Below are 288,358 nucleotides of genomic sequence, written 5' to 3'. Positions count from 1 at the left end.
TTTGTTGTAAGATTCTTTTCCACCTATAAAAATAACAATTGAGAATATTCAGAAAAGTATAAAGTTAAAATATTAAAAATATCTATTGTCCCCCAACATAGAAAAAAGAAAAAAACTACAGATAACTGCTGATTTCTTTTCCTCCTGTTGTTATTTCTGTTTTCCTTAATTTATATACAGAAACTTTCTTTTTCTTGTTTTCCTGCCTCCTTCACCTCCCCCAATATTCAGATCACATGGTTTTGCATTCTGATTTTTCTTTAAGAATATATTATTAGGGCTTCCCTGGTGGCGCAGTGGTTGAGAGTCTGCCTGCCAGTGCAGGGGACACGGGTTCAAGCCCTGGTCTGGGAGGATCCCACATGTCGCAGAGCAACTGGGCCCGTGAGCCACAACTATTGAGTCTGCGCATCTGGAGCTTGTGCTCCGCAACAAGAGAGGCCGCAACAGTGAGAGGCCCGCGCACCGCGATGAAGAGTGGCCCCCGCTTGCCACAACTAGAGAAAGCCCTCGCACAGAAATGAAGACCCAACACAGCCAAAAATAAATAAATAAATTAATTAATTTTTTAAAAAAGAGAGAATATATTATTAGCATTTCATTTTGTCATTATTCTTAGAAACACAACTTCTAAAGATTACATAATAGGCCATGATACGGATCTCTCAAATTTTATTTAATTATTTCCCTGTTGTTGAACATTTGTTGTTTTACCAATATTGTATCATAAGATACGATGCCACATGAACATACTTGCACAAAAATCGCTGTGTACATCTCTTATTCCCTTCGGGAAAATTCTTAAAAGTAGAATTTTGTATCAAAGGGCGAATTTTTAAGGCTTTTACAATATATATTCCAAATTGTCCTCCAAAAAGTTGCATCTATTTATATCTCTATCAGCAGTGAATAGAGTGCCTCTCAACACAGAACATTATCATTTTAAAATTTTGGATAATTTGATGGGAGAAAAATAATATCACATCGATTTTATTTGCATTTCTTTGATTATTAGAGACTGAACTCGAGATATTTATTAGCTATTTGTACATTTTCATTTGTCAATTAACTTCGATATCTTTATTCAATACTTTGGCATCTTCCTATTTTTGTTGTTGATTTATAAGGGCCTTTTATATAATGATGGTAATAGTCTGTTTTATATGCTGCAATATTATTCAATAACGTTTTGCTACTAAGAATAAATTTAAATTTTTTATAGGCATACAACATTTCTAAAGGTTCTTTATGTTGTCAGATATAACAATCTTCCTTTTAAGGTTTCTTTGTCTTTTGCCTTAGAAAGTTTATTTCCATAATAAGATTTTTTAAAAACCTATATTTTCTTTCAGTTGCTTAATGGCTTCATTGTAGTGTATAACTATTTTATCCACCTTGATCTATTTTGGTGTGTGGTACTAAATGAGAACCTAGTAAGATTTTTATTCAAATAATTAAGCAATTGTCCTGACATCCTTTATTGAATGTTCTCTCTTCAAACTAATTTGTGATGTTATTGTTATATATACTAGCTGATCTTTTATGATTTATTTCTAGACTACCTTGATCCACTGGGCAGTCTATACCTCTATCAGCACCACAAGGTTTTAAATATTATAGCTCTAGAACACAATTCAATATGTAGAAAGTCCCCCCTCAGCTCTTACAACTATTTTCTTTTTTTCAAAAGGTTTTATTCCATTTTTTCCCATTTATTCTTCTAGATGAGATCTGTTCTCTACTTTAAATTGGTCCTCTGGTGGATAGGAGATGCAAATAAGAGACTCAAAAAGCATATTAAGACAGGATAAATTTATATTCACGCCATATTTACAAGCTGAGCTATTGATTTTAAGGCTTTATTCTCCTTTATTGGGATATACACTAAATTAATTATTAATTATTGATATATACTAGAATTAGTTATTTATTACCCACAATAATACAGTTGAATAGTATGCCTTAATAAAAATATTACCAAAATTTCATGTTAGTTAATATCTTTGACTTCTTTCCCCTTAAACTCTCTACCAGTGCTGTTAGAAAAAAGCCAAAGGGAAAGCTTCAGATTTTCTCTTTTGTTTCATTTGTGTTGTTGTTTTTTGACCTTCTTTGGCAGATGTGACAACAAATCCCAAAACTGGCTGATGATACATCCAGAGACCCCTCAGGCCTGCATAATCCTCCTACTGGAAAGCAATGCCCGAGAAATCAAGAGCAGAAATTTTAAAGCCATCTGTCAAGTATTTATTTTACATTCTTTTCTTTAGGATTAAAGAAATACGAAACATGAGAATAAGCTATAGAGCTTCGATTGCAAAATCACTGCTATAATAAAATAAGAAATTATCAAATGAATAGAATCAGCTACTAGAGTCAACTAATCACCCCCTCCACTAAGGAAGGAATCGCTCTATAACACCCCATGGCCAATGGATGATTTTCTTTTGCACGAACTTACTCTCAGCGACAGCTCTCTGACCAACCCCAGGATGTTGAAATACAAACCTAAAAATAGAAATTAGAAACTACTCAAAGAAATAAATCCAAATTTGTTTAAAGGCAATTAACTTGGGATGCTCTGTGATCCCAAATAACAACTTCCAAAATAATTGCTAACATGTTTAGTGTTGCAATATTTGTTGTTCTACAGTAGAAGCTTGTGGATGAGAAGAAACTCAGCCATCACCATCAATACTAGCAAACAGATGGCAAGTAAGGCTCTGAACAATTCTCGGAATTCAAAGCCCAAGACAGAAGCCTTCCCTTGAGAAGCTGACAATCTAATTGAGTGGTCAGGGCACACACAAGCCTCACACAGCAACACGAGGCCACACAGAATCAACACCAAACAAGTATTAGAAGAAATAAATCTTTCACTCTCTATGTTTTGTGAACAAATTCATTTGTGGTTCCAATTTACTTCCTCCCCTTAATTCCCTTTTGCCTGAATGTTCTGACCTTTGTGTTTATTTAGCTTTGATGAATTATATGCTTCTGATTCAGCCACTTTACTTCTTTTAGGGCAAGGTAAAGACACTGCTGAAGGAATCAATTGTAACGACAGAAGAACAGTTACAAGCTGGGATACAAATAGCTCATCCACCGGGTTCCTATAAAATCCCCACACTGGCTCAGCGTCAAGTCCTAAAGCCCAGCCTACTGCTAGGCTATCTTCCCAAAGTCATCCCTCACCAACATCAGACCCTTAGCAGCATCATATTCGCTTGGCAAATATTAATCCCAATGCTCAAAATTCAGCTTCAAAAAGCTGCATTAAGACTGAAGCACAGTTCTTTACACAAAAAATAAACCAGGCATCTCAAAACATTTAAAATCAAACAGATGAAAATGTTGCAATATGATTCTTTGGGACCTCTACTGGGTCTAATTTGCTTTGGATTCACAATTTTTACGTTTTCTAAAGGATTTATATTTCTATGATGTATATGATATCCACTCTGTTCCCAAATCAATATGAAATGAAAGGCCTCCCTTGCTACCTCGTCCCCAGCCTACCAAAATAGTGCTGTCTAATCAGGCATCTCTCTGCAGGAAACAGGCCTTCCTACGCAGGAAGCACAGGAAAGGGGACTGGAGACAGCCATCCCAGTGGCTTTTTTGCCAGAAAGGACAAAATGGCTCTCCTGGCAATTCCTGACTCAGGAAATCGCTGAATTAAGTAGTCAATCCGCAAAGTAATTTAGCATGTCATCTGCTTCCTGGCAACAGATATTTGGAAGCATTTGTATTTTAATTCAACTCTGTCATCATCGGGGCTAGAACGCCTTCTCTCCGAGGACCTCAAGGTCAGAGATTTTCCTGCAGTTTCTACAGAGAAACTTCTTTTAGTTTCCTCCTCCTTTTTTCCAGGCCCTGGCAGTCTGGCCTCCCCTTTGATTTCTGTTGAGGTCAAGCGAACCCTTGTCTTCAGAGCTAAATATAAGTTGTGTGGGAGTGGGTGGAGACCCCCACAGCTATGGTGTGGAAAATACACTTGTGAGGGTGCAAAAGAGGGAAGGTGTGAGGGCATGCCCATGAGTCGAAGGAGCGTTGTTCCCTCTGGGGGACAGGGAATTGGACAAGAGGTCGGTAACATCCGTTCCGCTTGGTCATGGACTCTCTGTGTAATGCTGTACGCATAATTTTGCTCCCTGCTCCCCCACTTCTCCGTTTTGGCAGTGAACTTAACCAAGTGCCACTCATCGTCTTCCTTTGCAGCTGTTACAGACAAGTAATGTCATAAAGCCATGGATACCCTGCATGTCACAAACTGATAGCCGAAACATGTGCAGAGGGGACCTCAGTAGACATATGTTGTGGGTGATAAGACTCCTGCACATGGATAGAGCAGTTTCTTACAGCTGGTGAACACGTGTACCCACAAAGTAGCTAAAAGTGAAGGATAGAAAATATAAGCAGCAGGACCGTGTAATTCTTACTGTACGCACACATCTGTAGATCTTTACCACTTGGGGAGAACGACGGCTAAATCCAGATGTGGATAACAAGGCGTCAGGAAGGTGATGATTTTTATCTGGGGCAGAGGTCGCTTTGCTCCTCTCTCGTCAGGGGCTCCCTATGGCTTCAGCAACCGGGCCCAGGAAAGTGTGTCCCAATGTCATAAATGGCAGAAAAAAAGATCTCAACCAAATACCCAAGAAGCACTGGGTTTGGAGTCTCCTAGAGTTATGACCCATACCTTCCAGAAAAAGCTAAGCTGAGACAAGTGAGACCTTCCACATACCTTATTGCTTTTGGCTCTCACAGCAATTCAGTGAGGTCAGTAGAATTATCCCATTTTACAGATGATGAAAATAAGACTTAAAGAGCCTAAACAGTATATTCATAGTTCATCAGTGCACTAAGGGGTGAAGGTGGGATTCTGAATCTGTCTGATCCCAAAGTCTGTTCTCTTTCCACTGTTTCATGCTGTCTTCCATACACTATTTCTATTATTCTCTATATACTTAAGCTCTTGAATTTGTAAAATGGGGATAATAGTATCTAACTTTGTGAAACTGTTATGAAGATCAAAAGAAATTACATATGTGAGAGCATTACACAGAAATGTAGAGCATTATTCTAATAGCAATTCCATGCAACAATGTTTATATCTCTTCTATACCTCCAGCTTTGTTATTACAAACACATGGGAAAAGTTTATACTGGGCCAAGAATATGGATCTTATTTGGCACATAACTGAAATATCATTTTGCATTTCATTGACTTTAATGAATTTACATATTTTAACCCAGTTCAACTAGATTTGGAAGTGTTGCATCTCAGAAGTTCTAACAGATATCCAATTCTACATGAATAATTCATTCACTTTTAGTTTATTGCTTCAAAGGTCTCATTTAAAAATCCACCTGTACTTAAACACTGTCACATTCTTTAAGGACAAACTTGCATAGAAATCATATTATGGCTAATTAAGTACGACTGCAAATTCATGGGCAAATATCAAAATAGGAGCCTAATGAAATAGAGGGATTTCTCCTCACCCTGATTTTCTTTCAATTTGCTGCAGTCATCACCTCCCTGTTAGGAAAGTAGCAGAAATACGCATCACCAGACTTGCACCAACCTTCAGGAAACAAGAATAAACATAAATTAAGATGGCTTATATATTATTATAAACAATTTGTTATTCAAATTCGCAAAAGGAGATATTCATCAGGCAAACTATCCTAAAAAGCCTCCGATTAAGAAACAAATTCCAAAGTTTAACATTTGAAAACTACATAATTTGAATACATTTTTGAACCATCTCATGGAATATCAGATTGATTCCACATGTGCAGAGCTTGTAAATAGCTCAGTAATTCCTCCACTGTTTCCAGACACAAACTAATGGCCTCCTTTTCTTTCCCTGATAGAAAATTAGGCTTTTTTTTTTTTTTTTTCAGGGTCAGGGGGAGATTGTGGGGAAGCAAGGACTATAATGGAAAAATGTAATTCATTCAGGACTTCAGGGCAGTATTAGAGATTATGTAAATCTTTTCTTCACAGAGTATGTTCCTGTGAAGAGAAAAGCCCCCCACAATTTCAGGGATCAGCACACAGCCATGTAACAAGCTAAATTTTTGTCTTGCTTTTAAAAATCTTTGAATTATATTGTGTGCATTTATAACCGATAGAAAAGAGTTATTTCAGTGAGGGGCACTAAATAAATAGAACAGGATTAGCCTTACATAAAAATACTTCCATATTCAGGAGTCATTCATTTCTTTCATTTTGAAACTCTTTAGTTGGAGAAATGCCAGATCGTGAGACATGGGGGTCAGAACACCGGATTTTTTTTAAAAATAAATTTATTTTATTTATTTATTTTTGGCTGCGTTGGGTCTTCGCTGCTGCGCGCGGGCTTTTCTCTAGTTGCGGCGAGCGGGGGTTACTCTTCGTTGCGGTGCGCGGGCCTCTCATTGCAGTGGCTTCTCCTTGTGTGCAGAGCACGGGCTCTAGGCGCACGGGCTTCAGTAGTTGTGGCTCACGGGCTCTAGAGCACAGGCTCAGTAGTTGTGGCGCACGGGCTTAGTTGCTCCGTGGCATGTGGGATCTTCCTGGAATAGGGCTCAAACCTGTGTCCCCTGCATTGGCAGGTGGATTCTTAACCACTGTGCCACCAGGGATCAAATCCCAGAACACCTGGATTTGATCCAGATTTTGTGATCTCGAAATCATCCTATGCCTTGGAGTCAATCCCAGCATCACTTGCTCTGCCACGTGATTTCTAATGTACAATATCCTCCCATCCACACTCTGGGACCATGAGATGGTAGTGACTTTTACAGGGTTGTTGTGAAGATTAAACAAGTAATGCCTAATATGTTCTGCGTAGAACCATGCCAAGATGTTATACATGCACAGGAAATACTCATTTTTGTTCTTGCTGTCATTATTATTTAGATAATGGTTGCTAAATAATGGGACCTTCAGTTTCAACTCCAGTGCCATGTTACTTAAAAGTTTCATCAAAATAAAGCTAATTCTCCTGCCTGCTCAAAAAAGAACACATAAATATCTTTTAAATCTTTTCCATTTACTCTCTAGCATCTGAGCTCCTGTGTGATCATAAATCAGCTTGATTTCCTTTATTAAGAAAGGACAGGGATTTCCCTGGCGGTCCAGTGGTTAAGACTCCATGATTCCACTGCAGGGGACATAGGTTCGATCCCTGGTGAGGGAACCAAGATGCAACATGCCGCAGGGCGTGGCAAAAAAAAAAAAGAAAGAAAGAAATGACAGAACACCTCCCCAGTGTGGAAACTCCCCACAGTCTTCTGGGGCCTATGGATGGTGTCTTGGTACTGATTTCCTGTTCCATTTAAGAGGGAGCTTAGTAACTGCGAACCAGAGAGCATTCCGCCAGGCAGCAGGCACTCACAGCGTCCCTGAAGAGTTCCTAGTAGGGCCTGCTTTCCAGAGAGATCTGTGAGGGAGCCTTGCCTCAGCACTTTGAGTAGAAAGTTTGAGTCAACCCTATAAAGCCCCTGAAGATGAAAGGAAGTGTTGACAAAGGACTACAGACATCCTCTCTGTCCTTCAGTGTCCTCTGGGCTTATGAAAGCACTTTCTACAACAGATACTTAAATATTATTCACACTATAAACAAAAATCTTTTGAAATTATTTTAATTAGATTTGGGGTTTTTTTTCCATCTTGGGATGGAAACAGAGAGATTTCTGTTAAAGAAATTACTGTTCCCCTTCAGAAGTCACAGGAAGTACAAGGTAACCTGACAGTCCTAGTCCCAGGAGTTTCCTAAGCTTCATTCCTTAGACCAGGTGCTTAGCATTAAGTTTTTCTGACACTGAACCAGGTGTTATTTCAGAAAAATAATTTTCAATAGACAGAGACTGTTTCAGCAAGTTTCCTTGCTCAATCAAAATCCATTTCACACTACTCAACTCTCTGAGAGACCAAAAATCTAAGCACCTGGTATTTATAATAAAGATCTTACTCTGTGCCAGGCACTGTTCCAGGTATTTTATTACATTAAATAATTTAATTCTCTGGGATCAGTCCTATGAGTGTTATTATTGTCCCATTTTACAGATGAGGATGAAGTTCAGAGACAGTAAATAACTTGCCCAAGATCACACATAGTACATAATGGAGCAAGTATTTAAACCCAAGAAGTCTGGCCCCAGAGTCCTCCATCTTAAGCCCTCAATTATATTACCTTTTATTTTTCCCAAAATAAAAGCTAATGTCTTTAAAATTTAGGATATCACATAGCATACTTCCACTATAATAAAATTCTCAATACCTCGCTTTAGAATGTAATTAAAGGTAATAATGTATCCCAGTAAATCAACTTACTAATTTAATGAGCTGTGGTTCCAATATATTTCTGTGTATACATCACTTCAGTCTATCCACAAGTGTTTATTTTCAGCAAATATGTCATCTATACCTATATAGAGATATACATACATACACAGCCTATATGACAGAGGACACTGCTCAGTCTATGCTTTTCTTTGTAATAAATACTTTTCTCTAGAGTAATCACTAGCATCAGTTACACAGGAGCATGTTCAAGGCCCTTCGTGCTGACCTTCACAGAGGAGACAAAGTTATATGAGTTAACATTTATACCTCAGTCACCTTCGCCTTTAGAGTTTTCAGTGCTGTAAGTCAGTTTGAAACATAGTGCTGTCTATATACCAGGAAGTTATGTGGCTTAGTCTATAATGATTTTGCAGAAACCCAAAGTACCACAGACATCTGAATAAGTGTCGAACCAATGATTAATTTCCAACACATATTGGAAGATATTTATTGATGAATAGTTATAATCAAATGTTGGAAATAACCTGACTAGCTATTTATAGGCACCAAAGTCCCTCAGTCACTTCTGAGGTTAGGGCTTCCCTTTCAGTTGCTATAAACATGACTTCCTCCCAAGACTCTGTTTATACGTCTGCTTGTCAACCCAGCGCCAGTCACTGGCACTCCCGTTTTTACTGCCACTGCCCCCTCATCCTGTTTATAGAGCAGAGAGGGTGACCACGGATGCAGAATTATTTTAACTCATCAAAACCCTGGAGAAACTAGCCAGTTTTGTTTTGTTTTAAGACGATTCATTTTTCAGTTGGGGCTTTAGCTTAATATTGCTTTTCCAAGAGTCAGTCACATAAAGTTCATTGGCCTGAGCAAACAAAGGCAAATAATTTAAGGCAAATTACATCAAAACTAAATACCTATAGTCACAATCTTCCTTGACTTCCTCAAAGGATAATTTACACTATCAACTCAGGGCAAAGGATCCCTTTATTTTTAAGAATGAGTCTTGTTAGAATTGCCTTGGGAATTTTTTAAAAATAGGTAGATAGATAGATAAGTAGTTAGATAGATATAGATAGATAAGTAGTTAGATAGATATAGGTAGATAGATAGACAGATAAGTAGTTAGATAGATATAGACAGATAGATAACTAGTTAGATAGATATAGGTAGATAGAGATAGATAAGTAGATAGATAAGTAGTTAGATAGATATAGGTAGATAGATAGATAGATAAACAGATAAGTAGTTAGATACATATAGCTAGATAAGTAGTTAGATAGATATAGGTAGATAGATAGATAAGTAGTTAGATAGATATAGATAGATAGACAGATAAGTAGTTAGATATAGGTAGGTAGATAGATAGACAGATAAGTAGTTAGATAGATATAGGTAGATATATAGATAGATATAGATAAGTAGATAGATAGATAAGTAGTTAGATAGATATAGGTAGGTAGATAGATAAGTAGTTAGATACATATAGATAGATAAGTAGTTAGATAGATATAGGTAGATAGATAGATAAACAGATAAGTAGTTAGATACATATAAATAGATAAGTAGTTAGATATAGGTAGATAGATAGATTGATAAGTAGTTAGATAGATATAGGTAGATAGATAGATAGAGATAGATAAGTAGATAGATAAGTAGTTAGATAGATATAGGTAGGTAGATAGATAGATAGACAGATAAGTAGTTAGATACAGGTAGATAGATAGATAGAGATAGATAAGTAGATAGATAGGTAGATATTTGAGCCCTACACCAATCAATTAAACCAGTTTCTTTTTTTAAAAGCTCCCTTTTGATTTTGTTGTGCAGCCAAGATTATGAACCACTGCTCAAAAGTCAGTATCCATGACAAACAAATGACCAAAGAAATGTTTTACATAGGATTGGATCAAATAGATTCCTGCTAATTTTCACCCAAACCTTCCAAACAGATTGGCATGAAATGGCCATACTGGTTGGGTACCAAAAGCAGTCCTCAGGCACAGAAGACCACATTGTGTCCTCGGATTCATTGCCCTCCTTTGGCAGAGCCTCACTGTAACCTGGTCCCTTTAAGAATGGGACAAGCACACTAAGGGTTAGTCTCCAGAACCTTGTGAGCATAAAGAAGAAATTAGGTTTTGATCCTTAGCGTGAGGTTCCAGTGAAAGGAAAGAACTGGGAGACTCCCTTGAAGTTCAGTGCAACTTCCTTCATAGATCAAAAGACAGCCTTGAAAAGAAATTATATAATGCCTTCAGTGTAAGAAAGAAAGGGGAGATCAGAGATTAAAGCTCAAAGGTCCTATCTCTTGGGATGCCTTCACCCACCCAGGGATCTTTGATAAAGATGTGATGCTGCTGAAAATCAGTTCAATTTCATGTTGAGAAAGAGCAGAGCAGTCCCCGACAGCAGGAGCTGGCCTGGTGCTGACAGATAGGCTCTGGTGTTCCCCTATTGGATGGAAAGGATTTCAAAGAACATCTACAGTAGGCAAGGCCACTCTGTAGCCATGATGGATGAGGACAGACACGAGACCACGATGTTTCAACACAACACCTTGAACATTGTCCAAACAACAAAAATGAACCAACTCCACCTGTCCTGACTAATATGAGTTCCAGCTGTGGATTTACTGATTACAGCTCAGTCTAGTCTCCCTTCCTTCTAGATTAGATCTATGATGATACCAATCATAGAATTACCTCCACTTTCTGACAGTGTCCAATTCAGAGCAAAGCCCCACTTCCTCAAACCTTCACCCAAATCACCTAACACAAGCCCCAATTCTATCATTTCTGCCACCTTCCACAGTTCCCCATGGGGTGTGTTCTCTTTCACGGCAATGAGCCATAAACAGATCTTGTTTACCTACAGGTGGATTCTTGGTGGTCTCTGCCAGGAAAGCATTGGCAATGTTTTCTTTAAGCATGTAGTACATGCCACTTCAAGAATAAAAGAAATGTAAGATAGGTCTTAGTATTCAAAGTGTTCAAATGGCATAGGAAGACTTCTAGGGAATGGAACAGAATCACATGATCAAGGCTATGTGTGCACACCAGCAGAGAGGTGCCAGACCACTCTTGAAAACTGTCAAGAAGGTGAGAAATAAGCTTTGCTTTGAGAGAAGGACAGAATTAGAAGATGTGGAAGTCAGGCACACGGGCAATGGGATAACATTCCATACTGTTTCATGACTTAGGGACCCAAAAGTTTCATTCTTCTCTTGGTTCAACAGTTTCATCTGTTAGCATTTTACCCCATACTTTCTTGAAGGCAAATAATTTTGGAAGAAGAAAGGCACCTAATACATTCTAACTTTTCACATGCTCCTTCTGTGTTTTGAAGAAAGAAACGATGTCCAGTCCATTGTTGAGCCAAGTCCTGGAAGCACACTACAGGAGTAAAATAATGCCTGTGTTCTAAGATTGTACTAAATTCATGACACATATAATTTAAAAAAAAAAAAACATGAAAAGGTCTCTGTTGACATCAGCTGGGGAGATGCATACAGTGTGTTTGAAGATTATTCAGCTGAATAGGAGAGTCTTTCAGTGAATCAGGCCAATAAAATAACCCTACAACTAACTGCACTCGCATGACAGTTCTGTTCCTTTTTCTCCCTCTGTGTTCCATTTCAGAGATTAATTGATTTAGACGATCAGTCAAAAAATACACCCCTGTGTTTCTCAAACAAATCACATCTGCATAGGATTTTATATATTTGGTCACCTCTTTATCCTTTCTGTAGTTCAGTGAGGTTTTTAAAAAAAATTTTAAGCTTTTTTTTCTTTCAAATGAAACTTCATGGGAGCTGTGAGGTAAAAGAGAATAAATAAAGAGTGCTATGGTTGACGTGGGGTGGACCTGGGGAGACCCAGAGTCACACTCCCCACCCCACCTCTGTGCCCTTGAAGATCTCTGAGAAATTTCTAGAACTTCAAAGAACATGATTCTAAACAACTGCTCTGCTAAATCACCTCCACAGCTCTTGGCTGCTGCCTGTCAGTGATTGAAACTTGTGAACTGGCAGAAATTGAGACAGGAGAGAGGTGAACTGAGATCCTTGGCATGTGAAGAGAACATACATGGCAGAGGCTCATTACAGGCGAGTGCTCAGCTCAGCTGCCTTCAAAACTTCCTCCCACGGTGGAGCCACTACAGAAAACAGTATGGAGGCTCCTTAAAAAACTAAAACTAGAGCTACCATATGACCCAGCAATCCCACTCCTGGGCATACATCTGGAGAAAACTCTAATTCAAAAAGTTACCTGCACCTCAATATTCACAGCAGCACTATTTACAAGACATGGAAGCAACGCAAGTGCCCATCAACAAATGAATGGATAAAGAAGATGTGGTATATTTATACAATGGAATATTACTCAGCCATAAAAAAGAATAAAATAATGCCATTTGCAGCAACATGGATGGGCCTAGATTATCATATTAAGTGAAGTAAGTCAGAGAAAGACAAATATCATATGATATCACTTTTATGTGGAATCTGAAAAAATGATACAAATGAACTTACTTACAAAACAGAAACAGACTCACAGACATAGAAACAAAAAGTTATGCTTACTGAGGGTTCTGGCAAGATGGTGGAGTAGAAGGACGTGCTCTCACTCCCTCTTGCGAGAGCACTGGAATCACAACTAACTGCTGAACAATCACCAACAGGAAGACACTGGAACTCACCAGAAAAGACATCCCACATCCAAAGATAAAAGAGAAGCCGCAATGAGATGGTAGGAGGGGTGCAATCACAATAAAATCAAATCCCATAACCACTGGGTGGGTGACTAACAAACTGAGAACAATTATACCATAGAAGTCCACCCTCTGGAGTGAAGGTTCTGAACCTCACATCAGGCTTCCGAACCTGGGGGTCCAGCAACAGGAGGAGGAATTCCCAGAGAATCAGACTTTGAAGGCTAGCGGGATTTGACTGCAGGACTTCGATAAGCCTGGGGGAAACAGGGACTCCACTCTTGGAGGGCACACACAAAGTAGTGTGCACAACAGGACCAAGGGGGAAGTAGCAGTGACCCCATATGAGAATGAACCAGACCTACCTGCTAGTGTTGGAGGGTCTCCTGCAGAAGTGGGGGAAGGCTGTGGCTCACCGCAGGGACAAGGACACTAGCAGCAGAAGTTCTGGGAAGAATTCTTTGGCATGAACCCTCCCAGAGACCGCCATTAGCCCCACCAAAGAGCCTGTAGCCTCCAGTGCTGGCTCGCCTCGGCCAAACAACCAACAGGGAGGGAACTCAGCCCCACCCATCAGCAGACAAACGGATTAAACTTTTTCTGAGCTCTGCCCACCAGAGCACCACCCAGCTCTACTCATCACCAGTCCCTCCCATCAGGAAGCTTGCACAAGCCTCTTAGATAGCCTCATTCACCAGAGGGCAGATAGCAGAAGGAAGAAGAACTACAGTCCTACAGGCTGTGGAATGAAAACCACATTCACAGAAAGGTAGACAAAATGAAAAGGCAGAGGACTATGTACCAGATGAAGGAACACGATAAACCCCAGAAAAACAATTAAATGAAGTTGAGATAGGCAACTTTCTGGAAAAAGAATTCAGAGTAATGATAGGGAAGATGATCCAGGGCCTTGGAAAAAGAATGGAGGTAAAGACCAAGAAGATGTAAGAATGTTTAAAAAAGACCTAGAAGAATTGAAGAACAAACACTTAGAAGAATTAAATAACAAAAACAGAGAGGAACAATACAATAACTGAAATGAAAAATATACTAGAAGGAATCAATAGAATAACTGAGGCAGAAGAATGGATAAGTGACCCGGAAGACAGAATGGTGGAATTCACTGCCACGGAACAGAATAAAGAGAAAAGAATGAAAAGAAATGAAGACGGCCTAAGGGACCTCTGGGACAACACTAAATGCACAAACATTCGCATTATAGGGGTCCCAGAAGGAGAAGAGAGAGAGAAAGGACCTGAGAAAATATTTGCAGAGATTATAGTCAAAAACTTCCCTAACATGGGAAAGGAAATAGCCACCCAAGTCCAGGAAATGCAGAGAGTCCCAGGCAGGATGAACCCAAGGAGAAACACGCCGAGACACATAGTAATCAAATTGACAAAAATTAAAGGCAAAGAAAAATTATTAAAAGCAACAAGGGAAAAACGACAAATAACATACAAGGGAACTCCCATAAAGTTAACAGCTGATTTCTCAGCAGAAACTCTACAAGCCAGAAGTGAATGGCAGGACATATTTAAAGTGATGAATGGGAAGAAGCTACAACCAAGATTGCTCTACCTGGCAAGGATCTCATTCAGATTCGACAGAGAAATCAAAAGCTTTAGAGACAAGCAAAAGCTAAAAGAATTTAGCACCGCCAAACCAGCTCTACAACAAATGCTAAAGGATCTTCTCTAAATGGGAAACACAAGAGAAAAAAAGGACCTCCAAAAACAATCCCAAAACAATTAAGAAAATGGTAATAGGAACATACATTTCAATAATTACCTTAAATGTGAATGGATTAAGTGCTTCAACCAAAAGACACAGGCTCGCTGAATGGATACAAAAACAAGACCCATCTATATGCTGTCTACAAGAGACCCACTTCAGACCTAGGGACACATACAGACTGAAAGTAAGGGGATGGAAAAAGATATTCCATACAAATGGAAATCAAAAGAAAGCTGGAGTAGCTATACTCATATCAGATAAAATAGACTTTAAAATAAAGAATGTTACAAGAGACAAGGAAGGACACTACATAATGATCAAGGGATCAATCCAAGAGGAAGATATAAAATTATAAATATATATGCACCCAACATAGGAGCACCTCAATACATAAGGCAAATGCCAACAGCTATAAAAGAGGAAATTGACAATAACACAATAATAGTGGGGGACTTTAACACCTCACTTACACCAACAGACAGATCAACCAGACAGAAAATTAATAAGGAAGCACAAGCTTTAAATGACACAACAGAGCAGATAGATTTAATTGATATTTACAGGACATTCCATCTGAAAACAGCAGATTACACTTTCTTCTCAATTGCACACAGAACATTCTCCAAAATACATCACATCTTGGGTCAAAAATCAAGCCTCGGTAAATTTAAGAAAATTGAAATCATATCAAGCATCTTTTCCGACCACAATGCTATGAGATTAGAAATCAATTACAGGGAAAAAACGTAAAAAACACAAACACATGGAGGCTAAACAATACGTTACTAAATAACTAAGATCGCTGAAGAAATCAAAGAGGAAATCAAAAAATACCTAGAGACAAATGACAACAAAAACACAACGATCCAAAACCTATGGGATGCAGCAAAAGCAGTTCTAAGAGGGAAGTTTATAGCAATACAATCCTACCTCAAGAAACAAGAAAAATCTCAAATAAACAATCTAACTCTACACCTAAAGGAACTAGAGAAAGAAGTACAAACAAAACCCAAAGTTAGTAGAAGGAAAGAAATCATAAAGATCAGAGCAGAAATAAATGAAATAGAAACAAAGAAAACAATAGCAAAGATCAATAAAACTAAAAGCTGGTTCTTTGAGAAGATAAACAAAATTGAGAAACCTTTACCCAGGATCATCAAGAAAAAGAGGGAGAGGACTCAAATCAAAAAAATTAGAAATGAAAAAGGAGAAGTTACAACAGACACCGCAGAAATACAAAGCATCCTAAGAGACTATTACAAGCAACTCTATGCCAATAAAATGGACAACCTGGAAGAAATGGACAAATGCTTAGAAAGGTATAACCTTCCAAGACTGAACCAGGAAAAAATAGAAAATATGAACAGACCAATCACAAGTAATGAAATTGAAACTGTGATTAAAAATCTTCTAACAAACAAATGTCCAGGACCAGATAGCTTCACAGGTGAATTCTATCAAACATCGAGAGAAGAGCTAACATCCATCCTTCTCAAACTCTTCCCAAAAATTGCAGAGGAAGAAATATTCCCAACCTCATTCTTCAAGGACACCATCACCCTGATTCCAAAACCAGACAAACATACTACAAAAAAAGAAAATTACAGATCAATATCACTGAGGACTATAGATGCAAAAATCCTCAACAAAATACTAGCAAACAGAATCCAACAACACATTAAAAGGATCATACACCATGATCAAGTGGGATTTATCCCAAGGATGCAAGGATTCTTCAGTATATGCAAATCAATCAATGTGATAAACCATATTAACAAATTGAAGAATAAAACCCATATGATCATCTCAATAGATACAGAAAAAGCTTTTGACAAAATTCAACACCCAATTATGATACAAACTCTCCAGAAAGTAGGCATAGAGGGAACCTGCCTCAACATAATAAAGGCCATATACGACAAACCCAGAGCAAACATCATTCTCAATGGTGAAAAACTGAAAGCATTTCCTCTAAGATCAGGAACAAGACAAGGACCTCCACTCTCACCACTATTATTCAACACACTTTTGGAAGTCCTAGCCATGGCAAACAGAGAAGAAAAAGAAATAAAAGGAATACAAATTGGAAAAGAAGTAAAACTGTCACCGTTTGCAGATGACATGATACTATACATAGAGAATCCTAAAGATGCCACCAGAAAACCACTAGAGCTAATCAGTGAATCTGGTAATGTTGCAGTACACAAAATTAATGCACAGAAATCTCTTGCATTCCTATACACTAACAACAAAAGGTCAGAAAGAGAAATTAAGGAAACAATCCCATTCACCACTGCAACAAAAAGAATAAAATGCCTAGGAATAAACCTACCTAAGGAGGTAAAAGACCTGTGCTCAGAAAACTATAAGACACCGATGAAAGAAATCAAAGATGACACAAACAAATGGAGAAATATATCATGTTCTTGGATTGGAAGAATCAATATTGTGAAAATGACTATACTACCCAAAGCAGTCTACAGATTCAATGCAATCCCTATCAAATTACCAATGGTATTTTTTACAAAACTAGAACAAAAAAATCTTAAAATTTGTATGGAGAAACAAAAGACCCCAAACAGCCAAAGCAATCTTGAGGGAAAAAAACGGAGCTGGAGGAATCAGACTCCCTGACCTCACACTATACTACAAAACTACAGTAATCAAGACAATATGGTACTGTCACAAAAACAGAAATATAGATCAATGGAACAGGATAGAAAACCCAGAGATAAACCCACGCACCTATGGTCAACTAATCTATGACAAAGGAGGCAAGGATATACAATGGAGAAAAGACAGTCTCTTCAATAAGTGGTGCTGGGAAAACTGGACAGCTACATGTAAAAGAATGAAATTAGAACACTCCCTAACACCATACACAAAAATAAACTCAAAATGGATTAAAGGTCTAAATGTAAAACTGGACACTATAAAACTCTTAGAGAAAAACATAGGGAGAACATTCTTTGACATAAATCACAGCAAGATCTTTTTTGACCCACCTCCTAGAGTAATGGAAATAAAAACAAAAATAAGCAAATGGGACCTAATGAAACTTCAAAGCTTTTGTACAGCAAAGGAAACCGTAAACGAGACGAAAAGACAGCCCTTAGAATGGGAGAAAATATTTGCAAACAAATCAGCGGACAAAGGATTAATCTCCAAAACATATAAACAGATCATGCAGCTCAATATTAAAAAAACAAACAACCCAATCAAAAAATGGGCAGAAGACCTAAATAGACATTTCTCCAAAGAAGACATACAGATGGCCAAGAGGTACATGAAAAGCTGCTCAACATCACTAATTATTAGAGAAATGCAAATTAAAACTGCAATGAGGTATCACCTCATACCGATTAGAATGGGCATCATCAGAAAATCTACAAACAACAAATGCTGGAGAGGGTGTGGAGAAAAGGGAACCCTCTTGCACTGTTGCTGGGAATGTAAATTGATACAGCCACTATGGAGAACAGTATGGAGGTTCCTTAAAAAACTAAAAATAGAATTACCATATGACCCAGCAATCCCACTACTGGGCATATACTCAGAGAAAACCGTAATTCAAAAAGACACATGCACTCCAATATTCACTGCAGCACTATTTACAATAGCCAGGTCATGGAAGCAACCTAAATGCCCGTCGACAGACGAATGCATAAAGAAGATGTGGTACATATATACAGTGGAATGTTACTCAACCATAAAAAAAGAACGAAATTGCGTCATTTGTAGAGACGTGGATGGACCTAGAGACTGTCATACAGAGTGAAGTAAGTCAGAAAGAGAAAAACAAATATCATATGTTAACACATATATGTGGAATCTAGAAAAATGGTACAGATGAACCGGTTTGCAAAGCAGAAATAGAGACACAGATGTAGAGAGCAAACGTATGGACACCAGGGGGGAAAGCGGGGGTTGGTGGTGGTGGTGGTGGGATGAACTGGGAGATTGGGATTGAAATGTATACACTAATATGTATAAAATGGATGACTAATAAGAACATGCTGTATAAAAAAAAAAAGTTATGTTTACCAAAGGGGATGGGGAGGGGAGATAAATTAGGAGTCCGGGATTAATAGATGCAAACTACTAGATATAGAATGATAAACAACAAGTTCCTACTGTATAGAACAGGGAACTATATTCAATATTCTGTAATAAACCATAATTGAATAAAATATGAAAAAGAATATATATATAACTGAATCACTTTGCTGTATACCAGAAACTAACACAACATTTTAAATCAACTACACTTCAATAAAAAATAAAAAATGAAAAAGAACTTCCTCTGCGTCCCCCACCGCCTCCCCTAAGGTATTGCTACACTTCCTCAGGTGCTTCCTAAGTGCTCTTTTCAGCCAGCTCTGGAAAGTCATCAGCCATTATCTCCTCTCCTGGCCCCTCCCATTACTTAAATTGCTATCCACTCAACCCTCCTTTCACTTCTGCAGCCTTAGCTGGGCACTGCTTTCCCCTCTGGTGGACACCACCCCAGTGGAATTATCCTTGCAGCCCAGATCTGCAACCATCTCAGCTAGGTGTCACCTGTATATCCTTTCTTATGTTACTCCTGTTAGGATGGAACCAAGTCATACTGCCTCTGACTGCCATGCCTTACGGAGCCTTGAGCAAAACAAGTCTTGAAGAGCTCACTTCAAGTTAGAGTACTTTATCATCTCTCTGGATGCAACTTCTAAAAGGCGTCTACTTTGGTTTAGGAAAGTTACCTATGTAGCAGATGTCATGTCATAGAACGTCCCTTTTCTCCTACCTCTCCTCTATTTGGCTCTGCTTGTTTCCTAGGTGACCATACATAGCCTCATGGTTCTAGACACCATGCATGTCCTAAAGATTCCTAAATGTATACCTCTAGCCTCAACCATATCCCTAAATCTAGATTCACACATCCAACTGACAATATGATATCCACCCTTGGATGTCAAATTTGTGCCTCAAACTTAGATGTTTACAGATAAATATATGTCCATATCCTGCTCTCCTCCCCAACCTCAATGTTCCTCATTTCAGTAAATGACACCACCTTAGCACCTTAATGGAACTTAGAGCCTGTGACCCTGACTTAGAGAAAACTTGGACCACCACAGGTCAAGATGATTTGTTATGGCAATGTATCAAGCCAAGTTTCATCTCAAGTTTTCCAGTAAAACCTAAGGTGAAGGAGTGGCCTACAGTGAAGCAGTACTACATGAAATTCCCTCCTAAAATAGTGTTGAGAGATTCTGCTACAATTATCCTGCAAGGTGTTATGAAGAGAATAATATATTTTAAAGTGTATATTTTAAAAAACAAAGTGTCTCCTTCTTCGCTAAAAATGATTTTTCTGCCAGGTCTGAAAAGCATATGTGGAATTTACTTCAAATTGGTTGGTCCACCAACACCAAAAAAATAAATAAATAAATAAAAATCACAATCATGTTGTAAAACACATGTATCTTCATCAGCACAATTTCAAGCCTAGGAGGATTATTTTGGCCCCAACAAGAAGAGCCGCAAATATCATTTACAGAGAAAGAAACTGAGGTCTAAACAAGTTCAATGCCTTCTCCAAACCTCAACAGCCAGTAAGTGCCAGAGGCCGCCTTTGCACTCAGGCCTGGTGGCCCCAGTGACATGGCTTCGGGCCACTCTACAGCTGTATCACCTACTCAAGTCACATTTTCTTTGGTTCCCCTTTTGGTTTGAGCCACTTTGACTTGCGCTTATTTAATCAGCTTTTACTTCTCAATCCCTTTGGGGAAACTATAGAAAATTGCTATTTCTCCTGTACTGTTTTTATTATATTTCTAATCCCCTTACAAAGATTTGGCTGGTTACAAGAAATTGGCAAGTTACAAATAAATAAACTCCAGATGGAGTCCATGTAACATGTATACTTCAAGTTATTTGTTCTACTACTAATAATAACGGTCTAACAGTATACACTGGTTTAAAGGATTTAATGTCATGCCAAACTGAGACATTGTCTCTGCCAGTCTTATGGAAATTTCTATTTGAAAATAGGAGGAGCGTGGAGCTGATATCTCCTTACTCATGGTGCAGGGGCATTTCTGGGGATGCATATGTGACTTAGTGGCAGCCTGATTAACGTTTCCATCTGAGGACATCTTGGAGCATTAGATAAAAGACAGCACAAACTACCTTGGTTTCAGCCAAATGGGTGGGTGAGGAAATAGTTGAATTACATCAAATTGCTAGTTGGCTGGGGGTTTCTTTGTTGTTTTCACTGAATTCAACCGTCTATGGGTTTTGCTTCTCTAAATCTGTTCCTATGCATAGTCACAGTCTTATTTAGGAATTAAATCCATTTTTCATTTTGAGGCTCTTGATTCCTGATTCATCTCAGTCCACATACCCTGGCAGGCATCCACATACACACACAGGCCATGCTGCAAATGTTGCTTAGGAAATTAGACGTTTGGAGTGCCAAGCACATTTTCCCCATACAAATCGTGTTACAGATGGTGGTTAGTTATCCAGTCCAGACAGCAAATGCTTGCATATACACCGTACAGGTGAATGACGATACTGAAGAGCCTTAGAGATGTTAAGCCTGCTGAGAGATGCTACGGGTGTACTGTTCCAGAAAACTGGTACGGAGGCTCAGCTCACTCCCTGGGCCAGTGCTCTGGGGCCCCAGGGAGAGCTTTGAAGATGGAGTCAGCCTGCTCCTCTGGGGATTCTGAACTAGGTGATGAGAAGTCACAGCTTGTCCAGAGGGTAGCAGCTCCCATAGCGGTAATGTTCACTCCAGAGCTTGGCAGGAAGAGGGTGGTGGAGGCAGAGATGCTTCTGCGTGTGGCTGTTCCTTCAGGCACGCTGCTTGCTCATCACGCTAGTGACTGCGGGGTAGAGGCCACCTGAAATCAAGTCAGGGGCCTGTCAATGAGGAGGAGGGGATGCCGGTTATTTGTAGGCAACCAGCAGTCTCTGGCCCCTCACATGTCATTTCAACGAATTACAAACAGATTAACTCAACTCTAGATGTTATTCAAAGGGCAACTAAAATCCTGAATAAGAAAAGTTAACATAAACTTTCCCTCCTGGAAGCACAGAGCTTTAAGAATAAAGAAACATCAACATCTGGTGAATTTCCAAAGCATTATAGATGTTTCCTTTTAATAGCAGTCCGAAGGTAAACCAGGATGTATATATTTTCACCATCTCTTGCATTAGGAAAGGACCTCCACTTCCACTCTTAACAGACTTGTTTAGGATTCAATTTTCCCTCTACTCTGATTTCAAACTATTAAAAACAAATGAAAAGAGCCAGGCTAAGCCAAACTTGCAAGGTTTTCCAATGGAAAACACTTCATGCTCTTTCAGGAAGCCACAAGCAAACCAGGTCTGACAGCTGACCTTGATAGAATTTTTTCCCCCTCCTTTTAGGTGGGAGGGAGGGGGAGAATTGACTTATAGAATAGAAGCATTTAATTTTAAATTTTCCCAGCGTATTCTCTATAGCGGATACTTCTCCATCAGTCTATTCAACCACTGCTGGGAGAAGGAGGAGTCAAGAATAATGGGTTTCTGGCTTGGGTGCTTGGGCAGAGAGAGGAGTATATGAAAATGAGTTCAATATGAGACATATTTAGTTCATTGTGCCTATGGGATATGCACGTAGTTAAGCAAATTGAAATGAATGCCTGGTGCTCCAAAGATACATCTAGCTGGAGTCACTTTGAAAGTCATAAGGATATAAAAGTTAAAGTCTGGCACTGATGTGGTTATCCAGGAAAAGAGAAAAAAGAACACAGGACATACCTTAGGGAACACCATTGTTTAGAACAGGGCTTCTCAGACTTGACGTGCCAGCAGGGGGCCTTGTCAGAATGCAGATTCTGACTCAGTAGGTCTGGGGTGAGGCCTGATTTCTGCATTTCTAATCAGAGCTCCCAGAAGTTGTTGATGCTGCTTGATTTGGACCACACTTAGAGTTGTAAGGATCTGTGGACAGCAAATACAAAAAATGGACCTGGAGGAGAATTAGAGGAGTAGAACGGGAAGAAAAAAAAACCCAGAGACTCGGTCTGTGGAACCTGAAGGAGGAGAGGGTTTCAATAAGGATGTGATCATGTGCTGCAAATAGGTCAAGATTAAAGAGAATGGGGTATTTGGCAATGGAGAGGCCATGTGATGATCTTTGTAAAGCAAAAGCCCAAAGGCAGACTTGAGTGGGCTGAAGAATTAAGGAAGTGAAGACAGTGACTATAATCTTTACATGCCTTGGAGAAGCAAAAATATCAGCAGTGGTCTGAGCGTCACCTTGGAGTTTCCCGAAAGAGAAGTGACTGTCCTCCTGTTGGCAAGGTGCCATGTGGTGCTTTGCAACTGTCACTATTAAGGGCCTTTGTACTTTGACCAAGCAGATTTAAAAGTAGCAAACCATTTGTCTGTCATGATTCCTCCCCAGGTTTCTGGGCAGAGGCTTAAACCAAAAGAATTACAATAAATCTATGCGGGTGGAACCTGTGAATCATGCTCATAAAATTCTAACTAACCCATGTGCACACATGTGGAAGATGGAGGAAACACGTGAAAATGACAATAGTTGCATTACTATTGTGGGACTGCAAGTAACTTTCAAATTTTTCTTAATTAAAAGAAAGAAATAATTTATCATGTACACCATTTTTAAAATAGTTCACAAATATTTTGGATATATAATAAAAATCTCAGAAAAAACCTAAGAGGCTTACTTGCTTCTCAGCTGCTTGATACAACACACTGGACAATTATATATGAGCTCATTTATTTCAGATAGTATTATTTCCTTCCTATGTCTAGTCATTGCCAAGAAAATAAAGTTAAAGGTTCTTTTTGTAAAAGAATGAATGTTCTTACTTGATAAATTTAGATAACTCACATTACAATTTATTCTTGGAGTCCTTCCCTTCCTCATCTATCCATTAATACATAATGCATTTCTGATTTTTTTTCTCACTCAAAAGCTGTATTTGGAAATCAGTTAATGAACTAAACAAATCTGCAAAATTGTTTTTAAAGGCATAAGAGAAACCCTTTGATACCATTATTTTAACACCAGAACTTTTTCTATTCCAACATGATGGCACATGTTTCTCTCTGTATTATATCTGAAGGTAAATTATTTAAGCAATTTTCTTGGTAATTGGCAAATGGTACTTGTGAATTCATTTATTTAATCACGGACAACTTAATGTAGGCCACTGCATATCTCTGTCTATTCTGTTAAAGCCAAAAGCTTAAAGAGAAATGTGTTCCTGGGAGTCTAAATGCCTTCAAGAAATTGAGTCTAGCAGGCTTACAGTGCCTTCTACAGAGAAGTGGGAGAAGCACACAGCAGGGCCGTCCATGGCCTGTGAAAAGCAGTTAATGTCTCCCAGCCACAGATGTGTCATCATTCATAAAGCACTACTAAATATGTGAAAAGGTCAAAACAAAAGTCTCTGCTTTTGTACAGTTCTGACCTAAATTTATGACTGGAAAACCTTATAGAGGATATTTTACTTCTCATTTTCTATGCTGTATAGAAAATCATTATCAGTGAAAATTGAAAGGAAAAAAAAAAAAAAAGGATTTCAAAGCAAAGCAATAAATTAGCTGTGAAAGAGAGAATTTATCTTACCATACCCTTTCCCAAACTGAGTATTATTACTTCTGGAATCCTTGTCAATTGGTGAGTGGAAAATGGTGTATCATCAATGCTTTTGTAAGTGCAAGGCCCAGGAATTGTTAACTTCAATGCATTCTCCCTCCCATTCCCTTCCTTTCACTCTGCTTCGACTGGTTCCTCTCAAACACACCCTCTCTCCCATCCAGATGGCCCTACAGTAATGTTTTAAGATTAGTATTCCAATAATCTCCTGATCTTTCACAAAACAATATTGCAAAACCTTTCTTTCTCTGCCACGTGCTTTACCACACTTTACAGTTCCCAGCATCTTTTTTATTTCCTTGTTTATCCTTGTATAGGAAGGGGGCTTCAAACTGAATGTGAGTTGTATGCTCCAATGAGTTTCAGCCATATGGTTGCATGTCTGTGAACTGGTGAGAAGGTCTGCCTGACATCTATGTGCATGAGGACCCAAGAAGACTTCCATTCTAAGAGAAGAGTGAGGTATGACAATGATTTAGTTGTCAGAGGGAAGAGACAGTTTGATTCTAACATGGTGGTTACTCCCAGCCTAACTCCCTCTAGACTTGTCTTAAGTCTTACGGTGAATGGTAACACTCAAGATGAGAAACTAAAAATCTGTTTTCCCAAGAGTTCTGTTGGGGCACAAACAGCAATGATTTTGTGCCTATTCAACAGAGAGTAACAGCAAAAGGGAAGAAAAGTACTCCTGACACGTCACATCACAACAGAACACCAACCCCTGCAGGACTTATGCTCTCCAGTAGTCCTGCAATATCCTGCTTAGTGGCCTTTGGTGGATATAGAGATACACAGGAAGAAGATGTTGGAATGGAAAGAGAGGATAAAAATCAAAGAAGCCTCATGGAAACCGAATACGACATATCCAATTCTTCTTGGGGACTCCTAGAAATAGTTGGAAAGACAGAGTCAACTTCACAGAGGTCTAAAGTCAAGGGGAGACAAGCCAGTAAAAAAAATGTGTTTCAGTTCTCATAGGATTGATTTTCATCCTGTGCAATTAATATATTTTGGAACCAAAATTCTCTTGGTTCCTGAAAAGGTATATAGAGTAAATTTCATTATACTTAGATTTTAAGTAAGGAAAATTTGCAATTCTGGAAAGATTTTTGTGTGCTGGTTTCTATACACAGCAAACTAAAGGGGGTGGGGGGCAAAAGTATCAGAAGAGAATATTATTTCAAGAGATAAGTAAAGATCAAATGTTTCTTAAAAGTGGATGTTTGTTTCACTTTAGGTAAGTACTCTCAAATTTATATTTGTGGCTCAATAGTTATAAATCTGTATGTTATTTATCTTATCAATATCTATTGGATCCCTCTTTCTGACTTAAATTCTCATCAGCCCCCAAAATTCCATAATGTTTTTAACATGGAACTTTCCATTAAGATTTAGAGCCATTTGCCTTTGAATATTCATGGTCTCAATCCCATCAGAAATGAGAAAGTATGGCAACATAAATATTATATACACAGTTCCAATCTCTGAGGAGACAGTGATCTGTTTTATTTTGTCTTGAAAATATTAATATTTTACTAAAATATGCCAATTTATTTGTCAGAAGAAAAATATAGATTCATCACTGAGAAAAAAAATCTGAAAAATCTGTAACACTATTTAGCACAGAGCTACATGGTTATGCTGAAGAACAAAGGTAACAGAAATCTTAAAGACCATTTTCATTGGACCTCCTTTTGTCTTACAAACAAGAAATGGGTTTATGGTTACCCAGTGATCCAGTACTAGAATGTTAGATCTAGTACTAGATCCAGTACTAGATCCAGTACTAGAATGTTAGCTTCCCAACCATCAGCCCAGCGCTTTTCCCATGCTGCTAGAAAACTGAGTCCTTGGGTTTCTCCAACATCAGTTTCTAGAATGATGCCTTAAATGTTTCTCCCTGGGCTCACAGAAGAAACCAGGTTCCTATTTCTGTTTCACTATCCTGCCCAATCTTAAACTTTGCCTTAAGGCATATTCTCTTCTTAGCTATGGACTTGATAATAGGGACAATTCTCTTCAAAAATGCAAGAAAGTGAAGCAAGTACTACAACCCATGGTGAGAATCGGGAGCTCACTCATTCCCATCGTTCCTGTCCACGTTTGAGGTTTTATTGCAAATACATCTTAAGAAGTATACTCACGCAACCTGGAAGATTTCTTAACAGCATTTGGACTTTGTGACCTCCTGCCGTACTCCATTCTCTTCATAGGAATTGAGTAAAGCAGACAACATGTCATTGACTAAAGAATTTTCTCTAGGCTTCAGACCTCTTCCTCCACTCAGATAAGTGGACCTATTTCATCTGCATTCTAACATACTACTGCATGGGTAAGCAAATGTCCAGAAAGCTCTAAAGATGTGTGTTAAGTAGGAAAGGGTTTCAATACCATAACATCGAAGAGTGAAGAGTGATCATTGTACTCACTGCCAAATTTCTAGGAAATTGACCAAGTACCTGATTTCATGACCATTAGCTATGAAGAAGGAAACTGGAGCAGCAAAACATAAAGCAGCTAATAACCTGATAGCAGTGAAAGAAGAGCCAAAGAGAAGACTAGGGATGAATTACAGCAAGGCTGTCTCACTGTATCTGGTTGAGTAAGTGCTAGAATGGGAAATCCCAGGTCAAGTTCCATGTTCCATTGGGTTGTGTTACATAGAGTGCCAGGAATGCTTGTGGCCTTAAGAAAGCTTCTTTCCATTGGCTTTCTTTTCATTTCACAACAGAGGGGAAAGACGATACTGTCAGAAAGTGCCTGGGCATCTCTGAATTTGTATAAGGATACAAGAGGGTCATCAGGCTTTTTATTACTGTGGCTGAACTTCCCACCAAGACCAGTTTTGCAGGTGGTATTTCTAAAACAACAAGCACTGAGGCTGGCTGACATTCCAAGCTCAATTTCAAGTAGATACTACAACCTTCAGCACTGTCTACAGACCACAGCTAAATTTTGTAATACCCAGAGATTACCAAATTATTTGCACGACTTCTAATTTTTGACATTTTCCACTTCCCTCCCAAATTTTAAATATGTCAATGCTATTTTTATTCCTCTTCTAGTTTATTTGGTTCTTAAAACTGACGCGTAAAATAATTTTCTTACTAATGGGAGAAAAAATTTAAAAAGAAGACACTCCCAGATGAATACTTCTTAGCTAGATTCCATCCAGGGGAGTTATGAGAGGTCCGTGATACAGGACACCTTTCAGTATCACTTGAAGGATACATAGACTCATGATTTATAAGGTCTGTGATCCGTGAATCATAGCTATGTGCTGACAGAGACATCAAGATGACACTTATAGTGGGGTGTTCAATGAAAGCACTGGAAAACAGGAGAGGGGGTATTTTTCCAAAGTTCACTCCTGCGAGAGTGACGGAAGGGACTTTCAGAGGTCAGACAAGGGAGGCGACCAGGGAAACTCAGTGGATTACACAGGTCCTCACTCTTAGAGCCTCCCTGTCCAACACCCCTTTATCCTTGGTTTCTGGCCACTTCCCTAACACAGCCTGGCCTGCCAACAGCTAGCTGAGGCCACCTCAGGGATACACGGAGACAGTGATGCGTGGAAGTCGTGGCGGCAGCAAGACCAGGTTAGGTTTCAGTGAAGCCATTTAAGTCTCAATGGAAAGTTTTTTTTTTTTCTTCTCAATAACACATTCATACCAACTGAACAGGAAGCAGACAAGTTCAGTACAAGTTCAACTTCTACCCCACCTCTTCCCTGTGCCATGGTTTAAGACAGGCTGCAAGACCTAAACTTAGTTTCACATTACACCCACACATACTTTGGCTCCATTGTAAAGCGAGGTCAGCAGACAGCATATAAAACATGAAATACAAATCAGAGTTCTTGTGGATGTATTGCCAAGAGATCTAATCACTGGCAAATTCTACCTCTCGGGATTGTAATCTTTGGCTCACCTCCGCTGCCTGCCCCAGATGGGCCATAGGTAGAGAGTGCAGGACCACGCCCTTCTATATCCCAGGCATCATGCTCATCACATTCTTAGTGACAAACAGTCTGAAATGACAGTGTGACAGCAAAAGCAGATGGGAGCCATAGTTTTAGTCATATCCCATATTTCTCCATTTTTTTTACAAGCCAAGAAGACTGCTGATGATATTTGAAATGAGATGTCAGTGACCAGCAGGGATGTCATTCTAGCAGTAGTGATGGAGTGGGAGTGAGAGAGGCCAGCTGGACATGACAAATGTCAGATTAGATCAATAATCAAGTCATACACATGATAAATAGAAATGGCAGTGAAGTATAAGGAAGGCTGTAGATATGTGTATTTAATGAGACCACACCAGCATTTCAAAGGTTCCTGACACAGAAAAGGACTTCTATGGCCAAATAAAGTTGAGAAAAACTGGGTTAAACAAAGACTGATTTCTTTGTGCAGGATTTTTCAGAGCCTTTAGTGTGCTATTGTGTGTTACAGATCTCCAAGAAGCAATTTCACCATCAAACTCTTGTATTATGGATATTATTAACATCTCATGGGACATGTCTCCATTTGATAAATGCTAGACTAGACAGTTACCATATTGCATGATTTCTATTCAATGTGAGGCTTTAAGAAAATAATTATTGACATTTCTTTCCATTCCATTATTTTAGGTTCTACCATTTATTCGGGTAACAATAGCACTAAAGGATCAAACAGACAATGTTAGAAAAACTGATCTAAACAAATGGGAAATGATATAAAGCAATTAAACTTTGATCTAATAATTGACCAATAAACCATCATCCCTATAAAGTCAATGCTTCCAAAAACAGAAAGTAATTTATGGAAAATACTGAACATGATTGAGTAAAGATTTGCAATGTAAAAGAACATGGGGGAAAACTGCCAAGGGGCTTAACTTATATGTAGCTTCAGAAAAATTATGTAGTTGATAAAAGGTTATAAATGGGAATGTGATCATTATACTATCCCCAATAATAGCTACTTCTTCATTAGCTCATGTATCAAGATTCTCACTTCCTTTAAATAGTCACTGATGTCTCGAATATCAGTCTTTTGGGCTTATTTTTTAAAATATAACAATATGGGGAAAAGACTACCCCTGAGATTAAAAAAACAAGAGGCCCATGAACATGCTATGTAATGTACTTTTGAAAACTTGAAAATCTACAAAAGGAAATATGAATAAAAAAACAAACTTTAAATGACAATAAATTGTTCCCTTGCAAAGAAATGGAAAATGTTTTAATCCTCTTAGCAAAGAAATATTTTCAGAAATGCAGACCTGAATATTTTTCAGAACTTTTCTGTTATTTAGTATATTTTGCAAACTGAGATAGATAAGCCCTTATGTAAGCATTATTACCTTAAATAGGTATGTATTATTAAATTTTAATTAGGCAAATTTGCTTCATCTCTGAAATATAAATATGCTTGTATATTTAGTTACCGCAACAATAGTGTGAGATTGGGGTGTGGACAGTGAAAAAGAATGCCTGGCTGTGAATTTTTGCTATTGTTATCAAAAGCAAATTCCTAGGAATTTCTAAACTTGCTCCATGGTATCTTAGAACATGAGAGTCTGACTAATTCTCTTAAACACACACACACAGACATATGTGTGTGTTTATTTATATGTATGTGTGTGTATACACGTATATATCAATACATATGTGTATATGTGCCCCTTGGTTTTTTCAGTTAAACTTTATTGGAGGTCAAGCTGTATCAATGCATATAAAGCTGCTTCATAATTTTTTTAGATGGCTGCCTAATAGTCCATTCTATAGCTATTTCATAGTTAACTGATTGCTTTTGAAAATTTAGATTTTATTGGCTTTTATTTTTGCTTTTGCTATCACAGAAATGGTAAAAAATATGTCTGTACATACTTGAACATTTCTGAGTATGTCTGTATGATTACTTGCTAAAAATAGAACTGCAAAAGCAGAGTCTGTGCATTTTTAAGTTAGCTAGATATTGTTAAAAAATGTCCTTCAAACAGGTTTTTACACCAGGACCAACTACCCTTAAGAGGGCCTGATTCCCCTTTTCTGTATCTGGCTCTATTTCTGGAATCTAGCCTATTCCATTGGCAAGTACCGCACTATTAAATTACTATAACTTTATGGTTGGATTTATTTTCTCTAGGGCAAGTTTTCTTTCCTTATTCCTTTTCATTCTGAATTGTCCTGGCAATTCTTGCATGTTTATTATCTCATATGAAATTTAGAATCAGCTTGAATAGATCTAAAAGCTTAGCAAGAATTAATAGCTTTATGATATGGAATTTTCTATTCAAGAGTATTTATGTTTTCAGTAGAATTTTAAAATTTTATTTTTGTAGACTTTGCATACTTTCCTTTTATATTATTCCTAGGTATTTTATCTTTTTCTTTCTATTGCAAATGGGACATTTCCTTCCAATATATTTTTTAGCCAGTTGTGTAACAAACTTCTTGATTTTGGTTTATTAACTGTAAATGTTTTTCTTAGTTCTCTTATTAAGTTTTTCCGTTAATTATCTTGAATATTCAAGTATAAGATTATATCATTTGCAAATAACCATCATTTTACCTCCTTCTTTCTAATTTTATACACCTAATTTTTAAAATTTATTTAGTTGCATTGGCTAGTATCTCTAGAACAAGAACAAAAAAAGTTTTTAAACTCTATGGCCCACTTGTAGACCAAAACCCCTTAACAATATTACATTAGTAAATATCTAGGTGGTGGAATATTCTTGTCTTCTTATCCTACAATGATGTCTCACTGTCCTGATATTTCTCATTTCTAGGTTACTTATAATCCTAACTTTGAGGAAAAAAGAAGCAATTCTTTTTTATGTAGCAGTTTTACCTAAATCGTTACCCAAAACAGTTTTGTTAGATTAAATTTAAAGTTCATGTTTCTACAGAGAAAGTACAAACCTTAAAGTTCCAGGAAGTTAGAGAAAACCTCTGGTCCTTTTGAAGTATTCCATGGGATTTTAATGAATCTCCTTTGTTTTTCAGTTGCTTGGATGTGTGGAATGCTGAAACAGAGAGATGCTAGTGTAGCAAGATAATCAAATGAGAATTTATTTTCTGTTGTATTTTCAGAGATATAAGAGAAAAGTATTTTTTTCCCATCCCCATCTTAATAGCCAAGCTTGAGATCCAAGTCTGGTATTCCCTAACACAGAATTTGTGACTTTGGTGTGAAACAGAAGATGTGAAGCCACCTGAAGGCAATTCTTCATCCAGGTTTTGTTTGGAAATATGAACTCACTAGGAAAGGCTGATGTTGAAGTTTGAATAGAGGAAAGGACCTGCCATGGAGAGGATGAGTATCCTAAGACTGGGAAGAGATCAACTTGGGAGGTGCATTCCCTCCTATAGCAAAGATTCACACTCCACTTCCATGCAGCACATGATGGGGAATGGCTGTGGGACGTCTTAGCCTAGTTTTCTATAAGGAAGAGCCCAGGGCAAAGATCAAGATCATAACATTTTACTTAGGAGATGCAAGCCCAGGGCAGTGAGGGTAAGGAAAACAGGGAGAGGAGGCATGGAAAAATGAGAAGCAATGTGATGCAATGAATTATGAACTGGATACCACTTCAGAAAGCAGGAAGACATTGCAGGCTGCTCAGACGGCATGTTCACTTGGCATGAAGGTCTCCTCCAGGCGAGTGTGCAAGGAGGAACTGCACCTTATAACAGCCCACAAGGACCAAAAAAGACAGGTTCCTCCCATCTCCCATTTCTCAATGGTCAAGATTCACCTCCTAGGGAGGAAACTCCCTGAACTTCTGAGTTTCTCCTCCACCAGTCCCTTGGTGGCACTCAGGAAATCATATCCCACATCCTGCCAGATGGGATATCATCCAAGCCTGAGATAGAGGGGCAACGAGATTCAGGTAGAGCACCAGCCAAGCAAGGTGAAGGAGGAGGTGATTGGGAGAACTGGAAAAGTCATACAGGGTTTGTGTTCCCACGGAGTGGAGGCCTGAGCCTGAAAAAAGTGATGGTAAAGACAACTACAACTGTGCTTTCATCTCATGGTTCATACACATGTTTAAATGATCCTGGGGATCCAAACCCTGGCACCTTAGAGACTAGAGGCCCAGAGTCAGATTTAATTTGATATTTTTGAAGTACAGCAATGTGACATCTCTTACCATTGAAAGTTGAGAAGAAAATTCATTATCAGCTATACCAGAAAAAATATAGCATAATCATATTGCATATAGCAACAACTCATTTTACTAATTCAAAATTCTTTCAAATTCCCATTAACCTTCTTAAAATTGTCTAAGGACAGTAATAAAGAATTTTGTTGACATTTCTCACTTTGAATTTGGAAGAAAGGCGCAAAAATATCATGAAAAGAACTTACCTGTCTGTGGCTGTCATCCTCACCTTCATTTAACTTTGAGATGTGACCTCCACTTTCTAAAGAGCAGTGTCTTAGCTCAGATTCTAGCAAGAGCTTAATACGTGCTAGACAGTGTGTTAGACATTTTCATTTATTTTATTTGATCCTCATAACAACCCCTGTGGTTGTATTACTTGTCTACATTTCATAGAATCTAAGTGTAGAAACTGAGATCTTAGATTAAGTTGCTCAAAGTCACATTGCTGATAAATAGCACAGACAGATCCTAGAGAAGATGATGAAAAGTACCCAGAATAATTAATCATTAATGTTTGTGAAGATATCAAAGTGAAGAAAGCACTAAGAACTACATAAACTATGTTCACTTACCTGTTATGAACCTTAAGAAAAATTTAATAACTTTGTACCCAATATGGAGTTAATCATATGAGACTCCTTTTTCCTCTCAGTGAGACACTAGCACTATTTTTTTAAACAGAATTAGCACCAAGTCATGGACCTTTTAATACTCTAATTAATAAATCCATCATCTGGAGAGGTCAAGCACACATCACAACCAGACTCAGGAATTGTAGTTTTAGAATCTGATCAAGTTATATTTTCTCTATTTGCTGCAGATAAAAAATGGCGTTAACAAGTGAAACAGTCACATCTTTTCAGCATGCTTCCTTATTTTTCAGTATTTATTGTACAAGTACCTTGCATCATATTATGGACTTTATTGCAGACATTCATCATCACTGGATATGATGCTGAAAATGGGGCTGTGTTTTCTTCCATATTGGCTCAGAAAGGGCAGTCACAGATGTGAATGGATCTGAGCACGATAATGAATCATGGAACAAAGGGCTATCATTAATAATTAGCACAGCTGGAGTAGGTTTCATCTGCATAATTACCTACCATCCTTTTTTGTCTCACAACTTTGAGATGACACAGAGCAGTCACTGGAATGTTTTTGTTATTTTAGAAAAATATCTTCAACTGTGGTAAGGATGCCTTGGAATGTGGCTTAAAGAGATACCCTTCAGGATAAAGCACTTCACCTTTTAGAAAGAGCAAGAAAAGTTTTTCATTTTCTAATGTATGTCTGAAAAAAGAGAGTGCATTATTTGTCAGCACCAACTCTATTGGACTTCTCATCCAGCCATAGAAGGTTTTGAACAAACACAGGCAAATGTACATGAATGCATTAAACTCAATATTGTTCTGTCCCAAATCCATAATAAGAGTAGTTCATATTCACCTGAAACAATTTATACCAAACTGTCCAAACATACACAAAAACCCAATTCCTACCTGATCTCAGTGTCCTGATGTATTTGTAATAAAGCAAGGAATCTGTTTTTTCCTTTTCTCTTTTTCTGGTGAGTATTTATCGTGCATGGTATGAAAACAAAGAATGTGAAAAACATGATAGCTAGTGGGAAAGCAGCCACATAGCACAGGGAGATCAGCTTGGTGCTTTGTGACCACCTAGAGGGGTGGGATAGGGAGGGTAGGAGGGAGACGCAAAGGGAGCGGATATGGGGATATATCTGATATAGCTGATTCACTTTGTTATAAAGCAGAAACTAACACACCATTGTAAAGCAATCGTACTCCAATAAAGATGTTAAAAAAAATGTGAAAAACAAAGAAGTCTTTTAAAGACAGAATAAAAACCTCGTTTTGATATTGCCCCTATCGAAGAGCCAGGGTGATTTTTCTATAGTATAAATCTGATCATATCACTCTCCTAAGTGAAGCCATTTGATGACTTCTCACTTCTCTCATCTACCAAACTCCCAGCATACTTATGGACATATGACCCCTTGAGTTAATAGTCCAGCCATACCGCCCACCTGACATCCCACAGTGCATCGTGCTCTTTCTTACTTTTTGTCCTCAGCGTATGATATTGTCCATGCCTGTGATGCCTTCTCATCCTGTCACTTGTTGAATGCCTCCCTCTCCTGCCTGCATAGAGCATACAGCACTTACTTGCCTTTTTACGTCTCATTCTCCCCCATAGGCTGTAAGTCTCTTGAAGGCAAGAACTGGAACTTGTACCATGTTATAGCCCCAAGGCCTGGCTTGAAGCCTGAAATATAGTAACCTCCCATTTATTGAGTGAATGAATGGAAATCTTATTATCCTCAAACTACTTATAAGTGATTAATGTGTGACAGGGCAATTGTTAAGGTTTTTATTAGTCTGTGACAGACTAATCATATGGTATTTTCAATCTCCACTCTGGCAGATGTTGTAGGTTGATTTGCTTGACATGTTATGGTGAGGATGAACAGCTCTGTGTTCCATTTCCCAGACTCTCCTGGAGTAAAACATGACTAGGTATATGACCTTGAGAAGTTATTTCACCTTTCCATGCCTGAGCTTCCTCATCTGTAAAATGAAGATGCTTATAAACCTTTCCTTGTGGTGTTGTTGGGAGGATGAAATATCGATAAAGCATGAATGTTGCTTGGCACTGGGCGGGGCATATAGTAAAAACACCATAAGTGTTTGCCATTGTAATTAGTGCTTGTCACACACAAATGACTGCCAATAAGCCTTGTTTCATTTGGAGGTTTTCACCTGGGCAATTATCTTACTCTTTTTTCTCCACATTTCCTTCTCATTGGAATAATAGAATTGAAATAGATCATCTCCAAGGTCCTTTCAGCTCTAAAGTAGATTGTAAAATGTGTCCAGAGAACTATGCATTTGTAATAACCCAGAATGAAAGGCAGCAGGGTGGGAGAGGGTGTCAAGGATGGCACTGATGGATATAAAGAACAGGCAAGGAGTACATTCCAAAACATTTTCCAAAATAGCAATTAAGGGGGATTGAGGGCAGGAAAGATGATCAAACAAAAAGCATTGCATTTTCATTTCTTCCTGTCAACTGTTTCAGCTATCAGAGAGGAGATACCCTTCTTGATAACTTTAGCCTTTGTGTATTGGTAATGCCAATTCTATGCACAGATAAAGGCAGACAATAAAACAGTTGGCCTCTAGTCTCCCCATGGAAGTAGCAGAAAGGATCCTATTGTAGAACTTACAAAAACACTGTCAAATTAAGCTGAGTCATTTAGGATTGCATTTGGCTGCATGAGAGAGAAACCAACCAGAGCTTAAACAAACAGAAGGCTATAGATCTCATTTTACAAGGAGACTAAAGATGGACAGGCCAGGGCTAAGAAATTGTTCAGGGAAACAAGCTCCTTCTATACCATACTTTGTCACCCTTAACATGTGACCTTTGTCTTTATGATCACAGAATGTCTACTGCACCTTCAGGTATAAAGTTCTCATTCCAGGCAGGAGGAAGGGGAAAGGGCAAAGGACAACAGACACATGCCAGCTGAGATTTTTCCCCTTTTATTAGAAGAAGTAAGGTTTTATTTCCTGGAAGCTCCACTGGTAGGCTTCTCTAACATTCCATTGGGCAAAAGTGGGTCATATGACCACCACTAGTTGCAAGGAATTCTGGGCACACTGCCAGTCCTAGCAAAGGCATGGAATTCTTTTACTGCAGAAGATAGATAAAATAGACTTGGTGTAGGGAACCAGCATGTCTACCACTTGCCTCCTAGTCAATAAAGTAAATTAGGCTTGACTAACACACAATGAAACATATAATATATATGTTGTTTGGTGACAGCTGAAATTAGATTAAGAGAAACAGGCTGACAACAAGACAACAATCTTTATATTGCTTCGAAATTAATCAGGTCTAACCTTCCTTCCCCTTGCACTCATTGGCCTCCCTTCCATCTCCTGCCCTCTGCCTAAAAAGAAAATTGTGTTTAGCACACCAAAAATCTATTACCACTGAGCCAAAAACTTTCCAAATAGATTCGTATGCCTTGTTATTTAACATATTTCAAGTTAACAACTCTCAATTTTTTCTACTCATTTTTATCAGATCTTCATAACACATTTCTATGTTAAATTTGTCACATTGTTTCTCAGTTTCTTTCCTTTCTACCATCACTATTCTGAGGGTGAGAGAAGTAAATGTTCCCAATTGTTAGGTCCCTGGAGGTTCCAGATTGTAGGATCCACAATTATTCCTTTGTCTTTTCAATAGCTTGTGATACATAGTCTAAAATACAGGAAAGCTCAGTATAGAGAATACACAGAATATATAAAGGAAATCTCTAGAAGTAGATACTGTGTTGACTTTAAAAAGAAAAGTGAGGAAATGTGAAAGCCAGCAAGTTTCTTACATGTAGACATGCATCTAACTCAAAATACTTGTACAAGGTCATCTAGGAGATATTCAAAATATAACCCAAAGAGATAACACTAAATATCCAAGGCTCTAAATTTTCTAAAACAAGAAAATATCCAGGAAATTCAAAGCCAGAATTCTTATATCAAAGATTGCCCTTGGACTTGGAATGCCAAAATAATATCATGAAAATGGGAGAAAGCTTGACGCAATCTGCTGAGAGGTAAGAAGGGAATCTGGCAGTTTACCTTTATATTTTGGGCCATTGATTATTTCCAGATAACTTATGGAAAGTTTCCTGTGCAAATCAGATTCTCTAGATCTTAGGGATTATCCAGCAGGCTCCAAATGCTTCTTTACACAATCTCTGAGACTATACATATGGTGAAGGGGTGATAATCACATAGGGATTTGATCAGAATTTTAGCCTAGGATGAGGAAATATATTTAATCACTGTTGCAAATCAGCTCCATTAATACATAAAAATGTTTTCTGGTTGATAAAAAGACAAAGCAACTTATAAAACCATAGTTCAAGACTTGGACAGATACAAGTTACAAAACCACTCAAACAATTCTCTGCAATCTATAACAAGAAAAACAGATAGTTGAGCACCAGGAAAGGTGTGCTCTGACCTCATGCCTTCAAGGACAAAGAATTGTTTGCTCTTGTTGCTGTTCTTGCTATCCTTTTTTGTTTATTAACTTTTGAATGTTCTCTTGAATTGCTGAGTAAAACGTTTTTAGTTTCTCATTCCATACACTGGAGGTAAAAATACATCTACTATAAAAATATAATTAGCCAAGTTCCAGGATCAGTTAAAGAAAATTAATGACACATTTGTCCAGACCACAGGCCAGTATGGCTGGTTGAAACCAGGGTCAAGGAAATCAAAGCACTTACTCTGTTAATAAAAGTAGAGGAAAAACAATGGAAGCTGATAATAAACCACTAGCCCATTGGAAGGGGTACATTTAAACAGGACCAAAAGAAATGCCAATCTGTTGAGAATAAAAATCTGGGAATCATTTTTCAGTTAGCTGAAAAAATAGAATATACCAGTATATGCAAATGATAGACTCTCTCCTTGCCCACTATCAGATTCCCCCTCTAAAATGTAACAATTTATATTTTAAAATATAAATATTTAAATATTTTAAACTACAGAGCAACATCAAATCTGCACTGCTAAGCTACTGATACCATGGAAGAGACAGTATTCACTACTTTTCCCAGCCACCTTTGCAGTGAGGAGAAAATGATGTGGCTGAGTCCCCACCAATGGGGGTATGAGTTGAAGGGATAGGTCCCTGCTGGTCCAAGGCAATTAAAGTGTTTGTGAAATGTCCACACTCCTCTCTGCTATCCATGTGGTTAGAAGTAAAGCCCTCCAAAATGACAGTTTCAAAGTGAAAGCTGCCTAGATCTCTGAATCACTGTTGGAGCAGAGGCTATTAGCTGACTTTCTTGACTTATCTCATCCTATTCCAAGAGCAGGATAGAGTTGAGCTGCAATTAGGTTTGAACTTATTTGAGTGTGTTCTCATATTTCTCTTCATTTAAAGGAATGAATGGTCACACTGGTGAAAATGGAAATTTCCTCTTTTCTTTTTAAGAAAAAGGTAAAAAAAAAACAAAAAAAGCCATCAATTTGGCAAGTGAAGAAACAGTAAATGCTCTTTGTCCTAAGATGATTAATCAATAATAATTTCTTCCTTTGATGATTTAATAGCATGACTGGTCACATATAAAAAAATTGGTACATGAGTTCATTCAGCAAATATCTATTAAACCCTGCTAAGTGTCAGGTACTGTTCTAGGCATTTGACATATATAGAGAACAAAACAAATAAAGAGCCCTGCCTTGAAGGAATATACATTTCTGTCAATTGCCAAATTATCTTAAATCAATTCCTCTTTTTAAAAAATTGTTTTCTTGGGACTTCCCTAGTGGTCCAGCAGTTAAGACTCCGCACTTCCAATGCAGGGGGCCCAGGTTTGATCCCTGGTCAGGGAACTAGATCCCACATGCTGCAACTAAAAGCTCCCGAGTGCCACACCTAAGACCTGGCACAGCCAAATAAATAAATAAAATAAACATTGAAAAAATCATTTCTTGATCAAATAATTTTAAAAAAAGAATTTCTTCAACAGTTCAAAGTTTTATACTCAGTATGATCTTTATCAAACGGCATCACCCTCACCATCCCCATCTCCAAAGAGAAAACTTGCTAAATATATGTACCTCTTGATTTTCTATGAAATCAGAGCTTTGGCTCTGAGTGGTTATAACGATTTATATTTGCTGACCAGAAGGTCTTTAAAAGTGAGTGCTATCATTGGTTCCCATAGGTGTTCTTTTCCATGAAGATGCGACAGCAGCAAAATGTTGTCAAAGAAATTAAAACAAGTAAGGAGTTTGAGAAACTGGTTACGTGCCTTCCTTATGGGCATTTAAAGAAGGAAAAGGAAGATGTTTCTCACTGTAACACACTACTTTGCATATTACTATCAAACCTGTCAGGTCACATTTTAATGTTCTTAATAACTTCCTCATGTTTTCGATCATAAGAGGTAGCATCTTGTTACCAAGCTTGAGTATCTGTTATCTCTCAATATGGAAGGATTTAAATTATCTGGTGGGTGAATTCACTTATCTGTAATTTTTTTTTTTTTTTTGGCCATGCTGTGTGGCATGTGGGATCTTAGTCCCCGGACCAGGGATCGAACCCTTGCCCCCTGCAGTGGAAGCACGGAGTCTTAACCACTGGACCGCCAGGGAAGTTCATCAGAGAATTCCTCTTAACCTCAAATGTTAAGTCTTCAGAGACACCTTGCCATATATTTACTCTACTTGAAATATCAAGAAAATGAAACAGATCAGTAGAACCATTAACATAACAGATAATCCTAAATTGTGTACATAGGCGAGCAAAACTTGCCACCCCAAAATATCTCTTTGGCATGCAGACTATTTTGAGCTGAAAAAAATTAAGGCCCAAAGGACTCAAGAAGAAAATTTGACCTTCTCCCTAACTGCCTAAAACAAATTTAGATAGAGCGCCTGTTCCAGAACAGAGCCATCACCAGAGATGTCTGCAAAGAATACGGGCCAGGTGTGGCGGGGAAACTCGGCAGGGCCCAGAGATCAAAGTCCACTCTGTGTCCCATTGTCTCTGTGTGGTGAAGCAAACGTTTGTTTGCCAAACATTTCTTTTTCTATCTTCATGTGAATAACCTTCCTCCCCCTTAAAGTCCCAAACCACTACCCCCAACATCCTCTTTTGTCTTTAGCTGAAGACAAAAGGTGAGGATTTCAGCCATTTTGGCAAGTTACTCAGTTTTCCTGGGTCTCTCCCATGTATACGTTATTAAATTTTTGTTTGATGTTCTGTTAATCTGTCTCATGTCAATTTAAGTCTTACCCCAGACAAAAGAATCTAGAAGAGTAGAGGAAAATTTCTTCCTCCCTGACATGTATGTATTATTTTGAGGCACATTACTACTTGACTTTATTTTTTATAAGTTGATGTTAAGAATAGTAAGCAATTGAATTCAGGCAATGCCTGTGTGTATAAATGTTTTCCTATGGATTACGGCAGGAAGTGGATGTTGGACGTCAAGCTCCCAGAGCTTGGAGAACAGCACAAGGCAAGGTTGAGTAAAAATGTTACAATATTAATAGTAGTAGCCACCATTTTTTGGGTGTCTACTCTAGGCCAGGTACTTTATTATGCTATCTCATTTAACTGTAAATATTTTTCTCACTTTTTAGATGAATAAATTAGAGCTCAGAGAGGTTAAACAAGCCCTAGACTCTAAAGCATCCAGCTAATAATAGATAGGGCTGATATTTGAATCTTGGTCTGTCACTGTAGCCATCGTACTTTCAAATATGCCACAAATCCAGTTCCCATAAAAGAGAACACAGAACTGGATGATTTTTCAGTGGTAGCCTGAGGGTCTAGACTTCATGTCAGACAAGGGTTAAAGGCAATGTCACCATGTGAGGCTGAGTGACAGGCAAACTTTCAAGCTGGTGGAGGAGTAATTGGGTACTACAAGGTATCCAAATGGGAGACTCAGTGGAATAGAATTAAACAAAACTTGAGCCATTGTTGTTACAGTTTAGCTCTTGGAGTCTCTAACCTCCTTAAAATGGCATCCTGTTCTCTTAGGAAGAAGCCTGACACCTGTGCTGCTCTGAGCCCTAGGGCTTTCCCACGGAGTCCATAGGTAAAACAGGCTTCTCCTTTCATCTGAATTCCAGCATTCTAAGGGGACCTAAACCTGCTCAACAGGTTCTGAAGATGTAAGAAGCCCAGCAACAGCAGGACAGGTGACCTCATTTTTAAAACCTTATTCAAAACAACCCTCATCCTTGTCTTCCCCTTGACATTTAGGGGAAAAGGAGCTGAAGATCCCACGCAAAAGATAACTACCCTCTGATATCCTAGAAGCCATGATGAGCTCCTGTATCAGGAGGCCAGGGTTTCTATAGCATTTGCTGGAATTTAAAGGACCAATTAATTACTAGGTTTAGAACAAACTGAGAAACATACAGAGGATTCAAATGAAAGATCAGAAGGTCAATTTTATTGCTGATGGAGCTGGATTTAGAATAATATTTGGACCAATGTCAAAGGGGCTTCCTAAAATGCAGCCTTACCAGGCCTACTGACTTTCCAGAACCATCTGCCACAGGCCCAGGTGTACATTTCCGACCCCCACAGGCAGGAACTTCCCAGGAGCTTTGCCAGATGGAGAAGAAAACTTCCATTCCTTGGCAGGGCAGTTGCAAAGGGAGAAGACAAAAGAGGCTGCCATATGCAGCAAGGGGCCTCTGCCCCTTCATGGGAGGATCACTGGTGAATAGATGGCAGATTCTTGCTATCTCACCAGTTAGATAAATCAGCCTTCCTCCCATGGGTGGAGTAAGTGGTGTAGAAAAGGCCAAAGTTTAGTGCCTTGCTACTCTAAGTCTATCCTTGGGCCAACATGGTCATCTGGAAACTTCTTGGAAATGTAAAAGCTCAGGCCCCATCCTTACTTATCTTACTTACTTGCAATCTATGTTTTAACAAAGTCCTCAGGTGATTTGTATGCACATGAAAGTTTGAGAAGCATTGCTAAACAGAAGTGCTGTCACAGAAATTTCAAGACAGAGCAAAGCAATTTCCCCAACAGAACCTTAAGCGAGGTGACCAGAGGGACCAAAGGCCATCTTCAGTATTTCATAGTGAAGCCTCACTTGATGTAGGTAACATAGGATTTTAACAAATATTTGGGATTTTAAACTAAAGCTATAGTTTCAATTGTCTCAAATTAAATGAATTAGGTAAATTCCTGGACTACTTTTAGTGAGCCCTTGCCAAGATAAAGACCGAGCAAAGACAAGGGAGAAAGTAACAGAATATGATTGCATTTCTTCACTTAGGAGTCCTTGGGGTCAAGCATTTCAAGAACTGAGAATCACCGTCAAATGGAACCTAAATGACAAATCCTGTGCAGGGTCTATCACATGGAGAGTTCTTTGGCCTACTTCTGGCTTCACTGAATCTATACTATGTCATCTTTATTTTATAGGCAGTTTAGAGTTGGAAATACAGGCTGAGAACTCTCTTGATGGCAAGTTTAGTGCTTATTGATGGATTTTGCCAAATACAAGTGAGTCCCAGTTATTTACTCAATTCTTTGATAACCTAAATATCATATTTAATTTTCTCTCCCACAGAGTGGTCAGAGGTACAATCAGTTCTATGACTTTCACATTTGTATAATCATAACCAAAGAGTATTTTTTAAAATTTTTATTGGAGTATAGTTGATTCATAATGCTGTGCTAGTTTCAGGTGCACAGCAAAGTGAATCAGCCATACACACATACATATCCATGTTTTTTTAATCTATTTTGTCTAACCATGTTTATTTGTCTCTCCCTCAAATGCCAATGGTAAATTATTGCCGGCAAAAGGCTGTTACCTCATGGCCACAATCTTCCCTGAGTTTGAAATTTTCAACCTTGGGTTGCCAGGGTTGTCTTCATAACTCCTCTTAGGGCTCAGTGAAAGAATCCCTGCTTTGCCAACAGCATGGCTCTACTCTCTTTCTTGAAGTCTATGCTACTTGTGAGCTGTTAGTTGATCTTTCTTCATGACCACTGATGGCACAAGGTGATGGATGGATGAAGTCTTCACACCTAGTGCTGCCTATTAAAGAGAGAGAGATTGGAAAGAGTGCTTAGTTGATAAGAAGGAAAATAACTCACTCTTGCTCCAGAACTGAACTGGTATAAACTGGCACATTCCAAATGAGCCATTCCATTTACTTAACATTCCGCTTGGTTCCCTGTTAAGTGTTCAAAACATTCTAATATTGCTTATGGCTCTTTCCTACAAAGTCCAATGAAACCTATTCAATGGCAGTGTGCCCAATAGCATATGATGTATAGCTTTTTTTGCTAATGGTATATATTTACACAGAACATATCAGCCTATTACCTAAAGACACTTTGGCAGTAAACTATCTTAGAGACACACAGGGGAGAGAGATGATGAATATGTAATTTTGATTTACTAAATGGTTTTTCTTCTTAAAATGAAAATGTCGAAGGCCCAGATTACGTGGGGAAAAAATCATTTTCCTTATGTGCTGTTCCTTCTGTGTGAATCTTTCTTTGCTCTGAAACTAATTTCACCTGAGAAGCCATATCAGCATAGCACAAAGAAAATTAGATATTTACTTACGAATTATCTGATTTATTGGATAATCCAAGGCCCTGAAGAGCCTTTCGAATGGTGATTTGAGTCAGTTACTCAGGAAATTAAAGAGATGTCATAAACTTCAATAGGTGGAGTATGGTGCTAACTTATTTGTATTAGTTGTCTGGATTTTTCTGGGGAATTTATTCTCTTTCATTTCATCTTAGGTTGTATCAAACAAAGTAACCTACACCAAGTTGCTCTAAAGTTTGAAAATGATTGCTTATAATACTGAGATAATTTTATTTACAGAAAAAAACTATTTTTAGCAATAATAACCAAGCAGCTAATGGTCCATCTTCTAATATTTTGACATCATGCATTCCACTTCCATTTGAATAACTACTTCTCTAAAGCTAAGATGTTATTTATTTTAGTGCCATTTCTTTCTGGCCTTGCATGCAAACGTAGATATAATCGTTTAATAGTACATTTGGAAAACATACTCCCAAAATGAAAAGCCATTCTTATTATAGTCAAGTCCATTTATATTATAGCAAACTATTATTAGTAATGTCAGAGGAATAATGCAGAATGCTGTGTTTGAGCAGAATTTTATTAGTGCTTACTAAGTGGTCTACATCCATTTTCTCATTTGCATTCCACAATAATTCTGTGAGATAAGCAAGTCAGGTAGCACTATTCCTATTGTTTTATTGTTTGGGAAACAAGCTCAGAGAGGTGATAGGACCTGCGAAAGTCATACAGTTAATGATGGATTTGGTCACAGACCCAGGTCCTCTGGTTCCTTGTCCAGTTCTATTGGGTTGTGAAAAAGGCCCAGGGAGACATTTCTCACACGATGATTGTAAAACCCGAGAGAAATAAAAACATTCTCATTCTACGTTGAAAATTTTCTAACCAGATAACCAAGGAATCGTCTTTAAGGTAAAGTAGATGTGTCAAAAAGAGGAAATTCAGGATATTTTTAATTTAGTAAAAAATTCTTATGTAGCCTTTTAAGACTCACTATAACTTGGAAAAATAATACCTTACACTTACACAACTTTTTACATTTCACAAGGCAACTGTATACAGGCTATCTCATTTAATGTTCCTAATAGTCCTACGGTTGGTAGAACAGGTGGAGAAACTGAGTCTCAGAGTGTCCAAGTGACTTGCAAAGATTTCCAGGTGGCAGAGGTAGGGTCAGAACCCTGATATTCTTCAAGGATGGTGTTCTTTCCACTACTCCATAGCTCATTGTCACATATCTTATATGATGAGGCTTAACAGAATTAATTTGGCTTCTTGTCACCACTACTCATATTTTTCCTGTGCCACCAGGAGACAATCAACAAACACCATGTAGCAAATCTGATGGTATGAAAAAGTTCAGCAGAGGAAGTTAAGCTGTAGGTACTTCTCCCAAGAGTATGGACTACCAGCCACATCTTTAGTCCTATGCTCTGAGAGGCAATAGTCACGGCTTTCTACTCAACTCTTCATTGAAGCATACCATCATAGACATTTTGGCTGTCCTGTTTTTGGAGACAGCCCAAATCTGATACCCATTTGATAGGGGGGATTTGGAAATATAGAAATGTCTTACGAATTAATTTTCACTGACAAACCCATTAAAAATGCCTGACTTGAAAGAATGATACTTGTGAGAGATTATCCACATCCTACATTTGTTTCATTTCTTCATTCTTTTTTCTTTTGTCCCAAAATGTGATCTGCAACGACTTAGAGCTAATAGCAGTTTACAGCTGAAGAAGATAAACTTATTCAAAATAAGTTATACAGTACTCCAAAATGATACTGACTAAGCCCATGAGGAGAAAATGCTTGCATCTCAAGATATAGAAGGGGAAGTTACCAGACATTTCTTATCCACATATAAGGATGTGAGACAAACACGATTTAATCAAGGAATGTGAACGAGAACACGTTTTGAATGTCCTTTCCATCTTATTTTCAGGTAGCCTCAGCGTTCAACAAGAACATCTACTATACAGACGATAAACTTGTTAATCAGTTTTCTGCAATAAAGCTTATCTCTGTGAGTACATTACTCATTCAAGAAGTTCTAATGTAATAACCCTACATGCGACTTTTATTCTCCCAGTAATCTTAATTATCCATTTTACTGCTATGTGCTCAACTGTCAGGATACAATTTGCCAAGAAAAGCTTTTTTGAAAATTATAAACATCTTGAGTTTCGAGTGAATAAAGTTGATGGCAACCTTGAATTTTATTATTAAATTTCCTCAAAGCTTTTTACCCCCTCCCTTCTTAATGGTACCCGTTGGCTTACAGCACTGTTGGTATTAGGTCTTATAGTGTTTACCACCCACTTCAGACCACTTTCACAAGCAATTTGGTTACAAGATGGCCCAGTCCTGGCATGCGGTGGGCTGCTACCAGCCTTACCTAAGCCGACCATAGACCAATTACCTACTGGGGGAGAACGAAAACAGAAAGCATGCTGTTTTTTTTTTCATTTCAAGAACAAGGTATTTTCGGGACTTCCCTGGCAGTCCAGTGGTTAAGACTCCGAGCTTCCACTGCAGTGGGTGCGGGTTCCATCCCTGGTCTGGGAATTAAGATCCCACATGCCGCGCAGCACAGCCAAAAAAAAAAAAAAAGGTATTTTCAAGTCACTCAAAGTATCTCTCATTCAATCATCTATTCAATTATTTATTCAAGCATTCATTGAGTACCCACTACATACCAAACCAGACTCAGCCCAGGCAACACAATACTGAATTAACTACAATTTTGCCACCCAGGCCCTCCACCCCATCCCACACTGATGCACCATTCTGCAAGGAATTTGCAATCCAGTAAAGAGAAAACAGTTAATTATGATGCTATTAAGTAAGCACTAATGGATATATGAGCAGCAGTATGACTAAAACAAAATTCAGTTGAACTTGCAATACAATCTTAGTGTGTGTGTGTATACATATACATATATATATATATCACTCCCACCCCATCCTCACCCGGAAGGATTCCCAAATGAAAGCTATAGGTTTGTTCTATACTCTCTCTGATCCCCAATTTCTCTACCCACCTCCATGAAGCTAGTACCTTCATTTGAGGACATCTCAGAAAAAGCTACTACTAGAAATTATCTCGAGTGATATACATGGCTAAACATTTTTGTAATCTTAAGCAAAAATATTTATTGATTTTATTTTTTGATGTAGAAAATAGTCAAAAGTCAAGATCGTCTGCTAATTTTGTCACACATGTTTTCCTATTCTTTTAGAATGTTTGAAATTTCCTACATATGGCAAATTCTCTCTCCTTAAAAAAAATATAAATAAAGGAAATCTAATTTAAAATTAAAATTGTTTCATCCAAATGTGTTGTATCATAATTCAGTTTTGTTTGAAGACTGCCATTCCTTGTTTTTATGAATTTTAATATGAGATTAGAAATGACAGCAAGTGTGTTTTTGTGTGTGTGTGTGTGTGTGTGTGTGTGTGTGTGAGAAATCTTACAAAAACAGGAAGGTGCATTGTAATGTCTGGTCAAATTCAGTGCCATGAAGAAAATATTTAATCTGGGTAGTGAGCTGGGTTCATCCAAAGTCTAGGTAAAAGCCAGCACTAGCCAATGCTTAGTTCTTTGAATCATCCTCCTCGTCTTTAACTTCCTCCTTCTCCTCCTCTTCCTCACCACCACCGCCGTCACCATCATCATCATCATCATCATCATCATCATCATCACTACCATTTATCGAAACTTTGCTAACTCCAGGCATAATGCTGGATATTTTATGCATCATCCTCACGACAACTCTTCTAGGAAACTGAGACTCAGACTAAGTAAACTGTGTATGCAGCTAGCTAGAGAGACAAAGCTAAAATTAGAATAAAGTACATCTAAGCGTTAGGCCATTCCCAGTAGTTTCTTAGCAAAGGCAGAGCCGCCCTTCATCGCAGCCCAGTTGCAGGACAGCCCACGTGTAGGGCTTCAGTGCGGGCTTCCACGGGAGCACTGAGCCAGCAGCCCTACATCCCAGCACTCACATGACCTCAGCCTTGTGACTTGCTTCTGCACCAGCTGGGGTAGTGTGAGAGAAGTCGGGGAGAAGAGGAACGTGTCCTCAGAGAAGGTCATCTTTAATCCTTCCTTGGCTTCTCTGTGCCGCTCCAATTCTAAGGCTGATTTCATATGAGCCCTCGTTTTCCCTCTAACTGGTTTCTTCTTCCTCTCACTCACTTGAAAAAAAAAACAAAAAAAACAAAAAAACAAAACAATTTTGCAGGTCAGATGCTGTAATTTAATAGGAATCTAAGAGTAACTGCTGATGGTCCTAAGGTGCCAGGGGTGGTTTCTACTGGCTCCTTTCCGTCCAGTCCTGTAACAAAGGTTGCCACCTGTTATCAGGGAGCAGCTCAATAACAAATTCCATGATTGGAATTAAATTGCTTTAACTTCACTACAATTACTTCTTTTGTTGGGCAAAGTGTATTCAAATTATGCGGTTTATTAGATTTTTACCGATCTCTTCAACCCTTAGGTACCTTGTAGAATGTGTGCTAGAATGAGGTAGGAATTAGAAAACGTGCTGGGTTTTTTTTTCAATCCAGACTTTAACACTGAAATTATTAGCAATTTTTCTGCATGAAAATTGTCTGTAAAATCTCATTAAGTATCATCGAGAAAGAAGAAAAAAGAAACTTTGTAAGCTTCTTGTTCAATCACATATCCATTTTCAGATTTTTTTTAAAAATTAAAGTACAATTTATTTGCAATATTATATTGGTTTCTGGTGTACAGCATAGTGATCCAGTATTTTTTACAGGTTATACTTGATTAAAAGTTATTACAAGCTAATGGCTGTAAGTCCCTATCCTATACAATATATCTTTGTTCCTTATATATTTTTTACATACTAGTTTGTACCTCTTAATCCTATACACTTAATTTGCCCCTCCCCCTTACATCTCCCCACTGGTGACCACTAGTTTGTTTATATACCTGTGAGTCTGTTTCTGTTTTGCATATCCATTCATTTATATTATTTTTAGATTCCACATATAAATGATATCACACAGTATTTGTCTTTCTCTGACTTACTTCGTTATGCATAATACTCTCTAGGTCCATCCATGTTGCTTCAAATGGCAGAATTTCATTCTTTTTAAGTCTGTGTAATATTCCACTGTACATATGTAACATATCTTCTTTATCCATTTGTCTGTTCAGGGATATTTACATTGCTTTCATATATTGGCCATTGTCAATAGTGCTGCTATGAGCATTGGGTTTTATGTATCTTTTTTCATTTTTTTTTTTTTCTGGTTATGTACCCAGGAGAGTGATTGATAGATCATATGGTAGTTCTATTTTTAGCTTTTTGAGGAACCTCCATACTGTTTTCCATAATGGCTGCAATAAATTACAATCCTATCAAGAGTGTAAAGGGCACTTTTCTCCACATCATCTCCAAAATTTGTTATTTGTAGACATTTTGATGATAGCTATTTTGACAGGTGTGAGGTTGATACCTCATTACTGTTTTGAATTGAGCTTCTTTAATAATTAGTGATGTTGAGCATCTTTTCATATGCCTATTAGCCATCTATATCTCTTCTTTGGAAAGATTTCTATTCACAACTACTACCCACTACCAACTGCATTTTTTTGTTTGTTTTTTTATACTGAGTTGTATGAACCGTTTATATATTTTGGATATTAACCCTTTGTCAGTCATAACATTTACAAATATTTTCTCCCATTTTGCAGTTTGACTTCTTTTTTATTGGAGTATAGTTGTTTTACAATGTTATGTTAGTTTCTACTGTACAGTGAAATGAAGTAGAGTTCCCTGTGCTATATAGCAGGTTCTCATTAGTTATCTATTTTATACATATTGATGTATATATGTCATTTTCAGATATATTGACTAACTTTAGAAATCATATTTTAAATATTTACCATGGGCAAGATGATCCCATATTAATGATTATTCCTATAACCCCAGAAGATACTGACTAGATTCAACTGCTATGGAAAGCCACTTCTACAATTAGCGTCCTGGCACTTCTTCCAAAGGGAAAGTATTTAAAATCTATAAATGAGTGGAATACCTACTTCAACTCCTGCTTCTTTCCATTTTGCCTTCTCTCATTGATACAATATAGCTGTACATAGACTACTACTATACTTCTAAAAAAGCTAGTTCTCAGGGAGGTTATGGGGGTATTCAGTCTGATAGCTCTCAGACATTTTCATCAGAGTGTTTTTGCAATACTATTCTATGAAAATTTGAGGACAATGAACGGTGAACTTCAATGCCCTTGATGATATGAGCCAAAATGGCACATCAGTGATTTCCAATACTTACATATGATTTCATCAATATGTAGCATCACTGGGTCATCCATATTTCAAAGTATTCTGGCAATAAATTTCATCAGTTTAATCTCTAAACTGAAGAAATTTTTTTTGAATTTTATTCATTTTTTTATACAGCAGGTTCTTATTAGTCATCAATTTTATACACATCAGTGTATACATGTCAATCCCAATCGCTCAATTCATCACACCACCACCACCACCACCCCACCGCTTTCCCCCCTTGGTGTCCATATGTTTGTTCTCTACATCTGTGTCTCAATTTCTGCCCTGCAATCCGGTTCATCTGTACCATTTTTCTAGGTTCCACATATATGCGTTAATATATGATATTCATTTTTCTTTCTGACATACTTCACTCTGTATGACAGTCTCTAGATCCATCCATGTCTCAACAAATGACCCAATTTCGTTCCTTTTTATGGCTGAGTAATATTCCATTGTATATATGTACCACATCTTCTTTATCCATTCGTCTGTCAATGGGCATTTAGGTTGCTTCCATGACCTGGCTATTGTAAATAGTGCTGCAATGAACATTGGGGTGCATGTGTCTTTTTGAATTATGGTTTTCTCAGGGTATATGCCCAGTAGTGGGATTGCTGGGTCATATGGTAATTCTATTTTTAGTTTTTTAAGGAACCTCCATACTGTTCTCCATAGTGGCTGTATCAATTTACATTCCCAGCAACAGTGCAAGAGGGTTCCCTTTTCTCCACACCCTCTCCAGCATTTGTTGTTTGTAGATTTTCTGATGATGCCCATTCTAACTGGTGTGAGGTGATACCTCATTGTAGTTTTGATTTGCATTTCTCTAATAATTAGTGATGTTGAGCAGCTTTTCGTGTGCTTCTTGGCCATCTGTATGTCTTCTTTGGAGAAATGTCTATTTAGGTCTGCCCATTTTTTGATTGGGTTGTTTGTTTTTTTGATATTGAACTGCATGAGCTGTTTATGTATTTTGGAGATTAATCCTTTGCCTGTTGATTCATTTGCAAATATTTTCTCCCATTCTGAGGGTTGTCTTTTTGTCTTGTTTATGGTTTCCTTTGCTGTGCAAAAGCTTTGAAGTTTCATTAGGTCCCATTTGTTTATTTTTGTTTTTATTTTCATTACTCTAGGAGGTGGATCAAAAAAGATCTTGCTGTGATTTATGTCAAAGAGTGTTCTTCCTATGTTTTCCTCTAAGAGTTTTATAGTGTCCGGTCTTACATTTAGGTCTTTAATCCATTTTTTGTTAGACTTACCAGGCAGATCAAAAAGGTAAAGTACTAGGAAATCTAACAAATAAAAAGTATTAGTTGTAGAAACAAGCAAAGAGTGATAATAAACATGATAATACTGCTAATAAATATACAAAACTTAAATAAAATGGTCAATGTTTCCTATTACTAGAAATTTCTTCAAAGAATGCAACAGACTAGGTCTTTTAATTGATAATTACCATATTTTCTTTCTCCTGAAATCGATTCATACAAACATTTGTCAAGTACTTACAATGTGTCAAATTAGGAGCTGGGAATAAGTAGGAAGGAAACACAGCACATATGTCAGTAATATTCTACAATTATTTTGGTGGTACCATACTGTCAATTTGAGGGGAGGGGTGATAAATATTTTTTAAAAGCAGGACAACCAAAAATATTCTTAACATGTAACATCTATGGGATAATCTTAATGAGTTTTCAAGTAGGTTTCTAGATTACTTTCCTTGTTCCACATTCTTGAAAATATCTAAAATATGGGGCAGCCTGATGCAAATGAATTCTAGCCACCATCTCATCTTTGCCACAATCACTCAGGATTCCATGCCTAGATGTGAGCTTCTGATTGGTTGAGCCAGGTTATAGTCTTGCACACCAGCCTTCATGAGACAGGTCCCTCAGCCTCCTTAATAAGAAGCAGGTCACTGCTCTCACCAAGATTAATCCAGTGTAAAACCTCTCCCAAATGGAGACGGTACTCCATGGCTAGGCAACCAAAACCACAAGAAATGATCACATCACTCTCTCACCTTTGGCTCCCCAACATCTTTATAAGCTTTCATTCCTAAACCATTCCTTCAAAAATAATAAGTAAATAATAAATGTTTCACTTAATATATCCACTGTTCTGCATCGGTAAAGTTGCAGGATACAAAATTAATACAAAAATCAGTTGCATTTCTATACACTAACAATGAACTATCTGAAAAGGAAAAAAGAAAGCAATGCCATTCATAATAGCATCAAAAATAATAAAATACTTAGGAATAAATTTAACCAAGGAAGTGAAAGATCTGAACACCAAAAACTATGAGACACTGATGAAAGAAATGGAGAAAGACATAAATAAATGGAAATATATCCCATGATCTTGGATTGGAAGATTTAGTATTGTTAAAATGTCCCTACTATCCAAAACTATCTATAGATTCAATGCAATCTCTACCAAAATTCCAATGACATTTTTTATAGAAAAAGAAAAAAAAATCCTAAAATTCATATGGAACCACATAAGATCCCAAATAACCAAAGCAATCTTGAGAAAGAAGAACAACAAGGTGGGATCATCACACTTCCTGATTTCAAACTATATTACAAAGCTATAATAATCAAAACAGTATGGTACTAGCATAAAAACAGACACATAGACCAATGGAAGAGGATCAAGAGCCCAGAAATAAACCCATGCATATATGGTCAACTAATATTTGAAAAGGGAGTGAAGAATACTCAATGGCAGGAAAGATGGTCTTTTAAATAAATGGTGTTGGGAAAAATGGATATCCACATGCAAAACAATGAAATTGGACCCTTACCTTATGTGAGAAAAAGTTAACTTGAAATGGATTAAAGACTAAAATATTTTAAGACCTGAATCCATAAAACTCCTAGAAGTAACCAGGAAAAGTGCCTCTTGACATTGGTCTTAGCAAGCACTTTTTGGATATGACACCAAAAGCACAAGTAACAAAAGCAAAAATAAGTAAGTAAGACTGCATCAAACTAAAAAGCTTCTAAACAGCAAGAAAACAATCAACAAAATGAAAAGGCAACCTACAAATGGGAGAAAATATTTACAAATCATATATCTGATAAGGGATTTATACCCAAAATATATAAGAAACTCATATAACTCAATAGCAAAAAAAAATAATAACAATCTGATTTAAAAATGAGCAAAGGACATGAATAGATATTTTTTCCAAAGATATGCAAATGGCCAACAGGTACATGCAAAAATAATCAGCATCACTAATCATCAGGAAAATGCAAATCAAAACCACAGTGAGATATCACTTCACACCTATTAGAATGGCTATTATCAAAAAGACAAGAGATAACAAGTGCTGATGAGGATGTGGAGAAAAAGGAACCCTTTGGTTCTTTTGGTCCCTGTCGGTGGAAATGTAAATTGGTACAGCCACTACGGAAAACAGTATGGAGTATTTAATTCAAAAAAATTAAAAATAGAGCTATCATATTATCCAGCAATCCCACTTCTGGATATAAATCTGAAGGAAAAAAATGACTATTTTGAAAAGATATCTGCACCCCCATGTTTACTGCAACATTATTTACAATAGTCAAAACACAGAAACTACACAAGTCTCCATCAACAAACAAATGGGTAAAGAAAATGTGGCATATACATACAATGGAACATTATTAGGCCATAAAAAAGAAGGAAATCCTGCCATTTGGAGAACATGGATGAACTCTGAGGGCATTATGCTAAGTGAAATAAGTCAGACAAAGAAAGAAAAATACTGTGTGATCTCATTTATATGTGAACTATTAAAAAAAAAAACTGAACTCATAGAAACAGAGTGTAGACTGGTGGCTGCCAGGGATGAGGTTGTGAGGGAAATAAGTAAAGGTGATGAAAGAGTAACAACTTTCAGATGTAAGATGAGTAAGTTCTGGGGATCTAATGTACAGCATGGTGACTAAAGTTGACAATACTGTATTGTATACTTGAAGGTGGCTAAAAAAGTAAATTTTAAAAGTTCTCACCACACAAAAAATAAACAAATAAAATAACAATGGTAGCTATGTGAGGTGATGGCTGTGTTAACTAACCTTATTGTGGTATGCATTTTGTAATATATATGTATATCAAATCATCACAATGTACAGCTTCAACTTACACAATGTTATATGGCAATTTTCTCTCAATAAAATGGAGAAACAAATTTTTAAAAGAGCCCAGGTAGGCAGGTGAGAAGCTCAGCTTTCATTTCAGTGGACACATATCTCCCTTGGAATCTGGTATCTCTAAATCAGCTGAGACCAGAGTTGCAGAGATTAGATGAAAGACTTTTGTAAATGGGGTATCATTAAGAGTTTCAGGTAAAGAACCACTTCAATTTACATCCCTTATACACACATGCATGTCTTCTGGTTCTAGGACAGCACCATGTACCACTGGCTGATTCATAGTATATGTTGCATCAGGCAGGACAAACACTGACTTGGCAAGATAGTATCTTCCAGCTGGTGTTTACAGAGTTTTCAGTAGGCTTTTCCATTGTTCTCTAAGGCCAGGCACTTCTTTTTTTTTTTTCTTCAATATTTATTTATTTATTTATTTGGCCGCATCAGGTCTTAGTTGCGGCATGTGGGCTTCTCTTTAGTTGTGGTGTGCGGGTTTTTCTCTCTCTAGCTGCGGTGCACAGGCTCCAGGGCACGTTGGCTCTGTAGTTTGTGGTACGCATGCTCTCTCGTTGAGGCGCACGAGCTTAGTTGCCCCATGTCATGTGGGATCCCTGACCAGGGATCGAACCCACGTACCCTGCTTTAGAAGGCGATTCTTTACCACTGGATCATGAGGGAAGTCCCTAAGGCCAGGTACTTCTGAGAGATGGGTACATAAAACCTATGAACCTTAAGGACCAACCTTGTATCTTTTTCTATAAAGTGAGTTCCTAGATCAAAAGCAATGTTGTACAGGACACCAAGAATATATAGAAGTAATTTCATAAATCTATAGCAGAAACCTAAAAGGCCATAAAGGCAAACTAAATCCCAAATAATTATCTACTGTACAGAGGATAAATTGAAGGAGTTCTCAACAAGGCTGATTAAGAAATGGGAAGAAAATTAGAACCTGGTGGGTCTAGAGCTAAAGGGCAAACAAAGCTGCCAGGCTGACCCCACTGCAAGAAAGTAAGCCTACCATCCACAGCAGTGTCCAAGGAAGTTTGGCAACCCATGCAGGAAATGCCAGCACCACTGCCCAAGGGGCCCTAGGCCAGGCAGATGGGCTACAGGAGGAGTACCTTTTGGCAGACGCATGTTCACAAATTGAGCAGGAGAAAACATGGGAGCCTCAGGGGGCTGTCTCATTTGTTACACAGCCCAGACAGTAGCTGAGTATTTGGGGAGCATGGTCATGCCCTCAGAGAAGAGGCTGAACCGTAACAAGGGCTCAGGAGTTCAGAGTTGAGCTCAGATCCAGGATTAACTATATGGTCTGAAGAGACTGACCTCAACTTACTCAGTACGTGATTTCAGGTGACAAGCCTTTTCCAGATCATACATGTTGGTGAGGCCAGGGCTACCAAGGCCACATAGAGCTGGGAAAGCAAGGATTAACACCATTGTTTTATTTATAACTCACCTATGCTTATTAAATTCTCCCTTACTCGTGTCTTATTCTTCCATTTCCTCTCACTTGACCCACATTATTTTCTATAAGAGAACCCTACTCCCCCGTGCTCTGGAATAGATAAGGCCCAAAGTATTAGTTTTTTAGCCTTGGTCATCTTTGTATTATCCTCAGAAGAGTCTAACACTGTAGCTTGTCCATAAAGTTACTCAACTATGTACTGAACTGCATTGTTTTTTTACCATATTAAGACCAAGTTACAAGGATTTACTTTCTAGAGCCATGTATAATCACTCTTATTTAAAGTACCACTGTAAAGGTTGCCCACTTTGATATCAATATAACAGCTTGGACTCACTTGAAGAGCATTTTATACGCGGAGTGGTGTTGCAACTGCTAAGGCAGCTGCATTCTTTCTAGAGAATAGCAAAGATTCTTTGAAGCAATCAAAAACATATAGTCATTGTGTATGTTAGCGCTGCCCTTGAAATAACAAAAGGCCTTTTGATAAGAGTTCTAAGCTACAAGTGTTTCCATGGGTGCTTGCGGATAATGGGCACAGATTCACACTCCTGCATTTACGGTTGACTCATCTCTTTTGTGACTCTTCCCAGTGAACAAAGAATGAAATAGACATGAAGTGAACATATACTGAGTCGTGGTGTGGGGGACATTTTTGCCTAGTTTTCAAAGAAATGGTTTAGTGCACTGAGTTCAAGTACAGGGAATTGTGGGAGTTAGATGAGTTCAGAAAGTACCCATGGGTATTATTCAGCCCAAATCTGAGTCAAAGAATCCAATAAAACTCGTATTATAAACGTGTCAAAGAGAATCAAATTAGAGCTTTGTGAATTTCTGAGGGCTTTTCAAGTTAAATCACCTATTTTTTAAAAGTTGAATAGATGCCAAAGTAAAATCTTTTCTTAACAAACACATTTCAACAGCAGGCAAACAAAGCAACAATTTCTAAGTCTCTGCTGATCCCTTGATAATCTAAACCCCTTACCACGGCCTTCAAAACTGTAGGATCTGGGTTTTGATCCACATGCCAGCTTCACCTCAGTCCCCTTCCTTCTGCCACACAGGTCACCTTGCAGCTAAATTTTTTTATACTATGGGCTTTTGCACATTATGTTCCCTTTGCCCTAGAAAATTCTGCCCCCCTCCACACCCACCTTATGTAACTGATTCCTTCTAATCCTTTATGTCTCAGCCTAAATGTGACTTTCGAAGAGCGATCTTCCTAAAATTTTGATTCAAAGCAATCCCAACACTAGCAGGCTTGTCATGGAAATTGACAAGCTGATTGTAAAATGTACATGGGGATGCAAAGGGCCAAGAATACCCGAGAGAATCTTCAAGAAGATGTAAAAAGCACTAAGGGTAAAAGTAAAGAGTGATAGACTGAAATACAATAAAATAAGAATTCTTCATCTAATGATACAGTTAAGACTGAAAAACCAAGCCACAAATGTGTGTGTGCGGGAGGAGGGATGGGGTTGTGTAGTTTTGTTTCTGGAATATATAAAGAATTCTTCTAAATCCATAAGACAAAGAAAGACAACCCAGTAGAAAAATGGGTGAAAGACTGGCACAAGCACTCCACAGAATAAAATAAACAAATGACCTGTTAACACATGAAAATATACTCAAACACATTAGTCATGGGGAAATGCAAATTAAAACCACAATAAGAAAACATATGCACACCCTCTAACATAGCTAAAATTTAAAACTCTGACAACATCAATTGTTAGTAAGGATGTGAAAACAACTAGAATTCACATTAATTGCTGGTAAGACTATAGACTGGTACAACCACTTTGAAAAATAAAATTGGCACATACACTAAACACATATGTATTTATATTTATACATATACATCTACATATATATTTATTCTTTTTCAAATTCTTTTCCCATTTAGGTTGTTACATAATATTGAGCAGAGTTCCCTGTGCTATACAGTAGGTCCTTGTTGGTTATCCATTAAATATATGTACATGTCAATCCCATATACTTTAAGTCACCTACAGATTATTCACAATACTTAATACAATGTAAACACTATGTAAATAGTTACTGGCATATGTCAAATCCATGTTTTTCTTTTTTGGAACTTTCTAGAACTTTCTTCCCCAAATAATTTTGGTCTGCAGTTGATTGAATCTGCCCATGTGGAGGGGCAACTGCACTATGATACAGTGATTCTCTCCTAAGTATATAAACAAGAAAAATGTATACATATGCTTCTCAAACAGCATAGTACATAACTAAAAATGTACATAACAGCACTTCATAGTAGCTCGAAATTGGAAACAATGCAAATATCTACCAGCCACAGAATGGGAATGGTTAAGTAAAATGTGGCATATTCATACAATGGAATACCAAAGAGTAATAAAAGGACAAACATTTAACAACATAGAGGAATTTCACAAATATAATGCTGAGTGAAGTAAGCTAGACACAAAAGAGTATACACTATATGATTTCATTTACATATGCCGAGAAAATAGGCAAACTAATCTATGGTGCTCTTGCAGTAGTGGAGAAAAACAGTTTCCCCACATTTAAAATTTTTTAAAGTAGTATTGTAGAACTAATGAAGAATTTATTTCTCCTTTCCACACTATATTTCCACATCTGTCTTCTCCATGTCGTTATTAACCAGATCATTTCTAGGTCAGAACTTCCAAAGCAATGCTGAGGACAGACTCTGGGGACATCATGAGTTCAGGACATGGGTGAATATACTTTCCCAGTAAACACTGAATGTTCCTTTAAAAAATAAAACCATATATTTGAAACAAAACAAAAATGTGTGCACACATACACACTCATATACTCGAAAACCTATGTAGAAATCACTAGACAAGACAAATTGGCCACTAAATTTATAGCTTATAAAAACCAAAACAACAATGAAAGAGTCAAATAGTAGCCGTCTGTTGTATTTTGTCCATCCAGTCTCCCTTTCTCTTTTCTTTTGGTAACAGTACATATCTTTCCTTTAAAAAAAAAATACAGTTTATGTAGTGTTAATGAGACTGACTCTACCCATTCCCAGTCTCCTATGGGAAAGGCAGGAGTAAGCCTTCCCCTGGCCATTATGACTTGTTCAGGAATGGACCTATGACCCAACCAGGATCAGCCTGTGTCTTTGCTGAGATTTCATACGTAGAAGTAATACAAGCAAGGGTTTCCCCCTGCTCTAGAGTGGCAAGTTGTAAGAAAAATTAAATCTGGGGTTGACCACAATCATTTTTTCTAACCATGAACAATAAGTCATCCTTTTTAGATAATAGATAAGAATGAGGACAATATGGAAGTGCAGTCAAGAGAAGCAGGATGGAGAGAGACGGAGCTCTGAAAACAAACTTGGGCCCCTCGATTCATAACATTTCCTTCTCTGCTTTAAAGAGTTTGTATTGTGTTTCTGTTATTTGCAGCTAAAAGTCTCTGTGTACTCTAGACCAGAAGACAAATATACCAAAAAAATATTAGGGGAAAATTAAAGATATCTGCCTGTGTTTATACCTATATAGGTCTTCATCAGACAGATTTTAAAGATTTTCCAGATTGTTTTTAGCAAACTTCCTGTATTTACTAATTATTTATATTGAGTTGGTTTAATGATGTCTGCCAAGTCTTTCACAGTCAATTCTTTCGGATAAACTTTAAATTATTCATTTTTAAAAAAAATACATAGGCTCTCTGCACACCTACTAGAGTCATTTTAAACATTTTACTGATCATAGCATCTTCATCAACAGAAGTTTGGGGAAGGAAAAGGGGATAAAATTCAAATCAGCCATTTCCACAGTTTTTATTAACTTTGTGAAACAGTGCGTCAAGAGAAAATATTATGAGTTAAAATGAGTTTTCTGTATTATTTAGAGATTTTATTTACTTATTATATCAGAGATGGCAAAATTGTAAATTTCATCTAGGGTGCTTATTTCAGTATCCCAAATCAATGAAGCTTCCTTCGCATTACTAGTATTTGGAAAGGTCAGGTATTTTAAAACATCTTTTATGTCATGGGTTGTTCCAAGAAAAGAATACCTATTTCTGGTCATTTTAAGAGATGTTGTTAAAATTATCAGCATATGACTTTGGAGGCTTTGATTTAAAAGATTGATTTCTGCCATGCAATAACCTACCATTTGGTTTGTGAAGAGATATCTTCTCCATGAGTTATGAATAATCATCAAGGTAAAAGACAGTAACTATTCCAAAGAGCAAAGCCATGGGCAGACCCACATCTGCAACAAGTGTCTCACCTCTTCTAGAAAGAATGGAAGGCAATGGAGTAGTGTGATATTAAATCTAGAACCCAGAAAACATGAAATTGATTTGTATATATCTAAGAAAGAAAAGGAAATAGAAAACATGTCCTTAGGTACTGAGAATTAGTATAACCCCTGTAATCTAAGCCAAAACTCAAGAAATAAACCTAAGGAATTTGAACTAAAAAATGCTTACATTCGTAATGGTCACGATCACTTCGTGAATCTTTACCACTGGTTACTGGGACCAAAATAGCAGAGACAAATAAACTATCATTTGAACTCATCCAAACTATTGAGAAGCAACTCAAAATACATATCGTGGGGATGGTTGTTCATGCACATCAATCATACTGTCAAGAAACAAAATATATTTATTATTGATCTGGTCAAACAAATAACCGACTTTACCTTACAGTCATAACCTAAGAAGTAGTCTCTCTCCCTGATAAAGTCTTAGTGTATATATACATGTGTATCTATAGTAATATTTATGTGTTAACCATTTGTATTTTCTTTTTATTTTTTTATACACTGCAAACAATGGTTTTCAAAAATTAAGAAGAAAACACAACATCTCCAGGGGTCCTAGCAATCCATCTTCAAACAATATAAATCCAACAACACATGAGTCATATACCAAGTGAGTCAGTCAAATCAGGGGCTATGCTAAACCTATGACTCATCATTAAATTGAATTCATATTCACATTTTTTCCTGTCGCTTGAAGGCAAACACAAGAGATTAAATTATTTTTAAAATGCATCTTCTTGACAAACACAACAGAATTGCAAATGAAACTGGTAACCTCGTTTGATGCCAAACTTCTCCGAAGTAAATCAAATATCTCTGCACAGCCCAGACTGAGCCCTGTGTATCAAAAGCCACTGAGAGGTGCCAACCACACAGGGCAACACAGGAGACAGAACCTGAAATGCCAGGTCTCGACCTTCTTGCACATCAGAGGCTTATAAAGGATGTTCAAAGTAAGGAAGAGGGGGCATTGAGTTCCCATTATCTTCCTGTGCAATGTGGGCAGATCACTGTATTTCCCTGAATCCCAGCTCATCGCTGATGAAATTTAAATGATGCCAGTTAGCCGAAGTGCCACATCAGGTTAGAGTGGAGATTAAACGTGTGGTTTGCTCTCTATACCCCCAAAGGAAAATGAATAAAGGAAAGCATCTCTACTCTGGCCCTGGGCCAGCAATACCTGTAATTCCCACTTACTATTGCTTTTGAATTAAGGCATTCATTCTCAACCCTGCTGTGTGATAGGGTCACCTGGGGAGCTTTTTAAAATATCATTGTCCAAGCCCAATCCCAAACCAACTAAATTACCATCTCTGGAGGTGGGGTTTAGGCACTCACTGGTAATTTTTTTTGTTACCCCAGCGATTCTGATGTGCAGCCAATATTGAAAGCCCTGAGAACAGTCCCACACTTTTTGCATCATCTGGGAACTAACTTGTTAGAAATGAAATTCCTGGGACCCACCTCAGATGGACTGAGTCAGACGCTTTGGGGACAAGATCCAGCAATACGATCCGCATTTTAACAAGCCCTCCAGGTGATACTGATGTAAGCTAAACTTATAGAATATTAAAATGGAATAAGGTATTAAAGATCCCAGTTAAAATTCAGTGTTATCTGGAAATAGTAACATGTTAAATCATTACACTGACTCTAGTACTTTTATTTAACCTTTTCCTGAAAAAATAGGACAGAGAATAAGAAAGCTTAGATGGAAAAAGAAGTAGAATTGGAGCTGTAACCAGTGCTGTCCAATACAAATATAATGTGAGGCACAAATATGAGCCACAAATTCGAGCCACTTTGTAATGTCACATTTTCTAGCTTTTATTTTTTATTATTAAAAAAATAAAAAGAAACAAGTAAAATTCCATTGAATAATATTTATTTAACCTAATATATCCAAGATGTCATCACGTCAACATTAATCAATATAAAAATTATTGATGAAATATTTTACATTCTGTTTTCATACTAAGTCTTCAAAATCTGTTGTGTTTTTTACACTTACAGCACATCTCAATTTGGACCAGCTACATTTCAAGCTCTCAATAGGCACATGCAGCCAGTGGCTACCATATTGGATAGAACACATCTTGATGACTGCTTCTCAAACCTCGACAAGTAGATGAATTACCTAGAAATCTTAGAAATGCACATGCTGATTTAGTAGATCTGGGATGGGGCTGGAGAACCTGTTTTCTTATAAGCTCCCTGGCCTGACCAGCGGTATAATTTGGTGAGGACAAATGCAAGATGAAAACGCAGGGTCCCTTGTTTAAAAAGCAGAAAAAAAGTACCTTCAAGGGTTCTAAAATATAAAACTTCTTCCTTTTTTTCTGTGGTCTCTCTTCAACCTGTCATAGCGTTTTGCCTTTGCTGTATAATGTTACACTTCCTGCGCACGGGACGGGGAGAGGAGGCGGGGAATGCGGAACAATATTCAGGGTTGAGCGCAGACCTTCACAGGCAAGGGTAGAGGGGCTACCCTGGAGTTCTACACGTGAGAATGCGCCACTTCATCCAGTGTACTTTGTGTGTGTGTGTGAGATCTTAGTTCCCTGACCAGTGATTGAACCCGCGCCTTTGGCAGTGAAAGCATGGAGTCCTAACCACTAGACCACCAGGGAATTATTCCCTGTTATTGTTCTTTATGTTGTAAAACCTGGAATTCTACATACAGAAGAACTCTACATACACAGTAGTTCTAAAATTTCCAAGATTTTATACCAGAAAAATAGGTCTTTTTGCTTCCCTATGAGGAGAAATTGCCTCTTTCAAACCTGAATCCCTTTACCTTCGAGAGAAGGAGGATTGACTCTGAGAATCCCTGGCAGCTTGGCTCAAATGAGACAAATAAGCTGGCCTTTTAAACAGTGAGGGTGTCAATAAAAAGCCAGCGTCAAGGAAACCTGACCTTTCCCTCCCAGGCTCCTCCTCCTGACATGCTGATGCAAAAACACAGAGAGCCTGACCATTGTCAGAAATGGTGTAGGAAAACTGGATGTATGAGAATCATTGGAAATTCCTATCCTAGCTTTTTTTATTAATTGATTGATAATCTTCCTTAAATCACAAAGGTTCTGAGGTGACTTAAAAGGAATATATGCCATATACGAGCACAATGAAAATAAACACCAAGAAAGATATAAATCAGCTTACACTGTTAGAATCAGAGGAAAAAGTAGGACTCCACTTTATGGGCCAAAAGGTCCAACAAAGTAACAATGGTTGGTTTGCAAATCATTTCTGAGTTTCTTGCCACCCAAAGTAAAAATGGGAACACTGTCAGTTTCATTGTTTTCACACATCCTTCATTAGGAGAAAACACCAGTTTCCCAGAGACAGCAAAACAGTTTCAGTACTTAAAACTAAAAGAAATTACTCACCTGGATGCTGAGAATTATGATGGACAATGTCCTCAGTAATATTAGTAGGTGGGCAGTGGGGAGGTTGCCATAACAGTCTTCTTTGGCTAATTTTTATGGTTTCTTTCAGTAAAAGGCAAAAGCACACTTGAAAATATGAAATAGAACTAATATGTCTGTATTCCCTGTCATTTCATTCCTCTGATTCAATTCCATATTGGATTAGTATATGTACATGTGTTCTCACAGCCGGGCTTGATAATTGGTAGGAGCAGAGTGCAGGTGGACACATAGGACTTGCTGACAAGCATCATACAAGCTCTTTGAGGAGACAAGGTCTCCTGTTGATTGGTTATCTGACACTGTGTCAAGCTGCAACAAAGACAGAATTCATAGGCATGGTTGCATGGTCTCTGATGAAAGGAACAGGATCCCATATGAAGACCAACTTCTTATAGCCTGTTACTACTGTTACGGTTGGAAACCACCTTCATCTTCCCCATCTCTTAGAAAGCAAGTCACGCCTTTCTTTATACCCAGAGTGGAAGTTGGATAATGCAAAAGATTGCAGGCATTTGCTGAACTTACACTAGTGACTACAGTGACTGGTGGCCTCCTGAGAATGTCCAGACCTTCTGGATTAATGTAAATGATTCAGCTCTAAATAAAATGTCAGCCTAGCCAGTGCCAAGCTACTAATGCTAAAGAAGTTATTAAAACAGAACCAGGAGGGCTTCCCTGGTGGCGCAGTGGTTGAGAATCTGCCTGCTTAATGCAGGGGACACGGGTTCGAGCCCTGGTCTGGGAAGATCCCACATGCCGCGGAGCAACTAGGCCCGTGAGCCACAACTACTGAGCCTGCGCGTCTGGAGCCTGTGCTCTGCAACAAGAGAGGCCGCGATAGTGAGAGGCCCGCGCACCGCGATGAAGAGTGGCCCCCGCTTGCCGCAACTAGAGAAAGCCCTCGCACAGAAATGAAGACCCAACACAGCCAAAAATAAATAAATTAATTAATTAATAAAAAGTACCTGAACCAGTAAATGATAATGGGGAATTATTTAAGGGCCAGGACTAACCACTGGATCACTCTTTCACCTTCCATCATCGGTTAAAAAGAAAAAAAAAAAAAAAAAACAGAACCAGGAGACATGACCAAATGAGCTCACTGTAACACGTGAAGCTATGGCTCAAGCCCTGGTTGAGCACTAAACAAATGTCCCTTACAGATGCAGTATCATGGAGATCAAGAGGGAACTATCAATAAAGGGTCTATCACTAGAATAAATTACAAATCCTTTTATTGCAGTAATAGTTTGCAGATCTTTGAAATCAAATTATATAGATTAGTGTGTGAAGTAACCAAGGGACAGGTAAGCAGTAAAGAGACAGTGGGCATGGGAGTCTGATATCAGGAGAAAGAGAAATTGAATTTTTACAGGGTGAAGAAATGGGAAAACAATTACTTATAAATGTAAACTCCATGAACTTCAAGTTCTAAAATTCTATGAGAATATGATCATGAAGGAAGTAAGAGATTTCAGTGTTCAAATCAACCTTCTCATAACTGTTTTAGGTATGAAAAATTCTCTATGGCCACTTCAATTTATAGTAAAGTTAATGTATAAACTTTAGAATTTAAACAAAACATCGTCACTTATATGTATTAAGAATTTATCATTTTGCCATAAAATTGGAACTCTAATTTCCTGAGAATTTATTGAAGACATTTTTTAAAGTCCTACAAAGGGTTAAAATATGTGTTTAGAGTCACTCTTATTTTAGTTTTTTTAAATTTTAGCCACTATGTGTTACTACTTTAATTAAATTTTTTGCTACTAGTGCTCATTTGAATGTATTAAATGTCATTCCTAATGGAAGAGAAGCAGTTTAATATCATCTGAAATTTGGTGGAGCCTTTGTAAAGTTAATTTTTCTCCAAAGATGGATCTCAAAAATGCCTCGACCTCATAGATTTGGAGGCAAAGTCATGTCAGTTTAACTTGAACGCTCAGTGACCCAAGAAAAGGATTACTAGAAGCTCATTAGGCAAAGGAATATCGTCCTGAGTCTAATAAAATTCTCACTGTCCAATCAAGTCTTCAGCAACTGAGTTCCTCCTCATTCTCTTCTTTTCAACTTCACAGCAAAAAGAATAACCTTGAGATGTAGGTCTCCATGGGGGCCCAGCCTTTTCAATCTAGGGCCCGGCATTGCTATGAAATCAGCACCAGGTTTCCATCCTCTGCAGGGGAATCCGGAGCGGACAGCACTCCCACTCCATTGCACAGATCACAGTTTGTAATCACAGGCTGGTGTGATTATTTAATTCATGTCTGTTCTTCCAACAGAACATAGGTGCCCAAAGGGTGGGCATAGTGCTTACTTTGCACCCCTTTGTGCCCTGTTCTGTGCCAGGTCCTTCCCCAACACATGATGATTGTTGACTGAATAAGTGAAAATGGAAGCTAGGAAGAGACTAACAAGTTTCATTATGTCTGCCTCACCCTTAATCCAAACAGTAGAGACAAAAAGAGATTTGGTTCTGATTCTCATTTATACTTTAAACTTTTCTAGTTATATTTTATATAATATTTTAGTTAGACTATTTTAGTTTGAAAAGTATGTTTCGATTGATAGGCATTTAGTGTGTTTACCTTTATTTGGTAAACAACATATATGAACAAGTCACTGCATAATACTCAGGAGTGCACAACATGGCACAGAGCTAAGGAACAGTGACAAGGAAGTTGTATACGACACAAGGCCTGAGAGGCGCTGAGGGCCTTTATGGGATCATAGGCCTCACAACCAAATTACATCCACTCCTGGGAGAATCGCTGTTCACTCTGAGACTGTGCCCAGCCTGGAGGATGCCATAGACGTCGACATAGAATCTCTGATCTTTTTCTCTCATCTCCTAATTCTTCTATCACCTGCTACACCCAAAGCTGGGGAGGGCTAAGGGATATGCATTAGAATGAAAAGATTGTATTTAATCTGTTTCCTACCTTAATCGCTTGACAGGGAACCCTGACATTTTTCTCCTTTAGATTGTTTTTTTCCAGGATAGATTAAATTAGAATCCCCCCAATCTTCAATCTTTTAAGTAATACATATACATATATATATGTATAGATGTGTGTGTGTGTGTGTGTGTGTGTGTATATATATATACATATAAAATACAAAATATACATATTTATATGTATATAAATATAAAAATATAATATATTTTTAAATAAATATAAAAATATAAAAATATAAAATATACATATATATATATATACATATAAAAATATATATATATATCAATGATTAGGTTGTCAAGGCATTAGAACATTTTTTTTCACTCTAGGGGAACAAACAATCCAGCAAGGTAGTCAGACAAGCACTGCTCATTCAGCCACCCCTAATCTAAAGGAGAAGGGTAGCCCTCGGGGCGAATTGTGAGGCAGGGTCATTCCTTTCTGGTTGGCCCAGAAAGGGTTTCCCCTCTCAGTGCTCTTTGGCCAAGCTCCAGGGTGCATCTGGCACCCAGTTCTTATGCTGAACACAGCACCTCCGGCCTACTTTGCCCTGCACTTTCGTGTGAAGAATCCCAGATTCCCAAATTACCTTCCCTGTCCCGTTCACCCCCATCCAGTCTCTCTGCACCCAGATCTGGGATAGCCAGCCAGCAGATTTACAGTGGTGATAAACTGATAAAAATTAAAGGAGTTGGTCCCTGGAAGTATTTGTATTAGAGAAGCAAAGGAGCACAGGGCAGGAAGGTGCACTGAGTCGGTGAAGGTGGGAGAATATTAAAGGCTAACAATGGTGCCAATTGGATTGGGGGCCCGCAGTTCTCAGAATACACAAATACATATAAGAAGGTCAGTTTACTTGGTAGTACATATAAAACTGGCGAGACCAAAAAAAAAAAAAAAAAATTAGAAACAAGCATTTGGAAAACATGATGGAAGCAAGCAAAGGAGAGCTGTTTTGGCTGGTGGCATTCCCTACACTTTCTGTCAGAGAGTCACTGGATGAATACACTTTGTTCACATTCTACCACTCGACCCTTCAACCACTGCTCCCTTTTAGGTCACTAAAACCTTAAATTCCTCTCCATGTATGCCTTTTCTGAAAACCTGGATCTCAATGTAGATGGTTTGAACTATGTTTATTAACCTAAGCTACAGAGAAACTCCTTAGTGTTCCATCCTCTGAGGGCATGTAGACTTATCTTCCTTTTCCCCTTTACCTTTCCTCAGTGAAGTTTCCCAGTAATCCACAAAGAGAAGTAGGAGTTACTTTAAATAGCCTGAGAATTACTTCAACTTTCATCTCTCAGTGACCTTTAGCCATGAAGTTAATCATTACTATTAAAGAAGCTCACTATCACTTAAAATTGACAATAGAATTGAACTTTTTCTCAGAAGCATCTTAACACTTCAAACCCAGCCAAGTTTTACAGCAATCAGAAAAAGCTTTCTGTTGGGCAGCAGGTGACAGGAAACGGGCAGGCCCAGGCGAGGCCACAAGGAGCTAATGATGGGCCAAGCAACGTGGGAAAAATCAGCACCACCATTACTCCAAGAGGGGTCCCATTGGGTCTCAAGGCCAAATGCTGGTATGGCAGCAGCTCTTATTTCCTCTTTGCTACCATTCCTCTATCTTACCTGTTCCTCTTCCTCACCCTTTTTTTTTTTTTTTTTAATTTATTTATTTATGGCTGTGTTGGGTCTTCGTTTCTGTGCGAGGGCTTTCTCTAGTTGCGGCAAGCGGGGGCCACTCTTCATCGCTGTGCGCGGGCCTCTCACTGTCGCGGCCTTTCTTGTTGGGGAGCACAGGCACCAGACGCGCAGGCTCAGCAATTGTGGCTCACGGGTCTAGTTGCTCCGTGGCATGTGGGATCTTCCCAGACCAGGGCTCGAACCCGTGTCCCCTGCATTGGCAGGCAGATTCTCAACCACTGCGCCACCAGGGAAGCCCCCTCACCCTTTTTTTTCAGAAGAAAACATCAGTGACGAACCATTGCACATCACCTTACCTTCAGTATTTTAGTTTGCTAACTATGTAGGCTGTGTGCCGGGTCCGCGTCCCTTGTGTCAGATCTCTTCCCCTCTTCCTAGTTTGGTCTTCTTGCCACCCCAAATCTAATCCAGCCTCTCTCCCTCCCAAACTCCTCGTCTTCTCTTCTCCCCACCACTGAGACCTGTTCATCCAGGGTCTAATCACCTAACTGCCAGAAGCTCCCTGGTTCCTCAGAGGATGAGTCTCACAGGGCTACATCCAATAGTTTTTAATAGTTTCAGGAAATCTCCAAAACAAGGCTGCTTGATGCAAACCGGGAGCGATCTTAGGCAGAAATGTGCATATGGAGACAGAGAAATCAAGAAGTTCTAGCTTTAGGCATCAATTTGGGTAGAAGAGAAATCCAACAGTGAGAGTAAATGGCTACTAGATTATTAATAGTCCACCTACAGTTGTAAGATATTCAAGAAAGAGCAAGGACAGAAAAGGAGCCACCATCACAGGCAACACATGCACTAGGTATTGTAAATGCATTACTTGGATTCCATGCCACAAACATCAAGAGCTGACAATGGGCCAGGTGCTATGGTACATGCCAGATAAACAAAACATACCTGTTTCCTGTCCGCACAGAACTTGCAGTTTAATGGGCAAGAGACACGTGATATGGTATAAAAAGAGCTATGATAGGAGAAAAGGGTGAAGCTGGGGCCCATAGGAGGACTCCTACCCAGACAAGGTCAGGGAACACTTCTCGAAGACTTAACATCTCAGCTGGGAACTGAAGGCTGGGCAGGAATTATCCAAGCAAGACTGAGGATCAGGAGGGTAGGGGAGGGTTTAGTCTTGGCCATAATCCTGTGAAGTATGTGTGACTGGCTCTACTTTCCCAGGAAGATAACCAAGCCTCACAGGGATTAAAGCAGTTACTCAAGCTCCCAAATCCAGTCAGTGGTGGATGTGGGCTGGGTCCTCAGGACACTCAAAGCCTGAGGCTGGGCTGGTTCCTTGTGCCACACCAGGCCTCTGGCTGTACCTCACCTCTTTACCTGTCCTAGCCCCATCAGGATGGAAATGTCTGGCCAGAAAGGAAGGGATGATAGTGCTGACCCGTGGGGATTTTATCACTAAGCAACATGACTCCCCAAAAGGGCATCCTTCCAATCACCTGAGAGTTCCTGAACATTCTCTCTCTCTCCTCAGGACAAGCTCTAGCGTTCAGGTAAACTTGCTCCTGGAAAAGGGCATACAAATGGTTTCCAAAAGCAAAAGAGAAGCTTTATTTGGAGCAGAACTGTCATGAGTACCTTTAAAGCAAAATCTTTTGTAAACATTGTAACATCTCCTTTCTCTTAAAATGAGGCGTACCTGGATTACTGGGAGCTGGCTTTTCAAATCATAACAAATCTCAGGAGATCAGGGACTATCAGAGATAGAGAAAAAAGACCTTCATAAAATAGTCAACTTTCATTCTGGCCTCCTTCAGAGGCTCGAAATCCTCTGAGAAGAACATAAAGTGACCGAAGTAAATGTCCACCACTAAGTATATTTATTTAAAACCCAAATGGCAAAAGGCAAACACTGTAGATATTAATGAAGAAATAAAACAAATATTTGACCTTTTTTTTTTTTTTTTTTTACTCAATGATATTAAGCTTGTTTGGAAGCCTGCTTACCAGATTGGAGGCCAACATCTTGCAGGTCAAATGAAAGCCTTTGCAAGTGAAGAAAATTTCCTTTTGAGTCAGAATGAAAGTGAGAAGCAGGTGTGCAGGACACACAGACGTAGACAAGTCCTTGCCACTGGAAGTCTGTTTGCTGTGCAGGTAACAAAGAGAAACACATCTAACGCTTTACTTTGTGCTCAGAGACCAGGATGGAAATGAACATTCCTGCAGCCAGGCAAAGGCAAGGAAGCCTTCCGAGGGTACCAGCTGTGCTTTCAAGAGGATTCATGTAAGGTGGGGTGTGCACAAGGCTCACATATCCGCTGACTGGCCTGGATATTTCTGGAAGACACTTGAAAGCCTCATTTTGGTAAGGTGCTTTTCTCTCTCAGCTCTCTTCCCTTCTTCACACAGCAAAATTCAAGAAGCCTTCTGTTGGGAGAAGCCTTTCTAGCTACAGCCCTTTTGGCCGTTAGCAGGTTGCCGCTGCGAGCCTGGCTCCAGATAAATGCCAATCGCCCACTCTCTCTCCTTTCCAACATCAAAGACATTCACCCTGACCTAGGGCTCCTCTCACACGTTTCTATTCCTGAGGAAATGAGGATTATCTCAAGTCGCACCAATGATTAGTTCCAACTTCCTTAAATCTAAAAAAAAGATGTTCTTCACTTCTGCCATTCCGCCTAGATTTCCCACGTCTCTATTCCTGAAGGTATCTCATCTGAATCCATCCCGGTATCAGATACCAGTTAGCAATTCTCCCTCTCTCCCTCTCTTTCTCCCGTTGCATCCCTCACCACCGCCACCACTACCAGCACCTGGGTGAACTTGGAAGTAAGTCAGGGATAAGTCGTTGAGCTAGGAACCAGGCCTGTTATTTACTAAGTTGAGAGGGCCCACATTTCTATTATCATAATCTGGGGCTGCCATTGGCTTAAATAGCTTCCTGTTTTCTGCCTCTACTCTCTCCCCCGCCTTCAGCCCCCAATACACTTGCACACTAGAGCCCTTGACCAAAGAGTAATAAGAACGCTGTGTGTCATTTCAGTTCTTACATTTTAGCTGTAACTTGTTTCTCATTTACAACAAGGCTGGGATAGTGACTGGAAATAAACCAAGACCTGAGAGGTGGAAGGCAACTGGCACGTAACCACCCACTTTGGCCTTGTTGCTTCTCCTGACCCAGGGTAGTGGTCAAGAGGACCGATTCTGGAGCCACATTGTCCAAGTTCATACCCCAAAACTGCACTTTCTAGCATTGAGACCTTGGTCACTACCTGGCATCCGCACCTCTAGGTCCTCATCTATAAAATAGGGAAAGAAACAGTGCCAATCTCTCACGGTTGTTACCAGGATTAAACGATTTAATATGTGTGAAGCACTTAGCACCTTCGTAAGCCACAGTAAACACTGGCTGTTGTGACACCAGGCAAGACAAGCTCTGATCTCAGCCAGTAAAGTTTGCTGCTTTCCAAATTTAAAAAAAAAAAAAAAGGAGAATTTAAACAAATTTTTATTTTTCCTTGACACTGCTTTCAAGTTTTTAGTTTAATGTTACATGGGAGGCATGGGAGGTATTTTGAGGTTTATGCTCTAGAAAAGCGATGCATGATTCGGAGACTTTTACAAAGTAAATATAAAGTTGGATGGCTCCTCCCTCTGTGGATGTGGAAAAACTCGAAATGAGACAGATTCTTCTGAAATTGCTTTGTGAAAAGATGAATTGTCCAGCTGGATCATGAGATCTGGTAAACTATAAATAAATCTCTTTCTTCAAATCACGTTGTTGGAAGACAGCTTTTTATGTCGTGGCTTTTCATAGAAATAATTGATGTTGTTATGTTTCTAAAATCCTTCATCCTAAGAAGAAAAGACTCCATCTATAACTTGCCGCCATATTTACATTCTGTCCTTGTCTAGATGGTATTAAATGTGTAGTCACAGGGAAACAACCCGTGCAAATGCAATCTGCAAGTACATGAAGGCACCATGCCTGCTGGACACTGAGTGCCCAGATTAAATGTTGAATGAATGAATGAATGAATGAAACAGTTCAACAGTGAAGCATTGAGCTGCTGTAGCAGAAAACCTATTTCTCTTGAGAATGATAAAAAATTATTTTTCAGACGATGCTTAATCTGAGTTATTATTTCCACCCATAAAGCTTGGAAGTTATGGAAAACTTCTCCCCACCACAGCCATAGTACAATTGTGCAGACATTCACAGGCATTTTAGCAGACATCTGAGCAAAAGTCTCCCGTGGCACCAATTTGCATTGCAAAGAGTTGCCTTTGCAGCATTTCCAGCGTTTGCTCACTTCAAGTGGTAGGACAACCATGGTCTTGTTTAATCAGTAATTCTGTTTTTCTGAAATCAAGAAAATTAGGCCCTGACTTTTCTAAGCTAGTGAGTATCTAAAAGCAAAACTCTAGGACCTGTTCTTAGGTGTAATTTCCTTTCATCTCCGATCCATGCTGTCAACTTTTGGGATGTGGATAAGTTGCAAGGGTCCCAGCTTCCCCATTTTTTTATGTCTGAGTCTGACCCTGAAAAGTTCTCTGCTTCTGCTATTCTGGCTACTGGCCAGGTCGATGGTTCAGCTCAACATATATTTATTTTATATTACCCTATGATGGGCTCAGGCTCCCTCAGGCGTTCTCTTTTGTACCCTCTCTGAGAAACATTGCCTTTGGCCCCTTTCCACCTAAAAACAAACATCAGGCCATCTGGTCAACCAAAGAGTCCCACCTTGGACTCCATAGGGTCAAAGTCTTCGGTGATCAACCTTCTGTTTCCTGTTGGTGACTCCCCAGATATTCTGGCTGAAATACATAGATACCATACATTGATCCATTTCATTCCGGGACTTGTCTCACATTGTTACTTTCTTCTGGTGTGACAATTCCGATGTTCAGCATTGTCAGTAACTACTACCATCCTTCTCTAGAGTCTGGGTCTGATACCTGCTTGACTCTTTTCAGCATTTCTAAAGGCGCTACTTATCTTGTCCCGATGGCTTTAGGGAGGAAAAAAATTGCTTCAGTTCAAGAGTCTTCTTACAAAGATTATTTGCTCCTTTCTGTGTGGGGTTTTTTTCCCCCATTTCTTTTTTACAAAACTTCTCCCTTTGCTCTTATCTGTCAGTGGAAATGAAAGGCCATCACAGTCTGTCTCTAGCTGAAGAAAACCTGATGACACTTTTAATATCCATCAACATAGTGCTGCCACATCCATTATTATGGATCACACATAAGAAGATGGAGCAGCTTCTGAAACACATGTTTAGAATCAACCAATAAAAATGGAAGTGTCTACAATATTTGACGTTTTCCAGCCAAATTATAATTAATCACAATCAATAATGAAATAGTTTGCTAGTTCATGTTCCAGAAAAGTTTTCTTCTTGTTTTGTGTGGTTTTTTGCAAGAGTATAGAAGACCTCAAGAGGCAGAGAAATCTTCTAAAAACAGATGCTAACATCTGCCATTAATGTGTTTAGAAGGAAACTGAAATCAAATAGATTTTTCTTAGAATTTCAGACTGGGTACCTCAAAGTGTGCCTGAACTAATTTGGAAAAAGACTAGATTCAGCAATTAAAAGGCTGATGCTGGGCTTCCCTGGTGGCGCAGTGGTTGAGAATCTGCCTGCCAATGCAGGGGACACGGGTTCGAGCCCTGGTCTGGGAAGATCCCACATGCCGCGGAGCAACTGGGCCCGTGAGCCACAATTACTGAGCCTGCGCATCTGGAGCCTGTGCTCCGCAACAAGAGAGGCCGCAATAGTGAGAGGCCCGTGCACCGTGATGAAGAGTGGCCCCCGCTTGCCACAACTAGAGAAAGCCCTCGCACAGAAACGAAGACCCAACACAGCCATAAAATAAAAAATAAATTAATTAATTAATTAAAAAAAAATTAAAAAAAAAAAAAGAATCAGAAGAAACATTTAAAAAAAAAAAAGGCTGATGCTCTGTCTCTAAGACCCAGCCAATTGCAAATAAATGTTGCACTTCCCTCCTGTTTTCCACTATTTTCTTTCCAACTTTGAGAACTCTTAAGACACCAGTGGCATTATTGGAAGACCAATACCATGAAGACTCTAAGGAGGAAACATAGCCCATTCATTAATAATGGTGACTCTTTAAAAGCCAGATGCTTACTTAAAACATTCCACAGGAATGCAATGGAGATCTCTTCTACATGCTACTAGAAGCTTAATACTTAACCATATTATGGTCCAGTGCCTTCAGCTCTGTCCTGCCCTGCAGCATGTACCCAAGCTTCACAAGTTAATGGGTCATTCATCACACTGGATTTTTCTTAGCTCACCCATTTGCTTAGAATTCAGGATTTACTGCCAACATTCTCACTCTTCCACAAAATTAATATAGCACTATTAGGACCTGGTGTACCCTGAAAACATCCAGCAATCTTAATTCCACATTCAAACCTTTGAATCCAAGAAATATTAATCAAAAAGATAAAAGTCAGAGCAAAGGGAAACATTGTGTATAGTTCTAGTTAATCAATTTTAACTGTTTCCCATTTACAAAAATTTAATGATAGTGACTCAAAATAAATTGAAGTATTAGAAGACTAAGAAAGAAATGATCTTTTAATGAAGACTTGTCGAATTCCAGCAGCTTTTCGTAAGTTATCCAATTTAATTCTCCCAACAACCCTGCAAGGAAGGCATTATTATCCTCATTTTACAGATAATGAAATTGAAGCTCAGAAAGGTTACTTGCCCCAATTTACATCTACTAAATGGATATATAAGCATTAAAAGTTATATATAGAATCAGAATTCGAATCCAGGAACACCCACTAAACACACACTGCCTTCCTAAAATCAATACATGGTGCCATTATTGGAACCATCAATTAATATTTTCCCTTTCATGTGAATAATAAAGTTAAATATACATTACTGACGGTGGTCACTCTTAAAGGAGAAATTTTCCAAGACCAGTAGTTCCAAATCTGGCTAATCACCTGGAGAGCATTAAAAAAAATATTTCCTAGGCCCTACTGCTGAGTCAGTAGTCTCCATAAATACCAAGGTATCAAGGCAATTTTTATAATCAGCCAATTAGGGAACTATTGACTCTTATGAAAGTAGTGACAAAAAAGAAAAAAAAAAAACAACACTACCACTTGGAGACACAATGCATCAGTTTTTTCAAAGTATAGCAACAGCCTTTGTCTCATCTCATCCCCATGTACACTTGCTGGGCAGGATGTGGGGTATATATATTTTATCCTTTTTAGATGCAAGCAGAAACCAAGTTCGATGAGGGAGGGAAACTTGAAGGAGCTTCTTCCACCTTCTTAGGTAAAAATGGACCACCTAGGAAAACAAAACTGGGTATGGATATGCAGCATTAAGAATATAAATTCCACTTACGAGATGTCCCTCCCTTCTCCCCTTTCTCCAGGATCACTGTTTGGAGAGTGTTAGGGGATGGATTGTCTCCTCACAAAACTCATACGCTGATGTCCTAACCCCGGCACTTCAGAATGTGACCTTACTTGGAAATAGGCTGTTGCAGATGTCATTAGTTAAGATGAAGTCACATGGAGTAGGGTGGACCCCTAATCGAATATGACTAGTGTTCTTACAAGAAGGAGAAATTTGGACACACACGCATGTACAGAAAATACCATATGAGGATGAAGGCAGAGATTGGGGTGATCCCAAAAACCAAGGAAATGCCAAAGATTGCCAGCAAACCATCAGAAACAAGGGGAGTGGCATGGAACAAAGTCTCCCTCACTGCTTTCAGAAGGAACCGACTCTGCCGACACCTTGATCTCAGATTTCTGACCTCCAGAACTAGGAGACAATAAATTTCTGTTGTTTAAACACCAGAGAGTTTGTGGTACTTTGTTATGGCTGCCCTAGCAAACTAAGCAATAGGAAACACCTCCCAACTCATGATCAGATTACTCGTTAGTGTTTCCATTAGAGAGAAAAAAAATCAATTTGTTATCAATAGGTTTCTGAAAGGCAGTTGTGATAGTGATAGCTCTTAGGAGGTACAAGTATCTCTGTAACAAATTAACTCAGAGAAATAGCTTACTTAGTCTATATGTTGTGTTTTTTTGGTTTTTGAAGAAGAAAAATACAATAAAATAGCAATAAAAATAATAAAATGGATAAAAAAAATCCTCATACATCTTACCCTTAGGCTTTTTCTCCCTTCTATTTAGTGGAAAAACACTAATTTGTATGTCTCTAATTGTGATCAAGGCAGTTTTATAACACAGATAATCATGAACCAAAGCTTCATTCCATTTACCCACAAATGTTATGTCCTCACACTCCCAGGATTCTGGGATAAGGGGCTTCACATTGTTTCCATCCCCTCCTCTGGAGTGTAGAAGTAGTTACTCTTCAATTATGTGGAAAACATCATATGAGGTCCCAAAGTCCACATAGATGTTTCAGAAAGAATTTTGCCCCAAGATGCAAATTATTTAATGAAATAAACTGAACCTAACATGTCTTGGTCTTTCAAACAAAAATACTCCAGAGTAAGAGCTAGAAGGCTTTGTCAGGTATTTGCCAAGTTCTCTCTATCTCGGATAGCTCTGTATGGCATCCTTGCAACCACACATCCATTGTTTTGGTTAAGTCCTTTGGACTGATTTTTCTGCAAATAATAAGCACACTTTCCAGTTTTGAATAAAAGATTTTGTAAAACCAGCAGTGTATACATATTTTGATCATTCATATTGCATAACCTGTTTTAAAGGGCACACCTCATGGGTGACTTTTATGATGTAAAGATAAGGTATGTGGCCAGTTAAAAATATCTACAAGAGTACAAAGATTATGTCGGCATAACTAGTGTTCAGTCAATTATGTAATATTTTCAAGTATCTGAATATCTGGTCACATGTTGACCAAACACACATGTGTATCTTCTCTTAGTTTGACATATCATGGTCATGCTATATAATTCAAAGGAACCCAACATGAGTTACTAAATCGAAAACACGGTCCACGCAATTCAGCATTTGGTCTGAAATGGTGACCCCGGGAGAGGCGACATAGGAGCCTGAGAGCTTGGCTTAAAACCTAAAGTCACCACTCCCTAAAGTCCCTTCAACCCAAAGTGCATTGATGGTACTTCATGCTCTACATTTACCTGTGTAATAACGGATCGAGCCTAAATTAGCAGAACATGTAGAGGAAAAAGCCAAAGAAATAATCTGGAATTATGCCACACATCTAACACGCAGTCCACTGGACGAAGTAAAACTTTCCCATGGAGGAGCATAGGCCATGTGTATACAACTGCAGTTAAATCAAACAGAATCGCATTTTGGGGTTTTGGCTGATTCACGGCTGCTTATCTACAAAGCCACAGGATGGCAATAGAAAAATTCCTGTTGTGCAACTATTGTCCAGATGGTTTCATGGAAAAAAAAAAAAAAATGGAGCCAAATGCTTTGGTTCTAGCCCAATTTGCCTGAGATCTGGGCAAATTTGTGCTTTAGGGAAGCCCATGCTCATTCTGGCTACAAGTATACACAGCCATGGTCTTTCATGATCTGACTCTATCTTTTCAGCCCACACTCCCACACTGACAATAACCCCTTCCCTCCTCCAATCTATGATCTTCCAAAAATAAAGAAAAACAAATACTCATTGGACATCTACCAGGAGCCAAAAACTGTTCTTGGTCCTGGAATTACAAGAGGGATAGAAACAGAAAAAAATCACTTTTCCACGGAGTTTATATTCTGACAAAGGAACACTGACACTAGACAAATAAATGTATAGTATGTGTGGCAGAGATGGCCTTCTGTCCAGCAACATTTCCAGAGTTGAGTTGCCACTGGCAGTGACCCAGACAGTGACTACATTTCCTGGCCTCCCTTTCACCCAGCTGTATCCATGTGACTAACTCTCGCCAATGTCACGTGAGCAGAACTGACATCTGTCACTCCCAGGACAGGATTTTTAAGAACCTGGTGTGCCTTCTCCATTTCTTCTTCTTCTTCTGGTTCCTGCTGGATGCAGAAGACTCTGAGGTTCTGAAGGCAGAGCCTCAAGATAGAAGGATCTAGGTACCTGACTCCCAGGTGAAGTTGACTCCTCGTACACCTTCCCCGGATCCTCCAAGTCAAGATTAATTGCTTTACCTACTGTGTTCCCGAAATGTGTTTTACTCACCTTTCATACGAAGCTCATCACATTGTATCATTATCTGTTTACAAGTCTGACTCCCCATAGCACGTGATCTTGAAGAGAGAGGATAATATTCTACTCACCTCCACGTTCCCAATTTACAACTGAGAGGCTGGATCCTAATAGTCTAATCGCTGCCTCTCCAGGGGCAGCAGACACTCTTACCCAACCTAATCCATTTTCCAGACGCCAGTCAAAGTGATTTTCTTAAAAGCATAAATCAAATCATGTTATCCCTCACTTAAAACCCTTAATAGACTTTCCAACTGCTCTTAAGATAAAGACCAAATTCTTTCCACGGCGTCCACGGCCCTGCAGGACTCAGCTTGGACTTAACCTGTCTACCTTCATTGCCCAGCAGTCCCCCTCTGCCCCTCACACGTCAACTACCACGGCCTCCCAGTACTTCCAGAGTGCCATGTTTCTCCCTGAAATCAGTCTCTTCTCTTTCCCTCCATCTGGCACTCTTCCTACCCTTCAGATATGAGTTCATATATCATCTCCTCTGGATGCCTTCCCTGACCTAAGCTACATAGGGATGACTTACTACATACTCTCAAAGTACCCAATCTTTTTCTCATAGCACTTACGGCATCCGTAATTACGTAGTCACATGCCTGGTCATTTAGATTAATGTTTCCTCCCATGTAAGTCTGAAAGGCCCACAAAGACAGAGACCACCACATGGCTTTCCTCTTTACTGTATTCACGGCACCAACCACAGCACCTGACTCATAAAAGTACTCCATAAATATTTCTTCATTGAAGGAACTTCTTAAATTAGTAAATTGATGGTTCTAAAGTTTTATTTAATATTCTGTAAAATATAACCAACTTGGTTCCCCCCAAATACTTATATTTCCTGCACCAAAAGAGAACACTAGCAAATACACACAGAAACACACACACACACAAAACCAGACTTAATGAGTTTTCACACAGAGCTTTAAAATATATAACTAGACACATCAGGTTGTGGTTTGTAACTTAAAGCTATACCTAATTATTAAAATGAAGATGATGTGTATGTGTCTAGACTAAGGGCTATTCCCTCTCGAACATGAGTTATCGGGAAATCTTGCTGCACTGAATATTTCAGAGTGCACCGCAGGGCTAGATTCAAGGCTCACTGGAGTTTTCCTGCATAAAAGATCGCCGAGATAATGAAAGGCAAGTGTGTGTACTTTTGTGTGTGCGGATTCAATTAAGAGTCATTTCCTAAGCCTATCCCATGAAGTGGAAAGTGGACTCTAGTTGTCTACTTGCCATATCTTAATGGAATTTTTCAGACTATAAGCATTAGTGTGGTAAGAAAAAATATATAGTATCTTTAGGGAAAACACCCGCTTGCTCACTTTTCCTCTCTTATGCGCTAGAGAAGAACATATACAAATGTGCAAAATAGGCAAAATATTAGGCATATACAACTAAATATGTATATTTCTCTTTTTAAAGTTGGTTTTTGGGAATTCCCTGGCTGTCCAGTGGTTAGGGCTCCACGCTCTCACTGCCGAGGGCCCGGGTTCCATCCCTGGTCAGGGAACTAAAATCCCACAAGTTGCAGGGTGTGGACAGAAAAACAATAATAATAATAATAAATAAAATAAAGTTGGTTTTCAATTAAGAAAACCAATAAGAATACAAGAATCCCTTACATTTCTTTCTTTTTATTAAAAAAATATTTCCTAGGAACTACTTTGAAGAAGTATTTTAACTTTCATAATAGACAATTTTAAACAAAAGTAAAGATACTGTAATGAACCCCCTGTATCTACCACCAAGCTTCAATAATTGTGAATATTTTGATGTTATTCTTTCCTCTGAAGAAATTGGAGGGGGGCGAAATAGAGGTCAAGTTCAAGTTGTTCAGCAGAGTTGCCCCAGTCTCCTCACCATCCTTCCTCCTCTCCACCCCTAGCACTTCTCTGACCCAAACAGAGATTACCTGCTTTTTGTGAAGCAGGATGAACTGTACTGCCATCATCATGGCAAATGGTAGAGGATTTTTCAGTGACCCACTCAAGAGGACTCCCTAGTTAGAACATCTCCAAAATAATCCCACTCTTTTTAGTACGAGGCTCATATCAGAAGCATCTTAAGATGATTCTGACATGAATATATTCAAGATCAACTTTAGAAATTGATGCGCTACTCAGAACCTGACACAGACATGCTCGTGACTCATAATCTCTTTTTTGTACAGGCTGCTTTACAAATCCATGCAAAATGTAGTTCAGTTGCAACTATTAAAATTTATAATTATACTTCTTTTTTATGCTGCTGGGTTTGAACTTACACTGGTACTTGTTTTTATGTTCAAGGAGCAGTCTAATAATTTTTATACTTTGTCTTGTACTTTAGAATTACTCTGAACCTGGCTACCATCCTGGTTTTTCAATAGCTTTTGGCCAAGCACATGAAAACTTTGGCTTGACTAACGGAAGACAGAAATGAATATTTGAGTCATCCAGCATTAAAGTAACCCAGGGAGTAAATAGGCTTTCTGCATTGTTCCAAGAGAGAAGAGAGGTCTTTTGGCCTTACCTTGAACTTGGTCTGGTAACCTTGATAAAATTCGTTCTGCTCTGACCTTGGAGTGCACAACCACCGGTGGCTTTGCACCCTGCACTCAGTCTCCTAATGAGTGCTCTTGCTGGCAGAAACAGTTTCAGCTTGCTGCTGAAAGACTGGGGGTTGTATCTCAAATCCTACACTCTCCCAGCCTCTGTGCCTCCTTTAGATTAACTACATCTGCAGAGATGACCTGCACTGATTCCCCCTTAGACATACCTTGATTTGGGACTGTTATATCTGCTTTGCTTAAGGTACATGTGTCCTTACCTATTAGAAAGTACGGATCTGGTATCCACTCTCTTGAATTGCTGTCCAAATTTTCTTCTTGTTTAAATCCCTACCACACACAGCTGAGCCTTTATCACCTCTTGAAGTCTCCCTGGACTTTGCAGATATGGCCGATTCCACCAGCACCCTAATCTTGGATAACAGGAAGCTCAGAAAGTACTAGGTCCTCGTAAGGGTGCTTCTAATCTCTGCTCATTTATTCATTCAATTAATGGTAATATGTTCAAGGCACTAGATGTTAGTTGTTCTCCACCTGACTTTCCATCAGCCAAGGCTTCTTTCCCGTGGACCTTTCCTCTTGTAGCCTTCTGAGTGAGGCCTGGGCAGTGCCACTTTGTCTAGAAGGTGACCTTTCAAATAGTTGGCTGTTCCTGTTTCGGATATTTCTAACTCATCAAGTATAAGCTCAAGAAATGACACCTGAAGTGGCAGGTGTCCCGTCCAAGCATCCCCCAGGAATGTCATAAACACCCACCCTTCCCTGAAATCTCTCCTCTCAAAGGTTCAAATGTCTGCTTAGTCCTAGTGAACTCATGCATGTTCTTCATTTCCCTGAACCTCAGGAGGCAGACACACATTTTCCAATACCCATGAAATGAACAGGGTGTGGAGAGTGCCCCCTGCATTTCAGAGATGTGGTGAGGCTGCCTTCCTGACAATGACCACGATCCTAGTGGTCTGGACTGGAGCACCAACAAAAAAATCGAGGGCGGATTCTGAGGTGCACCATTCTTTATCTTCTTCTCAGGATTGTGAGGGACGCACTAACCACACTAAACTCTGCATCTGGGATGTAAGCCGAAGACCAGCCACTAAACCCTCTCCCCTTCTGGGCTCGGACTCTCCCCCAGCCATAGCAGCAACTGTCCCCAAAAACTCCCTGTGGTCCCTGTTGAGGCAGGGAACCAGGAAACAAGGCAGGTGGCTGGTTTTCCAGAGCCGCTGAGTGCTGGCTGAAGCAATCTCTGTCACCTTAAGAGCCCTCTCTAGCTCACACACTTAGAAAAACATTGCCAAGTGCATACAGATTTCTTGGAGCATTTTCAATTACTAAGGGAAGGTACACAATTGTTAAAGAAAACTAAAAAATACCCACAATGACTGTGAAATCTTTTCACTCCCCACTCTTTATGTAATTTGTTCTGATTGCAACTATTTCAAAAGACAAGATTACACACCAGGGAAGCAAAAAGATAAAAAGGAGAAATCTGTTCCCTGCTGGGGCCCTATCAGAGCTCAACCCGTGTTTGGAAGCAAAGGCAAATTTTTTTTCAGCCCTAATGAAACCTTGTTAACTAGGAACACGGGGCCTGAACTGATCTGGTGAGAGGACTTGCGGGGTCACTGGGAGGTCATCAGGGAGTCATTAGTACATTCAGGGATCATTGCCATTCGCGTTTTTTTCCTTAAATATTTACTAAAAATTTCTTCATTAAGATATATAAAGAAAATGAGGAATAAATTTGAAGTCCACCATCTTTTTCAAGTAGAAGTATGTATCACCAGCATTTATAAGATATAGACTAAAACATCTGAGTTTTCAAACCTTGTTTCTTTTTGCCCTATTTTGCCAGTTTTCTTTCACAGTTAGCAACTCTCTTGTCCTACTGGGATAATGTTTTAACTGTGGTATGTAGGTTAAGGGTATGCTATTTTGTTTACAAGGGATAAATTGTTGTTATAATTACTGTAGGAAACAGCAGACCAATGACCCTGAGGACTCGCCAGGAAAAGTAGTGAGCCCTTCTGTGCGTTAAAATGATCTGGGCTCCACTTATGGTAAACACAAGGCAGAGCCATGGAGCTGGGTACTTCCTCTGGGTTGGGGGAAGGGATGGACACAGTTACAGCGTTTGATCCACCACCATCTTCTTGCCTTGGACTTTAACTCCCACCTAACTGAACACTTCTGAAGCAAACACAGAGCAAAGCACTGCTTTATAGAACCCTGTTCCAAGAGTAGGCAAGAAAAGTAGCTTGAACACAATAGCTAGGTGTTCTATGTCATTCATTTTATTCAGTGATCCAATAAGTTTTAACAGCGTTTCAAAACCCATGTGTGATATCAAATTGCCTGCATAAGAGAATGCAGTACAGGGCCAACCTGGAGCACAAGTACATAGTTCCAGAGCTACAGCCCCTAAAAAGGAGTGATAATGGGAAAGATTACGATTCCACCCCCCTCTCCCCCTGGGAAGCTTATGCTTAGATATTAGACATGAAAAGTAAAGGATAGAAAGGTACATCTTCTAAGATTCTTTCTAGCTCCACAATTCTTTGAGTACAGAAATAAGATTTAACATGAGAAATGTTGTTTAGGCCCAGGAAGGATACCAGTCTACACAGGTGTGCCATTGTTTATTTGATTCCTGCCCCATATCTTTTACAGAGTTTATTTAGTTAAATAAAAACTGATACGTTTGTACAAAGAGTATGTTTACATAAAAGGCATCGCTGAGGTTTGAATTTTAAAAATAAAAACTTTAAAAAGTAGTTGGAGAGACTTCAGAAATCACCCAGTCCAGGATTTTTTTGTTTTACAAATGAGACATCCCGGCCAGACTCAGAGAGGTCTGTTCCTTCCAGGCCTCCTTCCCCTGGGAGGCAGAGCTGGAAGCGGATCCCAGGCCCTGAGGCCAGCACTCTTACCTCTGTGATGTGGGGACCACCCACGTGACAAGTCCCATTTGCCTAATGAGGAAACAGCATCATCTAGTGGATGTTTATCAGAGGTTTCTAGGTGAGCTGTGCTTCAGCTCATATACAAGGGATGAAAAAATCTCCCTCTCTCATCTCTGCTGTTCCTGATTGCCCAGGACAATATTTCTGGATCGTTTTCCCTTCTCTAAGTTTTCCAAAGCCCAAGCATTTCCCAGTGGGACACTCTCCCATAACCCCTTTGCCCACTGGCATTTTTCGGTCTCTTCTCGAGCCAAACTCTCAACACAGCCATCAGGAATCATCCACCTCAAGGACCATACCCATCATGGCTGTTGTCCTTTGAGTGTTTCTTGATTTGAGTTTTCAGCAAAATAACGCTCTTAACCATGATTTCAGGCCTTCTGCCAACTGATGTGTTTAATCAAAGAAATGTTGTCCTTTCTTATAAAGATCCAGATTATGCTTTTCATTCAGCCATGCTAATATAACACTTGCATTTCCCCTCCTACCAACAAATCAGGACACTTCTGTTGCCTTTGAATTAATTCTAGGCGTTGCCCAGGACAATTCTGTGAACAAGCGTGCGGGCTAATTTCAGACAAGCACATCTATTCATTCATGTTTAATGTTCTCAAATATTTACCAATCTCTTACTATGTTCCCGTGCCCTCAGGACCCTAATTTTGGAGTTAGAAAACAAAATATATCAACAAATAATTTTCTTATATGATGAAAGCTCTATTACAAGTAAGCTCAAAGGGAAGGGGAAAAAACCATCCTGCTGAGGTTAGAAAAAGCTGCACAGGGATGTGGATGGACCTGGAGACTGTCATACAGAGTGAAGTAAGTCAGAAAGAGAAAAACAAATATCATTTAATATCGCTTGTATGTGGAATCTAGAAAAACGGTAGAGATGAACCTATTTGCAAAGCAGAAATAGAGTCACAGATGTAGAGAACAAACTTGTGGTTACCAAGGGGGGAAGGAGGGGGTGGGATGAATTGGGAGATTGGGATTGACATATATACACTACTATGTAAAAAATAGATAACTAATGAGAACCTACTGTATAGCACAGGGAACTCTACTCAGTGCTCAATGGTGACCTAAATGGGAAAGAAATCTAAAAAAAGAGGGGATGTATGCATATGTATGACTGATTCACTTTGCTGTACAGCAAGAAACTAACACAACATTGTAAAGCAACTATACTCCAATAAAAATTAATTTTAAAAAAGCTTCACAAAAGAGAAAACATTGGACCTGAGTTTTGAAGGTAGGTAGGCCTTTGGTTTGTGAAGAAAGAGAGGTGGCAATGGCATGCTAGGCAGGGGGAACAGAAAGAACAAGGGCCTAGAATGAAGAAAGTCCATGGGATGATAAAGGATCAGCAAAAATCTACTGTATTCACCAAAAAAACAGGGTCCAAGAAGACCAATTGGAAGTGATGCAGAAAGGTAGTTTAGGATTAGAATACAAAGGTGCTTAGATGCCATCCTGAAGAACTTGAATTTTATATGCAATAAGATACCATCAGAGTATCTGTTACGGTAAAAGACTGTTTTGAGGTCTCTAGGAAATAAAGTACTTTATTCATTCCAACCATTTTGAAGCCGTTTTCTTCAAAAAAAATAAAAAGCACCCTCACTGAACAGCTAGCTGGTGGAATGGAGGCCCTGCACATGAATTATTTGCCAGTGTTGGGGCAAAAACTCAGACCTGTTGGCTCCCAATCCATTTCTTTGTAATAAAGACAGCTAAGATCATGAAATATTTATCACAGGATAAAATAATGTTAAATTAGAAACTTTCTGGGTTTTCTTCTAATTTTGTTCCTGTATAAATTTTCTGAAAGTGCATTTAAATATTCACAATCATACTTTTTAATCATCTCATTCGCATTCAACATGGGCCTGCTTTATAAATGGGAAAATAACTTGATAGGCATTCTATTTAAAAGCACTAATAGAAGAAATAGGCAGAAATTTTTCAGACTAAAAGATGTGATAAAAGAGAATAAGGCACATGTAAACCACTATGGGCTGAAGAGTAAAGGAGCAAGAAGGGTCACCTGAAGCACTGGAAAAGCGCAGTTGTGTAAAGATTTCTAGAAAAGTCCGTTGGCTTTATGAAGACATCATTCCCATTGGTGTTCAAGATAATACACTAGTAGGTGTCATTAAAAGACAATCTTGGCAACCAATTCTAACTTGGTAAGCTAGAGGCCAATGTTTCTTTTCAAGAATTTTCTGTTTCTGAACTTGGGCCAGTGTTTTCTATTTCTGCTTTGCTGATACAAGTAGAGAATCTACCTACCAAAATCTTGCTTCCAAAGACAACCCTGCCATTCCTGCTATTATTTCTAACTACGTTAATTCAAGGATCAGGTCTTACAAAGCTCCACTCCTTTACCTATGTCTTTGCCATAGATAATACAAGATAAGTGTCTGAGCTGGTATGTCTCTCCAAATGAATGCCAGACATTTCACATAGAGCCAAAAGCCAAAATCATATGATACAGTGCTTTGGCCAATGCTGTTACCATAGTATTTTATGTCACGGCTGACATTCCATTCATCACGTGAACAACCAATGGGATGGAGAACAAAATGGACAGCCATTCTTCTGAAGGTGCCAGACCACAAAGAGTAATTGGACTTCTGCAGCTTCTCCTTGGCCCAGCTCCACAGTCAGCTCGTAGATCCAGGTGTGTCATTTCTAAATTCCCCTCTCAGAAAAGCGGTAGCAGGCAGACCACAGGGAGTGGGAACAACCCAGGGCTGGGCTGCCCCCTCGGCTTCCCACTCTCATACAGCCAGCTCCCTTGGCACTCTGCTCTGCTAGGAGCTGCCTCCGAGGCCTGGAGCTTTCAGAAGCCGGATTATGGAGCTGTCAGCCTGCGGCCCTGCTGGCTCACCTCTGTTAGTTGTAAACAGAGCCATACGACCACCGATGTCTCGGCTGGAGAATTTCTTCTCCATACCTAGCCTTCTGAAAGAGGATGTCTGTTTTGTGGTTATCACTGCCTAACAAGTAAGAAATGAAAACTCTAAACATTCCAAAAAGAGGGCAGGACTGAGGAGACTGAGAGTCTGTGTCTGCAGAGCCCCAGTCCCAGGTGCCAGCACACTACAAAGGCAGAGCCTCCAGACCTCAAGGGGGCTATGACAAGGTGGGTGCCATTTCTAAGGAGAATGGTTCACATTCAATGGGACCACCTTTTGTGAGAAGCATGTATAGGGAATGAGTTCAACTGAACAGCTGTAAAAAAAAAAATCAAAACATAAACAGCCACCGACCATGAACCCAGCACTAGGCTACAGAATGATCTTCGTCGTCCCCATTCTTCTGGAACTTACAGGTGACACAGAGCAAAGAGGGCTGGTCTGCTCTTCGATCCGAATCAGTAAGGGCCTCCCAGAAGAACTGATGTTTAAACAGAGAATAAGAGAAAGGGGTAGAGGAAACCAGGGTCCTTAAGGCATAGAAACAAAGGGATAAGTTTCAGAAATTATTGGATGTCTTTGGTTGACCTAGGCAGGACTGCCCTTCTAGAACAGCTGACATTTTGTCTTTCTGCTATTATATGGCCTGCTTAACTTTACAAAATACGGCCCCAAGACTCTACTCAAGTCTGACTAGCACATTTCTCAGGGGCAGCCTGGAAGGGGTATTGTAATGTCTCAGGTATCTGTAAACTCTGGCTCACCACCTGAGTTTATAAATAAGTTTTATGGGAGCACAGCCACGCCCATCCATTTACATACTCTCAATGGCTGTTTTTGCTCTCCAGCATCAGAGCAGAATAGTTGCAAGAAAGTATGGCCCATAAAGCCCAAAATATTCACTATCTGGCTTTTTACAGAAAAAGTTTGGCAATGCCTGCCTGCAATGGCTGATCGACACTTTGTGAACCAAATTTGTGAAATAGTAGTCAGGGATTTCCAAGTAGACCATTGCCCTTCAGACTGGGAGCTCACACGCCAAACGCAAAGCTTAAGACAGCCAAGGACAAGCCAGCTCACAGAGTCGCATGTTGGCTCTAAGAGATGGAGAGCATGATGAACCCCCTCCACGAGCTGGCACCCACATATCTGTGGAGGTCATCAATATCAGACTCAGAAGATTATATTCCACTTAGCAGAAATACAGCCCATAGCACCAATGTGATTTCGCAATAGCACTCTGGACAATGGATCAATTTTTCTTCCTCTACAGCGGGAAATGATTTCCTATGAGGGACACGCTTAACTGGAATCCCTGGCACGATGGCTTCAGAAAGGATGGAAGCGGCCTGGATACAGAGGCACCATTGATTACAGAAGGTGAGGGTATGATAAGATAGCTGGGTCATCAGAGGGATCAGAGAGAAGCATGGGCAGCTTCATGACAGAACACTGTGAAATAGTCTTCCCACAGACCACTGGTTTCCTCAAGGAGGAGGGAATGTGTTCCACGCCGACCAGGAGGTAGAAAGCAGTCTGACTGACTAGGCCTTGGTTAATGACACCATCCAAGTCTCACACTTCAGTGCAATGGGACACACTGCTTTCTGAGGCTAAGAACTAGGGTATGATCAGGGCAGGAGCCAATGGGGTGGGTTCCAAGGGCTAAGCAATGAAAAAAGGACTCCTTACCGGGCCAAGGCTGGCCACCCATCATGGTGACAGGCCCCTACTCTGGGTGTTAGAAAGCTGCGGACACTTAGAGCCAGCAAGAAAATCCTCCTGTAAGAGGACAAAGAGCAGGGAATCGCCATATCTGTAGAGGATGGATAAAGGGGATCAAGTAGGGCTTTTATTCACAAAATGTGAGCTTTGGAAAGGCTGAGAAGTTCATGGTGTTTGACCACTCTTTCCAAATTTTCAGGAGGTCTTCCCAGGGCTTTCCTTGTGATCCCAGCTTGCCTTCTATTTTTACTTCAATGCTTGATGCCATGGTAGTGCCTCCATGCAGACCCTGATGCAGCCTGTGGATGATATTATTGGCCTTCTCTTGCTGGGTTGAGCCATGGCATTTTGTGGCCCTAGGGAGGAGTTGGCTGCCCTGTAACTGAAGGCACTAGTAAGCCCCTGCCAGCATGAGCTCCATCCTCATTTCCTGCTGGCACTGGCTGCCGTGAGAACAGGACAGTGGGAACCATATCCCTTGTTTTCCCTTGAGCTTAGAGTACTCAGCCATGTGAGGAATCAACCAAGGTGGAAGGTGGACCCCAGGCAAGGGAAGCCATAGCAGCCCAGGGACAACATTCCAGCCACAGCCAAAACACAGGCAGTAAGTTATGATAAATTTACACAACTGGCAATTCAGGGATTGAATGTCTTCCAAGACAAATGAGGGTCTGGGTTACCAGACACAGGCCTGGTAGGGCTAGCAGTGATTTGGTACTGGCCCACAAACTGGGGAGCTGAGGATGACCAGGGCCAAAAGGAACACTAAGCGGACGGTCCACGTGAAACGGCAGCTGAAATAGACAAGAAGGAAATGTGACCCTTAAATATCCAAGGCCAGAGGTTAGAAAGCAGAGAGGATAGAAGGGTGCTAGAGGGCAGAGTTGGGAGAGAGCCCTGGGGCTGCAGTTAACACCCGTGGCCTTCTCTGTAGGTGAGCGGGCAGGCTGTAAGAGCAGAGCAAACCAGATACTGGGCGAATCATGATCTGCTAATCCTACCTGACATCCTGGGTGTTAGTGAGCAGTAAAACTATTGTTTCCAGGTGAGTATGTTACGTAACGCTGGCTAGAGATCTGGACTGTGTACTGGGCTACCTAAGACCTTTCTCTGCTTACCAGGGACTGTGCATGTCTCACTGAACAATTTCTGAACCCAATCTTCATGGGCTCTGACCTAGAGATTCAGCCTCGTGCAGAAACTTCATAGAAGATGCAACCAAGAACATCTGAAGGTCACCTGTACTGAGCTGCTTGGAGAAATGTTTTCTATTATTGACCTGTCAGATTTTCACATCTGTATCCAAGGTTCAGATTCTGTTGATGAAAGATTCCACATATGTTTAGTATAAAAGGCTTTGCCAAAGGAGTCAGAACACCTGACTCTGGCTGTGCCACTGATGAGGTCCTCCAACTTCCAATCTGTGGTTACTTCCAGAACAATACCTTACAATTATTCATAACTCAAACAGTATATTGTGATAAAGCATGCTGGCAAAAGACAGGCCCATATGGACTTGTACAACCCCCATAAAATCAATTATTAATGAAGTCCTTGGCTTGTAGATGCTGTATACAAGGATTGGTCTGGTGCCCACAATGTAATCGTCTGTTCCCATGTACAAATCAAAGCTATCGTGATCAATAAAGCCTTGTTAAACATTACTGAAGGAGTGAACAAACGGCACAGAGTTAACAACCTATTACCCATACTATTGTTTTCCCCTTGATCCAAAATGTCCCTTTTTCCCTGTGCTATTTCATGCTTGCAGTACTTACTTGCACTAAACATACTCTAATTCATTTAGCTCTAAAATCAGGCACTATTTGTTTATGTTAAAATTCAGAGAGAGAGTCATTTCACATTGATTTCCTGAACTGGCCCCAGTTCTGTAACTCGAATAAGAGTGAGAGTTTAGCCAGCATGAGTAAACTGGAAAACTCGACATTTTAGTTGAGACCTAGAAATGTTAACTAAACTGTTTATGAGCTCATTGTGAAAGCAATTATTTGAGTAAAAGCATCATGCCTTTTTGTATTTGTTTAGTCAGAAAAATCACTATCAACTAATGGTACAAAATATTCTCTAGTTAGGTGTTCTGTATTCAGTCACAAACAGCTGAGGATTAACTTGGACCAGCCTTCCCAGTAGACTCTGATTCATCAGGACTCCACAGTATGAATATATGGTTACTTGAATTCAGTTAAGATGCTGTTAACTTAGCACCGTTGGCCCTTTGTATCCGAGGATGTGGAACCCGTGGATAAGAAAGACCGGCTGTACTGAACCATTTTATACAAAGGACATGAGCATCTGTGGATATTGGTATCCGTGCGGTGTCCTGGAACCAATCCTGTGCGGATACCAAGGGATGACTGTACAACCAGGTGATGACAAAAACAGCTAACCAACCTAGAGGGCTTACTTCTGTCAGGCCCTGGTCCAACGTCTGTACCTATATTACCTTGTTTAATCCTTACACCAACCCTATGAGATGCGTTCTACTACACCCTACACATATGAAAATTGAGAAGTTAAGTATATTGTCTCATAAATAGTAAACCCAGCCAGCCAGCCTAGTTCCAGAACCCCAGAATTATTCCAAGTGCCTCCCTCATGTGCATCTCTACTTTGTTTTTGTAGAGAGCCCATTATGAGTGAATCTTGGCATAATTAGAGGTATAGAGAATTTTTTCGTGTTTACTACGAGAATCAGAGGACCTTGATGTTGAAAGACTCCACAGAGACGGTCCAGCCCAATCCCTACCGCATCCCCCCAGCGGGAGCAGCCACTCTTCTCTCTGCTCACCCCCAGCGGCAGGGCCTCACCAAACCCTGTAGCACTCCCCTCCCACTTCAGAGAGCCTGGACCATTGGAAGGCTTCCATTCCTTCAAGTGAAATATACTTTTCTATAATTCCACCTGCTGGCCAGAACTCTGCTATCTGAAGCCATGGTAGAGACGTGTATCCCCTCCTTCTCCTGGTAGCCTGCAAACATCTGGAAGAGTAATTATGCACCATCCCAAACTGCATCCTTCCCGCTTCCTTGCTCAGCCCTCAAGTGCCACTATTTCAAGATCCAGTCATCCCGCTCATTCTTCACTGGGCTTTCTAAGTTCGGGGTAAATCCCATTTGAAATGTAGGACTGGAAACAAAGACAGTTGTAAGAAAGCCTGAAGATGCCACAACGGTTGCCCCCATGACCTTAGGACACTTTTCTAGGTGCACCTCGAGACCACCTCTGCAGGTCGATACCCCCCCCAACAGCTCACTCACATCTGACCCGTAACCCACCACGAGTCCAGAAGGGCCTTTTTTCCCTATTAAACGCAGCAAATCAAACCTTCCCCACTGTATATTTTTTAAGTTACTCTTTTAAACACAAGCTTAGAATTTGTCCACGGAAAGGCAAAGACAGAGAGAAACAGAGACAGAGATCACTCTGCATTCATTCCACCCCACAAATCTTTTCTATGGACAGTGAAGAAATTCAAAAGACCTGTTAGTTAGCTCACTAGACATAATGGGTTATTTTAGAAGGAAAAAGCAAAAAAAGGTGGTATTAGCACAGAGCTGAGCTGGACTCTAAAATATTTTTAAAAAGCCAAAACAAAGAGAAAGCGTCAACAGCTTTCAGGGGCTACTCTCCTATACTGCTTCCCTTGTTGGAAAAGTTATCAATCAGATGCTATAATTTCAAACATTTACTGAAACAAGAGTCAGGCCTAACGTCGTAGAGGCTGTATGTGGCATATGGGTCATTGCTTTGTCACACATGACACTGTTTCCATGAACAACAGGTTGAACCTGGGGAAACTCACTAATTGACTCTGCCAAGCTCAGCCAAAATTCTAACCAAAAAGCAAGGCAGGAAGCTAGGCTTAAAGAGAGTAAACGATTCCTTCAAGATATTTGCGGCACCACTGAATTCACAGCACCAAAGGAAGAAAACAATTATTCATATTTTTAGACAATTGTTCTTTATGTTGCATAAACTTTGGTTAAATAATTCATAACTACAGAATCAAGATCCCACACACAAACTGCAATAGATTTTATCTGTACATACCAAAGGGGTTTAAAATATTTGAAGTAGTGTATTCAGAGATGGTTTTCTTTTTCCTTCCAAATCTTTTCATATTCTTTATCACAAAACAGATTTCAAGTTTAAAAATAAAGAAAAACTGGAACATAGAGTTTAACTAATAAGAAATAAACGAACATTGAGAACACATCGTCCCCCCCCTTTTTTTTTACTGCAGGATGGAACTGGCTTGTTGCAAGCTAGAGAGCTAATAATTAAATCATGGTGTTAGTGGGTTTTATTCCATGTTTTGAAATTCAGTGAGACAATATGAAATGTGAAAGGGACATTATAGAAAATATCTTACTATTGTGTTGACTGAGGTATCAAAGACACCTTAGATGTCCATAACACCTACTCTCCCCAAGCAAAAGGGAAACTGAGACAACACAGTAACATTTTCCAACGACATTTAAAAGGTGTGTGGAAGAACTATAATGAGAATCTATTATTTTCTGACCCCTCACTGTCTTTCTTCAAGGGCATTTTGAATAAGGAGTTAAGAAAGCTTAACATTTCCTTGCTATAATAATAAAAAGAACACAATCGCAACCACTGGTGAGCTGGTAATTAGGAAGGAGTTGTGGGACAGGAGAGAGAGGCAGCTTTTCCCATGAGTCCCACAGCGATATTGACCAAGACATCAATCTCCTTGGCAAAGATGGACAACCTCTGTCTCCTGTTTCCCCAGGGCACAAAGGCATCCATATCTATGCCATTACACTGGTCACAGGAATAAAAGAAAGGAAAATGAGTACTTAACACACATGATTTATTGTAATCAACTTTAATCCAGTACCCATAAATGTAGGGAGGAAGAAGGAAAACTGTCTTGCTATTATCTAGAGAATTTAATGATCATTACGTGGGGGAAAAGGCATACTGAAAATACACGGTATTCAACAAAACGGATATAAGCAGAAGACTTTTTTTTTTCATGAATAGTCTGTCCATGGACAATAAATATAGCTGTCAGAAAAACAGCAATGTGTATATGTGTGTACCGTCTATTTGCCCAACTTTCTGTCTTGTTCTATCCTTCCTTTCCTCAATCTCTATACCTACTAATTCCACAGGGCTGTGATTTTCATTTTAGATACATTTTGAGTATCTGAATACTATTCTAAAGATGCAAATCAGAACTAGGCTACAAGTTCCGTTAGCAATGTCTTACTTTTTTAAAATGAATTTGTGATCCCAGAAGTGGTAAAAATATGTATTCTATTCATCTCCTTGTATTTAACAAACATATCTCCTTGAGATTAATGACCTATGAGAAGTTTTGTTTGCTGTCCACATGTTAGGAACCCAGGAAGGAATGTCGTTGGGGGAGGTTTTGGCAGGGATTTTTGAGTACAAAACACAAAAACACACAATGGGAGTTGGAAAATATTTGGAAAACTCAAAAATAACAGCTTGTGTTAATTCTCAGCTGATTTGTGGCTAGCGTTCACTTTTCACCTCACTGAGACTGATGGCAAAAGAGCAAGCCGGGCCCCGTGCAGCTCTGGCTGCAGATGTTTTATTCTAATTCCATTGTTAAGAGAAACGTGGACCATTGTGGGTGCCATGTATGTTTATTGCGAAACAGAAATATGTGGCAATTAAAACAATCCTATCGGCAATTAAAAACAATCAGGCACAATATGCTAGATTTATGAATATGGGTCCCCTGACATGATCTCCATTTTCCAAGATAGAAACAAACAATAAACAAGAACAAAACAGAACAAAGAAACACCTTATAACACAGAACTGCAGCCAAGCACTTACATTTAAGAAAACACAATTTCATGAGTTACTGATATTTAGACTAGCGATTTCAGAGACAGTAAAGCTCCAGAGCTCCTTCCCCAGTGGAAGCCCAGTGTTAGAACAAATAAGGTTACTGCTGCAGTGGTTGCAGCAGAGAGGTGGCTGGAGCTCCAACAGCTCAGCCCTTTCTTGTTCCCAGGGGAAGCCTCTGGCCATACCATTCTGAAGAACCTGGGTCAAAGAGACAGAAGCTTGGCGAGATTGACTCCATCAAAAGGATTACTGAAACATATCTCTTGACACCAAAGTGTTTAAATATTTAAAAGGCAACATATGCAAAAAGATTAAAATGAAGTTGTTTAAGGGAATGACTTTATTCAATGCAATGAGTACTTCAAAAGAAAATTCCTTAGCCTACTATTGTATCTGGATCATTATTTCTCCAAAAGAGGTAGAACTATATATACTCCAAGCTCAGTCAATGGCACCAACCTTCACTTCTCTTCTTCCACATCTCTGTTCGGCACTTGCCCTGCATTTATTCAGTTATCAAGTTCTGTTTGTTCTCTCCTTGAGCATCTATCAGATCCATCCCGTCTTCTCCATTCACCTAGCAGCTGTCTTAACTCAGACCCTTACCAACTCTCTGCCTGGATCCTAAAGTGATCGTGCTAAAAGCCAACAATATTGATGACTTCACTCACCTGCTCAAATCCTCTACGGGCCCAGTGTTTATGGAGTCAAATCCACACTTCTTTTTGGAGTACCCCAAATCTGTCTGGACCTGGACAGGCTGTCTCTCCAGTTCTCCCCCGAGGGGAACCCTTCCCAGCACTCCATGTACCCTTATGCCTCTGTGCTTCTTCACTTATGTGCTTGCTGCTTCAAATGCCCTTCATTCTAAACATTTCTACAACCCTGAAGTCATTCCCCATCCTACCTTTTCTGCTTGGCTTCTACTCTTCCTTCAAGACTCAGATCCTATGTCCTCTTGTAAATCCTCCCTGGTATCCTTAAATGGAGTAGAAACTCCTTTCTCTATGCTGCCTTACTATATTACATAAAATGCTTGATAGCGTATATCTCGTATTATAATCATCTACTGACAAGTACTTGTTATTCTCCTATATTGTGAACTCTTCAAGGATAGGAATTACTTTTATTCACCTGTGCATCTGCAGAATTTAGCTGGGACTTAGTAGCAGTCAAGGCATGGTTAAAGAATGAATGAATGAGGGAATGAATGAATACATGTGCTGGGAAATCCGAGGAGGAAGTTTACCGGATAAAAGGTAAAGACTTATATCAACTCAATTTCGTGAAGTTGATGGGTCAGTTCAGCCCTGACTCTGTTCCCACACTTAATTTGTTCACTCGTGTACTCATTCATTGACTTAACAAACATTGGTTGAATGCCTGCCATGGTTCAGGTACTGGACCAGGCACTGTAGATTACAAATAATAAAATATACTCCCTGCTCTTAAAAAATGTATAGCCCAGAGGGGGCATCAGATGTGTAGAACGTAAGTGCCATCAAGAGCCGTAGGAGCCACAATAGAAAAGTGGGGCAGGATGGAAGTTGAAGAAGCGCCTGGTGTGTCCGACTGGGGCAGCCCTACTCGTGGAAGTGCTTCCTGAGAAGTGTCCTGAGAGGCGAGCCTGAGGGCAAGGCAGAGGAAGGCATAGCCAACCAAGGAAGAGAGTTGGTGCAAATGCCAGGGAGGTGAAGAACTATGCTGTAATTAAGTGAAATGGACAGACGCTAAGGCAAACCCAGGCTCTAGAAGGCAGCCCTGTATGGACATTTCAATTCTCCACCTGTGTGGCCTTGGGAACACTCTACCTGCTGTCAGGTGAAGTAGTAATAGTACCTACTTGGTAGGAGAGCTGTGAAAATTAAGTCAAATCAAGCAAAAAGTAGGCGAAATAGCTGGCACAGTATGTGGAGCTTGATGACGATGATGATGATTGTTGGCGCTACAACATGGTGCAAGATGAGTCTGAACAGCTAGGCAGGGCCCAACTGGAGGAGAGTCATCTACAGCATGCCATGGAGTTTGGACTTTAATCTGTAGTAGCTGACAGAAAACCATGGAAGAATATTAAGTAATAAAGTGCTTCATTATCAGCTTTGCACTTTAAGATCTCTCAGGCAGCTGTATGAAGGATGAAATGAAAAGTGGCACAAGATGATCCGTGAGGGCTGGACTGAGCAGTTTGGGGGACGGTGAGGAGAGGACAGACCACGGAGACGTTAAAGTAGAGCCAGCTAGACTTGGTCACAGACAGTTGATGGGGGAAAAAAGAAGGATGTAGGGTTGAAAATGACCCTTAGATTTCTGGCTGAAATGAATGAAGCGGGAGAGCCATTAGCCAAGAAAGGAAACACAGGAATCAGAACCAATTCGAGGGGAAATATGAGTTTCATTTTAGATGTCAAGTCTGCCAGGATATGGAAGATCCAAGCAGAGCTGCACGATAGGCTATTGCTAGATGAATCTGGTTCTGGCTGGACTTACAGACGTGAGAAGCAATAAGCATATTATTTATTGTTACTTGGAGCTACAGAAATAGACTTATTCATCTGAAAAAACAAGTAGAAAGCCTGAAGAGAGGAGAACGTTGGTTTCCCAGTGCATACAAAAGTTAAGTTTACACTATACTGTAGTTAGTCTACTAAGTGTGCAATAGCACTATGTCTAAAACAACAAGGCACAGATCTTAATTACAAAATACCTTATTGCCAAAAAATGCTCATCACCATCAGACCCTTCAGCAAATTGTAGTAGTAACATCAGAGACCACTGATTACAAATCACCATACCAAATATAGTAATAATGAAAACATTTGAAATACTGCGAGAATTATCAAAATCTGACACAGAGACATGAAGTGAGCAAATGCTGTTGGGAAAACGGTGCCGATAGACTTGCTGGACATAGGGTTGCCACAAACCTTCAACTTATTAAAAAAAAATGCAATATCTGCGAAGCACAATAAAGCAAAGTACAATAACACGAAGTATGCTAGTACTTCTATTGCCTTTTATACCTCTTAACTATTTTTTTCCATTCACCACAAGATACAGATTTCTAAAATTTCAGAGACAGGATGAGGCCCCCATGAGATCCAGCCCAACACAGTAAAGCCATCAGTTCTGCTTTTACTTTAGTCATGGAAGGTCTTGTTTTGTTGAAACATTTTTTTCAGTAAGGCCTAATCAAAGAAGACTCAAGGAACAATCAATATATTAGTGGGTATTGGACCTTGCTTGTTTCTTCTCAAGTGAAGGTTGTGTCTGCACAATAATTACCTGACATGCCCGTTCTTAACCAGATGTTTCATGTCCTAGAGGTGCAAACTCCTTCAGAAAAAAATAAACATAAGTTCTGAGATAATGTTATACAGACACTATATGGTAAACAGCTCTCTTAAGTGTCACAACACACTTATGAGGTAGGTTCTTTAGGTTCTTGTTTTTAATCCTTCATTTTACAGGTGAGGAAAATGAGGCTCAGAGAAGTTAAATAACTTGCCCAAGGTCACACAGCTAGTAAAGGGCAAGGTCAGGATCTGAACCCAAGCAGTCTGATGACATCAGACTTGCAAATCTTAACCATTACACTTAATACTATGTGTAACATCATTAATGCTAGTTGGTTAGCAATCATTTTGCCTTGTGCTCATAATTCCTTTTATATCTCTTATTCCTAACTGTCCCCTGTGTGGATTTTATTTATTAGTGGGAATACTAGGATGATGGAAGGGAGAAGACAGCATACGAAGTAATTACGTAAATTTCCCAGCCTCCAGTCCTGGATTTCCAATAAGAACTTGAACAATCCTGTATGCTTCAAAATGCAGAGTGTTTTATCTCCTGAGTTGCTGGCTCTTCGCATTAGTAACTAACCTACTTTTTAAATGTGTTGGTTTTAAAGTGGCCACTAAAGATTAAATCTCGTGAATGAATCCAAGATAAAACTCAGAGTCACTCAGCTCTACAGAGACAGAAGGCAGCTGCACCCAGGAACAGGTTCAGGGTAAAGTGGTCAGATGAATTCACATACTTGGAACAGAAAACACATTTGAGTGGTGAGAGAGGAGACAGTCAGCTTGTTTCCCTGGAGAGACTTTGAACGACGTTCTAGCCTCTGCCTGAACCTGCTGGCTGAAACTAAGATGCATGTGGGACCAAACGAATGTAAGTGTCACAAACTGCTGGGACTGTTGACACTGACGCACGCAGTCAGCCGGGCAGCCCCTCACTGCATCTTTCCGGGTCCCCTTCTATGCACTCAGCACTATGCTCAGAGTTGGGGATTCCATGGTGAACAATAACAGACAAGAACTTACCCTTCTAGCATCACCGTTTTATGTTGGAGTCAGAAACTGAATTAAATGATCTCACACACGAATGACAAATCCGAATAAGTGCTATGAGGCAAAGAGGCAGGGCTTTGTGAGAAAATGGAACAAAGGTCCCATGGAAGAATTGACACCTTAGTAGAAACATGAACAGATATCAATCAGTCAAAGGGCAATGGACTTCTAGGCAGAAGGAACAGCATGTGCGAATGCCTCATGACAGCAAGGCCTCCACTGGCCGAGAAGCCAGTTAGAAATTAGAAAAAAGGCACCACTTCCTCAAGACTCTTTGCTTCTGGAAACTGGTTATAATTCACTGACTTTGTTAGAACAAGACTTTTTATTGGTCAACTTCCAAAAAACTTGTTTATACAATTCTACATTATCTGGAATGTCAATGGCACAACGCCCAATATTATAGTAACTAGTCACATTTGGCTACGAGCACTTAAAATGTGACTAGTCTATGTCAAGATGTACTCTCTAAATATAAAACACACTGGGTTTTCAAGAGTCAGTGTGAAAATATTTATAGAGAGTACCTCAATTATTTTTTATTGATTACATGTTGAAATAGCACTATTTAGACCTATTGTGTTAAATAAAATATCGTATTAATTTTGCTTATCTTTATTTTTATTTTTAAGGTAGCTACAAGAAAATTTAAAATTTCACGTGTGACTCAGGTCTGTGGCTTGCGTGACATTCTTACTGGCAGCATTGGCACAGCCTTTGGTGGACTGGCCTTGTGTACTGCAAACCATACCGTGTGCCCTGAGTGGCGGGAATGGACCTGATGAGCACGGGAAATGAAAGGACAGCAGGGTCACTGTCATCCAGAGGCCAAAGAGGAGTGCAATGCAAGATAAGACAGGGGGCCAGGTCATGCCAAACCCTGCCTTCTCAGCCTGGAAAGCTTAATAAGGTTCATCCTTTGCTTCATGTTCATGGATACCTCCCTTGCTTTGAAGTTTGTCTCAGCAGTGATTTATTTTAAAAGCATTTACTGAGCACCTACTGTGTGCTGAGCACTGTGCTGGGAGTTACAGATGCAAAAGTGAACAAGAAAATCTCTACTGACACAGGGCCTACAGTTTGTGGGAAACATAGGCAAGCAAGAGGACCATTCAAGAGTGTCAAAGTCCTGCTGACCGTGCTGAGCCCTGAATGCTAAATAATTGTGTGCTGCTGCTGATAGAGCGGCTTGGGTAAGTGAATGTGGAAAATTCAGCAAAGATTGAACCATCCCTCCTGAGAAGAGCATACGCCTTACACTCTCCCCATTCAGAGCACAGCTCACTGAAGGGTGTGGCAAAGAGAAACAGAACCTACCCCGCCCCGGTTCCTGGAGACCTCTCAGTGTCCACGTGGGGATGCTTCTTTTCAATAGGAGGCCTATACAACTCTCTTTAGCATTCTGGATGAGTATAATCTGGGTTTGCCCAATCTGCTAGTAGATGGCAGAAAAGATGCAGGAAAAGACCTGAATACGGCAGAGAGAGGGCTTCGCTGTAATTCTGGGGAGGAGGGCTATTTGTGCACTGGCTACATGTATATGAACCTCCAGCTTTATAAAGCATCGCAGGCGGGCCCCCGGCTGCCCACGGGCCCTCCACCTGGAGAGGCCCTGCCAGTGGGGCACTTAAGGAGCAGGGAGAGGAACAAGCTATTGCCCGGTTCTGATGTAGTCCCAGGAGCACTCAAAGTTAAGTCTTTACCCATGAAGCAGAATGTGTTTAAATAGAAAGGTGACCAGACTTGGAACTAGACCAATATATTGGATTCTTAGGTTTTAGATTTACTTCTTCAGCGGAATTAATAAAGTCATACCAGCTCTTTGGAAATGTTTCCTAATCCATAACATGAAAGGTTAATGCTGATGAACCTTAATATCCCTATCACCACGAACAATCTATAAACCGTGAACAAGCACAACAGAACAGGGGCTGGAAGCTGTGGAACTAACTGGAAGCTGGGTCCTGGTCTCAGCTTCTTTCCCTCAAATAATGCACCTTTATTATTTGATCTTTAAATATTTTTGAATCTTTAAACACATCTTCATTTTTGAAAATTTCTCACTAAAACATCAATGATATAGAGAGAGATGATTTTCAAAAACAAATAAAACTGGTTTAAGAATAAGGAAAATTGAGTTCTGGACCCAGTTAAGACATTAATTCCTTGTGGGATCATGAACAGACAGTTTGCATTTCCCTATGTATCAAATGGGGACCATATTAGAATCTAATAAGACAGTGAAGGAAGCAGGCTCTGAAGCCTGCAAGGATTGGTACAAATACATGACTTCCTGTTGCCATCTTAACTATTAATGTGGCAGATTGAAGTCGCCAGATTTAATATAAATAGCAGGCATAGCACTTGCCTCGCATTACCTCCTCTCTCAGCGCTTTGCACTGGTTAGGCCACTGGAACCTCACACCACCATTATGGGGTAGGTGTTATGATTGTCCCATTTTACACTCAGGAAACAGAAGTACAGAGACGCTAAATATACCTGGGCACGTGGCTACTACATGGCCAGGCAAGGCTTCAACCCAGACAGGGGTTCTTACCCAAGTCCACATGGCTTAGAGCTCCAGGTGCCAAATATCTACCTATGTTTCACTTATTAGGGAAAAAAAAAAAAAAAGACTACTTCTAAAGATAAATTAGAACACTAAACTTATGATTTTTAAGTATTCAACAAAATGGAAAGTAACCAGATCCTTATTTCTAATATATTATTAACTTAAAACGAGGATCATTTTAAGGTATCCACAGTGACTCATTTTTTCTTCATTTGGAGATCAGTATGACTGATTTTAAAAGCATAAAACAGTAGGGGCTTCCCTGGTGGTCCAGTGGTTAAGACTCTGAGCTTCCACTGAAGGGGGCACAGGTTTGTCCCTGGTCAGGGAACTAAGATCCTGCGTGCCGCGCAGTGCGGCCAAAAAACGGGAAAAAAAAAAAGCATGAACAGTATGCAGAATTGCTTTCAAGGTTATTTCTTACCAAAGACCTGAACTGGATGGTACTGTGTGCACACATTAACCCTCAAGGTCACGTGCATTGAGACGGCTGCCAGTATTGCATCAGAAGTGAGCGCCAAGCTTCCTCCATCCCGCCCGTTGGGAGGTGTCTGGGAGAGGATGAGGTGTGTCCGCACAGACCAATCTACAGCAAGTGACACCTGTGTCCTTTAGCGGCCAGAGTGGGCTGACGTCAGTCACAGGGCTGGCACGACAGCCAGGTGGACTAATCCGTTTGTGCAAATAACCTTTGCTGGAGGCCCATCTTGCGCCAACATTCAGACTGGGCCACCCAGAGCTCCTGCACACACATGGCCTCTCCAACTGTTTGTTTTTCAGTACCCTGCAGTGACCTCGGTAGAATGCAAGCAGGAACACAGCACTAGGATGGCCCGGGGAGGACTTATTCAATAAGTCACCTGTCCTCCCTGGGCCTCAATTCCTCCTTCGGTTACGTGTGGGTATTGACAGCACCATCTCAGGGGGCTTTTGTGAGGATTACAGGATGAGCATGGGTCGAGCCCTTAGAACAGTGGATAGTACACAACAAGCATGAGACGCTGTTGTCATTCGGAGCACAGCAGGACCTGCCACCCCCAACGTCACCTTCTACCAGTCTTCATTTTAAGATGACACACTATATAGTTTTTAATTGAGATATAATTCACATAACATAAAATTCACTCTTTCCAAGTATACAATTCAGTGTTTGTAGTATATTTGCTGTGTTGTGCCATCATCACCACTATCTAATCCAGGATGTTTCTTATCACCCCAAAAAGAAACCCTACCCAAGAGCAGTTCCTCCTTAATCCCCCTTCCCCATCCCCTCACACCCACAAATCCACCTTCTGTCTCTGTGGATTTGCCTTTTCAGGATATTTCCTATAAATGGAATCTTAAAATACATGGCCTTTTATGAAGATGACACACTACAAAAGAAGCCTTTACACTTCAGAAGCAAAATAACAGGATCCCACCATCCTCCCCCCGCAAACTAATAAAGTGGCAGCGCACTTGCTTCCCATAACAGCCTCTCAGTGGGCTGCCGGGGGGGGGGGGGGGGGGCTCAGCTGGATTTGGGCTTTTGAAATGGTTTAAGCTCTGATGTTCGCTTTCTATCCCACATCACACAACACAGACGCAGAGAAGTGGGCCTATCGTTCCATCCTCCTTCTTCCCTGGTTTGTCTACAAAGATCAGCAGAGTCCCGCCCCCCACCATGACTAAGTCTCATTACCAACCAATTATCTCCCCTGGCAGGAGACACACCCCTCCAGACTCGACCTATAGGAGGAGACAGATGACAAAGTTTCATAAGATGCAAATTCTTCCTTAAGCTTGCAGGAGCCCCAGGCTAAGAAACCCCCTGGGCTTAAATCACACTGGCAATGGCTCCTGCTTTAAAATATACTGAGGTCATCCTTTGACCTGAGAAAACCCCGATACTGCTCTGGAGAGACACAAATAACGCAGAATAGAGGATGCCTCATACTCATTCCCAGTTTGAGAAGAAAACAAAGGTGCATTTTATTCATTTCTCAAATCCCTTAGATTTTATGGCATACATTGCTGGCGGGAAAACTACAGGAAGGAGGGGAGGAAGTAGATTTACACGTCCAGCCATGAGTTCACAGAAGAAGGTAGCACCAACCACTGGACTCTCTTGGTGGCCAGTAAGCCTCGAAGAGCCATGACGAGCAGCCCACCAATCCAGGCACCGCCATCAATTAGGGGTCTAGTTTGAGGAAAGCCCGTTAAAGATATATGTTCATGGGAACCATGCTAAACTAAATTTATATTTTGTAGCTGAGTCTTTTGGGCACCTGATTATAACTACTGTTAATAACTGCTTTATTATGATGATTGCATTATCCAACCAGGGGACTAGATAATTTCGTTCAGAACAATGTAGTAAAAAGAGCTGTGAACTTGGCCGAAAACAACTCGAGCAAATCTCTTCTTTTTCAAGTTGTTCATCTTTATTGTTACATTTTTATGTCTCTTTCTTTGAAAGTATCTGTGCTTTTGCATATTTTAATGGGCTATATATCTTTTATTGTTGAATTGCAGGAGTTATTTATATATTCTGGATACAAGTCTTCTGACAGATACTTTAATTGCAAATATAGTCTCTCAGTCAATGCTTGTCTTTTTATTTCCTTTTTCTTTCTAAGTTTTATTGTTGTACACCTTAAACTTACACAATGTCATATGTCAAATATATCTCAATAAAGCTGGAGGATAAAACGTTTTTAAAAAAAGAAAGCATTGTTTGGAGAAGGGAGAAAAAAGCTTTACTGAGGTATAATTGGTGTACAAAATTTGCACGCGTTCAATGTACACATCTTGATGAGTTTGTACATATACATACGCCCCTGATAACTTTCAAGGTTCTAATTGTCTCCATCACCTCCAAAAATGCCCTTGTGTCCTTTTGTGTGTGGTTTTGTTTGGGTTGGGTTTTTTTGTGTGGTAAGAACACTTAACATAAGATCTATCCTCTTAACATATTTTAAACTGCAAATCTTGACTCCTTCATTCAATACCCTCGTGACCTTAGACAACCGACTACTCCTGTTTCTTTGTCCTGGACTCCTTCAAATGTAAAGCAGGGATGACCCGAAGACCCCTCCAGCTCTAAAGATCTGCCAAAGTTTCTCTCACTAATCCATTAATGTGAGAATGAAGCACCGACACCACCAGCATGGCTCTCAGGACTAAGTGCTTTCGCATAGTCAGACCGAGTTCAAGGAGGGAAATGTAAGTGGTAACTTTTGGCCCACTGAGCTCCTTCCTGCTCATAAGTAGGGGTTTGAGAACTGAATAAAAATTCTGGAACGCCACTGGTCTTCAGTCAAGCGAAGATATGATTAAAGAGGAAAGTATTTTTTAAATGTCACAATGGGAATGAAGAACACAGGTGTACTTATCACTCTTGCTTTTTAATTGTGGTTCGTTAAAATGTTCTAACATCTCTTTAGAAAAACCAACATCCTTCTGAAGGTGTTAAGCTCCAAGCTGGCTAACAGTCTAGCAGCAGGGAAGAGCACGGAACATTGGCTAATTCAGGGAATTAGGCCCTGAATAACAGAGAGCTAATTATATAATGAACCCAATGTTGGGCCCCATCGTTACGGGTCACTCACTGCCCTTCCCTATTGGATGACCTGGGAAAGGCTGCTTTGTCACCCGAGTGGACTTGCCTTCTGTGCCAGCGGCTGAGTCCCAGTGCCCATGTGGTTTCTCTAATTACGTGATTCCTCAGGCTGGCTGGGATTTCTTTCGTCTAGATCAGTCCTTTTTATCAAAGGACACAGTGATGATCTCTGGACATTCATTCCTTTAAGGTACCAAAGCTATCAATGCAGTGAGATAACATTACACTCTGGCCAGTCTGAACAGAGGTAAGAGGTCTACTGTACATACTGTACCTACTTCTGTGGCTGGGAGTTGCCCTGTTTTATAACTTCTCTAGAACTGAGACTCAGAAACACACTCTAAAAATTCAGGAACAGATTTGCAAATCACACACATGCTAAAACCACCTTGTGGAATTAAGGCAGCTTGCGTTTCCAGTTTGACCTTTATCAATAGAACTCACGAATTAAAAGCAAATCCTAAGCCATTTGGACCTCTTTCCTAGCCCCAAGATTTTCACATGGTTTTGTTTCCCAATCCATTTGAGCCAAACGGGATAGATCAGCTTTCATTGTAGCCAAAACATTTTGCAGGAGCTGACAAAAAATTCTCATCATGAGGCAGATAAGAGGGTCCTCGTGATGTGGAAACAAGGTCAAGCAAACTTCCAAGTTAAACACATATTTCTCCTGTTTTGAACATCCCTTCTCGCTAAGTTTAAGAAACACGGTTTTTAATTTTCTAAGTATCCTCTCCCTGCCAGTGCTCAAAACTGAATGTCTCAGTTTCTTTGCTTATGCTTGTAAGCTTCTCACTATTGGAGCAGCCCTGGTGGACTGGGAGAAAACATTAATCACAGAGTAAGAAATTAGAGAGTCAGGGAAAAAAGTCACCCCAGGCCTGAAGGCAGTCCCTCAACAATATTTATAGGTCACCCACTACATGACACCCTATCTGCCATCTGCAGGGAGGTTGCTGCCGCCACTGCTGGAAAAACAACAGCACAAAGGTTCTCCTTGAACCCCCAAAGGACTTGGCTTGTGGGTGGGTGTTATTGTTTACACTGGAGCAGGTGGTGGAATTTTATGTAAACTGGTCTCTGCTTTTCAAAGAATCAGGGTGCTTTTTTTTTTTTTTTTTTTTTTGATGTGGACCATTTTTAAAGTCTTTCTTGAATTTGTTACAATATTGCTTCTGTTTTTTTATGTTTCCTTGTTTTGGCCAGCAGGCATGAGGGATCTTAGCTCCGCCACCAGGGATGGAACCTGCACCGCCTGCCTTGGAAGGTGAAGTTTTTACCACTGGACCCCCAGGGAAGTCCTCCATTTTTCACTGTGTATCAGATGATAACCGTCAAGAGTCCCACAGTAAAGGTCAATAGAGGAAAAGTGTGAAGCCCCCAAACTGTCTTTCATTGTGGTGTTATGACTCTGCCATTCTCACTGCTTAGAAATTCCTTAATCAGTATTTTTCCCTCTTGGGAAATGTTACTTGCAAGTACTGGAGTACTTTCGAGAGGGGCAGCATTTATCATTGGAAACAAAGCTAAATACTTGCATGCATGTTTCTCTGCTGAGGTCACAGGTGCTGCCTTTCGTTTTTAAAGCAAAGAATGCATTGAAAGATGGACAGCCCAACAGATGTCGAATACAAAATGAGACTGGATAGATCTATTTAGAGCAGGGTTTCTCAGCCTCAGAACTGCTGTCATTTGGGGTCAGACAATTCTTTGTTCAAAGGAACTCCGTGTGCATTGTAGGCTATTTAGCCGCATTGCTGTCTCTCCCCTAGATGCCAGTAGCACTCCCCCAACTGTAACAAACAGAAATGTCTCCTGACGTTGCCAAATAACCCCTGGGGGGGCAAACACCCCTGGCTGACCACCACTGACTGATTTAGATGAAAAAAAAAAAGAAAAATTGGGAGTTTCCTTTGTTGGTTTTTTTGGGTGTGGGAGGGGGGATGGTATGGTGATTAAGCCTGATAAAGGATCTGAAATGGATTTCTAGCAATCAAAGTAACATTCTAAAGTACACAAACAAAAGGATAGTGAGGTTTGTATAGAAAGCTAGGAGTTTTCTCTAGCCTCTGTTAACACATCACAGTCTTGTTTGGCAAGCTCCTGAAGAAGCAACTGAGTTACTTGAAAGAGTGAAATAAATTATACTTATTCTTTAGAAGATAGTGTTTTCTAGACCAAATTATCAACTAAATAATAATAAAAACTAAATTGTAGACTAAATAGTCAAGCTGGTCCAATTTTTTCTTTTGATGTTCTAGAATATATTACTGATAGAAATGAGAAAAATTAAAACATTAATTTCTTAGGTTTCTGCTAAGCCCACAAAGTTGACGGCTAGTTTGTGACTTTCTGAGTATCTATACTACGTATACAACTGTGTTTCGTTTTGTGTATTATAAATACAATAGATAAGATTCTGTAAGCAAATATTTCAGCAAATCTCTCTCCTTCCCTCTCCCCCCACCCCCAAAACACATGCACACACACATTCTGAGCTTTATTAACCTAGTTATGATTTTCTCTGTAACTATTAATTTTAACCTACAGCAGTAATTTTCTTAATTAAAAAAACAATCCACTTTCTTCCAACAATTTTTAGACAGAAACTGAACTTGTGAAACAAGACACCTCCCTTCCTCTCCCTCTGGAGCTATTCTTGAAGTAGAGTTTAAACCACTGACCTAGTGAAGAAAATTAAATTGTAAATTCTTAGTTATTATAGACAATGTGAGGCATAATGATATAGGTAAGGTTCATAAGCATTGTAAGGTTATGAACTACCTTTACATGTGGCAAATTCTCAATTAGCCTCAGGAAAAAAATTAGTAGTTTCCAAAGACAGACATAGGTTAACATTATAAAGGAAGAACAATTATCTTAAGGTCTTAAACAAGCAAACAACACTGCAGTGAAAATTCTGTTTATTGTACAAAGCTCTTAGTCCACGTATTTAATTAGAAGTCCTCATTAAATATCAGTTCTCTGCAGTGAGAAGCCGCCCCTCAATTCAAAACCTTACAAGAACTACGCTGAATTCTTATCCTGCCAATTCGCAACCAACCTATTATTTGGTAGCTTCTCTGGCCTCAACACAGCCCCATGTCTTCAAACAATCAGGCCACCACACTGCTTTGGACGTTCCTGTTTAACAGGAAGTCCCACCTCCTGGTCTCCATCAAGTTAACTGCTTTGTTTTTTAATTTAGCTTCAAAATTTACCTGAAGTCTTTCCTAAGCGTTTCTTTCTGGAAAGACCTCTGCCTACCTTTAAGACTCCTTGGACTCTCTGCGTTGAGCTCAATCATTGCCTGGCCTTTGAATTCTCCTGGAGTTGTTTCAACGAGTAGGTTAATCACAGGGTTACACCTAAACGACAAATTCTTCAAAGATAAGTCCCTATTTTTCTCCTTCCCTCTATTCCCTACCTTTTGTCCATAGGACATACAGAAGCTTTCCAATAACGTGTGCTAAAATGGAATTGCATATATAGTTTAAAAGAAAATGAACTATTAAGAACCCAGGTATAAACAGTCCAGTCCTGGAAATAACAGCTGAGTCAGCTGACAGAATGTGGTTAATTTCATGCGTCAACTTGACTAAGCCACAGGGTGCCCAGATATCTGGCCAAACATTATGCTGGGGATTTCTGGGAGGATGTTTTGTCATGAGATTAACATTTAAATCAGTGTACTGAGTAAAGCTGATTGCCCTCCAGAGTGTGGGTGGGCCTCATCCAACCAGGTGAAGGCCTGAATGGAACAAAAGTCATACCATTCTCCAAGTAAGAGAGAATTATCCTGTCTGACGGCTTTTAAACAGGGACATCAGCTCTGCAGATTTTGGACTTGCTAGCCTCCATAATGATGTGAGCCAATTCTTTCTAATCAATCAATCAATTTCCTATTGGTCTGTTTTTCTGAAGAACACTGAGTGATACACAGAGGAAACTAAAGAACTGTTAATAACTATTACAGGGCTCTGTCTGAGCATGAAAGGTCTAACCCAGCTCCTGAGAAAGGAGCAACCTAACCCAGCTCCTGAGAAAGGAGCAACAGAAACAGAATGCGTGACTGGCCTCAGCTTCCTAGGTCAGGAGAGGCTGCCAGCATTACAGGAGGAAAATGACACACAGGTCTAGTCACTTAGCCATAGAGACAGAGACAGACTCAGGTTTTGTGGTACTTGAAGTTTAGACCATTGTGCACGTTGGGGAGGAGGGAGGGGAGGATACTTTTTAAGAAAAAGAACATGAAATTATTTCAGAAATATATAAATTCAGGTGAACATGTGAACATCTAATGGTCTTGGGAAGAGTCCATCTAAGTGATGGACCCTCAAGTTTACGCTTCATTTACTTCGCAGTAAACCCACATCTGCACCGGAAAATTTAGCAGAATGATCCAGAATCATCCTGCATCTGAAGATTCTGGTTCAGGGCTTACCCAGCTTCAAAAGTGTTGAGGAAGAAAGAAAAACAGAAGGGAGAAAGAGGGCTGCTGTCAAATTTGACAACTAACTTTTGAAATTATTTCCAGATTTAAACAAAGTAGCAGGTGCCCTCCTAAAATAAAAACAAGTCACAAGTAAAAACGATACACGTATTTTTACAAAGAAAAAAAATTCCCTCAGTAAATAAAATTTGGTCAGTAGATACAAATGATATGTCAGCTGCTTACAATCCTGGCACTGGGTCAATGTGCAGTCAAATGAATACTGAGGGTACTGAGGGTACACGGAGTGAGAGCATCTCAAATCTGAGACAAGGGCACTAAAATTGGCTCACTTCAGAGTTGCTCAAAGCAAGCAGAGCCATTCATGCTCACTGCGTGTTGATAAATGCAAGCTACTGGGGGGTAAAGAATGCTAGTTTTTTTGTTTGTTTTTATTCTTGCAATGAAGAGAATGAGTTGGCTTTCTAGAAAGTCTTCAGGGCTAATAAATTTCATGTTTATACTAATGAAAGACAGTTTTACACTGGGAGTTAATTTTGGTGAAAACTGACCATACCTCTTCAAGAAGCAGCGAGCTTCCACCCAAATTTCTTTCTAACTTAACACAGGTTACTTAATGGCGTGATGGGGAAATAGCTGTTTTGTTCTCTGCTACAGTCAGATAGATTATGTGATTATAGACTCCATTTCTTCATTTCAATCCTCAGAATCTTAATGTATGAATGAAAGATTCACAACTGCCAAAGCCAGTCATGGCTCTTGGCTTTATTCCTTTCAAAGATGCGGTCCTCTGGGACAGACAGAAATGACAACCTGGCTTATTCCGAGGGATCTGGTTTCCCTGTCCTGGCTGCTGAGCCAGCGTAGAACTGAAGACTACCGGGTCCTCGGCTCATCTGCTCTCAACCAGCACAACCACAACTACCAAAAGAAGAGCAGGCAAGTCCTACCTTCTCCCCAGGGAATGTGAAAATGGCGGCACTCTGTTGGGAAAGGCAATACCATAGGGGAGTGATGTGTTTAGCTTTGTTATAAATCTCACTGGGATCAACCTAAACTATGGAAGGCTGGCCATGCTTCTGTATTTAGTAAGCATTACCAGTAAAAGTACCAGTGAAAGTAAGAGTACTTTCAACTTGTTCACTATCAGAGAGCCTAAGGGAAAGAACTAGTGTACAGAGCTAGAGTCCCAGGAACAGGAAGGAAAGAGGGAAGATAGAAATGAAATTTATAGCAGTGATCACAAGACCAATAGAAAAGGGTGCCGTATCTTCCATTAGAATCTCCCCTCACATCAGTGTCATTACAAATCACCTACTAAAATCAGTCCTTCCTCTGCCTCAGAATAATGTGCATGGTGGACTTGTAAAGTGATGAACTTACTCCGTACAACCCCCAGATTTTGTATACGCACACACACAGATTTTATACACACACACATACATATATATATATACGCACATATATGCAAGCATACGCCATCGATTCTCATTGTTCACGGTAGTTAGATTCTATAAAGTCATCATGAATTAGCGAATACTGAAGCATTGCTCCTAAAGAGAAATACAGAGTATACAGGGTTGGGTTCCTACAAGCCTCAGGTCACATTTTCATTAACCAATCCATATATAATCTTGTTTCATGTGTGCATCTATTTAAAGATGCCTTTAAACAGGCATCTTTATGTTGACTCATTAACACTGAACTCACAGCCAACAGCACTACAACTCACAACTGCACGAAGTTTATCTGAAGCAGGTATTTTCTCTGTAAGGCACATCAGCCTTCTTGCACTTTAAAACACTGAGGACTAAACACTTCAGCACTAAGCTTGGGGGCTGTTTTAAACAGTGAAATCGCCAACAAAAAGCACAAAAACGTGAAAAACACAGCACTAAATACACCAAGCAAAAGACCCTTGTATGTAGCATGAGAGCTGAAACTAGAAGGCAGGTTTAGGCTTGTTCACTCTCAATGTGCACGATGGGCAACTCAAATTCATCACCATTCTGTCCATGTCCGTAAATGACAGTGAAAGCACTGGGAGTGTTGATTTGGGGGCTACAAATAAACTTTAGCGAGTGGGTGAGTTTGTAAATACAGAATCTGCAAATAACGAGGATTAAGTATATGTGTGTGTGTATTTATAAAATCGGTGTCATTACTTTATAGTTAGATTATGATTCAAACAATACTTATCAATGCCTACTATTGGCTACACGTACACATATGCACACTATGGTAGATGCTTAAAGAGTGCAAAAAATATAATTCACAATAGCTTCCCTCAAGGAATGCATAGATTGTTGGGAAGTCAGAGCATTTGTATATAAAATGATAACCAATAAAGCCAGGAGAAAGCCAGTGTTTACTAGTGACGGAGACAGTACATGTTATATAAAAGTTATGCAGATTTTATTCCTGTTACAGATATTTCATGAATTATTTTCTACATAGACTTTGGAGGAAAAATAAAGAGTTTAGACCTGCACTGTCCAACTGTGGTAGACGCTAGCCACATGTGGCTATTTAAATTAAAATTTAATTAAATGAAAAATTCAGTCTCACTAGCCACATTTCAAGTGCTTAATAGTGACATGTGGCTAGTGGTTACTAAACTGGACAGCGTAGCTATAGAACACCTCCATCAATGCAGAAAGCTCCATTGGACACTGCTGATTTAGATTGTTATATGTGTGGAAAACAATGAGGAAAAATCACAAAAGGCAAAAAACTTCCCATTTGGAATTATTAAAGCTATAAATTACATAGAATATTTTAGGTTTTACTCTTATACAACTTGAAAAGGAGAGTTTTAAACTTGTCATTTTTTATACACTGGCAATATTGTATGGTAACAGCCCCAAAACACTATGAACTTTCCACAAGGTCTTCAGATAACAATGACATATCTATGATAAATAGATAGCAATCTCCTGACACTGTGTGCTCAATGAGTCAAAAATAAACATATCCTATTTTTCTATTTTCTATTTCTCCATCATTTGTGCTAGTAAATTCTCTCAGAGAGGCACTAAAAGTTCACATGTACTGATAAGCCCTGGAGAATGAAGCAGAAGACAGAAGTTTGATCACAATTCTATCACATTATTACGTCAACTTTAAAATACAAGGATCAAGAACTTGGGTTGGAGCTGAGCTTTCGTTCACTTCTATGGAGCTACCCAGAAACTTCCAAATGTCTTCCCACCCACTCTGGGTCTCCAGGAACCCTGGTAGCTTCTCCAACTTAGAATCCCCCTGCCACCAGCGCTACGGATGGCAGCCGCTTTGTGAGGGCAGGGGGGGGAGTTCCCCAGAAGGTCTGCAGTGCCCAGGATTTAACCAGAACAGATCTGCTCGATTTTCAGAACCCCAACAGAAAAGAGTATTCCACAGTATGCCAATTCCCACCCCACCTTTTCAATTCCAAACTCTCTTCTCACTCCCACCCCAGCTTAGGACGCATTTCTACTGTCTGAGGAGACAGGGGAAAAGAAACAACTCTGGAAAGTCAACACAAAAGTCTACTCCAGATATCTTTCTATATCTTGCACTTGGACCTGTAGCATTTAAGTTTAGAAGACTAAGAACTTGCTGTCTTTGTTCTCAAGTACAGTCCTGACAAATGCCCCAAGTCTCCCAGCCCAGCTGGGGTATGGTCGAAAGAAGAAGCAAAGAACATCCAGGTTGATTCTCAAGTTTATTATCCCACCACAGACACCAACCTATTCAAAACAGTCAGATCAGTGATCAGTCTTACTTGAACCAGTATATCAGGTCATTTTCCTACCCCATTATCATCAGTAGCTATAAAAGACATAAAGGAACTAACTTGGAACCAGGAATGCATATTTGATCAGATCAACATGACAAATGTACTTGTTACCAAGTGGTTTGACGTTGGATACTTCTTTTTATACTATACTTTAAAAAAAATTACTTAGTTTAGTCCTGAACTTCCAAGTTTACATTCAGAGATTGCTTAAGAAAGAAACTAGGGAAACGGAGACTGTATTCCCTGAAACTTGTGAGAAATGCTCCTGTCTCCCACCCCTGCTTTAAAAAATAATCTTACACACCAAGGCGTTCATTTTTTTCATAAGCTCCATGATGCAAAAAATGTTGCCAACCTCTGACAGGTTTAATTTTTACGAAGAAATAGCATAGATTACATGTGTGATTAAATTAAAGCATGTTAAGTTAGGGACTCAGGAGAACCTGCCTCAACTAGCACCAGGAATTCAACATACTGTCCTAGAAACAAATGTCCTTCAAAAGAAAGGACAAATAAAAAAATTTAGGGAATTCCCTGGCGGTCCAATGGTTAGGGCTCAGCTATCTCACAGCTGGGGCTCTGGGTTCCATCCCTGGTTGGGGAACTAAAATCCCATGAACTGCGGTGCAGCCAAAAATAAAAAAGTTTTTTTAAACAAAAGTCTTGATCGTAAACTTTTCTGAATTTGCAATTTTTTGTTATGAAAAATGCTTTTTAGCACAACAAGCAATTTTCCAGTAACTGAACACAGTTGCACAGCTGCCTGCCGTCACCTAGAACATGAAAGGTGATTTTCATTAAAAAATATAAGATAGCAGATTGAGTAGGCACATTTAAAATATGATAGTGCAATGGTTTTATTGGTTTCTGGTAAGAAATTCCGAGGATGAATTCCATCTCCAGGTATGATATTTTGCAGGAAACAATGGATTGCAGTTTAATCAGCAGTTCCGGTGATGAGACATTTTGATTCCTGATATCACTCATTTGTGAATTACAGATGGGCTGAGGTCATACTGGATGACAGTACTGTCAAAGGAGGAAAAGATGCTGTCTTACCAAAGTATGATTGTGTGTGTGCATGTGTGTATGCATGTGTACACTCACGCACACAGCAGTTGGCCTACAAGGACGTTTTCATCTGCTTCTTTTTCTCTTAGCCTCTGACTACACAGCATTGGGTTTACAATTGTCCAGGGACATTCAGCCTCTGAGTCCGTGGTGACCACTGTGTGAGGGAGCAACGTGCTTGGGGCTCCTCTTTCACAGACTCCTGGGAACAGATATCGTCTCTATGCCTGTGTCACTGGAATCTATTATACTTGGCTTCCTTTAGAATAGGATCTTAATGTTTACTGTGAATGATTTCCTTTAAAAGAATGTGTAAAACATTACAGTAACAAGGCAAGCATGAGAGAGGACAATTATATCACTTATACAAGTCTCATATTTACCTAGCGTACATACCTAGTGTATTTAACACATGGAACACAGCATTTTTCACTCTCCTCCTTTTTGGAGATAAAACTACCTTTAGTACAAATATGAAATGAAATAAATAATAATAATAGAAAGTAAATGCAGACAGTTAACATTTTCTCTTATTGAATTTTATATATCATGCCAATAAAATTAATAAGCGATTTTAATAAAGCTGAAACATCCACAGAAGTTAAAATTTAGTTGACTTCTAAATCATATCATTAATGTAATGCTTTCTTTTCTTCATTTTCTTCTTTTAGTTTTAAAATAATTAACAATTTTTAAAAGAATAAAATTCAATTTTAAAGATATTAGGCAAATTCCGAAAACTCTATCCTGCAGGAATTAAATTTGTACTAATCAAACAAAAATATTACACCCTGTAGCTGGTGTTGCTTCACTGTTTCTAATTTAAACACAAATGAAAACAAAATGAGAAAGAGGAATTGAAATAACTCATTCTGTTCTTTCCTCTTTATAATCTCTATACTATCATTGTTTATAGCAAATCTACTGCTTAAATGCAGGAGTATGTAGCGTGCTAGGAACTGGGGGCTTGAACTTTGTAGGAAGCCAGCTAAAACAACTCCAAATTGTTATGAACTTACCCTAGAAACAAGCATTTGTAGCTAAATTCACATGTGTTAGAGCCAACAAGATAGCTAGGAATTCTCCACACTGACTTCTTTGCAGAATACAATGTCTATTAAAGGACAAGTGACAATACATGCAAATTTGGAGCTAATATGTATATATTATTAAAACTTAGTAGTAACTATAAAAATTGGAACTTAAACCAAAAACGGATTTTTTCGAGATTCATCACTGACATCGTTTAGAATTACTAGCACATGGTGGTGATAAAAAGCAGACTAACCTGTAGTCACTTCTCTACAGACAATGCACTTCCGTACTGCTACACAGAGGGCTGGCTATTCCTAGCGCCCCACCCTCAGGACACCACCAACGTCTAATAAAGGATCTAAAATAGATGTAACTGCAGAAACTCAATTTGCATACACATATCAGAATAAACTCCCAATGTTCGATCCAGTCCTTCACTCGATTTCTGATAGTTTCACTTAATGTTATAACATGCAGGGGATCATGGCTGGCACTTATTTCACTTCAAGAGGTTTGGTCTTAACTTGAAATGTAATTAGTTTTCTATAATAACTTTTGGTACTCCTTTCATTCCAGAATTTTTCTGAACACTTTTGGAACCTATTTATATTTTCGTCATGGCCCATGTTAGGGGCTTATAAGCACAGTCGCTTTAATACCTGCTATTTTCAGCTTCTATCTATTGCTCTGTTTAAAGTTGTTCTTTTAAGCTTTAAGGGCTGTCTCCTGGGCTCTGGATTCCAAGATTTGGTTACATAACTTTGGTCACATTTCCAGTATATATTCAGAGAACGTCAAATGAAACCATGTTGGTTGTTCTATCATCTTCAGATAATTTTTCACCCTCCCACCTCACGTTGCTAATTAAACATAAAACTGATTTGAGAAAGGAGAAAAGTAAACCCTCCAGCTATAACTGAAGCTTGATTTGCAATAATAAACCAGCACATTCAATAGTTTAGAGACCGTGACAATGTACCAGGATCCTAGAATCAAGAGGCTGCCTTCAATTTACATTTGAAACCTGGAACGCTTGAATAGCATTTGTACCCTCCACTGAGAACACAAACACACCTGTGCTTCCAATTTCTGTTCACCTGCTAACTAATAAATACCCCCATTTTGACTCACAATGACTTTCCCAACAAACTACTTTAATGTAACGTTTTAACCTATTAAATTCCGGCTGTAATATAAATGTGTTCATCCCAATCTGCCTATAGCTGGACATAAACAGTGAGGTGCTGGAGCTGGCTTCTACCAGCTTGCAAGAGCTGAAAGTTAGGTGGCATCTCCTCCCAATTTATGTTCAACGATGTCACACTGGTGGTTTGAAATTGGCCCTGGAGGAAACATTTACACAGAAAATGGCAAATGCCACAAATCCAGGCATCAGGGTTCCCCCCACCGATAGAGCTGGTTTTTTTTTTTTTTTTTTTTTTTTTTTTTTTTTTTTTTTTTTTTTTTTTTTTAAATATTTACTTATGTATTTATTTATTCTAGCTGCGCCAGGTCTTAGTTTTTTTTAGAAATTCACGTTCTTTTATTTATTTATTTATTTATTTATGACTGTGTTGGGTCTTAGTTTCTGTGTGAGGGCTTTCTCTAGTTGTGGCAAGTGGGGACCACTCTTCATCGCGTTGCGCGGGCCTCTCACCATCGCGGCCTCTCTTGTTGCGGAGCACAGGCTCCAGACGCGCAGGCTCAGTAATTGTGGCTCACGGGCCCAGTTGCTCCGTGGCATGTGGGATCTTCCCAGACCAGGGCTCGAACCCGTGTCCCCTGCATTGGCAGGCGGATTCTCAACCACTGCGCCACCAGGGAAGCCCCTAGAGCTGGTTTTTAAATGTTTACCAGCACACTACTAGGTATATATACATCTGTTATTACTTAACACAGGGAACTTCATCCCCATTGCTTCCTAGTCTGGCCTGGTGAAAACCACAAGAATGCACATACATGAATGACTAAAAAGGAACAAGGGTTCATTTCAAGGGGGACCTATGCCCTCTCAATAAAGTGTGCAGAAGAAAAAAGGATACCAAAGTTTGCCAGAATAAACGATACTGCTTTAAATATCTAATATAAGAAAGCAAATGTCCTCTGATCCGTGAGTCTGTATCAGTCAGGGTGTTAGCACTGGCATACTTAAAGGCTTAACTGAGAACAATGTAATGAAAAAACTATTTGCAGAGGGGTGGGCAGAGTTGAAGAAAGTAACAAGGAATGGTGAAGCACCCAGGAACTAGCAACTGAAGAGATGGGAGCTGTTACTACTCCTAGGTCTGAAGGGAAAATGGGAGGAAATGTTCTTCCTGGAGCCAATCAACAGGAGCTCTAGCTACAGGCAGAGAAACTTCCAGAACTATAACAAGGCATGCAGAGGCGGGGTGGATAAATACCCAGACCTCTCTCTCTGCTTCCCTCCCTCCCTGCTAGTGCCTCCCATTGGCCAGACCAACCAGAAAGCAGAGGGCAAGAGCTTGGGGGATATAGTTCATTGAGGTCAGCTCCCAGGGAACAATGTAGGGCAGAGGACGGAGCTGGGGAACAGAGGCATAGGTGAAAAACCCACCCAGGCTTCTCGGCTCTCCTTTCCCTCGTTCTGCATTCCTTCTGCTACCTCCACACAGCCCCAAGAACAAGTAGGGAACTGAATCACTTAGCTCTGTAGTCATGTTTTGAAAAAAATTAAAAGGTTGGTTTTTAATCCTATGAAAAGAAGGGCTTTGAGAGAGAAAGAAGGGATCTGGAGGAGGTAAGCCTGCTGCAGCTATAATTTCCAACAGAATTCAAGTTGTAAAGCATTTTTCATATTTTACTTAGAAGAGCCTTAAAAGTGCAGAATAAAAGGATTGTGTAAAGGTACTCCGGCATCAACTTTAACAGTGAAGTGAAGCTAAGACGTACCTTGCTTTTGACACGGAACAGCAGTGTCACTCCAGCAATTCTGCAGAGCCTGACAAATGGACAATTAAGCCAGACGACTGAATCGCTCAGCGTGAACGAGTTCAGGATAGTTTCTTGAGTTCAGCACTCCGCAGCACTTACTGAACAGACACTCCAGCTTTCACCTTCTCCCTACAGGCCTGGGGATAAAGAAAACGCACTTTAAAGGCAGCAAAGTTCTTACAATGTCCTAGCCCTAATAACACTCAGTAAAATTATAACAACAACCGATGCCGGCCCAAAGAATCTCTACATAGTAAGCAACACTTCCACTCATGCCTTTGGTCAGGGTATTTGTTTGTTAGGACCAATGTAACAAAATACTACACACTGGATGAGTTTAATAGGAATTTTTTTCCTGACAGTTCTGAAGGCTAGAAGTCTAAAATTAAGGTGTCGGCAGAGTTGGTCTCTTCTGAGGCCTCTTTCCATGGCTTGTAAAAGGCTCTTCTCCCTGTGTCTTCACGTGGTCTTCCCTTTGTACCTGTCTGTGTCCTAATCCCCCTCTTACAAAGACACCAGTCATACTGGATTAGGGCCCACCCTAATGAACGAACTTTAACTTAACTACCTCTTTAAAGACCCTATCTCCAATACAGTCACATTCTGAGAGGACTAGGACTTCAACATATGAATTTGGGAGGGGCAGGGACACAATTCAGCTCGTAACAGTGAATATTTATTTCTTTTCCCTGGTATCACCCACGCCATAGTTTCCTCAAGGAAGGACATTTTGCTCTAGTCTTCCCTTACTCAAAATGCACTCAAAATGCATCATTCCTCAGTTCCTTTCTTTCACTCCATACTTTGTACTTTCAAGTGGCCCTTCACAGAAGTCATCTGCCAACCCCTGCCTTAGAGAAACTAGGTCATCTTGCACCTTCTACTTTCCATCCTTATCTCAGATGCTCTCCCAACACTGACTATGCTTTTGGCCACAGAAACTGTTCCTCACACAAGCTGGGCACATTTGCAACCCTAGGGCCTTTGAACTTGCTGTTTCCTCTGCTTGGAATGCTCTGGCTCAGCTCTTCATTGACTGGCTTCTTTTTCTTTAGGACTCAGCAAAAATGTCATTTCTTCCAAGAGGCTTTCCCTGAAGATACTATAAAGTAGCTGTCCAGACCACCTTCCATGTTCTATTTGAAATTAAATAATTTACCTCCATTTATACCAAGGCATTAAAGAAAGTTTTAACTTTTAAGTTGTTGAAAAAGAATATATTGTCTCTTGGGACTTCCCTGGTGGTATAGTGGTTAAGAATCCACCTGCCAATGCAGGGAACACGGGTTCGATCCCTGATCTGGGAAGATCCCACATGCCGCGGAGCAACTAAGCCCGTGCGCCACAACTACTGAGTCTGCACTCTAGAGCCTGTGAGCCACAACTACTGAGCCCACGTGCCACAACTACTGAAGCCAGCGTGCCTAGAGCCCGTGCTCCGCAACAAGAGAAGCCACTGCAAGGAGAAGCCCGCACACTGCAATGAAGAGTAGCCCCCGCTCGCCACAACTAGAGAAAGCCTGCGCACAGCAACGAAGACCCAGTACAGCCAAAATTAATTAATTAATTAAAAAAAAAAAGATGCAATGGAACACTTCCAAAGAATCAGCCAATAAAATTTAAAATAAAGACTATATTGCCTCTAATTTTTAAGCAAAAAACTTAAGCAAAATTAGAGTCATTACATTTTAATAGTTTATTTTCTAAAAGTGATATGTGTCTATTGACGTGATTTTGGAAACTATAGAAGAGTATAAAGAAGTAAACAAAAAGCACTCCAGAACACTATCACCTTCAGCTTATTACTTTTAATATTTGATGTATATATCCTTCTTAGATTTTTCTATATAGCTTTGTTATTTAAACTGAAGCAACAAAACTAGTCCATGATTAGATTGTCCTAACTCTAAAACATGCATGTTTGTTTGGTGCTATAATACGTATTAGAGAATGTCAATTTACTAATTCATGAATTAAGATACTATTTGTATTGTAAGTAAGGGATCATGGCTGCATACATATGTAGTACCTAAACTTAATTCTGTATTATGAAATGTAAATGTTAATGCTTCTACTACATGCTTGGGGAAGTAAAAGAAAAAGAAAGGTGGAAGGGAGGGAAAAAAAGAATAAAGAGAGAAGAGGGAGGGAGGAGTTATTTTTCCTGAGTTTAATTGTATCTTTACAGAAAATTGCACGCCCATCTCATTTTCTGTGTATTCTCTTTAAAGTTTCATAGTAATTAGCCTTTGAGCAAACACTTTGGAAACAATCGCACACAAATTGCAAAGTGTCCTTGACCTGGCCTTTTCATAGACCTTCAGTTTTGTTTCTCACCAGCACCAGTTCTGTCACCATTCCCTTCTGCTTGGTGTGGCAACTGTCAAACACACCTGAAAATTCTTTCACAATCCTTCCATTGGGAGGTGTGGTCCACAGCTTGTGACTGTTTCAACCAACAGAGTATGACAGAAGTGATGGTATACGATTTCTGAGGCAAGGCCAGAAAAGGCCATGAAGCTCCTAGCTGACAACCAGCCTCAACAGCCAGCCATGTTAGTGAGACATCTTAGACATTCACCACCCTCCCCCAACTAGCTACTATGGGTTGAACTGTGTCCCCCAAAAAGGAATGTCAAGTCCTAACCTTTAGAACTTGTGAATGTGACCTTATTTGGAAAGACGGTCTTTGCAGACATAGCCAAGTTCAAACGAAGTCATACTGGACTAGAGTGGTCCCTAACTTAATGACTGGTGTCTTTACTAGAAGAGGTAAATTTGGACACAGTGACACACACAAGGAGAAGATGATCCTGCAAAGAGACAGGGAAAAGGCCATGTGACGATGGCAGAGACTGAGCGGATCCATCTATAAGGCAAAGATTGCTGGCAACCACCAGAAGCTAGGAAGAAGCCAGGAATGATCCACCCTTAGAGTCTTCAGAAAGAGCATGGCCCTGCTGATACCTTGATTTTGGACCTCTAGCCTCCACATCTGTGAGAAATACATCTCTGTTGTTTTAAAGCACCCAGTTTGTGCTACTTTGTTACAGCAGCCCTAGAAAACTGATGCACTAGCCCTCAGATGACAGCCCAGTCGTCACCTGGCTGTAAACACACGTGAGACTCCAAGTGAGAAGTGCCCAACCTCGACTCTCCCTATTTCCTGACCCTCCCAATTGTGAGCAAAATGAAATGGTTGTTTTAAGACTTTAAGTTTGGAGGTAATTTGTTACAGAGCAATGATAACTGGAACACTTGGATCACTCCCATTCACCCTTCAAGTTTCAATTCAGCCATCACATCTAGGAAGCCTTCTCTGACCTCCTCATACCTGCCTTGCACGCCCTCCTCCGAAATCCCACAGCACCTCGATTTACCCCACTTTTCACTCTACATTGTCCATGAAACCCATATGTCAGCTGTCCCCCGAAGCCAGCCTTTCCTTTTGCCAGACCCCCAGCAACTCTTCACATTCACCCAAAACGTGAACTCACCCTCTTCACCTCAAAGTTTTACTAAACGTTTTGTAGAGGAGATAGAAGAGAAAGATTATCAAGTGCTCACACACAGCAGATAACTGAAATACTCACCATTAGACATTTTTTTGTTTGTTTAGCCTGAAGTCTCCCAGGAGTTCTTTACTGCAGAAGTTCCCAGAACCCTTCAGATGTCAATGATGCTCCATAGGGAAAAGAAAGTATTGAGGGTTGGTTTCCCAAACTTATGAAGTCACTGAACTCTTTTCATGGAGTAGCTTGAAAGGCATGGCATGTTCCTAAACGTGCTTCAACTATAAATACTCATGGTTATTATAAATTCCTTCCAAGTAATATGTTATTCTTTCTTCAAAGTTACGGACTCTGAAAATGGAGCAGGACCCTGGGCATCTTACTGTGGCTTCTTTATCATCATTAAGAAGTCTCAGAACGAGTTTCTGGAAAGAATCTTGAAGATTCTTATCACTCTGACTCATGTTTAATGTGCTTCATATCACGAGTATTACAGAACAGCTAAAAAACTCCCACTTCTCCGGTGCCCAAAGCCAAAGACACAGTCATGTGGGGCACACCAAGTACTCAATTTTCCTGCTTTTTCTTTTTCTTTTTTTTTTTTGAGGCATAATACTAGTAGACTATCAAGAAGTTTATGGCTTCTACATACAGGGCACAGAGAAGGTCGAATCGAGCCCGAAGGAAGTGTTGACGGTACTGCAAACATCTTCAGGCACAGTTCTCTCACCTCCCAAATGACCTTAAGTGTCCGCTAAAAAGTTTTGTTTGCAAATGTTTGTCGAGGACAAAGCAAGTGACATCATTTTCTAGCCACTGACCTCATTTTGATCCCGGGACCAGTGGTGGCTGTGTCGAGGGCAGAGGAAAGCTCCCCGCATCGACCTCTCTCGTTTCCTGTTACTCAGTGTTTGGGCTCCGCGTCTGCTCATTTGTCCCATGATCCTCATCTGTACAGTTTTCCTTAATCATAAGAGCTTGCAATGCAAGAACTGTGCATATTTGACCTCTTAGAGGGGGAAGAGAAAACCAAGCATGCCCTTTTAATAAATGAAATTTTGCGACGATGATAAAGATTCCGGTGTCCAGTCAGCAGAGGCCGGCGTAGCGAGGGGACGCAGCGTGCATCCGCCGTGGGGCCGGGGGCGGGGCGGCCGCCGCGAGACGCAGAGTGGGCGGGGCCCAGAGTGGGCGGGGCGACGCCCTCCTGCAGGGTAGCCCGGGGCGGGAGCGCGCCGCTGGACTGCGGGGCTCGTGGCCCAGCGGACGTTGGCCTCCACGGCCCCCCGGACGTTGGCCTTCGTGGCCTTGCCTCAAAGTCCTTATGATTTCAAATTTTTGCTGAACTTGTAAAAGAGGCACTTGGATGATGGATTAATAAAAACATTGAAATTCCGTGAAAAGTTTCAAATTGGAGAATCCTGAACGTTCATCCTGGTCCAGCAGTTCTGCTGGTCACGTAAATACAGATGAATGAAGACTCCATTCAGGAAGACAGCTGGCCAGCGGTCCAGAGCTGATGCAGGCCATGCTGGTGTATCTGCAAGCAAGATGAAGAAAAGGACGTCCCACAGAAAACATCGGAGCAGTGTAGGGCCCGGCACACCTGTTTCCCAGCCCCCGCGGAGCATCATAGGCTGCAGGATTCGGCATGGGTGGAAAGAGGGGAACAGCCCTGTCACCCAGTGGAAAGGAACCGTTCTGGACCAGGTGTCTATAAATCCTTCTTTGTATCTTATAAAATACGATGGATTTGACTGTGTTTATGGACTAGAACTTAATAAAGATGAAAGAATTTGTGCACTTGAAATCCTCCCTGATAGAGTTGCAACATCTCAAATCAATGATGCACACCTAGCCGACACAATGATTGGCAAAGCAGTGAAGCACATGTTTGAGACCCAGGATGGCTCTAAAGAGGAGTGGAGGGGAATGGTCCTAGCACGCGTCCCCATCATGAACACGTGGTTTTACATCACCTATGAGAAAGATCCTGTCTTGTACATGTACCAGCTCTTAGATGATTATAAAGAAGGTGACCTTCACATTATTCCTGATTCAATTGATTCATCTCCAGCAGAAAGGAAACCAGGAGAAGTCTGGGACAGCCTGGTAGGCAAACAAGTGGAATATGCCAAAGAAGATGGCTATAAAAGGACTGGCATGGTCATCCATCAAGTAGAGACCAAACCGTCTGTCTGTTTCATCAAATTTGATGATGATTTCCATATTTACGTCTATGATTTGGTGAAAACATTCTAGATGTCATCACGAACTTTGCCAAATTTATGTAAATATATTAAATGTGCAGTTTGTAGACGTAAAGATTTGATTGCTTTCCATTTTAATGAGAGCTTAAATGTCCCTGCGAACCCACAGTTTGCCAGCAGAACTGGTTTTGTTCTGAAGAGTATAGGTATATGTGAACACAAAACATTTTGTGTAAGGAGCTCCTTCCTCTTAAAAGGAGTCTGTTTGGAGGGGAGTTACAGGCAAGTTTGGCAAAAAAAAAGTTAAACTAGTATCAGAGTCATTTAAAACTGTAGTAGATTTTATCAATTTTCCCCTTCACTCTTAACATTCTCTTATTCTGCTGCCACAATGCAAGCATAGTTTGATACTTTTGTTTTTGCCTTTTTGGATATATATATATATATATATATATATAAACGCACATACACCTATCTATCTATATCTGTGTGTATACATGTATTATATATATGCACACACACACAGATACACACACACTTCATTGGCAGTCCTTTCTTTGTGGATTGGGACGGGGATTAAATAATTTTCTCCAGTTCAGCAGGAGTGCTGACCCAAGTCAATCATATTTGGTATATTACTGCTGTTTGTCGAAAATTAAATTTGGGCACAGAAAGCACATGGGGACATTCAGCTTGTTTTAAAAGTCAGAAGTGCAAAGCACCTTTTCAGTCGGAAAGTCCAAACAAGAATCACTCATGAACCGTTAATGACCCATGTTAGAACTTTACCAAACAGTTAGAAATCTGAGCAAAATGTTGACTTTGATTCTAAGCTTTGTAAAATTTTTGTTTACAATTTTTATCATAAATACTTTTTTTTTTTTGTCAAAGCCCAGGTCCACACAGTGTAATGCAGGTGTGTTTTGGGCAGTACTTTTGGTCCATTATTTGTACAAACCAGTAATTTGGATTTTAGTACACGATTTAAAAGGCAACAGTGTATCAGTGGTTTGTGTGTATGTAGTAAGTTCCTGGGAGAACATAAATATTAGCAATGTAAGTTTAAGAATGGCTTTGTTGCTTTCTAACAAGTCCTCTGGGACACTTTTATTTTTATTCTGATTTTACTGATCGTATGATTATGGTCAGAAGGCTTTTTCTCCCCGGCTTTTCCCCACAAAGAATGTCTGGACAAATAACAGCTGAAATCCCCTGACACCTTTTGTGGTGCTGCATCTTCTTGCGGCCAGTGTGCTGTTGACGTGGACCCATCCCACTGAGTGGACCCTGCTACTTCAGGGTCAGTCACCTGCGTTGGCTTGTGAATGTGACTGATAGCAGCCCCCAGCCACAGACTCCTTTTGTGGTTTATCCCTGCAAGGTTGTTTTAACCAAAATAGAACTGCAGAAGTGGTTGGTGTAGCAGCGAAATGGCCATCTGTCACTTTGTTTTGGATGAGCCCCTGCGTTTTGAAAGCTAGGAGAAAGGCGGTATGTGGAACCAGTCTCTTGTGGAGACTGGAAATCTGACCTGAAATTTGGGTGGAAGGTTAAATGCCTATGCCCTCAGTCAGACACCAGAGGTCCCCGCAACCTCCATCATGGCTGTACTTAACGTTAGAGATTCTGTAGTTACAAGGCCTGGCTGTGAGTGGTTCATGTGATGCCCATTTCCACCTTCAGGAAGGCTGTGCCTTGAGCTGTTGGCTGGTAACCCGTCACACCCCATAAATACAGCCCTCCGTTTTCTGCAGTGTGCCCAGAGCCTCCAGAGGTTCGGCCAGGGCCGAGCTTCTCCAGGAAGTGAGTACCCAGGTCTGAGACGCTCCTCCCCGGCTTGAACAAGGTCATGCTGCACATCTGTCACCTGTTTTCCTGGTTGCTCTTGTAAGAGTCCCTGCATGTGAACCTCAAGGCTGAGCCTGGTTCCACAAGCCCAAGCAGACACGTGTGTGTCCTGCGTGCACTAGGAAAACACCGTACGGTGACTTCGGGATGAAAAATAAAGTTCTCTGGAAGTATCCAGAAGGTTGGGTCAGTTGGAACATTTCTAGCATTACTTAATGACTTGCACTGTCGTTTTTCTGCAAGTACCTTTAGCAACTTTAATACCACATGACCTGCCAATCTCTAGACAAAGGTGACATGTGATCATTATCATCATTATTTTAATCTTTGTTCCATTTATTGCCCTTAGGGTAAAGGAAGGGGAAGGGGGGTCGTTGTTTTTCCATTTTATCCCATCCTTTATTCTTTCAGTGGATGAAACCACACTTCCTGACACGGTGACTAACTCTGCTCCGCAGCCGAGTATTTCAGGCTTCGTTTAGGCTCGTGTTTCAGATCGCCGTGCATGGCTTGCCTTTTCCTGGTATCTGAATGTTGGTTCCTTGTTCTAGGAATCCAACGTGAATTTCCAACATTATCATCGCGGGACTTAACGTGACATGAATCTCTGTATAAAATGTATTGGCCTTTCTCATTGACCTGCTATAGTATTATCGTGTCGTGTGTATGCGTGCCTGTGTGTGATGTCTGCGTGCCCAAAAATCTTCAGAGGAAAACCTTAAAAGCAGACCATCCTTTTTTGCATGTTACTCTAAGTAGAATGTTCAGTGTAACTAAGTTGCATGTTAAAGATACTTAGGTTTTTCTGTGTTCTTTGTTTTTCTTTGTTTTCAGTTTTCTGTATATTTGCCTACTGTGCTGTTTTAGTGGCTGTAGGATTAAAAATGCACTGATGAAGCAAGTACAGTGCCAACAGAAGGTGGTTTCCCAGTTGTATATGTCATGCAATATTTGAAGGGATTGCAAATTCTGAAAACAGTCACAGTTGCTTCTAAACCAGATTTCGTTTCTATTACTGTTTAACATGCCAAACCCCAAAGAGCCTTGAGCTTGAATCTCTGAACGCTGTGGACCCATTAGAAGACTGTTTTGATTGTCACAAATTGTAGCACCTGAAAACATTCTTAAGCTACTTGTCTTTTAAAAAAAATGAAAGTTCTCCAAAGACAGGAACAATTATTATAACAGAAAATTATTATGGCCAATATGCCTGTGGTTTTTCGGAAATACTGCACTTTTTGTGTTTTCCATCATGAGTGCAGTTTGAACAAATGTGGGTTCAAGAGGTCTTCGTGTTTGCATTTTAAAATTAGGCAAATTACTTCATCCTTCAAGCTTGAATTTGTTTTTTTTTGTTTTTTTTGTTTTTTTTCTTTAACATCTTTATTGGAGTATAATTGCTTTACAATGGTGTGTTAGTTTCTGCTTTATAACAAAGTGAATCAGTTATACATATACATACGTCCCCATATCTCTTCCCTCTTGTGTCTCCTTCCCTCCCACCCTCCCTATCCCACCCCTCTAGGTGGTCACAAACCACTGAGCTTATCTCCCTGTGCTATGCGGCTGCTTCCCACTAGCTATCTATTTTACGTTTGGTAGTGTATATATGTCCATGCCACTCTCTCACTTTGTCCCAGCTTACCGTTCCCCCTCCCCGTACCCTCAAGTCCATTCTCTAGTAGGTCTGTGTCTTTATTCCCGTCTTGCCCCTCGGTTCTTCATGACCATTATTTTTTTTTTTAGATTCCATATATATGTGTTAGCATATGGTATTTGTTTTTCTCCTTCTGACTTACTTCACTCTGTATGACAGACTCTAGGTCCATCCACCTCACTACAAATAACTCAATTTCGTTTCTTTTTATGGCTGAGTAATATTCCATTGTATATATGTGCCACATCTTCTTTATCCATTCATCTGTTGATGGACACTTAGGTTACTTCCATGTCCTGGCTATTGTAAATAGAGCTGCAATGAACATTTTGGTACATGACTCTTTTTGAATTATGATTTTCTCAGGGTATATGCCCAGTAGTGGGGTTGCTGGGTCGTATGGTAGTTCTATTTTTAGTTTTTTAAGGAACCTCCATACTGTTCTCCATAGTGGCTGTATCAATTTACATTCCCACCAACAGTGCAAGAGGGTTCCCTTTTCTCCACACCCTCACCAGCATTTATTGTTTGTAGATTTTTTGATGATGGCCATTCTGACCAGTGTGAGGTGATACCTCATTGTAGTTTTGATTTGCATTTCTCTAATAATTAGTGATGTTGAGCATTCTTTCATGTGTTTGTTGGCAATCTGTATATCTTCTTTGGAGAAATGTCTGTTTAGGTCTTCTGCCCATTTTTGGATTGGGTTGTTCATTTTTTTGATATTGAGCTGCATGAGCTGCTTGTAAATTTTGGAGATTAATCCTTTGTCAGTTGCTTCATTTGCAAATATTTTCTCCCATTCTAAGGGTTGTCTTTTCGTCTTCTTTATGGTTTCCTTTGCTGTGCAAAAGCTTTTAAGTTTCATTAGGTCCCATTTGTTTATTTACAATTATTTGTAAATAAACAAAAAAAATTATTTTATTTCCGTTTCTCTAGGAGATGGGTCAAAAAGGATCTTGCTGTGATTTATGTCATAGAGTGTTCTGCCTATGTTTTCCTCTAAGAGTTTGATAGTGTCTGGCCTTACATTTAGGCCTTTAATCCATTTTGAGTTTATTTTTGTGTATGGTGTTAGGGAGCATTCTAATTTCATTCTTTTACATGTAGCTGTTCAGTTTTCCCAGCACCACTTATTGAAGAGGATGTCTTTTCTCCACTGTATATTCTTGCCTCTTTTATCAAAGATAAGGTGACCAAATGTGCGTGGTTTTATCTCTGGGCTTTCTGTCCTGTTCCATTGATCTATATTTCTGTTTTTGTGCCAGTACCATTCTGTCTTGATTGCTGTAGCTTTGTAGTATAGTCTGAAGTCAGGGAGCCTGATTCCTCCAGCTCCATTTTTCTTTCTCAAGATTGCTTTGGCTATTTGGGGTCTTTCGTGTTTCCATACAAATTGTGAATTTTTTTGTTCTAGTTCTGTGAAAAAGCCAGTGGTAGTTTGATAGAGATTGCATTGAATCTGTATCTTGCTTTGGGTAGTATAGTCATTTTCACAATGTTGATTCTTCTAATCCAAGAACACGGTATATCTCTCCAGCTATTTGTATCATCTTTAATTTCTTTCATCAGTGTCTTATAATTTTCTGCATACAGGTCTTTTGTCTCCTTAGGTAGGTTTATTCCTAGGTATTTTATTCTTTTTGCAATGGTAAATGGGAGTGATTTCTTAATTTCACTTACAGGTTTTTCATCATTAGTGTATAGGAATGCAAGAGATTTCTGTGCATTAATTTTGTATCCTGCTACTTTATCAAATTCATTGATTAGCTCTAGTAGTTTTCTGGTAGCATCTTTAGGATTCTCTATGTATAGTATCATGTCATCTGCAAACAGTGACAGCTTTATTTCTTCTTTTCCAATTTGGATTCCTTTTCTTTCTTTTTCTTCTCTGATTGCTGTGGCTAAAACTTCCAAAACTATGTTGAATAATAGTGGTGAGAGTGGGCAACCTTGTCTTGTTCCTGATCTTAGTGGAAATGGTTTCATTTTTTCACCATTGAGGACGATGTTGGCTGTGGGTTTGTCATATATGGCCTTTATTATGTTGAGGAAAGTTCCCTCTATGCCTACTTTCTGGAGGGTTTTTATCATAAGTGGGTGTTGAATTTTGTCGAAAGCTTTCTCTGCATCTATTGAGATGATCATATGGTTTTTCTCCTTCAGTTTGTTAATATGGTGTATCACATTGATTGATTTGCCTATATTGAATAATCCTTGCATTCCTGGGATAAACCCCACTTGATCATGGTGTATGATCCTTTTAATACGCTGTTGGATTCTGTTTGCTAGTATTTTGTTGAGGATTTTTGCACCTATGTTCATCAGTGATATTGGCCTGTTGTTTTCTTTCTTTGTGACATCTTTTTCTGGTTTTGGTATCAGGGTGATGGTGGCCTCGTAGAATGAGTTTGGGAGTGTTCCTCCCTCTGCTATATTTTGGAAGAGTTTGAGAAGGATAGGTGTTTGCTATTCTCTAAATGTTGGATAGAATTCTTCTGTGAAGCCATCTGGTCCTGGGCTTTTGTTTGTTGGAAGGTTTTTAATCACAGTTTCAATTTCAGTGCTTGTGATTGGTCTGTTCATATTTTCTATTTCTTCCTGGTTCAGTCTCGGAATGTTGTGCATTTCTAAGAATTTGTCCATTTCTTCCAGGTTGTCCATGTTATTGGCATATAGTTGCTTGTAGTAATCTCTCATGATCCTTTGTATTTCTGCAGTGTCAGTTGTTACTTCTCCTTTTTCATTTCTAATTCTATTGATTTGAGTCTTCTCCCTTTTTTTCTTGATGAGTCTGGCTAATGGTTTATCAGTTTTGTTTATCTTCTCAAAGAACCAGCTTTTAATTTTATTGATCTTTGCTATCATTTCCTTCATTTCTTTTTCATTTATTTCTGATCTGATCTTTATGATTTCTTTCCTTCTGCTAACTTTGGGGTTTTTTTGTTCTTCTTTCTCTAATTGCTTTAGGTGTAAGGTTAGGTTGTTTATTTGAGTTGTTTCTTGTTTCTTAAGGTAGGATTGTATTGCTATAAACTTCCCTCTTCGAACTGCTTTTGCTGCATCCCATAGGTTTTGGGTTGTCGTGTTTTCATTGTCATTTGTTTCTAGGTATTTTTTAATTTCCTCTTTGATTTCTTCAGTGATCTCTTGGTTACTAAGTTGAATTCGTTTTTAATTTTAATTTTAGACAATGTGTAGATGGTTCCCTGTTCTCTGCATTTAGAAGTATAAACAATATAAATCTGTTAATTCTGTAATTTTTATAATTACGGTGTAACACTATCCTTAAGACATTTAAAATAAACCCTACATTTGTCAAGAAAAAAAAAACAAAAACTTGTAACATGTTCTGTATTCCTTGGTAACAGTGAGGTCACCTGAGGCTTGCCTGTCTTTAGGCTCAAAGTCCTTCATCCCCTAAACTGAAAATATACCATCCTCATCCCTCAACACACTCAGTTTTCTCATACACACACACATTTGTGTAACCGTGGTTCCTCCTATGACTCCACCCCCTAGTATGCTTCATTCTACCTACCGGGTTTCTAAGATAAAACTAGAAGTCACTCTTGATTCTTTCCTCTCTCTGTCCATCAGCCTTGGGCAGCTACTACTTGCTGCAGTCTATCTTTCTACCAACCCTGAACACCATCCCCTCCCCTGCCACCTACTGCAGCTCTCCTCCCACACTCAGCCCTCTGCATGTCATCACCAGACCCCTTGCCTCTCTCTTCTCTAAAGGCACAGACACACCTTCCCATGGTCTTTGTGCCTCAGTCCCTGACAACATAGCGCCTGGCAAATCATGTTTGCCAAATGAATGATTTCTTTTCTACAACCTCTTCATGCATTTGCAAGAACATATGGCTGCCCAGGTGGTATGACTGGTGGGCATCCAAATGGAATACAGGAGTGATTCAAACCCACCTCCCTCATGACATGATATAATGCCAGAAATCTCCACTGGTGGAATAGATTTAACTCCTGAGATAAGCATGTTGGTTCCACGAGGCCTGTATTAAAAATTAAATATGGGACTTCCCTGGTGCCAATGTAGGGGACATGGGTTCGAGCCCTGGTCCGGGAAGATCCCACATGCCGCGGAGCAACTAAGCCTGTGAGCCACAACTACTGAGCCTGTGAGCCACAACTACTGAAGCCTGCGCACCTAGAGCCCACACTCCACAACATGAGAAGCCACCGCAATGAGAAGCCCCCGCACCACAATGAAGAGCAGCCCCCACTCGCCGCGACTAGAGAAAAGCCCACGCGCAGCAACGAAGACCCAACACAGCCAAAAATAAACAAATAAATTAATTAATTAATTAAAAAAAAAATCAAATATGTCCTGCAAATCAAAACTACAATGAGGTATCACCTCACACCGGTCAGAATGGCCATCATCAAAAAGTCTACAAACAGTAAAAGCTGGAGAGGGTGTGGAGAAAAGGGAACCCTCTTGCACTGTTGGTGGGAATGTAAATGGGCGCAGCCACTATGCAGAACAGTATGCAGTTTCCTTAAAAACCTAAAAATAGGGACTTCCCTGGTGGTCCAGTGGTTAAGACTCTGCGTTTCCATTCCAGGGGGCACAGGTTGGATCCCTGGTCGGGGAACTAAGATCCCTGCATGCCATGTAGTGGGGAATCCAGCAATCCTACTCCTGGGCATATATCTGGAGAAAACTATAATTTGAAAAGATACATGCACCCCAATGTTCATAGCAGCACTATTTACAATAGCCAAGACATGGAAGCAACCTAAATGTCCATCAACAGACGAATGGATAAAGAAGATGTGGTATATATACACAATGGAATATTACTCAGTCATAAAAAAGAATGAAATAATGTCATTTGCAGCAACATGGATGGACCTAGAGATTACCATATTAAGTAAAGTAAGTCAGACAGAGAAAGACAAATATCATATGATACTGCTTTTATGTGGAATCTTAAAAAAGGATACAAATGAACTTATTTATAAAACAGAAATAGACTCAAAGAAATAGAAAACAAACTTATGGTTACCAAAGGGGAAACAAGGAGGAGGGATAAATTAAGAGTTTGATATTAAAATATACACATTACTATATACGGAGTAGACAACCAACAAGGACCTACTATAAAGCACAGGGAGCTATATTCAATTATCTTGTTAACCAGTGATGGAAAAGAATCTAAAAAAGTATATATAACTGAATCACTTTGCTGTACACATGAAACTAACACAACATTGTAAATCACCTGTATTTCAATAAAAAATTTTTAAAAATCACATGTGTCCTCTAAGATAAGAATTATCACTTCAGATTAATTTATTTAGTCAACTATCAGGGTTAAGAATGGGACATAGGATAGATGGCTTTTGATGGCTGACTAGGTCAAGTGAGAACCATGGCATAACACATTAAATCCCTATGGAGGGACAGGGTCTAAAGGAAAATCACAGAAATAAAACTCGGCATTTAGGCTTTGCCTCTAGAGTGAGATAAATCACAAGAAAGAAAAACCAGTACTTTGAGTCAGAAATAGGAGAGGCCTTACTTCCTGTCTTGGGCCACAGCTTCTATGCTCTGCTTCCACTTAGAGCGATAATTCTCATTCAAGACATGTATCTGATAAAACCATGTGTTTGGATTTCCTGAAATTTCTCTGACTCTGAATATGGACTTGTTCCCAAAAACTTCCACGCCCCATCTGCACTCATGAATGGGCAGTTCCCATGAGGCTGGCAGAGGGGACATGGGGAGCTGCCTGATGCCTGCCCACGGCTGCCAGATGTGACACAAGTGGCAGGTGGAGATTTATCCTCACAGAGTTGTACACACCACTGAATTCACCTTTTAATTTATTGCCTGCAGCAAAATAGAATGAAATAAGAGCTAATAAAATAACCCAGTTGGCCAGAAATTGTTCTCCATCCTACTTCTTCCGAGTACTCTAAACCAAGGTGAATCATCCCAGCATCTACCAGATGTCGGAGGTGGTTAGCCATGCTGTAAGTCTCTGGGCTCCCTCCCTCCCGCCCTCTCCTCCTCCCCTTCTGTTTTCTTCCCCTTCCTTCTTTCCCTTCTCTTCTTCCTTTCCTCCCATCCTTCCCTCTCCTCCTGCTTTCCTTCCTTTCATTTCCTTCCATCCTTCATTCATTCAAAAAATCCTTTCTGAGGGCTTACCCCGGGTCAGATGCTGCAAAGAAGAATGAGACAGATCGTGGTACAGAACCCCTTTTCTTCACACACACACACACACACACACACACACAAACACACACACACACACACCACACACACACACACACACATAAACACACACACACACAAACACACACACACACACACACACACACCCCTATTTGGGGATGCACCCGGCAGCTCCTCAGAATGAGATGGAGGTTGGCTTTTGTCACATTGCACTTAGTGGTGAGGCATACCTGATGCATGCTAACGGCCGAGACAGGATGGGACAGCGAAGGCGACTGATAGAAGATCTGCGTTTGACTCCTGGCTCTGCCTTTGACTCTGAATGACCTTGCCCAGGGATCTGGGCTGTAAGATCCTAGATGCCTTCTCAAGTCCTCTCATTTTCCTCAACTGATTATAAGATCTGAAAGATCTGAAGTGTTCAGGGATAATAATGAGGAACCTGGTCTTTCAAGGTCAGAAATGTTAAAATGAAAGCAATTTTTAAAAATCTGACTTTTTGAAACCCTTGTTTATCAGGGAATAGATGATAAATGTAAGCAATTCCTATTTCCACTAACGTAAAATATTCAAATTGCTTTTCGTGGTCAGGCCTTTGCAGCAGCAATGCGAACGAGAGGGAGGCTGTTGAGCGAATCACAAAAAATTTCTGCAGAGAAGCAGCGCCACCTGCTGGCATTCCATGGTGCTGCATGTGGTAAGTATAAACCATGAGGACTCGTCAGTCTGGGGTTTCACTGAATACAGAATCAGGAGCATTAGTCTTAATCAGAAGATGAAACTTTAAACTTTGACAAGACCATCAGACTGTGGAAAGATTTCTCTACAGGTTAATTTTAGCCATGTCTTAGATTTACTTTTGTATCAAACTGTTCATCCATGCTATACATCTTTCTTTATAAATCAGCCTCAATAATACATACTAATAAAAGCCACTTAGTCAAAATCAGTTATTTTGAGTATATAGCTAGGTTGAAAGGTCTAAATTGTTCTTTAGTTCAGAGTCCATTAATCTATCAACCAACTCGTCAGCTCTCCAAATCTCCCTCCAACTCTAGAATTTAGCCACATGGAGAGTTCTATTACACACAGGGCACTTTCTATATTGAGGGAAATATACAGTGTACGATGCATTCCTGGTCTCTCATTGTGGAGAATTAGCATGAAAATATACAAACATAAATAGCAACTATAAAAAGTAAATAATCAGGCTAATCAACAAATAAAGTGTGTCCCAGAGTGGAATGGCCCTCACTGCTTTGAGAACCAGGGCTTCAGGCAGGGGGCCAGAAAGGGTTTTATGGAGAAAGGGTTTCTTGAGTTGCATCTGGAAAAATTACTAGGATTCGGATAACAGTCAGGGATGTTGGAAAAACTAGTGCAACACAAAAAATGGAGGCAGAAAACATGTTAAAAGTTTTTTATTTAAAAAAAAAAATGAAACGCAAGGCGTTTGATAAACACCAGGAAGATCTACTTAACCTGAGTAAGACTTTTTAGGAGAATAGTGTGAGATAAGGCAGGAAAGGGAAGTTGAGACATGATTAGATGATTTCGTAAATGCAAGAATAAGGAGTTTGAGCTTGTTCCTGTAAGCCATCAAAAAGCACTGAAGATTTCTGGGAAGGAAAATAAAATGATCAGAACTGGGTTTTAAGATGATTTACCTGACAATGAGATAGATACAGGATGAAATGACTCTAAGATGTGAAAAAATGCCCTGAATGTGTAAAAGACACAGAAGTGAAAAAGAAGGGGTTTTTTAAGATCACAAATGTTTACACAAAAGCAGAAGAGGGGGACTTCCCTGGTGGCGCAGTGGTTAGGAATCCGCCTGCCAGTGCAGGGGACACGGGTTCGAGCCCTGGTCCGGGAAGATCCCACATGCCACGGAGCAACCAAGCCCGTGCGCCGCAACTACTGAGCCTGCGCTCTAGAGCCCGCGAGCCACAACTACTGAGCCCGAGTGCCACAACTTCTGAAGCCCACGCGCCTAGAGCCCATAGTCTGCAACAAGAGAAGCCACCCAATGTGAAGCCCGCGAACCGCAATGAAGAGTAGCCCCCGCTCGCCACAACTAGAGAAAGCCTGCACACAGCAACAAAGACCCAAGGCAGCCAAAAATTTTAAAAAAATAAATAAATTTAATTAAAAAAAAAAAAAAGCAGAAGAGGAATCTGACTCTGCAATGCTTTTCTGAATCAATGAATATATAATAACTTAAAATAATTCTGAATATTAAACCAAGGGGAGGCCCACTATACAGGAAGAAAAAAAGAAAAAGGACCCCTCCACCACTGCCAAAAAGAAGCTGCTGTAGAGGGAAGAAAGTGATCCTGACCCAAAGCCTGAGGGAGACAATAAGAGTGTTAAGGCCCCAGAGACTTCTAGATTAATAAGAACTGAGAACAGAATTCTTTAGACATTGCCTACACATTCTAGACAATACATAAGTAATGAATGAACTGATTGGTTAACTGTTTAATATGCTTTTATTATAGAGGCTTGGGCAGGAAGGAAACAGACATCACCTCCTTCACAATGCAGGTGACAATTTGAGCGACATCCACATAATTAGCTTTCCAATTTCAGTGTCGTGTCCAATGACGTGAGCTCTGCTGTGCCAGGTGGACCATTCGGAGGTCTGTGCCCACACAGAGGCAGACATTGGATCTCACTCTCATACCCCCCAACACCCATTCTTTTCCCTAAGGCTGGATTAGAGCAATCATTCCGGATTGTCTATTTTGTCAATGTCCTGAAAACGAGGGACCAGCGCTGTAAGCACATTGCTCTAGAAGGGCCCTACCCATCACAGCAGTGAACAGGAGAGAATGTCTTCCTGCTTCAGTTCGTAGAACAGAGTATGTGGTTGTATTCAGCTTGGGTCTGGGCTGGACTCATGGCCGAGATTCTTCATTAGATACTCAAGTGAGCAAGGTCACTTCCAATCTGTCTGTGCACTTGGTTGTGCTGAACCTCAGTATGGCATATTTTTTATATTACTCCCTAGAGACTTTTACCTTTTTAATAGCATTTCAACCCCCCACCTAGCACTGGACCTAGTACCTGGTAAATATTTCATAAATATTTAGTGGATGAATAAGTAAGTGAATGAACTTTTAAAATTTAAATTCTGTCAGCAAATATATTTACCCTTCATCTCAATTTCCAAACATCTAAGAATCTGACAAGCTTACTCTACCAGCTAGGAATGCTTTTGGCAGCAAGTAACAGAAAAATTCATGCACAAAAAATGTAAACAAATAAGGTTTTGTTTTTTTTTTTTTCTTGTGTAATGAGGAATCTGGAAGTGGGCAGTCTGGACTCATGCTGCTGTTCAGTGACATCATTGGGGACCATGTTTCCTTCCATCTTTCCAGACCTATCTTCCTCACCTTATTTGTTTTCATCCTCGTGCTGTTTGTCTCTTGGTCTCCAGTGCCTATTGCACCTACAGACATCACATCCACATTCTAGGCAAGAACAAGGGAAAGCAAAATTTTCCCAGAAGCGTCACCTTGCAGACTTCCCTTTGCATCTTATTGGCCAAAACTGGATCACACAGTCATCCCTGGACCAAGAGGAATAATTGGTTTAGAATACTCATAATTCATTCCGAGGTATTAAGAGTAGGCCCTATCCTTTCTGAAATCAAAGGACTTCTACTACTACCCAAACAAATTTGGGTTCTGTTAACAGAGAAGGAGGGGTATGGATACTGGGTCAACAAAGAGAAGTGCCTGTCACTCATGCCTTCCACCATGTATATTCGGATAAGCAAGTGTTTGTACGACTTTTCCAAGGTCATCAAAGTCACGAAAGTCATGCTATTAGTCTAGAATTTAATTGTAGACCCTGAAAATGACTTGTTTTTATGCCCAATGGGGTCATTTATTTTCTATCATGAATCTGGAACAGGAATTTAAGAGAACCTTAAAATGTATAAATGTTCCAATTTAGGATTTTAAGTCTGCCTACTTTGACATCCCACCAACACCCAATCGTTTTCATTGCTTCCTTTTATGTTCTAGATCTGACTCCCCATAAAAATACAAGTTTGTGTAGGGCAATGATCATGTCTTATCCATGCCCGGTTCACCAAAACCTAGCACAGCAGTTGGCATGAGCTCAATGAATATTTATTTTAAAAATGAAAGTGTAGGTTAGTGATGGATTAGACAGAGTATTATAAAATGAACGTTCTATTTCCATTAGAAAATTTATTTTGGAAATAAATTTTTGGTGCAGCTAAAATTTCAGCAGGTTGATTTTCCTCTTGTGTATATCCTTTATTGAAACAATACTTGTAGTGAGTACTTAAGAGTCAATTTACCTGTATATCCATACAATCAAATAGGATTTAGCAGTTTAAAAAAAAAAAAGAAAAAAGAACAAACTACAGAAATATACTGTGGCATGGATGAATGACAAAATCATTATGTTCAATTTAAAAAGCCAGGAACAAGAGACCACATGTTATGTGATTCTATTTATATGAAATATCTAGAAAAGGCAAAGATATAAAGACAAAAAGTAGATTCCTGGTTGCTGGGGGGAAAGGGGGAAATGGAGATTAGCAGTAAATGTGTATTACAAAAATGATGAAAATGTTCTAAAAGCAGATTTTTGCTGATGGTTGTACAACTGGGTAAATTTACTTTTAAAAAATCACCTGAAAGGGGTAAACTATATGCTATGCAAAATAAGCCCTGATCATGTATTTTAAGTCAATTTAGGTCTCTGGAAGTTTTTCAGCATTAACAAGGAGGAACACATTTCTGCATGAAGTTCCAAGTAAACATGAACTTCTGCCATTGGGCAGGGCAGGTTTTAAATGCAGAGAGCATAGCTGCATTTGAGAAGCACATTACCCCACAGATAAATCTTCAAATGGACCCTCCACTATACCTAGATTGAAATTTCCAGCTCCAGCATTGGCAAAACTATAAAGACATTGTCTCCACTAGACCCACATAAAATGCTCTCTGGGTCTCTGTGCCCTCCCTGACCACAGACCTTGCCATGAGCACACCAACTGGATTCTGTGGTAGATTTGCTAGTTAATGCTGTGGGTCCCAAGGGAATGAGAGACACACAGTTCTAACTAATACTGACTCAAGGTGTCCGCAACAAAAAACACAAAAAAGCAAAAAGAAACAACAAAAAAGACAATAAAAACAGATCTTTTACTCTGTCCACTGTGATTACTTCTTAGCATAACTCTTACTTGCTATTTGTTAGTGTGCTTGAAAGCCTCTCTCTCTCTCTCTTTCATTTCCTCTCTTTTCCCACTTTGAGTTCTATTATAAGGACTCCATTCCGTTATGCTTTGTACATGCCCTGCCTCTCTTGGGAGACAGAAAAGCTTCAGGAAGGGAAAACAGGGGAGGAAAACCCCAAACCATCAGGCCACCAAAAATGTAGACATAGTGTTGTTAAAAACACTATGCTTTTCAACAAAAGATGCTTGAAAAGCATAGGATGCTTTTCAAACATATTTCCTTTGTAGGACATATAGTTTATGTGCAGGTTTTCACCCTTTTAAATAAGGCTGTAGGAAGCAGCATGTAGCTAAATCATTGTGCATATTTAAGATATTTTCTGTAATCAACTCCTAAAAGTGTTATTGCTGATTCAAATTTGTGCACATATGTATACAGATTGAAAAATTACGCTCTAAAAATTTTGTTCCAATTAACCCTTAGCAGTATATGAGAGTGCTTGATTCCTTAGTCATTGGCTATTGTCCTTTTTAAAAATCTCCATTAGTCTGATAGGTAGCAAATTGTATTCCTTGTTTAAATTTGCATATCTATAAGTATTCATGCAGTTGGATGATTTTTCTATTTTTATTAGCCATGGTGTTCTGCTCTCATTAGCTCTTGGTGTTTAAATTCACAGTTCAGTTAAACTCTTTGAGAAGAAAGCCTTAGCCCATCTTCAGCTTTCCCAGTGGTTAAGGCTCAAAGCAAACTATGAACCCAAGTACCAGCCGGCAAAACCGACTCCAGCGTTGGATTTCAGGCCAGGAGCCTGCAGTTCTGGATCGCTCTCCACCACTTTCAAGCACTTGACCAACTCTTGAAGCATAATAGATTTCTTGGTTACAGATAATTTAATCAAAAAACTTCAAAGAGTTCTCTGTGTTACCTCTGAGGAGACAGATAAGCTCAGAGGTCTTGGAGGATGTAATCAGATCAGTACAGCCCTATTGAACTAAGAATCAGGCTTGCAATAGAATCTTTGCAAGATAAATTTAAATAACAGTAAACTCTTCAGTGTAAAGTTAAAGAGAATGAGAGCCCAGCTCACCTCTGCACAGTCCTCAGGGTCCCATTGTCATTGATTAGTAATTCCCTTCCTTCCTGCCTGCCTGCCTTCCTGCCTTTAGCTCCTCCTATTTGGGAATACCTGTACAAGGTCTTTGAAATTTCAAAACAAAGAAAGTAAGTAATAGACTCTGTTCCAAAGGTATGCATAGGACACACATTCAGAAAATAATTTTTGAATTAGGGGTTTTTTTTTTTTGAAAGGAAAAATCTTTTACTGTTTTGACACCTTTGTTTACTACAGCCTAGTAAAAGAAAGATTCCCAAAGGTGAGCTATTCATGCTTAAATTTTTGTAGAGGTGAAAGTAGCAAATGTTATTTTAAAAAGTTAAGCAATATAAAATTGTGTAAAGCAGATAGTAAAAGTGGCCCCGTGCACGCATAATACCACCGAAAAGAAGCCACAGATGTTTCACTCCCCAGAATAACAGTGTGAATGTGCCCTTGCGGACATTTTCCCATGTCCATGCATATTTGTAACATATAAGTAGCGAGATGCTGCATGAGTCTTCTCCCTTAGTCTTGAAATTTTGGCTAAAGTTCCAAAGCTGAGGCCGGTAGTCTCAACATAGCTTCATGTTGTAAACACAGTGCCAAGGAGCTGTCCCAACTCCCTTCAGCCTTATAAAGGTTGGCCAAAGTGATCCCTGACCCTCACCCCACTGCCCCATCCATCCTCCAGAAGCAGAAGGTCAGTCTCATGGAAAGAGAAAGGGAGCCATCCAGGTAGTGGATAAGGTTATACCCAATTAGGGTGGGTCCTTAATCCAGTATGACTGGTGTTCTTATGAGAAGAGGAGAAAAGACACAGAAATGCAGGGGAGTGATGGGGTTCAGGACAGCTCACCCCAAGAGGTGCGACTCTGGCATGCGCATTTCAAGCTGAAAACAATAGAGACACAAAAGACTCAGGAAGAACCTTTGAACTTCCCTCTAACTGCCTAAAAGAATGTAAGACAGGAGGCCTGCCCCAGGAAGGAGCTATCACCTTGCATAGCTACAGTAAAGATTAGGTGTGGTGAACAGGGAGGAACCTACCAGAGCCCATTTGATCCAAGTCCTCTCTGTGTCCCATTGTCTTTGGATGGCCCAGCAAACATTTGTTTTGTTCCCTGTGAATTTGAGGTTCTTGATGTCTCATCACAGAATGAATTCAGTGAGAGACAAAGCTATAGGTAAGAAGTGGATTTATTTAGAGAGAAACACAGTACAGACAGAGTGTGGACAATCTCAGAAGGTGAGAAAGCCTCAAAGTATGGCGTGGTTAGTTTCTATGGGCTGGGTAATTTCATAGGCTAATGAGTGGGAGGATTATTCCAATTATTTCAGGGGAGGGGCAGGGATTTCCCGGAATTGGGCCACTGCCCACTTTCTGACATTTTATGGTTGGCCTCAGAACTGTCATGGCGCTGGTGGGTGTGTCATTTAGCATGTTAGTGTATTATAATGAGCACATAAGGAGGCTCAAGGTCTACTGGAAGTTGAATTTTCCACCATCTTGGACCCAATTGGTTCTAACCAGTCTTTGCCATGTCCTATGGCTCTGTCATTCTTTTAAAGGTTATGCCCTGCCCCCTTCCCTCCTGTTTCAGTTTACCAAACATTAACTCTGCTTATCTTCCTGTGAATGACCTTACTTCCTCTTAAAGCCTCAGACCTCTGCCTCCTTCTCCTTCATTCAGAATATGTACTTCACCTTACCTTGCTGTCTTTGGAATTCTTCCTATGTATGTGAATTCCTCGTGCACACATAATCAATTCAATTTTTTCCTATTAATCTGCCTTATGTCATTTTAATTGCCAGAAAAGAACAAAGATGGGAAAGAGGAGGTTACCCCTCCCCCCATAAGAGAATGCCACATGGTAACAGAGGCAGAGATTGGAGTGATACATCTGCAAGCCAAAGAATGTCAAGATGACCAGAAACTAAGAGAAAGGCATGGAATAGATTCTTCCCTAGAGCCTTCACAGAGAGCATGCCCTGCTGACACCTTGATTTTGGACTTCTAGCCTCCAGAACTATGAGAGAATAAATCTCTATTGTTTTAAGCCACCTCATTTGTGATGCTTTGTTAGGGCAGGCTTGGAAAACTAATACTGAGGCCAATTGATGTGTGGTCAAGAAGAGGGAGGGATCAAAGATGACCTAGATATGCCTGGCGTGGGCCACTGGGTAGATGCTAGTGCTATAAGCAGATAGGTAGGGGATCCCCCGAGAGAGAAAACCAGGCATGGCTTTCTTGACATAAGAGAAGCCATTTTTGACCTAAGCCATTTTGTGATCTAAGCCTGGCCAAAATGCATGTCCTTGAACAGGTCTCAGTAATTAATGATCTTAAGAGAACAAAAGAATGCAGGAACAAATGACTGTTATCAGGCAAGAGAAGTAACAATAGCAAAGGTAACATATCATCGTAAAGACTCCCAGGTCCATTTCAATGGTAAAGATTAGCCTGAAGCACTCAACCACCAGACCAACTGGAACCTAAGGGATGATGATGTTGACCTTTTCTGACCCTCAGTGACATCAGTCAACTAAAGCGTGGACTCTGTCGACCTTTGCTCCAATTCTATGCTGAATTCTCCTCTGCTCAAACCCCATCATGAATATGCATACACCACCCAAGTCCCTTCATGAATATGCATGTACCCTTAGCTTAAAACGTCCCCAATTTTGCTGTTTGGGGAAACACAGCTTTGGGAAAGATCCCAGTGTTCTTACTTGTTGCAAGTAATAAATCCTTCCTTCTCCCGATCTTTGGTTTGGCTGTGTCTTTTGGCTCAAAACCCACCAAAAGGTGAACCCAGTTTTCCAGTCACAAGGCCATGAACTGTAATAATGGATATAGAAGATACACAAGGAGGGGCAGTTGAGTTGGGGCAGGGCACGAGTAATGAGTTCGGTGTCTGACATGGTAAGTCACAACCTCACGGTCCACCTATTTGGATATGTCCAGTCAGTGTTTAGAAGGCGAAGCTAAGCAGATCAAAAAGTACCTGGAGGTACAGGTGATGCCTTGGGAGATGTCAACTTCGTTTGAAAAGTGTCCATATTCAAACTGGAAAGCCTTCATTCTCTCAAATTGACAGACTCTGCTCTGTGATAGAAACATTAATTTCCTGGCAGATTTATACCCAGAACCAATCTGGTGAGTTCTGAGAACTAGATTTATTTCCCACCCACCAAGGATCCTCATCTTGAGCTGATAACTCTAGAGCTGACATGGGTCTGCTCTGGCTCCCTCCAGCCTACCCCCTACCCCCTGTGTGATGCAGGCAGCCCAGCAACCCAGAATGTGTGAAACTCACTGCGGGAAGGGCGGGAGGCGGGGAGAGGGGTGCCCTGTCCCTGACTAGAGGGCAGCCCTGGCCAGGATGCTTAACTCTCAGAACCCCATTCACAGTGAGAAACCACAGTGGGACGATACATAAAGGAGAGTGAGAACTGAAGTAACCTCACAGTCAGCAAAAGCAGTTTATTTTACAGAGGAGGAAAATCAGACCCAGAAAAGTTCAGTGGTTTACTCAAGGTCACGAACAATTGGGGTTCAGGGCTGAAACCGGAAAGTGCTCTTTTCATTACAGCATTTCTAAGGTCTCTTTTAGCCTTTAAACCCTATGCTTTATAAAAAGTTTATAAATAGAATGGGGGTGCTAGAAGTTTCTAAATAGCACCACACACCAAACACTGCTATTTATAAGAGAGAACTAATTGGAATTCATCAATCTCACAATTCAGTCTCACATTAATTTTGTGCATTGGAGCGAAACTTGTATGGCAGTTCATTAGAATGCAGGTCGGTCAATCAGATTGCGCCTTCAGATCTTCAAGAACGTTCAAGAGGTCTGTCAAAATCCTTTCATGCATGTGGGATTTTCACTGATGTTCCCTGCGACCCAGCAATTGGGTTGGTTAAAAATTTTCCCTAACATGCCCCACTCCAGCTCAAAAAAGGAAAACAAACGTGGTGACAGCAGCCTTGCCCTAATCTCAGTATCTGGAAATTGTGAAAAGTAGCAACTGATGGCTCTCCTGGGTGAGGTGTTCCCTGAAAAAGGGCTCCCCTCGGGCCAAATCAAGGCAGGCTCCCGGGGCTGAGCTAAACTTGGAGTGTGTCTGACAAATGAAGGGTGGGGTCTACAGAGCAGCAGGCGGCGGGTGCATTCTCCTGCCAGCTTCCACCTCCAGAGGGAATCACAGGCCAAGACTCAGCTGCTGCTGGAAGCTGCCAGCTATAGAGCAGTGAATCTTCCAGAGGGCAAGAGAGAGGAAGGCAGAGAGGATGCCCCTCTCCCTGACCCCATCTCTTTTTCTCTCTTACTCTTGTCTCTGTCTTGGGCCGTCCAATTTCCCCTCCTTCCCTTTTCTTTGTCTTCATTCTTATTCTTCCTTCTCTGCTCCTCTTTCTCCTTCTTTTTACATTTTCCCCCTTTACCATGTCTCTTCCCCCAAATCCTCTACTCCAACCCTGATCTATTACTGGATACATAGAAATGAAGTCACTTTCAATCAATATAAGTCAATAACTTCAATGCCTTAAAAAGACGAGTTTTATGGTAATAAGTAGGGTCTGTTCTTTCCTCCAAAAAGGCTGCAGTGAGTACAAACGGTCATGGACTGGCCACCATGGAATCAGAGATCACCAGCCCGAAGAGGACACACCAAGCGCCAGAGAGGCAACACCATCTTGATTCCCTGGCTGCCTGGATGGCCAAGCATCAAAATCTTCAAAAGTTAATATGGATTCCGGGCTCCTTTTCTTTTTTTTCTTTTTTTTTTTAAATTTATTTATTTATTTATTTTTGGCTGTGTTGGGTCTTCGTTTCTGGGCGAGGGCTTCCTCTAGTTGCGGCAAGTGGGGGCCACTCTTCATCGCGGTGCGCGGGCCTCTCATTATCGCGGCCTCTCTTGTTGCGGAGCGCAGGCTCCAGACGCGCAGGCTCAGTAGTTGTGGCTCACGGGCCCAGCTGCTCCGCGGCATGTGGGATCTTCCCAGACCAGGGCTCGAACCCGTGTCCCCTGCATCGGCAGGCAGACTCTCAACCACTGCGCCACCAGGGAAGCCCCTTGCTCCATTTCTTAACTGAGATGGTAAACTGGACATACATAGGAACTACCCCTTCTACTCCCACCATATAGAACAGGTAGAAATATTGGATAAGACATATATATTCACATATACATACATATACATATATATATATAATTTGCTATATAACATATGTATATGCTGTATAATACAGCCAGATTCAAAAGAAAGAAATAAAATCTTGAGGATAAGACCTCTAAGGACAAAGCTGTGAGAAGGTGTTTGAGCCCAGTAGCCCTCGTGTGTTTTGGGAGGAGCTATGTGTCTCAGAACTGTTGCTCTAGAGTTCTAACCTCAAGCCCCTACTCGGCAGGTGGTTGGAACTGCGTGAGGCCAAGGGTGAAAAAGCTAAGTGCCATCCCTGGTGAGTGACCAGAAAATTATACCCCAGAGTTGTAAAGCTGATAGCATTTCTTCCAATCACCTTTGAGGCTGATCAAACCATAACTCTAATAACGGGCCCTCCCTGAAAGTTTTAATCTATGCAGATGACAGAACCAGAAGAATCTTGCAGTGAAACCTGCTTTAATTCTGTATTTTGCATCTCATGTCAGCAAATAAGCAGTTATCACAGAAATAGGCCATTGATATCTAAAGCCAAATCTTTGGAATGCCTGGAATCAATCATTCTTTTGTTTGCCCAAATCCTGTACCAGACATAGGTCAGATGTATCCAACAGGCACCCGTTACTGGGTTTTATGAATGTTAATTAACAGCTTCATTGTTGGCAGGCCATCTAGAGACACTCAGCTGGAAAGACGGGCTGCTCCACTGAAGCTGTGGATGTACCTGGCCTCCCATGGAGGCTGTAAGTCTTAATGGAGTAGCAGCATGGTGGGGTGATTCAGGCCCATGTCGATTTTGCAGCATGCCTATGAACGGCTGTCTCCTGTCCTGCTCTTATTTTGATTCTAACCCTTTCCATCCGCCTGGGAGGGTCACCTTCCAAATACTAACCTAAGGAAGTGGTGGTCACCACTTACCATCCAGGTCACCGAAATACGAATTTACAACAGGGTTTTCCATGCCCTCGGGTAGTAATGCCTACATGTGTGTAGAATTTTATAAGTTTACAAAATACTTTCACAGGATAACCCAGTTCCTCTGAGATAGAACATGGGGTCCTGGTTTCTAACCACAAATGAGAAAAAGAGGTCAAGGAGGTTTGGTGACTTGCTCACTTGGGTCCAGGTTTCTGGTTCACCGCACCAGTGCCCAGGTGGCTTTTCCTTCCAATGACCATGACCTTCTCTTATCCCTCTCTTGACACATTGCCTTTAGCTATCCCATACTTTTTTCTTTTTATTGTGGTAAAATATACATGACATAAAATTTACCATTTTATCCATTTTTAAGTGTATAGTGTAGTGATATTAAGTACATTTGCCTTGTTGCGCAAACATCAGTACCATCCACCTCCAGAACTTTTTTCTCATCCCAAACGGAAACTCCATACCCATTAAACAATACCTCCCCAATTCCTGGTAACCACTGTTCCACTTTCTGTCTTTTTTTGTTTGGCCTTGCCATGCAGCATGCGGGATCTTAGTTCCCCCACCAGGGATCAAACCCGTGCCCCCTGCAATGGAAGAGTGGAGTCTTAACTGCTGGACCACCAGGGCAGGCCCACCACTGTTCTACTTTCTGTCTCTATGAATTTGATTACTCTAGGTACCTCATATAAGTGAAAGCCTACACTATGTGCCCTTTTGCATCTGGCTTATTTCAATTTGCATCATGTTTTCAAGGTTCATTCATACAGTAGCAATGATCAGAATTTCATCATTTTTAACACTCAATAACATTGCATTGTATGTATACACCACATTTTGTTTATTTATTTGTCTGTTGAAGGTGCCCTGAACTCTCATCTCCTTCTTTGGGAAATAACACTTCCGTTATTTTTTAAGAAATTAGCTCTGCCCATTGGATAACGTCTGGTGGAAGTATTGATTATGATGTTCTGGGCTGAAAGCAACCCAAGAAGCTGCTCTCTCCTAGAATTTGAAACCCAAGCAACATGATAAAAAGAATAAAAATGGAATAGGCTTAAAAAACACAGCCATAACCAGGTAAGACTGAGTAGTAGTTTTGGCTACATAGAGATGTGCCAGTTTTTATTAATTCCCAAGCCTGGTCTTCTAGCCTTCCCTTTGATTATGTGAATTACACCACAGCCAATAGTAGATTCTGTTGCTGGAAACCAAAGAACTCTAACATTCATCAACACCGAATGAGGGGTACCCCACTTCCACAGCCTCCATTCTAGTGATGGGCATGACCTATGGTCATCTTAAAGAATGTATTCAATGTTTATTTTTATATTATTTATCTACATACATATGGGTGGACAGGATACAGAGTGCAGGGGGTAGGGAGAAGGAAAAATAAAAGTTTGTTGGCATCTATTTGCCCTATAAGTGAACTTGAATTTCCTTAAAGAAACTACTTATCTTCACTTTTGCTTATTTTTAGGTCAAACCTGGGCCTAATGTATAAGGACTTACTTAATTGTCAGTACTCAGAGTCTTTATAACTTCCTGCAACTGGTCTCCCCAAATTCAGTGGGAGTCTTTGAAATGTGTTTACAGAATAACCTACTTTCATAAGCTCTCTACAGTACCGAATACCAACAGTCATACTCCTGTTTTCACCTACAAAAATAAGTCCCATTTCTCTCAAAATACTCATTCATTCAACAAACAATTAGTAAACACCTGAAATATACCAGGAACGAGTCTAGGTTCTAGGGACCCATTAGCCAACAGGACGGACATGCTCTCTGTCCTGATGAAGTTGTTTTATAGTGGGAGAGACACAAGGTAATTAAATAATCAGGCAAACTATGTAAAATTCTAACTCAACTTGGAAGGAGGATGTTGCCCAGCCAGGGATGCAGAAAAGGCTTCCCTGAGAAACGGTGATTGAAATGAGTTTTAAAAGCTAAGTAGAATAGGTAGGAGTGACTGAAGTGGATGGTGGGAGCCTGAGGGGGGAAGGGTTTGACAGAAGAACAGACAGCACAGGCAACTGTTCTATGGTTGAAGATGGTCTGGCACCTCTGTCTCATGAAATTTCAATCCTTCCATTCTTATTTCACCTAATAGTTTTCAAGTGGATTTTCTTTTGTAAGTGCTATAATATACTGTATCTAATGTTGAACTCACAATAGCTCTGTTAGACTGAGAAGGATCAGGCTTGGGCTTGGTCCCAGCTTCTGCAGCTGTTTCTCGCTCCACCTCTTTCCATCTTCCACACACACCATCCACTTGAACTTCATACACAGGCTCAGCAGCCCTGCCAGACTGAGCATCGCCTGGGCTGGGAAACAAGGGATCAAAGGAGCTCCAGGCTCAAGTCAATATGAAGTCTGGTCTAACCCCGACCTTGCGCCTTAGTTCTCATAACCGAGTCCCTAAGATAAGACTATTTTACCTGTAGGACTAGTGACATCTCCCCCCTGGATAACCATCCTGTTGCTGGCATTACTGTCTAGCACCGGGGTTCTGTCTTGCTTTTTCCTACCTCCCTCCTGGGGATCAGAGCCCCACCCCTGAATTCCAGCAGAGCCTTCTGTCTACAACCACATCGCCTGAGACCAGCCCTGCTTGTCAGAGTTTGGGAAACCCTGCCTCTCTTCCTTCCTATTGTAATGTCTGCCCTTCTGCTTCCAGCTTGTTTGCAGTGACCGCTCCCTAGTGGTCATTGCCTCAACGGTGCTCTCGCTTCCTGCCTCAGCTCTGCTGGGCAGGCCCTCCAGCACCTGGCCCACTTCGTTGGGGACATCCAGTGCAGGGTCCTAGCTCTTTCTAGACTCCTACAGCTAACCAGGCCGTGCCCCAGCCATACCAGACCCTGCGCTGAGCCATACAGCAAAACCACCTCTTCTTACCTTACTAGTCCAAGCTCTTCTCACTCCGTTCAAGTCCTATAACCAGTAAATAAAACTATGTTAACTGGCATTTGTGAACTCCAATTCAGATGTAAAAAATAATTCATGATCAGAGAGGCATTTTCTTTTCGTTGCTTGAGGACCACCATCGTCCTCAGCGTGTACTTCCTCGGCTGGTCAAGAAACATTCATAATGAAGCCATTTTCACCCGATGAAACTCACACTGTCTACAGATTGACAGAGACCATGAGCCATAAACCATAAACCATAAATCAAGTGGCCAGGATCCATGATGATTAGATCAGGGTATACAGATAGATCTGACGGAATCTCACTCACTTCCCCTCCCAGAGGTCCTCCAGGATTCTTGTGGGGAAAGGCTACACGTGGTTGCAGGGGTCACCTAGCTCTCCCGCCCCAGGGCTCTCCCACCCCAGGGCCCTCAAGACAGCAGAGAAATGAAAAGCATCAACTCTTCCCAATACAGAGCAGCTCTGTGCAGGGAAACAGCCAGCCCCAAAGGAGCCCATATTTCCCCAGCCACCTTCCATCCCTGCACCAGGAGGGGACTTCAGTGCACATCAGCTCATGCGCCAGGTCAATGCCAAGGACGACCAGCCAGGCTGGACTTTTTTTTCTGTTCCTGCTCTTTGGCACAATTTGAAGCTAAGACGAGTGTCTCCTCATCTGTCCCCATTCCCTGCCACGGACCAAAACAAAACCACTCAGCCATTTCCTTAAAAACTGCACAGGTTGCAGAGAGGCTACTCTCAAAAACTGCACCAGGGAACATTAGTTGTCATGCCACCTCACATGCTGTCTCAAGAATCTGTAACCTAATACAAATCCCCATAATCTCAACGCTTCATCTTACTTAGCGATACTCAGTGACAGAAATGCGTGTACAGGTTGCGGGGGAGCCCGTGATACGAGCTCTGAGCACAGGCTGTTCCGACCGTATCTGAGAAATACCTAAGGGTGGAGAATGTTTGATGAGGCAGATATTAAAAAAAAAAAAAAAAATTCCAGAGACCGGCACACAAATAAAATTACTCTATAAAACATACCAAAAATAAAAAATGAAAAGAACGAGGTGTTCCACATCCCCACTCCCAGGTGAGGTGCCCACACAGGCATCACACACACCAAGGCAGTTGCCACTGCAGGCCCTCTGTCTGGTTCTACAGAGAAGGTTTAATAATGTTTGCAGAAGGAGTCATCCCAACCTCCTCAGCTTTGGTGAGCACATGTCACCAGGATGAGAAAACAAACAATTATTATTCTGTTGTTTTTGTTGGCTGCCCGGCTTGCAGGATCTCAGTTCCTCAACCAAGGATTGAACCCGGGCCATGGCAGTGAAAGGCCAGAATCCTAACCTCTAGGCCACCAGGGAACTCCCAGATAAATTATGTCCCAACACAGTGAAGCTCTGAAAGCAAATGAAGCTGAGTGCTGTGGTCCCAGGTCTCCCACCACAGTTACGACATGCAATTCATTAATGTCATTCCCACTGAGGAGGATTTGAGGTTGGGGATAACTAGTTCAACTCCAGATTCTATTCTTCCCATTACCTTCAAGTCATTTGCCAGTCACTTCAGCACTGCCCAGACCTTGGTAAATGAACCCCCTCTGAGCCGGCCATGGGTCAGGCAGCCTCTCAGTATCTTCCATCCATCGTACGGCAGAGCGAGCCAAGTGGGACTCAATGACTGAATAAGGTCAAATAGGATTGAGGCACCGTGTGCCCTTAAATCTGGCCAGTTCCAATATGTACATCATTTCACAGCTCCAGCAGAGGGAGGTGGGTATAGAAATATTTGCATTTTAAAATCCCATGCTAACATCATTAAGGTAAACCCTGCTAGAGAAATGTAACAGTTTGCGAACTTAGGCTTCAAAGGATTTGAGAAGTTGTTAAAAGAAAGAAAGTTTTTCTTACAAAACATGCGTTTTTAGGGACGCGATTATTTAATTCAGGAAATCTCCATTCAGTTAAAAAAAATCAGGTCAAGAATAAATATCCAAATGGGGGAAATTCCACACCGTAAAATAAACATCGAACAGGCCAAGCAAAGTTTAACAGGAGATCAGAAATTCCTGGAGGAAAGGAAATGAGGATGTGAAAAATCATCGTGAACCAAATAGCTCCCCAGAAGACAGTGAGTGTCCCCAAATTAAACAGAGACTCCCAGGACCAGAATGCATTGCTTCAGTTAACCTACCTCAGGGGACCTGGCTTCTTTTAAGGAAACTCACACTGAACACAATTCACTCGCAGTTACCTCAGCCTGGGCAAAGGGATAAAAGAGACGCCTGTTTAGAAACAATCCTCTTTTGCAAGAGCCACTAAATTCACCAATTCCTGAAGAATGGAATCATCCTCTAGAAAAGAATAACATGATCACAATAATGTTTTACTAAAACTGTCTCCATGCTCATAAATGCATTTCCTTTTCTAGCATTTCAGTATCCCACCCGTTAACTAAATCCTGTGCTTTTCCAGACTTTCCGGACCATTTCCTATGAGGAAAATACCACCTTGTGATAATTTCCACCTTGCTTTGTATTTTATTTACTTATATGAGTTTGCGTTATTTAATTTTGTTTTTATTCTTTAGTCATCTTTTTTCATTCTCCCTCACTTAAAAGCTCTGTGAAGCAAAAGACTCAGAATCTGGTCTTCTTTTTGTGTTTCATTGTATGACCCTACAAATACAAAGGGTGTTCGAAATATTCTCATTGAATATTGAAAATATAACATATTAAAAATCAAACCCTTGATGAAATTTCTGTTCTAAGTTATTACTGAAAAGATTCATTTCAGATACAAAATCTTGAGAAAACTATGAAAAATGTCCACTTCCATTTCACACTCATGACCAGGACTTCCTGTCTACTTTACCATAACAGACTAGTAGTTAGACTTGGTAAAGTCCTCGTGGGTTAGTTCAACTCCTTTTTTCATAGACCGTCTTAAAATGATGATTCTACCCACTGGCACTCACCTTTTTCATTTCTGTCCTCGAATAAGCCTGGAACCCAGAAATACAGAATCCGTACTTGCCCTTGCGTATTCTTGTTCATATGCAGCTCTCTGAGTACACAGGGCCTTGAAAACCCTATGTTTAAAAATCCCAGTTACTCACAGCATCCACATCACTTGCCCTCCAACTGGACACGTTTTTCCCCCGGAATATTCTCATCCAAGTGTAACATCTGAATATTGTTTCACTTAGACTGCAATGGGCATTGTTTTCTTTAAGAGATGGGAAATATATAAAATAAAGGGGATCAGTATATGCCACCCCAAAATAAACCATTTTGGTATAAGGATTATTTTGAACTGAAAGCAAAATATCTACCAAAAAACAGGTCATAAATTCCCCTTGTGCAGGCGTCCCCCACCCTCTCCCCCACCAGAAAGGGAACAACCTTTATCACCAGAGATGGAGGCATCACCTAGGTGAGTCTGCATAAACAATTCTTACTAAATAACCCTTATCTAGCATCAATTTCCTCCATATACTTACCTTCCCACAATTTACCCTCCCTAGAAGCCCTAACCCTCTTTCCTTCACTTAGTCCCTTCTCCACAATCTATTGCCCTTTGTTAAAATGGTATATAAGCCCTTCCTGAGTGGTCTGAGGGCTCTGGCTCCACTCCCCACCACTTGGGCCACCAACCTTCTGCCAAGAACAAGCACCTGGCATCAGGTTGTCTGATGGGCCAGGACGCCTGGCTTCTGTATTCTTGTTTGTGGGATGAATGCACCTACCCAGAAATAAGTAAAGACTAGCCTAATTATTACGACTTGGTTTCAGTCTCATCGTAAATAGTATGTTATTTCTCCAGAACACAAGACAGTTCATACAGTCATATAGTGATTTTTATTTTTATTAAATTTAGTACAGGAAACTTGTATTCAGTCTCCACTCTGTCAAAGGCACCAGGGACTTCCCTGGCAGTCCAGTGGTTAAAACTCTGTGCTTCCACTGCAGGGGTCTGGGAACTAAGATCCCGCATGCCCCGTGCCACAGCAAAAAAAAAAAAAAAAAAAATCCTGGCATGCATCTAATATAAAAAGTAATCCCTGCCTTCTGGGAGCTTACAGTCTGTGGACAATAGAAGAGTGTTGAAATTCATCTTCAGAGCACTGTGTGGGAAGCCTAGAGATGACACACGTATGTTTCAAAATATACAAATGATGACAAAAGGGAAAACAGGACTGGGCCACCTTCAGATCCTTCAGAGCTTGAAAATTAAATGTTGCTTTCTGTATGCTTGACCTCCAAAGCAATCAAAATAGGATATACAAATCTATCTATTGCTGCCAAGGTTTAAATCATTTTTCCAAAAGGGGTTGGTGAAGACAGAAGGAGATTTCTTCTCTGATGAAGGAGAGGTGAATGACAGGGAGAGTGTGTTGAACAGTCTGAAGTAATTACAGCATTTATTTAGGTTTCTGGAGCTATCTGGGTTCTTGTGATAGATAGCAAAGCAAAATGAACAGTCAAAAGGCAGAAATAGCAAAGCTCATGTTATCACGCCACGGGATGTCATATTCTTTCTATAAACAATATAGTGCAAAGGTTCACGGAGAGTGAGAAGTCTGGCCTGGAGCAATGTTTTCAGTACTCATCATTTTTGACAGTTACAAGAAATCAAGGGAAGGGATTTTCTTGTCTAATTATTTCTAACCTTAAAGTTCAGGGAGTTAGTCTTTCTCAAGATTAGGATGCACTAAGAACATCCTGAGGAAAGGGTGCAGTGCATTCCTTGTGACCACTGTCCGGGAGCTGTGAACTCTCTCCCTTTATTTAGGCTAACAGAGGAAGGGCAGGAGAGGAGAGGAGAGGGTGGTCACAGCTCGGAACAAGTGCTTCATAAGCGCTTTATGTCACCGCCACAGGGAACAGGGCAATATCCATCCTGATGATGGAACACAGTCTGACCACAGACCACTAACTCAGCCCAAGTCCCAGCCAGGGGCCATGGAATCCCAGGGAGTTATAAATAACCCCTTGGAACTGCTTTCTGGTGATTTATTACTATTTAGTAGGAGAGTGCATTTCACCCAAGATACCTGAACTGAATGCAAAAAGGACTCCAGAAGCAGGTATTCTGCTCAACTTTAAATATCAGAGAAATAGTTCAAAAATCCCCCTGAAGAGATAAATATGCTGATCTTCAAGTTTTTACCCATCTTGATGATTCTTACACGCTCTGATTTCTCAAGGATGTTGCATGAAAATCAGATTTCTCCTATTTAGAAATTTGTGCGCCCCTGCTGCTTATTTCCCAGAGGGAGACCTTGTGATCTGGTATGTGGACCCCTTGATGAGATGCTCCATGCTGCGGAGAGAGCGTTTGATGCCTGTGTGGGAATCCGCTTCCACACTGGCAACCGGCGCCTGTGAGCTCGTGCTGCCACAGAAGTTACTCCCCATCCTCACCCCTGCAGCTCATCTGCCCCTGACAGGGGCACCAGCCATGCTTAGAGTCCAGAAAGGGGCTCCCACCCTCCTTCACCGTTCATTATTTCTGAGATTGAAACATTCAGATGAAGTACTTCTTTTACATAAAAACTCAAACTGTAATTAAGAACCTCCCCCCCACCCCCCATATCTTATCCTCAGTGGAGATAGAGGTCAGCTGCTTACTATCTGTGGGAGGAATACCAAAATATTTACCAGAATTTGCAATTATTTCCATTGTCCTCAGAATACCTCTACCTCTTTGATACTTGTGTATTTCTGTATGTCCAGTTCCAACGAGAGGCTCTATTTGCTGTAAGATCTTTGGCAAGTCAGTTAATCCCTTTGTGCCTCGGCTGTCCATCTGGGAGTGGGAGAGAGCTGTACAGGGTGATCTCAAGATCCCTGGAGACTCTACCTGGTTATGATTCAGTGACTCCACCAGTCCTTACTATTCCAAGGAGTATTTTTCAAAGTTTTGTTAGAGAAACTGTTGAGTCACACTGGAATGGCAATTATCTGAGATTGGAGTATAATGATATCTCCTGAAATAAAGACTGGACTAAGGAATGTGGATGAGAAATGCAATGAGGTGTGGGATGCGAAAGCTTAATCAGAGCATGGAGAGGGCATATCCTGGGCCAACAGACAAGATCAGGCAAATTCCAGACGCTTGATGAATGGCCGGCTGCAATCAGAAATATGACTCTTCCCAGAAGAGCTACCTAGCATTTGTTTGGCAGAAGCCTCAGAGTAGTGACGCCAATGGTTTGCCCAGGCCCTGGGTGAGTCAGTACTGACTGCAGCGCTGACAAGTGTGGCAACAGAGACTAACAACGTGAACGCTTGGGACCGTTAGACTAATGAACACTGGGACATATTCCAGAAGGCTTGCTTTAGATACACATGAGCAAAATGTCTTCCTAAAAGTACACCTGGAAACGCTCATCTGCAAAGCCTGAAGTGAGGGGCTTATCACTGGGACAGCTTGGGGTGGATCCATCCACTGTTAATGGCAGTGACAGGAAGCTGCAAGCAGCTCCAAGAAAAGGACACCAGAAATTGCCAGGAGCTAAGCAAATCCAAAGCAAAGAAGGATCACAGGATTTGGAGATTTCTTTTAAAAGTCTGGGCTCAGGCTTAGGGGAGTACCCATTACAGACGGCCAGAAGGGCCTCTCACCCTCTCTGCGTGGGCAGGAGGGAAAGAACAGGTGAGGTGGGAGGAGGGGTCTCCTGGGTCTGCCTCTCTAGAACCTCCTGCTGGGCAGACCTGCAGCACTCAGGGCGCTGGAGGACATCTTCCAAGGTTAATTTAGGTAACTTTCCAAAATAGTTTGACTTTAAAAACTGAAAACCAGTAACAGGTATTCAGATATTCAAAATATATAAATATTAATTGCAGCATCAAGTAGTATGTAAAGCCCATAAAGATGGGAATGTCATTTTATGCTATCAAAAATATCCACCCCCCAAAAAATGATGGAAAAATGGATTCTTTTTACTTACACCCCTTCTATTTTTCCAAGTCATGTCACATTTCAGTTTGCTTTGTCTTATCATGATATCTGAATATTTTTTATTTCCTTTATTCTAACGGATAGAAGAGCCATACATGTACCTTCTTACATATCTAAGATCTTCCAGATTATTCAACATGTTCTTCAATCACTACTTCCTGTCTTCCTTGTTCTAATTTGGGCCAATTGCCTTCTAGGCCTGATTAACAGCTGGTAACTGGAAACACCTTTTCATTTTATTCCTCGGACAGTTCTGTTCGTTGGATTCAGTTTTCCTTTTCCTGCACTACATCCCCAAGTCATTCCAGGATGAGTACATAGGACAAACTTTCTGAGTCATTGGATATCTTATTTTGTCTTAATTCTTGAGTAACAGTTTGCTGGCTATAATTGCTGGCAGAAGTTCAAAATAATTTTCCCTGAGAATTTTGAAGTCTTGCTCCACTGTCTTCTAGCATCTATATTATTAATCTTCTGGGGTTTTTTGTTTTTTGTTTTTTTGTAGGTATCCTGGTAATTCTCTCTGAAAGCTTTATACTAGGAATTTCAAATTTTCAACAGAATAGTTCTTGGCACATGGTGGATATTTTCCATCTGAAAATCTTTTTTAGGTCAGGAAAGTTATCTTTTCTAATTTATTTGATTATTCATTTTTGTTCTCTGATCTTGGATTAGTTACATATGAATAGATTTCTAGATCTATCCTCCAACCCAACTTTTGGATACTTTCCTTTTCTGTCATTCTCTACATTCTGAGCTCTTTTCTCAACTTTATTTCCAGATTACTGATTTAGTTTTCAGCCATACCAATGGTTCAATTCCCCTGATTTTTAAAATGTATTTGGGGAATTTTTAATTTGTCATGGCTTCTTTCATGTTCCCTGCCTGCTCCTTTTTCATAGTAACCTCTTCTTTTGTGGGAACCCACTATTGCCTCAAACCTCTCTGAAGATGCTAGTTCACTTTTTCTTGTCTTCTTTCTTTTATCTGTTTCTCCTGTGGTCAGTCGCTCTTTCACACATCTTGACATTTCTCTTTTACCAAATATTTGATGACCCTTGATTGGTCAGTAATATTTTTTTAATAAGAAAGCATGTTGGTTGGTTATTATAGGTAGTTGGCAAAGTTATTCTTTGCAGTTTGGAAAAGCAGTTTACCCATAAGACCCATCACTGAGTGGGGGACTAACTGTACAGTTCCATGTGTGAGAGGGTCATAGACAGGCTTCTTTTTAGGGTATTCGGACAGTTCAGCTTGTATCCTCATAACTACCGAAGTGAGGCAGACTTTATCACAGATGGTGAAACTCTTCGGTGGATCTCACCCTTAGGTGGAGTTGCCTTTCCTTCCGCCTCCTCTGAGTTGCATGCGAAGGGCCCGAGTTATCTCCCGCTTTGTGCCAACAGCCATACAGGAGGCCTTCCCCAGGAAGCTCTTCTACTCCGGTTTTTGAGCACTTCCTTTGTCTCTAGGAGGGGCAGATGCTGCAGCCAGCTGCTCCAGGGACCTGGGGAGTGGGGAGACACCTGCACCCGTGTTTCACAAAGTGTCTTCTAAGTCCTTCCACGCTGAAAGTGTAATCAGGTCCCACCCCAGACCTACTGAATCTGAGTCTGCATTTTAACAAGAGTCCTCGGTGAATCAGACAGAAGCACATCAAAATCTGAGAAGTGCTGCTCCGCAAGGTCCTTGTTCCTGCCCCTTCAGCTCCTGCTGCTCTCCATCCCTGATGCCTGAGCCCAGTCCCTCGGAGGCTGGAGGGGCTCCACCTCTGCTCAGCACTCTCCTGGGCATGCCCCAGCTTGTCTTTCACATCAGCCACTCTCCCTTTTGGTATATAAGTATTTCCTACTTAGGAAATAGTATAGTAAACACCCAAGTGTCCATCATCCAGCTTAGAAATAAAATGTTACAAATATAGTTGAAACCCTTGTGACCATCTCTCCTGATTCTTTATTTCAGTTCTGAGCACAGTCCCATGGCCACAGAGGTACCGCTCTGGTGGGACTCTGTAGTGGGGTAGGCACAGACCCAAATGGCACTCTTAGCTGAGGTGGGGCCTGAGACAGTATGAGATGGCCAGGGACGGGTAAGGTCTTAGGACTAAACTCACCCACTTGGTTGGAATAGAACAGATGAGGAAAAATCTAACTGGGGCTCTAAGACATTGTAGCCGATGGTTTGAACAACTGAGAACTAAGGCAATGGTGAGTTGAGGGAGTACAGCATTTGGTCAAATCTGCATCCATGAGACTGACATGTGAGCCCAGAGGAGCTTCTAGAGACCCAAAGAGACACAGATACAAGGAAATGGCATCCAGAATGTGTCAGTAGGAAGCAGGCCCCTCCACAAGGCGGGATCCAGAGCCCAGGCAAGAAGTGACAAGAGCAGGGCTGACTCCAAATCCTAGAGAGAATAGTCTCCTGGCCAGAAAACCAGTGTGGTGGGAGATGGGTGTTCAGGCACTGGGAGCTAAGAGGTTCAGTTGCCAGAATTTGGAATCAAAATAGGGCTTAGGTCTTAGAAATAAGGATGAGCTAGGATCAGACCAACTACAAGAGTGAAGATGCAAATTCTTAGACACTGGAGCTACTGAATTTCTTCCTGCTGACACTCAGAACTGGTCCTAGACTTATCTGATCAAGGTCAAGGAACCTCAGCTGGGGAAGAGGGAAAGCAAGGAACGGAGAGGGGAGAGGAGGTAGAAGCTAAGAACCAGGTATGATCCGACACCATCACTTGACCTCAAAGGGACTTATATTTTTCAGCATTTGTAAACAAGCCAACATATGCCAAGTTCTACACAAAAGTATAAAGATTATTCTGCACCCCCTGACCCAACCCCCCAATCACCACACAACAAATACCCCAGTGCCCCAGGAAGACCTCGTTCCATCCCGTAACTCATTCTGAGCACCTTCTATGTGCCAGGCACTGGGCTGTGAACCGAGACTTCAGAGGGGAATAACACCTGCCTTGACCTTCAGCAACTCCTGTCCCATCAGGAAATGAGACATACAAACAGATCATTTCAGTCAGCATGGAAAGGGCTGTACTGGAGGAATTCCTGGCTTCACGGATTGAGTTGCATGGCTGAGTGGAGTGAGGTAGGAGAAAAGGGGTGGGGGGGAGGAGAGGCAAAGCAGGAGCGAGACACAGAGGGGACACCCAACACAATGTGTTCCATGAACCATAAGGACTTCGCTGCTTCTGAAGCACAACCCAAGGTAAGCGCGAAATGGCCAGAGATCTTAGGGTATGGAGTCTGAGAGCCCCGGGTTCAAATCCTTCCTCTGCCCCACACCATTTGTGTGACCTTGAACATGCTACTTAATCTCTGTAAACCTCAGATTTCTCCTCTGATTATTGCGGGATTCAGGAAAAAAGTGCTAGATATACCACTATTACTTAGTAAAAAGTCCATGCTCCTAAGAGGATGAGGCTAAGGATGAATAAAAGACAATTCATAAACAAGGTGCATGCCATACTGCTTACTAAAATTGCTTAACATTTATTGCTTCCTTTAGGATTAGTAAATTTTAAGTCTCCTGAGATACATACACTAAGAATTGGAATTGATTAGACTCCATAGTAGGAATGGATCAAACTCTCCTTGTTCTAAGTTTCCTCCAAAAGTAGTAGTTATTTTATTCTTCTTTGTCCTTATACAGATATATTTAGTGAGACCTACCTTATATGCCTGCTCTGACAAACCCCATGTAAAGTACATCATCAACATTCACGGCCCCCTTGCATAATGAGGTACAGTCAATTACCAGTGAGCCATGCCCGTGTCTGATGGATGGGGAGACAATCCCTACAATCTCCCCAAAGGTAGAAATTATGGTGATTTGTTTCTCTTGGCTTTGTAGATTTTTTTTTTTTTTTTTACCATATACTTGCAATTGAAAAAAATAAATCTGGTTATCTGTGAATTTCCAAGAATTTTATCAAAATGATGAAAACATACTGTGAAGACACAAGTTAAGAGGAGCCTGATCGTTGTCTGGCTTCCTTTTTGTGCCTTCCTATTCTTCAACTCTTCATTGAAAAGAGACAGCATCTCTTCACCAGAGGGTAAAAATACTAAGTACAGAGGATAAGCTATAGAGATAACCTTCTGCTGAGTCAAGATATGGCTGAAATTTATGCCAGGAATTCCGTTCACCACACTGGACGACTGATTCTCCGCAGCCAGGCATCAATCGTAACAGCTTCTCCATTGGCCAAGGTCAGTGTTTAATGGTGATGGTTTTGATTTCAGTGAAGAATTCATAAGAGTCCTTGGCTCCTTCTCTACCCACCCCAGAACTCTTCATCCCCCCGAAAGGCAGGTTCAGCTCTCTGATGAGCCAGCAGTTGGTCCAGACCAAGCCTGACTGTAACTTCTTGGCCACCCGGTGGACACGCCCCACGTTGCCTGACCACACCGTGGCGGCCAGTCCATATTTAACGCTGTTGGCTCTTTGAATCACTTCCTCTTCACTATCAAAGGGGACGACACACGTCACTGGACCAAATATCTCTTCCTTCATGCAGCAGGACTCGTCCTTAATGTCTGTTATCACCGTGGGAAGCATGAAGTACCCTGCTTGATTCCTGGGGGGGAGGTTTAACTTATCCACTCCCTCACCACACAGAATTTGGGCCCCTTCCATGCGAGCTTTCTTGATGTAACTTCTGACCTGGAGAGGTAAAAAACAACTTATCGTTTGTCTTCACACAAAGCAGAGAAAATTCAATATTTTTGAAGCATCGAGATGTATAAGGTCATTCCCCCCCAAAATCTAACGCTGATTATATTTTCACTCAGCTGCTAAGTAAGCCTGAGTGCAGAAGTGCTCTAACTATTATCTGGGCATTCAGCCCTCATAGGTAAGAGGAGGAGAGTTTTTTATTTAATATCTAAGTGCTAGGCATGCAGATAAATGCTTTTCTCACATTCTCACATAATTCTCTCAAAACTATTAACTGCGTATTATTATCCCCTATTTGCTGATTATATAGTTGAGCCTCAGAAAGGGTAGAGGGTTCAAACGGATAATAAACAGTAAAGCTAGAACTCACACTCAGGTATATTCAGTAGTTAAACACACAGACTAATATTTTCTCACTTTTGGGGAGACTATGTCCATTGCAGAAAATGGGAAGTTGAATGGTGTATAAGACTTAATTAAAGGCCAGGGTGCCCTTCAATAGCTGAGCTTCCAGAACAAATAATTTCTAATGTCTCATCTCAGCACTGATTATATTGTGAAAATATATCTAGGTAATAGAGTAAAGCTCACAATAATGGGAAATAAATTATGTAATAAGTTGACCCAGTGACTCGGAGATAATGACAGATGGTTTTTAATATTGGTTATAGAAATGACTCATTATAATAATGGTATATCTATTTATATTTGAAAATGTTGTTGAAGTCACAATGATACACTCTTCTACCCTTGAGGGGCGTTATAAGCATAGGAGAAGTAGAAAAGTAATCCCCAAAATTAAAAGTCTAAAACAACAGTCAAATAGTACATCAAAGGCAGGGTAAAGTTTGGAATGATATTTTGGAATCCTACGGATTATCATTTATCTATCTGAGCATCCTGCCCCAGTATCAGATTAGTACTCCATGGTGGAACTATATTCATTGTAGAGCTATATGTTTGCCATGTAAAAATAAAAAGATAATGTTGTCTCATTATTAATTTTGCTTCAGTTTATAGAACACTTAATAAGCCATGAAGTCAAAGACATTTGAAAAATAGAGCATTTGGTAGAGCTTTATATTCTCCACTATTCCTCCTCCCCAACATGAACAATGATCTCAAAGCTTTTCCCAGAAAAGCTCTCGTTGAGTTTGTGGGTAGAGTCCACAATAGATCTGGACTTTTCCTTCCCCAACTCTCTTGCTCTTTTGAAGCAACCCGGTCACATTAATTAAAAGATGCCAGAGGCAGCATCCTGTGTGAACAAGGCGAGTGCACGTGAGTCTCCAGAGGCCCCTGCTGGATGCAGAGCCAGAACTTTTATCAGTGATTCAAACCGTGCAAGGAGCGCTCTGGTTTTAGATGATTATGTCTAAACAAAATTACATGATTCTCTCTTTGAAGCTCTTGGGATAATAAAATACCAGAAGTGTCAGTTTTCAAATTGTGAACTTATCAAATTATTTAACATATAAATTACACACTAAACTGAATTTCTTTTCTAGAGAAAGTATCACTGGATGACACAATGATATCTACACTTGCAGCCCAGGAAAACCACTTTGTAACTGTTAATGTGCTATAAAATGCAATGAAATATTCTTATAAAACCTTTTCTTGAGAGGAGAGAGCAGAGAGTAGTTAGCACTTAATATTGAATAGTTTTGGCCATAAAATCAAAGCATAGAGGTTAGAAGAGTGGGCTCGGGAGCACAGCAGTGCTCAAATCCCAGTTCCTCCACTTACCAGCTGAGGGATTTCAATTACTCTACGCCTGGACTTCCCTGGTGGCGCAGTGGTTAAGAATCCATCTGCCAGTGCAGGGGACACGGCTTCGAGTCCTGGCCTGGGAAGATCCCACATGCCGCAGAGCAACTAAGCCCGCACGCCACAACTACTGAGCCTGCGCTCTAGAGCCCGCGAGCCACAGCTACCGAGCCCATGTGCCACAACTACTGAAGCCCGCACGCCTAGAGCCCATGCTCCGCAACAAAGAGAAGCCACCGCAATGAGAAGCCCGCACACCGCAACGAAGAGTAGCTCCCACTAGCCACAACTAGAGAAAAGCCCACACGCAGTAACGAAGACCCAATGCAGCCAAAAATAAATTAAAAAAAAAAAAAGCTCTATGCCTCAATTTCCTCACTGGAAAAATGGGATTGACTGTGCCACCTATTCATAGGGTTCTTGAGAGGACTAAATAAAATAATATATGTAAAATACTTAGTGTGATACCTGACACATAGTAAGTCTTTTGAAAGTCAGCTGCTGTCGTTTGTGTTGATGTTGCTGGTGATGGTGATGATGATGATGATATAATGCACGATCTGACACTCACGAGCTAAGAGACTTCAGGGATGTTCCCCACTGTGTATGTCGGGGTGCGAGGTTAACTGACAGAGGAGGACGGGAAACCGCAAGAGTGGACCTTAGTTAGACCTGAAGCCTGGCCTTATTGGGGGATATACCCGTGAACTTCCTCTGTGCTTCCCCCCGCCTCACTGTCAACACTCAAGGATTCTCTCCCTCTGGTTATTTGCATCTTTGGAAGGCTGGCCTAGAGCCAGATTCTCCAGACAGTCAAGCAGGGAAGGATTCTGGAGAGTCAAAAGAAAAACAAAAATGAAAACAAAAAGCAACCCTGTGAAATAGGCAAGGGAGATTTTTCTGCATTCCCTGAGGATAGAATCACCTGCCATTTCCTGTGGGTCCCTGCTGCCGTCCTGGGAACCTACGAAGTCACACTTGCACTTAGGAGCCCTTGGCCATTACAAAACAACTGTCACAGCCTCTAGCTGGATTCTTCTGTCACTGCAATCCCACAGGATGGAAACAAAGATCCCGTGGCTAATTTGATTTATTTATTTATTCATTCATTCATTTATTTTTGGCTGTGCACGGCATGCAGGATCTTAGTTCCCAACCAGGTGACCAGGGATCAAACCCGTGCCCCCTGCGGTGGAAGCACGGAGTCTTAACCACTGGACCGCCAGGGAAGTCCCTTAATGTGATTTGGAGAAGACAGACAGAGACCTACTGCAGAAGAGGAGGGGTGGAATGCAAAGATGGCAGCCGGCCCTTCCTTGGCTCGCAGACCCCAAAGCTTCCTGGCGAAAGGCGAGGAAAGACCACTGCCAGTGGAGTGTGCCTGCTGCCGCCTTGATCCCAGATCACGGTTTGGCACACTGAACTGAAAAGAGTCACAGCCTGAAAAAGACACACATACACTTCCCAAGCTGCTTCCATTGGCTCCCTCTCAAAGGGCAGAGACACCTAGGGCTTCCTCACAAGACCTGAGCTGAAAGCCCCCCATCAGGGGCCCACCTGGTGAGAGACCCAGAGGGTAAAGCTGTGACTCCTTGCATCAAGACACATGTGTTCTGGGCGGAGTAGTAAGGATGGCAGGTGTCCAGGGACCCTCTGAGCCACAGCAGGATGGTTCTGAGACTCTATACTGGGGAGGGGGCGGGGACCGTGAGCAGAGCTGAGAGGAGGGATCTACCTATAGGACCACAACCCAAGGGAAACCCCACAGCTACCCGAAGCTCTATGTGTGGTGGGATAATGGAAATACCATCTTTATTGTTCTTCCTTAAAAAATAAAAATAAATGGCTTATGATAAACACTATTTTTAAGTTTGTAACAATGAAAAACTATTTTTAACACCGTGCAAAATCTTCCCCCTTAGAAGCAATAGAACCATGGCGCTTTCTGTGATGAACTACCATCTTTCCGAGATGGACTTCTTAAAAGGGCAGCGTATGAGCTCAGCACAACCGGGCTTTAAGTCACATCCTCTTGGCTGTCTCGTTATCATGGGGCATCATCTAAGGGGCACCCATAGGACCTTGATTACCATTCTCCACTGAAAGGAACCAGGGCTCAGTAGACAGAGGTCCTGTTGCCCGTGTGGGGCAGAACAACTCACATGGCCTGAGGCTGCTTGCTGTCAGAGAGCAGAAATGCTTCGGGGAGGGCCTGCGCTGGAGCTCAGGAGGGCATTGGGGGGGCAGGCTAAAGAGAGGGCCCCTTTGGGCCAGCAGGGATACGCTGAGCATCACAAATATTGTATTAAAGCCCACAGGCGTTACAATACATTGAAACCTGGTGAGCCTGTATTTGACCCAAGTTCACTATGTGGGGAAAAAGGGACAAATACTCAGAGTACAACAGAGAAAAGCCCTAACCACCAATAGGAGTCAATGAATGGCACCAGTTTCTCTCACACACAAAAGACAGTGTGTGTGAGACAGTTTCTCTCACACACAAAAGACAGGGGGCTACAAATCTTTCAACTGCTACAGGAAAGTCAAATACTTTGATTTGTTTCACTGATACACCTCCCCTCATTGGGGAACTTAAATAGTTATTATAACAGTGCCCACGATGGAAGAACAGTTTCTCTGCTGAGTTGATAAAGAGAACTTTGAGTCTCAGGTGAATGGTGAATTGCAAAGGGGACCTTAGATGACACCATGGCCTGAGTCTACTGGAAGATGCTTCTGGGAAGTTAATTCTGTGCCACAGAAAGCATTCGGGAACATGCAGGAGGTTATTTTTCACCACTTATTTGCATGTGTGGGCAGGTAGCACACATGTGTCTAGAACAGCCAGATAAGGGAGGACAAGGGAGCCTCTTGCACCTGGTGATGCCTCACTCCACGAGGGTGGGAACATCCACAACTGTGGGTCCACCACAGGCACTCTGGGGATGGCTGCCCATGTGCCTGCAGTCTTGTAGGTGAATTTGACTGGAGGAAAACACAGTCATGCTGGCCGGTCTCACTTTAAATAAATGACCACATATTTATTTAATGTGATCATAAATGATCACAGCTCCAGGTGAGCCCTTGGAGCTGCCCCGGCGACAACACGGTCACTTCGAAGCCCATTCTCTCTCCTGATCTCCTGCAAGACTATCTCACACCTTTTCCTCCTTCTTGAAACCTTCAACACCATCTCCCCTCCTCACCCTGCTTCCCATTTTACTGAGAAAACAAATAAGAAGAGACCAGCAAGACTGAGACTACACCTTCCCACCTACGGGCATCTGTGCTCCACACTACAGCGAAGGTAAAAGTTAAAGCGTAGTAAGTCTACCAAATCTGTGCAGGGTCAGAGAGTTCTTCAAACTTAAGTAAAGGTTCTGTCCCTCACTGGTTAACTGATAGGGGTGTATTACCATTACCCTTGGTTGGCCTGAGTTACTACAGCTGAAAATGAGGTCTTTTTAGCTCTGAAATTCTATGACTTATTTTGGGAGTCCCATCAGGTAATGAATTAAAATGACCTTGAAGACCCAAATTCCATAAGCCATCCAGAGAACATCAATGGCTTCTCCCACGGAGGTCCCCCCAACAAGTCACCCCACCAACGAAGGGCCGCATCATTTGGATTGGATTCGTACTTCTGGACTCCCGTTTGCTGTAAGCCAGAGGCAGAACCTTACTGCCTGGGGACTGACTGGGAACATCTACCGGCGGAAATCCCTGCCACTCTCAGCCCACATCATTCCCATCGCCTGACCTTTATTCTCTGCAATTTGCCTTCCTCACTCTACTGGTGGCATCTCTTTACTGACTTCTCAAGTTCATTTATTTCATGTAGATGCTGCTTTAACCTGGACTACATTTGTGTATTCATCTCTAACATTTTCAGACTCTGTATCCAGAGACAATTTCCCACAGATCATAATTATTAAAAAATAGGGTAGTAATCAACAGTATTTCAAAGCACAGATGGTGTTATGCCTCGCGCTGAGCTCCTCTCAAAATAAGAACTCTTTCTGTAACTTATACACAAGGATTTACTTACTTTCTCCAAATGAGCTTTACTGATCAGAGCTCCCATGTCGGCTGATGGGTCAGAGGGAATGCCAACTTTCCACATTCTGGTAGCTTCTACAAACCTCTTTAAAAATTCACTATAGATGCTCTTCTGGACAAAGATCCTGCTGGTGCAGAGGCAAATTTCACCCTGCCAAGAATGACACATGAGGACAATGACAAAACAGGAGGGCCCACTCCTTCATGGATAGATCACCCTGCACTTCTGAACACCTGTCACGTATCAGGCACTGGTCTGTACAATGGGAGACAGTGGTAAACAAGATGAAGTTTCACCATGTGGAATGCACTGTCTTATGGGGAAGACAGGCAATAGCACAAGTACAGCTCAATGAACAATATAACTTCAGGTTGTGACCAAAACAATACAAGAAAACTAAGCAGAGAATGAGAATAGAAAATAATGGGGGGGGGGGTGCAGCTTTTACTCCCTTTTATTAAAGGGAGTCCTGGAAGGCACTGGTGAACAGGGTATATTTGAACTGACCCTTGATTGACGTGAAGGAGCTGGATGGATGAAGATCTGAAGGAAGAGAATTCTCAGCAGTAAATGTAAAGGACCTGCCACAGGAATGAGCTTGGAGTGTGTGAGGAAAGGCAGGAAGGTGAGTGGGGCTGAGGGTGGGGATGGAGGCAGGGACAGGGGTCAGAGGGATGTAGAAGACGAAGGCAGGAGGTGAGGAGCGAGGCAACATCACACAGGGTCTTAAAGGCTCATAGACTCACAGAGAGCTTGCATTTTATCTGCAGTATCATGAAAGGACCATGGAAGGCTTTAAGCAGCAAGACGATGGGATCGGACTTACATTTTAAAATGATCATTCTGGCAGTTGTGTGGAGAATAGAATTGGAGAGAATGAGAGTGGGAACAGGGGAATGTTAAGAGAGCTTTTCAGACATTCAGATAAGTGGAGGTAGCTTGGACCAGGCAGGATCAATGGAGATGAGAAAAGTGATAGGAGTCCACTGAGGTTAACAAATTCTTAAAGGGGCATGGGACCCCAAAAGTGTAAGGAAACTGGCATAGATGCTCTGGAGAAGTGATAGGATTCCGGATAGATTTTAAAGATAGAACTAACAGGACCTGTTGGTGGATTAGTGAGGTATAAGGAAAAGAGAAAGTAAGAACAAGGATGAGTCCCAGATTTGGGGCCTGAGTCTCAGAGTGGATGGTAGTCTCTTCCCTGGAGAGGCAAACGCAAGGCGGGGAGAGCAGAGGTACCGCAGGGAAAGGAGAGGGAGGGGAATCAAGAGTTCTGCTCTGCACAGGTTAAGTTTCAGATGCTACTGGACATCCAAGTAGAGGTACTGAGTGTTCCAGGGAGAGGCGCTAACAGATTTCTGAGTGAAAAATCATCCTTATCATCATTTGAACATAACATCTAATAGTTTACAAACCACATTCTGGACTTGTCAGTATTGTGTATGTATGATTGTACATATATGCATAAATAAATATTTTCATCACATTGATATTTCATCTTCACAACAACCCATTCAACAATCAGGAGAAACAAAGTTGCCCAAGGCTCCTCCATGACGTTAAGTTAAGAAACTTGCTTGAGACTGGTTCAGGTATTTATTTCTAAGTGTGCGAATGCATTTGGGATGCTTTGGGGAGGGATAATAAGGTTTCCAGGAGCTAGGACACCTGGACAGCAGGAAAAGACTGGGAAAACTATAAATAAAGGAATGGGGAAGCTTGGAGAAGCAAAAAAGAAGTCATCACCCGATAAAAGCCGTGTAACTCAAGAAGAGGAGTTTGCTGCACAGGAGACGCCACAAGGCTTCTGAGTGACACTGTGATTGAACAGATAGTCAATGGAGTAACACAATGTAACCATTCTCCTTGCACTGAAATAGTCCTGGATTGACTTACTCACCCCAGTTTTGCACTGTGATGCAACGGATCCAGCTTGACAGGGCTACTGAGTTAAAAACAACAAATAAACAAAGGGGAAGAAAAAACCCAGAGGACATACCTGGTTGGCAAAGCTGGACCTGACTGTTGTGGGGACACACTCTTCCAGGTTGGCATCTTCAAAGACGATGGCAGGATTCTTGCCCCCCAGCTCCAGCGAGAGCTTCTTGCAGTGGGGAGCACTCAGCTGTGTGATCCGCTGGGCCGTGGGCTGGCTCCCAGTGAAGGAGATGAGGGGCACCTCCGGGTGGGACACCAGGGCCTCGCCTACCCTGGGCCCCACTCCAAACACAATATTTACCACACCTGGTGGAACACCTGGATGGGAAGCAGTATCGGTTTCAGTGATTCTCTCAGTATGTTGAGGACTTCAGGTTACATGGAGATTCTCCTTCAAAGTTCAACGGCGTGAATGGGGTTGGGAGGGAATGTTAACGGCTGTCTCTGGTTCAATAGCAAAACAAGGACTAGAGCATCACCTGTGCCTATGCTATACCCCGGGTGGGATTTCTCCGGGGGCTTTGTCCTAGAAAAATGCAGCGTTGAACATTCTATATATTTCATTCCATAGTATTGACTGGGCCTCAGGGGCTGAAGATACAAATACATCCTCAGGCAGGTCGGGCCCCAGGAAGGAGGAGAGCCCTGCTCCAAGCTGGCATCTGCGACTCACAGTTCAGTGGGCAAATGTGAAGAAGACGGGGCATTCATGCACTAAAGAAGCCAGAGAAGAGACTGACTACCTCGGCCCAGGGGAGTGACGGAGGGCTCCCCCAGGAAGGTGAGTCTTGAGTTGAAGGTCCGGCTCCCCATGATATGGATGCACCATCACCCTCTAAGACTGACTGACCAAGAACACCCCCAAGTAGGTGCCCCAATCTTTTCTATCACAAAACTCTACTGCTCCATATCTGCATGTATTCATTTATGTGTTTTATGGATTTTCCTGTTCATTACATATCGACCACTAGAAGGTTCTCCAGCCAAGGGCAGACATGGGGGTCTGTGTTTTGCCTTTCATTGTATCCACTGTGCCATGGCCTACTTTGCCATATAGAATGAATACCCATTTAAAAAAAGTTTTTTAACGCATCACATTTAAAATAAATTAATGATAGCCATTATCAAAAAATCTGGAAACAATAAATGCTGGAAAGGGTGTGGTGAAAAGGGAACCCTCCTGCACTGTTGGTGGGAATGTAAATTGATACAGCCACTATGGAGAACAGTATGGAGGTTCCTTAAAAACCTAAAAATAGAACTACCATGTGACCCAGCAATCCTACTACTGGGCATATACCCTGAGAAAACCATAATTCTAAAAGAGTCATGTACCACATTGTTCATTGCAGCTCTATTTACAATAGCCAGGACATGGAAGCAACCTAAGTGTCTATCAACAGATGAATGGATAAAGAAGATGTGGCACATATATACAATGGAATATTACTCAGCCATAAACAGAAATGAAACTGAGTTATTTGTAGTGAGGTGGATGGACCTAGAGTCTGTCATACAGAGTGAAGTAAGTCAGAAAGAGAAAAACAAATACCATATGTTAACGCATATATATGGAATCTAAAAAAAAAAAAAGAAAAAGGTACTGATGAACCTAGTTGCAGGGCAGGAATAAAGATGTAGACATAGAGAATGGACTTGAGGACACGGGGTGGGAGGGGAAAGCTGGGGCAAAGTGAGGGTAGCATCGACATACATACACTACCAAATGTAAAATAGATAGCTAGTGGGAAGCGGCAGCATAGCACAGAGAGATCATCTCAGTGCTTTGCGATGACCTAGAGGGGTGGGATAGGGAGGGTGGGAGGGAGGCTCAAGAGGGAGGGCATATGGGGACACACGTATGCATACGGCTGATTGAATTTGGTGTACAACAGAAGCTAATGCAGTGTTGTGAAGCAATTATACTCCCATAAAGATCTATTAATAAATAAATGAATAAATAAGTTAATGAAAAAGAAGATATAATGCTACATATGTATGCTATTAAAATAATTTTTATGAGAATAAAAAATAAAAATAAAACATTTAAAGAGTACCAGTAAACGCTCACATTTATTGGGTACTTGCTGTGGGTTGGTCATTGCTGTAAGTGGGCTACACCCTTTAGATCTCCCAACAGCTCTGTGAGGTACGTCGTATTAATACATTGATTGATTACGTTTCCTTGAGCTCCGATGTTAATAAGTTAAGACCTATCTACTGGCCAGTATTTCTCAGAACCATTTTGCCATTTGATCCAGACACTAATGAAATTTTTCTAGATAAATCTGCCTTCTACCCTTAAAAGATTCTGGTTATAAGAGAAAGAAGGCAGTTTAATTGGCAAATAACAATTCAGTAAAACTCAGAGTAGGTGGCTAAGAGACAGCAAAGGGAAGGAAGCCCCTCCAGTGCCAGGATGTGCCTGGGTCACGACGAGGAAAATTTTAAGCTTAAATAGAGCAGAACCAAAATTAATAGGAAGGGCCAGAAATCTGCCGTCAGTGGACACTTCAGGAATGAGAGCAAACGTTTGGTGCCCCCAAGGGAAAAAACCAAATATTTTAGGGCTCCCAAAGAGGTATTCATGGTGTACCTATATAAATATTCGATGATTTTATTTCGAAGGAAGTTCATTTACCAAGTCTGTTTGAATGCCCCGGACTAGAGGAGCTAGCTGTCGAAATACCCAGAATGCCTTAGCAGGTCGTTTTAGCTTTCTTTTCTTACACTATTGCAAGCTTCTCTTAGAGTGCTCTAAAGCAGAATTAAGTGATGTAATTCACACTCCCTCCCAATCCCAGTGGAGAAACTGAGGGCTCATGTCAGGGGCAACTGGACCATCATACTCTCAGTGTTTGTTGGAGGAGGAAAGTTTGGCAAAGCCAGCCCAGGGAGGGAGCGGGGATGGGAGGGAGGGAAGGACTGTTTTGGTACAATAGGTTTATTCATTCACAAGAATAAGAGCAATGCTGGGTAAATAAATGGAAACATAAAACTCTCATGCAGACCAGGTTCTGGGCTATATGAAAGAAGAGGGTGATTAGAAAAGAGAAATCACCATAGATCAAGATGTAGCTGAGGGGCTTCCCTGGTGGCGCAGTGGTTGAGAATCTGCCTGCTAATGCAGGGGACACGGGTTCGAGCCCTGGTCTGGGAAGATCCCACATGCCGCGGAGCAACTAGGCCCGTGAGCCACAACTACTAAGCCTGCGCGTCAGGAGCCTGTGCTCCGTAACAAGAGAGGCCGCGATAGTGAGAGGCCCGCGCACCGCGATGAAGAGTGGCCCCCGCTCGCCGCAACTGGAGAAAGCCCTCGCACAGAAACGAAGACCCAACACAGCCAAAAATAAATAATTAATTAATTAAAATAAAAAAGATGTAGCTGATTTTAGGAGTGAGTGGTCTCTGGAACACGGCTCTGTGGCACCCTCCCCAGCTCCCTGTGTATCCAACACAGGATGAAAGCAGAGCGGAGGCCCCACTTCTATCTCACACCAGGGAACCGGCAGTCAAGAGGCAGGGAAGAAAAACACCTTGGACCTTTGCAGATACTAGAGATTCAATTTTGCAAAGAAAGGGATAGAATGCGGTCTCTTTTGTAAGGGAGGGATGGCACGTTCTGGGACGGGAGGGAGGTAGGGATGTCCATATCATGCACCTTCCAGAGGCCTAGGGCAGCCATCGACATCATCCCAAAGGCCTAGGCTGGGTGGCCTCATTCCTCCATAGGATACAAGGGAAATGGGCAGCTAAACTAGGGTCATGAGGCCCAATGCTCTTCCCTAAACGGGCACAATCTAACCTGTCATCTAAACCCTGGGGTAGGAACTGGCTCAACTTTCCTGGAAGCCAATGTGTATGTTTTTGCTTTGAGAGAAAAGGCATCCAGGAGAGAGACGGGCTCTTACCAACCACCCCTTCTATGGATCTAAGTGAGCCCAGCAACACCTCCTCTGTGGGCTTGAAGGAAGCGAGCACAGCAGAGGCTGACAGAGCCTGTTCCCCGCCACCTGCCCATCATTCCCACCCAGGCTGGGCAGAGACATGAGCTGAGGGCCTAACAGTGAGGGGCTTCCTGTGGGTTATAAGCTAGAGCCTCCTGCCTGCGACCTTCCAACCCTGGTGCGGTGTCGGCTGAACACTCCAGGCGAAACCGGGAACACACCCTCCACGTTTCAAACCATCAGCAGAAGGAGGACAAGGAACCATAGTGAATCGGCATCTCAGCAGTGGTTCCAAATGCAGGGAAAACTGAGGGGTGTCTATTCAATTCTCTTGAACATGGGCTGTTTCTCTTAGGCATTCTATAGCTGTGCAAACCAGAGAGGTACCTAGCAATATTCTTCTTTTCATCAAAATCCACTTGTGGTTCAAACGTAGGATTTAAACTGACTATTGGAGACACTGTCTGGGGCAGGCTGGTGTCTGAGTTGATCAAGCTCTTTAAGCCGTTTGCTGTACTGCTATCCTGTGCTCAGGGGACTGCCCGTGGAGCCCCTGCAGGAAGGAGCTGTCCTGCGGGATGAATAAAGGAAGCAGTGGGCACGAACCCCGTGGACGAAGGGGATTTCTCAGAAGAGAATCAGGGAAACAAAAAATCAGAGATGTCCCTGGGATCTGTTTCGGTGCTGAGCAGATTTCTATCCAAAATAACTTTTCAAATGTCAGTGATTGGGCTTCCCTGGTGGTGCAGTGGTTGAGAGTCTGCCTGCCAGTGCAGGGGACACGGGTTCGAGCCCTGGTCTGGGAAGATCCCACATGCCGCGGAGCAACTGGGCCCGTGAGCCACAATTACTGAGCCTGCGCGTCTGGAGCCTGTGCTCCGCAACAAGAGAGGCCGCGATAATGAGAGGCCCGCGCACCGTGATGAAGAGTGGCCCCCGCTTGCTGCAACTAGAGAAAGCCCTCACACAGAAACGAAGACCTAACACAGCCATAAATAAATAAATAAATAAATTTGGAAAAAAAAAAAAAAAGAATATATAGGCAACTAGATGTTCATATACCAAAAATAAATTTAAAAAAAAAAAATGTCAGTGACCCTATGGTGGCTGAAGCCTACAAAACATACATCTCCAAAGCCAACCGCGTGCCCCCCCCTTAAACCCTATCTCCCGGTTACCTGCTTTCTCCAGAAGTTTGCACATCATCCACGCGGTCACAGAAGTCAGCTCGCTGGGCTTGGCTATCACAGTGTTGCCAGCAGCGATCGCTGGAGCCATCTTCCAGGTCAGCAAGTAGAGGGGCAGATTCCAGGGACTGATCAGACCAGCTAACAGAGGATAACAGAAGCATTGCCAGCAATGACATGCCCCTCAAAGCAGATGGGCCAGACAGGCTTTAGGAATGAAAACTCCTTCATGCTACACCAAACTTCAGCTTACTCTTCCAAAATCCCAAACTTTTGTAGCCAACTTCAGGGAACTAATTCTAAACTGTATTACAAGCAGCTGTACCTTTTTAAACTATAATCAGTAGTACAGTTTACTCTTTTCTTGATGACTTACAATTATATTTATGAACAACAGCAATATAAGTTCTGGGGCTAAAAGACTGCCACCTTTCCCTAAACATTCTCAGAATGTGATCAGTTTTGAGATTTGTAGACTGATCTCTGCACTGTTTAAACTTCTCCCTCCTCATTATCAAACAGGCCAGCTACTATTTCTTCTAAATTTCTCCATCTCTGTTTCTAATCTCTTGTGGATTGAGACAGAAAATCTCAAGCTGTTCAGAATTTTTTGTAAAATAAGAGCAATAGGTTCTGGGACTGTGAAATCCATTTTAGCTAACCCAGAGTATTTTTTAACAAAAAAAAAAAATCTTTCTAGGTTCTCATCTGTACCCTGACCAGATAGGTTTGCTGGGTAAGTAACAGAACCAACATCTACAGTGGGTCTCCATGTAACATTCTGAAACCACCTAGGCTTCTGACCATAAAACGTGTAAAAATAAAACCTACATTATGAATAAGTAAATGGATTCACCTTATTTTATACTCTGCCCTCAATCCTGAGCTATGAAAGTGAACATAGTTTACATTATTAAATTTCCCACTGAAAAATCTGCTCTTTAGGGGATAATATTTTTGCAGCATAATGTACTAGCATACTTCTTAGGAGGAGGTTTGAGCTTTTATAATGCCTTGAAAATACCATTTCTGAAGGGCTCAGGTAAAATGTTCCATTTTCTTCCCCTTTAACTTACCTTCTTTTATTCTATCATAAAATATAACTAGTAAAATATGGACGGTGGTTGTTTTTTTCTCAGAGGAAACAGTGACATCTAGTGGACATTTTTAGTTATTGCAGATATTTATATGTCCTCTAAAGGGCAAGAAGCAGAGAAATGAAAGAGGGAAGTAGATAATCCAGTCAAGGCTTATTTACCATGTACCTGGCACTGTTCTAAGTGCTCTACACTTACTAATTTACATAATTCACATAAAGATATATAAAGATAAAATTAAACCATCCTCCCAGTTTCCATCTCAGGATACTGAAGCACACAAAAGTTAAATCATTTACTCCACACATAACCTAAAATCTATGATCTTAACCACAACGCTCTCTGGAAATAATTTTTTTTTTTTTTAATTACAAGTGACAAAAAGTCCTGGATTGTGAATTTATAATCAGTATCATTCTTTTTTTCTGTGATTCCTCCAGAACAATGTTCCAGGAATAACTAAGGAATTTGACACAAAGGAAATAAACTAGAATTGGATTTTTAAGGGCAATTAAATTTCAGATAAAGTAGAAGAAATTTCTACTTTCCTTTTTTTAAAGTCTATTCCTTTAGATCAATTCTACAGGGCTGACTGACCAACTCTACGTGCAGCTGTGGTCCAGGTTTTCACTGCAGCACCTACCGATGCCCACGGGGGTCCGCACCGTGTAGTGGAGACAGCCCAGGTGGTCCATCTGTGTGCACTCGGACGTGTGGTGCAGGATGGAGGAAGCGAAGAACCGGAAGTTCTGTACAGACCGGGGAATGTCCATGGTTCTCGCCAGGGTTAGGGTTTTCCCTATAAGAAGTCAACAAGGCACCGTCAGTGTTCTTCACCTCGGACTGGGAGGAGGCAATACCACACACGTATCCTAGCTCACACTGAAGTAGCCTCTGTTTCTTCCAGTCTGGGATGCGCATTCCTTGGTTACAGAGAGCGTTGATCATAGTTTGATAAAACTATGAAACAATTAGATGTGAGGTTATAAGATGAAGCAGAGGGGGTTAGAGTTGAGTCAAATAATCTTGTTTTGTGGACTGAACAATTCATAGCTATCATCAGGAATTCACCAGATGCTATCACTTCACCCACACCAGCTCTTTCAATTCAAAATCACCAAGCTTTGGACATGCTACAGAGGGGTTGGAATAATGGGTGTTAAGACAGCTGTATTTGCACATCACCAAAAAAGCACGTGATGACATTAACTGTCCCCTCAACACACAGTGGAGTCACTAAGATGGACACATGGCAGAACCACTGATGGAAACCTGGCACAGGATGCTGTGTGGCCCTTGCTCACCCATCATGTGCCGCATGCACATCCCAGATATATGCTTACATGGATTGTTCCTTAGTTATCTTTAGTGATACAGGGAGACTCTGCAGTGTCAGGAAGCATTTTCTTCTTAAGGGTTTGGAGTCAGGCTGCTTCTTAACTTTAGGCTGCTTTACAGCCCGCATATAAACTAAAAAGATCTTGGCCTTTTCTAAGATCTTTATCATTACAAAGATTTACAGACATTTACTCCATTACCCTGACTTCTGGGAAGCAGTTTAAAAAATTGGGAAATTGTGTTGGGAGTGGAACAGTGACCAACATATCGGAAATCTTTCTAAAAAACTGTGTGACTGCTCTTCAAGTCATCTTTGCTTTTAAAAAACAAACTTATGTTTACCAAAGGGGAAAGGAGGGGGAGGGATAAATTAGGAGGTTGGGATTAACATATACACACTACTATATATAAAATAGATAACCAACAAGGACCTACTGTGTAGCACAGGAACTATATTCAATATCTTGTAATAACCTATAAGGAATAAGAATCTGAAAAAGAACATATATATGTATATATACATACATACATACATATATAAGATAATTTGAAGAGCTGTCACATGTATATGTATATGTGTATGTATATATCTATATATATATATCTGAATCACTGTGCTGTACACTTGAAACTAACATATTGTAAATCAACTATACTTCAATTGAAAAATAAATATCATGCCACAACCACTGAAGCCCGTGAGCCTAGAGCCCGTGCTCTGCAACAAAGAGAAGCCCGCGCACCGCAACGAAGAGTAGCCCCTGCTCGCCGCAACTAGAGAAAGCCCGCGCACAGCAATGAAGACACAACGCAGCCAAAAATAAATAAATAAATAAATAATTAAAATTTAAAAAATAATAAATGAATCACGTAGTGAAAAGAAAAGAAACAAAAAAACAAATTTGCTTTGAAACTCTCTACTTAGAACTAGTGGAGGGTTGCACCCTCAGCCCTCATTCTTCCTCTCTCCCCATATCCATGCCCTTTGCCATACATCTTTGCAGTTCCCTCCACCAAATATACAGTGTATTTATTTCCCTGCCTCTTGAACTTGCGTTGGGCCTTGACTTGCTTTGGCCATCAGAATGAAGCAGAAGCGGGCCAGTTGCAAGCCTCGGCCTTCGGAGGCCTTGGCTGCTTTGGCTTTCCATCCTCTACCACTGCCGTGAGAAGCACGTGGGTGGGCTAGGTGATGGGTCCAAGGGGCTGGGTGGGGGTAACATGAAGAAAGTGTCCTGAGTTCCATCCACACGGTTAAGAGGCAGGAGATCAACTGACAACCTGGAATGAGCATGTGAACCACCAGGAAGATAGTGCGTGCACTTCCCCGGCTCCGCTAGAGAGAGCGAGCATGGGAAAGAGGGAAGAGGCCGGCACAGGTGCCTCTCACCTTGGTCCCTGGATTCAGACTGGGCCAGCTCCTCCAGGGACTGTTCCAGCAAATCCGCCAGCCGCTGCAGCACCTGCGAGCGCTCCTGGGGGCTCCGGGAAGACCAGCCCGGAAAAGCTGCTCTGGCGGCCTCCACCGCGGCTTCGATCTCGGAGGAGCAAATGGAAGAGGGTCGCCTTAGACTGTTGCTGCCGAGGGTTGGATGAATCCAGAATCCACAGGTCCGTACATGCCTAACGTTTTTTCTGCCTAATTTCAAGTATTCGACACTCCCAGTACTGAGTCGCCCACAAAGTGGTATTTATATGACCAGCAAAGCCGGGGCACCCCCAAAAAAGAAAAATGCTCCATTTTGACCAAGGTATCCAGAATGTGGCGATAAGAGAATCTATTTGAGTAGCAGGTATACGTTTTCAATAATTTCAAAATATAGAACATTTCTGAATATCATATGAGAAAGGAAACTTAATTAAGATGTATGGAATCTCTAAACTCTTAATGTATGGAATCTCTAAACTCTTTTTGACATACTTGATAAAGTCTAAAAGTTTCTTTGAAATCACATCCCGGACTGTCATTTTCACTTGGAATGACTGATCATATTATTTATTTATTGACTAATTTTTATATATAACGGAATGTGCTAAATGCTTTACACAAATTATTTCATTAAATCCCTTTTAAAATTCTGTAACATGAGTATTGCTAAGCCTGTTTTACAGATAAGGAAACTGAAACACAGAGAGCTCAAGTAATTTGCCAGAGGTCACACAGCTAATAAGTGGCAGAATCAGGATGCAAACCCAGATCTCTGTGGCTCCCAAGACCACGGCTGGCCTGCTATGGCATAACCACAGTCCAGTCCCCTGCCTGGCTCCGCCCAATGGAAAGGTCCTCTGTTGGAGAAGAGGGCATCTGGGGTTGAACAGATAGCTTGGGGACCTGGTTTTAGAGCTAAATCCAAAAGGAAACAATGTATAGGAAGGTATCAGCAAAGCCAGTTCATGGAGGCAGAATGAATTATCAGGGCTTCTGCTGTCTTTCTCCTCTCTTAGGCAAACGTCTAAGCAATGTCTTTTCCAGAGATGGCAAATCCAGAGGCTGTGTCTCTCCCTTCTCCTCTCTCACATGCATGACACTTATAATCACTCACAGCTTTCTTCCACCACTGGACCCAGGCTCAGTCTCAGAATCTTTTTCCACAAGCTTCCGGCATCTTTCTTGTATTACCTGATCTGACAATTCAACTGCCCTATCACCCCAAATTGGATCTACATGCCTTCTCGTTTTCTTTATGTGAACAAAGTCACTTTCAGCTGAGCTAAAATAGGTATAAAAGGATTCTCATTTTAATTACAAATGTCTGGAAAGTTGATGGTTGACGCCCTGCTGCCAGTCAACAAGAGGAGGGTTCCTACCTACAGCAGTCAACGTCAAATCTAATCTTCCTACAGTTGTCGATGCAAAACTCTGATCTTTTAGAAAAGCAGAAAACTCAAGTCCAGTCATATTTTCTAAGTTGTCCTATGTCACATGTCCTACATCCATTTAATGTAGAACACATATAATGTACTACATACAATAATATTAGCAAAAGATAATACTTATAAAGCATTTACTATATGCCAGATGCAAAGGGCTCTACATATATCAGTCTGTTTAATCTTCAGAACAACACTCTGAAGTAGGTATTATTATTATCCCCATTTTATAGATGAGGAGACTGAGGCACAGGGAGGTTCAGCTGTAGGTCAAGAACATAGGTATTAAGCGGTGCAGCTGATCTCTGAAGCCAGGCAGTCGGACCCCAATGCTACAGTGCAAATGCTACTGCGAGTGTGTGTGTGACCACTAATCTAAGCATGCTGTGATCTGTAAAATAAGGATGATGATAAGAGTCTTATTTATAGGTTATGACTCAGATTTGGGACAATTTGTGTTCAATGGCTTAGTGAATGCACAGCACAAAGCAAACGCTGAATGAATGGGAGTCCTGTTGACAGACTGGCAGCACTTTCTGTGAGTGACTTTTGGGGAAATTGGGCATGTGGCTTGCATGGTAACCATATTTTTCAAGCCAGAAAAACCTGGGATTTATGGTATCAGATGGAATGTTTGCAAGCTGGATTGCTGGGAAATCCAAAATATCTATTCCTCTGCGAGCAGGTGTATCCATCCCTCATTCTCTCTTCTGCAAGGGCTGAGCCATTCATTAGCTGCAGAAAATATTTCACCTGAATTTGGCATACTTGTCCATTTTAACTTTACTTTGGAAAGGACTCTGAGACAAGGAGGGCTGGAAAAGCTGGATTTCCCACATCTATCCCAGGTCATTTGAAGCAAACAAAATTGCAGGTTACAGTTTAACCAACAAATGAGCCAATATTTGCAAACTTTAATCCAAAAGTCTAAAGGTTTTTTTTTTAATGCAAGACAGATTTAGAATATTATTAACAGTAGAGAAAGAATAGCTTAGTTCTTTTTTTAAAAAAACCTTGCATATAATACTCATTTACATATGAAGGCTACAATTATCTTTTAAATAATCTAGTTCTTTGTGCCTTAAAAAAATAAATTAAAATCCATTTAATTTGAGCATAAATCCATTTAGATGAGTATACATTCATCAGCCACATTTATCACCCCAAATATATTTATACCCTCAGTGCAATAACTAATCAAATATATCTCAAATATTTTACAAAACTCCTCAATAATATTAATTCTACATCACTGAAAAAAAGTTTTAATGTGAGCGCCATTAAGTACTTTGAGTAAGAAAAAGTAGTGTTAAATTTAACTTCAAAAATATGCAGGAATTTGATTCTGCATTTCATCATTCAAATGATTGGTTTTACTTTACTAGATATTTTGAAGACATGAAGAATTATTACAGGATAATATAAAATAAATCCCTGGGTTTTAAAATTTTGTTAATTTTTGTGAAGTAATGCCTTTTTTGGAAATCCATGAATATAATGGCAAATTTAGGCAACACTTGGTTGAGAAAAAGGATCACTTAGTAATACTGATCATTCTTACAAATAATGCTTTTTACTAGGCACCCATCAAGGAATGTCTGTGAGTTGTGGCTTTGTGTTAGGCTACCTGGATTATTTGTTTCTGCATATGGTAACCTGAGATTGGTGCCGTGTATCATATATACCCAATTACAAAATAAACCTTCCTAGAACTAAAAATCTTTCTTCTGCTAATGTTTAACAATCCTACACCATTTCTCAATCCCCTTTGCTCCCAGAAAATTAAGTTACCATAAATCACCAACAGGCAAAGTAGATTTCAGTCTTCTCTGAGTGAATATACTCACCTCTTCTTTTCCACTGTTTGGCACTCGGCAGTACACTTCCCCTGTAGAGGGATCATAGGAATCTAGGTATGAGCTACAAGGTAAAAATTTCCCATCTATGAAATTTTCCAGCATCAAAAGGGCCCTTGTTCCAGCCATAGGAGAGGACATGCCTGCCCTTCCCCTTGGCGTTGCTCAGGGAGGCTATCCCCCCACTCTTCCGACTCCTGACTTAGTCTCCTCCTCATTTCCAGCCCCAGTGACCCCATCTGCCAATCAGTGCAAGTGGGAGGTGACCTGACATTCTCCGAGAGTTTTTCAGTCTCCAAACTCCGAATGAAGAGAGTTCCCAAATATTTCACAGTTGTCCAGTACGTTGTGAGAAATGGATAATAATATGTTAAAGAAACATCAGCTTATGTGTTCATGGCCCTTTAAAATGGTCAAAAGGCATCTGTGTGTATCATTTTATTGGATTCACACTATAAACTATTCACTGCTCGAACATTGATTAAGTGCCAGGCCCTGAGGCAGGTCTTCACATGAATTTACTCATTTATTCCACACAACAATCCTATAGAAAGTAAAGGTCATTACTTCCCCTCTTTTGTCCTCTTTTGGAGAGGTGAATTTGTCCAAAATTGCATAGTTGGTAAGGGTCCTTTTGTCTCCAAATCATGTGCTTTTTCCTCAGTGCATCACTGCCCTCACCCTCCGAGGTGGCTGAAGGCAGACTTTCTCTTTCCATCACCCACCAGTTTCTCTCTGCCTTGGCTGCCTTGTTGCTGAACTGTCCATCCTAAAACTAGGGCTGCCACCGCAGCCCACATCTGCCCAGATGTGCCATGAAGATGACGGTATCAGCCCAAACTATATACAATGTATGTAACACACCCAGGACTCATGTCCATGATGTATATAAGAAGTTCTACAAATTGGTAAGAGAAATGAACAACCCCATAGAAAGATAAGCAAAGGATATGAAAAAGCAACTCATAGCAAAGGGAACACAGTGGGCTAATGAGTGTGTGAAAGGATGCTCCGTGTCACAGTTAATCAGGGAATGTGAGAGACAAAGAAGACGGGAAAAGTTTTGTTTTTTTTTTAAATTGAAGTATAGTTGATTTACAATGTTGTGTTAGTTTCAGGTGTACAGCAAAATGATACATATATATATATACACACTCTTTTTCAGATTCTCTTCCCTTATAGGTTATTACAAGATATAGAGTTCCCTGTGCTACACAGTAGGACTTTGTTGCTTATCTATTTTATAAATAGTAGTGTGTATCTGTTAATCCAAATTCCCAATTTATCCCTCTCCCCTTCCCCTTTGGTTACCATAAGTTTGTTTTCTTTGTGAGTCTGTTTCTGTTTTGTAAATAAGTTCACTTGTATCATTTTTTTAGATTCCACATATAAGCGATATCATATGATACTTGTCTTTGTCTGACTTACTTCACTCAGTATGATAATCTCTAGGTCCATCCCTGTTGCTGCAAATGGCATTATTTCATTCTTTTTGTGGCTAAGTAATATTCCATTGTGTATATGTACCACATCTTCTTTATCCATTCATCTGTCAATGGACATTTAGGTTGTTTCCATGTCTTGGCTATTGTAAATAGTGCTGCCACATTTTTTTCATTTATTTCACCATTAATTTACTAATACATATTTAAGTGGTTTCAATGTGAGAGAGAGAAAAGGGATCTTCTGAAAGCTAAAAGCTGGCCTGGCACTCACAGCTGGGCCATGGTGTTCTCCTACTGAACACTGACAATTCCTAAATCTCTGACATGAGACAAGGTTATTCTGTGCTCCTGATGAAGTGAGATACTGTCGTCACACCTGAGCACAGACCAAAAGGCACCGTGCAAACCATGAAAATGACTTAACATCGCCCTCTTGTGGTCAATATGCATGACTGCTGCTGCTTTACTGCGTTCCATTTCTCCTACCCCCTAGATGAAAATTGATACCCAACTGCAGAATTACTCCCACTTTCTGACAGTGCCCAGTCCAGAAGAAACCCCTGCTCACCTGAGCCCTCCCTCCTCATTACCTACATGTGCTCAATTCTTCACACCTTCTTATGAGAAGCACCTAGACTCCACGGCGGTCTCTCTGGCTGCAACAAGCATCAAAATAAAAATAATTTTGACTACGGTTGTGTCCTGGTGGTCTTTGACTGATGACATCAACAAATGATGGGCATCAACATATGTTTGCTAAAGAATTTTCTACCATGATGTCCCCAGTCTTAAAGTGTTCAACTACCTCTTCATGATCTGGACATTTTAAATCCTGCCTCCCCAATCCCTTCACCCTCTCCCAGAAGGACATCTTTTGAGACTCTTACCCCGCCTATAAATAACGTCATATGAGTGATGAATTTGTGAGTTTCAGTCCCTCTAACTTTGAGTTTTATATATTTAGCTCCTGTGTCCCTTTGTCTTTTGGAATTTAGCGCTGCAGAAAACACTAAAGCTAATGTTTTGTTTCTTTGAAGATGACTTTTGGGGGAATTTTGTTTCCAAGATTGGCTTAATCTCGTTGAAATTCCTTGGTGATGTTTTACATAAAATATGGTGCAATCTTGGGTTCTTCCTGTTCATCATTTTCACCTACCTGCATTCTAGGAGTGGTTTCCAAGGACAACCTCTACATCAACCCTTCTGCAACTGTTATCTATTTTACAGGCTTCACTGAATGTTTAAATTTTGCTATTATGATTTAGGCTTCCATGTAGGCTCTTCTAACCTGTTCTGATTCTTTTCTCAGCTCAGCAATATCCCCTTACATCTCACAGACACCGTGCAGCAGTTATTGAAAGAAAACTTTTGTTTCCTGCAATACACCTGAAAGTAAGCTTTTTGCCTGCATGTGCTCAGGTACTACCGATTTTGCCACAAGCCTCTTATTTCTTAACCATCTTTAAATAAAAAGAAATATACCCAAGCCCAGTATTGGAAAGTACTAATGTGTCAGTTACTCCCACCATCTCACAGGCCACCTGAGAGCTAGGAGAATCCCTAGCAGCCAGTTGATTGCTGGTTCCCTTTCTGAAATGCAGGCACATTTGAATCTTCCAGGATCCAGAGGGTCACGCCAGCTCACGAAAGACTCCAAATTAGAGCTGAGGTTCACCAGACAAGAGGACAGACAGAAGCAGTTTTAAAGTTTGCTTCTAACAAGTTTTCTCTTTCCTTCACTTTAAAAAACAGCCCCTTCACACACAGCATTATAATAGAAATAAAAGCTTGTAATTTTCTGACAATACAGATGTAAAGAAATGAAAATCCTCCATAATGCCACCACCAGTGTTAATTCTTTCACTCATTTAACAATTGCATGTGTGAAGGACTACACCAATTGCTGAAAAAGAATCAGAAGCAAAACAGAAAAGGTCTCTTTCCTCTTGGGACTTACATTTCAGCGGAAGGAGAGAACATTAATTAATCATACAAGTCAATATAAAATTGCACCCACGAAAATATACCAAGGAGAGAGACAAGGTCCCACTGAAGCACACAGTAACCCATTTTCCTTTAACTAGTCAGAGGCCGGGGGTTCCCTGAGAAAATAGCAATGAGCGGGTACACAGGAGCAGAACGCAATGTTCCACAGTGTTCTAATTAATCATTATCACATAGAGTTACATGGTTCATCTCACCCCTAGTGTGTTCGTATTTTTTTTCCTTTTAAAAATCTTGAATATCTTTGGCATTTTCAAAGAACCAGGTTGTAAATTACTTGATCCGTTATACTTTTGCTCCGCTGGCAAGATTCTAAACCTAAGAAGGCCTTTAGGTGTCTTCAACAAGGGTTACTGCTGGGCTCCTCATCTTGCCACTTGTACCCATACCTCATGTCAACGTGTGGTTCTGCTGGCTTTGTGCCCCACTGTTAAGATTCTCACTGATGTGGTTCTTCTTACTGGGAGTGGGTGGGTTCTAAAAAATGGTTTTTACTGTTGGTGGGATCTTGATGTTGCTACTTTGAAGGCTAAAAGCTGCCCTGTTGGATGATTTTGCCAATGCAAAATCTGCCCCCCTCACTCCACTAATTCTGAATTGGTAGGAGATTGTGGTTACGGGTTGAATTAGTTTAACTCAAGAGACTCTAAGTATTACAATTTTACTTCAGTATTAATGGTCCCCCCTCCTCACCTAGCCCCCCATCTAATGTTGTCTTTAGGGTGCATTCCTCCTGAATGCTTTCACACTGTTAATTCTCATTTGTAGTTTGTAGTGCTGAGAACGGCCCCTGGCTGAACTGTCGGCCCCATGACGACCAGCGCTCCAGAGCTCCCTCTGTGCATGGATATGGCAGACTCGCATTAGGGATGAAGGAAGGAATGTTTTCCTATTTACATATTTCTGTGACTATTTTAGAGGGAAGTTGGAAAATAATGACCCAGGAGTTTTTATTGAGCCTTCTTATCTAGAAGCTTTTTAAAAAATTAGCTGTATAATCCTAATTCCAATATATCTACGTTTCTAATTTTATATTTTTACATCATTTTTAAAAAGCTACTAATATTTCTATCAAAAAATCTTGATTACATTATAAAATGAAAAGAGCTTGACTAATGATCACAACTCCAAGAAAAAAATATGCCCTAGAGACAGAAAAGAGATACATCAAAATGTTAGCAGCAATAATATTGATATTTAGGCAATATTACCATGGGTGAGTTTTATTCTTTACTTTTCTGTATTTCCCAAATTTTCTAGAGTGAATGATTACATTTTAACAATAGTTAAATTATTACTGATCTGCATATTTATGGGAGAGAAAAAACTATGTCCAGAAATTGTTTTCTAAAACAATATTTGAGTTTCTAAAATTCAAATATTGTCATAAATAACGAACGTGTGGAAAAACACTAACAAGTCCAAACATGGATCTGAAATTTTTTTAAGCCAGGTTACCATAGAGGCAACTGATCCAGTGGAGACCCATGAAGAGTCTCGGTAAGAGGACAAAGCCACTTGTGTAAAGAACCAGTGTGACCATAAATAGGAAGAAGCAGAGACAAGAAGTACCTGAAGCACAGTGACCCAAAATGGATGTACTATTTAGTATGTTAAGTGTCAGGGGGAGGATTTCAGACCAAACCCAAGCTTGGGCGTGCTCGCCGGACATCTTGTCACTTAACCCCAACCTCCCACAGTGGGTTCTCTTAATATTACCACCCCTCAACAACAGTCAATTGTAAACATAATGTAAATAAAAAGATCACTCTATCACGATTTAGGAAGGAAGAAGTAAACTCATTTTTACTACTGCTGCTATTTGTTTTACGCTAAATTTGTATTTAAAATTCTTAATGCTATCATGACCTTGTATGCTACACAGAGTGGATGTTTCTTGTTTTTGCATCCCACCCCCTCCCCCCACCCCCAATCCATTTCCCCTTCTTCATAGCATCCTGAATTTCCTTCCAACCCTTCCATAATTCTCAGCTATGCACTTTGGGTGATATTCACATCACATCTAAAGGATGCCCCAAGGAAAGAAATTAAACTCAATTATAGTCCATGGTGAGATGTTTCTAGGACTTCTGGAAAAGACATGTTCTTTTAGCCTGTCCTTGCCCTTGATGGAGGGTCTGAGGATCTAAGTGTGGAATCGCAGGGGGTTCCGTATGGAGTCTGAGGGCAAAACCAACACTGGAGAAGGCAGAGTACAGATTAGTCCTCGCCTGACACTGTGACTCGAGCAAGACCAGCTGAAAGTCAGGGCTACTGCAGGTCTTTCTTTTTTGCTTAAGTCACTTTAAATTAGGTTTCTGTCAGTTGTAGCTGTTAAATTTCTGACTAATATAAATAAAACACTTTCTTGCCTCAGCAAGTTTACGCTCAAGTGACAGCTACACATATACTTTTTAGTAAAGAAATGTGCTCACCTTGTGATCGTCCACCAAGCAGCACATTCATGTTCTGTACACTTTACCATATGGATGTTATTCTTCAATTAAGAAGCAATGCTGTTGAATATAGTAAGCCATCAATATATAAATCACACCATTTCCCAATATAAAAAAATTGTATCATATGGTCCATCAGAACACTGTCCCAGCCTCAGCTGAGGACAAAATCCACTCGAAAGCAATGGTACCCAGGAGGGAGCTCAACAAATACCTGTTAACTAAATACACCTTGGAGTTTGTTGAAACTTTAAAGAAAAACATGACTCTTACTCATAGGGGACTTACAGTCTACAAGGAATATGAGATAAAGTCATCATACATGTAATTATAAAAGTGAGAACGGGAAAAATAAAATTAAGTTATGGTTAGAAATGGATGAGATTAAATTTGATCTGCTATTAGGATAAAAAGCAAGAATTCAGGTGAAAGAGTGGGGAAACCCTCAGGTGAAAAAGACACCATAAAACCCAAGTCCTACTTAGAATCTCATAAACATTGAAGAAACACAACACATTTTGTTGTTATGCTCAAACTAAGGCATTTTATTAGCTGGCTTTACACCTTAAATAGTATCTTGGTTACCAAAGGAACAATCTCCACTAACTGCAAGCTAAGCAGTTCCAAATGGCTGTTTGTTGAAGGAAGAACACTCCCTGCTCAACACAAAACACCTTTATTAGCCTTCAACAAATCTTTTCTTACAGTTAACTAAAAAACTGCTCAGGTCAAATATTAACTACCTCAATAACCCATTTTAGTTATTCTTCCTTAAAAATGTGTGTTGTAAGTTGAAATCAAAAGAGAAAACTGTAAACATTTTGTGGTTTGGCTGGAAGTAGAGTTCACGTCATGATGATTCAATGTCTTCTAACACATATTTCTGATAACTTCCGTAAGTCTCAGCAAGGTAAATCCATTACTAACATTTCAAAGGAAAAGCTAGTTTTTTAAATGAAAGTGCAATATTAGCCTTTCTTTGCCAGTTGGCAACTTAAAATTTTTGTAGGAGTGATGAATGATACTTCTTTGCAGCTGGTTATAGCTTGAATTTTCTCTCCCATTTAAAAAAATATCAATTGAACATTGTTGCTTTAACTGAATAACTGGATTCTTTCAAAACACGGAGGTTAGCTATCTCATTGTGTTTAGAAACATGGTAGAAATTCTGACCCATCAGTCTTTTATCTGTAAAAGAAAAAAAAGTATTTGCTATAATTTAACCAATCACATTATATGAACAACAACAACAAAAGGAAAAAATGGCAGTGGAGTAATCATTACATCAGGTGAAACTTTTTTGTTTTTCCTGCAACTTTTTTCCTTCCCTAGTCTTGTTATTTGAGATTTTCTATAATCTCTCCATTATTTTCCACAAGAGACTGCATCTTATTTTTATTTATTTATTTATTTTTGGCTGCATTTGTCTCCGTTGCTGCACGTGGGCTTCTCACTGTGGTGGCTTCTCTTGTTGTGGAGCACAGGCTCTAGGCGCGCGGGCTTCAGTAGTTGTGGCTCGTGGGCTCTAGAGCTCAGGCTCAGTAGTTGTGGCACACAGGCTTAGCTGCTCTGTGGCATGCGGGAGCTTCCTGGACCAGGGATCGAACCCGTGTCCCCTGCACTGGCAGGCGGATTCTTAACCACTGCGCCACCAGGGAAGCCCTGCATCTTAGTTTTAGAATGCTCTTTTATAAAGAATGTTTTGACAGTTAAATGTGATGCTGCTGCTGCTGCTGCTATTAGGTAACATTTACTGAACGCTTTCTAAATGCCAGTCACTGTGCCAAGTGCTTTATGCAGATCATTTCATTTCACAACTCCAGAAGGTAGATTCTATTACCCCATTTTCATAGATGGATAAATTCCAGGAGAAATGTTGTTCTTCTGCAGCTAGGAGTTAGTGGAGCAGTAACTCAAACTTAGACTTAAGTTTAACTCCAAAGCCGTTTACATGGTACACGCATAACTGAATTTTGATGCAACCTAAAGCCCTATGTCCAAAGTATCCATCCAGTTAAACGAACTGAGTAATTTTTGTACAGAAAACAAGCATATGAAGTAATGAAGCCCCTTTTAAAAATACATGCATACCTCGGAGATATTGTGGGTTCCGTTCCAGGCCACCTCGATAAAGTGAGAATCACAATAAAGCAAGTCATAGGAAGTTTTTGGTTTCCCAGTGCACAGAAAAGTTATGTTTACACTATACTATAGTCTATTAAGAGTGCAATAGCATTATGTCTAAGAAAACAATGTACATACCTTAACTTAAAAATACTTTACTGCTAAAAAAGGCTAACCATCATCTGAGCCTTCAGTGAGTTGTAACCTTTTTGTAGGAGTAACATCAAAGATTACTGATCACAGATCGCCATAACAAATATAATAATAATGTAAAAGTCTGAAATACTGCAAGAATTACCAAAATGTGACACAGAGACATGAAGTGAGCAAATGCTGTTGGGAAAATGGTGCTTAGAGACTTGCTCAATGCAAGGTTGCCACAAACCTTCATTTTGTAGAACGCAGTATCTGTGAAGTGCAATAAAATAAGGCATGCATGTATTCATAAGATCTATATTAATCATGATAGTGTGGAAGAAATTTAAATCACTGAAATTCTGGTTCATTTCTGGCTATTTTCTCCAAAACTCAAATGTACCTTACATTATATATTAATGTTTCAGAAACATTACTGATATATTAACTGAACTTTCTGAATGAATGAACTGAGAACCAGTTATTAAAAAAAAAAAAATGTAATGAGGGCACTTCTGTTAAACAAAACCACTACCCCCAATTCATTTGACTCTTAAAGTCTATTCTCATGATTTGGACTGCATACAGATGTATTTTTCAATGATTTCCTTTAATTTTGAGCAATATTACTGGTGGAGAAGACAGTTTGGAAGTCTCGTTATGAGAAGATCTAAGATGAAACATTTTCTTCCCATCACTTTTAATCTTTAATAAAATTTTAAAATGTTGTTCTAATATAACTGCACTCCCCTTAAGTCATAAAATCTCAGTAATCATTCTTAAAAAGTAGAAAAAGAGGGCTTCCCTGGTGGCACAGTGGTTAAGAATCCGCCTACCAATGCAGGGGACATGGGTTTGATCCCTGGTCCAGGAAGATCGCACATGCCGCGGAGCAACTAAGCCCGTGCACCACAACTACTGAGCCTGCACTCTAGAGCCCGCGAGCCACAACTATTGAGCCCACGTGCCACAACTACTGAAGCCCATGCACATACAGCCTGTGCTCCGCAACAAGAGAAGCCACCACGACGAGAAGCCCATGCACCGCAACGAAGAGTAGCCCCCGCTCGCCACAACTAGAGAAAGCCCGTGCGCAGCAACGAAGACCCAACGCGGCCAAAAAATAAAATAAATAAAATTTTAACAAGAAAGTAGAAAAAGACATAATAACCATGGATACATAATCAGTCACTTTAAAATACCTCGGTGACTACACCAGCAGCTATGGTAGAACCACTGTAGCGCAGCATGAATCTCCCCAGCTCTTTAAAGTCTTTGTACAGCTCAAGAGCCACTGGTCTTTGTGTCTGCAGCTCCACCAATGCATTCTGGCCTTTGGTCAACAATCTATCACGAAAAATAAAATGGATATCTAATAGAGGTAAAGAAATGTAATTAAAACCTGAAAAATATTTCACATTCCATCTACACATCAACTTAGTTTTTCAAAAACTTAAAAAGTAAAAAGGGATTTTCTTAAAATGAAAATATATGTCTCTGAATTTGGGGGGGTTAGTTGAAAGAAATGAGAGGAGTAATTCTAGATTTAAGAAATATTAGCTAGTTCATGTGTGTATGAGTGTATGTGTGTGTGTATATTTTTTAAACAATCCTCCAAATTGAACTCTATCCTTTGAAGGACGCTATAATCTAAAATACTCAAGACTCCTCCACCAAAGTCTTCCCTTTCATTCCCTCATGAAATTAAAGAAAGTGATGCGGTTGCATTTTAAGAAAGGAATGCAATGTCGTATGTCTTCCCTAGTACAATCCTAATTGGTAGATTATGTGTTAAAAAGTTATCTTTAAAGAGGATAATCTCCTAGTGCCAACACACTACCCTAGATCTCTCTCTCCCTCCCTCCTCTCTCTTTTCTCACATAGGAAGAGTGGTTCTTTAACAGACGTTCAGGATAAAATCATGTAAGATTCTTCCACATTAAGATGTTTGTAGGAAATGAAGGGAGATGAGGCACGGGCCTGATTGCAAACAGCTTCACACAAATAAGCAAAAAAACCAAGAATCCTTGTGCACGGGCCCCACCAGACTTACTGAAAGAGGGAGAACCCAAAGGGGACATTCTGAAATGTTCTCTAATTCAATTTTGATGTGTTCTAGAAGGATAGAGAACATCATTCATAAACTCCCCTTCTGAAAGATTAATTCAGGGACAGACAGATAGAATAAGCCACGGTTTCTAAAAAAAAGTATTCCCAAAATTCTAAATATTGGTTTTGGGCAATTTCAGCTTAAGGTCCCGTTCCTTAGGAAGGAGAACATCTAATATATTCATAATTTGCATTAAGTTTGGTTCTAGAAAGTTTGATTCCATCCCACATAAAGCAATCGAGTCTACAATGTGCCAGGAATGGAAACAAAGGGGAAAGGCCAAATGGTGTTGGTGCAAAATAAAAGGACGAAGCTACAAATACGGTGACAGGAAAAACTAGCATGAGAATATATTAAAACCTAGAATTAGCATCATTGAGCTAGACTCTGCAGCAGGAGCAGGGAGGGTAAAATTCAGGATTACATCTGATGAGCCAATGTCAGATTGAGAATTTTCCAAATCACTTGTCTCAGTCAAACAGCCTGCCTCCTGCCAACAGAATTTATGTGACCCAACTAACTAGATTAGAATCCTGGGCCTGCCACTTGCTAGCTTTGCGATCTCAAACATGTTATACAATCTCTCTAAGCCTCAGTTTCCTCATGTGAAACATGGGAAACATAATAGTACCTGCTTCATATGGCTGCTGAGAATGTAAACCATGTGAAAGCACTTATGACAGAGCCTAGAAAATAGTGGTCCTCAAGAAACATCAGCCATTAGTTCTATCACACTTCTCAGTACATTATGACAGACATTCATGCTAGAAGCTAAAGACTCAGGTTAAAAATAAAGAACTATCTTTAAAAGAGAGGTGAAGTAGCCTCTTTTTTCTAACTAACGGAGAAACAGGCATGGGTTTAGAACAGTGTGAAGATTCTTTCTTCTACGTGCAGCCAATCCTAAATTAACCCTCTAACCACCTTGGCCTCTTACACAGGTGCAAATGAGGAGGAACACCCCAGGACTGAAAAAAAAGGGGATTTTGGGTGGGATTCCCCATAGGGCTGAAGTGAGGAAAACCCCAAAGCTGAAGCAGCCAAGCCAAACTGTGGTCAACCTTTAGTTGAATTAGAGTAAGAAGCTCAATATTCTCAGGAAGCACCTCCTCTGAAAAATCCCGTGCCTATCCCAGCCAAGGGGGAACTGTCCACACCTAGACCTAGACATTAATGGTAAGCAGAGGGGACCAACATGTGGTGACCACCTCAGCCTAGGCACCAGGTAGACTTCAAGCAGAAAATAAAAGTACTTTCCAGGTGGGAAAAAACAGTGTTTAGTTCACTCTCTTCCTGAGGTATTCTTAGCATAGGGCATGATTCCCATGAGGGGGTGACAAGAAAGTTAAGAAGAACAATCAACTGGAATTTGGGACAAGTGGCTAGGCATAAATCAAATTCATCTTCAAAAATGTAGGACTGATTTTTTAAATGCCTTCATTTTTACATCATCAGTATCTAGGGCTTGATACATATAAACTTATATTTACATTTTTATTTACAATTCACACCCATCACCATCATATATAACTGAAATTATATCTAACATTCCTACCTAAACAGGAGCTTAAATATTTGTTTTTGTGTTTTCATCTAGTCCTTTAAAAAAATGATTTCTGGAACAAGTAAAAACAGACTTCACTTATAGCAAAGAGAAATATTATACAAATGAATTAATCTGTAAGGAATGTGCTTAAGTTGTGTTTATTATTTATGCATTAAAACACTTACTTAGGCTTTTTCTTTGTGACTTCACCAGTGCTTTTGTTTAAGACGCTAATCAATCGTTTAACAACAGCAGGTTCACTGACGGTTTGGTAGTGTAACAGCACCTAAAACAAAAAATTGTAACACTACAAAGCTGTTCGCTGCAGCACCTCTGGCCTTTTACTCTGGCACTCACACGGAATCACGTTAGCCTCAGCACTACTGCCTGGGGTTGCAGGATCTCCAGCTGTCTCCCCTAAGTCCCACCACTCCAATCAGGCTGTCCCTTAACTCACTAGGGGAAAAGGTCATGGGAAGCAGTTCCAATTTCTCCTCCACCACCTACTGTGTAAACTTGAGTAAATTACATAACCTTCCTTACAGGATTATGATGAGAACTAAATAACAGCAGAGACAGTGTCTGGTACAGCAGATGTTCAACAAATGTGAATTGTTTCACCATAAAAATGAGGGAAGTAACGAATTGTATTCATTGGTGGATAATGAGAGTAAAATACTATATGGGCGTTTAGACAGGCTTTGAAGTCAGGCAGACCTGAGTTCAAATCCTGACTTTACACATTCTAGTTGTGTGATCTGGGGCAAATCCTGTAATAACCGTTTCCCCCCCAATATCCCCAGCATCAGGTCTCTCGTCACTAAATGAGGAAAACCAGATGATGTTATTTTAAAGTGGTGTCTAACACACGGTAAACCTGAAGTTAACTGATGGCCTTATATATTAGCTATTACTGTTCACGTTTTATATGTAAGGAAATTAATATCAAATAGGTTAAGCAGCAATAAGGGTGCCAAGACCACTCAATAGGGAGAGAACAGTCTTTTCAACAAACGGTGCTGGGAAAATTGGATATCTACATGCAGAAGAAGCTTATACCATATACAAAAATTAACTCAAAATGGATCAAAGACCTAAACAAAAGGATTAAAACTACGAAACTCTTAGAAGAAAACAGAGTGGGAAATCTTCTTAATGTTGAATCTGGCAATGACTTCTTGGATATGACACCAAAAGTAAAGGCAACAAAAGAAAATGTAGATAAACTGGACTTCATCAAAATGTAAAACTTTTGTACATCAAAGGATACTTAAGAGTAAAAAGACAACCCACAGCATGGAAGAAGATATTTGCAAATCATACACTGATAAGGAATTAAAACCCAAAATACATAAAGAAATGAAAAGATGCTCAACATCACTAGCCATTAGGGAAATGCAAATCAAAAAAACCCACAAGGATACACCCCTTCACACTCATCAGTATGCCTATTATAAACAAACAAACCTAACAAAAAATCACCCCCCCCAACACCCACACTCACAAGAAAGGAAAATAACAAGGAAGAGGAGAAATTAGAACCCTTGTGTACTGCTGGTGGAAATGTAAAAATGGTGCAGCTGCTGTGGAAAACAGTTTAGCGGTTCCTCAAAAGTTAAACACAGAATTTCCACACAATCAAGCAATTCTACTCCGAGATATATACCGGGAAGAACTGAAAGCAAGGGTTCAAACAGATACTTGTATGCCAGTGTTCACAGAAGCATCATTTACATCTGCCGAAAGACAGAAACAACCCAAACATCCATCAACGGATGAATGGATAAATAAAATGTGGTAAATACTTACAATGGAATATTATTCAGTTTTAAAAAGAAATGAAATTCTGATACATGCTATAACATGGATGAACCTCAAAAACATTATGTTAAGTGAAATAAGTCAGACACAAAAGGACAAATATTGTATGATTCACTTATATGAGGGATGTAGAATAGGCAAATTCATAGAGAAACAAAGTAGAACTGTGGTTACCAGAGGATAGGGGGAAAGCGTAATAGGGGGAGTTGTTTAATGGGTACAGAGTTTGGGATAAGGAAAAAGTTCTGGAGGTGGGAGGTGGTGATGGTTGCACAAGGTGAATGTACTTAAGGCCACTGAACGGTACACTTAAAAATGGTTAAAATGGTAAATTTTCTGTTATAAATATTTTATCACAATAAATCAAAATCAAAACATGAATTTAAAGTCTAACCCATTCTTCTTTTTACTTCTTCTTAAATATATAGACAGTTTACCATATAAACTAAGGGAAACAAAAATATTTATGTATTAAGGAACTAGTCCCTAAATAGTGAAATTTAATTGCTTAGGACGCCTTTCTTTGGTTAAATTTTTAAAAATTGTGAAAGTTTCTTCCCACAGAGAGTGGATTAAATGACAAAACGTGATCGTTTTTTCTGAAACAAATTTCATCCTGGTATTTGTGAATCAACATAAGCAAGTAGAATCTCATAAAGCAGCACTGAAAAACTTTTAATTCATAAAAGAAACTACAGTACACAGGAAGACAGTATTACTATTCCAAGTAACTACCGACCTCCTGATCTCTCTACCTCTCCATTGGCAAAAATTATTGCCGCATGAGTAAAAACACAGTAACCAACCTCTCCAGCTTCTCTCCATTGAGTGCCATTCGTTCAGAGCAATTTCTTGCTTATCAACACATGAATTTTAAATATTTAAAAGAAGTATTTGCAACAATAACTGTTTTTTTGGACAGAAGCTTTTGCCCCTCCCCTTTTTTAGCATACGGGAGAAATGGAATATAATTATAAAACTAAAATACTTAAACACTATTTTATAAATATAATTTTATAGGACCAAGTTTACATAGAAATAATTACAAAGAATTATAAGCAAAGCACATGGTTATCTCAAATAAAGGTGCAGAGGCATAAAATAAATTTAAATGAGCTAAATAAATTTATTCCCAATCTTTAAAATACTATCACTAATTTAAATAAAGTTTAAAGGTCAATTACTATTACTGCCTTACTTTTATTTCAAAGATGCATCAAATGGAGAAAATGATCTGTTTATATTTTTAAAGGCAAGCCATTTAATTCCACCGAGAACCATTCTTGATTCTCATGCAGAACCTGTACTATATAATAAGCTGATCAAGAAAAGAAAAATAAGTCTAATGGGGAAAATGTCCATTAGTTAAATGGCAAAAGCAAGGTGCCAAACTATAAACAGAGTATGGCCCCAAATAGCTGAAAAAAAATTTACACATAAAACAAAGAATTCATGCTATTCACAAGTAGTATCTTTCCTGGATAAGTAACATTATAGTATAAAATCCCCCTCTTCCCATAAATGTGTATGTTCAAATGGTGCTAGTCAATGATAACCTGCAAACCAACCTCACAGCTTCAGCGTAATTAAAGTTTACCTAGGTCAAGCATCACCAAAATATACCCATAGATAGCAATGTACACAAAAAAATACTCTGAAATGTGAAGAATAGATAATTATAGGTTGCACAATTATAGAAGATTGTTTTTCTTAATAAGATGTTAAATATGATTTTTTAAATTAGTTAATTTATTTATTTATTTATTTTTGGCTGTGTTTGGTCTTTTGCTGTGCGTGGGCTTTCTCTACTTGTGAAGAATGGGGGCTACTCTTCGTTGCGGTGCACAGGCTCCTCATTGCGGTGGCTTCTCTTGTTGTGGAGCACGGGCTCTAGGGTGCACGGGCTTCAGCAGTTGTGGCTCGAGGGCTCTAGAGCGCAGGCTCAGTAGTTGTGGCACACGGACTTAGTTGCCCCGTGGCATGTGGGATCTTCCCAGACCAGGGCTCGAACCCGTGTCCCCTGCATTGGCAGGCGGATTCTTAACTGCTGCGTCCCAGGGAAGTCCCAGAATTTTCTTATCATTTTTACTTTTTGTGTGTTTTCCAAAATTTTCTATAACAATGTATTACTTCTATAATCAGAAAAACTAAAAATAAGCTTATTTAAAAATAAAAACAAAAACAGAAAGACCCAACCTAAGAAGTAACATTTGGAACTCAGCAAAAAAGTATCTACCATTTTCCCTAAACGATTTTTTTATTATCATCAGTTTGTATCCTATTGATTATGAAATTTCTTCTCAATGCCTTTTTGAAAAAAACATCCCCAGACTTAAGGATCAAAATAAAAAAAAACAAAATAAAGATGATTTTCAAATTCCAATTTCATGTTTTTCTGGATGAGAGTAATACAAATGTTAGTTGAAAATAACAACAGCATCATCACTTATAAAGAGAGTTACTACTTTTTAGGATAAAGTTATATTGAATTTATAAAAACAGTAACAAACATTTTGGAACTTACAGGAAATCCTTTAGTGATAGGAATTTCAATATTAAAGATGAGGATTCGGGCTCTGAAACGAGTGCAAACCTTAATGGGTTCTTTGGGGCCACAAAATATGCAGCCAACACTGTAACAACAACAAAACAAAAACAAAAAAGGAGAGCAGGTAGTTGGGGGGATAATTAAATACACATCCAATAGGAAACCTTTAAAACCATTAACAAGGTAAAACAATCCAGTAAATTAGGGACTTTTTCTAAATAGTCCCTTTTGGGTTAAAGCATGGCTTTACACCATTATTAACCTTATGTCATTTTCATACATTACAGTTTTCCCTCAAAGAACATGTCAGGTACACGCGTTGACGCATATTGGTTTAAATTTTAGTAGGTTTTGCTTATCATTCTTACACTTCCACAAGTGCCTATTTTTGGCCAAATGAGATTCAGAATTAACACTCATTCTTTCATTTGAGCTGGTGAATTGCAAATTTTACGCGTTTTGAGGTCCTACATCCAAAACAATGGTCGCTTAAACTCATTTTCTCACTCACTTGATTTTGATGACATCCATCCCAACCAACGTGAGACTAACATGATCGCCCGCCGCCGCCCAGTCGACAGGTTCATCATGCAGAGTGATTCCTGGAAATGAGTAAGAACCAAAGCATACAGTGAAACACCTCAATATCAAACCATAACAACCAAGGGAGTTTGGCTGATTTGTGCCTCATCAGTCACTACTCATCATTTTCAATATGAATGGATTGAGATTGAGAAGTGTTAACTGTAAGCATTGAGGAAAACACACTTCCTCTAGACTTGACTCTTCTGGACCACCACCCTAAACATAAAGTGACTTGTATTTGTCCATAAAAGGCTGATTTCTACTTATTTAATCAAGATTTTTTAAACTCATTTACACGACTGGTATATTCATTAAATAGGCCCCATTCTAATACTTCTCTTATATTAATGGATACAGGCATAACAGTACAGTCCCAGTTATTTTTAAAACATAAAAGATGGGACTGGGGAAGATGCCTAGTAGTATTTAAGCTTTGCTCTAATTAGACAACCACGTAAACAATCTCTGAGTAACCCACAGGGCATCAGTACTCAATCAGATGGTACCCTCGGCAGGCCCCTTCATTATTCCTGGCTCAAAAGAACTGCTTCCCAGAGAGACAGATGCACAATGATAAATAGTTTTATGAAAAGGAGGAGATTAATAGTGTAAGAAAATTTAATTTAAAAATGGTCCCAGCTATTGCTACCTTTATTACCTAGGGAAAATCCTGGAGTATAACTGCAAAGGGCAATAAAACTCAGGTATTTGAATAAAGGCTTTTAAAAGGTTTCTCATATTTTCTGATTCTGTGCAGTAAGTTCCTTTCCATAGGAACTTGAGTCTTAGGATGAAGACAGTATGTAGACCAACCACTGGGGAACAGTTCTTGATTGACATGTTTTTAGTAAATTACAATTCACCCATCTCTTCCTGAAAATACTTATTTTTCCCATGTAGCATACTCTTAAGTGAGTTTCTTTGAGACTCTTTGGGAGTTCAAGGAGAACTTTAAGGGCTCTGAGACAACCTAAAGTTTTATTCCAAGTTTCATGTAGGTGCACATCTGCATTAATCTGAGAAGAGGGGCCATAACTTTCATCAAGGTATCAAAGAGGTTCCTGACTCTAAAAACATTAACAATTATGACATTTAAAAATGTCTGTCAAATTTTCAACTAATTAAATTTAGTTTTTACGTGTAAATTTAAAATGACCATATCTGAGTTTTGGTATGAAATGTGCAATTGAAGTCAGGAGCTAGCTACTTACATAGACTAGAGATTGCCTTTAGCTTAGGATTTAAGAGCTTTCATACTAGAAGTTCAATTAACAATATAAAATTTTCTGAAGATAATATATAATCTGACTTCCTTCCCCCAAACATGTCACACTGTCCTACATGTGATATTTATCTTCTTAAGGACTTTCTTCATTGGAGAAAGAAGTTCTTCTTTAACACTCCATGAACTTATATGTTAATAAAGTGAAAATGTAATTTAGAATTTCCATTTGTTGGTAGCAGATTTAGTCAGTTCTCTTTTTTAGGACACTACTGGTTAGTGAGCCACTGTAGCACCTAAAGTGTTCAGATAGAAGCGTGCATTAAACAATCAAGTAAATCAAGCAAAAGCATTAGGGTGAGAAATTGAGGACTGAGAATCTCCAAGTTGGGTTAAAAGGGTGGCTCTCAAGGAGTGAAGCAGTGCTTCTCATATGGCTTCCCTTTAAGAACCACTGGGTTAAAGATAAGTGGTTGGAGTTTTTCTGGTAGGGTAGGGACAGGAAAGAAAGAGGGAAAGAACGTAGAACTCTCAGAGGTGACCAAATTATGATTTTGGAGCTCACAAAGGAGCCAATCTGTAAGGTCTATGACCATGGTTTAGGATCATGGTTTTAATTCATGTCTGATTATATTTTTAAAAAATTTCCTATTCTCAAAAAGGTCTTTAACATATAAAGAAATTAGTATTTCAATAGTATTGCAGCTCTTGATCACTTTAAGAAACAACAGCAGAGATAATTTAACCTAAATTTAAAGATGAATAAGGGAATGAAAGCCAAAGTTATTTCCATTTTACCTTTTTCTTTCTACTTGCTTAGAGATCAAGAAAATTTTGTTAGATAAAAATAATATACACTTTTTTAAAAAGAATCATTTTCCACAGACCTTTTGTTTGCAAGTTTACTTTATAGTATAATACAGATCTTCAGTTTTATGTTGAAGTCAGAAGTTTAGTTGGAAGCTAGAATAAGGTAAGTATAGAATTACAAACTTTTAAGCAGAATTCAAAGAAGAAGAACATGTATACATGTAAGGTCAAATGATCAGAAGATAGAAACAGTTATAAGCTATTATGAAAGGTCATATACGTGCAAAAGCAATAATTGTGGCACTTAAAACTAGCTCAATTTCTCTTTTCAACATTAGGATTCTCTCCATTTGCATCTTATTTTCTTAAGTCTTCCTGTCAAAAATTTCTTTTGGTATAAACATGATCTAGGTTGTTAACTTATAGTAATTCTGAAATACACATTTCAAAACAACAGACTGTAGCACTCTGCTTTGCCATTGACTATTTAGTGCCAGGATGGGGTCAGACTTAATTTCTGCTACTGAATACTATTTTAAATGTATGTGACAGGTGTCTATACATCTGGTTCAATCCTAGCCAGGCTTCTCAAATCAATGTCCAAAAAAAAAAAAAAAAAAAATGCTACCACAGTTAGAATGTTATATGTACATTTATACACACATAGTCACAACAGAAAAAAATCGTTTAATGTTTTCACATTTTTATCTTCAACAGTTAGTATCATTTTGACAGTCAGTTACAATTTCAGTAAGAGGTTATTTACTCTGGAGTTAATAACTAAACTACTTTTAAAAATCTGCTGTCTCAACTTAAGGGTTATTTAACAAAAGAACCTTGCAGAGGAATACCTTTTGCAGTACAAGTTTCATTAGGAGGCACTGCTAGCAGTCGGTCACCAGTTTGGATATAACCAGCTTCAATTTTACCAGTTACACAAAATCCAGATCCTTGATCTGCAAAACATGCCAAATTCTTATAATGGTTCACATAACAATATCATCTATGTTTAATACTGCTAGCTATACTTAGTTCCCTTGTAGTTATATAAAACTAGTAGTTCAATGAACATTAAGCAATGATCATTTCAGAATTTTTAATATATCTACTAAATATGACACACCACATTCTACTCTTGATTTTCTTATAAATAAAAATATTTATATTAGAAAAAGTGGGAATTCATTCCTTTTTCAATTTCATTGAAATGAAATTTACTGAATACTTACTAAGTACCAGGCACAGTGCGAAACTCTGGGAATAAAGAGATGAAAATATAAGCCCCTACCTATAAGGAGTTTTTTTACACTAGTGAAGAGAAAGGCAAAAACAATTACATTGTCCTGAGACAAATGTTATTTATAATGTGCAATGGAAACAAAACAAGGTTCATCGAAGAATCCATGATGATGGCGAACGACTACACTTTAGCGAGGCACTTAGAAGAAGGAACAGGAGTTTACCAGATAGTTTGTGTGCATGTGCAAAGGCACAGTCATAACCAAATGTGGGACATGCTAAGACCCATGCGTCATTTATATGGAATTTATATGGGGACCATTTGGAATAATGAGGGAAAGGGCAAGACAGGAGGCAAAAGAGGTAGACATGGGACAAATAATGACGGGGCCTCATAAATCACACTTAGGGCTTGAATTTCATCCTCAGTTAAGTAATGGGAAACCGGAAAAGAATTGTGAATGGAAAAGTGACATGGTGGTGTTTCTGTGTCAGAGAGATGGGGAGGTTGACTGAAATGCATACATGGACTACAGAAAGGGAAGAAACTCAAGAATTTGAGAATAAGGTATGACAGATTTAGGGTGATAAGGTAAATGGGGGATAATGGCAAAAACAGAAAAATCTGAGATGTGCATTAATTGTGAGATAGGAAATTAAAGAACAAGATCCATTTTAGCCTTGGTGAATTTGAAGTGTCTGCAAGACATACAGATGGAGAAGATGCATTCAAGGGGGCACCAATCACACCAAATCCATGAGAATGGTACCCTGGGAGCACACTCCCTGTGGAGATGCCCAGCAGCAGTTAGCAGATGTACCTGCAGAGTGAGAACAGGTCTGGGTTGGAGATTTGAGAAGCATTAAGACGCAGGAGATAGATGAAATCATGGATGTCGGTCCAAAGGGAGCATGTAGAATAAGAAGAGGACTGAAGTGATAGAACACGAGTCAAGGGACAGAGAAAGAGAAGCCCACAGAGAAGACACAGAAAGGTGAAAGAAACAGAAGAGCAGGAGAAAGTCGGTCACAGAAACCAAGGGGGAAAAGTTTCAAGGTGGATGTGGCTACGAGCCTCAGAAGTAATGCCAAATTCAAGTAAGATGGAAGTAAGATAGAACTGAAAAATGTGTACTGACGTTGGCAACCAAGAGGGCATTTGATAATCTCAGTGGGAACTGAGATTGAGGCAAGCAATGCAGGCAGAAGCCAGGAAGCTGCCTGAAGAAAGAAGAGGTAAACAAGTAGAGTCAGCAAACCCTGTTAATCAAAAAGAAAATTAAGCACCTCTTATATTTTAAATAGATAATAGGCATTTTGAAAAGAATTACCGTATTTCCTCTTCTACTAGAATGCTGGAAAATGATAATAATAAATTTCAATTTCATTGAATGATTTTTGCAAAGCACCTTCATTTATTCATTTATTAAACAACGTTTATTAAGCATGTGTTATGTGCCAGGCACTGAGCTAGGTCTTGCAAATATGGATATAGAAGTGACAGTACTTGCCCTCAAGGAGTTCACAATCTAAGTGAAATAAACAGCACAGGAACAATTATAAAACTACATGAAAAATGCAGTGACAGAGGATACAGAGAACACAGAGCGACACCTTAGGGTATGTGTGTGGGTGACCTCAATTATCACCCCAGAATTATCAATTTATTGCTGCTCAGTTCCAAATCTAATCTTTACTTCCTGCACTGTGATAATGGAGATATGGGGAGCAGCTGACATCTTTACCATACTGATTATTCCAATATATATGTTATATATTGGAATAATAAGTTATATCCTTTTATTTATTAAGACCTTTTATTCCATTTCCATTTTATATTTTTCTGTGTAGGGCCTTGTACACATTAAACTGGATGTATTCTTAGGTATTTAATACAACACCTCCTCCAACACCTCTTCTGAGTTTGTCCTTCCTTGGGTTCTCTTCCTCAGCCCTAGGGTACCATATAGTGCCCTTGTATCTTATAGTCACTCTTTTTAATATATTAATAATCCTTTATACTAAACTTCCCATTTTACATATGTGTGGTATCTATTTCCTGACCCAGACTGCTATATATGGGTAGGAAATGGACAAGTAAAGAGAGAGAAGAGCACAACATGGGTAGGCATAGTGGCAATAAAAACTCTATGTGATTAGGAAATACTGAATGATCCAGTTCAGTTGAAGGATACAGAAACTAAAGGAATCTAATGGGAGAAAAAAACTATGAGGCTAGACAGATAAAGGATCAGGGTTTTTTTTATACTTGGAAGGTGAGTATGAGTTGGGGAAATGGTAAGTAAATTGAAGATTCTTCTGGGCAGGGGTGTTAAGTAACTAGAATTGTATACCACTGACATAAAGAAGGAAGAATCTGAAGACAACATGATAATTTTGTCCAACAATAGAGGTCAGGAGAAAATGGAAAGGCAGGGACCATACTGAAGAAGGCCAATAGAGGTAGCACTTACCTTTGAAAACATCAGATACACATAATCTAAAAGGCTTGTCAACAGATCTTCGAGGAGGCTTGAAGGAATCTGGAAAAAATGGTAAAATGGCAAGGTTTAATTTTAAAGTAATTTTTGACTCATGTCCAATGAGTCCACTATACTCCCATGTCTCTCAGAAAATAATTTTTTAATAAATACTAACAGCAAATTGACTGTGATTCATATAATACTCTAGTTTATAAAATGTTTTCACGTGTGTTTTCTCATTAATGTCACAATAGTCTGTGAGGTAGGTAGAGCAGGCATTAATTAAACAAGAAAAATTTAGCATCAGTTTAAATATTGCATAATTTCAAAATTGGTAACCTAGCTCCTCTGACTACAAATCCTATGCTTTTTCACACGTATCACTGTCCCCCACAAAGAACTCTAAATAATAATTAATATCAAGTTCATAATGTATTAAAATTAATATGGCAGTATTCTTACCAATTTGTTCTAATAAACATAGTCCTTTATACCATTTTGTAAGTTCACTTGACTGAGATCTTGTGATTAGATTTTCACCACTGAGACCACTTGTAGGGATAAAAGCTACATCACTTTCCTATAAAAAAGATTGAACATATGAAACTCAATACAACATTGTTTTTAAAAAGTTAAAAGGTTCACTATTAGCATAACTGTACCAAGTTTGCAAAAGCAACACTGTACTTTTTAAAAAGTAATAGAAATCAGAGAACTACTGCCCTGAAGTTACCTGATACAACAGTTTTCAACTTTCTTGATTTTGTGGGAGGGAAACTTACAAGCATTAAGTATTGAGTGTTTCCAAAACACTCAAGCATTTTTACCTAGTAACATAGGCATATTTCACATTTTTGCTGGAGAAATTTCTCTCTACTAGTTTCCACATTCCTCTGTGACCTCCTTAAACCTATACATCTAATTTAATAGGTGGAGAAAAAGTCTTCTACTTATACTAGATCCAAGCCAATTTATAAAATGTACGCAATTTTCTAAAATGAAGTAATCCAGGGAATTCCCAGGCAGTCCAGCGATTAGGGCTCTGCGCTCCCACTGCAGGGATCCCTGGTTGGCGAACTAAGATCCTGCATGCCACGCGTGGCATGGCAATAAACGGTCAAACAAACAAACAAACAAATAAAATGAAGTAATCCAAAGAATGTAAGATATACATAATACCAGGGAGAAATAAAAACAAAAAGAATTAAAGTACTGAACAAGAATACCAAAGTAGTTTTTTCTCTCATATCAGTAAGATGAGACTTAAGGAAAGTACCCAAATAAATTTAAAATTATCTTACCTTAAAACCTGCTTGCTTAAGAAAGTGCCCAAGTTTTCCAGTAATCTCTTGAAACCTTTCTTGTTGCCAATTAACCTGATAAACATCCAATTTATTTTTAAAACTATGCTTCAGACCATGCTATATATAAAAAATTTAAATTTTTGCAATAAAATATAAACAGTCAAGACTATAAAATATAATTATAAAATCTATTAAATATGAAATCTATTAAAATTAAAGCTCACAATGTCAGATCTTACTATTAATATGATCTAAAAGTAACTTTTCTTACAACAGAAAGGCTGGAAACAAACTCCAATGTTTATAGAATTTTTTGTATATGCTAAAAGTGACTTCAAATGTGGGGAGAAAAAGTGAATAACTTATTAAATTGTGCCTGGACCAACTGCTGAAATAAAATAAAATTACTGACACCACCCCCCCAAGTCAAACAGACATCTTAGTGTATGTATATGCAATATGAACTCTAGATAACCATTCCCATGCTATAGTATTTAGGAGTAAATGTAACAATGTCTGTAACTTGTAACTTACATGGAAATTCATGTCAAAATAAGATGGATTAATGGATGGATACAGGGGTAGATAGACAAAAATGAGATCAAGCAAGTGGCAGAATATTATGTAGTAGGTATAATATGGGTGTTACTGTGAAATTCTTTCAACTTTTCTTTATGTCTGAAAATCTACATACTGGGAAAAAATAAAAGGTATATGTAATAATGACACTATAAAAGAGCTATGTAGAAAAACCTAGGTGAATATGAATTTGATCCCAGGGTAAGAAAATACCTAAGCATAATGAAAGAAATCAAAAGGAAATAGTAATATCTTTAAATTAAGCTTATAAATTGATTTTTTTAAAGTTTCAAAAATGAGCAAATTACATAAATTCCAAAAGAAAAAATACAAATGATAATATACAAAGTATATTTAAATATTATGACCATTCATAGAAGAGTAAGTTTAAAGAAGAAAAATCATGTTTTATATACCAAATTGGAATACAATCTTTTAATAACAGCTGTGTTGATAAGAATTTGGGGAAGTGAACACACCATATAGAAGTAAATAACTAGAACTTTTCTCAAAGACATTTTCATCATGTACAGCAAGTCTTAAAAAATATATATATCCTTAGGCCCAGAAATTTCCATAGAATAGACTACTTCTAAACACACACACACACACAAAACTGGAAATATTCAAAAGTAGGGGATTGTCTGAATAAATTTTAGTATATCTTTAAAATACACTAGAATAAAGCTATAAAATCTACCTCTTTGCCTCTTTGCCTAAAAATTATTAATTACTTGGAAACATGAACAAGAATATTGTCATTTTTTTTTAAAAGTAGATAATGAAACAGACTAGAACCCAATATTATTAAAAAAAGATTTTTATGTGTAAAAATAAATTGGATGGAAGTACAAAATGAAAAGTTAAAAATTGGGTGGGAGAGTTAGAAATATAGGTTATTCCAGCTTTTATTTATACTAAAATAAACATGCATTTTTATAACTTAAAATGACTTTAAGATTTATAAATTAATTCTGAAAGTGAGAATTTATCTTCTTGCTTAAAAATTACTAATACCTCATTTATTTAATATTAGCATCATGAATTTATTTTTTAAAATATGACAACTGGACTAAGAAAATGTATACTAGTCACACCTGAGGTCATCAATACGGCAGAACGTCATCTTAACTACCATCTAAAACGAATTCTCAAGAAGCCTTTAAATACCTGATCCATTTTATTGACTGCAACTGCGAGCTGGGTCACTCCCAGAGAACGAACCAAGAGGCCATGTTCTCGTGTTTGTCCCCCAGTCTCAAATCCAGCTTCAAACTCTCCCCTGCTGGCATCTACAACCAAAACAGCTACATCTGCCTAAAAAAGAAAAAAATAACAATCAAAACTAGACATAATGTCACAGCATTTTAATTCAAAGGACAGATTATTAAATTAATTGTGTTGGTGAGATTTTAAAGGCAGACTCTAACCCGACACCAAACACAAAGCAAATCAAAGGAATTACACAGATGGATTAAAATTTTAAATAGAAGAAAGTACTAGCATGTGCCAAAAAAATAATGACATAAAGAATAAAAAATTCCCATATTTGATTACATAATAATTATGATAACCAGGCAAAGGAGGAAAAACATAAAATTAAAACATACTTAAACAGGGACAAATATTTATAACATTTAAGATGAAAATTATAATCTTAATATCAAGTCTTTACCAAAGAAGAAAAAAAAGTACAGCTCCATAGAAAACTAGTTAAAGGATACAAGCAACTTGCTAAAGAAGAAATATAAATGGCCAATAAACATTAAGAAAATTCAAATTTATTAGAAACCAAAAAAAAAAAGGACATTAAAAACACATCAACATATTCCTCCCTTCTCCAATTTTACAAATCGCAATGTCAAAGATTTAAAAGACAAAATTATTTACACAGGCAAGGGTGCAGGGAGACAGGCATTCATATACATTGCCTGCGGGACAGTAAGTCCACCACCTTTCTGGAGGCCATTTTCACAATAAGTATCAAGAGCCTTAAAATTATGTTTATTTTGTTTCCCATCAAACTCTGTATCTAGGAATTTATCCTAGAGAAGTAATTATGGATCTACAAAGAAATTTGTCAGAGTACTGTTTATAATGATAAAAAAGTTGTCAATAAATGAATTTTCAAAAAATAGCATATTCACCCCCTACAGCCACCAAAAAAGAACCTGAATAACAAAGTTTCCTAACCTTTGTGGACCATTTTGAGAATCAGATGAAAGACATTTCTTCTCTTATGCTCAATTTACACACACACACACACACACACACACACACACACACACACGCACAAAGAAGGAAAAGCGCTAACCTTAGCTTAGGTCATTTTCTTCTTTAGCCTTACTGAACCTAGTTTTACAGGTTCCCACTATTCCTTTGTGTTGTTGATGCTTCTTTATGTGACTCCACTTGCACCATATGAATGCAGCGTTTGAAAATTTGCAGAAAACAGTTTGTGCAACCATAGATGTTCCTCCATTCTCATTCTCATCAATGATTTCTGTCAGTGCATTGTCAGGACATTTCTTAAATGAACACTCCATCTTTCATTTACCCCTTTTACAGTTTTGCCTTGTATGCATACCTGTTCTTATAGAAATCTGCTTTTCTGTAATTCAGAATATAATGTCTAAATTTGGCACTCCCCTCTTCAGCTATCTCAGACTGTTACAAGACAATCACTTTTTCTCAAGGGTCCTCTTATATTCGATTCACATCAAGTGCTCTGGCCTTTTGGTCAGAACAGAGTCCAGAACAGCTTTTCTCTCTGTTGTTTCCTCAATGACACTTCATGATTCTGCTATCAGTTTTTAAAGATTTTCACATATGTCATCATATAATCCACACCATAATGGGAAATGAAATGGTCATAAAGTAAGTAAAGCATTTATCAGATACTCTGCTCGGAACACAACAGAACTTTATAATTTAAATCAGAAGTATCATGTACATACTTTGGTGGGGGCAATTTACACTATTATTTCTATTCTTTTTCCTTTAATTCTTACCCAAATATTCCTTCTGCTTTATATCTACTCTTAAGTGCATCTTTCATACCCAATCCTTCATGACTTCTAATGTTAAACTCCTAATTTCTTCAATGAGATCCAGTTCTTTTGATCAAGGATTCTTAGTTAAGAGCACAAACTAAAGCAATCAATTTGAAAATTGGCTCTTTCACTCATGTGTAGTCACTAGCAGGTCTCACGCCTCAGGCAAATAGACAGCTATCTCACCTCACAGAAACACTGGGGGATAAATGTAGTTTACTTAAAGCCCTGACCTTCCAAATCCTAGGCTCAATGACTGTAAATCTCCTTCTCATCAGGTTTTGCTAATAACTGTCAAATTATATTTACTTTTTTAGATTAAAAATGGAAAGTCACTGAACTGGTATTAAGATACCTAAGTCAGTAAGTATTCTTCCTGATCCTCTTTCCTATTAACATCTCAAAAAAAATTACTGGGCAATTTCTCTATTCTTTCTAAGCAACAGCTTGTCTTTGGGAGCTCAAATGCCTATACATTTTCAAGGAAGCCTTTTAAGTGGTAAAAAGCGATCTCTCCTCATCCATCATGTATACTGTGTATATTCTTCTTGTAGTACATCTGTGTTAGCCTTTCATTGTTACGTGTCTTACCTTTCTACACTGTGATTTCCTTGAGGAGAGGCAACATGTGCCATATGCATCTCTGTATCCAGAAAAGCCTACCACAGTACTTCATACACTGGGTACGTTACTTAATGTCTTTGAGCCTATTTCTTCATTTGTCTTATAATGGAATTCAATTAAATAATCTCTAAAATCCTTTCTTACCCTAATTCCATCAGGAGTTTGGAATAAATGTTCTTTACGATTACTCCGGACTCTAAGATTCTAGGATTAAAAAACATTTTAGTGTCATTGTGTGTTCTGGTGTTTGCCTCCCCCAGTAAACTATCAAAATGTGCTTTGTAGTCCATCATATCTCCACACTGCCTACCACTGTGCTTGGCACATAGCAGGCATTCAGTAAGTTTTCACGGAATGAAAACATACATACATACACACACATACACACACATACATACACATACACACATACATACACACACATACACATAAGGAAACAAAGAGAAAAATATATCCTTTGGTAAATGCAATGAGAAGTATATCAATTTAAAATGGGGCTAATATGTATTTCACAGAATTGTTACAAGGATTAGATTAAACTAAATGCATGCAAAATACCTAGTACAGAGTCTGGCCTGTATTCAGTACTCAATCAACGTGATAATTATTACTTTTCAATCTTCATTATCTCATTCAGTCCATGGACTGCAAATTAATATTCTGAAATTATATGTCAACTTCCTTAAATAGAATCAAATACTTCCTTATTTATCTTCAAATATATTCTAATTTATTCATATAACATCCTTTTTACGTTGACAAATGCTCATAACATTGTTTGATAAACATTCCCTTTAAATGGCTGGAAGAACTCAGAAAATGGTCAATCGCTGAACACTTTTGCCAAGTGACACAAACTTATGAACTCTCCATATTTTCCAATAGTCATCTATTATAGAAGAAACCAATGTCCTATATGTGTAGTGCTATTTGCATTGTTTTAATTATTTAAAGTTATTATCTTTGATTTTTTTTCAGTATCCTCATTAAGAATCATGTAAGCTTACAAATTGCAATGGTTTTTTAATCTTAAGAAAGCAAATAAACCACAAGGGGAAGACTCCCAAGCTTCACTATTTCTGCATAAATTAGCTCTTTAAAAAGATACATGACTTGAATATAAATATAGTAAAAAGGCAGATGTTGAAATATTCACTCCAACTTAGTAATAAATGAATTATAAAGCTATGCCTCATTGAGCCCTTACCATTATTTTTACTACAAAGAAATTCGTAGCTTTTATACATTTGCTTCTTTGTAATAAATTAGAAAAGGTTTTATAAAGTACCAATAGAGATCATGAAAAATACATCTCTATTTTTTTTCAAATTTTTAAAAACGTTAAAATTTAAAATTTTAATATTTTAAAAGTTATAATCCTAGCATTATAACCTCAGCATCAGGAAATTATCAGTGTACTTTGGTTAAGGAAATATCTGGTACCTGGGCTGCTCCTGTAATCATATTTGGAATGAAATCCTTATGGCCTGGAGCATCCATTAATATAATAACTTTGGTTTCGGTCTCAAACTTTGTCATACCAACATCCATTGTTACTCCCCTTAAAGAAAACATAAAATGGTTAGAATGCACTATAGAAATAATCAGTGTTATGGATTAAATTATTTAATAATATAGATGAAATGACAGTCTAAATTCTTAAGTAACAATAGGAATTCTATTATATAGTCTATTATTTTGAATAATTAGGCTATCTGGAATTTCTGCTGTAACAGAATTACACTGGTATGGCTTTAAAACAAGGTTGTGGATACAACAAGAGCTTAATCAAAATGACTGATGCTTCCTATTTCCTTTTTTTTTTTTCAGTAAGAAGCAGTACAGATTGTGAACAAAGAAAGATATATAGGGACATATCTGGAGTGGGAAACAATAAATATTGCACATGAGAAAAGATAAAAATGAAGAATGACCACTATCAGGAGGTACCTTTCCTCATTTTCTTACATTTATGCTTCACTAATTATAGAAATAAACTTATAAAACTTTCATTTGTAAGGTTGGTCAGTATGTTACACACTCAGCAAACAGGAAATATCAAAGGAGACGCACAATTTTTTAACAATTGAGAGAGAGGGACAGTAGTGGTTTTGCATCCCATGTCATCCTCTTGGAGTCCAACACAGTGCCTCATCTTAGCCACAAAAACATAGATTCAGATATAAGAAAGCCCAGGAGGGTCTACAAAAGCAGCAAGTCTTTCTAGACTTTAGGAATTTAAAAAGGGAAATCACGTGGGCAATAAACTAGGTAATTATTCATCCTGGTTTGCCCAGGATAGTCCATAGTAAGGAAGGAGCACTCCCTTCTACTACCAAAGTGTCCCAACAATTATAATGGTAAATTATGTGTTCACCCTAGCAGTCAGGTAACTGTGGGTCTCCTTAGTCAGGTTATTCTAGTTTAATCCGAAACCATGGGCCATTTGAGTTTGCAAAAATGATACTTAATTCTTTTTAATAATCCCCAAATAACTGCCTGAGAATAGTGATGAACCAAGACTGAGTCTGAGCTCCTCCCTGGACTGCTTTGACCATACTCTTTTGACCCAGCTCTGCTCTGCATTTGTAATTGAGAGGATATGAAAATGTCACTCAGGCTACTAATTTCTGTCCAACACATGAGCAGAACAGAGGATTTATAAATATTTAACATGGTGGGATAAGCAATTCACTGTATTTTTGAAATGCTACTAAGGAATATATAGTGGTGAATTAAAACTCCCATTATGTGTATGGAAGCTTCTGCTACCTACCGAATAAAGGAATATTCTAAAAATTGTAGCATGCTGAGCAATAGAAAACTACCAGCAGCAAAAATATGACAGCCAACTAGCAGATTTATTATTAAAAAAACACTAAAATTATTAATTATTCTAGGAAAGAGATTATTAGCTTACTTGCCTGCTCAACTCACACATGAAGTAAATTCAAACAAAGCCATTCTAACTTAATTATACAGTCCTCAATCTCTTTACCTAGTTAATAGATGGTACAAAGAAAACTAAAAAGCCATATATCAATAATCTGCTTAATAAGCTGATAGATGGAAATTTAGTCTTCTAATACTGATATCATACAAAATTCTGTTTTCCAATATTCGTTTTCCAAAAATGTGTAACTGTCCAACTATTTTTTCTTACTAGGTTGTAAAACAAGCTTGTGATACTATGAAGAATAAGAAAGACACCTACAAGAAAAAACAAAACAAAACTCAAACCACTATGATATAAAATTCTATTTACCAGAAGAGCTAAGGAATAGTGTGACCTGCTTTATTGAGAATTATCTTATATCAATACTCCAAGAAAATAAACATACACACTTTTAAAAAGTATGAAAATCCAAATATGTTCTCTAATCATATTCAGAATGAAGACATCAGAGAACAGAGTAACTTCTTTGTTGATTCAGGACTTTCAGAGGACTTCAGTCTTTATTATTTTGAGACAGTAGGTATATTTGCCATTTCACTTAATTATAAGTGTCCTCTTTCTTTCCTGACAAAGGTGCCATTGGCTTCCCCATCCCTACCAGTTCTAACATGAAATATCTAAAAAGACTTCAAGAGAAATACTGTGGCCAGAGGTATATGAATAGCTGTATTCTCCTAAAATCTCACCAAAGTTAGCATTGAACACAGTAACGCATACAGGAGTAATCGAATGGATTAGATCTACCTGGTAGGAGACAGGTTTAATTACTTGTTTGTTGACTCTGTCTCATAAAAGCATAGTACAGAAAGTATAATGATGAATTAAGCCTGGTAATTTGAATTTACCGGTCATTTTGATTCTAGACAGAAGACAGTTTACTACAAAAAGTTACCTTTCCTTTATAACCTGATATAATAATCTTACGTATATTAACATTATATATATTAATTTTAAGTTAAGAGTCTTACTCATAATTTTAATTCAAAATCAAGACAATCTGACATATACTCAGGGGAGTGACAACCGAAACTTCTCCCACAGAATAATTAGCTAAGGGTTTTTACTGCCTTTTTCTCTGTGTTTTTTTTTAAATTTTTTAATAAACATTTTTTAAACTATTTTCATAGAACTTGGAAGAGTAAAAAATGTATGTAGACTACAATGAAAACTACAATAAAAACATTTCCCTGATAACTGAAAACTTTTTTCTAAAAATAGTCTCTAAAATATTTCATGCTTTGTTTCATGCATATTCAACACATATTACGTACGTATTTAAAAGACTATATACCATTTCAGAATGAAAATTTTGAAATAGTGACTACCTTTCCCTTTCTTCGCCAGTCTCATCCAAGACCCATGCATATGCAAACGAAGCTTTGCCAGCCTTTTTAGACTCTTGTTCATACTTATGCATAGTTCTTTTGTTTACATTACCCAGAAGATAAAGCAAATGGCCCATCAGAGTACTTTTCCCAGCATCAACATGACCTAAGGAAAATTGATTGAGGATTAATACTAGGTTCATTTTCTAGATGCTGTTCACATTGAGGCATTGCATGAATATGTAATTCAATAGTTCATGTCAGTGTTTAGCATAATAAATACCAATTTTTATCAAATAATAGTTAAGATGTCTAAATGGAGGAAAAAAAGCATGTCTCTTTAAAGGGGGGATAATTTCCTTGATTTCTGGAAATTAAGATTGTCAACAAGACATGCAATTTTCAAATGTTCACAAAATGAAAATGCCACAACCAAGTCTAATGACCTCTTTAGTAACTTGGCATTGTTTCACCCAGAGTGACCTTGGTAACTTGACATTATGATGCAATGCCTCCTTGCTTCATGTCTATTTACACCCACACAGAAATGCAGAGTGGAACGAGTTTCCATGCTGCCACTAGAAAGTTATTGGGCTTGAGCAGTTGACTGACAATCCAGAGGAACAAAGGACATTACCAATGACCACTAGGTTGAGGAGTTGCTTCCCTCCTTGCCGCTTTTCCAGCTCCGCTTTGATATCTATTTGTTGCCTCAGCTTGCTAGACTTTTTCACTGGTGTTGGTGCTGAACTCTGCTCTTCTGATGCTTGAATGGTGTGGGATGGAAGAGCTGATTTAGAAGCGGTCTCAAGTACATCAGAAGAAACAAGGCTGGTATCTTCACTAGAATGTCCTTTTTGAGGTGTGTGGAAAATATGACCATTTTCTTCAGCAGTTACTCTACAGAAAGCATAGATAGGAATAAAGTGCTTAAAACAATTTGACTGACATCCTATAATGTCAGAAGGGCAGAGAAGTTGTCTCTTCATATTCCTTACACTTGCAGACCAAAAAATGATCTTCACTAAGTGGCTAGAGTCTGTTAAGGTGGAAATGATAAGTAGCTAGACCCAAACCACACAAATACATACATGGAAGATCCGAGGAGAAAAACAGACGACCAAAAACTAAGATAAGAAGAAAATATCCCATAAAATAACTGAAATTCAATGTGTAAGCCCATAGCTTAGCCATACAATCCTATCAAAACAGATGGCATAAAGGAGATATTTTGTAAAACTTGGCACTGTGTTCCTGGAGATAAATCAGTACTAAAAAAATAGCTTTATCAGTTTTATCCCTAACTCATTCCTCCAACCGGACAGAGACTTACAATTTTTTTTGCTCAAACACTATCCTTAAGGGAGAAATCGTTAAATGTGTACATTTTCTTATTACTTTTGGCAAAAGAGTTTTAATTCATTAATTCAACAAACACTTGATTCACTAAAAACTATATTAACATATACTAGCACTGATGTTGAGAAGAAAAGATAAAGAAATGAAAAAGTTATCAACTGATCCCAAAAGCTTACAATCTACTGAGGAACTCAGATACGTAAAGTAGAAACAATACCATCTAGCTTAACTTATTTCCTCCTTGACAATGACAATGCCTCCAAAAGTAAACACTGATCTTAGTTCTTCAGTAGTTCTTGGACTATCCTCCACAGAAACTCTACCAGTGCTATGCTATGGATAGCTACAAAGGATGTAATCTAATCAACCAGACTACGATGTGTCTTACCTTTCCTTCAATGACACAGAATTAGGACAAAGAACAGGTTAAATTGCAAGTTATTAAAAATGAAACCAATTATATGTGACTCAATGTGGATCTGGCAGAGAAGAATTACATACAGAAAGCAGTTTACAAAAATAACTTAAGGGGCTTCCCTGGTGGCGCAGTGGTTGAGAATCTGCCTGCTAATGCAGGGGACACGGGTTCGAGCCCTGGTCTGGGAGGATCCCACATGCCGCGGAGCAACTAGGTCTGTGAGCCACAACTACTGAGCCTGCGCGCCTGGAGCCTGTGCTCCGCAACAAGAGAGGCCGCGATAGTGAGAGGCCCGTGCACCGCGATGAAGAGTGGCCCCCGCTTGCCACAACTAGAGAAAGCCCTCGCACAGAAACGAAGACCCAACACAGCCAAAAATAAATAAATTAATTAATTAATTTTAAAAAAATACCTGCAAAGGAAAAAAACTGGAGATTTAGTTCCATGGCATCATTATTAAAAAAAAAAAAAAAACACTTAAGGATTGCAGCGTAATGGAAATGTGTACGAACAGTAAATCTGCCAATATTTTCTTCTTGCCCACAATAACAAAAACAGATTCTTTGTTCCCCCTCAGGGTGTTTTTACATGCTCAACACTGACCCTTCCCCCTATGCCTCAGGAAAGAATCACATTCGTTATATTTGCAACTTCATTAAAAGCCTCATATTCATTCCCATCTTATTTTGGTTTTGCAAATCTCCACTAACCAACTTTGGTGTTCACTTTTTAACACTGCTTAGACAGATTAGCTTCATCTCAAACTACAAGGAAAAAATATAAGTATGTGGAAAATGTTCCCATTCTTTTTTTTAAAAGAGCCCAACAGACTAAGTTAAGTAAATCAAATTTAAACTATAATTTGCAAACATTTATTTGAATGACCACAGCTACTCCTCTAAAACAAAAACATGACAACTCTGCATTTAGGGGAGTAAAAAAAAACCCTACAAATTACAATGAAAGTATTCAACCAGAATGACTAGTCACGTCACAGAATCTGGTTCTGATCAGACCTGAGAGAAATCACAATCTCTGGCTGCAAATCTTTCTGTTTTCAGTGACAGAGGCTTTTCTTCAAAGGAAAGCTCACGCTAACTCCAACATGGAAAACAGATAAAAGCAGAACAGCTATGGCTGACACAGTGGGTTGAGGCCTGAAACTCAGCTCACCCACCAATCCAGGCAGCCCTGCTCAGGATAGGAAGAGCGTCACAAAACATGGCCTGACTCGGTTATTTCATTTACAATTCAGTAACATGAAAGGTTTGCTTTTTTTTCACTTTCATAATAACATTCCCTTCAAGTAAATTTTAGGCAAACTGCAAATTAGTTCACTAAACTGTACAATGTTAGAGAAAAGGGTCAAAGTAATTAGAAAAGCATCGATGAAAGTCTGTACTTAGTAAAAACTTCTGCGTAATATGAAGTAAAAGTTAATGTTTTAAGATTTTGAAAAATCTCAAAGATGAGGTCTAAAAATGACCATTCTGGGTTCAGGATTATAATTACTGACTGGTACAAAAGAAAGAACAGGTTGGTTGAATATTTTTTCAGGTGCTTTCTGATATAACTTTGTAACCTTATCTACTATTTTAAAGTGACCGGTCTGTTTTTTTTTTAAAACCATCTTTCCAAGAGTGGGACTATTTCTACATGAATCTAGAAGCTTAATCTTTCTTTGTGAGTTATTTAAATGATACTAGAAAGCTAATAATTTAGATTGAAGAGGTTAACCACAGAGTTATTTGTTCTCTATGCAAGGTTCTAACGTTTTTACTTACTGCACTTTCTAGAGAGATATTTACTATCTTTACTATTAGTGAAGAAAAAGTTTGCTGTTTCAGTTTCTTCTAAGAAATGCATTATCCTTTTTTTATAAGCTGCCACTGGGAATCACACTATGTAGAAATCTATGATGCTGAAATCTTGACTCAAAAGTGTTTTTTTTTTCTTTGTGTTTTCTTGAGACCAAATCAAAACAACAGCCTAAGTATTATCCCTACTATAAATTTCCTCCCAAAATCCTATAAAAGTATTTGAAGTAAATATAGCTTGGTCCTTGAGCAACAATATGCATTCTGAGTATCTCCATTTGTAATTGCAGACCTTTCACATTCTGATGACTTCTCCCACAGGGCCACATCAAAATATTGGCTCACAGGCTGCTTTTTACCTTTATACTATTTCCAGGTTTATTTTTAAAATAAACTGTATTTCTCCAAGGACTCTGATCAATAAATATTTAAACAACTATTCTATGAAAGGAATATGATGATGAACATTAATGGTCCCTGTCCTCATGAAGCATATACTCTTATAAGATTTTGAAAGGCTTGCATTATACTTGTAAAGCATAAAGGTGGGTTTCTAAGAATTATTTACTTATATTTACTATTTATTTTTTTCTTGATCATTTATTACCCATTATTTTTATAAATATTCACATAGATAACTATGCATTTACTTCTAATATATAGATAGATTAATATACGTAGACAAGTCTAGAATCAAGCCTATTTTCTCATTCCCTTTTCTTTGTACTATGCTCATCTGCACGTTGCTTTCTAAGCCTCCGAAACCTTTTGCATAAGATTATAAAATCCTTAGACCAAGGAATTGTGTATTCTATTTATTTTTTCCTCTCTCAATGAAAATAATTCCATAATAGGATTAAATGGCACTCAAGACATGAGAATAAAAAAGGTACTTATGATTCTTACAACTCAACCTTCATTCAGAGAGAAAAGACATACATTGAGCTTTTTGTTACTGAATCAGGATTCAGAATTATTTTAACGGGCTAAAGTTACTCAAATTAAAAATTAACTTTTTCATTCATCCATTTAACTAACGTATACTGAATGCCTACTATGTCCTAGATATGGAGTTCTTTCCCTCACTAAATTTGAAATCTAATGAATAAAGTCTTGCTTCTATTAAAAAAAAAAAAAAAAATGAACTAGGTAATCATTAACATTCTTCCCAACCAAGACTCATGGATACTTCTATTAATTTACATAAAAGAATGTTGTAAGGGAGAAAAAAATGGCTGCTGAGTTTGTATTTCCTGCAATTGGGGAAAAAAAAAAATCCTCTATTGTTTATATTTGATAATAGTGTTTCTTGTCTGATAGACAAAAAATATATAATTTATAAATAATAGATTTAGGAAATGATTGAAAAACCTGAAAACTTTTAAAGAAGTTTAAAGTTAATGTCTTTAGGGGAACTAAGATCCCACATGCTGCACGGTGCGGCCAAAAAAACAAAAAAACAAAAAAAAATTAAAGTTAATGTCTTTAAACTATGCTGTTATGTCTCAAGCAACCCACTTCCCTTGTCTATAAAAACTCCCGAGAGAATCCTAAAGACTGTGAAAAGAAAGAATAAATGAGTGCTACTAAAGCAGCACTTATTATCACTTAGCACTTATAATAAGTAGCACTTATTAAAGTAGACTTATTATCGTTTCTCACTAGATATTTGCAATTCTAGGTAAGTTTTATTTTATATTTTGTCTTTGTTATACTGATCCATTTTATTCAGTATGAAAATCTAAAAGAGTTTAAAGATAATAGTAAAAAAAATTTAATTAATGATTCCTTGATTGACCAACTACATTTAATTCCCAAACACTGCTTACTTACGCCATCTAGTGGCAAAGGATTCCCTACCTCACAGTGCTAGATTTCACAAAATCATAGGTTTTTAACGTTAAAGTAGCTATATTTAATTTGTATAAGGAAACTGACAGTGAGGTAGGTTAATATACATAGATAAGTCTAGAATCAAGCTTAATTTCTCATCCCCTTTTCTTTGTACTATGCCATACGGAGGACCCATTATACTTCAATGATTATATTATGCAAAACTGAAACAGATTCTCTTTCTTACAGTCTAACAAGGAGACAATACTAATTTCAAAAAAGGGGGGAGGGGTTAAAAACCTTACCCAGGCACTTCAAATCCCATAGTTTGCTTCTTTCCAGATACCGTCATTTTAGCAACTTTTGGCACAATTTCAGATTCACTTCGAGATGACTGGGAATCTATTGATTTTCCTAATGAAAGAGTAAAATATAAAAGGCTAGTTAATTCAAATTGATTCCTAGAAACATTTATTACATATTAAATACATATTATGGTAATTTTCACAGAATCACATCTTTATACGTATTTTTTCTCTGAAAAAAATTCAGCGCAATTTTAAAATGCTGAAAGAAATTCTTCTGTCACCCTATTCTGGGAAATCCCCTATTGTCAGGACTCTGCTGTGCTTAACCTCCACCAAATCTCTTCCTAATTTTGAACTGACTCTTAAGTTTCAGTATTAAGAGGTCACAAGGTGGTTTCTGCATTGAGCCTCATTCTGACATTATACCTAGACCCTGTATCTCCCTCTCCTACCACACCCTTTCACAATACTAAAATTGTCCGGTCAGTTAGCAGATGGCTAAACTATTTTTAATCGTGATACCTATAAACTGAGGAGCAAGCTGAGAGTTCGCTGAATCGTGCTAGATACCGCATATATTTTACTTGCTCACAATACGAGACTTAGTAAGATATTTGATATCTCCATAGAATATGGGGGAAGAAGTCAATATAGAAAAAGTGAATTAAGAACATGAAGGAGGATAAGTTACGAGCTAGATCAAAGTAAGACTTTTATGCATTTGATCCTTTAAAAAATATGTATGTAATTCATGAAATTCTTCAGAATGTATCTTCATTATTTTCAGTAAGAGTACCATCAGGATTGGGTCCACATAAAACTATGGAAACTGCATTGCTACACTGGTAAATATATATACAGAAATTACTTTTAAAAATTAGAAAAGATAAATTAATGTACACAATTCATTCAAAATGTTTGCTATTTGCTTACTATATGCCAAGCACTACGCTGGAAATATAGTGGTGAACAAAAGCAGACATAATCCTTGTACTGAGAGAGCTTACAGTCTAGTGGAGAAAACTGATCACAAAAAATAAAAGTAAAATTAAAACTGTCATTAGTGTTATAATCTGTATATGGTACTATCAGATTTGGTGACAGGGCACATGAATTAGAATGCTTCCATAGGAAAATGAGAGTTAAGTGAAGACACAAAAAATGAGTAGGAATAAACTACCCAGAAAGGAAGAGCATTCCAAACAGAGAGAGTAGCTGTATGAGGGCCCTGCTGTAGGAGGCAGCATGGCCTTCAGAGGGAGTAAAAGCAGAGGGGAGAGGGAGCGTAGTTAAATGGAGCTGAAGAGGGGGGCAATGGCCAGGCAATGCAGGACCTTTAAAGCCACAGCAAAGATCCTAATGTTCTTTCTAACACAACTGGAAGCCAACAAAATGATGTAAGAAAGTGGGGGGAAAGGAAAGAGAGGAGAAGATAAAACAAAGGGTCAAACTCAAAGGAGAAGTCTGGGCTGGAGCATATATTTATGATTCATCAGCACATAATTAGTTGTCGAAGGCACTGACATAAGTAAGATCACCAAGGGAGAGAATACTGAGTAAGAAAAGGAGTGGTCTCAGGACAAAGCCTTGGAAGAAATTCAACCTTTAATCACAAGATAGAGGACAGCAAGAAAGAGGACAATGAGCTTTCAAAAAGGTGACAGAGGAGGGCCGGGGAGGATGGTGCCCAGGAAGCTAAGGGAAGTGGCATCACCAGAGTCTGAAGTTGCTGTTCAGTCAGGTGAGACGACTGAAAACATTCACTAATGACACGATTCCTTTAGATGAAGGTCATTGGTAGAGTTAGCAAGAACCATCTGAGAGAAGTGAGGGAAGGAAAAGTCAGAATGGGTTAAAAAGATGAAGGTGAGAAAACAGGCAGCACATGTCCACTATCTCTTACGCGTAATTCCAAAATCCAAAAGCTCTGAAAAATTAAGGTTTTTTGTTTTAACTCATTCGGAAGCAAAACCTGACCTGGACTAAAGTGAAGCTTTTTGTAGCCCTTATTTATCCCACTTAAAGTGGAAAGCCATACATTTCAGTGCAGAAATAACAATGTGATGATTAAAGGGTGCTGCCCCAAATTCCACTGGGGTTATCATACCACAGATGTTAATGCTTTTCTCAATCCAAAAAATTCTGATTTCTGAGTCAAATCTGGTCCCAAGGGCTTTAGATAAGCAATTGTAGATATGGACTAATGACTCTCTCAAAAAAATCTGGTTGGAAAGGGAGGAATGAGGTAGAATGGTAGCAAAAGGGAAACATGGGATCATCTGATGGAGAACATAAAACTGAAAGGGCTGGCTGAAAATATCAGGATGAAAAAAGATCATGTCAGATATTTTAGAATTTCTGAGAATGCAGAGAGGGATGGGACATAAAGCACAGGTAGAAACTGAACTAAAATAGGAGAAAGGCACTTTTACTGTAATAGAAGCCAGATCTCAACATTCTCATACAATTTTGAGAAGCTAGAAGATGAACACCCCTAACAGTTAGCTTCTATTTTCTCTGTAACATAGCAACAAGTTACCTGGTGAGACTGAGGGTGAATAAGAAAAGTAAAAAGACTGGTGAAGCAAATAAAGTTTTCAATAATCTTTGCACAAAGAATGAGTTGAATACACACAAAAATAGGGGAATCGTTGGATAGTACTGAGGGCCCATTTAAGATCTGCGATAACGAATCTGCAGTGGAATCCATCTGCCTATCCATGCGGCTTTTTCCAGCAAGGTTCAGCCATTCAGGAAGAGGCACAGAGAAGACACTGACTGCTTCATTCACAGTGAAGTTTCTACCCAACAGGTACAAAAAAAGGGCAGAGAAACAAGGTGGTTGAAGATACTGGCAACAAAAGGGGGGAAAGTTATTGAAATGATAAATAATGAGCTCTAAGCTGAATTAAACAAATAAAATGACAAAGGAAGAGTACTGATGTACTGAAAGAAAGTTGAGGGGTCCAAAGGTCAAGAAAAGGTAACGATGTAAGAAGTACAACTAGGTGGCTGTTGTCAGAATGGGACAAGCGGTTTCATGATTTTGGAAGAGGCGGAGTTACAGTGAATTGCTGACGAGAGGGGAAGGTCACTGGAAATAAGGTGGTCAAGGAACTGCAAGTCCAGGCCGCTGGACTTGTTTTCCCATATTGATGCACAAGCTATGATCATGAAGAGCTTAGGGTGTAGAAGAACACTGTCAGCCAGCTGCCAAAGTCTTAATGAATAAGGAAAAGTAACCATGAGATTGTTCAGGAGATGAGAGCAGTGAAGAGTAATAAAAGGCTGGTTCGGGCAAAAGACAGAAACTTCAAAGGAGCAGAGATTGAAGGGGAAAAAAAGGAAGGAGGGGGGTGAAGGAATAATTGTTGGAAAAGGCAGAAAAGAAAATAAAGTTGACCTTCCAGACCCTGGGGTTTGAGAGGATATACATGAAGTAAGGCAAGGAAGTAGAAAAAAACACTAGGAAAACAGATTGAGAATTGTGGAGGGGTTTGATTTCCATGATAAAAGCAGTTCCAAAGTTCTAGCAAAGGTAAAAAAGAGTGAGAGGTGAGTGAGTGATAAGGAAGGAGGAAACTGAGAGCATGATGGTGATGGTGATGGTGATGGTGATGGTGATAGTGATGGTGATGGTGATGGGGAGGAGGAGGGCGGGGGAGTGGTGTGTGTGGGTGGGGAGAACACCCTGACTGATAGAGGCATGGCAGACTTTGGCCTCTGTCAAAACAGGGAAAAAGAACCATAAAGCATAAAAACGCCTCAGTCCACGCTATACAGGGCTAATCCCCACTTCCTATTAATTTTAATACCTTCTATTTTGTGTGTAAAAAATCCCTTGACTCACTTATACATTTAGTACATTGAAATACTGTTAATGTTGACTTTTAAAAAAAAGTAGGAGGGTCTTTAAGCAGAGAAATGTGACAATATGAACCTGTAATATTTCCGGGAATGCAGTAAATATATTATTTTTCATTTCTGGTGATCCTATCTAGAGGATATCAAACCTCAAACCTAAGATGTAGTATTTCAAAAATTTGGTTATGTAAATGAAAGTCTTTTTTAGAGGAAAAAGTACTACAGGTCTGAATATCACCCATTAAAGCAATGGTTCATAAACCTTTTTATTTAGGTCAGATACCCCTTTGAAATAGCTAATGAAAACAATGGGACACTCTTGGCAGAAAAATACACCACACACAAAATTTTGCATGCTATTTCAAGGGGTTCAATAATTCCAATCCTAGAACCCTCCCCTTGAGAGACAACCTTGATTCAGGCTATTTTGGAAATATGTTAATTCAATTTGATGTTCTCCATAGTCAATGAAAACATACATTTAGTAAATTTTCCATTAAGCTGTTATTAACGGCAATGTGACATACTTTGACTTATCCAACCGTATTACACAGTCCCCCTCGTAACTAGCATCATGCTGATGACAGGCAAAATCTACTGACAGAGGTCAGAAATGAACTAATAACTAAAATAATCAGTCATGGATCAGTAAGAGATACATATATCCATCACATAAAAGTGTAAAATGTTTACTGTATTCCCTCATCTTCCCCAACCAAATAACAAATTCATTTTCTGTATAACAACCTCAAGAAATTGAGCACTGAAAGTCCCAAAATAATGGCAGCATGGAATGAGTACTGGATGGAAATAAGGAGCTTGGATTCTGATTCCTGCTCTGCCACTAATTAACTGTTACCTACCTTACAGCTTAAACAGTTCATTTAATTTCACTAGCTTCAGTTTTCTCATCTACATAATGAAGTAAATTAAATGGTTTCTAGTTCTGTGGATGTATGTGTCTGTGACTCCCAAACCATTAAGATATCCTTTAAATCAAATAGCCTACTAGGAGGTTAAAATGTGCCATTCCAAAGAAAAGCACCAATGTCCTCTCCCAAGTCATGTAAAACCCACCCACCAAATCATGGTCACCAGAAAGAAACATGTTCTGAAGATTCATATATTAGTGATTAATATATTAGTGATTAGTGTTCTGTCTCTAGTAGGATGAAGAATTGATCATCTTTTAGATTTTTCATTTGGATGAAAATAACAGCTACCCAGTTAATCAAGTCCAACCTCCTTGTTTTGTAGACAAAACAACAACAACAACAACAAAACCAAGGAACAAAGAAGTGACTTCACCTTAGCAGCAAGGCATGTACTTAATTAATCAGCTCACCTACCTGTCCCCTTCTCCTTTCTCATACTCCAGTTGTCTCTAAAGCATCGCCTTCTTCTGTCCCTAGTGGTTACCCTTTGCTGGGCTACTTCCTCCAGAATTCTACTGTTTCCTTCCTGGGGCTAAGATCTAAGCAGCAAAATCTATTTGGCTCTGTCTCTTGAACATGAAATTATCTCAGTCCCTTTCCTGAAGACATTTTTCAATGTATATTCCTTTGTAAAGGATCCAAAGCCAAATTTCCCTAGCACCACACGACTGTCATAGACTTGCTGAATTTAATGAAACTTCCTGCTTACATATCCACAAGATTTACCCTCTTTTGACTCATTCCTTTGGTCTTTACAACACAATCAGTATTAGACTACTAGCTCTTTGAGGGTAAGAAGTGCCTCATACACCTGTCCACATAGTACAAAGCACACAGCACAGTGCTCTGCTCACAACAAGCATTCAAGAAACAGAGTTTAATGATCAACCCCTAAGGGTTTAAGTTTTGAAACCATGAGTTGATCTCTATTGTTTTTGCAAGTTATCTTAGTTCTCTTCTTAAGGCAATAACCTCAATTTACTCTCTCCCTACTTCCTGCACTTATTATCAGCCACCTTGGACTTCCCTGGTGGTGCAGTGGTTAAGAATCTGCCTGTCAATGCAGGGGACACGGGTTCTATCCCTGGTCCAGGAAGATCCCACATGCCACGGAGCAACTAAGCCTGTGCACCACAACTACTGAGCCTGTGCTCTAGAGCCCGCGAGCCACAACTACTGAGCCCGGGTGCCGCAACTACTGAAGCCTGCGCCCCTAGAGCCCGTGCTCCACAACAAGAGAAGCCACTGCAATAAGAAGCCCGCGCACCGCAACAAAGAGTAGCTCCCGCTTGCCGCAATTAGAGAAAGCCCGCACGCAGCAACGAAGACCCAACACAGCCATAAATAAATAAATAAGTGAATGAATGAATGAATAAATAAATAAATAAATAAATAAAATACCAGCCACCTCCTAGTGCTTAGAGCGCTGGGTTCTAGAAAGCCCACCTGGCACTTCCTATGGGCACTCTTGTACGCTCTCCTGCCAGGAGGTTTTTATATGCTCTTTTTTTACCTTCACAGCAACCACGCAGAACGGGTATAATTATTCCCACTTTACTTTAGAGAAACTGAAGTTCAAAACAGTTGATTTGCCAAAGATTATGCAGCCTTGGGCAGTGACAGAGCTAGATTAAAAAAAAAGATATGAATCACATTTTTTTCTTTGGTGTGGACCATTTTTTTTTTTAAGTCTTTATTGAATTTGTTACAATATTGCTTCTGTTTTATGTTTTGTTTTTTTGGCCCTGAGGCATGTAGGATCTTAGCTCCCTGACCAGGGATTGAACCCACACCCCCTGCATTGGAAGGTGAAGTCTTAACCACTGGACCGCCAGGGAAGTCCCTCAAAGAGTTTATACACTATTCTGAGACAATTATAAACACTGTGGAGATTAAGTTGTAGAAAGAATAAGCAAGAGTATTCTAAGCATGCACCTGAGTAATTAGGAACAACTTAACAAATGAAATGAGATTTGATCTGACCCTGAAAAATAAACAAAAAGGAGGAGAAAATAACATGGAAAAGTCATTTGTAAGGGTTAATGGGGCAAATATTCTGAAAAAGACTGGGCAGTGATCAATAAATTTTTAAAGACTATATAACTGAAGCTTTGAAGGAAAGAACTCTTTAAAACAAAAGATCTTTTATAGATTTATTTTCAAGGACTATTTTCTCATTCAATAAGTAGAAAGTAAAACAATATTAAATATTCTAAATTAGGGAAGGTAATAATTGAGACTATTTAGAAATGGGAAAAGCTAAATTAAGAAGAGGTAAGAGAAAAACCATGCAAACTTATATGTAATGGTGATTTCTCCATAAAATATGCTGCCCTGTCTCAGCAGTCTATAATTCCCTAACTTCTCCCTAGCCATTAATGAGGCATCCCCCACTCTTCAGTCCTAGGGTGCTTTAAACCCTACAGATATCTTCCACCCTGCAGTAATCAGTTCTAATCAGCATGGCTAGAAATCTAAGGCTCTGCCACCAAAAAATGCATGAACTTGAGCCTTGACCTAGCCATCAAATACTCCAGAGACTGAGTTTATCCCATGTGCAAAATAAGGATATCACCACCAATACCATCTACCAAAGATTTTGTAATAAATATTATACTTGTAAAAGCACACCAACTATTTTAAAATATTCTCAACAACAACAAAAAAGACCTTATTCTATGGAATTATCTCATCATTGTTCATAGAATATCCTTGCCAGAAAACTCATAAATCAAAATAATTACTGAAGTTTGTGGTCAATACATATTTACTGTAAGTATCTTTAGTTTGACTGGATGTTGTTGCACCCATTAACCGCCTTTATTTTTTAAATGATTTTAGGCAATTATAGGATCAAAAAGTGCTAGAATAAACATGCACCTAGTCACAGATAAACAGTAACACAAAAAGTATACCTCACCTTGGCTTGAACCCAGTGGTTTTTTTAATTCGCTTAAGTGTCATACAAGTTAAGTTTCAAGAGTACATACAAAAAAAAAAGAACATGCTAAGCTGATGTTCATCTGGAAAAGTAAATGTGAGAGAAGGACCAATAAAATTTTTAAGTTAAGGATAATGACAGGGGACTAGAACTACCAAGATATCAAATATCATAAAGCTGAAGTAAGTTAAAATGTGGTAATGGCACAAAAATAGCTTGATGAATTAGAATAGAGCATCTGTAAATGAACCAATTAATAGTAATATATTTATGTTTGCTATACATAAAAATAAGAACTGAATGTTCTTATAGGAATATATAGGTTACACAGTTTTAAGTAGGAATTCAACATATGCAAAGAGATGTTTCAAATCAGTGGGAAGAGAATGGGTTATATTCAATATTGTATTGGGAATACTGGCTATCCATTTGAGAAAAAGACTCTATCATACGTTTATGGTGTTTCATATATAAATTCCTTGTTGTTAAAGATATGAAGAATAATATAAAAATATATTTAATTTTCAGGTAAGGAAGACTGACAAACTTTACATAAAATTTAAAAAAATTTTCCCTGATTAAAGATACCACAAGCAAACATAAAAGTATGTGAGGAAATACATACAAGGGGTTAATATATATATGTGTGTGTGTATGTGTATATATATATATATAAAGAGCTCCTACAAACCAATAAATAGACCAGTTCAAAATACACAAGTCAAAGAAAGGTGTGGCAGAGGAAATGGGGGTGGGGTGGGGTGGGGAGGGATAAGCAGGAGGAGCGAGGGGAGGACGGAAAAGAGGAGATGGTGGAAGAGAGGGGACAAACGGACAAACGGAGCAGAGGAGTAAGTAGAAGGATTTCTACTTTTTTTTATTAGCGTCCAGCGTTGCAAAGGAAAATGGGGAAAAAAGCACTATCTGACACCGTTGGCGAGAGTACAGCCTGGTACAACCTCTGGCAGGGAGAAATTTGATAAAATAAAAAACTTTACTATATACACTATATTTCTGGGAATGTGTTCTACAGAAATACTAATACTACTGAGCAACAATATATGAACAACATTGTTTACCGTGGTGCCGTCTGTAATGGTGAAAAAACTGTAGATGTACCTCAATAAGGGAATGGTTAAACAAATTATGATGTATCCAAACAATGAAATAATTTGCTTCAGATAAAATAGTAAACCTACATGCATGAAAAGAAAACAATGACACATTAAATGGGAAAAGCAATTGCATTATACAGCAAAGATGCTATATTATTATGTTATTGGCATTAAAAAGTCTACAAGAATGTAAGTGAACTTTTAAAAGAGATTACTTCTACAGACAGAGAAAGAGAAATATCGTATGACATCCCTTATATGCGGAATCTAAAAAGAAATGATACAAAAAAAACCAAAAACAAAAACAAAAAAAAACAAAAAAATTAAAAATAAAAAGAAATGATACAAATGAACTTATTTACAGAACAGAAACAGACTCACAGACTTAGAGAACAAACTTATGCTTACCAGCGGGGAAGGGTGGGGAGAAGGGATAGTTAGGGAGTTTGGGATTGACATGTACACACTGCTATATTTAAAATGGATAACCAACAAGGACCTACTGTATAGCACAGGGAACTCTGCTGAATGTTATGTGGCAGCCCGGATGGGAGGGAAGTCTGGGGGAGAATGGATACATGTATATGTATCGCTGAGTCACTTTGCAGTGCACCTGAAACTATCACAACATTGTTAATCAGCTTTACTCCAATATAAAATAAAAAGTTTAAAAAAAAAGTTGTTACTTCTAGAGAGTGATATTAGGAAAGAGAGGAAGTGACTTTTCATATCAAAATTTACATACTTCTATGTTACAATGACTATGTATAATTTTTATAATTAAAAACCGTTAAGTGAGAAGCATATATATTAAAACATTTCAAAACACTAAAAACTTATTTCTATACTATTCTTCAGAGATACTCTTGATTTTTCTTATTTCATGTTTTGAAACAAAGCTACAAAGTTCATCCAATCAATCATCCAATGACAACTTTATATTCAGAATGCTCTAGTAAGGCTGAAAGTAATGCTCTGAACAGTTTTGTCTTTTGTGTTAAGTAACCCCTTGTTAGGCTCTGAGGCTTCTTGACAGCAAGGACTGAATCTTTTGGATTTTTCTATTTCCGCAACCAAAGTATGTGATACATGGCACATCATTTATACATGTTTGCTGAATGCTGAATTGAATAAACAAAATCATTTCCTAATAGCTCTTTCAATGCTCTAATAAATTCCTAAAGGAATGAAGGTGAAAACTAAAGGGAATTATAAATGTGACGTCTTTGAACATGTCATCTCTTACGGGGAAAAAAAAAAAACATGGTAAAATCTATCCTGCACTTCTCAGATTTTCTCAAGCAGGACTTCTCAACCTCAGGACTACTGACATTCGGGGCAGGATATTTCTCTGATGGAGGCAAAGGGGTGTCCCACGTATTGCAGGATGCTTAACAGCATCCCCAAAATGTCTACAGAGCCAAATGTCCTTTGTGGGGCAAAATCACCTCCAGTTGAATACTGCTCTAAATAGTTATTAACTAAAGAATTAAATACATATTATACACCCAATAACCACTCCATGTCAAAATCCTCCAATTCAACTCTCACTTGAGAGTCTGGTAAAGTAGGTAAGACATAGACTCTGCTGCCAGATAGCCTGGGTTGAATCCAGGCCCTGGCACTTTAGTTATGTGACTTCAAGTAAGTCACTTCACTTCCCTCAGTGCCTAGTTTCCGCATCTGTAAAATGATAACAATATTAGAACCTACCTAATAGGTATGTTAAGAGAATTTAATGAGTTAACACATGTAAAGTGTTTAGAGTAATGCCTGGCATATATTAAGTACTGAATGATTCACACCACATTGAATCTATAGACACAAATTACTCTCTGACAGTCACATATTAATTCATGATGGGGAGGAGGGAAATGCCAGCTGTATGACACTGTGCTAGGTATTGGAATAGACAGATCAAAGAATAAGACATGATTCCTATCCTCAAGAAACCTTAAGTCTAATAGAGATACCACACAAACATTATTACAGTGTGAACTGCTATAATGCAGGTACAGTGACAGTGCGTAGGAAAGGTACTAACCCACCATACTGGAAGAATTAGGCAAGGTTTCCTTCAAAAGATTCCTAATGAATCTTGGAGGGAAAAATAAGGAACAGGGGCTCAGGGAACATGACACAACGCATACAACTGACAGTAGATCGGCATGGCTGGGATATAGGGAAAGAGATTAATTGTGTGAGACTTAAGGACAGAAAAACTGGCAACTCATTTAGGGCCACATAAAACATTTAAGTACTTAACTTGATTTTGAAACATAAGAGCCACTAAAAGAATTTAAGCATTGGTATGACATACCATATTGTGCTTTAAAATGAATTGTGGAGACAAGACTGAGAGAAAGCACATAGAAGATTGTTGTACTGACATGCGTAAGAAATTCTATGAACTGACCTAAGATAAGAACGATGGAGATGGAGAAAGGGTTATTTAAAAGATACTACAAGGTAACATTAGGAATGTTTGCTGCCTCAATGTATGTAGGAAAGTGAGAGAAAGAACAGTTCCCAAATTTTCTAGCAAGGAAAAGTAGATGCCTGTGTCATTACCCAATAGAGAATACATTCCAGAGAACTAAGAGAAGTCTGCTGGTCAGGATATTGCTTCTCTTGGATAGTCTTTTATTCAAGTGCAAAATTAGAGCAGTCCATAGAGGAACTGCTTCCTCCTAAACAGCTGGAGATTGCCACCAAATATTTTGTGTTTTTTTAAACACTGCTTAGACACTATCTCGGGTCTTTAGAGTTTTTCAAGTTAAATTATAACATGTACTTGGCATGGGGGACACAGGATGACTAATACTCTCTGTTATCAGGTAGCTTTCATTCTAGATGTGATGGACATGTAGAATGACAAGACTGAAAGAAAATATAAACAAAGAAATTAAGAGAATTTTGCATGAGACCACAAGTGCTATGACTACAGCTGAGCAAGTACCAGAGCATAGGAAATAAATAAGAGGGGACAAGAATGAGAGACAATATAGTAACAGAATATGGTGATGAATTAAATGTTAGGGAGGCAAAAAAAGAGAGATCTAAATCCCTAGGACTCTAAATTAGATATGAATATAGAACACATTGGATCTGAGATTCTTTCAAGACAAACAGAAATTGGATAGAAACCTGGATAATTGAGTCTGCAGAACAGAAGAAATGAGAGCACCATTAAAACACAAGAAGTAACTTGAGACCTGGAAATGGATGAAATAACTTACAAAAAAATGAAAGGTGAGAAGGTAGCAAAGGTCCAATGAAGGAATGCTGACTAACAGAGGCAGGCAGAAAATAAGCGTTCACATTACTTGTACAGTCCTTACATGGAATTGAGGTTCACGCAATCATGCAAATTTGCAGGCTGTATTATTAAAGGTCATTTGGTGCAGTCCACCATTTTATAGACGAAAATTTAATAAGATTTCTAAAGATCACGTGCCTGATAAATGGAGTCTTTTTCTCCAGGCTGTTTCCAAGGCACCCTCTCCTTTCCACCATGTTTCTGGTTGCACCTCCTCAGGACCTCATGGAAGTGGATTTCCCAAGATAACCAAACCAGGTTTATTTTGAAGTTAAAAGTATACGAAACTTGCTCAATCAAGTGCCTCTATAAAATGTTAATGCTTTGTCCAAATCATGACTTTCTGATTTTTAGTATCTACTCAGATACTTCTGATAATAACGTTAAAATCAGTAATGCTGACTTCATTTAACGTTTGCACTTCAAAATCTCCTAAGAATATAGTTAGAGCCTAGCAGTTAAATCATTCTCAGCTTAACAAAGAAGTTTCTATTTAGTACAGTTTTAATTTCCAATGGGAACTCACAAGGGTAGGCTAGTCTTCCTCTAATAACAAACATCTAGATACTATCTTCTTAACCTTTTGCTTATGCTCATTTTAGGTGGGGAATGTGACATTTAGGGTCTAAAGCATACATTATAGCATAATACTATCAATTTTAGGTCACACGTGATAATCCCAGATTCTTGAAAATGATAATTCCAGACCAAAATGTGACTTGAAATAAAAAACCTTTATTGTATATTTTCACGGAGCATATATTGTTTTCATCTGTATTGTAAAATATCAATATAAGTATGTGCCTTACCTCTCCAACTAACCTCTGAGCTCCAAGTGTATTTTTAAATTTTTTTCCACAAGATCCAGTCCAGTGGCCTAGTACATACTAAACACTCAAATATTTACTAAGATTACATAATTTTATATATGGAAAAAGGTAATATATTCTCTGAGCCAGTGATTCTCAGCTTGGGAGGAGAAGGTAGATCAAGAAAACAAGCACATCCTTGCCCCCTCCCCCTCTGAAAATCATTGTCACTGACAGATCTGATGCTGACAAGAAAGTGGTATATCTCAGGTGTCCTGGGACAGAAAAAATTATTGAGAATGACTTGTCTGGTATAAAACTAATTTTATAGATGAAGAAGTGAGGTTCATGTAAGTTAAACAATTTGTCCAGTTTAACATTCTTTGCAAATTATATCTTGTTGCCTGGTTTGAGGTTCATAACTAAAAAGATGTTTGAAGATCTATCTCAAGTCAGGAAATTAGTTCAGATGACCTTTTAAGGTTCCTGCCCTCATACTCCTATTTTTAAAAAATAACTACTTAGCCTATTCAGTGAGAATCTCTCCCCCACATATATATCATTAAATCTCTAAATGACATCAACTGTAAAATGTTTGAACATTTTAATACTATTAGTCACATCAAATAGGGTATTAGTTAATGAAAACTGTTCTCTAGGAAATAACATTCTTAAATCCAATTAAAAACAACCAAGGTTTGTTTTTTGGTTTGTTTCATATAAAATCCATAACTAAACATGAGAGGATTATAAGGGACATTTAAAAAAATAAGCTTGTTTACCTGATGGCATTAAGTAATTTCAAATTTGAATAGGACCTATAAAGATGTGAGAACACTAGTTCAGAACAGTAGTTTTTGTTTTAAATTTAAAATGCCTTTTATAATTTTTTAATCAATATTTTTAAAGTAGTCTCTGGATCAAACTGGGATGTAAAAATTGACTCCATGTTTAAAAATGTGTGCTGCAGTTAGAAAATGAAAAAAAGGAAAACACAGGATACAAAATTGTATGTATAACTGTATGTACAAACTTTAATAACATAAAGAATAAAAATGTATAGAAAAAAAACTGAAAGGAAATGTGGCAAAACACAAGATTTTTGTCTTTGGGTAAGAAAATCATGAGTGGGACTTCCCTGGTGGCGCAGTGGTTAAGAATCCACCTGCCAATGCAGGGGACACGGGTTCAAGCCCTCGTCTGGGAAGATCTCACATGCCGCGAAGCAACTAAGCCCGTGCGCCACAACTACCAAGCCTGTGCTCTAGAGCCTGCGAGCCACAACTACTGAGCCCATGTGCCACAACTACTGAAGACCGTGCGCCTAGAGCCTGTGCTCTACAACAAGAGAAGCCACCGCAGTGAGAAGCCCGCACACCACGACGAAGAGTAGCCCCCACTCACCGCAACTAGAGAAAGCCTGCGCACAGCATCGAAGACCCAATGCAGCCAATAAATTAATAAATAAATAAATGACAAAAAAAGAAAAAAAGAAAGAAAATCATGAGTGATTTTTTTCCCCTTTTTCGACATTAAAAATATATTACTTTGATACTTAGGAAAATAGTAAGTTAATAGGTGATTTGAAAAACTTCAAAAGGAAGAAATTTTTTTTGTATTTATATGGTTAAGATAGAAGACAAGTTTACAACTTAAAATCATTCAGATCAAAACACCTTGAGTTTAAAAAACATTTAAGGTTCTTTTTTTTTTAAACTGAGGTTTTCCAGGTAAATACACTTTTTGCCATCAATCATTATAGTTCCTATAAATGTTTCAATATGGGCATACACACACAAAAAAAAGATTTTCAAAATTTCAAAGAAATGAGTGTTAAATTTTCAATGAAAAACTATTTCAAATAGAAAATCATTTCACTGAATCTGACTACACGTTTAAATTCTAGTTACCAGACGTACATTCAGAAAGTACACCAACTAGGCTATACAGAGAATAAACCACTTCCTTCAATATTACAACCACACTGTGATTTGTTTAGTATGAGTTATGTTTTCATTTTAAAACATCCTTCATATAGCATAAACTGCCTCATCAAATCCATTATGCAGTATCCATCTCCTATGACACAGAAGACAAAAATGTTTTATCCTAAAAAAATATTCACTGGGATCAGATTTCAATTTTCTATAAATATCATTGAGTTGGCAACCTTAAAAATTAAAAAACTTTTGATGAATAGATTTCAACCTTATATTGGGCTGGATTATATGCCTTGAAGTAGTATCCACAAAATTTTATAATCTATGTAATTAATTTAAATTATATTAGGACCAATAAGAGTTCTTGCTACTTCAAGAGGTAAGAAATAAAGGCAATACTATGTTACTAATAATTTTCCTTTAAAAAAGCCATTTACATTTCATTTTTAAATATTGTTGTAATAAAAAGTTTGTTAGACCAGAAATAGGACAGCCTATAAAACAAAGCCTTTTTATTTTACAGAATGAAACTGTATATACCAAAACCCTTTTTTAAAAAACTAGACAAATGTAGCAGTGTTCCTCACCATTCTTCCCTAGGCCTTCTGTTTTAACTTATTCTAAACTCTCCCTGAGAGATCTCACCTATATCACCATCGCTGGAATTATCTACCCTTAAGCAACTCCCTAACAAGTCCTGTTAATCCTTCATGTCTTAAGCTTCGGCATGATGTTATTACGGGCAAAGCTAAGAATGTATATTTGAGAAATGCCTCCTCAACAACACAGAATAATCTAAATATAATGAGCTCCTACTGTCTGCCAAGAAATGCTATAATGGCTTAATTTAAGACTTCATTTAACATCAAAACTACCCTAAAAAATAAGAACTATTTTTATCCTAATTTTGCAAATGAGAAAACTGTGACACAGGGTGTTAAGTAATTTGCTGAGGGCACACAGCTAACAGATAGGTGGTTCCACTAGAATGTAAATCCAAACAGTCTACACAAGCAGCTGTGCTCTTCCAAATTACTGTGGAAACTAGCAGTGAGAATCGACAACTTCAAGTCATAAAATCACAAAAACACTAAACATTTAGGTAGAGGAAAAGGCACCGTAGAAATAAAAGGCTCACAGTATGCATGTGAGCTGAAATAAGGAAAAGAGTTAATAAGAACCTTGCTGAAAATTTCAAGAAAGGAGTCCAACTAGCAAGAGATGATAAATGATAATTAAACTGGCATTAATAGTCAAATTAAAGACATGAAATTTCATTAATATTCTCATTATTTAGGTGTCATTTACACCATTTTATTTTAGTGACTGTAAAATACACACATGTGCACACATACATGGGCCTATACAGATTCAACTTAATCCTTATTTCAACTTAGTCTTCAATTTCTTTCCTAAATTCTATCTTTGAGATTTTCAAGAACATGATTGTAAAGACAGAGAGAGGCTGCTGTATTTGAATAATCCTAAACAAATTTAAGTTTTAAAAAGATATACACAAAGGGGGAAGGGGGAGGGATAAATTAGGAGTCTGGGATTAACATATACACACTACTATATATAAAATAGATAACCAACAAGGACCTACTGTATAGCACAGGGAACTATACTCAATATCTTATAATAATCTACAAGGGAAAAGAATCTGAAAAGGAATATATACATATAACTGAATCTCTTTGTCATACACCTGAAACCAACACATTGTAAATCAACTATACTTCAATTAAAAAAAAAAAGAATTAAAAAAATGATACACAGTAGGTCACAACCATCTCCACACTTCATCTTGAATTCATAATTGGGGCAAAGAGTCATTCCTAAATAACTTAAAAAAACTTGGTAATATCCAATATTATCCAATACCCAGAAATAACTCCATAATAACAAATGTAATGAACTTTAAAGCAATTAGTAAAGGGAAGGAAAGGGAAACTAATACTGTTTTAAGAGACTACTATATGGTACAAGCTGTATTAAGGATAAATCATAATACTTTGAGATAGATAATATTTTTGCCATTTTAAAGAAAGAAACCAAGTCTCAGAGAAAGCAGTAAGTTTACATATAGCAAATAAAAGAGTTAGATTACAAAACAATAATCTGAGCGCTATCATCCTTCTCTACTATACCACATGCCACTGGTCAGAGCATAAAGTTGATGCATCTTTTAAATTCTAATGAAACTCTGAAAGAAAATAAAGTTTGACAATTTTTTACACTTCACACAGAAATAAATTTTAGAGGAATTAAAAGTCTTAAATGTAAAAAACTCATATAATAGTTCTCTCAAAAGAAAACAGAATATTTACAACCTAGAGGTTAAGGTTCTTTTGTTTTTTTTTAATCCAAGACTGCAACCTGGTAAGTTAAAAAAGACAGATATAATGGCATCCAATTTTTAAATGTTTCTGGAAAGATACCATAAATAAAGAAAATGAAAAGATTGGGAAAATTATTTACAATGCATATACTAATAAAAGATTAATATCTATAATACCAAGACTTCAATTAATAAGAAAAAGACAACCCAATTAAAAAATGGGCAAAGGATATAATTAGCAATTCATAAAACAAATTCAAATGGCAAGTGAATATATGAAAACATACTCAACTTCATTAATGGTCATGGAAATGAAAATTAAAGCAGCAATGAGACATTAATTTCTTACCTGTCAGATTGTCCAAAATGAAACATAACACCTCTCATAAAGCAAAGGCCATATCTATTTAAAGCAAACAGTATACCTTTAAAATAGCAATCCCACCACAGGGGATCTATCTGATAGAATCAAAAGCCCTAGTTTTTAAGGACATGTACACAGATGTTCTGTAAACAGAATAGTTCATAGAAGCAAAAATTGGAAATAAAATGAATATCCTTCAATATGGGAAATCTTGAATAAATTGTAGCACAGCCATACCACGGAATATTATGTAATTACCAAAAAGAATACATTGGAAAATACTCCAGTTGACAGTGTATTATAAGGAAAATGAAAATTATAGTACATCCTTTTTTTTTTTTTACAATAGTAATGAAAAATCCCTCTATGTATATGTGTCTATTTTTATATATTATGTGAAAATAAAGAAATACATGGAAGAATCTATATCAGGCTGTTAAAAATGGCTAAGATAGGTAATCCCCTCAAAAGGGCTTACATAAAAAATCATGAATGACTTAAAAAAAAAAGTGAGTGGAAGTAATACAAGCCCCTCAATGCATTAGACTTTAATATAATCACTTTTTATAGCACTTGTTCCTTAGATGGTAGTAAAAGAACACTTTATTTCTTTGAACTAAGTTCAGCTATCACTTGTTGAGCATTCTCTATGTGCCAGACACTGTGCCAATTGCATTACATGGGTTATTTTACTTACAGAAACTTGTAAGTTAGGTACTGCTTTCTCATGAATAAATGGAATTTTAACACTGCCAACCTATAACAGAATGCACAATGCACCATGAATACAATTTTCAGGGACACAAAGGTGACTGTCATCACAACAAGCTCCCCCACCCAAAAGGCATAATCGATCTCTGACTCCTACCTACTCTGTTAATGAATGAAAACATCAATATGAATATAAAATCCTTTCATGGAATATAATTATCCTTTATAAACTAATGCTATCAATGCTATTATGATTCACAGTTAAATACAAGAATTAGTACAGTCTTCCCAAAGGTAACTTCACAATGTGTACTAAAAGCATTAAAAATGCCTGTACCTTTTTATCCAGCAATACTACTCTAGAAAAATCTTTTATAAAATAATTGAAAAAAATGCACAAAAAGTACAAAAATGTTTACTGAAGCATTTCTGGTAAAAATACATTGAAAAACTTAAGTTCCTATAATAGGTATTTGGTTAGATAAAATAACAATACTATGAAGCCTAAACTATTGGCATACCAAAAAAGTCTGTGAGTGGTTGCTAGGGACTAAGAAAGGGGAAAATGGACAGTTGTTGAATGAGTATTGAGTTTCAGTTTTACAAGATGAAAAAGTTCTGGAGATTGGTTGCATAACAATGTGAATATACTTAACACTACTGAACTATATGCTTAAAAATGGTTAACCTGGTAAATTTTATGCTACCTGTATTTTACCACAATTAAAAATAAAATTTAACAAAGTTAAAAAATTTTTTTAAGTCTGCAGCATATGATTAAGTTAAATGGGTTAAAAAGTGGAGTGGCTCCATTAAAAAGAAAACAACAAAACTAATATTCCCTATATGTAGAAACATACACAAATCATAAAAGACAGAACTTTAGAAGCATCTTATTCTGAATGTTGGCGCCACCATTTACTAGTTTTGTGGCCTTGGGCAAGGTGTTTAGCCATTTTTCAGCCTCAGAGCCTCCTGGTGACATTAGAATAAAAAATAAAAATCCCTACGTGATTATTGTTAACATTAAATAAGATAGCAGATATAAAGAGTTTAGTACAATATTTGGTATGTAGTAAGTGTTCATTAATATTGCCTACTATTATTGCTTAAATGCATCAAAATGCTAACAGTTCTGAATTCTGAATAATGGTATTAGGTATCCATTGGCTCATTTGGACTTTCTAGCTTTACTCAATAAACACTGTTATTTATTATTTAAGCATGTGCTTAAAGACGGCACCAAGCTAGCAACTATTAAAAAATTAAATTCTTCAGAATTTTAAATCAAACAGAATTGTTGCTTAAGTAAGGAATAGAAGACAACATAGTGATTTAAGATTAAATGAACTAGAAAAGGACTTCATTTCTTAGGACCACTAATTTGCAAGGATTTAGAAATTGACATCAATTCTCTATATAGGAATGCCAAAGTCTGTAAGTAATACCAGCAGAAAAAATAGTTGAAAGTAATTTTTAAGTACCTCACTAATGATAAAGCTGGTTTCCCTAACAAGGGATTTAATTTTATCCGTAAGATACTTACCAACAAATACAAAATAAGATTGAGTTATTATAGTATAAAAACTGGTTGCAAGTAATATATAACAATGAAAAGGGTGATGAACTAACACAATATTGTAAATCAACTATACTTCAATTAAAAACATTAAAATTAAAAAAAATTTTAAAAGGGGTGTTCAAGTTCAAAAGAACTCAGTTTGAGTTACAATTTGCCTCTTAATAGCTGTGTGAAATAACAAATTATTTATTTCATATGAGCCTCAGTTTCTTCCACCTACCTCACAGATTCTCATAATAATCAAATAAAATATACACAAAGCCTGACACAAAGTTTACATTCAATGTATTAATTCACTTCCCTATCTTCCCTTGAGAAGTAGCAGCTCCCAGAACAGAATACTTTTACACATAGCCAATAAAAAGAAACAGGCAACTTGTTCAGAGGGAAAACATCCTGGCTATATTTGGTGCTTCTATTAAACCAGACTTAGCCCCAGAGGGGCTACTATAAAGTTCTAAGGAAGAGTCTGGGGCTTAAATCTATGTCCTCAATGGCTACCACATTTTTCTGATAAAAAGCGAACATGCAGTAAATGTTGGCTAAACCGAACTGTATTTATCAGCTCCCATTCTAATCCTAATCCCTTGCTGAATACTTAGCAATTCTTTAGCACATGCCAAGCACTCAAAAAATATTAAAAAGTATATATAATTGCCTGGGAATGAAACAAGAAAGTATATACAAATATATGTAATCTGATTATAATTTCTATGGTTTAAAAAAAGCAAGGTAATTAGGATTAAAAGAAAACTGCATTTAACATTCATGCAATTCTTATATGGTACTAGCTATTCGAAGAAGATAAACTGTTTTGAGAGTCTAAAGCAAATTATTTTTAAATTAAGCAATTAATGCTTCAGTTTTTCCAGTGTAGGTGTATACACAAAGAGAATCTTAAGACATATCTGAGAACATTCTGAACTACTTTTTTTCACTGAAATAAACCACTTCCTTTCAAAAGCCCACAGAATTTTAAAGCAGAAAGCCAATTAATTCTAAAGTTTTCTGTACAAGTATAAAATTCTTCTAACTGCTTGAATAAAATTACTCAGTGACAGAAAAATTAATGAAAATATTTTTCAAGGAAAAATAGGTTTAAAAGGGGACATCGGAAAAACTGTAGTTAAATATAGCTATTTTAAACTCTATATAAAAAAGGGTTAAAGCAAAATAATATATTTTAAGTACATTACTGAAAAGTTCATACATAATAGATTCAGAAGTGTTCATAACATCCTATAGTAATAATTTTTCTTTGTAACGCAGACTTTTCAAATTAATCATAGTCTTTATTTCCAGGATAAGGATAAAAATCTCATAATATATTTGACCCGAGAAGGGAGAAAAAAGAGGTTATATCTCTTCTTAAAAATCTAACATCACTATCACTCCTATTTAGTTACTCAGGTAATGTTGAAGAAAGAGACAAATACAGCACAATAACCAAGTTAAAAAAAAATGACCTTGTTCCAAGTGTTTACAGCTCTGCTTTATCTTTAATTTCTTGTACCTTCTCTAGGGAACAATCTGCCATTGAGACGCAAGAATATGATAATCATCATCTGAGTAGAGTTACAAAAATACTTTACAGATATTCAAATAGTACTATGCAGATAAACTGTATGACGTTTGTTTAATAGACTATTAACACTACAAAACTAGCAAAACAATGCTAGCAAATAACTATATCCTCATTATGTAAAATTAGGCTTTATTTTTTGTAAATGAAAAAACTTCATTTGAAGGAAAAATGATGAAATTCAAAGGGAAAGGAAAATGATGCATAATAGGTTTCTAAAGTATGAGCAAACCAATACTACTCAAGACAAATCTTATCAAAAATAGTACCTGAGGACTTCCCTGGTGGCGCAGTGGTTAATAGTCCGCCTGCCAATGAAGGGGACACGGGTTCGAGCCCTGGTCTGGGAAGGTCCCCCACGCCACAGAGCAACTAAGCCCGTGCTCCACAACTACTGAGCCTGCGCTCTGGAGCCCCCGCGCCACAACTACTGAAGCCAGCGTGCCTAGAGCCCATGCTCCACAACAAGAGAAGCCGCCGCAATGAGAAGCCCGCGCACCGCAACTGAGAGTAGTCCCCGCTCGCCACAACTAGAGAAAGCCCACGCACAGCAATGAAGACCCAATGCAGCCAAAAATTAATTAATTAATTAAAAAGAAAAATAGTACCTGAATTGTCCAGTATTAAAGTATATTTCTCCAGAGCCTCCAACACTTTTAAACAATGAATTTTCTTAATGATATGATTAATATAAACATTTATTGGCTACTTTATTTGTGAGGCAAATGGAAATATCAATTTTAAGAACCATATAAAATGTTTTTTTTTTTTTTTTTTTTTTTTGGTCACACCACGCAGCATGTGAGATCTTAGTTCTGTGACCAGGGATCGAACCCCCAGGAATCAAACCCATGCCCCCTGCAGTGGAAGAGCAGAGTCTTAATCACTGGACAGCCACGGAAGTCCCCAAAATGTTAAATTACGCATGATTCCTTTTCCATATTTGTGGACCAACTATTTTTTCTTTAATGTTTACTTTTATTTAGATCAACTATTTTTCTACAAGAATCAAAATAAACCCAACATTGGAAAAAGACTCAATAGCAATCAAGAGTTAAACCTCATTTCACACAGTAATATCCATTTTGTCGAAAACTATTTCTCTTCCAAGTTTCTCTTCTAATCATAAAATTTTAAACCATAACTTGTAAGATTTTTCTGCCCAGAATTTTCCTTTCAAACAATAATACTATGTGTATCTCAACTGCTGGATCTTTTGTGGAAAAAAACCCAAGAGTCTATGTTACTTAGTTTTACAGTTTTGGCAATGAATCCCCCTGCCCTTGGTAGGTTTAAGGTGGCAAGGAAAATACCAACAGAAAACAGATTGTCCCATGATTTTACCCCCTAAATATACACTCTTTCAGCAGTTCACCCATATGAATGTGTAACAAAATTATACGATAACCCATTCTAAGGTCATTTGTATTTGCTATAATGGTTACTTTCAATATTATATATGTTAATAAAATGAACTAAAACGTTATCTAAGTTAAGGAGACACATAAACATTTAATACATCATTTTAGAAATTAAAGAGTTCCAACTTATTATAAGATAAAAGGTTAATTTTCACACAGATATTAAGTTCTCATTCAAAATTCTAAAAATATTGAAAAATTTTCCAAGTAAATGTAATAAAAGAAACTTTCTCCTAGACTGTTCAGTGGTATGTCATTTTAAAGTCATGTTGATATGGACAGTAGAATTATTATACCTAAGTATCTAAACCTTTGGAACAAGGTCTGTCATATCACACACCCAGAAAGAAATTATTCACAAGCCTCTCAAATTAATCTAGTTTCACAGCTGATAGGGGCATTTAATCTAATCAAGTGCTGCCGGAAAGATATATCCAGTTAAAGAGACAAAGTAAAGATGTTTCTATCCCACTTTTCCCAAAGAACATACCACACACACACATACACGATAAAAGAAAGGGAAAAGATGATAAAAACAACAGAAGAAAAAGTTGAAAAGTAAGTCAGCAGAGCTCACAAGAAATACAGATTAAAAAAAAAAAAAAAAACTACTTACAGAAATAAAAAAAGCCACACTAGAAGCAGTGGAATGGGCTAGCTAGCAACATATAATAATAGAAAATGATACAGCAATATCTGCAAAGCCTTCCAGGAAAGAAAGAGGAACCAAGAACTATTATTTATAATGCAGATACAGGTCACAGAATCATTTTCATACATTCAATGATTTGGGAAATATTTCAAGCATGTATATTTTGGGGGTAGGGGAAGGTGAGAGGTGGAAAAGATGTCAAAGTCGAACAAGAGATAAACAGAGGCCTAATCATGAGAATCCAATCAATTTTAAGATAACTATGGTTGGTTTAAAACTAAGGAAATTTTGAGTACAGAATCTAAGAAAATACTATAAATCTTGGCACTATGTATATAATGACTAAAACTATTAGGAGATAAAGGGAGAGAAGAGGTCAAGTATGAAAAAGTATAACTCTGATGAGCTCAACTTTTAAAGCCAGGACTCATTAAAAAACTGTTTAAAGTTAATTCAGTTGATAAGAGTTTAAACATACTATAAAAGGTGTAAAGGTAAATACTTTCCCTAAGAACTTAAAATATTAACAAAAATTACAAGAAATAGAGAGGAGGTAAAGTATAAGTGTGTTAATTTCTTCATCTTTCATGAGAGATCAACACATACATACTGTTTAAAGTTGGCAAAATTTTTAAATGGTAACATGTTATTATATTATAAAGATAGGGACTTCCCTCGTGGCGCAGGGGTTAAGAATCTGCCTGCCAATACAGGGGACACTGGTTCAAGTCCTGGTCCGGGAAGATCCCACATGCCGTGGAGCAACTAAGCCCGCACACCGCAACGAAGAGTAGCCCCCGCTCGCCACAACTAGAGAAAGCCTGCGCACAGCAACGAAGACCCAACGCAGCCAAAAAAAAATAAATTAAAAAACAAACAAACAAACAAAAAGATAAACTACAATATTTCCAGGTTATCAAAGGGTATATACAAAGTCAAAACAAACACAGACCATATATTAAAATACACAAATATAAAAGACAACAACATATTTTTTAAGTGACAGAAGGTATTACATCTATCCTATCAATGCCATAAATGGGAACAAACTATCTGTCTCTAACAAACCAAATTACACACAAATATAGAAAACACAACTAAAACAAAGTGACTCAAAACACTGAAAGCAAAAGAATGGACAAATAAAACTTAGAGAAAGCAGCAAACATGATATTGTTAAACAAACTGAATTTAAGGCAAAAGGCATAAAACAAGGAAACCAGGAACTTTATATTAATGAAAATTTCAAATCCACAGAAAGATCAGGTATCTTATATCAAAATGTACAGGGTGAAATGTTTATGCAATAAGATATATTTTAACTTAACCTCTCTGCCTATAGCCAATCAAGGAAACAGAATTTAAGTAAGAATACTGAACTCTACAAAAATGTTAAAAGTAACAGAAATATATCATATATTGGTTTCTTAAGGCAGAATTCGTATACTTGACAGAGGCCTATGAAATCATTATAAAACTACATTCGACCACAAAGAAAAACTCAATAAACTTCAAAGAGTAAAAGGTACAGACCACATTCTCTGATAACAGTACAATGAAACCAGTAATCATAACAAAAATAGTAAACAAAAATCACACCATAACCTGGGATTTAAAAAAAAAAAAAAGATTCTTGGCTTAAAAAGAAAATCAAAATTAAATTGTGGATTATGCAGAAAATAATAGTTAACTCTAAAAGAACCCATATGCTACAGCAAATACAGTAAGCAACCTAAATGTCCATCAACAGACGAATGGATAAAGAAGATGTGGTACATATATACAATGGAATATTACTCAGCCATAAAAAGGAACGAAATTGGGTCATTTGTAGAGACGTGGATGGACCTAGAGACTGTCATACAGAGTGAAGTAAGTCAGAAAGAGAAAAACAAATGTCGTATATTAACGCATATATGTGGAATCTAGAAAAATGGTACAGATGAACCAGTTTGCAAGGCAGAAATAGAGACACAGATGTAGAGAACAAACGTATGGACACCAGGGGGGAAAGGGGGGAAAGCGAGGGCAGGGGAGGGGGTGGTGGGATGAATTGGGAGACTGGGATTGACATATATACACTAATATGTATAAAATAGATAACTAATGAGAACCTGCCATATAGCACAGGGAACTCTGCTTCGCTGTACAGTAGAAACACAACATTCCAAAACAACGATACCCCAATAAAAATTTTAAAAAATAAAAGAATAATTAGGTTCTTGGCTTAAAAAGGAAATCAAAATTAAATTGTGGATTATCCACAAAATAACAGTAACTCTAAAAGAACCCATATGCTACAGCAAACACAGTATTCATAAGAAAAACAATAACTACAGAGACAAAAGTTAAGCAAGAGAAAATAGGAACAATGCATATCAACTTCAAGGGAGTGGGGAGGAACAAGGAAAGGGTAGAACTTGGATTCTAATCTAACAATTTATTTCTTAGAACAGAGAGAGAGAGAGAGAGAGAGAGATATCAGAAGTATGTGTGGCAAATGTTACCTTCTGTTGAAACTAAATGGTGGGTTCATGAGTGTTTGTTATATTATTATTTGTGTTTGAAATTTCAAAAATTAATATTAATTTTTAGGGTAAAAAATTTTAATGTATTTAAATTAAATGTTCTACTCAGAAAGGTAGAAAATTAAAAATAGAAGAGATTAGGTCATAAACTCACAAACTAATGAATTAAAACTAGTAGAACTAATTACCAATTTAGGAGCCTATCTTTGGGGAAGAAAAATAAATTACAAGGTAAAACTCAAGAGGAAAAAAAGCGGGCAGAGGGTGAAAGTAGAGGAAAGAAAACAATATTTAAAATAAGAATGGAGATTTAACCACAGTATAGAAGAATCTAAAATAATAGTAAGACAATGTTTGTTACAATGCTAAACAAATACATTTGTCAACCTGGATGAAATGGATAGTTTTCTCAGAAAATTAAAGCTTCCAAAACTGACCTTAGAATATTGAGAAAGATAATTCCTAACATAAAACAAATAATTTCAATGCTCTTCAAATTATTTAAGGATACAAGAAAACTTTCTAAGCTCTCTATAAAACCACGAGAAACCAAAACCTGACAACACACACACACAACTGTAAATTAATTTTATGGATAGAACAATTTTAAATAAAATATTTTCAAATAAAATCCATCCCATTAAAAGAATAATCCACCATGACCAACTAGGAATGTTCCAGCGTAGACCAATACTAGAAAACCTATTTAAATAATGTAATGTTTACTGTCTAATAGTGTAATGCTAAAGCCTTTTACATCTATGAAAATGGTTTATTTTTTTCTCCAAAAATCTTTTGATAACATTAAACAGCCCAATAAAAATTAGAACTAGATTTTTTTCAGTAATTTGATGTTGTTTCTAAAGCTCATGTGGGAAAAAGAGCCACGTGAGGTAATTCAGGAAAACTATGAAAAAGGAGAAAAAAAAATAAGACAGCCTATAAAATATTTAAAAACTAATAGTAATAAAAAGCTACAGTAATTAAAAATTTGATACTGGCATAGAACAAGACAAAGAAATGGAATAGTACAGAGTCCCAAAACAGACAAGACAGATGGAGAGAGAAGAATTTAGCATATGTCAAAGATGGCATTTCTAAGCAGGTTAAAAAAGAAAAAGGATGTGTAATACAACAAAAGGTAACTGTGACAAATCCAGCCATCAAAAAAGAAAAGACGTTGGCAGAAAAACTCTATTTCTACCTTATCCCCTAATAGCAGCTAGACTAAACACTCAAATGTTTAAAAAAATAAAGAGAGAAACTGTCAAACATGTAAGAAACAAATAATTTTTTTAAATTATCTTGTAGTAAAGTAGAACTTTCAAACAAAAGCCCATAAAAGATTAGTAAATTTGAATATAATAAAATCAACAATTTGTCTTATAAATAATGATCTAAAAGATGACAAACTGAAAGTAAGAAAAAGTATATGCCATGCATATAACAACAGGATTTTCTTAGAATTTAAATATAAAAATTGAATATATTAAATATACACACACACATATATATTCCTATAAGTCATTATGAAAGATAGCTAGCAGAAAAATGGGTGAAGATTAGGAATAGGTAGTTCTAGGGACGAGAAATACAAATAGATTTAAATATGTGAGAAAGCAGCCAGCCTCACTCATTAAAGACATATAAATAAATGAAAAAAATATTTTCCGATTATTAGGAAAATAACACCAAAAAGAGTAATAATCCTATCTGTGAGAATGTGAACAAAAACACTCACAAACTTGTGGGAAGGAAATTAGCACAGCCACTATTAAGGACAATTAGGCAGTATTTATCAAAAATTTTAAAGTATATACTTATTGGCATAGAAATTCAATTTCTAGAAACATAGGATGTTCATTTTGGGATCATTAGTGATAGCAAGTTAAAATGTTTATCAACAGGGGCTGTTTAATGTACAAACATATTATGGAATTCTACACAGCTTTTAAAAAGAGTGAGATTGATCTCTATACACTGGTAAGGAAAGATCTGCAATATACTTTGCTAAGTGATATAGACACTGAAGTGTTTAGTAATCTTCCCGTTTGTGTAATGTATATATATACATTTGATATGTGTAACATGCAAATAGTGTCTAGAAGAATATAAAAGAATTTTTCTTTTCTTCAGATTTGTTTTCAGCTTCAGCTTCCTCTAGGGAACAAGATGTGGGACAGTATTTAAGAGTGGGACTTACTTTTTACTTTAAATCCTTTCCTACATTTATGTGCCAGATGTATTCTAAGCTGGGAATATAGCAATAAACACATAAAAACCCTACATTCGTAGAAATTGCGTGGGAGGGTCGGGGGAGACCGGGGAGCAGTAGGGAGACAGATAAAAACTGTGTACACACACGGAATGTCAGATGTAAGGGTTGTGAGGAACAATAAAGCAGGGTTACAAAGGAAGGGAACTATATGTATAGGGGGGTTATGATTTTATATGGGGTGGTAATAAAAAGGAATACAGTGAATTATGGGTACATATGAAGGTTCCCCTATCTCAGGATTAGGAGTAAAGTGAATATAAACTACAACCTCCAGAGCTAATTGCCAGAAGGAGAAATGGAGGGGGAAGGGCAAAGTACTATAGAAGCAGAGGAAACTCAGGTAGGTCTTCTTGGGTGGATTTGGGTAGTGGGTTACACAAAGCGAAACCAGTTGATAAAAGATCTTATAAAATAAAGGGTTTATATAGGGGAACAGAAAATTAGAGCTACATTTTAGAAAAGTTACTCTGGCTGTATTGCAGAAAGTGTTTTGGAGAAAATTAACTGAGAAGTAAAGAAGCCAGTTAAATATTTTAGTAATTCTGCCCAAAGCTAACAGCCTTTAAGAGAAAAAGTAGCAACAAGACCAAAGAGTAGTGGGTCAAAAAATGTACAATCAATCCTCATTTTAGGATTCCATATTCATGAATTCAACTACTCACTAAAAATCATTACTTTCGACAATTTTGCAGTCTCTTGTGGACAAGTGCAGAGCAGGACAAAATTTGAGTAGCCCAACAGGCACGGTCCCAGCTGAGGTCAAACAAGGTGACATTCTGCCTTCTTGTTTCAGCTCTCATACTATAAGCAAGTGTCCTTTCCATGACCTCTTTATTGCCACATTTTTCACATTGAGCTGTTAGCTGGTAGTTTTGCTGTTTAAAATGGTCCCCAAGAGTAGTCTGAAGCACTGTTTAGTGTTCCTAAGCACAAGGCAGCTGCAATATGCCTTACAAATAAAAGATGTATGTTAGATAACACTTTGTTTAGGCATTAAGTTATAGTGCTACTGGCTGTGAGTTCAATGTCAATTAATCAATAATATATAAATAATATATATTAAATAAAGTGTCTTTAAACATACATAAAACAAGGTTATGTATTGATTGGCTGACAAAAATGTTCTGACCAGAGGATCACAGGAACCTAACCCTGTGTTTCTTGTAGGAGCAATGGTTCAGTATTCACCAAGTCAATGTTCCCATATTTCGTTCACTAATTTATGACTTTATAAAACATAACTACCACAAATAACAACAATCAACTATATATCTACACACATATATTTCCTTATTCGTAAAGCAGAAATAATAGGACTGGTAATCAGCTCTAAGAAGTAAATGAGGGGGAGAAATCAAGGATGGTGCTAACTAGGCTTCTGGCTTAAGCAGCTGGAAGGTGGTGCTATTGCTGATAAAGACAGGAAACAGGGGAGGAGGTGGCAGCTTGGATCAGGAAGACAAAGATGTCAGCTTTGGAGAGTGTAACGTCATGCATGCTACACACACTGTAATAAATATAATTATGTGTTTAAGTACCCATTTTCCCCTCCCATTTGAGAATCAGATCTTTGTTCATCTCAGGACATGTCCTATAACTAAAATGACACTTTCCTTTAAGTCACATAAACCAGGCATTGTCAACATCAGAAATGTGTAGTTTTATCGATTCTTTTACTTTCCACTGCCATCTTTGCAATATTACCCATGTCACCATATTCTATACTTTAATAATGTTTCTATGGGAGTCCTAAAAAGTAAAAACATAAAATTCTACCTTTTGGAAAATAAGAATTCTAAATGACAAATATCTTCAAAGAAAGTCTTCACAACCACGTAGCTTGTTTTTCAATTTGTTTACAGAAAACTTCATCATAAATTATTAAAATACCACTCTGAAATATCAAGCCTATATAAAAAATCCTAATGGATAAATTGTGGTGTTTTCACACCTGATTTTAGAAAACCTCTGAATTATAATTTATTTCCACATAGCTTTTACAAAAATGTATATATACTCTCAAAATGTAACAAGTCTTTTACACCCTAGAAATTAAAATTACAATATACAACTGCATACACTGAGCCTTATATAATTATAAAAGAAAACTACTAAAGAAATTCATATGAATAACCCCGTCTAGTCAGCATTACCTTTGTTTATAAAAGTAATAGAAAACAATTTCTAGGTTACTACAAAACTGACTTTACAAGTAAATATACACTTGTGTGAACACAAAACAGAAACCTGATACATAGTTCTTCCTCAATATATAAACTGTGTACTTGTTTATTTGCAATGGTCCACATATAGAAAAGCACTGGACTAGTTTTATCCTTGGTATGACAATTAGTTCTATGACCTCCCACTGACTACTAAAAATTAAATATAACACACTGGAAATGGTTATTACTATTTACATGAGAAAAAAAAAAGGTGAAAGAAAAGTTTAAGAAAGAAAGATTCAAAGCTAAAGGGAGGAAAAGAAGTTAGAATACCAGTTCAGTAACTAGGAAATAGGAAAAAGATATAACAATTAAGAAAGAAAAGTTAAGCAAAGTATTCTGTACAGAAGTGAAACCCTGGTTCTTGGCAATTAATGATAAGAAGAACCATAACCAAAAAAGTCAACTGAAGACTTTAGCATGCCAGAGGGAAAAACATCTATGAACACCAGCTCTTTTAAAAACCAAAAAAAGTGAAGAGGAAAAATGGTCAAATGTCTTTTGTATTTTATATCATTTAGAAGATAATTACATTATTTATATTCCTAAACTATCAATGCACTTGATCATAATGCAAATAAACATGGCTTTGCACTTCAAAACTGGTATTTGAACTGGAAAATAAACCAAAAAAACTTAGCATACCTGAGCTACCAAGACAGCAGTCAGTCAATAAACAGCAGCTGGTGCAGAATATGCACTTAGTGCGAACAACTGCTGTCACTAGGAATGTATCCGTGAACAAGCAGGCACTTGTCTACCAAGGGCCAAGGGCCAATGGCCAAGGTAGAAGGGACAGTGGGTCTTCTTGGTTCCTGTCTCTGAATCTCAGAGATCTCAGTCAACAGGGCAAGTGCATGTCAGATACATGCCTGACAGACCGGTAGCCGTGAAAACGGAAATAGGGAGACATTTAAAAATTGTTACCTTCCCTATCACCCTGTAACACAGAAACTTTTTCCCCTAAAAAAAGAAACTCATAAATAGTAGTTACAATCCTTATCAGCCAACAAAGGGAGATCTAGTTCACTCTACAAGATCTGCTATGTGGCTTAAAAAGTATATTTCCACTTGAAAATTAGTTTGTTATAAAAGAAGGTAATGTAACAGTAACACTGTTCAACTTCAATATGGATTAAACAAGTATGTGTGGATTCATGAGCAAAGGGACCACTTGTGTAGCATTTATTCTATCAGGAATTATTGTCAGTTCCAGACAAACACTTAGAATACAATTCACTTCTAAAGTGGAGACTGCCTACACTATATAAACCTAGTTGATGAGTCATAGATTAATAGTTCAAAATTACTAAAATGTTTGATTAAGGTTCAAGACTAGAAAAACAAAATCAGCAGTTGAAGTAATTCAAACTTTAAAATCAAGTATAAAATATAACTTGTGATTTATATTATCTAAGCATCAGTATGATATGCACTGAAATCTGCAATTAAAAACAAAAACTGAAGACATCACAAGACAAGTGTTTGGTCAAGAACAATGAAGGCATAGGCTGGCTTAAGTTTTCCCACCAAAACATAAGTTTTCCCACCAAAACACTGGATATAAAAACATCATATACAACTAAAAAGATTGGAATGTCATTCTGAAAATAAACAAGAAACAAAAAAAATTATCAAATGCATAGTAAAGTAGCTGTGAGAGAAAAATATTTCTTTACTGGGAAAATATAGCTATTTTATTCTCATTACGAAATAACATTTTATATATTTTTTTCCTGCAAGAAATAACTAATAATATAAAAACAGCATCTTCTTAGGCAAAAGACCCTAAATTCCTAATTAGCAATATTCCTTGGTATTCCTAATTACTGGAAAATACAAATTAAAAATTCAAGTTGGCCAATGTTATCCTTAGCATTAGTAATTTCTTTTATTCTACTGATTTCTTTAAGGCAGCGGTTCTCAAGTAGAAGTAACCCATCAGAATCAACTGGGGACCATTTTGAAAATACACATTCCCAAGTGTCATCCCTCAGAGACTGATTTCACCATATCTGGAGTGAAACCACAGTACCTGTGTTTTGAAAAAAACTCCCCCAGTGATTCTGACTGCTAGTTAAGGATGACTGCTTTAAGGGATGAATTACGTACTTGTTCTACTGACTGGAAGAGCTCTTATTTGGCCTGCCATTGCTGAAACTTTGTCATTATAGCACATAAAGCTGTCAGTAGCAAAGAGGAAAACTCCACATTTCATTACTTACAGTAAAAAAAGTGAAAGAGATCTGATAAGATTATCTATTCAAAGAACATGCAACCATACTTGAAAAGACTTTATATATATTTATTTTAAAGTGTTCATTTAGGACAAATGGTTTTGAAAATGTATAAAAATACTTTATGTATTAATCCATCTTTAATATGTACATGGTCCCTTAAAAGGATTTTCATTTATCATGAAAAATGTATTTCAACAACCTCCACAGTATTGTTAAAAGTCAGAAATTTTAAGATTTTCTAATAGAAAAGTTTTAGTACTCACCTGCAGAAAAATAATGAAACTGGGAATGATTTCACTAATATTTTAAAATATAATACGGTCTCAGCTATGCTGTGCCACATATCATAAGAAAAATCTTCATCACTAAACTGTAATGATCCCAAGTGGTGGCATTTTCATTTAAGAGCAAAGCACAAAATTATTTTATAAAAGAAAATGTCTCATCGTAAAAACTTAAAAAGCTGAATGCTTTAAACAAAAATAGCTGCGGTTTGATTTCACAATATCAAGTTTCCATAAGCATTTTGTAAACATACACCCATTGTAGGCTATCAACTTAAAGCCAATTATCACTAAAAGAAGACAGAGTAAAAAAAAATATTTCAGTGCAAAAGTACATATCAACTGAAGTTGTCAACTGACTTAAGACAATTTTAATACAAAAATCACAACTTAAATCCCATAATATAAAGTAATCCTATAAAGACTTTAAATTAAAAGAAAAAGCTCTACAACAGTTATTAAGTTTTCCTTTTGTTACTATTCTCTAGTAAAAGCTTTCTTTTGATTAGCTTTCACAGTGTCATCAGGAGATGCTGATTTGAAGTCAAATGGTGTTATTGCTATAAGAGGACTTATTTCTTTGTCCTTTATGTCTTGAACTTGTCTACTATAAAGAAAAGTCTTATAGAGGTTAAGGGTGCGTCGCTTGCAGCTTTTCAATGGGTAACGAAGACACAGTGTTGCAGCAAAAGCTGAAGGTCTGGCAGCAAGGGCCTTGGTCCAAGAGACAGAAAAAGGTGGTTTCCTAGTCAGAGAGCCTTTACTGTTTTTCTTATTATCCTCAGAAGAATTGGAACTTTTCCCTAATTTTGAACTTAGAACTTTAGTTCCTGGTATTGGAGCAACTGATTGGTCTACTACAGGTTTTGGAACAAAATCTGGGGCTTTTATGAGGACACTAAGATCGATATTAGAATCTATTCCAGGTGACCTCATTTCACATAAACTGAGCATACAGGAATCTTTCTTAATCTGAGAGTTGTCTATATCAATTGTTTCTGCAATCAAATCAGAAAGTGACAAATTCTCAAGGTCTCTTGTTGGAGAAGCTTTACAAAACGCCAAAGATGACAGAGATCCTGTTAATTCTGATATTCCAGTCGAAGACTGATACCGATTTGCTAGTTGTGACAAGGGAAAGGATCCCAAAGTTAGATCTGTGAAACTGGCAGATGGTTGGTTACAAAGATCAGATAAAGTAAAGCACTGGCTCGGATTGTTCTCTTTGTGCTCCTGAAACAGTTCAGCTAAGGATGGACTTTCACATTGGGAAAACTGCAAGTTGTCATTTTTTAATATGCAATTCTTGGTGCTTTGTTCAACTGAAGAAACACTTCCAACTTCAGTCATTTTACTAGCATTTAAATTACCAACAGCCATATTTTCCAATGAGCTAGTTAAGAGCAAAGGATTATTTAAACTTCCTAAACTGTTTTGTGCTGGAATGTTTTGCAAATCAGGTACTGAATTATTTTGACTAAATAAAGAGTTATTAGGTGTTGTGCTCTTTATCATTAAGGATTTTAAATCTGGTATTCCTTTGAATGCAGAATCATCTTTGGAAATACATTCAGATGCATGAGGTCTTAACAAATCAGCATCTAGACTCTTTGAAAGTAGACTCTCCAGACTATCTGTGGATGATAATCTGACTGATGGCTGACTTTTACAAGAATCTCTTGGCATATCATCAATTAGGTCAGCTAGCGACAGCTCTTTTGTTAACTTACATGATTCTAGTTTCTTTTCACTTTTAGGTCTGTCAAGTTTCTTTTTTTTATGGAGTAAATAGTGACTTGGTACAACCGAAGAATTATGATATAATCCATATTTCGCTACTGGGCCAGAAAAATCAAAGGGTTTGCTACTGCAATCCAAATGGTTTGCAGATTGAGGACAAGAGCTTTGTACATTATCAGCTGAAACTTCAGAGGAAGATAATAAGACTCCTTACCTTACAAGAGCCATTAATTTTCAGATGGATAGGTTCACATATGCAGAAGACAGTCACAGCAACCAAAAGGAAACATGAAATGAGGCATTTAATTACTAAATGTTTCTTTTGATTATGGCATGAATAAAGTGACACGATCATTATTTAATAAAAAGTGAACATTCTAAAAAAAAAAAAAAAAAAAAGGATTTTACCTTCCTTTAACCATCTTAAGTGACCTTCATACTTTGTTCACTGATATATACAAAGGTAATTACCAAGTTAGTCAATGTTCTAATTTTCACAAATTTTATAAATGTGAGGTTTTAAGATACTTATAGTCAGGACTGTCTCAAATTCAAAACGTTTAAAAAACCAATGGAAAGAACTAGGTTCATCTTCTGTATTTTTAATGTATTAAAAACATGCAAACAAATAATACCCTATAATTTCTACTGTGATCTGGGATAAACTATTAATATAGATGACACATTACAGACTCATTCTCATATTATTGGTCAGTTAAAAGTGCATCCCACCCCCCACCAAAATAAAAAAATTTTTAATTTACATAAACATGACCCTTATTTCATAGTAACAGACTGCATACAATTTCGCTATGGCAAAAATCTACTCTTTAGGTTATGAGAAATATCAACCCAGTTAACAAATCACCATGCTCCTCCTGACAGGCATCATACCAATTAATATAATTGGTTACCTTCTCTTGTGGACTAAGTTCTAAATTTAACCCCAAATACTAAAATTTAAAATTAAAGATCTGGCTATGAAATGAAAGAGTGGTAGAATTATAATACTTAGGATATTTAAATAAAACTAAATTATATTCATAAAATGTTATAACCATAAAGGGATTTTTTTGACATTGTCTGGCTATTAATTTCTATCTCCTGACTCACTAAAGTTAAAAAAAAAAACAATAATTAAAAGCAAAAAGTGTTCTGTCTTGCTGTTATCTAATTTTATTTCCCTTATATTCTGTTAGTTACAAGAACAAGCAGGGAAATAAAAAACAGGCTTTAACAGAGTGAAGGGAATGCAGCCATTGAGCTTAAAAATTCACAAACTGTAAAATCAACTGATAATAATTAAGAATTATTATAACATGCAAAATTTTCATGCATTTTTCTTAACAGATCAATCAAATCAAAGCCTCTTTCAAAGTATTAACTGTAAAACTAAAAGAGAACAAGTAAAAGCATACCTTTTGCTATCTTTCCTGTAGATATTGCTCCCTCACTCTTGACCTTCAAATTCTGCATTTTATCTTGCTCCAGAACCACTGACAAAGCCTTTTGCACATCAAACTTGTTCTTCAGAACTGCTTCAATCAATATGTCATCTGGCACAGCATCTCCAAGTACCTCTCTCATGTGATCAAGGCATGAAAAAAGACGAGCTAGAACAGACAACAATAATTAAAAGCTATACTATGTGGTGTCATGAAAGAACCCTCAATCTTCAAAACTGAAAAAAGGATTTGAAACTACAGCAGGATGTTCAAGTCATTTTTCCTTGGCAAAAATTACAGTGATTATATTTTTATCCACAATATACCTAGCTTCCCTTATCAGAGGAACAATTTCAATAATTAAGAAATCACTATAATAAATGTCTCCAAAGTAATATTGACTAATCCTTGAAAAAAGCGTAAATTGTATACACTAAAATCTATTTCAGTCAATGAGGATGATGAGGCCTATACTGATGATTTTTTACGTGTGTAGAAAGGGAGGGTTAATTATAAAAATACTTCTAACTAGTTAGTGAACCCAGTTAATCACTAAGTATATTTCTTAAATTTCTTGCATTACTACCTTAACCATTATTAAGTACGTTCTATTTTAGGCTAACTTCAGTTCTACTCAGCCAACTAAAATCATCCTTAACAATGCTTTAAAAATGGGCGAGATAACTTGGCATAAAAATGCCATAAAAATTAGGAAATCCAATAGATTAAGGAAAGAATAGACATTTCTTTTTTTTTTTTTTTGGCCACACCGCACAGCATGTGGGATCTTAGTTCCCCAACCAGGGATCAAACCCGCACCCCCTACAGTGGAAGCATGGATTTCCAGCCACTGGACTGCCAGGGAAGTCCCCGGACATTCATTTTAAACACAAAGATTTAAATCTGGATATCTAAAATCTTTAAGAATTTTTCTTTTCTGATGACTATGTTATTATAAAAAGTAATTACTAATAACATTCAATAATGACGTAAATTCCATGAGAGCAAAGGCTTTATACCCCTAGATCCTAAAATAGTACCTGGTACCTAGGGGCCACCAAATAAAAATGCATGAATATATTAATTTATATTTGTATAGCAGTTGACAATTTTCAAAATATTAATACATATATATGCATTATACATATACACATATGTATATATATCCTTTGTAATCCTCACAGTAACTCTATGACTTAGATATATCAAATTCTAAGTCATAAAGATAAGAGGACTGAAAATCATGGCACTACTAAGTTTAGCAGTAATCAAAATATAACTCAAGTTTTCAGACTCCCTAATCCAGTGAAACCAGTTCACAGAATGCACTGTACATTACATTTTCACATGCTTTCATACTAAACAAGGAATCTACTCGCAATATGCTTTCTTTTAAAAAAAAGAAGTATTTAATACTTTTTCCATTGCTCCCTTTTTTAATTATTAAAAATAAATTCTCAAATATTTGGGTAATTCTGCTTTGCTTGAGTCCAAAATTAATTATAGGCTAATAAGCTAAACTTGAAAAATTATACCTATTTCATAAATACATGAATTACTAAAACTGGAACAGAATACTTAGTATATAGCTAGCATCAGGGCCTCTTCTAATTAATTATAGCAACTGTTGTCTACACATACACAAAGAGTAGACATACAGAGTCAGGCTGTCTTGGTTCATATCCTAATGCCACTTACTAGCTGGTGCAACTTCAGCAAAGTAACTTTGTGTCTCATTTTCTTCCCCTATAAAATGAAGACAATACCTGGCCTACCTCATAAGGTTGTTATGAAGACTAAATATGCAATTACCTGAACAGCACTTAGAACAATACCCGGAAAGCAGTTAGTAGAGGTTAGCTACAATCATTATTATTGTTATCATGCAATTACTCACATATGTAAGGTGGGAATGATTAACTTTCATTCTCAAACATAACTCTGAATTTCATACCTCCTTAATCATACTGAGGCACAGCAGAGAAAGTATAAGACTTCTACTTTATTCCTACCCTTTCCCCCCACAATGACAACTATAACACATTCTTTAAAAATATAATCGAAACTATCAAGGAATTTATACAGCAGCTCCTCTACAAACTTTTATCCAGATTAACAAATGTATTTGCCGAGTTGATGAATTTTTTTATTTTCTGTTGTTTCCCTTTCCGCTTTCTAATTTTGTGTATTTGTGCTTTCTCCATTTTTCTTGATTTGGGTAGCAGCTGACATATATTTTACTGATTTATTCAAAGATCAGCTCTCAGATTCATATACTCCCCCCTTCCTGTTTTTAAATTGTTATAAATTTTCAATTTAAAAACATTTATAGAACAAAGCCACACTCCACAGAAAGAGCAAATCAGCTCAGCCCCGCTCACTACCAACGGGTGGCATTACTGTTATACCTGGTGATTTTAGGTCTACTACATTGTTCATCAATCTATAGCTTGAGTAGTATGTTTGAAACAATGTCATATTTGAAATTTATTTATAAAAGGCAAAAGCCAAAATATAAAATATCTTTGTTAAAATGTTTAAGAGAACTAAAAAGAAGCAAACTCAGAACCAATGCCATTACCATTTACGAGTTCTATCTTGAAACTTAATTTACATGACTGTGACCAATCAGGACACTGTATAGTATTACTTCAGACTTAAAATTTTTTTTTTTATAAAAACCAGACTTTTGGAACCTAACATTTTGCAAGGAAATGAGCTTCTGTAATCTAACCATAAGCTCTACATAGAGCTTATGAAACAATAAATATTGCTAAAAGAAAACAAATCATTGAAGTTTCTCTCCTAAGGAGATTTCAATCAAAAATTCCAGTTATTAAATAACAGCCACACAATTTTTCAACCATACAGTTAACCATCTAGTCCTCACAAAATATAATTAATAAAATGTAAATTTTCCTTGAAGATATAAGATATAATGGTAGTTCATACCATTACTACCCACGATCATTATTATGAACAATAAAATTGATAATTTCCGGTAAACTGATTATTAATCATTTTCAGATAAGAAACATAGATAGACTACTTTTTACTATACCTTGATCAATTCCGCTTAGCTGATGGTTCAAAAGAGAACTGGAGGATTCTTTCAAATCTTCATAATCATATTCTTCTACAGGTTCAACAACTGAAGGTTTGTCACGTTGTGAGTAAATAAACTGAGCAGCTAGAATATACAATGATTAAAGAATGCTATACTGTAGCCATTTCCCATTAACTTTTTTCTTTAACAACAGTTAAAATAAAAATCAAAGATTCTGACCTACCACCTACAGTCATTTGCCCACATTTATAATAACGGATGAAAACAAAAACAAAGACAAAACATATCATACCCAAATTCTGCTCAAATGTCCTTACTAACCATTCACTAGCCCCTTATAATTGTCTTCCTTCTTTCCTTCTATCTCATAAACACTGAGCTTACTTTCTCCACAGTTTTCAAAAATTATCTCTCCTAATATCTCATCCTTGCCTACTACTCCACCTTCCCTGAAATTTTTTCTTTGATACAAATACTTTAAACATCATATCAAATTTGTTCATTTGCATAATTAAGAAAATACCAAAAACAGACAAGATTTTCACTTTCCAAGAACTACTAATTTTGCCTGAACCCAAGAGTTGACCAAAATCATAGGCCTTAACTTTTTTTTTTTTTTAAAGATTTTTTTTTGATGTGGACCATTTTTAAAGTCTTTAGTGAATCTGTTACAACACTGCTTCTGTTTTATGTTTTGGTTTTTTGGCCACAGGGCATGTGGGATCTTAGTTCCCCAACCAGGAATCGAACCCACATCCCCCTGCATTGGAAGGCGAAGTCTTAACCACTGGACCGCCCAGGAAGTCCCCATAGGCCTTAACTTTTAAACAGTTTATACTTCAATCATACACTGAGACTGTATATTAGTGTCATACACCTAACGTTGACTTTCAGACAGAAGTCTGTGCTACTCTGCAGTACTGGCAGTGCCATTACTCAACATATAACTGGGCATTATATTTTTCATTAATAGGTAGAAAGACAAAATATCAAAGTGCCAACATATGCTTGTATCATACACGAAATACGTGTGAGCAAAGGAGAGAATCATCATGAATGCCCAAAGTGTTCACTCTTCCACGTCAACTGGATGCCCACTGAACTCAAGTCCTAGAGAATGTATTCAATTACGAAGGAATAAAATTAAAGAATAAGTTTAAGGAGGATAAAAACATCAATACAGTATTCTAAAGGCAAGGTGTTATCAAGGATTTTATATTATTTAGCTTTCTGGAAGAGCACATAACATGTATGTCTGTTGCTGAGAGTTCCCACATTTGACTTTTGTGCATGTTTTCAGGAAGGCACTATCCATGAAAGGGAATCTCTAACTGCATTCAAAATGTATAGATAACACATATATAGACAATAGAAAATACTATGACTTAAGGGTAACACCTATACTCAGAAGGTCATGGCGTAAGTGCTATTTATTTATAGTATAAATCAATGATGGCCTTACAGATTAGCAGGAAAGGCAAAAAAAGAAAAGGTAATGACATACTTTAAAAGCCAAATGAGTAGTACAGATGACAAGTGCTACAGAAGCACGGAAGATTAAGTAATCACTGAAGACTAGAGCAGTTATAATAAAGAAGGCAAGAACATCAGAAAAACTGAAGAAGAGGTGGAAGACATCCTGAACAAGGAGAACAGAATAAGAGAAATAAAGAGCAGTTGAGAGAATTCAATCTATTCTGCTATAATGCATGTTTCCTTAACACAAACTAGTTTATACCAAATGGTCAACAGGGGAATGATGACGGTAACATTCAAGTTGCTTTGGTTTATGAGATTTTCCCCCCAACACTTTGTAACGCAAATACAAAGTTCAATAACACCAACCATAGAACATTATACTGTAATTGGAATTGTACTTTAATGCCAGATAGCCCCACATTCTTCCTCTTGGCTCCATTTGGCCATGTGTCCTGTTTTGTGCATGCTTACCGCTTGGCTCTCTAAGACCTGTGAGTATTTTGCCTTTGCAACATTACTCATTAGTTTCAACTCTTCCTTACACCTCTATCAAGCTTTCACCTTTTTGTTAAATGTAAAGTCCCATATATACTGGAATATATCTTTATTAGGAAGTTACTGTAACTTTCCAAATGTGCAAGCATTTTTATTAGATGATTATTGGTTTTATTAGTATTGATACTTTACGGGCTGAGTGGTCTGTCATGATCCTATTTTTTTCCCAGAGGTTTTGTTATTTTTTAGTATACAATTTTAAAGACCACAAGGTTTTTCAAAAATGTACATATTATGCTATATATATATCACTATTTTCCCTCCCTCTTGTGCAAGTAAAATACAATACTGCCATTACAAAGTCAACATGGTTAAACAGCAGGAAAAATATCCTGTTTCACAGATTTTCTAAGATGACCACTTTTTTCATACATTAAAAATCTCAGAATGAGGGATGTCTTACAATCAAATGGCATCTTAGTATTATGTAATACTTAGACTGACAGCTGATTTTTTTTTAAGTGGTATGTAAAATAACAATATGTCTTACAATCCATGGCATTTTAGATACAATAAAATGTGGTAGCATTAAAAAATGTAAACCAGGCCATTTTGTGCCTGATGATTTTCAAACTACTTTCCTGGCTGTAATTAACTATTCAGTTTAGCCTAAAACTAACTAATATACTTTCCCCAACTTTCTCTCATAGCTCTGAACTGTGAGGAAAAACCTAAGACAAATCAAAAATTAAGTGAGAGAAGAAATCAGATACGTCCGTGAACAATTTTCACTTAGGAAATATTGACAGGGAAAAAGGAAGTTATCAAAATCCAGACTTCTACTCTACCCCCAAGGAGCTATTCTTCCTAGGGGCTTTTCCTACCCCCTCCCACACACAGATCCAACTCAGAAACTGTGGCCATTGTTTTAGAAGTAAATGATGGGACATCCCTGGTGGCGCAGTGGTTGAGAATCCTCCTGCCAATGCAGAGGACGTGGGTTCAAGCCCTGGTCTGGGAGGATCCCACATGCCGTGGAGTAACTAAGCCCGTGAGCCACGACTACTGAGTTTGTGCTCTAGAGCCCATGAGCCACAACTACTGAGCCCACGTGCTGCAACTACTGAAGCCTGGGGGCCTAGAGCCCATGCTCCGCAACAAGAGAAGCCATCGCAATGAGAAGACTGCACACCGTAACGAAGAGTAGCCCCCGCTCGCTGCAACCAGAGAAAGCCCGTGCAGCAACGAAGACCAAACACAGCCAAAAAAAAAAAAAAAGAAGTAAGTGATGGCTGGATTTGCCCGGGAGTGCAGAGGGACGCTGGGTAGGAAAATTCCCCAGGGAAAATAGCTGCTGGGGAAAAAAGAAGAATCCAGATCTCTGAAGTTGAAATGAGAGCCAAAAGGCAACAAATATGATAAAAAAGAGTGAGAGAAAAGCAATGGAGAGAAAAGGATAAATATAAAATGCTCTTCTTTTCTAAAAATTTAATCACAAACTTTGACAGAAATGCTTTCTGAAAAATTGGACACCCATAGTGACTTTTATAATTTAAAGCATTTTGATAAACATAAAAATTCAGAGAATTCAAAACCTGACTCCTGCAACTGCCTAATATTGCTTCCTAAACATCTTAAAATAAAAATTATGTGAGGCACTCATTAAAGATACAGCTTTCTAGGCTTCTTCCCCTGGAGATTCTGGTTAAGTGGTGTTGGAATGGGGCAGGGAATCTCTATTTTTACAATTACTCCCAGCTGATTGGTATCATCAGGGAAGGTAGGAAAGAGCCTACAAGTCTCCCCTTTCATCTGTCCCAGATGTAGTCCACTTTGTATACTGTCATCAGTTACTTTCCTAAAACATGACCCCCTTAACTCAAAAACCTTCAATAAGCTAAAACTACACACCTAAAATTAAAAACCTTCTTCCACAATTTGGCTATTTCCTTTCTGAGCCCTCTTTGTGCTGCAACTGCATTAATCATGTGAGTCTTCCCAAACACGCCTCACTTAGAGGCCACTGCTCAAGCACTGCTGTTTCCTCTCTAGGATGCCATTCTTACTCCCAAATTTACCAGTCCCAATCCCACCTCGTTCCAGAAAGCCTTTCCAGACTCCTTCAGGCAGGACTACTTCTTTACCCACCATACTGTCATTTGAAGGGAACTTTTAACAAGCTTCCTTACATGTTAATTGATGCTCAATAAATTAACATGGAATGGACTGAATAAGGTTAACTACTGTTAAATTAATCATACAAGGAGGCCATGAGACTGAAGTGGCTCTAATGCCTTGGTTGCAAAGGGAAAACCAATCCAGAGTCAATTCCTGCAAAGGCCTCAGGATTTAGAACAACCAATCACAGAAAGCCAACTACTCTCCCCCAAATAATGTAATGGGTTAAGCTGTAGCCAACCAAATAATTCCCTTGCTTTGCTTCATGTCTTCTCTATAAAAACCTTGCCCCAGCTCCTGTTGGTGGAGTGCTCCTAACCACTTCCAGTTTGGAGCTACCTGATTCAAACTGCTCAAATAAACTCTTAAAAATGTTAATATGCTTCAGTTTATCTTTTACCACTTCTAATTATATTAGTTGAAACAAGATTTATAACTGTTCAAAGTTTTATTTATAGGCTCTTTTTGCTATCACCAGCTCCCTAATGTATGTTCAATATTCAGCATCAAAGTCAATCTTTCTAAAGAAAAAAAAAGCTATAACATTTAGAAATCACCTTTCCATCAAGAAAACTGTGCTTAGTAGAGTTAAAAAAAATACATAATAAAATTTAGAGAAACTCCTATTAATTGATAAAGTCATTCAATTACCAGAATTCATTAGACCATGAATTCAATCATCTCTTCGATGACATTAGCTGCTTCTTTAAGAACAGAAAGTATCCTTCTAAAACTATTTTTTAATTGAAAATTGCTTGGAAAAATATACCACTAAAGAGGAAAAGTGTCTGATCTGATATTACTACTACTTTATACATGTTTTGGAAAATTTAAAAATCCGAAACTACATGCTTTTGTTAAAAATACCAGTTTGTCACAGAAGAAAGTCAAAACCATTTAACTATCTCCTGCTTTGATAGACGGTTGACTTCCTGGAGTATACAGAGGTAACTTTCAAAGAGTCAGACTGTCCTGAATATGAACCACAGACAAGACACATATCAAGGGCTGTGAGAGACAAGGGATAAACTATGACCTCAAGAAAGGTAGGCCATAAAAGCAAATCTCAGAAAAACACCTTCAGAATGCCTGACCTTGTGTAGTGTTAGCTCATTACTCAAGATTAAGCATGATTTATTGAGACAAGCCTAGATAAATGAATGCATTAATCTGCAATATTAAGATGTCTTTCAGTAGTCCCTCTCCCTATGAAGGTTTCCTTGTGCAAGCCATAGTCCACCAACTTCCAAGTAGACCTTAGCTCCTGTAATTATCTCTTGAATCTATTTGCAAATCCCCTGCTGTCATCCCTGTCCTAAACAAATGGTTCTCAAAGCAGTAGCTGTGTCCCACCCTCAGAGCTTCTGACTATGGGGTGGGGCCCAGAATTACTTTTCGAACAAATTCTCAAGTAATGCAAATGATACATGGACCACATTTTGAGAACACAGTCCTGAAATATCCTCATCTCCTCTAGATTAGTATAATAGTCTCCTAACTACTCTATCTACATCCACTTATGTACCACCGTCAATCCAGTCTCTACTATATGAGATTTTTTTTAAAAACTCAAATCTAATTATCACACCCACATCACCTTCTCAGTGTCATGAACATGCCATGATCTTTACTTCACTTGTAATACTAGTTAGTGCTACCAGATATTACTTTGTCACCTAGTCAACTGATGATAATGAACTGTAGGTGCCCCAAAAGGTTAACCCATAGAGTTTTCTTTAACACACTGCAAATGACAAGTGCCTGGGAGGTTCCTTGGGAAAACTGAAATTTCTTTTATCCCTAATCCCTACAAAATATGGTCTTTTTGAATCACTGAAGAAGAAGCTTTAAAGGAATGCTGATTAAGCCGCCTCTCAGCTTCTAACCCAGTCTCTTTACTCTGCTCTGTGACGCTGGGGTTGAAGTCTGCAAAGCACATTTCTTCTATGACAGCTGGCTCCCTTTTAGGATCAGCCAACAGGAGATGCTAAAGGGAGACTGGAAGGCTGGAAGAGGAACACACATGCTCCTTTCCTTTTTGTTTCTTATCTGGTCACCATCACCCCAGCAACACTTCATCTTGCAGATATCATTTGTTCCAGTAACTGCAATTTATATCAGTTTGCAGTTTTTCCAAAACTCCCAGAACCAGCTTCAACCATGACCAGACAGCCCGCTAGAATTCCCTCTTCAAAAGGCTGAAGCCCAGCTTCACAGTGTCCCTTCAGAGACACCAGTCCCAGCCACAGAGCATCCCCTCCTCAGGTCTCAGTCCCAGCTCCACAGTCCCTCCTCTGAACTTCAGTGGCAAAGCAACAAAGCAGAACCCTCTTGTTACACATCTAGGTCCCAGCTCAAAGGAGCCCCGCACCAGGTTCTAAAGGTTGGCTTCAACCTTGTCCATTGGTTCCCCTAGGAACTAGAGGTGATAAATGCTTCCTAAAGTTACTACCTCCTTGATATTTTGGTTTGCATTTTTTGTCTCTAATACCTAGTTAACAACTTTTTACATTAAAATCTCTCTGGCAAAACAACTGGTGCAATTTCTATCTCCTAATAAACTCACGACTGATAACAGTGTAACATTAAAGGAAGAGAAGAAAGGCTCTGATTAGTTAGGCTAAATGATTAAAGTACACATAAAGAGCTAGATGCATTACAGAGTAATAAGTAACAGGAAAAAAGATGACAGGAAGAGTAGAGGTGCTATGACAACTTCTAGAGCACCTATGCCTTTATAAAGAAAAAGAAATTCTAAAAAGTCAGAAGGGACATACTTGGTCTTCAGAGACTAAGAGGAGGCATAAAGCAGGTTTACAAAACAGCTCAGGAGACTATAAGGTATTAAAGACAAGGCACACTGATAGAAATTTTAATTACGATATTAAACCTTTCAACTAGTGGAAAATGAGTTTTATGAATTATATTTATGCTGTACATAACTATATGTAATTGCACCTGCTTTTATGGCATAGTAAAATTTATCAAGGCATTTTAACCAACTGTTTATAGAGTAGGCTAAAATTTGAAGACAAACGCATTGTTAGGGAAATTAGTGAGAAAAAGGTCTGGATCAAAGACACTGTCTCTCATGTACCACAATGTTCATTGCAGCACTATTTACAATCACCAGGACATGGAAGCAACCTAAGTGTCCATCGACAGATGAATGGATAAAGAAGATGTGGCACATATATGCAATGGAATATTACTCAGCCATATAAAGAAATGAAACTGAGTTATTTGTAGTGAGGTGGATGGACCTAGAGTCTGTCATACAGAGTGAAGTAAGTCAGAAAGAGAAAAACAAATACCGTATGCTAACACATATATACGAAATCTAAAACAAAAAAAATGGTTCTGAAGAACCTAGGGGCAGGACAGGAATAAAGACGCAGATGTAGAGAATGGACTTGAGGACACAGTGAGGGGGAAAGGTAAGCTGGGACGAAGTCAGAGTGGCATGGACATATATACACTACCAAATGTAAAACAGGTAGCTAGTGGGAAGCAGCCACATAGCACAGGGAGATCAGCTCGGTGCTTTGTGTCCACCTAGAGGGGTGGGCCAGGGAGGGTGGGAGGGAGACACACAAGAGGGAGGAAATATGGGGATATATGTATATGTATAGCTGATTCACTATGTTGTAAAGCAGAAACTAACACACCACTGTAAAGCAATTATACTCCAATAAAGACATTAAAATATATATACATATATATGTAAAAAGACACTGTCTCTGCTGTAAAGAACAGAGGAAATGTTTTTGTTATATGGTTGCAAGGAAGAAATTTTTCAGCAAATGAGACAGAAGATGCAGCTCTTATGTGGAATCCTACAGGAATTTGAACTCTAAATCACTTTGCAGTTCCATCAGAAGTTTGAATTACATGTATTTGGTTTATTTACAGTAGATAAAGTACTGTATGAAGGGAAGTCTATGCATAACACTTCAGTGTTTCTAATATTCAAGATTTTCCTGGGAATATAAAATTAACTGCTGTCTGCCTTCAGAAGTTTTAGATTTTCATTATTGACTAAATTACGATTTTAGTCAATTCAGATTAATTGCATGCTGCAAAGAATATTGGAAAACCATAGTTTTCAGAGTTTTCTTCAAATTGTTTAAAGTCAAATGATGGAATCAAAATTTTAAATTCTATTCGTAAGTAAAGAAATTATTTTATATACCTTTAAAGTTCACATACAATTATCTTTCTAAATGGTACATAATATTACAGTCTCCTGGAACATGCTTGTCCTAGAATGACAATAACATTTACTTAACATTTTTAAATACCCAAATAATGAAAATCAAATTATTTTTAAAAATTCACCTGTTGATGGTGAAATACAATAATCATCCTCTACAGACTGGCCATAGAGATCATCATCTTCAAAATCTAAAATAAAAATACAAGAGATAAATTCACTTACAAGTTCTTTTTATATTCTTAGTTATTAATGAGGAAACATCTGAATTCTCTCCAAAATAAATTAAATTAAATTAATTAAATTGTTCATCTTAGAATGTCCACTTAGAATGTCCACTTTTCAAAAAAAATTCTAAAAATTCTACCCAAAGTAGGTATTTACAGACTTTCTATATTTATGAAGACATACATGTTTTTAGATTTTTAAGCTAATTGAGTTTTAAGAAGTTTTTCCAAGTTTTCACTTCGTGTGATCAAAGAATAATCCCATACACCATGTACTTGAATTGTCCTTCCAGTATTGACAAAAATCTGAAATAAGCCTTCCATCCATTTTTTCACCAGATGCCTGCTCTAACCAAAACATTTATTTTCCATACAACTGACTAGCGCAGGGTATACAATCAGACCATGAAGGCAGTTTTTCTTCATGTAAAGCTAGGTAATGCACAAAACCCAGCTTATCCTAAACTCCCCTCTGCTCTAGCTAATTGGCCTTTTTTCGTACTGACTAGAATATGCTCTTTGCCCAGCTTTTCCTACGGCTGTTCCCTTCTCCTAGTTAAGGTTCCAGCTCAAATGTCATCTATTTCAGAAGTCTTCCCTGAGCGCTCCGGGTAAAGCAGCAAGCCCTGCCTGCCACTTTTATTCTCTAGCACACTCCTCTAACTGAATGTCTTCAAAGCACCATACCTGGCTCACTCCATGGACTATAAGCTCCTTCAGGGCAAGACTGTCTAGGCAACTACCTGACACATGCTTGGCATAAATTAACACTTGTTTTATTATAAATTAATGAATCAATCTATAACTAAAAGCCCACAAAGAACATAAACATGTTTACCTAAGTGTATTTATTCATTCAACAAATACTAACACTATGCCAGGGGCTATCAGAGACATTTGGGGTACAAGACTGAGTGGCAGGCACATTCCCAGATCTCTACAAACCTAAAATCTAACAAGGGAAGACAGACGAGAAAACGAGCAATTACAAAACGATATTACAAGTGTTTGAGACATAAGAATACAGAATGATCTGGAAACACACATAGGAACAACAAAAACAGAATTGGGAGTGGGGTGGCTAGGGAAAGATCCCCAGGAATATCATATTTTAAACCAATTCCAAAGGATAGTTAGCTAATTTCTGAGGGTATTCATGTAGCAGCAGCAGGAACAGCATGTTCAAAGGCTGAGACCAAATATTTATGGCAAAGAAAAATTACATAAATGCTACTATTGGATTAAAATGTGTAAATTTTTACACATTCAATAAATTATTAGATCACAATCCCGACTTAATAAAAAATTATTAGCAAATAAATGAGAAGCCATTCACAAAAAATATATATTTGGATATTAAAGACAACAAGAATCTTTTTGTACTGGGTCAGTTTTTCAGTACTGAAATGAACCCTAAAAGTGTCACAGTATCAGAAGATAAAGAGAATTCTTTCCTGGGATTTTTGTAAAGTGGTTCTTTTCCTCAACAATATTTTGGAGTATTTACTGCACATAAAGCATTGTACTGGCTAATGGAGTAAATATAAAAATAAAGTATGGGCTTTGCCTTCCTGGGACTTTTATTAATTAGTAGGTGAGGCAGTCTTGTAAAGTACTACCCATATTACAGAGAAGAACAAAATGAGAGTTAAGGAAAGGAACCAATAGATTTTGGAGCACAAAAATCTCTGTAATGAAGTTATATTACTTTTGAGAATTTTTAAATTATTATCTGAGAGAACGGAAAGCTTAACTGAGAAAAGAAAAAAACTGGACACTTAAAATAAGTAGAACTTTCACAAGCAAGAAAAGGGGATGAACCTCCGATGCTATAGAAACAGCTTGGTTATGATATCATCAATTGTTCCAAAGAAATCTGAAAACCTGATCTGGGGTGGCTAAGGTGAGAAGATACTTAGCACTCACTCCCTCAAGCCAAGCACCTCTCCTTCAGGATGCCTTCCTTCACGAACGAGTTCTGCTTAAACTCCTCCGACTCGTTCTGAACAGCTGTTCTCACTTAAGTAGCTCCCATAGCACTTCATAATCATCTGTTACTTGTGTATCTCCCTCTTTAAACTCCCTCAAACATCTTGCTGTTGGTCCCCAAAGCTCAAACAGTACTCCAAACACTCAATGTTGATTGAGGACATGATAAATATCTATTAAAGAAATGCATAAGTAGTAATTAGACCTATTCATGTCTTTTACAGCATATTTGCAAAAGTATCTCCCAGGCTAAAGTCATTTCTCAGGTAACAGTGGTCCACAGGCAATACTTAACATCCACTGCAACACTGAAAAAGAATTCCATTCTGAAGTGACCACCAGGAACCTAACACGTGCCAGGCTAACTGGATCACTGCCTTCAAATGTAGCAAAGGGTGTTAGCTGCCCTCCGCTATGATTAGAGCATACTGATGTTCTAGAATAATCTGCTGGGAATGCTAATAACCACCACCAATATACTAAGCACACTGCATGCTCTGTACTCAACAAAGTGAGAGATCTTTATTCATTTGCACTCCTTCATACTTGTTTATAGTTTTAGTTTGTATGATGCTTGGTGATGCCTATAATTATCCACTGTATAGAGATTAAACTCCTGGACAACATTCATATTGTTTTATTTCACTTTTAAAATCAATAAGTCCTTTTAGAAGCCCCCTTTCTTCTCATACTACTTTTTTTCCCCAAAAAGTACATTTATATTCAGCATGACCAACCAAGAACTGAGTACACACCTCAAGGTCATCTGATCAACTTACTCTTTGGGCCTTTTTAATATGTATTATTTTTTCTACCATCTCCTAAGTTTCCAATTTAACTTGAAAAGCATAGAAAATAAGTTTGTCAGCTAATTCAAGCCAGGTTCTGCACTAAGTGCGTAGGAACAAACACACAAAATTTACCCTGTAAATCTAACAGTTACAGCAGAACAGCTGAATGTAAGCATTAAGTCAATCCTTGTTTTACAAATAAGAAAGTTTCATGGGCCTGTTTGAAAGGAGGGTCGGGGAGAGAAGCTCGAAGTAGGAAAGTGTGTAGCCAACCTGGGGGGAAACAATGGGAGAGGTAATAATGCTTACGTGGGTAACTATCACCGGAACCCAACCTTTTCAAAAGTCCTTCCCATATGAGGCCCTGCAGCACCTCCCCTGCCCTAAATAAAACCAATCCCAGAAAGCAAAAATCACGACTTAACAACGCCATTCGGTGGAGCTCAGGCGGCCTGTAATTTTCTCCAAATGAGCCTCCTCTGAACGCCAGCCTGGCACCACCGACGAGAAACTAACATATGGAAGTGAGTGCCAACCGGCTGCGATCCCGGCTGGAACGATGAAAATGACGTCCCGGCATAACCCTGCCACCTACCTTCATCGTAGTTATAGCCTCGGACATTCCGATGCCTGGCCATGACCGCGGAGAGGGCGTTCGCCACAGCCGCTTACAAACTACCAGCTCAGATACCGACCAGGCGCCAACTGCGGCCTGGCAAACACCTATACGCCATCTTGGCTTCCGGCAGGCCTCAGCGCTGAGCGCCTGCGCACGCACGACGTCTTATCTGAGTACGGCAACCTCTCAGGTTCATTCGCCTCTCTGAGGACGCATGCGCACTCATGCTCACGGGAGGGGTGCGTTTCGGCGAGGCCGCGCCCACAGACAAATTGACTGACGGGGCTTTCGAAGGAGACGAATTACACCATTACAGCGCTTATAATTTGTTAGTTTGGACTTGATATTTCGAGTCGGGATCCTTGACCTACGCCGGCGTTCCAGATTATTTTCCAAACTTGGCTTCTGATAATCTAGTGAGAAAGCTGACTGTGTGCTCAATAAAAGCACGAACCGTGTCTTATCCAACTTTTCATCTTTGCGGCCTACTTAGGCACTAATAGGCGTTAACAAACTTGTATACGTTTGGTATAAGAATTAGTCCAAGTATTAAAGGCGAAAAAAAGACTCCTCATAAACGGGTATATTTTCATTGAGAACCTGACTACAATAGGTCACCATGCATTTGTGTGGTTTCATTTATGTGCTCCATCCTGCATTAATACCTCTAGTAAACACCTGTCTGCCCTTAGCCATGTAAATGATTATCATCAGATCATAAAGGATTCAGGGAACACTCATTCAACACAGTAACATGCTAAGATTATTAAATATAGCTTCTTAGATACTGGCCTTAAATGGTGATGAATGTTGTTAATGAATAAATCTATAACCTATTATTAAGCGTCATTTCTTAGGTCACAAAGTGAATGATGCTATGTAAAAAATCAACCTCCTTATTTTACTGAAGAAACTACACTTTAGTTTTAGTTTTATATTTTTGAAGTGGTGATACCTCAAATTCTAGAAATAAAAGCTTACTTAGCTTTTTATTATCCATAATGGAAAGAAATAATGATACAAATGCAACTCATATTTGTAAGTGGCTTGAATGGAAATTTACGCATGTGTTTGAATGTGTCTAACCACCAAATGTTTGTTTTTAACTATCATTGCTGTTCAATGTAACTCCAAGACAAAATTTTACACAAAAATAGTTGCTAATTTTATGTGGCTTAAGTGTTTATTTTACACTTTTAGGTAATGTTTATGTTGTAGACTGTTTCTTCGTCTGTAAAATGGAGATAGTAATAGTATCTAACGTACAGAGTTGTGAATAATTATCCTTGTTGAAGGATTTCACACAGACAAGACAAAGGTTTGGGCTATGGGTTGTAAATTGTGACTAGGAAAAGTATTCTGGGGGCAAGGGAGAGGCAGCAAAACTAGTGGAAGATAAGGGATGTTTCAGTAAGTTTGTACAAACCCATTTCAGCATCAATTCCTAGTTTCTGTTGATAAGGATGGTATCTTAATCTCTCTTCTGGTATAGGAAGGACAGTTTTCTCATAGGAAATTTTATGACCTGCTTTTAGGTGGAAAGGAAAAGGCCTGAGAGCCCTTCTTGATGTTTCTCAAGTTACTTCAATTCAAAATAATCAATATACCAGAGCATATCGTAGGGTGACATGCTCTGCACTCCTTCAGTACTCAGTAAATTCTAGTTCTCTACCCCACTAATTGGAAAGCTTTATGATTGTTTCTCTAGCACCCTAATGTCTGGCACTTTGAATGTTTGCTAAATAAATTAATGAATTTGAAAAGATAGATATAATATCTTGCTATGAGATATTTAACAAATACCACAAACAACTATACAAATAATTCGTTTTAATATCAATTTTTTTAAAAAATTATAAGTGAAAGTAGCATAACTACCTTATAAAGTTTTTAACACCTTTATTGAAGAATCATTGACAAGGAATAAACTGTACATATTTAAAGTATACAATTTGATGAGCTTTGACATATATATTCACCAGCGAAACCATCAGCCCAACCGAGATAATGAACTTATCCAGATTTGCAAAATTTCCTCAAGTATCTTTATTATCTCTCCCTCCTGCACCTCACTGACTCCTCACCCTGGCCTTAGGCAAAAACTGATCACCTTTCTGTCGCTATAGATATAGTTGGTATTTTATAAAATTTTATATAGAGGAAATCATATGTATTATTTTCTTCTCTTGCTTCATTCAGTCAGCATAGTAATTTTGAGATTTATCCATGTAGGTGCTTGAATCATGTACAACTCTTTGTATGGACATAAACTTATTTATCCTGGGTCAATACCTAGGAGCAGAATGGTTGGATTATCAATATGATGTTATCTTTAGTTTTTTGAGAAACTGCCAAACTTTTTCCAAAGTGGTTGCAATATTTTACATTCCCACCAGCAACATAGTTCCATTTTCTTCACAACCTTGCCAGCAGTTGGTATGGTCTAAAGATGTTATATGTGTTTGACATTTCTGTAACCTCTTTGGTAAAGTGTCTGTTTGAATCTTTTTTCAATTTTTAATGTCAATTTTAATTTTACTTTGGAGAGTTCTTTTTATATTCTGGATACAATTTCTTTGTCTGATATATAATTTGGACATACCTCTTTTAATTTGTAACTGGCCTTTTCATTCTCTTAATAGTGTCTTTCAAATAGAAGAAGTTAGTTTTGATGAAGTTCAATTTATCAATTTTTTTAATAATGGATTGTGCTATTGATTTCATACCTAAGAAACCTTTGCTTAACCCAAGGTTACAAAAAATTTCTCCTATTTTTAAATAAGTGTTATAGTGTTAGGTTCTACATTTAGATTTATGATCTGTTTTCGGTTGATTTTTGTATATAATGTAAGGTTTGGATCAAAGATTGTTTTTTTATATGTATTTTCAATGGTTCCAGCACCATTGTTGAAAAGAAGGTCCTTTCTCCACTGAATTACATCTGCATATTTATCAAAAATCTGTTGTTCATATATGTGTGGTCTATTTCTGGACTCTCCATTATGTTCCATTGATCTACTGATCTTTTGATCTAGCTTGACACCAGTACCATGCTGTCATGATTATTGTAGCTTCAAAAATCTTAAAATCAGGTAATGTTAATCCTCCAAATTTCATCTTCTTTTTCAAAATTCTCTTAGCTATTTTAGGTCCCTGGCATTTCCATATGAATTTTAAAATGAGGTTATCAATTACTACAAATATTCTGTCTGGGACTCTAATATTTTGTTGAATCTATAGATCAATTTGGGGAAAATTGACATTTTAAACATGCAGTCTTTCAACACATGCACATCATATGTCTAATTTCTTTCAATAATGCTTTCTAGTTTTCAATGACTTGTTTGCACAACTTTTGAAGATTTAATTCTAATTATTCCATAATATTTTTATTCTATTGTGAATAATATATTTTTTTAATATCAAGGTAAATATATATAATTAAACTATTAAAATTAATAAGTTGTTTAGCACCATCAATACCCACAACACTGCACATATATAATAAGAACAAACAGTAGGAAAATAAAAATTAAAAATAAATTAGCTATATTAGCATAAAAAATATCAAATACCTAGGATGAATATAGGAAAAATGGGTAAGCCCTAAACTGAAACTAGAAAACATTGCTGAGAAAAATAAAGAAGATAACATTAAATGGAGAAATATACAATGTCCATGGATTGGAAGAGTCACTATTATTATGTTAAATGGAAGACATGTCAATTCCTCCCAAGTTAATCTATATTTGATATTATCCTAGTCAAATCCTACAAGTTTTTTGGTGGAAATTGACAGATTCTGTAATAAAAATGGAGCTGCAAAGATCCTAGAATAGCCAAGACAGTCTCAGAAAAGAATCAAGTTGGAGGACTTACACTATCACTAAGACTTGCTTTAATGCCATAGTAAGTACAACAGTGTGATACTGACAAAAGGATAGACATACTATTGAAACACTGTGAAGAAAGAAATCGTCACATGTGTGATCACCCAATTTACAGCTGAGATACCACTGCAGTTTAGAAAGGAAGAAGATAGTCTTGTCAATAAGTTGTTTCATCACAACCAAAAAAATAAATAAATAAATAGGAGAAATAAGAGAATATCTTTAGAGCATGAAGGGGGGCAAAGATTTTTAATCAGGGCACAGAAAGCACTAACCATAAAAGAAAAGATTCATAAAGTGAACTTTATTAAAATTAAGAACTTCTGTTCATCAAAAGACAACATTCAGAAAGTAAAAAGGCAAGTTGCAGCCTAGGAGAAAATACTTGCAGTAACTATATCTCACAAAGAACTCATTTCTAGAATATACAAAGAAGCCTATGCACCCCCCCCAAAACCCCAACAATTTAAAAATGAGTAGAAGTCCCAAAGAGGCACTTCACAAAAAAATAATATCTGTAATGGGCATTGAGCATCCTCAACGTCATCCATCATCAAAAAATGCAAATAAAATCATAGTGGGTGTACCCCTACCAGAATGACTAAAATTAAAAGCACTGACAATAGTAAGGGTTGGCGAGGATGTGGAACAGTTGGAAGTCTCATAGCTAGTGCATGTGCAAATTGGTATAACCACTTTGAAAAACTTTCGGCAGCATTGCCAAATACTAAACATTTGTATGCCTTGTGACCCAGAAATGCCCCATCTAAGTACAGACTCAACAAAAATCAGTGCTTGTGTACAAGAATGTTTATAACAATTTTATTCATAATAGCCCCAAAATGTAAACAAACCAAATGTTTTTCAACGGTAGACTAGATTAATGAAATGTGACATATCCATTTAGTAGGAAAATACACAGCACTGAAAAACAGCAAGGGAGGTTTTATACATATGTAAAATTTTATTGTGCTGTATATTTAAGATATCTGCACCTTACAGTACTTAAGTTATACCTCTATAAAAAACTAAATAAAAAGAAAAATGGGGGGAAAATCCTTGGTATATTCAAGCCTATCTTGGAAATGGAATAAGGGACTATATATATCATACAGTTTTCAAATGTTTCCTTTATACCCTCTTAGTGTCCAATTTTAAAGATATATATAAAAACTAAGAACTTTGATATATCTGGGTTAGAATTCATTTGGTAATATATCAATATTCCCCAGAGTGCAGTTTGTTTTCTGTTTTCTATTCTAAACCAATCAATTTAGACTGAAATTTAGACTTTTCTATTGTTGCTGAACAAACCCTACTTTGGCAGCTACTTAAATACTCACAGGAATTTTGGAAAATACATTATGGTGACTTCTGTACTCCATACTTCTTAAAAAGAAATAAAGGAATTGCTCTTACTCGTTAAGAAAGGAAGAGTTGGAAGAGAGGGAGAATCATTGTAATTGTGACAGTAGACACAGCATATGAGAAAAGTCTAGAGTTTTCTAATTAAATGCCTAGGAAAGTATGGCCTATAGTCCAAAATGTAAAATGACATATGTAGGTAGAGAATCCTTTTGGGGTCCTTTGCAGTTCTGTGATTATGATTATACATTAATAATGTACATCTATTCATCTTTATTATTGCCAAATATCTGTAAAACTACAAACAGGTGACTTAATTTTCCTACTGACCTTCTAAATTAGTTACATAACCCTCTGTCTGACCTAATGATATTCTTACCCTCCTCTATGGAACTTCCCCTATCTTCGTGTATTATTCATTTTGTTCTTTTCTTTCTTTTTTTCTTTCATTTTTTTTCTTTCTTAATTTCTTCCTCTCTCTCTTTTTTAAACATGCACATAGATGAGTGAAAACTGGCAAGATCCAGTGAATAGGTGCTACATCAAGATATAGCTTTGCCCCCAAAGGGCTTGAGGCCATCCAGGGATTCCTTGTTTGGCAGAAGCATTGACAGCATAACTAAACAAACAAGAAGGGAAGGTTCAGGGAAGCTGAAACAGATCTTCAAAGAAATTCAGTGGGTGATTTTAAAATTTCTGTGTGGTATTATAGAGCTTAATGCAGAACATATCAAAACTTTGAAAAGGCAGTGGTGAGGTCCTGAACTTCATAAGGCAGAATGATTCCCTACAAGAACAAAATAGCAGTCAAAGTGTTCTATATTTAGATGTGAACTACACTCATTGGGGAATACCAGCAAAACAATAATGCCTGGGCAAAACCTTCCTACACAGGTAAGTTCTTTCAACCACCAATCCTGGCCTGTCTAACTGTCAAGCACTCTGTCATAAAATATGATAGTAAATATGGTTCAGGAATTCTTTATAAGATTCACTTTTTTAAGTTCGTGTTGTTCTAAGTGTTCTAGAAATAACTAATCCTCCAGTTTAAAATCTTTCAACGGAGCCACATTACTTACAAAATAAGTTTAAATCCTTAGAAAGGCATCGGCATCCTTTGTAATTTCACTGCTGCCTGGTTTCGCACATCACCTGCCATCACTCCTCCACCCTACCTGAGTCAATCTACACCACAGTTCTTGCTTTTAGTGTTTCATGCTCTTCCTGCCCCAGGACATTTGCAGATGCTACCCTTTCTGCCTAGAATGCCCTTCAATCTTCATGCCCTCTTATATTACTCAGGAGAACCCCAGTAGCATCACACATTCTGTGATGCCTTCCTTGACTCTCACAGAATAAGCACCCCTACTCTGGACACTCAAAGTACCCGCTGGTTGTCTCTGTTATAACACATATTAATAATATTCTAATTGTCTATGTTTGTATCTATCCTTCTCCATCTCCCCAGCTAGATATAAATTCCTTAAAAGCAGGACATCCTTTAGCTTATTTTGTATCTCCAGCATTCAATATAGTGACTAGTACAGAACTGGAATAAATAAAATACATTTTGTTGTATGATTGTTGAGTAAATTTATAACTTATAAAATAAATATATTTGTAAGGTAGAAGAATTTCATAACTTTGGAGACATCGATATCAATAGGATTCTGGAAAAAGAAACTTTTTGCAAGGAATGAGAAAGAGAGAGTGGACAATACGGAAATATAGGCTGTGAGTAGAAATTTCTAGATTACAAGTCTCTTTTATATATACCCAAAAGAAACAAAACACATATTCACACAAAGTGTTGCGGACAAATGTTCACTGCAACATTATCCATGATAGTCAAAAGGCAGGATCAACTGAAATATCCATTAACTGATGAATGGATTTTTTTTTGAAGTGGTAATTCCACACAGTAGAATATTACTTGACAACAAAGAGGAATGAAATACTGATAATATGGCTACAACATGGATGAATCTTGAAAACATTACATTAAGTGAAAGAAGTCAGTAACAAAACATATATTGCGTGATTCCATTTATAAGAAATGTCCAGCAAAGGCAAATCTGTAGAGACAGAGAATAGGTTAATGACTACATAGGGCTAGGGAAGTTAGGGGCAAATGGGGAGTGACTGCTAATGGGCAGGGTGTTTCTTTTGGGAGTAATGGACTTGTTCTAAAATTGATTGTGGTGATGGTTACACATCTCTGAAAATATACATAAAAAACACTTTAAAAATTGTACACTTTAAATGGGTAAAATGTATGATATGTTAATTATATATCAATAAAGCTGGGTTTTTTTTGAAGAGTCTCAGTGAAATTCAATCTCTTTCAGATAAATATTTAGTCAATTTGAAGATCAAAATTTCATCCTTGAAATTGAGAAACATGGCTGCAGCGAGAAGCTTCTGCAGATTCTCAGCAGAGAAGGAGAAATATCTAGCACAGTGGCAACCTACTACAGTGGTTAAGAGCTACCTGAGTGAAAAGCCTTGTTCTTCCATTTACCAACTATGCAATCTTGGGTCAATTGCTTGTCCTCTGATGCCTTATTTACCATGCTGTAAGACGGTGGATAAAAACTGAACAGCCTTAAAGGACAGTGAGGATTTAAGTGTCCTAATTCAAGAAAGTACCTGAAACATCTCCTGTTATATAGAAAGCATTCCAACAATTCTCCTTAGGCCCCATTGAGTTCCATTGCAGTGGACGAAGCCCATCTTGTCTTCGAATGTTATGTCAGTCCCCACTGAGATAGGATTGGTCTGGTTTCGTGCCTTGGTGCTGACATCCATCACACTGACACCCTTGAACTTTACCACTACCTCCAGTGGTAATGCCCCCATGAGGCCTTCACAACTTTACTTCAGGCCTCTTGGTCCATCAGAATGTTTAGTACTTTCTTGCCCCTTGGCAGAGCTGATCATTCTCAAACGTTTTCTCAGCTCTGTGCTGTAGCAAGACAACTTCAAAACTTTTTTTTATATAAGTTTATTCCACAGTGATCATTCCCTTAGTACTAAAACATATTTTATATGAAATTATTTTGTACTTATATTTGATGGTTAATACGTGTACTTTGTTGCCTTTATGACAGAATGATGCTTTGAATTATACCTGTAGAATTCCACCATGAAACATAAATGCATTTGAAAGATGCATGTTGAAAGAATGTTGAAAATGCCAACAAATCATAATTTAAAGTAAGTCATCAAGAACTCTGAACTCACCAAACTATAAACTCATATTTGTATTTCATGATGCCAAGCACATAATAGATTTTTTAAAATATTTGTTGAAAATTTTAAACAAATAGAAAGATTGAATTATCTTTCTATTCTCTCTACAGAAAATATTACAAAATTATTGTCATGGGAAGAGGTAATCAAATTATATGCAAATAAAGATGTAGGGAAAAGTATTATAGAAGTGTGATAGGCAATTCATAGATGTATTGTTTTTAAGGATTTTATGATGTTGGTGGTATTTGTCGGCTTTTTAAATAAATTTATAATCTTTTGAGATTCTTTTTTCAATCTAAATACGCACCTACTTTTCAAAATAATTTTATAATTATTTCATGTTTTTTTTCCTAAAGAAGAACTCCAAAACTGAATAAGCTACAGACACCACCAAACCTGAATCTACTTTGATAAGCAAAGTCAAGAATAAATAAGCTGAATTAACGGGCTAACTTCCTCCATTTTACTCCTCTCCTTCAAGCATTGATCAGCAGTTGCACCGTAAAAGTCTACAGTTTCTTAGACAAGGAATAATGTAGAGCAGTGGGGAAGATACCAAATAAGAAAAGAAGGATCATGTGGTCTGATTGTTGCATTGTCTGAAAAAGCATGAGCAAGGGAAATGTATTAGTTCTGACTGGAAATTTGAAGAAAGTTGGGTAAGAAAGATAGTTGGGTGGAAATACTTCAGTGAGAAGATGAAATACTTATTTGTCCATTCTGGTCTCAATTCAGGCTTGCTGGAAATACGTTGTTAGTGCACACATAACTTCTTGGATCTACAGCCTGTCCATTTCTTTGTGTCCTCTTGAATGCTGCCTGTGTATGTTTAGTTTAGGGACATATACGACTCCTTAGCCATGGGAAAGAGATGTATCCACGGTACAAAATGCTCCAAGGCACCAACAGAATATTAATAACAAATCAAAGGGCAAAGCACTTTTAAATCCCAAGGGAAAACTCAAAACAAAGAAAATTTGCAAATTAAATTTAAAGGAGAAAAAAAGCATAAACATAAAAGGTAGGGTTTGAAAAGGTAAAATAGGGTCTCATTAGAAGTCATTTAGAACAGTAAACTGTTTGAGGAATTTCCCTTCCTTGCCTTGTCATGCTCTGTTTTCTTTGAAAAGGCAGAAGATGAGGTATGGTGTCAATGGGTTGTCTAGGAACCTAAATCTGGAAAAACTCTGAGAAGACAAGAGTAAAATAATTTAAGTCAAAACCATTTAAGCCACTTGGGATAGTTCTTAGAATTTCTTAAGAGGGGCAAGTTGGAAAATGGGAAGAAGCAGAAGGGAAGCATTTTTTTCTTTCTCATCTCAATATGTGTATAAGCCTGGAGGTGCTGGTCATCTTGGCAAATTGGGGTATGGGACAGTCACACAACAATGTTGCCTATATATTAGACCACTGATTTTGCACACTATCCCATAAAATCTGTTAGCAGTTTTGAAAAAATCACACTGAGAAGAGACCACTTGATACTGATTAACTTTTTACATAATTTGACCAAAAGGTAATTTAGGAGCTTGGCTCCTAATTTTTACTTGAACCAGGAAAATTTTCAATGTGATTAGTCATTTTCTCCTTAGTTTTCTTATACTGATTTGTGATTCTAGGGATATGATTTAAATAAGCAAGAGTTACTTTGACTATGGTTGAAATGTACATAATCACATTGATATGACTAGAAGGTTTATAGCCATGTTTGCATTTAGATAGATAATTGAATAGACATTAATCCTTTTCAAGTAGAACATTGAGCAATTACTCCTAATGGTTTCCCATCACAATTGTGGTAGATTATACTTTCCTAAAATGTTTGCACCAGTATATTCCATCCAACATATTTTCCTTACCGTGTAATGCTGGCACTTTTCCATTGAGAGATAGGGGGCTATATATCCCCACTTAAAACTGGGTAGACCTGTGCCTACAGTGGAAGCAACGTTATGCGTCTTCTACGCTGCCATAAGAGATGATGCAGCTTCCACCTAATCCTCTTGGGATGCTCATTCTTGGAACTTAGCCACTTAGTATTGTAAAGACACCGAATAGCCATATGGGAAGACCATGTGTCAGTGTTTCAGCATCAGCCTTAGCTGAGGTCCCGGATGACAGCCAGCATCTACAACCATGAGGCTTCAGATGATTCCAGTCCCCAGCCTTCCAGATGCCTCAGCTGATGCTGAGTGGAATAGAGAAAACCTGTCCTCACCAATCCTACTCATATCGCAGATTTATGAGCAAAAATAAATGTTATCTTTGTTTTAAACCAATAAGTTTTGGGGTGATTTGATATGTAGCAACAGATAACCAGAATAATTATCAAACCAAAAATATTTCAAGGGGAGATAGTAATGAATACTGCCATGTTTTAATAAAGACTTCACGTACCTACAGACTGATAATTCATAAAAATATTAACGATAGTTAAAGTTAATGTTCAACACTATTGATTATGATCATTTGTATGACAAAGAATAAAAGTTTAAACAGTCTGTTTTAAGTGAGGTTTTGGTATTATGGTGGGTTTTTTTTTTTTTTTTTTTTTTGGTTACTAGCCACAATTCTGAAAACTGCCTCCTAGGTATTCCATGAATAATCACAAAAGATCTTTTTTATTCCATTCCGTGGATATTTTATACTAAAATAACTCAGGAAGCCTAGTGTAACAAGGACTTGATTTTCTAATTTAAACATTTATGTTATGAAATTCTGTAGTCTCTACTCTTTAACATGTTACCCAACACATTAATTTCCTGAAAAGTATTAAGGAACAAATATTTTATTCAAAGGTTTATGCTTTTTTAAAAAACCACAACTCAACAAAGAAACGTTTGATAAAATGCCCCCTTCCCAAGTAATTTAATATGGGTCATTTATGATTTTTTTTAAAAAATATTATTACAATGTTATTACGTTTTAATTGTGCTGATAATTGATTCAAACTTATCTCAAGGACTTTTTATTCCTTAAGTCATTTTTTGAGTAGTGAAAGAGGAAAGAGAGCAAGAAATTAAGCAAGTTACCACTACCCATGTCACTAAAATAGTCTTAATCAATTTTGATAAATACACAACATTCTCTATAAGAATGTTTTTAAAACTTTAGTAAAATGCTTAAGAATTAATTGTTCCCTATCAGGCGTTTTATTTTATTTTATTTTTAATTTAATTAATTAATTAATTAATTAATTAATTAATTTTTGGCTGCGTTGGGTCTTTGTTGCTGTGTGGGCTTTCTCTAGTTGCGGCGAGCGGAGGCTACTCTTTGTGGCAGTGCACAGGCTTCTCATTGAGGTGGCTTCTCTTTGTTGCAGAGCACGGGCTCTAGGCACGTGGGCTTCAGTGGTTGTAGCGCAGGGGCTCAGTAGTTGTGGCTCGCGGGCTCTAGAGTGCAGGCTCAGTAGTTGTGGCACACGGGCTTAGTTGCTCCATGGCATGTGGGATCCTCCTGGACCAGGGCTTGAACCCATGTCCCCTGCATTGGCAGGCGGATTCCCAACCACTGCACCACCAGGAAAGTCCAGTCAGGCATTTTAGACCTGGCAAAAGGTGAGACAATGCTTTTCCCACACTCAGACGTATTAACGTACATACATTTGTTTTAATGTGCTAGTAAGTATAGGTAAGTCATAACCACTGACAGTCAATGAGAAAAAAAAGAGAAAACAATAAAAAGTTTAAGAGGAAAATGATATTGGAAATTAGAATTTTTTTTAAAAAATCACAATTTGGCCAACAAGTCCAACAGGAAGAGCCAAACAGATTGGCCTTTATATTGGCCCCTCTTTCTTCTTCTCAGCCTTGGACCCAGGGCTGATGTAAGAAAATGAATACCACACTCTAGAAAAAAATGATTGAATAGCTTGGAACTAATTAGTCTAGAGAAGAGGAGCCCAAAGGAAGCTATAACTGCTATTATGAAATATATTAAGAACTTCCCTATGGGTAATGGAATCAATTGATTTTGTGTTGCCCTAGAAGGGTGGGCTTTACAAGGACAAAATTTCAGTTGACTACGAGGACAATTTAAACAAAGTTTTTCAGCAATGGAATGGAATGTCTTAAGAGATAGTTAATTTCCCATTATGGAGAACATCCTATTGAGAAAATTCTAGGATTATTTCTTCATTTGGTTAGAGATTGCACTAGTTGTCCTTTCAAAAGCTCATGCAAATCTGGCCTATGATTCAATTTTTAATCAAATAGTAAGCTAAGGCAATAAATTATTTTAAGCACATAATAGACTGGAAGAAAAGCATTGGGAAAGTAACAGAGATATAAATGGGGAATTAGCAGAAAAAAGAGAATGGAATAGGAAGAGACAAGATCAGTAAAGAAATTTAGACAGACATAATAAAGCATTCTAACTTCAGGATGATGGTTGGGACCTTGAACCAAAACTGCAACCAGAAGTTGACAGATTAACCAGAATAGAACGGGAATGAATCAGAAAGTCAATGTGATGCTTTAGAGGAGTTGATGACTGTTAAGACCCAGTGCCAAAGATAGGTCAGGCACTCAGCGACTTTGAAAATATAGCAGTTTAGGTGGGAAAAGCCCAGGATGTGGGCTAAACCCTTGACCGTATATTTTTGCATAATACATACCAAAGGGTTACATGGTGGGGAAGGAGGGAGGAAGGTGAGCAGTTGGGAGAAACGGATGGAAAAGGAGATGTGAGGAATTTGTGTGAAGGTGAGGGAGAGAACTTTCCAAAAGGCCTGCAGAATTTACACATAATGGTTTTATTTCTCCGTCAAGCAAAGGGAATTATTTTCTGGAAAATAAGTAAAATCTAAGCCATTTACACACTTGTATTTGTTAAAGATTACACACTACTTCAAGAGGAAGGTGTGCTAATATCTCCACATCCTGGTCAAATTCCAAGTCAAATAATTTCATTTTCTCTACCTAAACCCTCTGCTGCTTATTTGAGGGAAGTCAAGCTTCACTTCCTTAAAAGCTAATAAAACATGTCTGGAGTTGTTCACACCATTATACTATGTGGTAGAATGTGATTCTCAGATTTCTAAAAGTCCACAGATTCTTTATATCCCTCAAAAAAGATGCTTTAAATTTAGGTTGTTAACATTTTTCCCAACAGTAACATTTTGGATCTTTATTTAGTAATATATGTCTTTATTATGTTAGCAATATATGTTTACGGAACATCATGGTTAGGAATATAATTTAATATGATTATTTTTATATAGCAAGGTGGCATCTTTCCTAAAATTACATGATAGGAAGCAACTTCCAACTTTTCTTATATTTTGCATGGTTCTCTTTGGAAGGCTCACCATAGAAATCCAAGAAAATATCAACTTCTGCTTGGCTCTTCACTCCACCTCTCAGTTGTCAGCCATTCTGAATTCTCTTTTACATTAAGGCAAGACCTAACTTGGCTTGGTTATTGGAAAATCCTAGCATCATAGGAGGGTGGAAACTTGGCCCTAATCCAATAAACTTTCATGATAACACTCTTTCAGCTTCATTTTGGTTAATGAAAGATTAATCTGATAACCAGAAATAAAGGAACTACTTAACAATATGTCAGCTTAGTATCTAGTTTGCTTCACATGTCTAAAGTGTAAAATTCTATCACCCATTGCTAGGATAAATGTCATATCTTGCAAAGACTAATCTTGTTCAACGGATGCACTTTTAAAATGTATAAATCTACTTGAAACCAATCTGATAACAAAAACATGCCTGCAGAAGGATGATTCAGTTGTATCCATGTACTTGTCACTCAGAACTCGCCCCCCCAAAAAAATTATGTGATGGGTCTGGGTGGGTGTTAGAAGCATGCGAAGTCTTGATAATAGGAAAACATTAGCCACAAGATGAAAAGAAGAAACATTTATTTAAGTTCCAGGCAAAAAATTGTCTAATAAGTTTTTTAGACTTTATTACATGAGTACAAAGAGACACACTATCATTTTGCCTGAAAAATTAGTAAATCTTTACAAAGGTTTTATTTACTTTGGCCATTATCTTTATTTTAAAATTGAGATTAAACATACTGTCCTGACTCATTCTCAAATAGTATGCTTGAAATTGGGACTATAATTCTTCTTTGCTTCAAACATTATAGTCCATTTTGCATACTAGTAAGGAGGGAGAACTCTCTTTTTTTTTAAATTAATTAATTAATTAATTAATTAATTAGGCTGCGTTGGGTCTTCGTTGCTGTGCATGGTGAGTGGGGGCTGCTCTTCATTGCAGTGCGCAGGCTTCTCATTGCGGTGGCTTCTCTTGTTGCAGAGCATGGGCTCTAGGCACGCACACAGGCTCAGTAGTTGTGGCTCGCAGGCTTTAGAGTGCAGGCTCAGTAGTGGCACAGGGCTTAGTTGCTCCGCGGCATGTGAGATCTTCCCGGACCAGGGCTCGAATGCGTGTCCCCTGCATTGGCAGGCAGATTCTTAACCACGGCACCACCAGGGAAGTCCGGGAGAGCTCTCTTGTAGAAAATGTGCTCTATCTCCCCACCATTTCCCAGTTTCCCCTATTTTCTTGCCTTTATTTAGTTAGTTGTAAATATACTCTAATTAATTTTATTTGTAGCAACTGTTGGCCAAGTCCAATAGCCAATAACTGAAAATGAGGGTTTTTTTCTATATATTCATTAATACTTTAGGGCACTTTACTTTACCTATGTCCAATTTCAAATGAGAAACTGATAGGGATAGGATAGGATAGTTATACAGGTAGTTGTAGAAATCCCAGTAGGTGATTATAGATAGAAAGGGAAACCTAGGAAACTTTGGGAGACCACTGTAAGATGATGATCGCTCAAGAAAGCTATCGGAACGTTGTGGAACGAAGCAGGCTTGCTTAACTATGAAGACATAAATAAAAGCATGAGATATGCTCCAGGTCATTAGGTGAAAGAAAAATGTTACCACTCTTCTACTGATTTGAATAAGCGCTATGACAGTCTGACCTCATAGGGTCAGACACTGTCCTGCCCAATACGAAGGAGGAACTAGTGACGTAAGCCTGACGTCTACTCAGAGAAGGTGGTCTTTTCCCCTCCCCCACTTTCCTTTGATTATAAAATTTTAGCCCACTTAATCCTCGGGGCAGAGCCTCCTCGCCTGCCCGCTTGCATCTCTCACAAGCATCCTGTATTAATAAATCTACTTGCTTATCACTTTGCCTCTCGATGAATTCCTTCTGCGCTGAGACACAAAAGAGCCTGAGCCTCAGTAAGTCTAGTCACCAGGTGAGTGATTCTAATTAAAAGACCGTGGGTTCCAGTCCCAATCTGCGGTACACAGTCTCAAAACTGTTCCTCTAAAATCTAATTAAACAAGTCTAAGATAGGAACATTTTTAAAAGTTCACAAAGTCCAGCCCTAAAAAGCCACATTTTCCTAATTATTTCAGCCAGCCTCTCCCTACCTCAGAAACAAGAGCTATGCATGCAGAGTCAAACAAGAGTATTATTATTTGACGTATTGGTCAGGTTTCTGTACTATTCTCAGGGATTTCAAAAAAACTTCTTTTTTTGGCTGCGCCACAGGGCATGTGGGATCTTAGTTCCCCTACCAGGGATTGAACCTGTGCCCACTGCTTTGGAAGCATGGAATCTTAACCACTGGACCACTACGGAGGTCCCTAAAAATTTTTTTTAAATTATAGTAAATTAGGATCTCTATCCTTACTTCGTGAATGGATAATTAATTGCTCTTCACCTGACTTTTTCACATCTACTTGACTTCATTTTACCATTTTACTATGATATGAGGCAGCAGGAATAAAAATTATCCTTCCTTCCTTGCCCCTCTTCCTTACTTCCTCCCTCCCTCCCTTCCTTCATTTCTTCCTTCCTCTAGTTAAGAACTTAGGAATTTAACTAAAGCACTTGTTTTTTTTCACTTTTTAATATTTTTTGTTTGGTTGGTTATTGTGTGTTTGTGCTTATTTCTTTTATTTTTATTTTTTTCTTTTTTGACTGAGTCTTTTTTTTTTTTTTTTTTTTTGCCTGTGTCGGGTCTTAGTTGCAGCACACAGGATCTTCGTTGCAGCATGTGGAATCTTTTGGTGCAGCGCACAGGCTTCTCTCTAGTTGTGGCGTGAGGGTTTTTCTCTTCTCTAGTTGTGGCACACAGGCTCCAGAGCACGTGGGCTCTGTAGTTTGTGGCACACGGGCTCTCTAGTTGAAGCACGCGAGCTCAGTAATTGTGGCACATGGGCTCAGTTGCGGCATGTGGGATCTTAGTTCCCCGACCAGGAATCAAACCCACATCCCCTGCATTGGAAGGTGGATTCTTTACCACTGGACCACCAGGGAAATCCCTATTTCTTTTGTCTAATTAGGAATTTGATTATATAGACCTGTGGAAAAACTCATGTTATTTTTATTTTTATCTTTATAGAATAGCATCTCACCTCTCACATCTTTAAGAATTTTATTAGAAAAATTCACATACAAATAAATAGCTTTCTATTCCTACGTCCATTTAAAGTGCACACATAAAAATTATTAAGTGAATTAGATGCAAGGATTTTTTAATTCCATTTTAGAGAACTGAGCAAATAATAATGATATTTTACATTTGAGTGTTTTAGGTAAAGCCAAAGCATGACAACATCTGATTTCCTCTTTGAGGTCCTGAACCTCTAGTGCTTTCATGAACCCTCAAATGCTAGTATTGTCTCAAATTTTTCTACTATTGACTGAATATGAGTCAATGTATTATTTCTTTTTAGGGGTTGAGAACTTTGTACTTTAAACTGGGCTTCCTAAAACCAGCATGCCTAAACCTGAAACTATAAGTACCTAGTCATTGGAATCTTGGTCACCAGAAAAATCAGTGAGGTTCAATATTGGGAAAAGGGAAAACACGTTCACTCAGACATTTTTCATTCATTTATTGAACACCTACTATATGATAAGCCTTTCATTAGAAACCAGAGATACAAACTGAAAAAGAAAAGATAATATAAAACTGTAGGAGAGTCCAATCTAGAGAAAGTAATATTGTCATTGAATATGAACTATTCTCGACCTGGAATCCTCTTTGTCCATTCTCCTTTCTCTTGACTCCTTCTCAATTGCTCCACATTCCTCCTTCATTCCATCCCACTTTACATCCCTTGTTCAATTCCTACTCCTCCTGCCGGGTTTCAACTTAAACCTTGCTCCTTGGAAACAAGGAAGACCTTCTCCAACTCCATAGACATAGGTACATGGGCTATAAACTAACAATTTTTCCTTATAATAAAACCCAACAATTTTATTATACCACTTGCTTAATGTCTATCTTTGGACATTTAAAGCAGGAAACATCCTGATTTTTTTTTTTTTTTTTTTTTTTTTGCTACTATATCCTTAATACCCTGCACATTTCCAGGCTCATGGTAAGTGCTCAATAAATACTTTTAAATGAACAAATGAATGAAATGATGCAGTTCAACATTTATAAAGAAAAAAAGTATTAATTTAACAAATAGGTTAAGTAAAATAAAAATATATTTTTTAAAGCAAAGATTAAAACATGATAGGGGCTTCTGTGGTGGCTCAGTGTTTAAGAATCTGGCTGCCAATGCACGGGACACAGGTTCAAGCCCTGGTCCAGGAAGATCCCACGTGCCGTGGAGCAACTAAGCCCATGCACCACAACTACTGAGCCCGAGTGCCACAACTACTGAAGCCCGCATGCCTAGAGCCCATGCTCCTCAACAAAAGAAGCCACTGCAATGAGAAGCCTGCACACCAA

The 288,358-nt window shown here is 38.6% G+C and overlaps 3 protein-coding genes across 7 annotated transcripts; 1 reads left to right on the top strand and 2 right to left on the bottom strand.

The window, feature by feature from the left end:
* The first annotated feature begins 123,112 nt into the window (after positions 1-123,112).
* LOC132376061 (spindlin-1-like) lies at positions 123,113-123,901 on the top strand. The gene has a single exon (XM_059941609.1). It carries the CDS (start codon positions 123,113-123,115, stop codon positions 123,899-123,901), a length of 789 nt encoding a protein of 262 aa, XP_059797592.1.
* Positions 123,902-159,366: 35,465 nt separating this feature from the next.
* On the bottom strand, positions 159,367-180,811 carry ALDH8A1 (aldehyde dehydrogenase 8 family member A1). The gene is made up of 7 exons (XM_059941931.1): positions 180,627-180,811; positions 177,299-177,446; positions 175,214-175,369; positions 173,465-173,614; positions 168,401-168,657; positions 166,387-166,548; positions 159,367-160,556 (listed from the first exon to the last, which is right to left on the bottom strand). Exons 1-7 carry the CDS (start codon positions 180,774-180,776, stop codon positions 160,104-160,106), a joined length of 1,476 nt encoding a protein of 491 aa, XP_059797914.1. The 5' UTR covers positions 180,777-180,811; the 3' UTR covers positions 159,367-160,103.
* Positions 180,812-187,056: 6,245 nt separating this feature from the next.
* Positions 187,057-270,258, bottom strand: HBS1L (HBS1 like translational GTPase). Of its 5 annotated transcripts, XM_059941154.1 has the most exons (20): positions 270,090-270,258; positions 266,613-266,678; positions 258,117-258,245; positions 255,029-255,223; positions 253,597-253,819; positions 227,559-227,674; positions 218,737-218,845; positions 213,642-213,904; positions 213,005-213,170; positions 210,167-210,284; positions 206,217-206,363; positions 204,465-204,539; positions 203,626-203,743; positions 203,155-203,223; positions 200,293-200,397; positions 197,336-197,426; positions 196,801-196,909; positions 192,641-192,741; positions 190,002-190,146; positions 187,057-187,728 (listed from the first exon to the last, which is right to left on the bottom strand). In XM_059941154.1, exons 1-20 carry the CDS (start codon positions 270,130-270,132, stop codon positions 187,717-187,719), a joined length of 2,400 nt encoding a protein of 799 aa, XP_059797137.1. In that variant the 5' UTR covers positions 270,133-270,258; the 3' UTR covers positions 187,057-187,716. The 5 variants fall into 5 exon arrangements, with proteins under 5 accessions (XP_059797137.1, XP_059797133.1, XP_059797136.1 ...); XM_059941150.1 differs by lacking the exons at positions 227,559-227,674; positions 253,597-253,819; XM_059941151.1 differs by lacking the exons at positions 187,057-187,728; positions 196,801-196,909; positions 227,559-227,674; positions 253,597-253,819 and having other exon boundaries at positions 190,056-190,146.
* Between the last annotated feature and the right edge of the window lie 18,100 nt (positions 270,259-288,358).

Source organism: Balaenoptera ricei, chromosome 12, assembly GCF_028023285.1.
Source record: "Balaenoptera ricei isolate mBalRic1 chromosome 12, mBalRic1.hap2, whole genome shotgun sequence".
Taxonomy (NCBI): Eukaryota; Metazoa; Chordata; class Mammalia; order Artiodactyla; family Balaenopteridae; genus Balaenoptera; species Balaenoptera ricei.
The sequence above is the reverse complement of the archived record's forward strand: the minus strand, read 5'-3'. Positions and strand labels throughout refer to the sequence as shown.

Excerpts from the sequence above, each read along its gene's own strand:
- LOC132376061 (XM_059941609.1), top strand. The coding sequence starts at position 123,113 with ATGAAGACTCCATTCAGGAAGACAGCTGGCCAGCGGTCCAGAGCTGAT.
- ALDH8A1 (XM_059941931.1), bottom strand. The coding sequence starts at position 180,776 with ATGTCCTCTCCTATGGCTGGAACAAGGGCCCTTTTGATGCTGGAAAAT. Across the intron at positions 173,615-175,213 it reads GCGGACCCCCGTGGGCATCG|CTGGTCTGATCAGTCCCTGG; the intron begins GTAGGTGCTGCA and ends ATCCTCTGTTAG. Across the intron at positions 160,557-166,386 it reads GTAAAGCTCATTTGGAGAAA|GTCAGAAGTTACATCAAGAA; the intron begins GTAAGTAAATCC and ends TTACCTCTCCAG.
- HBS1L (XM_059941154.1), bottom strand. The coding sequence starts at position 270,132 with ATGGCCAGGCATCGGAATGTCCGAGGCTATAACTACGATGAAG. Across the intron at positions 258,246-266,612 it reads TTGTATTTCACCATCAACAG|CTGCTCAGTTTATTTACTCA; the intron begins GTGAATTTTTAA and ends TGTATATTCTAG. Across the intron at positions 203,224-203,625 it reads ATGTTTATTAGAACAAATTG|ATTCCTTCAAGCCTCCTCGA; the intron begins GTAAGAATACTG and ends CATTTTTTCCAG.